The sequence below is a fragment of the Marmota monax genome, unplaced genomic scaffold, assembly GCF_021218885.2.
Source record: "Marmota monax isolate L192 unplaced genomic scaffold, Marmota_monax_Labrador192_F-V1.1 WCK01_AAM20220418_F8-fsc00008, whole genome shotgun sequence".
Lineage (NCBI taxonomy): Eukaryota > Metazoa > Chordata > Mammalia > Rodentia > Sciuridae > Marmota > Marmota monax.
The window spans coordinates 19,915,812-20,170,000 of NW_026694432.1; the positions used below are offsets into that span (position 1 = coordinate 19,915,812).

At 44.5% G+C, this 254,189-nt stretch overlaps 7 protein-coding genes and 1 non-coding gene across 25 annotated transcripts; 3 read left to right on the forward strand and 5 right to left on the reverse strand.

Moving 5' to 3' along the window:
- The first annotated feature begins 21,996 nt into the window (after positions 1 to 21,996).
- On the forward strand, positions 21,997 to 96,011 carry Wasf2 (WASP family member 2). Of its 3 annotated transcripts, XM_046468701.2 has the most exons (10): positions 21,997 to 22,168; positions 70,332 to 70,491; positions 71,974 to 72,146; positions 81,862 to 81,996; positions 82,531 to 82,684; positions 84,929 to 85,046; positions 86,073 to 86,203; positions 88,289 to 88,444; positions 89,913 to 90,424; positions 91,988 to 96,011. In XM_046468701.2, exons 3-10 carry the CDS (start codon positions 72,017 to 72,019, stop codon positions 92,143 to 92,145), a joined length of 1,494 nt encoding a protein of 497 aa, XP_046324657.1. In that variant the 5' UTR covers positions 21,997 to 22,168; positions 70,332 to 70,491; positions 71,974 to 72,016; the 3' UTR covers positions 92,146 to 96,011. The 3 variants fall into 3 exon arrangements, with proteins under 3 accessions (XP_046324657.1, XP_046324656.1, XP_046324659.1); XM_046468700.2 differs by lacking the exon at positions 70,332 to 70,491 and having other exon boundaries at positions 21,998 to 22,168; XM_046468703.2 differs by lacking the exons at positions 21,997 to 22,168; positions 70,332 to 70,491 and adding an exon at positions 70,763 to 70,879.
- A 7,786-nt stretch (positions 96,012 to 103,797) lies between these two features.
- On the reverse strand, positions 103,798 to 107,060 carry Gpr3 (G protein-coupled receptor 3). Its single transcript, XM_046418875.2, has 2 exons — positions 106,955 to 107,060; positions 103,798 to 105,878 (listed from the first exon to the last, which is right to left on the reverse strand). The coding sequence occupies exon 2, from the start codon at positions 105,871 to 105,873 to the stop codon at positions 104,881 to 104,883; it is 993 nt and encodes a 330-aa protein (XP_046274831.1). The 5' UTR covers positions 105,874 to 105,878; positions 106,955 to 107,060; the 3' UTR covers positions 103,798 to 104,880.
- Positions 107,061 to 109,918: 2,858 nt separating this feature from the next.
- On the reverse strand, positions 109,919 to 109,995 carry Trnak-cuu (transfer RNA lysine (anticodon CUU)). The gene has a single exon. It is a non-coding gene; the product is annotated as a tRNA-Lys (tRNA).
- Positions 109,996 to 113,107: 3,112 nt separating this feature from the next.
- Cd164l2 (CD164 molecule like 2) lies at positions 113,108 to 116,171 on the forward strand. The gene is made up of 5 exons (XM_058570759.1): positions 113,108 to 113,272; positions 113,700 to 113,867; positions 113,968 to 114,039; positions 114,545 to 114,593; positions 116,027 to 116,171. The coding sequence occupies exons 1-5, from the start codon at positions 113,185 to 113,187 to the stop codon at positions 116,169 to 116,171; spliced, it is 522 nt and encodes a 173-aa protein (XP_058426742.1). The 5' UTR covers positions 113,108 to 113,184.
- Positions 116,172 to 126,786: 10,615 nt separating this feature from the next.
- Map3k6 (mitogen-activated protein kinase kinase kinase 6) lies at positions 126,787 to 138,085 on the forward strand. 8 transcript variants are annotated; one of them, XM_046468936.2, is made up of 30 exons: positions 126,789 to 127,493; positions 128,757 to 128,773; positions 128,867 to 128,896; positions 128,980 to 129,003; positions 129,266 to 129,456; positions 129,572 to 129,740; positions 130,112 to 130,218; positions 130,606 to 130,776; positions 130,876 to 130,988; positions 131,387 to 131,546; positions 131,761 to 131,923; positions 132,002 to 132,109; positions 132,233 to 132,282; positions 132,361 to 132,456; positions 132,601 to 132,688; positions 132,769 to 132,902; positions 133,220 to 133,347; positions 133,565 to 133,701; positions 134,033 to 134,138; positions 134,652 to 134,809; positions 134,908 to 135,100; positions 135,186 to 135,324; positions 135,638 to 135,797; positions 135,925 to 136,101; positions 136,361 to 136,466; positions 136,732 to 136,903; positions 136,987 to 137,099; positions 137,187 to 137,260; positions 137,501 to 137,577; positions 137,786 to 138,085. In XM_046468936.2, the coding sequence occupies exons 1-30, from the start codon at positions 127,151 to 127,153 to the stop codon at positions 137,874 to 137,876; spliced, it is 3,795 nt and encodes a 1,264-aa protein (XP_046324892.1). In that variant the 5' UTR covers positions 126,789 to 127,150; the 3' UTR covers positions 137,877 to 138,085. The 8 variants fall into 8 exon arrangements, with proteins under 8 accessions (XP_046324894.1, XP_046324891.1, XP_046324895.1 ...); XM_046468935.2 differs by having other exon boundaries at positions 126,788 to 127,493; positions 128,757 to 128,896; positions 135,873 to 136,101; positions 136,829 to 136,903; XM_046468934.2 differs by having other exon boundaries at positions 126,790 to 127,493; positions 128,757 to 128,896.
- A 171-nt stretch (positions 138,086 to 138,256) lies between these two features.
- On the reverse strand, positions 138,257 to 146,940 carry Sytl1 (synaptotagmin like 1). Of its 7 annotated transcripts, none has more exons than XM_046468943.2 (15): positions 146,802 to 146,940; positions 144,590 to 144,816; positions 143,293 to 143,441; positions 143,008 to 143,080; positions 142,884 to 142,929; positions 142,137 to 142,206; positions 141,781 to 141,881; positions 141,513 to 141,626; positions 141,118 to 141,290; positions 140,716 to 140,812; positions 140,239 to 140,397; positions 139,841 to 139,919; positions 139,644 to 139,743; positions 138,667 to 138,872; positions 138,257 to 138,480 (listed from the first exon to the last, which is right to left on the reverse strand). In XM_046468943.2, exons 2-15 carry the CDS (start codon positions 144,721 to 144,723, stop codon positions 138,341 to 138,343), a joined length of 1,641 nt encoding a protein of 546 aa, XP_046324899.1. In that variant the 5' UTR covers positions 144,724 to 144,816; positions 146,802 to 146,940; the 3' UTR covers positions 138,257 to 138,340. The 7 variants fall into 7 exon arrangements, 4 of the variants coding, with proteins under 4 accessions (XP_046324899.1, XP_046324900.1, XP_046324897.1 ...); XM_046468944.2 differs by having other exon boundaries at positions 139,644 to 139,668; positions 141,781 to 141,926; XM_046468941.2 differs by having other exon boundaries at positions 141,781 to 141,926.
- A 3,248-nt stretch (positions 146,941 to 150,188) lies between these two features.
- Tmem222 (transmembrane protein 222) lies at positions 150,189 to 160,781 on the reverse strand. The gene is made up of 6 exons (XM_046468586.2): positions 160,544 to 160,781; positions 155,971 to 156,055; positions 154,661 to 154,692; positions 152,901 to 152,997; positions 152,675 to 152,805; positions 150,189 to 151,138 (listed from the first exon to the last, which is right to left on the reverse strand). Exons 1-6 carry the CDS (start codon positions 160,735 to 160,737, stop codon positions 151,051 to 151,053), a joined length of 627 nt encoding a protein of 208 aa, XP_046324542.1. The 5' UTR covers positions 160,738 to 160,781; the 3' UTR covers positions 150,189 to 151,050.
- Positions 160,782 to 173,352: 12,571 nt separating this feature from the next.
- Positions 173,353 to 241,513, reverse strand: Wdtc1 (WD and tetratricopeptide repeats 1). Of its 3 annotated transcripts, none has more exons than XM_046468589.2 (17): positions 241,222 to 241,513; positions 240,558 to 240,660; positions 220,491 to 220,637; positions 217,578 to 217,661; positions 194,786 to 194,832; positions 194,336 to 194,447; positions 191,002 to 191,189; positions 188,093 to 188,275; positions 187,259 to 187,353; positions 186,798 to 186,913; positions 185,052 to 185,127; positions 184,335 to 184,440; positions 182,474 to 182,647; positions 179,219 to 179,454; positions 177,533 to 177,719; positions 176,409 to 176,601; positions 173,353 to 175,370 (listed from the first exon to the last, which is right to left on the reverse strand). In XM_046468589.2, exons 3-17 carry the CDS (start codon positions 220,536 to 220,538, stop codon positions 175,173 to 175,175), a joined length of 2,043 nt encoding a protein of 680 aa, XP_046324545.1. In that variant the 5' UTR covers positions 220,539 to 220,637; positions 240,558 to 240,660; positions 241,222 to 241,513; the 3' UTR covers positions 173,353 to 175,172. The 3 variants fall into 3 exon arrangements, with proteins under 3 accessions (XP_046324545.1, XP_046324543.1, XP_046324544.1); XM_046468587.2 differs by having other exon boundaries at positions 184,335 to 184,443; positions 241,222 to 241,512; XM_046468588.2 differs by lacking the exon at positions 240,558 to 240,660 and having other exon boundaries at positions 184,335 to 184,443; positions 241,222 to 241,512.
- Between the last annotated feature and the right edge of the window lie 12,676 nt (positions 241,514 to 254,189).

Genomic DNA, 254,189 nt, shown 5'->3' on the forward strand with positions numbered 1-254,189 from the left:
TCCAGCTTGAAATGCTTGTGTCCCATTCAGCGTAGGGAACTCACAGGAGGGAGACGCAGTTTCTCTCTGTGGTCCTGAATTAGTCCCTTCCCTTCTTTCAGCTCCCAAATAAAAATCTTTCACTTTTTTACAGCCACCACTATTGACCAAACATTTTCATTCTACAAAGGTAGCATCATTTATAGATAAGAAAACAAGTTCAGAGTGGTCAAGTGATGTGCTCAAGTTTACCCAGCCAGTGAATGATGGAGTTGGGAAGGGAACTAGGGTTTATGGATTTAGTCTCCAAAATCTTCCAGTCATCCCATGCCCTGACTGCCCCCTCAGAATTGTGCCCTCACCCCACCTCCTGGCCCTGGGCCCCACCAGAGCCACCTGGCCCTGCCATGGGGAGTCAGGGTGCAAAGGCCAGACAGGCCTCCCACCAGCATTCCAGCTGCCACTGGGAACACAGCTGTCAGCAGGGCTGAGAGAGCCAAGAGCTGCCTCTTGAGCGGGGCCCACATAATTGGTACATTGTCAGCCTGAAAACAGAGCTGCTGTGGGATCTTGGGCTGCCCTGGGCCTCAGTTTCTTCATCTGGCTGACTGTCATGGATTGGACTAGATTTCCAAGGGCCCTTTCACTAGGACTGTTGCCTAGGGAGCCACCAAGGAAAAACACAGAGTGGGGAGACAGCTGTACCAAGGTTCCTGGGCAGGTGCGGTGTGGTGTCTGGAACCCAGGAACTTGGCCCCTGCCTCACCTGCAGGCTGGAGTGGTACATGCATCCTGCAAAGCCCTGCATAAGGGAGATTCCCAGGGAGTGTTTGCAGAAGGGATGGACAAACAGATGGACCCATAGGGTATGAAGGAGCGAAAGGAAGATAGCCCTTGGACTACTGTCTCAGGAGAGTGCCAAGGAGGAGAAAAGATGCTCCTTCTACCCACTTCTTTTGTTTATTCCACAACCTTCTCTGCTGCTCACTCTGCCAAGCCCTCAGTCTGTGGGGAGGACAAATGTGGGACAGTTACAGGAGGTCAGAGCATCTGTGGGATCATCTCTGGTGACTGTAGAGGAGGCATCCAGATGGTCCATGGGGGTATAGAAAGGTCTCTGGGAGGAGGTGGCACAGGTATTGAGCTCAGGTTTCTATCACAAGTCAAAGTAAGCATGATAGTATGTGTGCCAACACGCGTGCACGTATGTATATGCATGTGCAATTATGGTCTCCATTTTACAGATGGGGAAATCAATGTGCGGAGGAAGAGAGAAAGAACCAGACCTTGCACCCTGGCCAGCCCGACTGCAAAGGCAGTATTTTGTGTGCTATGCCACGCTGCCTCCCAAAGGAGCGAATTGCTAATGGTGGCATTTCAGATGTAGTGACAGTGCTCTGGGAAGAGGTTCTGGACAGATGGTTCCCAATTGGGCCCCTGCCTCAGGCTAGCAGAGCAGAGGGTTGTCAGGGCAAGCGAAGCACATCCCCCTCCATCCTGCTATTGAGTGGGATGTAGGCAGGTCCCCTCTGGACTCCTCACCATCCCCCTCCAGGCCTTTGGCCTTGCGTGGATGACCTGCATGAGCTCAGCTTCCCAGCAGCCCTGCGGAGGAGTCAGCCTGGGCAGAGGCTGCTCTGCCCTCACTGCTTGGCAGTGCCAAGGGAGGCGGGGCCGTGGAGGGGTGGGGGGGGGCGCCTCCCAGCCACCAGACCTCTGTTCTGTCCCCTGACTCAGGCACCCCTGCAGTCTGCTGCAGAGACCCAGGCTGGGAGGGATGGTGCAAAGCTGGGCATGCTGGTCAGGCCCATCCCTGTTGCAGCAGCCTTGTTGAGCTGCCATTAACAAGTGGCCGGAGGTTGCCGTGTCTCCATGGAGACCAGACAGTCAGCGAGGCTCTGGGGTGAGGGCCGTGATTAGTGAGTGTCAGCTTTGCCAGCCCTGCTCTTCCCACCGCCCGCTGCTGGGCTAGAGACAACAGGCCTTGGGGGGAGGACTGGGAGGGAGCTCAGGCCCCTCACAGGCAAGAGGTGCCCAGGCCTGGTCCCAGGTGCTGTGTCTTTGTCTCCCCTAGTGGGTCCTCAATTCCCCTCCTCTTGTTGTCTGCCTTCTCTCCCCAATCCATCTTCCGTGTAGCCACCAGAGTGAGCTTTCTAAAACATGAGCTGAATTTCGACACTGCCTGATCCCCTGGAGGCTAAGAGTCTAATTCCTTATCATGGTGTTCCAGGCTTTCATTCATTCAACAAATCTTTTTAAAGCACCTACTGTATGCTAGAGAGCTTGCCAGATACACATGGTCAATGAAACAAGCAAGCAAGGGCTCTGCCTTCATGGAGCTTCCAATCTAGTGAGAGGGAGTATAAATAAAATACAAATCCAGAGATCTGATTATAGCCAAGCACGGTGGCACACACAACCGGTAATTCCATTGACTCTGGAAGCTGATACAGGAGGATCACAAGTTTGAGGCAGCCCACGCAACTTGGGGAGACCCTGTCTCAAAACAAAATAAAGAGAGCTGAGGATGTGGCTCAGCGTTAGACTGTTTTCTAGTTCAATCCCCAGTACTGGGGAGAAAAAAGAGAGACAGAGAGAGAGAGAAATCCAATTATAACGCTGAGTGTTGGGAAGGAAATGGAGAGGGTGTTGGGAAAGAAGAATTTGTAGGGGAGGTAGCTTATTTAGGGTGGTCAAGGTGGCTTCACTGAGAAGGCAACATTTGGAGAGAGTCACAGACATCCATGAGGATCTATCTACCAGTGGGCAGAGAGCGGGGAGGGGCATTCCAGGGAGCCTGGGCCAAGGAGGAAAGCTCTGCCCTGCCCCTCTACCCAGCCTAGTCCTGCCTCCCTGCTTCCAAACACCTCCTCCATGTTTTTTATCTTGGTTAAAGGCATTGGGTTTATCCAAGTGAGAAAAAAAACCTCTGAGTCATCGCCCATTCTTTCTTCTCCCCCTGCGCTCACCTCTCCTCATTGCTGGGTCCTGTTCAGTTCCATCACTGTCTCTTCTCTCCTCATTGCCACTGCAGACCCCATCATGTTCGCTCCCACTAGCACACCTCCTCCAACAGGCTTAGCCGCTTCTCTGTCACAGCGGCGCCCCCCTATATGCCAGGCACGATGCCACAGGGCCTCGGGGGTTCAGCAATGAGTAGGCACAGAGTCCCTGCCCTCAGCCAGGGCCCAGTTGGGATGGTAGGCAGGTCTACAAATACAGAGGTGAAGTAGGAGGACCTAACCTGGATGGTGGGAGCGGGGTGTCTAGGGGAGTTCCAGGAGGAAGTGCTGCTCACTGAGACCTGAAGGCTACTTCAGGAGTCAGCCAAGCAAAGGGAGGGGAAGATATTCCAAACAGAGAGAAGAGCACGTGGGAAGGCAGGAAGTTCTAGAGAGGTCAGAGCTGGCTCTGGAAGCTGGTGGGGAGCCACCAGGGGACTTTAACCCGTGGGGAGCATGCTCAGATCTGCTCCCTGGCATCCAGCCTCTGTCCTTCCTGTATTTTTGCCACACTGCAGTTAGAATCATCTGTCTAAAATGGACACAGGGCTGGGGTGTAGCCCAATGACAGAGCACTTGCCTAGCCCTGTGTGAGGCCCTGGGTTTGATTCCCAGGACCACAAAAAAAAAAAAAAATGAAATAGAAACAATCCTGTTCTGTGTCCCCCAGGCCTTTAAAGTCCAAGTTCAGCAAGAAGGCACTGGAGGCCCTTTCCAGCCTCATTTCTTACCCCGCCTCCCAGCTGTGTTCAACCACACCCAAACAGGTCATATCCTTCCATGTCTCTGGGCCTTTGTCCAGGTTGTACATTCCTCCTGGAACGCCCTACCCACTTGACTGAGGGCCTAACACAAATGTCCCTTCCTCCTGGAAGCCCTTCTGCTCCCTTTTCCCCATCAAGAGTAAATTTCTCCTCTCTGCCCCCACTGACAGTTACAGGTAGCTAGCTGGTGCTCATTGACTGTTTCTTCCTATATCCTATATTTAATATTAATATAAACACTTTGTGTTCATGATCTTATTTAATCATCATGGCTAGCTTGTAATAATCTTATCATTGTCCCCATTTTACTCAGGTGAAATTAAGGTTCTGAAAGGTAAAGTGACTTGCCCTGTTCCCAAAGGTAATAAATGACAGGACTGGGACTTGAACCTAGGTGGTTTGCAGCCACAGCACATGTCTTTATCCCTCTTCCACACCGTAGAAACACTTCCTAGTTATGCATCTGCCTCCCTTACCAGACTAATAGCACTTGGAGTGCAGAGTCCAAGTCTGGTTCATTCAAGGTCTCCAGGACCCAGCATATGGCCCAGCACACAAGTTGGGTGTGCACAGGATGAATGTATACGGAATGAATAAACAAGTTTAGGTAGGATGCAAGCAGAGGCTTGTGAGATGGGCTCAGGGACAGGTTACTGAGGGTAAATTAGCACCAGGCCCCTGTCCTGAGTGGGTCTGGTAATCATCTTGGGATAGACACCATGTCCACTGCAGCATTTTGCTCTTGGCTCAGTGCCTCTCCTCCAAAAAAAAAGATCTACTGATGACCTTGGATTTCCATCCCTTGGCTTTCCATCCTCCAGCTCGCAACTCCTTTGGAATCAGACAAATTCCATTTTGAATCTCAGTGTTGCCCTTAGATATAGCTGTGTGACCCCAAGCAAATGACTTTACAAATCTGAGTCTGTTCCTTCCTTTTCAAAATGAGTTCAAAAAGTTACTGCCTCTTGCCAGGCATGGTGGCACTTGCCTGTAATCCCAGCAGCTTGGGAGTCTGAGGCAGAAATATCACAAAAGTTCAAAGCCAGCCTCAGCAACTTAGCAGGGTGCTTGCTACGCAACTTAATGAATAAATAAAATAAAAAAAAGGGTTGGGGACATGGCCTAGCGGTTAAGCACCCCTGGGTTCAATCTCTGGTACCCACTCCCCCCATTGAGGTTGCTGAGAAGATAATGAATAGCAGCCAACATTTTCCAAGTATCAGCTGTGTGCTGTATCAGGCTGTCATTTATTCTTTTTTTTTTTTTTTTTGATGTGTGTTGGGGGGAGGATACTGGGGATCTAACCCAGAGATGCTTCACTACTGAGATACATCTGTAGCCTTTTTTAATTATTATTATTTTTTTTTATTTTGAGACAGGGTCTTGCTGAGTTGCTTAGGGCCTCACTAACTTACCAAGTCTGGGCCTCAAACTTGAGGTCCTCCTGCCTCAGCCTCAGTCACTGTGATTACAGGTGTGTGCCACCATATATTTATTTATTTATTCATAGATGAATTTATTTATAGATGAACATGGCGCTTCTATTTATTTATTTATTTTTAAATATTTATTTTTTAGTTGTAGGTGGAGACAATGCCTTTATTTATTTATTTTTTTATGTGGTGCTGAGGATCAAACCCAGGGCCTCACACGGGCTAGGCGAGTGCTCTACCACTGAGCTACAACCCCAGCTCCCACTCTTTATTCTTAATTAGTACAGTCCTTATACAGTCAGGGAGGCAGGACCTCAGCATTTCAGAGGGCCACTCTAGCCTTCCTCTGTTGGTCCTTTCCCACAGAGTGAAGAGTCAGAGAGAGTAAGAGGACGCCTAGCTGGACTTCCCCTTTACTCACTTCTAGCGGAGCTCTCAGTACCCAGAATTCTAGAATCTCTGAGTTAGCTTCCCTGGTCTGAGTAGGCCCTTCCTGAAACCAAACCACACTGCCAGGGTCGATTTCTAGATCTGAAGGGTGGCCGAAGACAGCTACTCACAGAGGTGAGTGAACAGAGCTTAAACAGCAGGCAATGGGGCAGGGAGGAGGCATGGGAGGAGTCTCAGGCATGTGCCATTACACCCAGTGAGCCTCCGTTTATCTCCAAAATAGGACTAATAATTTCTGCCTTTTGGGACATTTATGAAGATTGATAAGAGCAAGCTGATCCCAAATCAGAATATACTGGAGCTGCATATGGAGATTTTTGCCTATAATTCTAGCTACTTGAGAGGCTGAGGCAGGAGGACCTCCAGTTCAAGGCCAGCCTCTGAAATTTAATGAGACCCTGTCTCAAAATGAGAAATAAAAAGTGTTAGAATGTAGCACAGTGGTAGAACATCCTTGGATTCAATCCTTAGTACCAAAAAAAAAAAGAAAAAAGAAAGAAAGAAAAGAAAAAGGGCTAGGGGTATAACTCAGTGGCAGAGTGCTTGCTTAATATGCACATGGTGCAAAGACCCTGGGTTTGATTGCCCTCACGTACATGCACGCGCGCGCACACACACACACACACACACACACAAAGAGAGAAATTGAGAGAGAAAAATTTGCCTAAGGTTGCATAGCTCATAAATGGCAGAGCTGGGAGCTGAACTGTGCTCTGCTAGTTATTGCCATTATCATGGTTAGAATCCATCCTTAGCTTGGCTAGCAACCACCCGCCTTAGTCACTTGCCTGAGGAATGGGATAGAGATGCTCTGTGTGTCCCTCTGCTTGTAAAACCAGAAACAGGCACAGATGTGATCCAAGCTGAAGGCCTTCGGGTCAACCACGTGGAAGCAGCTGGGGGACTGGGGTCTGACCCTCTTTCTCACCCTCTGTCCCTAAGTCTTAGGACAGCCAGGCAGGGCCTGTGGGCTGTTCAGAAAGAGGGCCTTCTGGTTTGTAATTATGCCCATCTTCCCAGCCTGTGGCCTGAGAAGATGGTGCCCCCCTTCTCCTAGTGTGGAGCGGCTGCCAGCTCCGCCTTTCCTACACCCAGCCAAGATGCTGCTCTGTGGTCACCTGGACCCAATTTCCTTCTTCCTGCCTCCTCCCATCTCTGGCACACGCCCTTCAACTGTCCTGCCAATTTCCAACGTTTTTTTCCCCCAGGAAGCCATCTTTGTCCCCACTCCTACCCCCATCCCTGGGTCTCTGCTTTCAACCTGACGCATAGAGTCACTTTGATCATCAGCCCATTTCCCATTGGTTCCTGGCTGAACACTGGGTCCCCCTGGCCAGAATACTGCCCTTCCCCAGGGCAGCATCACATCGTGTGCTTCCCTTTCCCCCCACAGTGACTGGAAGGGTGGAACCGAGAGCCAGAAATCTGCCCTTGCCCCCAAGAACCAAACCTCAGCACTCAGAGTCCTGGAGCCAACATGATGGTTCTTCAGTGACCCGTCATATACCGAGTGAAGGAACCCAGGAGGCCCAGGGAAGGAAAGGGACTCCCACAGGCTAGGCCAGGACTGAAATGCAGATCTTCTGACTCTCAGGCCCAGGTTCTGACACTATACATGGATCAAGTTTCCAATCCTCCCAGGTCCTCATTTTCAGGCAGGAGACCAAAATAGCTCCTATGTATTGCCAGAACCCCAGAGGTTAGTTCTGCCCCAATCTGGAAAAACCCCAAAGAGATTATTAGTCCAGTCTTCCTTCATCTATTTACCTCTCTTAGACAAGCAAATTGTGACCCAGAAAGAGAAGGGGTCTCCTGAAGGTCACAGAGCTGGGGCTAGAGCTGAGACAGGATGCCATGTTGAGTTCTTTGAAGAACTAAGCATCACCAACAAATTCATTGACTCAGCAAAGACTTGCAAGTCCATTCATTCCAGTCTGTGTGCTGGGAAGGAGACACTGAAGCTTGGCACAGTAGTGCACTCCTAAAATCACACTTGCTTGGGAGGCTGAGGCAGGACGATCATAAGTTTGAGGGCATCCTCAGCAAATTAATGAGACCTGTCTCAAACTAAAATAAATAGAAAAGGGCTGCGGCTGTAGCTCAGTGGTAGTGTGCTTACCTAGCATGTGCAAGGTCCTGGGTTCAAGTGCCAGTACTGAGGATAAAAGTATTTATTTTTTTTTAAAGACAGTCACTGGGACTGGAGATATAGCTCAGTTGGTAGAGTGTTTGCCTTGCATGCACAATGCCTTGGGTTCAATCCCCAGCACTGCCCGCCCCCCGCCCCCCGCCCCCCCAAAAAAGGCAGTCACTGCTGGAGATGTAATTGAGTGGTAAAGGGCCTGCCTAGTATGTGTGAGGCCCTAGGTTCAATCTCCAGCATCATAAAAACAAGAAAAAAATTAAAAAATAAAAATAAAAAGATAGTCACAAGCATTGAGCTCATGGGAGCTACAGTACAAGAGAGGAGATCAAACATTGGACAACTCATTACACATGGTAATTATGATGGTGACAAATGTCACAGTAAAATAGAAGATGTTGTTGACTAAGGAGTGGGAAGGCCTGATTCAGCCTGGGAGTAATCAAGGAAGTCTTCTCAAAGGAGTTGAGGTACAAGCAGAACTGGAAAGAATGAACAGGAACAGGGTGGGAATGATCCTACCTCACACCACACAAAACTTAACTCACTGTGAGCCATGGGCCTGAGTGTGAAAGCTAACACTATGAATCTTCTAGAAGAAAATATGAAAGTACCTTCATGATCATGGAATAGGCAAAGATTTCTTGGGCATCAAAAACACTAACCATGACTCAAGATTATCAGAGGATAGGGAAAAGCATCTAAGACAGAAAAACCAGCAAGTGATAAGGCCCAGAGGAGAGAAAGGGCAAGAACTGAGAAAAGGTCAGAAGGAGTCAATGCTAGGCAGTGGAATGGGAGAAAGACCAAGAACCAGGCAGGGGCCAGACCACCCAAGACCTGGGGATTGGGTTAGGATCTAGCTCAGGGGCACTCAACCACCAAGCCACATCCCCAGCCCTATTTTGTATTTTATTTAGAGACGGGTCTCACTGAATTGCTTAGCACCTCACTTTTGCTGAGGCTGGCTTTGAACTTGCGATCCTCCTGTCTCAGCCTCCCAAGCTGCTGGGATTACAGGTGTGCACTACCGCACCTGGGGGATTTTTTTAAAAATATTTATTTTTTTAGTTGTAGATGGACACAGTACCTTTATTTTATTTATTTATTTTTATGTGGTGCTGAGGATCGAATCCAGTGCCTCATACTTGCGAGGCAAGCGCTCCATCACTGAGCCACAATCCCAGCCCTGGGTTAGGATTTGAATCCTCCCTCATTCTGAGACTACTAGGTAGTCAGAGGGGATGTGGCAGGAACAGCAACTAGAGCAAAGGTTGGAGATAATGTGACCATAACTAGACTTTCAAAAACCTGGTGCTATCTCCTTTGAGTGTCCAGAACTGCAAGATGTTGCCTCCACGAAAAGGAGAATAAAAGGAAACATGCCCCCTGTTCCCTACTCAGCAACCAGCTGGGTCAGGCTTGGATTCTGCTCCTTTGCAATCAAAATATGTAGTTTTACAACTTGAAAAGTCACTTCATCCAGGTGCCAGAATGAGGTGGGGCATTGCAGGGTCGGGGGGATGACTCTCAGCTCTGAACCCTTGTCCTGCAGGGGCCAGCCCTGGTCTCAGAGGACCTGGAGTCTGTGAGCTCCTACCCATGCCCCAGCTCTGGCTGTAGCCCCGCCCACCTCTGCTTAGCACTTGGACCTCCTCACCCCTTTTTCCCTCTCTCCCTCCCTTGGGAAGAGAGAGTCCAGAGGCCAAGAGTTTCCTCCACCCACTCCCACACACCTACAACAGACTCCACACCAGAGCTAGGGTGGGCCTCAGGTCCCTGCAGACTCCAGCTTCTCATCACTCAGTCCTCCTCCCTGTAAGGTGCTCTCTCTCTCGGGAAAGCCAATGACAGTGGTGATTCCATTCAATCTAACCAACATCTTATTGAGTGCCTGCTACATGAAGGGGCAGTGTGCTAGAGTTAAGAAGGTGCCTCTCTGGGAACTCTTGAGGTAACGGGGGAAAGAGAGTGCACACAGCCAACTTTACAAGTGTTTCACGGAAGTGCAAAGTGCAATTGAGTCTAGAAAGCAAGGCTGATTTCACTTGTGGAATGGTGTGTGGATTATCAAGAAGAATTTCCTCTGAGAATCCATCTGAACTGGACCAGAAGGAATAGGTAAGACTGCCTGCCAGTAAGAAATGCTCTTGGTGGGAGAGAAAAGAATTATAATGACTAATGGTAGTGTCAGGTACTGTGCTCAGCACAACCAGTATTCATTTGATCTTCACATCAACTCTATGAAATAGTATAATTATACCCATTTTCCAGATGTGGTAACTGAGGCTGAGGGAAGGTAATTAGCTTGTTTTCAAACTCCAACAGCAGGTAAGTGGCAGAAAGAGGACCTGAACTGTTCTGTCTGCTTCCACACTCTTAACTTCTACACAGAGTAGCTTGGGCAAAGGATACTGTGGAGACAAAGGAGAGGGGAAGAAGGTGAGGAGGGGTGGATAGGCAGAGGTTGGGGAGGGGGAGCTTTATGCAGAGAGCAGTGGGGAGCTACACTGGGGGGGGGAGATGACACTTACAATTAGCTCTCTGTTTTCAGAGGCCCACTTTGAAGAGAAGAAATTAGAGACAGAGAAAACCTGTGTGGGAGTTGCTGCAAAAATCCAAGAGAAAGATGGGGGCTGAGGGGTGGAGAGGAGGAGGTGCACCAGGAGACACCAAGCAGAACCCGGGGACTGCTTGGTTCTGGCAGATGAAGTGGAAGGAGGAGTCAAAGGTGCTGTCCCAGGTGGCCTCCATGCTCCAGGAGGAAGCCTGTTAATTGGTCTTTACCACACACTGGGCACACCTCCCCCCACCATGGCGCAGCCCCCCATGTGGCACCTGCCCAGCTCACCTGCTTTCTTCTTCCCTAACACTCATGTATATTCAATATCCACTTTCAACCAGTATATATGGAGCACCCACTGCATGAGGAATGTTGTGTGAGGGGGGAGTGGGCGGAGTATGTGAGGAACAGGCTGACCTCACCTCTTAGGTGGTGAACCTTTTGCAGCCTGGGCTCTGGATTTGAATCCTGGTTCTGCAACTTACTTGTGGTAAGTCCTGGCTGAGCCTCTGACTTGCTGTGACTTCAGGTGGGTGACTGAACCGCCCATTGACTCAGTTTTCTTATCTGTAAGATGGGGCTCAAACTGCCTACCGCAAGTCCCTGGCGCAAGGTAAGCATGCAGTGTGAGCTGTTATTGCAGAGTTCACATTTTAGTGGGGAGACAAATTCGATTACACAATTAATTATTTTATTACAACAATGATAAATAATCTGACGAAGCAATACAGATCGGAGGTGAGGGCAGGTTTCCCAGTGGGAAGGATGGGCCTGCTGAGCTGAGGTTGGCCTGGTGGAGCAGGAGGGAGGGAAGAGCACTGGAGGCCGGGGGCCGGTGGGTGAGCAGACCCTCAGTGCAAGGAGGTGCTGAGGTCTGTATTTCTGCAACTTTACCTCTTTGGGACCTCAAAAACAGTTCTGAGGAATAGGTCAGGCAGACACAGCCCATTTTACAGAAAGGACATGAAGGCCCAGAAGGGAACAGTTGCTCAGCAGGTCTATGATAAGAAGGCTCAGGGACAGGAGGAGGCAGGCCTCAAAAGAGGCCTTTGTCCCTCTGCCTGCTGGGGTGGGAGCAGCAGGAGCTAAGGCTGCAGCTGGCCACCAACAGCTGTGGTGGCCAGAGCTGCATTCCTTCCCCTGCCAACAGAGCAAGTCCAGGCTTAGGCAGGGGCCGAGAACTTTCTTTTGGTCTTTATAAAAAAAAAAAAGACCCAAAACCAACAACAAAAATCCACTTCAGTAAACATTAAGTTGTGACTTCAAACAGACACAACTCCAAACTGTCCTCCAGGGCCCTGTGGCTCTCCACCTCCCCAGGGTAAGTGCTGAGGCAGCCCAGTTTCTGGGAAGGGCAAGGAGGCCTGGACTTGAAGCCCCTCCAACTTGCTGTGTGACCTCAAGCAGGTCACCAGCCCTCTCTGGACCTGAGTGTCCTCTACAAAACAGAGGGAAGGGAGAGTGGGATGACATAAGTGGGGTGGGGAGCCCAGCAACCAGCTTCAGCCAGCTGCAGCGGCTTTGCTGCCCTCCAAGTTTGAGGCACTGGGGCCTTGGGGGTCTGGAAGCTGGGGACAGGCAGCCTTTCATCTCAGCTGGCCCAGGGTCACAGAAGGTTGGCAGGCCCCCACATCCCAAGATCGCGTTTCAGGCTGGAAGGGGCCTTCCTGTGACCTCAGCCAGCCAGCCCTGCCCTGCCTCCCTCCTCCCCATCCTCACCAGAGGGAAGCAGGCAGCATCCTGCCCAAGGTCACCAGCCAGCAAGTGGCTGTCCTTCTGCTCGACCTTCCCTCCCACCCAGCCAGCCCCCACTATCCTCCCCCTGTAAAGCCTCAGGTCTCCTGGGCCATTAGGAATCTGCCAGGCGAGGCGTGGTCTTTTCCTCTCTCTTGTTTCTTGGCTTGTTTTCCCAGTTCTCCAACAGCCACCTCCTGCAAAAGCCTCCGGGTGCGTGTACAGGAACATTTTTCTCTAAAGAGAGAGAGGGAGAGAGAGGGAGAGAGAGGGAGAGGGAGAGGGAGAGGGAGGGAGGGAGGGAGAGAGAGAGAGAGAGAGAGAGAGAGAGAGAAATGCAACCATAGTTTAGATAAAAAAGCAACCAACTCAGTCCTTCCCGGTAACCTCTGGCTTCCCAGGCGGCTGGCTCCAGGCACTGGGAGGAAGGCCTGCTGGGGTGCGAGGCCTGAGCTTGTCACCGCCCCCTCCTCTCCCGCCTCCGTTCTCCTTCAGGATTTGGTCTGGCTTTTGGAGCCCGGAGGAGGCAAGCTGCAGGGCTCAGCAGGGCTGAGAAAACATGGGGGTGCTGAGGGGGCTGGCTGGGGACCTGCCTCCTGCCCGCCTGACTACCTTCTCTGGAGGTTACAGGATCTGGGCTTTTCACCCCTAACCCATTCCATCTTCCTGCTTTCATTCCTGTTTTGATTTCCTTCTGGCTTGGGAATCACTGGTCTCTCTAGTGCAGATTCCTTGAGGGCCACCTGCCACCTCTGTATCCCAGTTGTACCCTTTGTACCGTGGCAGGGCTTGACTTTCTGTTTTGAGAAAGTCATTCACTTTCACACTGTCTTTTACCCACTGAGATCTTCTCAAGGGGTGGCACCCCATGTCCTGCCTTTGCTCTGGCTGACAACCCCTTCATCATCTGTTGTAGTTCCAGCACCTGGGTTAGTGCCTGACACATAGTAGGTCCATTGTGTTTCTTGAATGAATGAATTCAAACCACAAATAGGTTTCTCAAAATATTCAGACCAATCTTGCAAAAGGATCATTTGATTGTGACACATCCCTGTAAAAAGCCTTCCATGCCTTCCCAGTCACCCTCAGAACCCTCATCTCCGACTTCTCACACTCCCCAACCCTCTTGGGAGGATTTCCTTTCCTTGTCAAGAACCATCTTTTCTCTGGCCTCTGGGCCTTTGCATATGAAACTCTCTCTCTCTCTGCCTGCTACACCCTCCATTGCATCTGGCTGACTTCCAGCAGCTTGTCCCCTGTCAGACCACCCAAGGAACAGAGCAAGTATGGGCTGGGAGCACCAGCAAAGCAGGGACACTAACATCTCTTTTTTCAAATAATTTGATATTTAATAATTTTTAAAATCCATTGAAATGGCATTAAGGGAAAAATCAGACCCTTACTGGAGTACCAGCACTCTTACGGTGGGGTTAATGCTGGTCTATGTTGAGTTTACACATAGGCTAGTGTTGCAGAAGGTGTTACAACCTGGCTTTGATATTTAACACTCCTCCTGAAGGCCTTTGCTGACTCCTGCAGATGGGCTTAGGTTTCTTCTTTTCTTTGTGCCTCCAAAGTCCTTCTGGACTCTTCTTCTTTCTTCTTCTTCTTCTTCTTCTTCTTCTTCTTCTTCTTCTTCTTCTTCTTCTTCTTCTTCTTCTTCTTTCTTCTTCTTCTTTCTTCTTCTTCTTTTCTTCTTCTTCTTTGTGGCACTGGGGATCAAACCCAGCGTTAGGCAGATGCTCTACTCCGGAGCTACATCCCCAGCCCTTTTAAAAATTTTGAGACAGGATCTCTAAATTGTCTAGGCTGGCCTCATGTTTGGGATCCTTCTGCCTCAGCCTCCCCTGAGTGGCTAGGATTATAGGGATGTGCTACCGAACCTGGTTTAGACTTTTAAAAATATCATATTTTTGTTTTACTTATTGCTCTCCATTTCCTCTCTACCTCTGTAAACTCCCTGAGGGCCCAGTTCATATTTTTCTACTTCTACACCTTCTGTACCTGTAGTGCCTAGTATAGGACTGCCCCCAGACACGTCATTCACTAGCCTTTATTCATTCAATCCCCTTTGTAGGGTCTGCACTACACATCATATTCTGTTCTGCTGTATGAGGAACTTGTACCTGCCCTTCAAAACCCTGTCCAAATGACAGGGTACGTCCACCCCAGTCTTCCAGTTGAGGTAAACTCTCTGCCTCTGTAAATTCATAGTTCTTACTGTGATCCATGTCTCCCTCTTTTATTTATTTAAAAAAATTTTTTTAGATGTTGATGGACCTTTATTTTATTCACTTATTTATATGCTGTGCTGCTGAGAATTGAACCCAGGGCCTCACACATGCTAGGCAAGTGCTCTACCACTGAGCCACAACTCCAACCCATCCCTCTTATTATTTTTTTTATATTTGTTTTATTTGTAGGTGGACACAATAACCTTTATTTTCTTTTAATATTTATTTTTAGTTATAGGTGGACACAATATCTTTATTTTATTTTATGTGGTGCTGAGGATCAAACCCAGGGCCTCATGCATGCTAGGTGAGCACTGTACCACTAGCCACAATCCTAGCCCCCCAAATTCCTTCTCTCTCTCTCTCTCTCTTTTTTCCCCCCTGTGGTGCTAGGGATTGAACCCAGGGCCTTGTGCATGCAAGACAAACACTCTACCAACTGAACTATATCCCCAGCCCTCCCTCTTTTATTATTTATTTATTTTGGTACCAGGGATTCAACTCAGGGGCACTCAACCACGGAGCCACATCCCAGCCCTGTTTTTGTGTTTTATTTAGAGACAGGGTCTCACAGAGTTGCTTAGCACCTCGCCATTGCTGAGGCTGGCTTTGAACTCACTATCTTCCTGCCTCAGCTTCCTGAGCCGCTGGGATTACAGGCATGCACCACTGTGCCCGATGTCTTTTTTTTTTTTTTTTTTTTAATTTTTTAGTATTTATTTTTCAGTTTTCGGTGGACACAACATCTTTATTTTATGTGGTGCTGAGAATCGAACCCAGTGCCCCGCGCATGCCAGGCAAGCACATTACCGCTTGAGCCACATCCCCAGTCCCCGATGTCTTTTATTACAATTTTTATGTATGTCTTCTCTCTCATTTGACTGGGAGTCACTTCAGAGCAGAGGCTGGATGGTTGATCCCTGGGTTCTTAGTGCCCTGCATAAACCTGGGGCAGAGCAGGCAGCAATGTATGCTTATTAACCAGGTGTCCTTGCATATGCTTGTAATCCCAGTGATTCAGGAGGCTGAGGCTGGAGGACTACAAGTTTGAGGCCAGCCTCAGTTATTTAGTGAGGCTGAACAACCCTATTTCAAAATAAAAAGGGCTGGGGATGTAGATCAGTGGTACAGTGTCCTGGGTTCAATATGGAATACCCTCTAACTGTCCCCCCACCAAAAAAAAAATGCTTATTACATGAAAAGACTGGAAAAAAAATGCTTATTACATGAAAAGACTGGAAAAGTAGGTAAAATTCAGACAGGGTTTTGGCTTTTATTTTGCAGGGGTGGTGGTGCTGAGGATTAAACCCAGGGCCTCGTGCAAGCTAAGCGCTTGTTCCAATACCAAACTACACCCCCAGCGGCAGGCAGGATTTTGAAGGTGAGAGCAAAGAGAATAACATGTACTTACTGAGGGCATAGAGTCAGTATAGATAAAAACAAATCATTGTCATCATCATAACAACTGTCACTGAGTGTGCCTTAGTGTGGTGGGTAAGAGCGCAGAGGAGGTTCTATCCCTTATAGGCTCTGTGAGCTTAGGGAAGTTATATAACCTCTCTGTGCCTCAGTTTCTTCATCGGCAAAATGTAATCATCTCCACCATACCCGGAATTAAATAGGTTAATCTATGCAAGGTGCTGAGAACTGTGTCAGCCACACAGGGGCTCAGGGTGTTTGCTGTCATTGTTATTATCTCTATTGCTTAGTACTTCAGTTGTGCCAGGCACTTTGATCTGCCATCTCACTTAGTCCTCACAGCTGCCTGACAGGCAAGGATTGTTGTCCCCTTTTCCAAAGAAATGAGGCGTAAGCAGGCCAAGCAGCTTGCTAAGGTCACTTGCTGGGAAAGTGGCAGGAATGGGATTTGAACCCAGGTCTCTCTGGCCCTGCCGCCCACCCATGTTCCTTGACTGTGACACCTGCCTGCAGGAGGAAGGGGAGGAGGAGGAGATGGCATGGTGGGAAGGCAGGGAGGCTTCACAGAACTGGGGCCTCAGCAGAGCAGCAGGCGTTTTTTCCAGAGCTTTCATTTCCGTCTGCCTCTTCTGAGCAGGTGAAAAACCCCACAGAGGGCCCTTCCCGAGTCCCCCCTCCCTCCCCTTCCCAGCGCTGTCTCATCCCCCCACACTGGGAGGGGGAGGTCAGGCATGCAGTGTGGGGGATGCAGGGGAGGGGAGTGAGGAGGTGGGGGAGCATCATTCCAGATCCTTCCCCTCCTGCACCCCCCTTCCCCATCAAAGGCTCTCCGGGAGGGGAGAGCATTCCAGGTGGAAGGAATGGCAAATGCAAAGGCTGCGGATTAAGGATGTGGAGGCGGGGAAAGCCTGAGAGCTGGGCTGGAACTGAGGTTCCGGGCCCCCTGGGATTGCTCAGTGGAGAAGAACTTGTTTGACAAGAGGGAGGGGGAAGGGGAGAGAGGGAGAGGGAGAGAAAGAGGGGGTGGGTAGGCTATGGACCCAGCAGGAGGGAAGTGGCCTGGAGACCATTCTGGGCTCTGAGCACAGTGCTGTTTACCACTTCCCCTGGGACAGGGGTGGGGGATGCAGAGGGGTGACTCTTCTTGGTCCTCTGCTTTACTCCTCATTCTGCAGGCTCTGTACCAGGTCCAGCTCCTGGCTTCTCATGCATTCTCTCATTGTCCTTGTGTTTCCTCTCCAGCTCCACAGATCCATAGTATCCATGAGAAGGCTGAGGTTCAGGTTTGGCCGGTTATATAACTGGTCCAAGATCAGACAGCATAAAAGGCAGACCTGGGACTTGAACCTGAGTCCGTTTGCCTCTGGCCTGTTACTGACTTAGGCTGCTTTCCCAAAGGGCTCCCAAGCCCACGGCAACAATAACAGAAACTCATGTGGCCTTTGCTCCTCATGACAGTCTTGTAGGCAGAGCTTTATCATCTCTATTTCATAGATAAAGAGAAGGAAACTGAGTCTCAGAGAGAGGGTGTGACTTGGCCACCATTAAGGAGCCTAGGTAGCCAGTGACGCTTTACGGAGGAATAAAGTCTGATTCTTGCCCTTACTGGGGAAATAGGCAAGAGGTTTTTTTTTTTTTAATTGGTAGGAAAGGAACAGGACTTGTCTTTTGCAAACTGGGGACTTGCTACAGGCAGTGAATAATTTCAGCACTGGCTCCAGGTGATATCTTTTACTCCTTGGTAGAAGAGGTAGGGCTTACCCATCTGGAACTCTCAAGTTCCATGGCTGGGTTTGAATTCCAGCCTTGTTACTTTCCATTGGGTATCCTTGGGCCCTTAACCTCTCTGTGCTACCTTGTCCTCATTTGTAAAATAAGAATGATAATAGGACCTAATTTACAGGACCACTATGAGGATTAATTCATTTAAAGTGATTAGCATATGCCTGGCATATAGTAAATGCTCACTAAATGTTGGTGTTCAATACTAGTAATAGGTATAGCACTCACCTTAAAAAGCAACCTATCTTCATCTCCTAAAAAGAAAAAGTAAGGCTTCTGTTGTTGGGACAACCTGTAAGCAAAGCCCCAGAATATTAATTTTTCTTTTTTTATTTGTTCTAATTAGTTACACATGACAGTAGAATGCATTTGACACATTGTACACAAGTGGAGCATAACTTCTCATTCCTCTGGCTGTACATGGTGCTGAGTCACACCAGTAGTGTAGTTATACACGTATATAGGATAATAATGTCTATCTCATTCCACCGTCCTTCCCATCCCCACCACCCCACCCTTCCCCTCACTCCCGTCTGCACAATCCAAAGTTCCTTCATTCTTCCCTACAACTTCTTTTTCTTTTCTTTTGGTACTGGGGATTGAATCCAGGGGCACTTTATCACCGAGCTACATCTCCAGCGCACCCCCCCCCCCCGCCTTTATTTTTTATTTTGAGTCAGGGTCTCACTAAATTGCTGAGGCTGGCCTCAAATTTGTGATTCTCCTGCCTCAGCCTCCTGAGTTACTAAGATTACAGGAAAGTACCACTAGGCCCAGCTCAGAATATTAATTTCTCAAGGAGGTGGAAACTGCTGATGTAAATATTAATAGTAATTATTATTAGAACTAACATTCAACAGTTGCTTACCATATACCAATCATTGTGCTAAGTGACTCATATTTGAAATAACTTTTTTTTTCCCTCCAGTTTTGGGGATTGAACCCAGGGCCTTATGTATGTTAGACAAGCGTTCTACCACTGAGCTACACCCCCATTCCCTAGGTGATCACATTTATTATCTCATTTAATCTTCACAACTCTGGGAAATAGAATTATGATTCACATTTAAAGGATAAGGAAACAGAGGCTCAGAGAGGTGAAGTCACCTGCTTAAAGTCACATAGCTAGAAAGTGGTAAACAGTTATTTAAACTCAGGTTTGTCTGACTTCAAAGTTTCCTATGACAATTAAGGTTAGATAATAACTTGCACAATACATGGTTGTCTGCATCAGCTCTATTACAAACCAGCTGCTGGCTCTGCTACCTCCCTCCATGCTGGGAATACCAAGGACAATTTATTTATTTATAAATATTTTTTGGTTGTCCATGGACCTTTATTCTATAATTTATTTATATGCGGTGCTGAGAATTGAACCCAGTGCCTCACACATGCTAGACAAGCACTCTACCACGGAGTCACAACACCCCCCCCCCAGGACCATTTATAGAGTGCCTTCTATCTGCCACTTAATTATATTTCCCTTTAAATCCTTACTGCTACCTTATGACCCTCTATAATTATACCTCCTAAAAGTATAATAATAAATATGGCTGAAGGACAATTAGGTTTGGTGACAGATCAAAGTCACTGTATCTAAGGTAAGGTGGTACAGTCAAGATTCAAACCTAGGAGGGCCTTCTTGGAAGCCTGCGATCTCTTCTAAAATACTGGGGATGGGGATTGAACCCAGGGCCTTGCAAATTCCAGGTTCTGGAAGCCTGCATCCTCCCTCTGCCCCCATCCCTGAATTAAACTCAATACATCATGGCCTATATATATATTTTTTCTTTTTGAACCAGGGATTGAACCCAGGGATACTTTAACCACTTAGCCACATCCCCAGCCATATATATATATATATATATATATATATATATATATATATAATTTTTTAAAAAATATTTTTTAGTTGTTGATGGACCTTTATTTTATTCATTTTTATGTGGTGCTGAGAATTGAACCCAGTGCCTCACACATGCTAGGCAAGTGCTCTACCACTGAGCCATAACCCCACCCTCTCTATATATACATTTTTAACAGAGTCAGGGTCTTGCTAAGTTGCTTAGGGTCTAGCTAAATTGCTGAATCTGGTTTTGAACTTGTGATCCTCCTGTCTCAGTCTCAGCCTCCTGAGTTGCTGGGATTTTAAGGGTGTGTTACCACGCCCCGCCCCCCCTCTTTTTTTTTTTTTGAAATAGAGTTTCTCTAAATTGCCCAGGCTGGCCTTGAATTTGCAATCCTCCTACCTCAGCCCCTGAGTAGCTGGGATTATAGGTACTTACCACCCAGTAAAGCCAGCTTCTTTTAGGGACTATCAGAAAAGTGAAGAGAACCTTGGAGAACAATTCCACCTTCAAAACCAAAACTAGGGTCTGGTTTAACAATGACCCTCTCTATTGTGGCCCTCAGATCGTGTGCTGTGCCCTCCAGCCCCACTCCCACTACCCTCCTTGACTTCATACCCTTCTCTTGACTTGCCCCTTTTCTCTCACCCTCTCATTCATGAATGGGTGAACCACATCCATCAATTCACCACAGACAGCATCCACTTAGGGAAGTCTCCTTTGACTCCTCCCATTTCCTGATATTCCCTCTCAGAATCAGATTGTACTTTGCCTTCTTGTTCCTTATCACTTTCTAACTGTGTTTGTGCATTCATTTGTTTAACTACTTTGTTCCTTACCAGAGTCTAAGCTCCCAGAGGGTCTGACTATTTTTCTTACCATTATAGCTGAGCCATTGGCAGGCTGTTCTATACCTGCTAGGTGCTCAATAATTTTTTATTGAATGAATGAATTCGTGAATGAATAAGTAGCTACCAGGCATTTTAAACACATGATTCAGTAGCACCACAATTAACTCATTGAATCCTCACAACTGTCTTATCATCCCATTTTAGAGACGGGTAGGTAAGGCTAAGAGAGCTAGGAAGTGGTGGAGCTAGGATTCAACCCTAGCTCAGATTTGACCCCAAAGTCACTACTGCCTTCTGCAGTTACCTCCTGCCCCCAACCGCTGCAGCCAGATTTAAACAGTCACTGACTGTCAGACCACGGGTACCAATTTGAACCTGGAGGATACTAACCCAGTCAGCACTGGGACCCTGTTGGCATCACCCACTTGTCGGGTCTCTGCCCTTCTTAAGTCTTAAGCTGCTCCCCCTCCTATTCCCTTCTTGGCCTCTAGGGAGGGAAAAGGACTAGGAATCACAGCCAAGACAGTCCTGCTGGGAAAACAATCCTGTAGTGAATAGAGCTCTGTTCTGAGAGCGGAGAGACCTGGATTTAAGTTTTGCCATGAGGCTACCCCACTGTCCATGTCCTCGTTTGGGATTCTGCCTAGGTTGCTGATCATATGTCATCCCCGACCTCCTGATTCCTAGGATCCCAGAACAGCTTTGTCACTTAGCTTGGGAGTGGCCTATGATTAAGTCTATGGTAACCAGAGGCAGGGGCAAATCTGGCACCCTTAAGACCATCCCTCACGTACTAAAGCCATGGGGGGGGGGCAAGTCTTTTTCAGGTAACACCATGCCTGGGAAGGAAAAATACAGGATGAAAGCTAAATGATACACAAGTTTGAGTCCTAGGATTGTTTCCAATTCCTTGGGTGAACCTGAGTAAATCTGCTATCATAGGCTCCGTTTTCTCCCCTGCAAGTAGAGGACAATACATGCTGTATAGAGTTGCTCTAGGGAACTAAATGGACATCTTTGCTAACTTATTAATTTGTTATATTGTTATCCGGCTGCAGTCTTTTATAATCAATAAGGCTTGCATGTGCCCACTCAGACATGAATCTTCAATAATCACCTTCAGGAGGTGAGGAGGATATGCTGAGCTTACTGCGCCTACTTTGCAGAAGGACAAACTGAGACCCAGAGAAGCTCAGGGAGTTGTCTGAGGTTGCAGAGTGAGATGGCGGTTCAACTAGGGACCAGTTCACCTGTCAAAACTAGCTCCCATTTTCAGGACCCTCTCCCGCAACACACACACACTGGGATCCCTTAGGGGCGGGCTCTTAAAGCCAGTGACTCACTTTCCACACCTTACTTTCCGCCCCGCCAGAGACCCTAAGTGAAGGGACATAACTATTTGCAACTTGAGGGGTGTCCTCAGAAAAGTTTACAGGCTTGGCCCCTTCCTATCCCCCAAAATACTGGTTCTTTGGACTCCAATAAGAAGAATTCGTCTTTCAACACACTTTAAGCGAGATTTTGCCCTTTCTTTGGTGAGATTTTTCTACTCTGAATTTAAGAGTTGATTTACCGAAATGTCTACCCCCACTTCACTTGGTTTGCCTCCCGCTGTTTACTCCTGTTGCGGAAGTTGCTCGGGTGGAGCTCTCGGGACAGTAGCTTTGAGTACGTCTTTTGCGTAGGTATTTAACTGGCATTCTATTCAGGCCAATGGGATGACTGGAAGTCCAGGGCGGGTCGAGCGGAGAACCAATCAGAGCCGTTGGCGGGGTGTGGCTGCGTCCCAGGGCGGGGCATCGCGTAATGGCGGACACGGGCCGGGCGAGCGCGGCTGGGGGCGTTGCGCGTTGAGGGGGGTCCGGCTGTGTGGCAACCCGCTAGGCGGTCGGCGGGAGCAGATCCCGTGTTGAGATAGGGCGGCTGGCCGGCTTTTCCTGTCTCTGAGGGGGACTGCGCGAGGCCAGGTGAGCAACAAGTCCCCTTGGGCGGGCCCCGCTGTGAGGCGCCGGCCGCAGCTGGGCCGCCCCTCCCGAACCGCGCAGAGTCCAGGGGGAATGGGTGTCGCACCTCCTGCCGCCGACTGGCAGAGGCCGGCGAGCAGTCGGCGGCGGGTGGCGTCTTAGTCCACCCTACCCCCTAAGGGAGGGGGTGACCTGGAGTCCCCAGCGGATTCGTGAAGGGGCCTGCGAGTCCGTGAGGCTGTGAAAGTGTCCCGAGCTGACATGGCTCTGTCCCCAACTCGCTTTGTGATCTTGGACAAGTCACTTCCTTCTTCAGGCCTTAGTATCCCCATTTGTAAAACGAAGACTGTCGGCAGGAGTACCTGAGTTGGGTCCCAGCTCTTTGGGGAAGTTCTTCCCCAGGATGAGCCTCAGTGTCTGTCTCAGGACCATGCAGCAATTGAGGTGCTCCTTAAGGCTCCTGGCCTGTTAAGTTGGGTAGCGGTGGGTAGGGCATAGTGTGTGTGCGCGCGCGCATGTGCCCCGCACAGAATGGTCCGCAGACTCAGGAGGAGAGTTGGCTATAGGGGCTGTTTTTGAAGGCGGTGCCCTACCCAGACCGGGATGGGATGGGACGGGGTGGGATTGGGTTCTGTGGGTCCTCCAGCAGTCCCAGATCCTATGAGATGGGGAAGGTTTATACACCTGAATATAGAATCAGAGATGAGGAAAAAGTTCTTGGAGCCGAGATTGGAATTTTGGCCCAGAAGGCAGGAGGAGGAAGAGGAGAAGAACATTTATGGTACTCCTACTGTATGCCAAACCTTGGTTAGGCATATATTGTTTAATTTTTACAACTTCCCTTGAGAGTTTGGACATAAGGAAATTAAGTTTCAGAGAACCCGAGTGACTTGCCCAGGGCCTCTGGTAATGTGTAGTTTACCGATGTGATGCTGTTTCCTCTGGCAATCACTGGGTAAGGGGTAAGTCACTGCCTACTTATAATGTTTGCATTGTCACAAACATAGGGAGAGTTCTGGTCCCAGACATTTAATTTGACTTCTGGCATGGAGAGACAGGCAGGGTCTTGATCTCTGGTTGGTTAATTGTAAATCCATCCCCTTTGTTGAGTATGTGAGTTGGAAAAGTCTAAATTGTAAAATTCTAAATTTTAAAAGTCACTTTGAAGTGTGTCAGAACTTCAGGGGCTCAGTTTGAATTCTGATTGGGTGTCCTGCAGAAGAAAGTATACAGACTTTGATTCAGGGTGGTGCCAGCCCAGTGTCTTTTTCTCCTCCCTAAGAAGGCCACATTTCCTTGCCATTTATTAGGTCAGATTTCATTGGATTCTGTGGGGTGAAAGCTCAACAGCCTAGCCCTGATGAATCTTTTTTTTTTTTTTTTTTTGGTGATAGGGTTTGAATCCAGGGCTTTGTGCCTGCAAGGCAAGCACTCTACCAACTGAGTTATATCCCCAGCCCGCTCTGATGAATCTTAATGTTTCTTTCTTCTTTCTATTATCTGACTTCTAGATGCGAGAGAGGACTGTGGACTTGGTAGGCAGTAGTTGGGTACTGTAAATTGCAGCTCTTAATTTTTCTAAACATCAGAATTTTGGATTAATCAAAAGGGTAGGTTCTGTTGTGGGTATTGTTCTGAGATGTCAATGGTGGAAGAAAATTGGAGGAGGAAGTTGCTAAGAAAAGGGCGTTTCTTAGTAGTGGAGCCAATATGTATTTTCTTTGTTTGAAATTCTAAAACCAGAAAAGCAGCAACTTAAGGAGGAAGGAAGGAAAGAACTATGAAACTCTTCTTCCTGTTCAAAGATTTTTTAGAGCTGTTCTTACCTCTATTCATGTTCGAGGCTCTGCTTTCACAGAAAAAGTCCATTGTAATTTGTTGGACATTTATAAATTATCTTCCACAGGGAAATAATTTTAAATCTTAGACTCTGATATAATTTTTTTCTTTTTGTGGTACTGGGGATTGAACCCAGGGCTTGATGAGTGCTAGGCAAGCACTCTGCCACTGAGCTACATCCCCATACCTCTGATATAAATTTTTGAGAAATCAGAACATTTTACTGAGAAAGTTATTTATCACCGAAGATTCATTTTCTCAACATAGTTAAAATTTTCAATCTTTAGCTCTAGTTTTTTGGGGGGTGGGTACTGGGTATTGAACTCAGGGGCACTCGGCCACTGAGTCGCATCCCCAGCCCTATTTTTTTGTATTTTATTTAGAGGTAGGGTATCACTGAGTTGCTTAGCACTTTGCTTTTGCTGAGGCTGGCTTTGAACTCGCGATCCTTCTGCCTCAGCCTCCTGGGCTGCTGGGATTAACAGGGGTGTACCACCGAGCCCGGCTAATCTTTAGCTCTGTTTTAACTGTGATTTAAATCAGTGGATTTCAACCTAAGAGGAATTGATTTAGATTTCAGAAGATGCAAATATCACCATCACCTGAAAATAGTGTGTGTGTGTGTTTATTTTTTGTGGTGCTGGGGATTGAACCCAGGGCCTTGTGCATATGAGGCAGGCACTGTACCAACTGAGCTATATCCCAGCCCCACGTGTTTGTTTGTTTGTTTGTTTGTTTTTAATATTTTTAGTTGTAGACAGACAAAATAACTTTATTTATTTGTTTATATGTGGTGCTTGCCTGACAAGTATAGGCAAGTACTCTACCACTCTGAGGTACAACCCCAGCCGACATATTTGTTTTTTGACAATTATTTAAAGTCTTTTTATCTGGGTGAGCCCAGTACCTTGGGAGGCAGGAGGATTGTGAATTCAAAACCAGTCTCAGTAGCTTGGTGAGACACTAAGCAACTCAGTGAGACCCTGTCTCTAAATAAAATGTAAAAAAGAGCTGGTAATGTGGTTAAGTGCCCCTGGGTTCAATCCCTGGTACAAAAAAAGAAAAAAGAAAAATTTTTAATGCTTTCTTTTCCAGGATTGTGTTTAATAGTTGTTAAGACATTAGGTTTGCTGCATGTCAAGATCTATATTCATTCTCAGTATTAGTTATATTTTTTATATAAGATGATTTTGTCTTAATTGGTATACTGGTCCATGGTATGTTATTCAAAGCCCATGAGGAGAAAAAAAAAAAAAATCTTAGGACCAGATGTGTTTCTGAATTTAGAAATTTTGGAGATTTTAGTAAACAAATGTGGAATATATACTGTATGTTATGTAACACCCCAGAGAGCTCTAGAGCAGCACCTTATACTCAAACACATTACTATTTTAGGAGTAAAATGTTTAAATGCTAAGTCTAACTGGGATAAATAAATAGGCTCATGTCATGTTTTGTCACCACATGAATAATAAAAAAGTTTTTTTCACAGCTTTTTGAATTTCGGAATCAAAGTGAAGGGATTGATTACTTCCATAGGTAAAGCTTATATGATGATGGAAACAATTAAAGGAAAAATATTGTATAACCATGTTAATTTCAAAGTCATGGGTCTTAAAAATAGTATTACATAGATTTTTTTTTTGTTTCTGTCATGTAAAATTCTGACTTAAAATCTATCTGATGTGCATTTTTCCGTAACTATTAGCATTTATCCTTTTTTTTTTTTTTTGGTGGTGCTGGGGATTTAACCCAGGGCCTTGTGCACTTGAGGCAAGACTCTACCAACTGAGCTATATCCCCAGCTCCTTTTTTTTTTTTTTTTTTTTAAATGATGCTGGGGATCAAACCCAGGGCCTCACATAGGCCAAGCAAGTTCTTTACCACTGATCTAGCCTTAAAATATACCTTTAGTGCTCTCACTAAAGAGTTGAGATGCTAAAATGACACCCTGTACCTCTTTTTTTGTGTGGTGCTAGGGATGGAATGGAGAGTCTTGTGCATATTATCACTGAGCTACATCCCCAGCCATCTCTACCTCTTTATAAACAGTAATTTTAGGGTCTTTGCTCATACTTTTTTGTATAAAAATTAAAGAGAATTTTACCTTTTTCTTTATGATTCAGATAAAAATTAATCAGGTGAGGATCTGTAGATTTATGTTTACAGATTTTTTTTTCTTTTTTGTGGTATTAGGGATGCACTTGCTAAGAAGGTGCTTTGCCACTAAGCTACATGCTACATCCCTGGCCCCTTTTCTTTCTTTTAGACAGGGTCTTGCTAAATTGCTCTCAAATTTGCAGTCCTCCTGCCTCAGCCTTTTGGGTAGCCGTAAATATAGTGTGTACCAGCAGAACTGGCTATGTTTGCAGACTTAAAAAAAAAAAGAATTGTTTTTTGGTAGTTGTAGATGAACAAAATGTCTTTATTTTATTTGTTTATTTTTATGTGGTGCTGAGGATCGAACTCAGTGCCTCACACGTGCTGGGCAAGCACTCTGACACTGAGCTACAGCCCAAGCCCCTGTTTGCAGAATTTTAAAGCTGATTTTTTTTCCTTTCAAGGGGGTCCTTTAGATTGAGGTAATCACTACTAGATGGAATTTAGGTCAATTTTTTCTTTATTTTTAATTTATGAAGCTCCCATAATATGCACATCTTGCTAAGGAGTTTACTAATATATTTAATTTAGCAAAAAAAATTACCATCTTATTTTATTTTATTTCATTTATTTATTTATTTATTTTGTGGTGCTGGGTATTGAACCCAGGGCCTTGTACATGTGAGGCAAGCACTCTACCAACTGAGCCTTATCTCCAGTCCTATTATCTTATTTTAAGTGTGTGCTGTATGAGACATTCATTTACTAACCATATGAATTTGGTTGTTTCTTTAAGTGGTCAAGGGCCTCCATGAGTATATTTTTCAGACTTAAGACACTCTTACCTTTTCTCAGACACTTCTACTGTAAAATGAGGTTGATTGGTATTGTTGGAGGATGGAGATTTATTTCTTCTGCTTAGAAGAAACCCTATGAGCTGGATTGTGGTGCATGCCTATAATTCCAGTGACTCGGGAGGCTGAGGTAGGATTGCAAGTTCTAGGACAGTCTTGGCTATTTAGCAAGGCCTAAGCAACTTAGCAAGACCCTATCAAAAAATAAAAAGGACTGGGAATGTAACTCAGTGGTAAAGTGCCCTTGGGTTCAATCCCCAGTATGGGGGAGGCGGGGAAGAAGCAGTGGCAGCCCTATGACAAAATGGATTTGAAGAAATCACACCGCCACTTGGTTTGAGGACCTCAATTCATCCTCTTACTTGGGGTGGCTCCTTAATTCCTGAGAATGGTAAACTTTACTGTCTGGGAGAGAGAAAGTCTGTGGAACATTGTATCAGGAATTGCAGGTGGAGTAGATGTATGATTACACTAGGGAATAGGAACAATTCTTATCCAGACTACCCAGTTTCTTCTATTTCATAAGCACTGATAATATTGCAAAAGAATTACAAATTAGTGTACTAACATTTTATTATAAGTTACTCTGTTGTGAGTATGGGTAAATTTTGAAGAAAGATACTATTTCTTGAATTTCTTTGGTATTCTGTAATGCCTAAAGGCCAGGGCTTCAAACTTGTCTTCTATCAGAAATTTTCTTTAAAATGTGCATATCTGCCTGGTGTGCATGCCTGTAATCTCAGTGGCTCCAGAGGCTGAATCAGGGGGATCACGAGTTCGAGGCTAGCTTCAGCAATTTAACAAGGCCCTAAGTAACCTGTCTTAAAATAAAAGGAATAAAAAGGGCTTAGGAGGTAGTTCAGTGCTAAAGTGCCTCTGGGTTCAATCCCTAGTATCTAAAAATAAATAAATAAATAAATAGATAAAATAAAAAATGTCCATATCTCCCATGGGAGCCCTGGCAATACATAGCAAGGGTTGAGAATCATTGACATAGCATATCATAAGCACTCAATAAATCCCCCCGCCATCCCCATGTGGTGCTGGGGATCAAACCTAAGGCATTACACACATGCTAGGCAAGTGCTGTACCCCTAAGCCATAACCTTAGCTCCTCACATATTTTTTGATTAATTTGCTATTGTTCCTGACATGAGTTACTAGGGTAGAAGAGGACCCAGATTTTTTTGTAAGCTAAAATAGCTTTCCAAAATATCTACACATCAAACGGTTGGCAGTACCCATAGTCAATTCACTGTTGGCTTCTTTGCCAGCATTACCACCCTCATTTTGTGACTAGGCAGGATTGGATGCAGTCTATTTCAACAGGTAACTGAAAGTTTTGTTTCCTTCTTGGTTGTTGGCCTTACTAGGTTTGACTAAGGACAACAACAGCTAAATTGGGAATAGGTAGAAATGCAGAGTTCTTGGGGATTTGGGTATAGGAGATAGACTGCTAGACACCAGTGATGCCAAAGGAAGTAATGGAAAGTTGTAATTTGCCTGGATCTCTAACACAGCATAATACATGGAACATAAAATTGACACTGCGTAGCTGTATGTTGAGTAAAGAAATGGTTGGTTCCTTGTTTGGGAAGAGAAAAGTAACCTATGAAGTAAGATGCTTTCTACTCATCCTTAGAGCTGGTGTAGAGGACTGTTCCCTGTTCCCTTCCCTAGGAAAAGTTGAATGTCTTTTATGTCTTCTTTTATGTCTTCTTTGTTAAAGCATTTATCAGACAGTCAAATCTGATATCAGACAAATTATGAAACTCCTGTACCTGACGAAACTCCTTAAGGGCAGGAGTATAATGTTCTTTTTTTTTTTTTTTTTTTTTTTGAGGGGGGAGCAGAACCAGGGATTAAACTCAGGTGCACTCGACCAATGAGCCACACATCCTCAGCCCTATTTTGTATTTAGAGATAGGGTCTTACTGAGTTGTTGTTTAGTGCACCTCACTGTTGCTGAGGTTGTTGTGTTTGTATTAGCGATCCTCCTGTCTCAGTCTCCTGAGCCTCTGGGATTACAGGTGTGCCCCATCGCTTCCAGCTGTTGTTCTTTTTTTGTATGGCCAATGCACAACATGGGATGCAGACTTAGTAGATGCTAATAATGCTTAAATTATGACCTCGTTTTTTTTCTGCTTCATTGAATTGGCTTATCTTTATTTCTTTTCATGATCACACAGAAATATATAACCAGGATCTTAGTGTCTATCTGCTAGATGCCAGTAGCACTCACTCCCCTAATTGTGACATTCAAAATTGTCTCCAGATATTTTATGAACCCTGGGGGACAAAATTGCTTCCTTTTTAGAACTACTGTATTAACAGGGGTAAAGGTGATGGAGTAACAGAAATGAGTATGGATGTCCTCAGACATGTGTTCTCTTATATTCCTTCTGTCTGGTTATATAGTCTCTTGTCACTAACTCTGGATAAGAAAGGAAAATGAGGGAAATCAGAAAGTGACAAATTTAAAATAGTCCCATTATTTTCATTCTGTTCAAATTTTATTCATTTGAAATATATTAGAACAGTATAGATAGCTGAATTATTTATGCAGATCTATGTAAATTCAAATTCAATTTCTGTCACTGATTAAGATTAGATGACATAAAGAACTATTAGAAAAAAAAGAACTATTAGAATATTACTACCTTGTGGGCTGAGGTTGTGGCTCAGTTGGAGAGCGCTTCCATAGCATGTGTGAGGCACTGGGTTTGATCCTCAGCACCATGTAAAAATAAATAAATAATATAAAATTATTATAAAAATAAGAGTATATTACCTTGTGCCAGGTGTAGTGGCACATGCCTGTGACCCCACAACATGGGAGGCTGAGGCAGGAGGATCACAAGTAATTATCTCAGAATAAAAAATAAAAAGAGCTGGGATATCGCTTACTTCTGGGATATAGTTCACTTCAATCCCCAGTGCCCCCTCTCCGCTTCCCCCCTTGAAAAAAAAAGATTACTTTGTATGAAATACTCCTTCTCAGAAAAAATCATGGCTTAAAAGTTTAACACTTAAAGAATAACCAGTATTGCTTTTTAAAAAGAACTTGCCAAGATTTATCACAATTCGTCTTTGCTAATTTTTGACTTTATGAATAAGATATGTCTTTTGATGTCCCTGAATAGATACTTTGTAATTCTAAAAACCATGTTTTACTAATTGACATGCTTTTTTAGTTCAGCGTTTTTTGTGTCAGGTAGATTGGTCAAGGCGATGGTCTTTTGGACATTCATAAATTAATGACAAGATATTAATGACATTTGGGAACTTGACTTTCTTTTGGCCAACTCTCTACAGCTTAATATAGTCATTCATGTCTTAGTCACCATTAAGGTGAAGTTGAATGAGTGTTATTTTCCTGTTCCATTTGAAGTTATGAATGGTATTCTAGAGAATTCAAATGTATAGTTATGAATAGTATCTCAGAATAGTTACCATTTATGCAAATGAAATACATTTCTTAACTTAGAAACCAAACAGAATTGAATTAGAAGAGAGAAGAATAGAATTAAGAATCATTGAATGCTTGCAGAGAAAATAATGTTCAGATATAGAAGTATCTCAGAAAAATTTGCTGTTCATTATGATTTCCAAACAAATAAACAGTTTTGAGATTGATAGGAGAGGGTATTAAACTTTGCTTGTGGTATTTCCTTTCAAGCTCTGTTTTTCTTTCCTGGTAAAATATGGAAGAATCTGAGATACATTCTTTTTTTTTCCCCCAGGGCTGAGGACTGAACTCAGGGCCTTGCACATACTAGGCAAGCGCTCTGCCACTGAGCTAAATCCCCAACCCTTGAGATACATTCTCTTAGTTGTAAGATTAATTTCAGTTGAGCAAAATTAAGTTCTTATTTTTAGAATATAGAAACCCTTTTGGGAAAGAGTAGTGTGATTCATTTTGTTCCAATTTGAATACATGTGCACATACATGCTTATTACACACATGTATAATATGACTTGTGAAATTTAAATTTTGTAATCAGCATAGCCAAGTAACAGGATTAATTATTTTAAGTATTTAGAATTGAAACCCTTTGTTCTAGCAAGTACTCAGTTTAAAAAACCTTTTCTCATTTCAGGTCTTGAAATTAAGTGTATAGAAGGTCTTGGGCCATGTTCATACATATTCTCTTCCCTTCACAATTGGGAACTATGTAATCCTGGTATCAGAGGCATCTGGATTTATGAGAGATGGAAGACAAATTTTGCTTCTCTCTTCACTTTTAAAAATCCATTATTCAATGGGTGATATTTTGCAAAGCACAGTGCTCCCACTTTAATATATATTATTACAATCAGTCCCCAGCACTTGAGATAAATTATGTTAGTAGCTATAGTTTATAAAATAAATTGATTTTGAAAGATTACCACAAAGTCATTCAATTGACAAGTGGCAGATTTTAGATAGAAACTTATGTTATAATGAGATTTTTTAAAACATTAAAGTTACATACAGTGAAATGCACAAAAATGCAAGTGTATAATTAGGTGTTTGGCAGATGTGTAGCTAACTGCCCAGTTGAGAGAGATTGTGCCAGGTGTGGTGGTGCATGCCTCCAGGCTGAGACAGGGGGATTGCAATTTTAAAGCCAGCCTCAGCAACTTAGCAAGACCCTGTTTCAAAATAAAAAATAAAAAAGGGGTGAGGATGTGACTTAGTGGATTCTATCCTTGGTGCCAGAGAGAGAAAGGAAGGGAGAGAGAGGGAGGGAAGGAGGGAGATGGGGATATAATTTCTTTCTTTTTTGTTTTTACACTGTGGATTGAACCCAGGGGCATTTTGCCACTGAACTACATCCCCAGTCCTTTTTTAATTTTTTATTGAGACTCAAGAAGTTGTTGAGGCTGACCTTGAATGTGTGATCCTTCTGCCTCAGCCTCTCAAATGGCTGGGATTACAGGTATATGTTACCATGCCTAGCTAATAAGAGCTTTTTTTTTTTTTTTTTTTTTTTTTAGAGAGAGAATTTTAATATTTTTTTTTTTTTTTAAGTTTTCGGCGGACACAACATCTTTGTATGTGGTGCTGAGGATCGAACCCGGGCCGCACGCATGCCAGGCGAGCGCGCTACCGCTTGAGCCATATCCCCAGCCCCCAATAAGAGCATTTTTAAAAAAATATATTTTTTTTGTTGTAGATGGACACAATACCTTTCTTTATTTATTTTATGTGGTGCTGAGGATCAAATCCAGTGCCTCATACATGTGAGGCAAGCACTCTGACACTGAACCACAATCCCAACCCACAAGTGAGAGCATTTTTATAACTCTCCAAAGTTCCCTCATTCGCCTTTCCAGTCAGTCCTGCTTTTTTTTTTTTAATAGGTAACCACCACTCTTTTTTTTTTAATATTTATTTTTTAATTGTAGTTGGACACAATACCTTTATTTCACTTATTTATTTTTATGTGGTGCTGAGGATCGAACCCAGGGTCTCGCACATGCAAGGTGAGTGCTCTACTGCTGAGCCACAACCCCAATCCTAGTAACCGCCACTCTTGATTTTGATTCCCACGTATTAATTTGCCTATTCTTGTTTTTCTTTGTGGACTGCGTATAAATGCTACCACACTTGGCTTAATTTCACCTGTTCCCCCTCACCCCGAGACTTTGGTACCAGGTATTGAACCCAAGGGCGCTTAACCACTAAGCTACATTCCCCAGCCCTCTTTATTTTGAGACAGGGTCTCACTAAGTTGCCTAGGGGCCTTACTAAATTACTGAGTCTGGCTTAGAACTTACAGTCCTCTTGTGTCAGCTGCCGAATCACTAGAATTACAGGCATTCATCACTAGGTGTGGCCCTCAATTTCACCTATTCTTGAGTCATACAGTATGTAACTATTTTGGATCTTTTTGTGTGTGTGTGTGTATGTGGTGCCAGGTATCAAACCCAGGGCTTTGTGCATGCGAGGAAAGCACTCTACCAGCTGAGCTATATCCCCAGCCCCTGACTTTTTCTGTTCAGCAAAAAGTTCCTGAGATTCAGCCATGTTAATGTGTGAATCCGTATAAATTGAAGTCTTTTTTTTTTTTTTTTTGCAGTACAGGGAATTGAACCCAGGGCCTCACATGTACTAGGCAAGTGCTCTACCACTGAGCTACTACAATCCCCACCCCAGTATCCATCACCCTACCAGGGATTGAACCTAGGGGTGTCTGACCACTGAGCCACATCCTCAGCCCTTTTTTAGGAGAGGATACTGGGAATTGAACTCAGGGGCACTCAACCACTGAGCTATATCCCCAGCCCTATTTTGTATTTTATTTAGAGACAGGGTCTCATTGAGTTCTTAGTGCCTCACTTTTGCTGAGGCTGGCTGTGAACTCTCGATCCTCCTGCCTCAACCTCCTGAGCCACTAGGATTACAGGCGTGCATCACTGCACCCAGCTCAGTCCTTTTTTTTTTTTTTTTTTAAACATTTTTTATTATTTTGAGACAGGGTCTCACTACTAAGTCCTTAGGGCCTCTCTAAATTGCTGAGGCTGGCCTTGAACTTGTGATCCTCCTGCCTCAGCGTCCGAAGTGCTGGGATTACAAGTGTGTATCACTGTGCCCAACTCCACTTTATTAATTGTAGATGAACACTATACCTTTATTTATTTTTTATGTGGTGCTGAGGATCGAACCCAGTGCTTCATATTTGCTAGGCAAGTGCTCTACCACTGAGCTATATCCCCAGCCCTCCACATCCATTTTTAACTTTGGTATTTGTTTGTAATTTATTTCCCATCTCTAATATTTATTTAAGAATCTTATTGAAATTACAAAAGTAATACATGCTCATTGCAACAAATTACACAAGCAGAAGTGAATAAAGAGTGAAACTTAAATTTATTTTTGTTTCTGCCTTTTTCCAATTATGGAAATAAAGAGTGCTATTTGTAAAAGAAAAAAAAAAATTGCTCAATTCAGATAATACCAAGCAGAGAAAAAAGAATCACCTTTACATCCTACCAGTTAACTTTTTTTTTTTGGTGCTGGGGATTAAATCCTGAGGGTGCTCTACCCCTGACCTACTTCCCCAGCCCTTTTTATTTTCTATTTTGAGATGGGGTCTTGCTGAGTTGCTGAGGGTCTCACTAAATTGCCCAGGCTGGCCTCACATTTGCCTTCCTCCTGCCTCAGCCTTCTGAATTGCTGGGAAATAAATTACAAACACTGTGCTCTGTACTAATTAATATTTTTTAAAGAATTTTTTTAAGAGAGGGGGAGAAAGAGAGAGAGAAAGAGAGAGAATTTTTTAATATTTATTTTTTAGTTTTCAGCGGACACATCTTTGTATGTGGTGCTGAGGATCGAACCCGGGCCGCACGCATGCCAGGCGAGCGCGCTACCGCTTGAGCCACATCCCCAGCCCCTAATTAATATTTTTGATGCATTTTCTCTTTCTCTGAACTTTGTTTATCACAGGTAAGACCACAGTATAAGGATTTTTAGGTTTCTCTTTTTACATTAACTTTATTATGTCCTCATTTATCAGTTCTTGTTATTTCCATGTTCATGCTTGGACTGTCTAGCTGCCTGTAACTTTGGCTGACTTGGATGCATCAGGCAACATTTGTGAATGCTTATTCTATATCACCTCCCTCATTGTTACATACCCATCAACCAACATTTCTCAACAAAGGCAGTATTGCTCTGTTTAAAGAGTATAGATTCTGACTATGTGTGGTGGTGCTTACCTATAATCTTAGCAACTGGGAAATTAAAAGGGCTGGGGTGTAGCACAGTGGTAAAACACCCCTGCATTCATTCCCTAGTACTTAAAAAAAAAAAATTCAGAGTGTAGATTCTGGCTGGGCATGGTGGCATCCCCCTGTAATCCTAGCAACTCTGGAAACTGTTTGAAGTTTGAAAATAAATAAAAAGGACAGGAGATGTAGCTAGTGGTAGAGCATCTCTGAATTCAATCCCCAGTACCACCAGAAAAGAAAAAAACAAGTATAGGTTCTAGAGTCATTCTCCATCTGGAGAATGGAGACCTATAGTCTCCCTTACACTACCTCTGAAGCCTTGGATAAATGATGCAACTCTTTTAGCTTTGGTTTTCTCATCTGAAAATTGGGTATCTCATTTTACTGTCAAATGCAGAGTATATCTTAGAGGAGTTATTGGGAGGATTAAATGATATTGTTAATTAGTTCAGTGTTCAATGATGCTCCATAATAGTTATTTTAAATTTAAAAATGGTAACTGAGTATGGTGGTACGTACCTTTAATCTCAGCTGTTTGTGAGACTGAGGCAGAAGGGTTGCAAGTTCAAGGCTAGTCTGGAAAACTTAGGGAGACCCTTTCTCTAAATAAAATAAAAAGGTCTGGGGATATAACTCAGTGGTAGAGTGCTTGCCTAACAAGTGTGAGACCCTGGGTTCAACTGCCAGAATAGCAAAAAGAAAGAGAGAGAGAAAGAGGGTGGGTGGGTGGGCATATTTGGTCAGATACATTATCTAGTCCAGATTCTATGTCTTTTCCTTTTCTTTTCTGTGGATTGAACCTAGGGACACTCTACCACTGGGTTACATCCCTAGTCTCCTGAACTTTTATTTTATTTTTTAATTGTTGAGACAGGTCTTGTTAAGTTCCTAAGGCTGGCCTTGAATTTATGATCCTCCTGTCTCACCCTCCTAAATTGTTGAGATTACAGGTGTGTGCCACTGTGCCTGGCTTATTTTTAAATTTTTTTTTGGTGGTACTGGGGATTGAACCCAGGGCCTTGCATGCTAGGCAAGCGTCTACCACTGAGCTACATCTTCAGCCCCACCTTTTTTGGGGGTACCAGGAATTGAATCCAGAGGCATTCAACCTTTGAGCGATATCCCCAACCCTTTTTGTTTTTTATTTTGAAATAGGGTCTTGCTATGTTGCTTAGAGGGCCTTGCTAAGCTTCTGAGGCTAGCTTTGAACTTGTGATCTTCCCACCTCAGCCTCCCAAGCTGCTATGATTACAGATGTGTGCCACTGTGTATCCCCCGTTTTTTAAATGGTGAAAAAAATGTTTATTTTCAGTTACACAGCTGGATTCAGTTTAGATAATCCCAGTTTTGTTTTGTGTTTTTATTTATTTTGTTTTATTTTTTATGTGGTGCCAGGGAACAAAGAACTTGCTAGGCAAGTGCTCTACCACTGAGCCACAACATGGCTCAGATGATCCCAGTTTTGTTGATAACACCCAAAGCATCGCAGTCAGGAGCCAGATGAACATATGTCTTCTTCTCTCCATCAGGCCTGACTGAGGTGTTAACGTTGGCCACCTTAATGTCATACAGTTTCTTTAAAGCCTGTTTGATCTGGTGCTTTTTGGCCTTGAAGTCCACAGTGAACACATATGTTTTTGTCTTTTGTCTTCATGTCAGACTAAGTGGTTAAGGGAATTCATGATGGCATAGTGGTCAAGCTTGTTTGTTTGAGGGTCACTCTTCCAAAGATATTTGGGCTGCCTCCTGAAGCACAGTGTCTTGAGCCCCAGAAGTGGGTGACATGGAGGTTTGTTTGTATTTTTTTTTTTTGGCTACGGATGCCTTTCAGTAATGCTTTCTTGGCCTTCCAAGCCTTTGTTCTGAGTTTGGCTTTGACTTTGGGATAGCCAGGAACTCCCTTCTTCATCTTTAGCACCATTTTGGTTAAAAGACAGAATTCTACTTATAGCCTTCTTTTGTTGGGAAGGCATGAAAATATCAACTTCAAAAGTTAGGACTTTGTTGCCTAAAATTCATGATTTCTTTTAGGTATTTCTCTTTTCTTCCCCTTCCCTTTCTTCCTCCCTTCCATTCCTTTGCTGGTGATCTAACCCAAGGCCTTGAGCATGCCAAGCAAGTGCTCTGCCTTTGAGCTACGTCCTCAGTCCTTCTCTTGGGAGTTTGTTTTTTCTTTCTTTTTCTTTTTTTCTTTTCTTTTTTTTTTGAGAGAGAATTTTTTAATATTTATTTTTCAGTTTTTCAGCGGACACAACATCTTTGTTTGTATGTGGTGCTGAGGATCGAACCCGGGCCGCACACATGCCAGGCCAGCGCGCTACCGCTTGAGCTACATCCCCAGCCCGGGAGTTTGTTTTTTCATTTGTTTTACTGAGGTTTGAACCCAGGAGTACTTAACCACTGAGCCATATCCCCAGCCCTTATTTGTGTTTTATTTAGAGACAGGGTCTCACTGAGTGGCTAAGTTCCTCACTAAGTTGCTGAGACTGGCTTTGAACTCACAATCCTCCTGCCTCAGCCTCCCATACCGCTGGGATTACAGGCATGCCACTGGGCCCAGTGGGAGTTTCTTATGGAAGTGTTACCTATGAATTTATCTATATTGTCTTTGAGTTACTTTGTATTTATATTGTATACTCTTGACCTGAATAATGGTCTTTATTACTTTTATCTATTGGATTGGGTAATAGTAAACAGTTACTTTTTATTTTTATTTTTTGCTGTACTAGGGGTTAAAACCAGTGGTGCTCTATTAATGAGCTACATCCCCAGGCCTTTTTATGTTTTATTTTGAGACAAGGTCTTATTAAGTTGCCTAGGCTGGCCTTTGGATTTGTGCTCCTCCTGCCTCAGCCTCCTGGGTTGTTGGGATTACAGGCCAGTGCTACCATGCTGGCCCTTTTTATTGGTCTAATAAAAGCAATAGCTTGTGTTTGGTGAGTGTGTGCTATTTGCCAGGCAGTGTGCTTATCTCTATTCTCACAGCAGTCATTCAAATTAGTTGTTTATAGAAAAGAAAGGCTCAAAAATTAAAATAACTGGCCCATTGTCACACAGCTAAACCAACTGGGGCTAGAGTTTAAAAAATCTTGTCTAAAACCTAGACTTAGGAAGAGGAAAAAATATATATGTGTATGTGTGTATGTGTATATCTATACACATACATACACATACATGTATGTACACATACATGCATATACATGTATACATATATGTACACATACATATTTTTTCCTTCCTTCTTTCCTCCTCCCTTGAGGTCTCTTTCCATCCTTTCTTCCTTCTGGTAGAACCTTCTGGTGTTTGGTGAATGTGTGCTATTTGCCAGGCAAGTGCTCTATCACTTGCCTAAACCCCTTTTTTCTTTAGATTTAATGTAGAGGTTTCTGCTATTTACACACTCTTTGCTTCATGTTAAAGTGACCTTTATAGCTATATCTCTGTTTAAAAAAATATCTGTTATCATACAGAAGCCCCTCTGTCCTTTGTTTTTTTCAGATATCTTTCTAGTCCTTCTCTGTTTTAGCTTTTTTGTGTTAAGGTGACCACAACTGCACATTCTATTCTAAGTACAGACACACTTTGATTTGTACAAGGATAGGATAATGTGTTCTGTGTTTCTCAGACTTTCATAATAACAGCTAGCATTTTGTTGCCCTTTTTGTAGCTATATTCAGGATACAGTCCAGGAATTCTGAAACTCCTTCCCTATGTTGCAACAGGTAGCTTTAGAGCTCATCTTCTGATAATTATAGTTTGAACTACTTTTTCATTACTGCATTACCTTATTTTTATCTACATGGAAGCTGTTTTTCATTTCTGGACACAAAATCTTGCACCTTCATATTTCTGCCTGTCACTGTAGTTATCTGCAAACTGAGAAGATTTCACTAGGTAGTTTTCTTTCTAGATAATTCCTGAAAATGTTAATTGTGATAGTTCAGTCATAATCCTGGGAGGCTGTTTGTTTATATACTTTATCTAGGAAAGGGACTATATCACAACTTTTTAATTCTGTTTCTAAATGAATGTTTTCTCTGGAGGAAAAAATAAGTCTATTTGCTGATGTAGCCTTTGGAAGTTGTGGGTTTATTTTTTCACCCACCTGCCCATTTGATTCTTATTCTGCCATGTCTCTTCTCACCTTAGGTATATGTATATACTATCAGAAGCCTTGCAAGCTTCAAGTTCTCTCTAAGCCTTTTATTATATTAAACATTTAACAATAGAGTGATGTCCAGTATTGGATTACTGATTTATTGAGTGCTTCCTGTGTGCCAGGTACTAGAGATACAACTCAGTGATCATGAGAAACAAGGTTCTTGTTCTCATGCAATTTAGGAAGGCTTGGATAGACAATAAGCACATAAATAAGATGTTAAAAGATTTTGATGTGTTAGGAAGAGAATAAAGCAGGCTGTAATAGAGGAACTTTCTCTGAGAGGGCAACAAACTGAAACTGAATGAAAATGAACTAGCCAAATGAAGAGTTGGAAAGGAGAGTTCTAGACAAAAGGAACCATAAAAGTGAAGGTACCAAATCAGGAAAATCCTTACCTCATTCTGAGAAAATGGAAGCCCACTGTGAATATTAATGAACTGTGGTGGCCTGATATGTGATCAGAGAGAGAGCTAGGTAGGAGCCAGATGTTTCAAAGCTTTGTAGGACCCATAAGAAGTATTCTTTTACCCCACCCCACCCCCACCCCATTGAATAGGGCCTCAGACATGCTAGGCAAGCACTATACCACAGAACTGCAGTCCCAGCCCCCCACCTTTTTAAAATAGATATTTTTTAGTTGTAGGTGGACACAATACCTTTATTTTTATGTGGTGCTGAGGATCAAGCCCAGCACCCCGCACGTGTTAGATGAGTGCTCTACCACTGAGCCACAAACTCAGCCCTTCTGTATTTTATTTTTTAAAAATATTTTTAGTTGTAGATGGACACAATAACTTTATTTAGTTATTTTTTATGTGGTGCTGAAGATTGAACCCAGTGCCTCATGCATGCTAGGTAAGTGCTCTACCACTAAGCCATAGTCCCAGCCCCTTTATTTTATTTTTCTATGATGCTGAGGATGGAACCCATTACCCCACACGTTAGGCAAGCACTGTACCACTGAGCCACTACCCAGCCCCCTCTTTTGAGACAGGGTTTCCCTAATGTTTCCCAGGCTGACCTTGAATTTTCAGTCTTCCTGCCTCAGCCTCCTAAGAAGCTAGGATTACAAGCATGTATCACCATGCCCTGCAGTTTTGTGAGTGTGTATGTGTGTGTGGGGTGGTGGTGGTGGTGGTGCTGGGGCTCAAATCCAAAGCCTTGTGGCATTCTAGGCAAGTGCTTTTCCACTGATTATACCTGTGTCCCTGTGGTTTGTCTTTCATTTTCTTGATCATGATCTTTAAAACACGAAAGTTTAAAATTTTGATGAAGTCTAATTTATTTTTTTCTTGGGTTGCTTATGTTTGAGGTGCCATAACTATTTTTGTTTTTAGTCCATGACCATACAAGTTTTCCTTCCTTCCTTCCTTTTCTTCCTTTGCAATGCTGGGGATTGAACCCAGGACCTCACCTAAGCTAGGCAAATGCTGAACTACATCCTTGCCCTTTTCATTTTATTTTAAGACAGGGTCTTGCTAAGTTACCCAGGCTGGCTGCAAACTTGTGATCCTTTTGCCTCAGTCTCCCATATAACTGGAATTACAGACGTGTACTGTAATACGGTCTACCTTTCTTTTCCTTGTCTGTTACCTTAGCTAGGACCTCTCGTACAGTTTTGAACAAAAGTAGTAAGAGAGGATATCTAGTCTTGTTCATGATCTTAGGAGGAAAGTGTTTTATCAGATAAGTGTGATATTAGCTAATTAGTGAATGAATTTATTTATTTAGTTTTTCCAGTACTGGGTACTGTACAGGAGTGCTGTACCACTGAGCCAAATCTCAAACCCTTTTTATTTTTTATTATAAAAATTTTTTTTAGTTGTAGTTGGACACAATACCTTTATTTATTTATTTTTAATGTGGTGCTGAGGCTCAAACCCAGCACCTTGCACACGCACTCTACCGCTGAGCCACAACCCCAGCCCCTTTTTTATTTTTTATTTTGAGACAGGGTCTCACTAAATTGCCAAAGCTGGCCTCAAACTTGCAATTTCCTGCTTCGGTCTCCTGAGTCAATGGATTACAGGCATGTATTACTGCACCCAGTCTATTTTTTTTTTTGAGAAAGGGTCTGGTTATGTTGTCCAGTCTGAATTTGAACTTCTAGGCTCCTGTGATTATTCTGTCTCAGCTTCCTGAGTAGCAAGGATTATATGCACATGCCAATGTTTCCAGCTAGCTGGGATTTTTTTGTTGTGATTGTGTTGTTGATGCTGTTGTTTGGTACTGGGGATTGAACCCAAGGGCACATAGTCACTGAGTCACTTCTTCAGCCTTTTTTATTTTGAGACAGAATATCACCAAGTTGCTGAAACTTCATGGATACTGGGCAAATGCTGCACAACTGAGCTACACCCTCAACCCTTTTAAAATTTTATTTTGAGACAGGGTCTCACTAAGTTGCCCTTGCTCAAACTTGCAATCTTCCTGCCTTAGTCTCTGAATAGCTAGGATTATAGGCATGTGCCACTGCACCTAGCAGCACCTAGCAACAGATACTCTTTTTAAAAAAACATAACCATAGTATATCAGCGCATATCCAGTTAATATTCACACTTCTAAAATTGTGTTGGCTTCTTTTCCTTCATCCATGCCACCCTTTCTCTAAACTTTTGGTTTATTTGAATCAGGTTTCAAACAAGGCCTGTGCATTGATTTGGTTTCTATGGTTTCTAAGTCTCTTTTAATCCATAGATTGCCTCAATTCTTTTTTTCCCTTGTATTTTTGTTGCTGTTGCTACTTTTTTTTTTTTTTAGAATTTTTTAATATTTATTTTTTAGTTTTCAGCGGACACAACATCTTTGTTTTTGTATGTGGTGTTGAGGATGGAATCCCGGCCGCACGCATACCAGGCGAGCGCGCTACTGCTTGAGCCACATCCCCAGCCCATGTTGCTACTGTTAAAGAAACTAAGTTGTTCTATAGTTTTCCCATACTGGACTTTGCTAATTGAACTTCTGTGATTCATTATGATCCTGTATCCATTATATTCTCTGTAAATTGTTTAGCTCTAGAGCAGTGTTGTCTAAGAAATATTAAAGCTTTAAATGGAACTTAGATTTTCTAGTTGGAACACTAAAAAGACAAGAGGAAACAAAAAATGTGTTTTTTTTTTTTTTTTTTAAATATTTTCTTTTAGTTATAGGTGGACACAGTGTCTTTATTTTACTTAATGTGGTGCTAAGGATCAAACCCAGTGCCTCATGCTTGCTAAGTGAGCGCTCTGCCACTGAGCCACAACCCTAGCCCAGAAAACGTTATTTCATAATTTATTTAACCTAGTAATTGAAAATTTATCACTTAATATATAATTATGAAAGGTTATTGGGCTGGGGATGTAGTTCAGTGGCACAGTCTAGCATGCATAAGGCCCTGGGTTCAATCCTCAGCACCTGAAAAAAAAAAATTTAGTGAGCTGGACAGCATGGCATATGCTTATAATCCCAGCTACCTGGGAGGCTGAGGCAGGAGAATTATAAGTGGAGGCCAGCTTCAGCAACTTAGTGAGACCCTGCTCAAAATGAAAAGGGCTGGGGATGTAGCTCAGTGATAAGGTGGCCCTGAGTTCAATTCCCAGTGTGGGGGGAAAAATTTAATGAGATATTTTCAGTTCTTTTTTATACCAATTCTTTAAAGTTCGATGTTTTGTATTTATAGCATATCAGAGTTTGAATTAGCTGTGTTTTAAGTGCTTAGTAGCTACGTGTGTATAGTAGCTACATGTTGGACAGTGTACCTCTAAAGGATTGACCTGAATGAGGTTCCTGTTATGACAGTAATACTTAATAAGTGGTCCTGTATTTTTTCTTAAGTAGATTTATAAAATTCAGGTGTCTCTTTTTGTGTTGTAAGTGGTCATGTGTAATGATTACCTAGATCTAAGATTTCATTAAATATCTGCAAAATTATTATATTTCAGTTATATCTTTCTTCCCCACTTTTCAGCTGGAATACTTTAAAAAAGAACAATCTTTCCTTATCAACTTTTTGGTTACCCTGAGGTTTAATATGTGTAGGAAAGACAGGATGAATAATTAATTCATTCCTTTTATTTGTTTATTTATTAGTTTTCAAAATGATGAGTTGGTTTTCTGATATGCTCAAAGGGAACCAGTGAGTTGTTTTGAATTGTTAAAGAAACATTATGAACTTTTGGGTTTTAATATATTTGATGTATTTTAATTGTAGTCCTTTTTTTTTTTTTTGGTGCTGGGGATCGAACTCAGGGCCTTGTGCATGCAAGGCAAGCACTCTACCAATTGAGCTATATCCCCAGCCCCTAATTGTAGTTATTCTTATGGAAGTTCAGTTTGTCCTATCTTAGATCAGTGAGAGGCTCTTCAAGTTGTTTCTTGATTCCTTTTGGCATACTGCAATCGTCTTTACAAGTGTTCTTTGATTTTTGGTATGATGTTTCATACCCATCTTTTACATTTCCTGCCCTTTCCTCAAAGAACTCTGGATCCTTGAGTTGGGTATTATATATAGAGACCATCTTACTGGCTCCTTCATTTTGTCCAGTGATTTAACTAAGGTCACACAAATTTAGAGCCATAATTTGCTATAGAACCCTAGCCCTCTGGCTCTTATATCTATGCTATTGACATTTTCTCTTCCTTTACCTAGTTTCAAGTCAGGTGGTGTTGCTATATTTCAGCTTCTACTCTAGGCCATCAGGGGAAGACGGGTTTTGTGGGTCATTTTTGGAGATACTAACAAACCTCATTAATTTGAGCTAATTGGGGGAAAACATAGTGGGAATGTTGTGTGTTGTTTTTCTTTAGATGCAGCTGTTATTTTGAGTTCATAGAGTAACTGAAACTAGGCTAATAGTGTTACCAGGTTATTTTGTTAGGTAGAGGTCCTTGTACCTGGTTTAATGAATAGCTGAGAATGATGTGCAATTGAACTTTAATTTATGTAAATTAGACTCTTGAAATGCTTAAAAACAGCTCATTAAACATTTCTCCCTGAAATCTTATTTGCACCATTTTCTAAGTCTTTACTGGAGTAGAGAGGTAAACTTTAGCTCAGATCTGAATTTATGTCATTTCAAATGTGTGGAGTCTATATTAATAATGTATAGCCTATAAAATTCGGAGAAGTTTTGAAATGTATTTGAGACAGTGTAGAGGAAGAGCATCCTAAAGTCAGAAATCTGGCAGTTTTAGCCAACCAGAACCGCAATTCCTTGCATCTAAAAGTAAGCTGAGAGTGTTTATGAGTAGCATAGAGCTTTCAGAAAGCTTCTTCACTTTACCTCAAAAGTAACATCACCCTAGGACCTCACTTATCTGTGGATATTGAAGCACAGAGGAACCAGGTATATAAAGGCCGATTGTGTTGTCTGTTGACTCCAGAATAAGTCACTTGACCTCTTTGGGCCTTAATTTTTCTCTGATGAGGTAGTTAAAATTAGGGGTAGTAGAGAGGTATCTTGTTGGTAGAACACTTTCCTAGATGCTCAAGGCCCTAGGTTCAATCACCAGTATGGAACAAAAAATTAGGAGTGGTGATGTGTTTCTTTTACCCTCACAGACTACTTATGAGATTCAAATTGACTGATTAATCAAATTACATAATAGATATTTATTGTATTTATTGAATTAATGAGAGATGATATGAAAGTCTTTTTTAACTAGAAGCCTTGTATGACCATAAACATTATGAACATAATATAGATAGATACACTAATACATTTTAATGATCAGAAGCATGACAACAGGAATAGATTCAGGAATTGTGAATTTATACAGAACTTTGCAGCTGTTTTACTGCAGAGCATACAGTCCTCACTCACATTCTAAGAGCCTCTGTCAGCATCATGGTTTTTGTTTGTTTTTTTAATGCTGTCCTGGGGATTGAAAGCTAGGGCTTTGAACACTAGGCAAGTGCTCTAACCATTGAGCTACATCCTCAACCTTTAAAAAAATTTTTTTTGGAGACAGAGTTTTACTAAATTGCCTTGGCTGGCCTTGAATTTATGATCTCCTACCTCAGCCTCTTGAATAGCTGGGATTTGGGATTTCAGGTATGCTTGAGGTATGTGCCACTGTGCCTCACCGAGCACCACTGAGTCACCAAGGAACCAAGGAAAGGTTAAGTTATATTTATTATATTTGTTTTTGTGGTACTGGTATTATTAGTATTTTTTTTTTTTTTTTTTGTACCAGGAATTGAACTCAGTGGCGCTTAACCACTGAGCTACATCCCTAGCCCTTTTTATTTTTTATTTTGAGACAGGATCTTGTTAAATAACTTAGGGTGTCACTAAGTTGCTAAGGCTGGTTTTGAACTTGCGATTCTCCTGCCTCAGCTTCCTGAGTCACTGGGATTACAGGTATGTGCCATTGCATCTGGCTGATATATACTTTGTTTAAGAAACAGTTGCCATCCACAATATATTTTACAGATTTTCTTAAGTGACTTCAAAAAGTAGTGTCTAAAGAGTTATTTTTTATTATCTGACAGTTCTACCTTGTATAGAGTCTGTCATTCTCTAAAAGCAGAACACCTGCCCTAAATATCAGCAACTATTCTCAGTTCTCTATTATATTTACTCCTTAATTTCTCCCACTAATCCCATGAAGTAGGTACTGTTACTAATCTCCATTTTACAGATGGGGAAGCTGATGTATAAAGTGATTCAGACCTGCCCAAGATCCTGAATTGAGGAAAAAATTGCCATAAAGAACATTATTGGAAGCTGGGCATGATGCACATATCTTTAATCCCAATGACTTGGAAGGCTGAGACAGGAGGATAGTAACTTTGCCTTGTAACTTAGTGAGAACCTATCAAAAAGGATGGGGGGTTATAACTCAGTGGTAGAGGCTCCTGTGTTTAAATCTCCAGTATTGTACTCCTCCCCCCAAAAAAAGTATTATTGAACTAACTGGTAGGATTTATTTCATTTATTTATTGTGTCGCTGGGCATTGGACCCAGGGCCTTGCACATGCTAGGCAAGTGCTCTGCCTTTGAGGTACATGCCCAGCCCTATAACTGGTAGATTTTAGACATGGATTTAGATAATAGTATTATATCAGTGTTAAGTTTCCTATTGTGATAATTGTATTGAAGGTTTTTTTTTTAGTTTTTTTTTTTTAAAGAAAATAACTCACTGGTATTTAGAGAAAGAGGCATGATATCTGCAACCTGTTATCCAAGGGATAAAAAATTAGTAAAAACATGTTTGTATGAATGTACATAGAGAGAAAGTAAATGTGGCATGATATTAGTAATTGGTGAACCTAGATGAAGGGTGTATGGGAGTTCTTTGTACTGTTATTGATTTTCTTAAATTTTGAAATTATTTGAAAATGAAAAGCAAAACAACACCATCAGAACTTTCCCAAGGTCACACAGCTAAAGAGTATATATAGTAGGACTGAGATTTGAACCCAGGACAGTGGTTCCAGAATTCATTCTTTTTTTTTTTTATACTGGGGATTGAACCCAGGGACACTTAACGGCTGGCTGAACCTTTAAGCCCAGGGGCGCTTACTCACTGAGTCACGTCCCCAACCCTTTTTATATTTTATTTTGAGGTAGGACCTCATTAAGTTGCTGGGGCTGGCTTTGAACTCGTGATCCTCCTGCCTCAGCTTCCCGAGCTGCTGGGATAACAGGTATGTGCCACTATACCCGGCTAAAACCATTCCCTTTTAAGAGTAAAAAGAAGGGCTGGGGCTCAGTTATAGAGCACTTCCCTGGCATGAATGAGGCACTGGGTTCAATCTTCAGCACCACATAAAAATAAAATAAAGGTATTATGTCCATCTACAACTAATACACACACATACACACACACACAAAGTAAAAGGGTAATACTCTTAGTAATAATTTTGTCTGGGCACAGTGGTACACACCTGTAATCCCAGTTACTCAGGAGGCTGAGATACAAGGATCACAAGCTCAGGACTAGCCTCAGTTATTTAGCAAGACCCTGTCTCAATAAAAATAAAAATAAAAAGGGCCGGGGAGATAGCTCAGTGGTAAAGCACCCCTGAGTTTAGTTCCCAATACTACCTCCCCCCCAAAAAAATCATTCTGGGACTATTGATGTTAACCAGGATAAATGGCAAAGTTCGGTTTTAATAAATGTGACAGGACATGATGATTGTTTTGTTATAATTGAATTTTATTTACTATGGATTTTTGTTTTTATAATACAAATGCTTTTTTTTCCTCCCTACCAATAGAATTCAGGCCTTCATCTGATGCATTTTTATATTTTCTTCTCTAGAGTTTGGTAATTTTTGTTTTCTCTTCTAGATCACTTGGAAGTACTTCAGTTTCTGCCAAGTCTGAAAAATACCAACAGGAATTTCTATAACACTGTCCTGTTTTTAACAATACTTGCATTTAACTATGTGCAGTGGTTCATGCCTGTAATCCTAGTTCTTGGGAGGCTGAAGCAGGAGAATCACAAGCTCAAAGCCAGCCTGAGCAATTTAGCGAGACCGTCTCAGAATAAAATGTAAAAAGGGCTGGGGATATAACTTATTTGTAGAGTTTTTGCCTTGCAAGACCCTGTGTTCATGCCCTAGTACTATTAAAAAAGGAGGAGGAGGAGGAAATAGCAAAACAATTGTCATTTAAAACCATAAATACTCTTATGGTTTAGATATTAGGTGTCCCTCAAAAGCTCATGTGTGAGACACTGCTAGAAAATTAAGAGGTAAAATGATTGAGTTGTGATAACTTTAACCTAATCAGTACATGAATCCGCTGATAAGGATTAATTGGGTGGTAACTGTAGGAAGGTAGGATGTGGCTGGAGGAAGTGGGTATTTTGTCTTTGGTGAGGGGAGCTATCTCTCTCTGCTTCCTGACTGTCATGTCCTGAGCTGCTTTCCTCTACTATACCCTCTCACTGTGATCTGCCCTAACCTTAGGCTAAAAGTTAGTAGAATTGGCCATCCATGGATTGAGACCTCTGAAACTGTGAGCACCAAATAAACTTTTCCTCCTCTAATGTTGTTTTTGTCAGGTCTTTTGGTCACAGTAAGGAAAATGCCAACTAAAACATCTTTATTGACATGATATCTAAAGGGAGAGGAGCTGGTAAAGACATCTATACTACCAGATTGGCAGAGAAGTACAACTTCCCATAGGTATTTGGAGATAGCCTTCTTGTATGGTACTGGAGGCTGTTTTAATGTTGGATGCAAAGGATTATACCAATCTAGAATAAAAGGTGTATGTGCTGTCTCATTGATCTGTTGGCCAGGTAGCATCCATTGCCAGTCTTCTAATCGCAGTTATCTGCAGTAATGTTGGACTGACTCCAATTGGAGGCTAATTTTCACTGAAAGAGGGCTAGTATTTTTTGGTGAAGCTCTAAATAAGCTTTTAAAATTATTCTAGTACAATCTACTCTGGATTTTTAAAGATCAAGCTACCCCTTTGTTTTTCCTTCTTCATACAATATCTATTGAACCAAGTAGGCATCCACTAAGGAAGGGGTGGGACAGAGCATTGACACCAAACTATTTATCAGATAGTTTTTTTTTGGGGGGGGGGAGGGGAGGGCACCAGGGATTGAACTCAGGGGCACTCAACCACTGAGCCACATACCCAGCCCAATTTTGTATTTTATTTAGAGACAGGGTCTCATTGAGTTGCTTAGCATCTTGCTTTTTGCTGAGGCTGGCTTTGAACTCATGATAATCCTGCCTCCACCTCCTGAGCTGCTGGGATTACAGGTGTGTGCCACTGCACCTGTCTCAGATAGTTTTCCAGCCCAGGAAATGTGTTTTTATTAGTAACAATAGTCCATGTCCCATCTGTCCCCTTCATCCCTACCCATCCTTTTTTTTTTTTTTAAATTTTGAGACAGGGTGTCTCACTAGGTTGTCCATGCTGGTTTCAAACTTGTAATCCTCCTGCCACAGCCTCCGAAGTAGCAGAAATTATAGATGTGAAGCACCACTCTTGGCTTTACATTTTTATTTTTAAAAAAGTATATTCTAGGACTGGGGTTTTGGCTCAGTATTAGAGCACTTGCCTCGAAAGTATGAGGCACTGGGTTTGATCCTCAGCACCATTTAAAAATAACCAAATAAGATAAAGGTATTGTGTCCAACAAAAATATTTTAAAAATAAATAAAAATGTGTATTTTATAGTTCAAAATTCTTAAATTTCTTGTTCCTTTAAATTTAGTAAATTGCTATACGTAAAATGTTGGACTCTTTATTTTTTGTGTGCTGAGGGTTTAACCCAGTCCTCACATATGCTAAGCACGTGGTCTACCACTGAGTTATGTCCCCAGTCCCTAAAATGTTAGCTTTTTTTTGGTGGGTGGGGGATAGTGGGGATTGAACCCAGGGACCTTAACCATGAGCCACATCCCTAGTCCTTTTATTTTTTCATTTTGTGACAGGGTTTCACTGAGTTGCTTGGGACCTTGCTAAGTTGCTGATGCTGGCTTTGAACTTACAATAAACAAATGTTAGATTTTTAAAAAATAAAATTTATTGAATGAAAATGACCCCTGAAACCATGTTGTTCTTTAAAATTTTTATTTCTTCTTTTTAGGTAAATATGACAGTAGAGTGTTTTTTGACATATTATACATACATGGAGTATAACTTCCCATCCTTGTGTTTCTACATGATGTAGAGTTACATTGGTTGTATATTCATATATAAGCACAGGAAAGTTATGTCCCATTAATTCTGTCTTTCCTATTCCCTTCCTCTCTCCCTTCCTTTCATTCCCCTTTCTCTAATCCAATGAACTTCTGTTCTTTCCTCCCCCACCTTATTATGTGTTAGCATAACACAATATGATCCACATATCAAAGAGAACATTCGGCCTTTGATTTTGGGGGATTGGCTTATTCCACTTAGCATGATAGTCTCCAGTTCTATCTATATATTGGCAAGTGCCATAATTTCATTCTTCTTTATGGTGGAGTGATATTTCATCATTTATATATACCACATTTTTCTTTATCCATTCATCTGTTGAAGGGCACCTAGGTTGGTTCCATAGCTTAGCTATTGTGAATTGAGCTGCTATAAACATTGATGTGGCTGTGTTGCTATAGTATGTTGATTTTAACTCCTTTGGGTATACACCGAGGAGGTCAAATGATGTTCCCATTCCAAGTTGAAACCATGTTTTATTTACTTAATATTTTTGTCGAGCTGGAGATTTAACCCAGAGTTTCACCCTTGCTTGGCAAGCACTGAACTACATTCCTGGGCCAACTAATTATTATTATTATTTAAAATATTTATTTCTTAGTTCTAGTTGCACACAATATCACTTGGTTATTTTTATGTGGTGCTGAAGATCGAACCCAAGGTCCCGCACGTGTGAGGTGAGCGCTCTACCGCTGAGCCACAACTCCAGCCTGTTATTATTATTTTTTAACATTCTTTTAGTTGTAGATGGACACAATACCTTTATTTTATTTACTTATTTTTATGTAGTGCTTAGGATTGAACCCAGTACTTCATATTTGCTAAGCAAGTGCTCTACTACTGAGCTATAACCCCAGCCCCCCAATTTAATTTTTTAAAAAATATTTTTTAGTTGTAGTTGGACATAATACCTTTATTTTATTTATTTATAAGTGGTGCTGAGGATTGAACCCAGGGCTTCCCTAGGTGAGTGCTTTGCTGCTGAGCCATAACCCCAGCCCATTAATTTTTTTCTTTTTTTTAGACAGAATTTTTTTAATATTTATTTTTTAGTATTTGGTGGACACAACATCTTTACCTTATTTTTATGTGGCGCTGAGAATCGAACCCAGTGTCCCGCGCATGCCAGGCGAGTGTGCTACTGCTTGAGCCAAATCTTTATTTTCAAGGACAACTGCAAATGTCACTTGAATCAACCATTCTTTAGTCAAATTCCCCTATTAAAATAATAAGACACCTGGGCTGGGGATGTGCTCAAGTGGTAGCGTGCTCGCCTGGCATGCGTGCGGCCCAGGTTCGATCCTCAGCACCACATACAAACAAAGATGTTGTGTCCACCGAAAACTAAAAAATAAATAAATATTAAAAAAAATAATAATAAGACCCTGTTTGGTTTGAATTTTGTAATTTTTCTTTGGTATGAGAAACCAAAAAAATAACTGTACTTCTAAGTATATGCAAAATGGTAGGCACAATCTCCTATTCAGAAACATATTCTGAGAATTGTTGGGTGTGTGCCACCTTGCCCAGCTTCTCATTTTGTCTTTAATAACAATAATTTTTTGCTAGTCAATTTAAGGATTGTTGTAAATGCTGTGTCAATTAAAGGATTGTTATAAATGCTGTGTCAATTAATTTTTAACCTTATCTAGATAAATGTGGACAAATTCATAGCAAAAGATAACTTACCAAGATGATTCAAGAAAAAAATAGAAAGCCTTTAGTTATTAAAAAAAAAAAATTGAAGTTATACTTCTCCCAGAGAAAACAAGATGCCCAAATAATTTTCTCTTTGAATTCCATAAAACTTTCAAGATTCAGCCTGCAATTTTAGAATCAGCTATAAATTTCACTTTCCCTTGCAGTTGTTCCCCACATTAATTTATGTTTTGCATTTTCACTTCCTGGTTTTCCTGACATTGGTCTTTATTAAGGAATCCTAATTGTCACATTTTATTTATTTATTTTTTAAACAGATACAACATTTTTTAAACCTTTATTTATTCTTTTTTATGTGGCGCCAAGGATCAAACCCATTGCCTCACACATGCTAGGCAAGAACTCTACCACTGAGCCACAACCCCAGCTCCCACATTTTATTATTTATTAGCTCCCACTACCTTTCTACTTTTTTTTTTTTTACCTTTTCTCTGATTTTCTTTCTTTCTTTTTTTTAAATATTTATTTAGTTGTAGATAGACACAGTATCTTTATTCATTTTTATATGGTGCTGAGGATTGACCCCAGTGCCTCACATGTTCAAGGCAGGTGCTCTACCACTGAGCTACAGCCCCAGCCCTCTCTGATTTTCTTCATATTCAGCAAGAGTTAGAAAGAATCTTTCTATTGTTTAGAGGTTCCCCTCTCCCCCAGCAGATTCTGTTCCTCTTTCTTTCCATTTATCCAATATTTCATGAAGGCTCAATGGGAGACAGAAGTGCCATGTAGCATCTCAAGGTTTAAAAGATAGTCTTTCCCTCAAAGAGCTCACAGTCTATCCTGTTACAACTGTAATATGGAGTGGATGCTATAAAATAGAGAAATAATAGAATGCTGTTAGAATAAGGAGCTTGACTGAGTGTCGTGGTCCACACCTGCAATCCAAACAATTTGGGAAACTGACGCAGGAGGATCACAAGTGCCAGGCTAGCCTCAGCAACTTAACAAGACCCTTTCTCAATAAGAATAAAAAAGGTGCTGGTAATTCAGTGTTAGAACGCCCCTGGGTTAAATCTCTAACAACACACACACACACACACACACACAAAGAAAGCAAGAATGGAGGTGAGTTTGATAAATTCTACCTGTGGAACAAGGTTAGGAAAGCTTCATGGAAGCAATTACATTGAACTGGGCAAGGAAAGATTAATAAAATTTCAAGAAGTGGGGGAAAAGCAAAACAGAAAAAGATGGATAATTCTGAAAGTGGAAATTTTTTGAGTAAAATCACAGAGGTGTTTTAGTGAAGAGCTTTTATTATGAACAGTGGGGAGAGCATTGGAAAGGCGTGGCCAGAGAGAAAGCTAAAAAAGAATGTTAGTATCAGATAATGAATGGCTTTAATGTACTACATATTTGCCCTAATAATTCTTCCTCTGATTTTTCTCAATCTTAGTCCTTAATGCCTAACCTACCCATAGTTCTCAGATAAAAATGTTCATATTTGCCTCTGTTAGGTATTAGTATGGCTGAGATTTGGTCATGCAGTTTTACCTTAGTGCTAAAAGAAACTAGTCTTCTTTTGGTTAATTGCTGGAATGCACCTGTTGCACATAATCCAACCTTTCAGAAAAGGAACTTGATCTTAGCGTTTTAGGAAAACTAAAAAGTAGCTCCTTCATGCAAAAAGATTTGAGGATACTCAGCTTCATTAGTGATCATGGAAATGCAGGTTAAAACAATAGTGGTATACTTCTCTTCTGTCCATTAGATTGGCAGAAGTTAAAGGTCTGATGAAAAATGTTGCAAAAGATATAAAGAGCACCTAGAACCTTGCAAACAGGAGTGCAAAGGCTGAAGATGGAGCTTAGCCATAGAACACTGGCCTAACTTGCTCAAGGCCCTGGGTTCTATCCCTGGCATTATCTCATGATTGAAGGTTTGCATATTCTGACACAGCAATTCCATTCCGGTACATACCTGCACCAGGAAATATGTATCGAAGTATCCATAGCAACACTGTTGGCAATAAGGTAATTTTAAAAATCCAAACTGAAAAGTTAATCATGATATGTTTATATAGTAGGACACAATATAACAGTGAAAATGAATAAATGGTAATTATGACAGTATAATTTGATTTCAGAACAAATGAGTGAAAAAGTTTCAGAAGAATATATACATTAAGGTAAGAGTCATGTGAAGTTCAGGAAGGTGAAACTAAATGTTTAGAAACAAATATGATAAAATTATAATAAAAAAAGCAAGGATAGTGGTTATTCAAGAGTGAGAAGGAAAGAAGATGGATTTGGAAAGAGATGGCATGCAGAAAGTCTTAAAACTAATAGTGATATTCTTTAACTGAATGGTAGATATGCTGATATTTGGTATATCATGATTTGTTATACCTTATTTTAAACTTATGTCTATAAATAATTTTAAAGCATTAATAAAAGTTTGGTGACACTTGATAATAGTAGTCTATTCTTTCTAGTTCTGTTTTTATACATAAACACATATGTAAAAGCTGAGAGAGATTAAGTAATATAATTGTTCAAGGGAAAAGCTTTTTGTGACAGAACCTGGTCTCAAACTCAATGGTAGAACACTTTCTGTCATCTTATTTGTAATTCTCCCATTATGTAGATTCTATCGATCAATTAGAAGTGCTTCCGCTTGGACTACTGCCTCAGTCTTTCACCTCTTCATGTAGTACATTCTCCACACTGATGCCAGAGAGAGCTTTCTAAATGCAAATCTGATCTTGTCACTCTCTGGCCTCAATCTTAAATAGCTCCCTATAGTCTTCAACACACTAAGTGCTATAGCGCAGCATACAAAGCCCTCTATGCCTTGGCTTCTGTCTGCCTTATTAGGCTCATCACTCATGACTTCCTGCACTTCAGCCACACCAAGCCATTTGCTGTTCCTGGAACACCATTTGCTTCTGCTTTCACTGCTCCTTCCACCTGGAACTTCTCTTAGCCAACCTTATTTATTGTTTAAGACACGCTTGCCTGCCTCCCTGCCTGCCTGCCTGCTTGCCTTCTTTCTTTCTTGCAGGACTACAGCTTTAACACAGGAGCACTCAACCACTGAGCAGCATCCCCAGTCCTTTTTAATTTTTGTTTTTGAGACAGGATCTTGCTAAGTTGCTGAGGCTTGCCTGGAACTTGTGATCCTCCTGCCTCAGCCTCCTGAGTTGCTGGGATTTGTACAGGCATGCACCACCTTACCAGGCAAGATATCCTTGCTTTATCTTCTTAATGAGCCATGTCCTAGATGAGACTCCTTGTTGCTTCCATGGGCTTACAAATTATAATCTGGTAAGCTGCCAAGAATTTTAATTCCAAAACAGAGGTTGAATTTGAGCTATTTAGGTTGGGTTCTCTTCCCTCTAAAAGCAATGCCAAAAGGGCTGAGAGTTCAGACACCCTCCCCATCCTTACCTTTGTAAGGGCTGTCATACAAGAGCCACCTGTGGTGACTTCATTTATTTGATAAACATTTTCTGAGCGTGCTCTTGGTACCTAGCATGGTGGTAGACACTAGTATTAGAGATTACTGATATCACCAGCCTTGGAGAACTCGCTGTCTAGTGGAGAGGAAGTAAGAAAATCAGCGATTTTAATCCAGTCTGATGGTACAGATATGGATAAGTTGTATTAAACCTTAGAGAACCAATATGGCATGTAAGAATTTAGTTAACTAATCTTTTTAGGGACAAGGCCCATCAAGAAATGTTTTACTTGAGTTAGATCTTAAAAGACCTTTGAAGTTTATGGAGATTGTGGTGAGCCGTCAGACTTGAGCAAAAGTGTGGTGATAAGATAAAATGTGATGTTATGGGGATACTGGATTTGGAGCCTTCTTTTTATTCTTTAGGTGATTCTGCTTTGAGTTCTGTCTAGTCAAATCCTACATTCAGTCATTGTAGAATGGGTGATGCATTGCTTTTAAGGCAGCTTGGAGGAAGGAGAATTTAAATGACCTTCAAACACTAATGTCAGGCCCCCATGTCAATGTCATTGCAATTCATGCATGCGTGGAGAGTGGAAAGAGAACTTAATTATGGAGGAGGGGAATTGTAACCCTGCTTGAATGGGTAGTTGAAAGTCCTGGGCCCGCCCCTTAGCTTCAAAAAAGGACTTTTTCACATTTGCTGCCAAGAGGTCATAGAGAGAGCCGACATAAATACCATCCTCCCTCTGGGGTAAGTCTTATTCTTTTACTTCCACAGGTGCGGAATAGGTTCACCAAATAGAATTCTGATCTCCATTGAACAGAATTTGGCATCTCATTATCCTTCTCCAGAAAATCAATCCCTTTAAAGCATGGAACATGGCAATTTTAGGTCAGCAGGCACTTAAAGATACCTTTTTAACTTTAAAGAGCTGGCCTAATAAGATATATTTTGTACAAAAATACCAGTGTTATCAAGATGAAACTTGAATCATTGAAATTTTGAAAGGGGCTTAGTTTTAGCTGCTCTCGTACCTTTTACCTGTGAAATTACTTCTTGTAGACTTTTAATGATACTGTCCTCTGGAGTACTGTGGTCATCATCAGATATCAGGTAACTGTTCACAATCCAATACAGTGTTTGGGATGAAGGAACCCACAGCAACCCTTGTCACTATTCTTTTGTACTATAAAATAACTTCCCAAAGTCAGGCTGGATGACAGTAAAAGTTAGCCTTATGTAGTCAGGAACTATTGTATACTGTTCCAACATGACTGTAGTCTAAATAATCAGGTAGTTTAGTCACAGTCAGCTTCATCGTTTTATCAGTTTGTTTTAGGTAATGGTAGCAGTGAGTCAGAGCTGCACCTTTGGCTCATTAATACAAGATCCAAACAGGAAAATCTGTTTCAGTGAAATCCTTGAGTTGCTGAAAACACGTGATGCTTCCTAGTGCTTTAAATGAAACTTTCCTACTTTGCAGGAAAATTGATGTATAAACGTGGCCCTAGTTGCTACCTTTACAACATATATATTCAAACACTTCTTGATATTTCTGAAGTTTGAAAAAAGTTCTGTGATAACATAAATGTAATATTTTTTCTAAATACATATTCATATCTTAAAATAATGCTTTTTGTTTGTTTGTTTTATTGTGGCACTGGGGATTGAACCCAGTGCCTCATGCATGCTACAGCCCAAAATTATACTCACTGATAGATTTTGATAAGAGGTAGAAAAACAGAGCTTAATCTTTTTGTTTTTGTTTTTTGGTACTGGAAATTGAACTCAGGGTTAATCATTGAACCACATAACCAACCCAATTTTGTATTTTTATTTAGAGACAGGGTCTCACTGAGTTGCTTAGTGCCTCACTAAATTGCTGAGGCTGGCTTGAACTCAAGATCCTCCTGTCTCACCCTCCTGAGCTGCTGGGATTAGAGCTGTGCATCACCACTCCCAGGACAGAGCTTAATCTTAGTTTCTCATCTATGTAAACCTTTCCCTCCATTCTGATAGATGTTCTTCAGTGCACAGACCATGGCAAGGCCCATTTTCAAAGTAGTTCAAAGAGGTTTTAGCTACATATTTACCATTGGTAACCAAGAAAAAGTAAGAACGAAAGAACCAGATGGCTACTGAGGGAAAAATGTGATAAAAGCAAATTTGAGGGTCTAGAGGTCAGAGAGCAAAGAATGCTTGGGAGGGAGCTGATAGTGTAAAAATTAGGAAAATAATAATTTGCTTACTATATCAAACAAATTCTTCTAACAAATTTTGTCTTGGAATTGTCTTTACCAATAAAGACTTTGTGATGATTGAAATACCACAGAATTCATCTGTTGTCTTTTTGTCCCACCAAGGCATTAGAATTTAAGACAGACTCCTTTAACATGATTTATGACAGATAAGAAATACCGGTTCAGTTTGGGCAGGTGGTATATAATAATTTTGCTCTGTGGGAGTGAGTTGTTCCTACTGAAATTGTTTGTGGGTAAAACTGCAACAAAGATTCATAAAGTACAGCTTTATACATATTTTTTTTATATTTAAAAATGCATTTTTCTAATGTCAGGGGTTAATTTAAAATATTAATGCTGAAAAGATTAATTTCGATATTAAATCTACTAGGCAAGAATACATGTACATATTGTAATTACTTCCTTTTTACAATTAAAGTAATTGGATTATATTTAACGAGCTATTTACATTTAATAATTAAAAAAGACTTATCTTTTCAGTATTCCCTATATGCAGAAAGAGATGGGGTAAAACTTCTGATATAATTATCTTGACTTGGGCTAAATAGGAAAAACAACTGTGCTTTTTAGAAAAAGGGTCAGAGACTATTATTTTAAAATATACATGTACAGTTTAGGAATTACCCATAGAAATATGTTTTGATTCGTTGTAAAAGATGATGAAAGATTAGGTGCTTTAAAAAAAAGTCCCTGATGACAAGATTTGATGAGCTGAACAGTGAACACAGAATGAAGCTTAAAGTGATTCTCTGGGATCCTGTGGATAAAAGTAACCCATCAGAAGCGATGGAACCCCAAATGCCTAGCTGTTTGAAAATGGGAGTTTGTTTGAAAAGCAGTAGCAACTGAACATGTTATCTGAGACTGGCACTTTAAATGAGCCAGTGTTTATGTTGTTTAAAGTGAAAGATGTGAAGCTCCTGAGCAGCTGGCTAAAATTGGGTGTAGAGAGGGAGAAAGCAGTGTGTTATCCTCATTAACAACATTTTTGTTCCATGGTAAATATGTCAGTAAGATTTCCTGTGCTAGCATGCAATCTTTTTCTTTGAGAGGGGAGATATTAGTCTAGGGCCTGGTGCCACTTGTGTATGAAGATGAGAAATTTGGGCATATTTGTCTGAATTCTTGGTTTGGGTGTTTTGTGATGAGTTACCTGCAGTGTGTCATGGAAAATACAAAACTTTGAATCTGTGTGATTTTGCTAAAGTTATAGAACTGAGCTGGGCACAGTGGGTCTAACCTATTGTTCCAGCTACTTGGGGACTAAGGCAGAAGGATCTCAAGTTCATGGCTGGCCTGAGCAATTTTAGCAAGACCCTCTAGGTCAAAAAAATCAAAACAAAACACAGTTTGAAAATTACTCTTGAGTTTTAGTTTTCTCATTTATAAAATCAGAATACCACTACTTGCAGAATTCTTTTGACGATTAGAGATACTCAAGAAAATGTGATTAAGTAAATGGTACATTTTAGGAATATAACAACTATTTATTGAGCAAACATTATAGGATGCAAAGAAGTTTTAAGAATCCCAGGCTTGGCTCCAGATAGCTGCTGTTACTACTACCACTTCTGTCAGGTTTAGAGATATTTTGTTTTTCAGTTCCTGTACTCAAAAGAGTTTTATATCCTAAAAGGCTGTGTTACAAAATAGAATGTAGTAGCTGCCATAAAAGAAGTATACCTCTTTGGCACTTTTGGAGAAGGAGAAATGGCTTCAGATCAGAAGAGTTAAGGAAGGCTTTTTAGAATTGATGACATTTGCCTTGGGTCTTTAAGATGAAAAGGTGTTTTTTTTTTTTTTTGTTGTTGTTGTTGTTGTTTTGAGATTGTGTCTTGCCATAGCCCAGGCTGGTTTCGAATTCCTGGGTTCATGTGGTCCTCTTGCCTCAGCCTCCTGAGTTCTGGCGCTACAGTCATGTACTACCATGCCCTGACTGTGTGTTTTTGAAAAGATATGCTGTAATCCAGATAACGGTCCCTTTGAGATTAATATTAAAATATTGTATTGATTCTGTGTATGTGTGGTATAGGAGCCCATAATTAAGACTTCACACATACTAGTCAAACTCTGTACCACCAAGCTCCACCCAAGCCCCTGTATTGACTTTTTTTTTTGTAGTTGTAGATGGACACAATATCTTTATTTTATTGTTTATTTTTATGTGATTCCCAGGATCGAACCCAGTGTCTCATGCATGTTAGGCAAGCACTCTATCACTGAGCCACAACCCCAGCCATGTATTGACTTAATTATTTATTTATGGTTGTAGATGGACACAATGTCTTTGTTTTATTTATTTATTTTTATGTGGTGCTGAGGATCAAACCCAGTGCCTCACACATGCTAGGCACTCCACCAACTGAGTCACAACTGCAGCCCTTTGACCCTTGACTGTGATACAGAACTCTGATATTCTGTTGTAATCCTTAATATTGGCATAATATAAGCAAAAGCCATCCATTTTTTTTCTTGTATTAATCTCTGCCTGGAGAGTCTTATTTGAGAAGTTGAGGCCCTCATAAAACTTGGTCTCTACTAAGACCAAAGGTGGGGTGGGAAGGAGCAGTTAGAAAAGTCCTTGTGTAATGCTCAGTGTTGTTTAATTTGGCCTGTTCTACTTAAACTATTACCACTAGGAAGGAAGTCCAAAAAACTCATCATTCCTTTGAGTCAGTAATAATGAGAGTATCTAATAGTTTACTAGTGCTTGGTACTCCTTTAGAAGGCTTACGTGTTATCTTGTTTTAACCTTAGAATCATCCTATGAGGCAGGTTTTATTTTTTCCATCTTATAGATGAAGCTCAAAGAGAAAACCAGCCGAAGGTCATATATCTAGTGGCTCAAGAAATTCGTGTGTGTGTGTGTGTGTGTGTGTGTGTGTTGCTAGGGATTGAACCCAGGGCCCTGTGCATGTGAGGCAAACGCTCTACCAACTGAACTATATCCCCAGCCCCAAGGAATTCTTGTTATCCCTTGACAAAATAGTCTTCTGGGTTCACCAAGCTTCTTTTCATTTAAATATAGAAAGCACCCATATGAATGTTAGCTTTAAAAAGAAAAGAGAATTGTTTGGTCATTGTTCTCAATTGTGATCATTCAAAATATTAAACAAGTTGTCCAGATATGTCATGCTTATGATGATAATATCCTACTATTTGCAGTATGTTGGATTTCAGGATGTCTACTTTTTCTTCTTATTACTTCCAAAAGTACAACTTGGTATATATTTATTGAAGATATTTATTACTTCCAAAAGTACAACTTGGTATATATTTATTGAAGATAAATTCAAATTAATCTGACTTCAAGAATTCTGGGTAGGGACTAGGGGTGTAGCTCGATAGTAGAGCACTTCCCTAGCATGTGTGAGGCTCTGTGTTTGATCCTTAGCACCACATTAAAAAATAATAAGTAAAATAAAGGTATTGGGCCTAAATACAACTAAAAAACTTAAAATATAAATGAATGAACGAATGAATGAATTCTGGGGGCCTGGTAAAGCTAGAATGGAAATCATTCTTGGCTTAAACAGAAAGTATAGGTCTGTGATCCCTGGAAAAAGGGAAATAAAGATGAATCTTGTGATTTCCCTTGGCTGTCTATTCGCATATTCTGAACCAAGCAGAGTAGAGGATCCCAAACAGAACACAGTGGTCTTGTTGTACTGAACAGATAGGGATTATAGTTTAAGGGAGGCTAAGATGGCTGGAAGCGATGGGGTAAAGTTCTAGAGGAGAGACTTATTCAGAAAAATTGCTCTGGGAATCTCCATTGGGTCACCTTGAATCTTTGTTGACAGCACACACACACACACACACACACACACACACTGTTAGTAGGGTCAGACTCCAGAAGGCTGATAAAGAGTGACCAAGAAAGCTGTCAGCTAACTGGTTCCCAGAGCAGGGATGTGTTTTGAGTTTCTACCAGCTAGAGTAGAGTTGATATGACCCACTTAGGACACTCTATAGAGATGTCAGAAGAGCCATTTGTTAATACTGGAGCTAAAATATTCCAGGAGTAAAGGATATTCTAGACCTGCCCTCATTAGACTTAAAAACAAGACTCAGAACTACCAAACTGAACCAAAAGTCATTTAATTGACTATCAGAACAAAGTTCAGCACTATTTTTTTTTTTAATATTTATTTATTTTTCGGTGGACACAACATCTTTGTTTGTATGTGGTGCTGAGGATCGAACCCAGGCCGCACGCATGCCAGGCGAGCGCGCTACCACTTGAGCCACATCCCCAGCCCCAAGTTCAGCACTATTGAAAGGCTGAGATAGGAGAATCACAAGTTCAAAGTCAGTCTCAGCAACTTAGTGAGCCCTTTCTCAAAATTTAAAAATTTAAAAGAATTTAAAAAGCAAGGGAGGGAGCTGGGGATTTTGTTCAATGGTTAAGTGCCCCTGGGTTCAATCCCCAGTAACAACAAACAAACAATGTTAGACACTCAAGAATGTAAAACATAAAATAATGTCCAGTGTCCAATCAAAAGTTACAAGACAGGCCAGCTGGCGGTGTGGAAGTGCAGTCCTGTAATCACAGTTCATAGTGCTTTGGGGGGCAGAGGCAGAAGGATCACAAATTCAAGGCCAGCCTGGACAATTTAGAAGACCCTATCTCAAAATGAGAAACAGGGCTAGAGGTGTAGCTCCAGTGGTAGAGCACCTCTGGTCTCAATCTCTAGTACTGGACCGGGAAAAAAAAAGTTTTAATACATGCCAGGAAGATTTGACCTATTACTGGGAGAGAAATCAGTAGAAACAGATTGAGGTGATAGAATTGGCAGGCAATGGTATTAAGTCCATTAGAGTTGTGACGTTTCTGTGATTACTAGTGGTAGAATTCATAAGACTTTTGTTTAACATTATTACCTCTACTTGGAAAACTTCCTGTTCTTTTTTCTTTATGTACAAAGCTGCCTATTTTATTTTCAAATCTGCCCATTTTCATATTTTTGTTTCAGGAAATCTGTTCAGTCTCTCTAGTTCACAGTGATCTTTTCATCCTTTCTGTTGCCATCATTGACTACATCATTCCTTTGATAATTAAACTGCTATTTACTTGCTGTATTATTACTTAACTGAAGTTTTATCTGTCTTCTCAACTAAATTATAAGCTCTTGAAGTTAAGGGAGAAATTTTATATACTTCTTTGTGTCTTTGAGTAGCTTCTTAATAAATATTCATTGATTGATAAGGGTGCAATAATTAATAGTTAACCATTAATACAACCTGAAGCTTATTAAGAGATAATATTATATAATGGTTAAGTTGTGGCTCAGTGGTAGAGTGCTAGTCTAGCACATGTGAGGCACTGGGTTCGATCCTCAGCACCACATAAAAATAAATTTTAAAAAGGCATGTGTCCAACTACAACTAAAAAAAAAAATTTAAAAAGAAAAAAACCCATTTAGAACAGTACAAGTGCCAGATAGATGTTACCATTGTAACACTACCATTACCACTACTACTATTACTTCTAGTTCTCCTACTGTCGTATCAGTTATCTTTTCTGTGCCATGCATTGTGCTAAGCATTTTATACATGCATTATTTTGTTTTTTCCTCATAATAACCTTACAAGTTAGGAATTGTTAAAATAATTTAACAGGTTAGGAAAGAGAGATTACACTGCTTGTCAAGGTCCCAAAGCTGAAACATGGCAGTGGTCAGAGTGAAACCTACACCTTCTTAACATTCATGATCTTTTTATTTTGGTGGGGATGGGAATACTATGGATTGAACTCAGGGCACTCAACCACTGAGCTACATCCCCAGCCCTATTTTGTATTTTATTTAGAGACAGGATCCCACCGAGTTGCTTAGCACCTCACCATTGCTGAGGCTGGCTTTGAACTTGAGATCCTCCTGCCTCAGCCTCCCGAACTGCTGGGATTTATAGGCATGTGCCACGGCGCCCAGCAACATTCATGATCTTGCTGCTCTGCCCCTCTCCTTATTAAATTTTGAGGGCTTTCGTAACTCCTAGTGAACTGAAGGTAGAATAGAAGCGAATTCACCATAAAAAAAAATATATGGGAAAAAGAAAAAAGGAATAGGTACTTATTTTTCCTTCTGCTCAAGTACTTTCCCTATAAATCCATTGTTTTGAGTGGTGGCTAGACCTTGTGAGAGGAAGTAGATGTACAGCTGCCCTTTGCTGCTGATTCTTAGTCAGTTGCTGGCGGCTTGGCTGTTAGTGACAGATGATTGTGTGACACTTTTTCAGAAATGAATCCTTGTTACATCTGGCAGAATAGAATAGTTGATATGGAATTGCATGGCAGTTTGCTCCATAATTCTACTCCCTGTTGCTCAGATGTAGTTGTGATTGCTAGGTCTCTCCCCTCACTCAAGTTGGTTGGTATATGAACAGTCACATCTCAGGACTGCTGCTTCTGCTTGCTCCATGACCACACGGTGTGTTTGAATATTACTCTGAGCTGTCAGCAAAACATTTTGCTGAATTTCCTTTTCTGTTGTTGCTCTGCAACCTTCTTTTCCCTGGCCTTTCTCAGTTGTGTAAAGTCAGTTTCTTTTTTGGCTATTCCATCCCAGAGAGGGAGCAGTTACTGCACAGAGAAGCTTGAAATATGAAATGAGACATTATAGACATTAGAATGGATGGTTAGACAGTTGGCAAGATGAAGTGAGACTTACTCCGTGCCTGATGAGCAGTTCAGCTCTGATTATTGCCTTCCTCCTTTATTTCTAATCCCCATCATTATATTCAGAACAGCTGTGGGTACTCCAATGCCTTTTCTACAGGGGGTTCAACTAGTACAATACTTACTTCTACTTGCATGAGCCAGGAAAGAAAGGTTATATCCTAGTATCATATTATTCATCCCTAAGTAGGGAAATGAATGGGGGTGAGACCCTTTCATAAAAACCTACTATGTATTCCCTTGTGGCATTGCACTTTGACTCTCTGATTGTCTAGGAGTCTAGAGTACATGCCCAAGTTGGCTTCTTCCAGTTACTTGTTCCAGAATTCCAATTACCATCAACTAAAGATCACTTTCTTCTGTCATTGGCTATAAATAAAAAGAGAAAGCATTTGAAAATGAAGAATACTGAGGCTTATGTGAATTATTGACATATTTCTAGTAATCCTTTGAAATGATTTGTTGAGGTCTGCTGTTTGTTGGTAGGGGGTTAGGGTTAGGGTTAGGAGGTTTGTTTTTCAGAGCATTGTAATCGGTTTTCATGTTAAACTCCTGTGTGAATTTAATGCTCAACTGATAATTAAGGCTGAAAGAAGTCTGGTTCTCACAAATGTTAGGAGTAAGATTTCTACGTATTTGAGGGAAATTATCCATAATTATATTTACTTAATCAAAGTAAGCCCATTTAAATGTTGGATAATTTGAAGTCAGTCTCCCCTTCTCCCCCTTTTCTTGGGATTGAACCAAGGAGTATTCTGCCCCTGAGCTGAATCATAGCCTTTTAAATTTTGAGACAGAGTTTTGCAAAGTTGCCAAGGCTGACCTTGAACTTGAGATTCTCCTGCCTCAGCTTCCCAGTTCTCAGGGAACTGGGCCAAGATGAAGATACAAGAAATACTCAAATGATTGTCTGTTTTTTCAGAGCTGAGAATATTTTGCAAATAAAATCTCAGTTTCATATAGCATCTCTTAAGCATTTTCTTTAGTGTGGTTTACAACTCAACTAGAGGGATGAAGTGAAATCTTCTCCTCAATTGCCAGCCATCATTAGACTAAGAACTAGAGTCCAGATTTCCAACTCACAGTTTAAATGTATTTTCTTCTAGACAACCAGATAGATCCTATTAAAAAGAGAGCCTAATTTTGGTCACTTATGGGGAAAATTTCTGCAGAAAAGTTGACACTGAAAGAAACTAATATTGAAGTTAAAGTGATCCCCCAATTTTAGTCTTAAGAGCAATGGTATGACTAGAGCCTGAAGAGTGATAAAGTTAAGAACAAAAGGTGGAATTGCCCCCAAAAGATAATAGAAAGCTCTGGAATTACTAGGTATAAATGGTCCTTGATAGATGTTTAGTGTGCTCAAGAAGTAAGATATTGGAGTTTAGAAATCTGTTTTCCTGGGCTACTGTTCCAAAGTCAAATCAAGACAAGAAGTTTCCTTATATTGATTGGTTGAATGTAGGCCCAGAGCTGGTGTCATTCCTTTACAAAATTGGAAATTTCTTCTGGCTTTAGATCACAAGTAAGCTCTTTTTCCCTTGGTTCTCACAGTCACATACTTTATCTGTCCACCCCAGGAGTTCCATTTCTGTCCTGCTAGCTCATTTGGGCATCGTTCTAGTGACCCAAACTGATTTGTCAGTATTTCCTTGTGTCTGGAGAGAGTCTGGTTATATTTGTCATTTCAGCCCCACCCTGTGTTTCAACAGGAAGTGGGTGGATGCTTAAGCCTGTGAAGCATTCCTTCTTGTAGTTATTGCATGTTAGGACTGCTAAAGAAAACTCATAGTTTAAACATTTTAGTATACTGACTTAGATTACAGTAAGACTTTGTGTTGCCTATAGTTTTTTGTGTGTAGAGGTGATGGTATCAGAGATTGAACTCTGGGCCTTGCTCATGCTAGGCAAATACTCTTCTACTAAGTTTTATTTTCAGACAGGGTCTTACTAAGTTGCCCAGGCTGACCTCAAACTTGTGATCTTCCTTCCTCCTTCTCCCGAGTAGATGGGATTACAGGTGTGTTCCATCACACCTGGCTGTTTATTCATCTTAAAGTCAGATGATTATTCAACTTTTCATTTAAACTCTCCCATGGAATGTGTATATTTTAACATAAATAAATTTGCTGCTTGCAAGACGAAACTAAAGTAAACCTCTTCTCATATGCTGCCATCCAGAGTGCTGTTAACTAAACGCTAAAGCACTAAAACGGGGGTGGGGGTGGGGAATGATGAAGTGAAAGCAGAAGTTCTGATTGCCACAAATACAACATCCCCACATGTTCCCCTCCCCTGCTACTGCTGATCAGCATTTTGGTGATATGTTTCAAAGAGGAACTGCCATGTGAAGCATTTCTGTTGTAGTGGTTCTTGCTGTTATCCAGATATACTTGCTTTTTAGTTATGACCATAGAATTCTGTAGGTGTTATCAGTGACCTTGGTTTTCAATGCACCATTGTTTGTTTATCATAAACAGTAATAAATATCAATGCCAGAATGACCTCCCTTGCTCTCACATGCAGCTTTCTTTTATTGCCATCTACTGCCTCCCAACCCCTTCCTCATCTCACTTCACCCATGCTGTTGGGAGCAGGGTTGAAAGAGTTCAAAAAGTTGGGCGAATGTCAAAGTCTCTTTTTTACTTTACACTGACCAAATGTGATATGTAGATATTCCATGGTAACTTCCATATACAGACTTGGGAAGAATCTCACTGTTTGAGGGGGACCTGATAGAGCCTCTCATCCAGTTTCCTTTCAAAAGTATGACATGCCAGTGTCATGGCATTGACAGTTGAGATGGGTCAGTGTACTACTAAGCCATGGCTAGGAATGGATTCTGAAGTCTTGTATTTGTTTTTGGACTTATTCCCTAAAGGTGAAACTAGCCAGAGGTGAAGATGGAGATTGCTGGTATTTCTGTCCTAAATATCTGAAACTGGTCTAAAAGTCAGTTGTTCTTTTCGACTTCCTTGAGTAAACCACCTCCCAGTCCAGGACCCTACCAGGGTATAAATAACTTAACTAAGGACTCTGTCTGGAACATCCTTTGGGCCATTCTGGATCCTACTGGTCTTGGTAACTGACAAGTTCAGGCCTCCAAAGGAGCTAGATAAATGGCCTCTCTATATTCCCTTGACTTGCCTCTTATGTTCAGAATACAAGTGAAGGTTGGCTAAATGAGAAGATAATGGCAGCTTAGGTAGAAGTAAGTCCAAAAATTTTAGCACTAGGAAGCTTCTTAAAGATCATTTAGTCCCTTTATTTTACAGATGAGGAGACTGAGCCTAGAGTGAGAATTGTAATATCTCTGATTTATAAGGCAATATAAAGTTTATCCAGTTTCACCTCCCAATACCTTCTTATCCTCTAGAAATTTCTCCTTCAACATGCCTGATACTAATAGCTGGTTATCCAGAGGCTGAGGGAATTTACAACCTTATCTAAAAAGAACCTATTCTACTGTAGGACAGTGCTAATGAAAAGAAACTAGGTAACTAGATAGTTAACTTCCATGTCATTTAGCTTCTTAGCAAGTCTAATTTAATTTCTCTCCTGCAATAACCCCCCAAATTAGGAAATACCACTATAGCATATAATTTCCCCAAAGTAAAAGATCTCTATTGATTCCATAAAGACTGGGCATTACACTCTTTCATGTGTCCATAACAATAGCAAGTCGTCGTCCTCCTCCTCCTTCTGTTTGTTGTTGTTTGTTCATTTTTTTTCCCCCCTATCCTGGGGATTGAACCCAGGAGCACTTTGCCCCTGAGCTGTATCCCCAGTCCTTTTTTAAAATTTTTTATTTTGAGACAGGGTCTCACTAAGTTGCTGAGAGTCTTGCTACATGGCTGAGGCTAGTCTTGAACTTGGGGTTATTCTACATCAGCCTCTTGAGTAGGTGCAATTATAGGTATGCACTCTCACACACAGCTCTGTAACTTCTTTTTTCATTTAAGAACCACTACTTCCTTGGTTCTTTTCATATTTTATTTCTGTCACTAGCACTAGCATTTAACTCTTTTCATGACACTTTTAATAAGGAAGCATACATTTTATCACTGTGCATATAACTGTATATATCTACAGGGAAAAACCAGCAGGTGGGGATCAAGTAGGCTAGACTCGCCCTGGCAACTTACCTATGGTTTCTCAATTCATATGTTCTACCTGTGATATGGTGGGCCCCCCTTTCAGCTCTCTCCTTCTGAGCTTATGACGTTTTCCAGTTGGTCTTCTTATCTCCACCCTTTTCCTATCCCAAAATAAATTCTGTTGAATGATTTGTCTAAAATGCAAAATTGACCTGTACTTCCTTAGTTCAGTTGTTCCTCAATACCCAGTGTTGTACAAATTTTCCAGTTATATGCTACTGATGTTGGAAGAGCTTTTGTCAACTGGAGTTTCATAAGAAAATTAAATCCTAATGCCATTAGCCATTTATTGTATGTAATATATTAACTTGTTTGCTCTGTATCTAGAATGGTGCTATTATGTACAATCTTAAGGAAAACTGAGAAAAGTCACTAATCATTTTCTTTGTTCTGTGATTCAGACAAGTAACCCAGTTATGAAAGACTGGAGAAGTATCTGTTTTTCAAGAGGCCCAGGAGCATAGCTGGGAGCAACTTCAAGGGGAAAACCATCAAATTTCATTGAATCTAGGGTTTTATTTTTAATTTTTATGTGAATATTGCATTTTACTCTATAATATGTCCATGGTTAAAATTATATTTATTTATGTATTTATTTATTTTTGGTACTGGGGAATGAACCCAGGGACACTTTACCCCTGAGCTATATCCCCAGCATTCTTTTATTTTTTGAGACAAGGTCTTACTAAATTGCTTAGGGTTTCGCTGGTCTTGCTAAGGCTTTTCTTAAACTTGTGATCCTCCTGCCTTAGCCTCCAAAGTCACATCCCCAGTCCTTTTTATTTTATTTATTTAATTTCGAGACAGGGTCTCACTAAGTTACTTCTAACTTGCTGAGGCTGGCCTCAAATTTGTGATCCTCCTGTCTGAACCTCCCAAGTTACAGGTATAAGCCAAAGTGCTTACCTACAGGGCATTTTTTTTTTTTTTTTTTTTTTTTTTTAGAGACAGGGTCTCACTGAGTTGCTTAGTGCCTCACAGTTGCTGAGACTGGCTTTGAACTCATGATTTTCCTGTCTCAGCCTCCCAAGAGGCTGGAGTTATAGGCATGCACTCCCACGCCCAGTGTCTAGAGGGCATTTTATATGTATGTATATTATTCCATGTCCCTAGGAAAGTTATTCAAGATAACACAATAAAACGTCAGAGTCAAGGTACTAACCCATGTATGTCAACTCCAAAGCCCAAAATGAGTTTTCTACTGCTTGAAGCTAAGTTGAGAGAATTAAGAGCCTAGAAGTCCTTTTTTTTTTTTTTTGGTACTAGGGATTTGGGGATTGAACCCCAGGAGCTCTTAACCCTGAACTACAGCCCCAGCTCTTTTTTTTTTTTTTTTTTTTGAGACACAGTCTCGTTAAGTTGCTGAGGCTGGCTTTAAATTTGTGATCCTCCTGTTTCAGTCTCATGAGCCACTGGGAATATAGGCATGTACCACTGCGCCTGGCTGAGCCTGAGTCTTTTTGGCCATTTCTAAGTTAATCTTCATAGGAATATAAGATTTTTTTTTCTTGGTCAAGTTACTATTTGGGTTATCATGCATAATTCTGCACTTTTGCAGAAGACAACCAACCATTATCCAAAAGAAAAATGAATAACAGTGCAATAGCAGGTATACTTTTCTAGTTGTTTTGGCTTGATAGATATTGATGTCTTGTTATTTCTTGAATATTCTCTAGCTGGTTATGGGAACTGGCTTTTCTTGGAAAGAGGAAGCTATTTTGCGAGGTGTGGTAGCACACACCTGTAATCCCAGTGACTAGGGAGGCTGAGACAGGAAGATCACAAGTTTGAGGCCAGTCTCAGCAATTTAGCGAGACCTGTCTCAAAATAAAATTAAATAAAAAGGTCTGGGGATACAGCTCAGTGGTACAAAGTGCCCTTGGATTCAGTTACCAATATCAAAAAGAAAATAATAAAAAGGAAGCCATCTTGTTATTGAAAACTTGCTTTTAGGTACACCCTACACAGATGACAGTTAGTAACTCTCTTTCTGTCTGCTTACCCAAGGTACTTGGAAAAACATAAATGCTCAAGCACCAAAGTATTAGAATTTGCTCTCTACCCCCTGTATGACATTTGCCTAGCTTTCTGGAATCCAGTTTCCATGAGGTATCCAGAGGGAAAGTCTGGAATGCACTGGCAATGGTCACATTCAACACAGAATTTCAAGGTAGTCTGGCTTTGTAGCTCCTCTGAGAAGCTGGGACAGTGAATGGAGCCCCAGTGACTTTTCCTTTTGCTTCTCAGTCTCAACACTAGAGATTAAACCCAGGGCCTGGAACATTCTTGGCAAGTACTCTACCACAGAGCTACAGCCCCAGCCCTTTGTATTTTTTTATTTTAATTTTGAGACAGGGTCTTGCTAAGTTGCAGAGGCTGTACTTGACTTTCTATCCTCCTGCCTCAGCCTCCTGGGTGGCTGAAATTACAGGCATGTGCCACCACATCCAGCTTTGCAATAATTGTTTTGAATCATTCTTGACTCTTTCCTACCTAGTTCTTCCAGAAAGTTTGAAATTTGGGAATCTGAGGGCATCCCAAGAATGTTGTACAGAGCCCTGTGAAGTTCTTTTGTTTGTAACCTCCTGCCTCCTTTCTTGTTCTCTTTTCACCAGGATTACTACTACAGATTGAGACTGATACTGTTTACATGAAGTAAAAGAGGGAAAGAGAGTTAAACTGGGATGTCTGGAGTTTGGATCAGAAACCTGTTGAGTCAAAGGAGGAACTTAGCAGCAAAATGGAATGGAAATCATTTCCTAAGAAAGTAGACAAGTATGCAGGAAACACCTCTGCACCCCAAAGATAGGCACAGCTGCCACACAGTGACTATTAAAGGGAGGTTCAAAGTCATAAGTAAACAGCTGATTCTCTTGGTTCTTGGGCTGTTGCTGTTGGTGACAGGAAATCTTGTTCCCCAAGCTGCTGGCTTCCTGTTTTATTTTTACTTGTAGCAGATCAGAATGTCCATAACAAGGAGCAGTCTGTTCCAAAGGGTTCTACTCCCTTTTTGAGCCTGAAGGGCTAAAGGATCTTTTTTTTTTTTTTTTTGGTCAGATAATATGTTGGTTTGCTTTTAGGATCTGTGATGGTTAGTTTGGTTTAAGCATTTTGTATCCACAATCAACATTTTTGGTGATGAGCTGGTGTTTTAAAATTTGATGTAAGTAAACCTCTATTTTGTTTTTTTAAAGAGGTGTTATAATATTGGGGGCTAGCATATGTTACCTTTTCATTTGGAGTGACTTTCCCTTGCATTAAAACCATTTGGCCCTTTTGATTTAGATTTGTAAGATAGAGAAATAGTTCCAGACCGGTGTGCTTTGACTGTTGTCATATTCACTGTGTTGAAATTGAAACCTTTTCCTAAACTTATAAAAATAGGAATCTGGTAATCTAAAACAATAGCTCAGCATGAGCCTGCTGAGGGATTTCCTAGGGAAAGGGGCTCAGCTGACTGGCCAAGAAACAGTAACTAAAAGTTTGCAGGGTCTGCTCTAGTCACTTCCTGCTGTTTCTAGAGCCCTTTGGCCCAGGTATATTGAACTGGATAGGAAAGAGAGGGGGAGGCTTTGGGTAGAAGAGAAAGGATCAGAGAATCTTATAGCATAGTTGGCTTAGCATCTGTTTGACATATTGAACATTTAAAACTATCCTTGATATTCTTTCATTCTTTCAATTTACAAACTAAACTTTACTGCTGTTAATAGATACTGGCAGCTAGCATTTAGTTGTACATTAACAGTCATTCACCTAAGAGGAACTGGAGAAGCTATGTCCTGATATATATCAATGGAATCACTGTTGGCAGCTTGAATTCATTCTGGAGATTATCAGATGACGGAATCTCTTTTTTGATTCATATAATTGGTGGCCTAGAATCTGATCTGTCTTGGTTATGGACACCCCAAGGATAGAATCCATACCATCCGATGTTTGCTGAAAGGACTGTTTTCTGACCATGTCTCCTTGCCTCTGGGTAATCTTGTTGGTTGAAACAGTAGTTGTAACTGTGTACCTCAGCCAGCAGTTACTAGTTCAAAATATATATATAAGTTTATCTGGTAAACTTACATAGCAAGTCTTCTAGTAGCAAGACCTTAAAAGAAATGGGAGGGGTAAAAGAGAAAAAGGTGGGGGGTAAAGATCTTTAAAAGCTGTTTTTAGATCAGAGCAAGACAGAAAGAAAGAAAGACACAGCCCTAGTGTGCCTGGAATTTGTGGTTGAGTAATACTTTCCTGTTATTTCTGTTTTAGGTTGTTTTTCATCATTCAGAACATTGCCTGAAGCAGGTCCACCATGCCGTTAGTAACGAGAAACATCGAGCCAAGGCACCTGTGCCGTCAGACGTTGCCTAGCGTTAGAAGCGAGCTGGAATGCATGACCAACATCACCCTGGCAAATGTCATCCGACAGCTGGGCAGCCTGAGTGAGTGCCTCCGAGAGCCTGTGCTTTGCCCTCAGGGGTCGTTGGTGCTCTTTATTTAGTTTCCTTCTCCTCCCATGTTCCTATTTCTCCCCCATCTGCCTTCCCTAGGTAATGTGAAATGTATTCCATCCCCCCCCCCCCCAAAGAGAGGCTCCTTTTTTGGTACAGATTCTTCCCCCCATCCTTTCTCCATCTACCACCACCCTCTAGGTTCCCTCCCCCTCCCCCTCCACCTGCTTCAAAAGAAATCTGTGGGAAGGGTAGCAGGAAGAGCTGCAGCAGAAACTGCAGATGGAATGACAGAGCAGAATTCTCTGTGTGTAAAGTGGGAGGTTCACAGAGCAGTGTCTTGGGTCGGGGAATGTGCCTCTAATTACAGGAGCTGTTCGATGTAGCCTGACTTTGTTGAAGCCTCAAATGTGCCAATAGCCTTTATCTATCCAACACCCTCCCCCACTTTCTTTCCAAAGAGGAGTAAAGCAAACATGTACTCAGAGAAATTCTGGCTGACTAGTCTACCCTGGTACACATTTAATTGTGCTGCAAGCCCCCAGGTCCAAGTTCAGGGTACAAATTACTTCTGCAGTCTCTAGGGTTTTGGGAGTTTTACAAGCTGTGTGAACATACAGTGACACAAATAGTAGCTGGAGCCATTCTTCTCTAGGAGGAAGATGGGGGTTAGCCCAGTCTGTTTTGGAGCTGAGGGAAAGCCAGTTCAATTACAATTTTGTTTTTTAATTGGTAAGAATGAATGAGACTGCCATGGGTGGGAGTACATGGGGTACATGCACGTGGTTTGGGTTTCATTCTGAATCAAGCTAACTTTATTTGCTTGAAGCCGAGGTATGGGAAGGGCAGATGCTTGGGTTGGCTCTGCATTTGTCTACTGCCACCCCAGGTCCCATAAGCACCTCTGTCAAAATGCCATTTTAGTGTGATATTCCTTAGCAAAGGCAACTTGGTGTGAATTATTTCAGATACTTGCCCTCCTGTCGCGTCACTGTCCTTAGTGAAGGGAGAGGAATATCAAGAAAGCCTGCATTCCCCCAGATAGTAATAGGTCCTGCCTTTAAAATAGGAGCCTGAGAAGATAGAGCTCTGTTACCAAATGATGTATGGAGTCTGAGATTCCTAAGCCTTCACCTAGCTCAGGGACCATCTCAATTGATCCAGGGCTTAGGGAAACCTGGATGGGGTGTCACAAAGAAATGAAACCCTGCCAGTGCCTGTCTTTTACAAAGGAACATTGACAGTAGCTCAACAGCAGTGCTGCTGACAAAGAAGCACATGAAAGCTGTAGAGAGCCTCACTGCTTCTTAAAAGCATCATTTCTGCTTCTGTCACCCTGAGAAGGCCAAATGGGTGGAAGTCAATCACATACTAGTTCGTTCTCCATAGGACAAAGAACATCCAGCTAATGATGCTTCTTATTCGCACTCAGCAGGAGTTATGCTCCCTCTAAGGTGTTTTTCCAGGATAGTGTTGATGGATGCCATTGAAGACCCTCCCACTTGTGATCAGACCACACCTATGTTGAGGAAGCCCATCTAAGGGACAAGGTTCTGTTTGTGCCTAAGGAAACAAGATTTCTAACTGACCCTTTATTCATCCAGTTAATGCTGGGTTTCAGTTCTTGCGATTAAAAGGCTCAGGGGTTACTCCAGTTAAACTGGGCTAACTAGGCTGCACAAAATAACCACATAAGAGACACAAATACCTTTTTCTTTGGGGTCGCTGTGACGACTCCTTTGACGTTAAGGGTCCACAGAAAAAGTGAGCGAGAGCATGCGCTGACCCCTTTTATTGAGGAGAAGCTGTTCAAATGAGGCAAGGGGTCAGGTTTCAGGGGGCTGAGTCTATCTTCATGATGTCCACTGTCAGCAGGTTGACTGACACCTGGGTAGGCCACATCCAAGGGCACAGTAAGAGAAGGGGACACACACAAGGCACTTCCATGGAAGATTCTATCCTAAACAGGGCAAGGGGTTATATTACAAAGGAACAGGTGAGCATAGCTTCACCCATGGGGCTGTAGCAAGACACACGAGACACTGACCCTCGAACCCAAGAAGGGTGGGGAAAGCTCTGCCACATTTCTGTGACTGAGCGCCTCAGCACCCAGCCAGGGAGTGTGACTCAGTCACGTGTAAGGTTGGTCTCCCACATGTAAACATGTATTGTATATATTTTGTGTGCTGGATGCTGAGAAGATACAGTGATAAGAAATGGTCTCTGGGCTGGGGATGTGGCTCAAGAGGTAGCACACCCGCCTGGCATGCGTGCCGGGGCGCTGGGTTCGATCCTCAGTAACACATAAAAATAAAATAAAGATGTTGTGTCCATCGAAAACTAAAAAATAAATATTAAAAAATTTTTCTCTCTCTCTCTCTCTCAAAAAAAAAAATAAAAGAAAGAAAGAAAAAGAAATGGTCTCTGCCTTCCAGGAGTTCATATCTACCAGCAGAAATGGAAATAAGTAATTCTTCAGGGGATCATGAGGAGAAGGAGAGAAAGGAACTCAAATTTCTTGATTGTCTACTTTTGCCAGTTTTTTATTTTTTAATATATATTTTTTAGTTGTAGATAGACAAAATATGTTTATTTATTTATTTATTTTTATGTGGTCCTGAGGCTTGAACCCAGTGCTTCACACATGCTAAGCAAGTGCTCTACCACTGAGCTACAACTCCAGCCCCTGCTTTTGCCAGGATCTTGATATAATCTCATTTAATCTTTTCAATAGTTCTATAAGGGTAGAAAGTTCTGGTCTCCTTTTTCAGATGAAGAAATAAAAGCTCCAAAAAGTACAGTAACTTCTTTAAAGAGACACAGCCAGTAAGAGGCAAAATCAATATTTACTTATTTTTTGGTGTTAGGGATAGAACCCAGGGCCTTGTGTATGCTAAGCATTCACTGTACCACTGAGCTACACTCTCGGCCTCAAAAGTCAATATTTAAACTTAGACTTCTTAAGAATTTCTTTGCTCAGTCCTTTACTGTGTCTTTGGCAACAGTGCTATAGTTCAGACCTTCATTGACTTTGACCTAAACTATCGATGTAGTTTACTTTTGGCCTCCTTTTTAACCCCCTTTTATCTGTTCCTTATATTTCTGCCAGAGTGATCTACCTAAAATGCAGTTTTTACTCCTTCCTTCCTTCCTTCCTTCCTCCCTCCCTCCCTCCCTCCCTCCCTTCCCTCCCTCCCCTCCCTCCCTCCCTCCCTCCCTTCCTTCCTTCCCTTCCTTCCCTTTCTTTCATACTAAAGATTGAACCCAGGAGTGCTGAGCACATCCCCAGCCCTTTTTTTTTTTTTAAGACAGGGCCTCACTAAGTTGCTCAGAGCCTCGATAAGTTACTGGGGCTGGCTTTGAACTCGCTATCCTCCTGCCTCAGCCTCTGAGCTGCTGGGATTATAGGCATGTAACATCATTTCCAGCCAGTTCTCACTTTTTACTTTTATAATTCTGAACTTTTGATTTGAGGAGGGTACAGGGAATGAACTGAGGGGTGCTTTACCAACTGAACTACATTCTCTCTTTTTTTTTCCCCACAGAGGGTCTTGCTAAATTGCTAAGGCTGGCCTTCAACTTGATTGAGATCCTCCTACCTCAGCCTCCCAAGTCACTGGGTTATAGGCGTGTGCCACCATGCCCAGCTAATACAAATCTTAACCATTTATCTCGGTCTTCACTATGGAATAATCTAACTTCCTTGGCCTAGCATTTAAGATTCTCTTTTAAGACCTGTCTTCCTTTCTAGTCCCATTTTCTACAATTTGTCATCCCCTATTTTACAGTCTTTACATTTTACAATCTTTTAAATTCATATTTCCATGCTGTGCTGTTGCTGGACAGCCCTTAGCCTCTTTTTCTTCCCGGTTTCATGGAGCTGATCCTTCAAGGCCAGATCAGGAATCTCCTTCAGATTGGGATAAGTGCTCCTCTGAGTTCCCATTACATGTCTGTATTATTACCTGCCACATTATATTGCAAATCAACTGTCTTTTATGCTAAATTAAAAGTTCTTTGAAAGCAGAAATCCTGTTGTTTGTCCTTGAACTTCTGTGTCGACCTTATACAGTACCTGGCACCCAGTAGAAGTTGTTCATTAAATGTTGAATGATTCATGTCTGTATGTTCCCCACGATTCAGTGCTGTTGGTATACAGAGAATACAGGGGAGGAAGAAATCCTCTCTATGAGAAGTGGGAGTACAGGTGGGGAAAGGAAGGCTTCTTAGAAGAGGTTACATTTAAAGTGGGCTTAGGATTTCATCCAGCAGAGAGGGGCTCAGAGACAGACTCTGATTTTGTCCTCATGCATTGTACGTTAGCCAGAACTGGTTCTTCTGATAGTGAAACTCTGGTTATGGAATAGATAAAGCAAAAACTGAAAATCCTGGGCTGGGAATGTGGCTCAGTGTTAGAACCCTTGCCTGGCATGTGCAAGGCCCTGAATTTGATCCCTAACACACATATATATGAAAAGAAACTAAAAATTCCTCTGGACATAGTAGCACATGCCTGTAATCCCAGCTACTTGGGAGGCTGAGTCAGGAGGATCATGAGTTAGAAGCCAACCTGGGCAATTTAGTGAGACCCTGTCTCAAAATAATATGAAAAAGCCTGGGGATGTAACTCAGTGGTAGAGCATTGCCTAGCATGTGTCTTGGGTTTAATCCCCTGTACTGGGAAGGGATTGGGGGACTTTAAAAGTCCAGAGCCATAGATTTCTTCATGATAGCACATTTAGAATTCTTATTTTCCTTCAGTATGGTGAGATTGCATTCACGTTTTAGCTTGCCATGTTTTAGAAACTAAATGCACAGTCAGCCATTCAGCACTTTGGATTGGTATTGTGGCTATTTAGGAGACTGGAACCCCTACTTGGGTCATTAGGGAATCATGCTCTGATACTGGGTTTTCTCACTGGTGGCATTCAGGAGCTTTAGGACTCCCACTCAGACTTCAATAAGAGCAGCTGCACATTTTTAAAAATTGGTTTTACCTGTTGTACTTCCACGTAACATTTTGTTTGAAGAGTTCTGCTAAAGGGGGAAAAAAAAAAAAAACTATCAAACTACTCTGAAATCTTTTGTAAAATGTCCCATCAGGACATTCTGTTAAGGATGTTGTGGTGGGTCTTGGGTCTGTGTTGGTAGTCTGAATGGGCCATTGAGTCTCCAACTGGAATTATGTTTCAAATTTCCTCCATGTTTAAAACAGGATATTTAGATTTGGGTGGGGTGGGTACCAGGGATTGAACTTGGGCTCTGAACCACTGGCCACATCCGCAGACCTGTTTGGTATTTTATTTAAAGACAGTATCTCACTGAGTTGCTTAGCACCTTCCCATTGCTGAGGCTAGATTTGAACTCAAGATCTTCCTGCCTCTGCCTCCTGAACTGCTGGGATTACAGGCATTTGCCACAGTGCCCAGCTGATATTTTATTTATTTAAAAAAAAAAAACTCGTTTTTTATTTTTCATTTTGAGTCGGGATCTCTCTAAGTTGTTTGGGGCCTTGTTATGTTGCTGAGTCTGGCTTTGAACCTGTGATCCTCCTGCCTCAACCTCCAAAACCACTGGGATTAAAGTCATGTGCCTCTGCACCCAGTTTAAGGATTATTCTTAACACAGAAGTCGAAAAAACTCATTTAAAACTGAGGTAGTGTCACTCCTCTTCATAAAAACCTCTAGCAATTACCCATTTTAGTTCTAATAAAATTAAAATTCCTAAAAATGCACTGCAAGGCTCCTGGTGACTTGGGGCCTCTCTAACTTCCTCTCCTCCTACACTAGTCCTTTCTCAGTGGGCATCAGGCACACTGGACTCATCACTAGGCAAAACCTTGTCCTAGGTACTTTGCCTTGCTATTACTTCTTTTAAAACCTCTTTCAGATCCCACCTCAGCGGAGCATGCTCTGAAGTTGTCTAAAATCGCAATATGCCTTTCTTCCCCCTTAACTTTTGTTCCCTCTACCCTGACCATCTCTTTTTCAAACAGCTGTACTGAAGTATAATTGCAAAATAACCACTGTATTTAGCATGTGTAATTTGTAAGTTTTGACAAATTTATTTATTTATTTATTTTATTATTATTATTTTTTTAAATGATATTTGCTCATTTAATTTTTTTTTTTGTACTGAGGATTAAATTCAGTGGGTGCTTACCATGGAGCTACACCCGCAGTTTTTTTTTTTTTTTTTTAAAGAGAGAATTTATTAATATTTATTTTTTAGTTCTTGGAGGACACAACATCTTTGTACATGGTGCTGAGGATCGAACCCGGGCCTCACGCATGCCAGGCAAGCGCGCTACCGCTTGAGCCACATCCCCAGCCCTTTTTTTTTTTTTTTAAATTTATTTATTTTTAGTTCTCGGCGGACACAACATCTTTGTTGGTATGTGGTGCTGAGTATCGAACCCGGGCCGCACGCATGCCAGGCGAGCGCGCTACCGCTTGAGCCACATCCCCAACCCTTGACAAATTTATAACCTCTGAAACTATCATCATAATCAATAAAACAAGTATTGTCACCAATAGGAAAAAAAAAAAAGGCTTCACTATCACTGCCCATGCTGGTCTTCAACTTGTGAGCTGCCTCAGCATCTTAAGAAGTTGGGTCTGCAGGCATGTACTCTATTGCTGGCTTAGATGATTACCCTCTTTAAAGTCCTCTAACCTGGGCTGGGGTTGTAGCTCAGTGGTAGAGCGCTTGCCTAGCATGTGTGAGGCACTGGGTTCGATCCTCAGCACCATGTAAAAATAAATAAATCAAATGTATTGTGTTCATCTACAACTAAAAAAAAAAAAAAAGTTTTCTAGGGGATGGGGTTGTGGCTCAGTGGCAGAACACTTGCCTAGCTTGTGTGAGGCACTGAGTTCGATCCTCAGCACCACATATAAATAAATAAAAAATAAAGGTGCATCAACAACTAAAACATTAAAAAAAAAAAGTCCTCTAACATGGCTTAGCAATCTAAAGAATCTCTTTATAACAACTTAGAATTTTAGCTCATTTAATCCTTACGGTAACTTTTAGCTCATTTAATCCTTACGATAATAACTACATTTACTTATAGTAAATGTAGTTATTATCCCCAGTTTATAGATGAGACTAAGGCTGAGAGACTGTGACTTGCAAAGGAGTACACAGGTACAAATAGAGCTGAGACATAAACTCAGGTCTTCTAACTTGAAGTCTGCGTTTTTGTCCTATAGTACAGTTCTGAGTTTGTCAAGGTCCTGAACTGATGTGACAGTGGGAAAACATTTACCCTACCTCATCTCATTCCTCTTAAAAAAGAGATCTCGTGTTACCAGTTCTTTACATTAGGGGTTTTCTGTCTGTAAGCTTCTAAACACACTTTCTTTTCCTTTTTTTTTGGTACTAGGGATTGAACCCAGGGGTGCTTTAGCTTGAAACTACATTCCCAGTTCTTTTTATTGTATTTGAAACAGGATTTTGCCCTGAACTTGTGATCCTTCTGCATCAGTTTCCTGAGTCATTGGAACTACTGGCACATACCACTGTTCTAGTGCAAACACAGTTTCCTTCCTTCTTTCTGTCCTTCCTTCCTTCTGTACTGGGGATTGAACCCAGGTGCTTAATCACTGAGCCACATCTCTAGCCCTTTTTATTTTTTATTTTGAGATAGGGTCTCTCCAAATTGCTGAGGGCCTCATTAGTTGCTTAGGCTAGCTTCAAACTTGAATCCTTTCTGCCCCAACCTCCTGAGTCACTGGGATTACAGGTGTGTGCCATTGCAGCCAGCTCCAAACTCAATTTTCTGTTACCTGGTAGAGCATGATATAGAATCATTTGTGTAGGAACATAGTCATGTTATGGACAGGAGCAAATAGGATCCTCCACTTGCAGAGTAGAAATGTGGTTTGTTAACCAATTTGACTCCTTTGAGCTCAGGAGCTTTTCATAGTGTTTAAAATCACGGGACTATTCAGTATGCAAGGCCTTGCTCCTTCCCAGATTAGAAACTCCTTATTGACTTAAATTTACTAGCAATTCGAAATAAGCTGTTGATTTATCTTATCCTTACTTTGCAGGTTATACTGGAAAGGTAAGCTGCACTCCACTCTAAAGGTGCAGTTTTTGCCTTTCAGACTAATCCCCCCACCCACCCCAATAAGGACTAAGCATTAATGTAGTTTAGAAGCTAAACATGACAGCCTACTTTAAATAGTTCTCAAAAAAATTATCTTTGGATTGGGCATAGTCATTTATGCCTGCCTTCACCTTGCAAGTAAGAAACTCAGATGGTATATTTATTCATATGTACTACTTCTCATTCCTAGTAAGAATGTGGCCTTGTGGTTTGGAATGACAATATGGAAATAGTGTCAAATTGCTGTTATGTTTCTTTGGCTGCAAATTCTCCTTGCATTCCAGGGTTGAAAATACAGAACTCTTTTCTTTTTCTAAAAAACAAAACATTGTAGAAAGAGTCCACTGGTATGTTGTTTTTCAGGGAGGGTTGAAAGCTTCAGCTTTACACTTGTTTCCTGAGATGTAGTGGTTTTGGTGGTAGTGGTTGTTGTTTGGTGTGTGGGTATGTGTGTGTGTGTGTGTGATTGGAGTTTTAATCCAGGGGCACTTTACCACGATCATCTTTTTTTTTTTGAGAGAGAGAGAGAGAGAGAGAGGGTCTCACTAAGTTGCTGAGGCTAACTTCAAACTTGCAGTCCTCCTGCCTCAGCCTCCTGAGTTGTTGGGATTACAGGTGTGTACCACTGTACATGGCCTGAGATATAGATTTGAAGGGTTTTAACCTACAGCAGAGACTTTGAAAGTTGCAGGTTATAGAACCTAAAGTAACCTTTTCACCCCTTAGAAGAACTTATGTGTCTCTGTTGTAGGATGATGGTAAGTTCAAGGCCGCTTGGAGATAACACAAATCATCTTGGTTGTTCAGTGGATTTTTTTTTTTTTTTGTACTAGAGATTTAACCCAGAAGTCACATTCCCCAACCCTTTTTATTTTTTGAGACAGGGTCTCACTAAGTTGTTTAGGGTCTTGCTAAGTTGCTGAGGCTGGTTTTGAACCTGTGATCCTCCTGCTGCTGCTTCCTGAGTTGCTAGGATTACATGCATGTGCCACCATACCTAGCTGTTCAATGAACTTTTGAAGCTCCAGTGAGAAAGTAATTTATTATTTATCATATTAATTGTGGGCACCTTATAGGTTCTCTTAATTCCCAATCTGTTTTTTTTTTTTTTAAATATTTTTTAGTTGTAGATAGACACAATACCTTTTTTTATTTTTATGTGGTGCTGGGGATCAAACCCAGTGCCTCACACATGCTAGGCAAGCACTCTACCACTGAGCCACAACCCCAACCCCTCCCAATCTGTTTTTTGGAACAAGTTGCTTTACAGATAGCAAGGGGCTGAGTGCTACAGATAAATGTGTAGACATATTGTCTTTCAGGATTAATTTTTGCATTACACCTATTGATTTTATTCAGCCTGCTTTGAGTGTCATTACCGTTCAGAGAGTTTGCTAAGAAGGCTCTATTAGTTATAAAGCATATTCAGACCGCCCAAACTATGGAGACTATATCTCTAGGTCTAAGGGGAAGCATATGTATGTGTGTATGTGTTAGAGGAGTGGGGAATACAATTTTTAGTAGGCAGGTTTTGTGTCCATTTATGACATTCCTAAGCACTAGTGACTTGGTTCCTTTGGTCTTTACAGGTAAATACGCAGAGGACATTTTTGGAGAGCTCTTTACTCAGGCAAATACCTTTGCCTCTCGAGTAAGCACCCTTGCTGAGAGGGTTGACCGACTACAAGTTAAAGTCACTCAGCTGGATCCCAAAGAAGAAGAAGGTAAGGAAGCTGAGCTCAGCATTTACAGGCTCTTGTGAGCAGTTTCTTAGAATTTCTTCTCCTGATTTATAAAAAAGCAAGGAGAAAAATCAGAGATCTATGGAGATATGTTTTGAAATGACATAAACCTGGGAGGTGTAAAGAAACCTTTTTAGTCCTACCACATACTTCCTTTCTCCACATACTTCCCCATATACTTCCTTTCTCCCATTCCCCCAATTCCTTCATTCTCAAATTTCCTTTCATATTTTGCTACCATTAAAGTACTTGGAAGATTCATTCCACCTAAAAAGAGAGTCTGCTAGATTTGGCTACATAGTAAACCTCTATGTTGCCTCATTTTGTTCAGTCGTGAAATGGCTGGGCTGCTGACAGTCTTGTGGGGCTTCCCCAGAGGAGGAAGGGAAAAAAAAACCTGGCTGCAGACAGCTGCAGCCAAGAAATGCAGCAGCTGAGGCCTCTCTGACTGGTGTGACTCAATGTTTGTTCAAATAGCCTGTCGTCCATTTTCTAACGCCTTCCATCTTCTCTCAGTGTCACTACAAGGAATCAACACCCGAAAGGCTTTCAGAAGCTCTACCATTCAAGACCAGAAGCTTTTTGACAGAAATTCTCTCCCAGTGCCTGTCTTGGAAACATACAATACCTGTGATACTCCGCCCCCTCTCAACAATCTCACCCCTTACAGGTAACAACTGCCTAGCCTTTCCTTTTTTTGGTCTATAGTTAACAACACTAGATTGTCTAAAATATCTGAAGATGTTGTTACATCAGGGGATTTTACCAAAAGCTTACTACCTACACAGGAGTTGCTTGAGCAACAGAAGCTAAAGAGCCTTAAAAGCTGTTGTCACTTACTATTGTTTGGTTTCTGAAATTCATACTGAATATAATACATATTGAAAGTTTGGTGTAACATTGCATGCTGCAGAGTTTAATTTGGTGTAAGCTAGGTTCATCTTGGGTTTCATCCAAGGAATTTAGTTATTATAGAACCAAAAGGACTTTGTTACAAGGCGGTCCTACAGCATGGATCCCAGGGGCAACCTTCTAGAAAGGCTCCCACACTTATTTGGAAACCACTAGATTACCAGATGTTTGGGTGTGTTCATGGAGCCAGCTTCATGAACTGGCTGCTCTGGGCCCAGAGTGGTCCTTCCAAAGCTTAAGGAGTAATTGGCATTCTTCCAAGTTATTGTCATTCACTTTGTTTTGAACATTCTTTCTGTATTTCTTCTGCAAGGACCTACCCTTCTGTGGCTGGACTTGAAAAAGAAGGTAGCCTTAAAGACAATTTAAAAGCACCTCCTTTCCACTAGTGGTTTGGTAGTACAAAACCTCTGAATGGGGCAGAAAGTGAATATTTATCTTGCTTGTATCCTTAAATATCTTTGGAACAGGTAAAAAGTAATTACAGATAGCTGGAGGCAGATGTTTTCTTTATTTTATTTTTATGTGGTGCTGAGAATCGAACCCAGGGCCTCACACGAGCTAGCTGAGCACTCTACCGCTGAGTCACAACTCCAGTCCCTGGAGGCAGATGTTTTCTATCAGACATGAATACACTGCAAAGCAGTGTGTGTGTGTGTGTGTGTGTGTGTGTGTGTGTGTCCCTCCCTGTGAAATTCAAGGATATCATTCCGATTCAGGGACCATGGAATGGGAACTTGGTAGTTTCTCACACAGAGAAAGTACAAAGCATCCACCCTTTTTTATTACTGTATGAAATTATGCTTGCCCCTTGGCTTTTAAAGGGACTAGTAAACATAGCAGGCCAGAACTTTGACTTAATAGTCTCCACCCTGTAGTCTAGTTGGCTGTGGGCAGAGAAGTATGGGGCAGAAAGGGGTCACACACCTGATAACATTATGGGGAATGTTATACAGGTGATTTGTGTGGTAAGATAGTTTTATTGTTCAGATAATTTTATTTTTCAGGGAATGGTATTTTCTTTGTAAACATACAATATCAGAATTAGCATCTCCTTATTTTTCTGGACTTGACCTAAGAGAAACAACAGTAGGATATCCAACTCTGAACAAGATTTAATATGAAAATTATTAGTGTTTGATTTGGAAACATTTTCTCTGTGTTGTGATAGGATTGGAAGGTAGAAAATAAAGTTGCCTTTACAATACTTTTTTGTTCAGAATAATGTTAAAAATTGTTCACCCTGAAGCACGTGCTTTCTGGACAGTGAGGGGCTTAGCCATGCCAAAGTGATTATTAAGTCTGGCAGATGGCACCTTATATTGACATTCAATAGCTCACTATGTAGCACTGTCATAGTCATTAAGAGATGGTGAGTAAACCTTGTAGTCTTAAAACTGCTGGCCATCTGTTCTCATTGAGGCCCCCTTGTGGTGGGGTGAGGGTGGATGCTGCACTATTGTAGAAGGAAGCAAAAAGGTGCAGTGCAGTGCAGTGGTTATCTGTGTATAGAGAAATAACAGCTGTATACACATACATACATTTGTTTATATTTGTGTATACATGTAAACCTGTATATGAGTGTACAGGTTTCAGGTGGGTTGAAGGCCACTGAAGAGTCCTGGGGAATTGGTGGGGAAAGAGGAAACAGTAACAGAAATCCCCTTGGATGTGCCAGCATATCCAGATGTCCTCAGGGAGCTGTCTGTGGCCATGCAGATCATTGAAAATGATCAGAATCTCTGCTGCTGTAGTTTATTCTTGCCCTAACCATGCCAATTCCTCTATCAGGAATTGAAAGTAATGAGAAAGTTCTTAAGAAGTAGAGAGGTGCCATTCAGGGGCATTGAAATGCAGGTAAGGAGAGGAAATATGCAATCGATTTGAATGACTACTTGATTCCTTGGTGTAAAAACTGCTAACTGGTAGGTGTTTGGAATATTGGATTTGGTTGGGAGCTCATCTGTCTACTGACAGCTACTTGTCTTCATTTCTATCCCAGGGATGATGGAAAAGAGGCACTCAAATTCTACACCGACCCTTCATACTTCTTTGATCTTTGGAAGGAGAAGATGCTGCAGGACACCAAGGATATCATGAAAGAGAAGAGAAAGCATAGGGTGAGGGGAAAGGGGCCTCTGTTCTACACATCAGTAGGCACGATTGTGGAGGGGGGATAAAAAGGAAGCCAGTCTTATGTGAAGTAATTCCGAATGGCTGCTTGCTTGGATGCCAGGTGAAACTCTTAAAAAAAATGTGTCCACACCAAGCACCACCAAGATGAAAGTATAAATCACACCAAAAATGTGTTTGTTCCCCCTGGTGCTATTAACAATTGAGTATATTCAGGCTGAGTTTTAGAAATTGACTTTTCTATTCACCATTTATTTCTCTTGCAATTTGCACCTGACTCTGCTGGACACTTGAGCTAGGCTAGTCCCTTCCCCGCCAGTTTTGCAGCTCATTTCTCAGAGACTAGCACAGGTTCTGCAGTGTTTGATTTGCAACAGGAGCAGTTTAACACCTTCATTCCTGCTTGGTTAGCACCAGGGGAGTGGATATGTCTGGTTTGTGGATATGCCCCTTTCTCCTAGGCTCCTGGTGCTATGTGTGTGACCTACCAGTTTTGACCTCACAATTCCATTAGCATGGCTGCCAGCAGGCCCAAGAGAATACCATAGGCTAGTCCAGCTTCACAGGATGGAAAATTCTTCCATGGTTTTTGTTTTGTTTTGTCTTTTAAATATTTCCTTATATCTGTCCCAGATATCTGCAGCTGTCATTCCTTCTCATCTCTCTTAACTGTTCTTTGTGGCAGAGCAAGTAACAAATGACTGGTTACTAACTTCCTAACAATTAGAGCTTTTCAAAGACATGAAAGAGTTACTCAGCGAGGTAGTAGTCTTCCCATTGCTAGAGGTGTTTAAATGTGGGACTGAGCAAGTGTTTTGCCTAGAAGGTGGTTTGAATTAGACGACCTCTAGGTCACCCCAGACCTAGTAATTCTATAAATTCTGCTCTTATCATATGTTGTTGTCTAGATAAATCATCTCTTAAATATACATCTTTGAAGATGGGTGGAATTTTAATGAAGACTTTGGAAAATAGTTCCCAAAGATTTTTGTTGTTGTTCCTTTTCATTATAGAAAGAAAAGAAAGATAATCCAAATCGAGGGAATGTAAACCCACGTAAAATCAAGACACGTAAAGAAGAATGGGAGAAAATGAAGATGGGACAAGAATTTGTGGAGTCCAAAGAAAAGCTGGGGCCTTCTGGGTAAGTGAAGCATTCTTTGAAGGATCTGGGGACCTGGGGACAATAGTCTGACAGCTCTGGCATGACACCTTTTACACCCCCTGAAATCTGGCTTTGTTGTTTTGATCAATACCGCTATTAATCAGCTACTTTTAAGTGCATCCATCTGGTGATTAAAATTTGCTAAATAAATCAAAGAGACTCAGCAATTTAAATGAGGTAACTGGAGTGGTCTGGTAAAGAAGGCCCATGGCTTCTAGTGCCCCTACTCTGCCAGACACTAGTATGTCTGAGGGTCTCAGAGGAAAAATTGGAAGGGGAAGAAAAGTGGTCTTGGGAGCCTTCTGCTTCCAGAGCATGGATTTGAAGGTCATACCTAAGAGCCAAGCATTTTGAGGGAGTGAGGAAGGCCAGGCAAAGAAATTGTACACATCACCAGAGCAACTTTTCAGCCAGCTTTTGTCAGTCTTAGAGAGAAGCTAGCCAAGGAGTTGAATGCAGATTTCAGAGTCAGTGTGGGAAAGGTTGCTTGGCCACTGTGGAGGCTATATATCTCTGTGGAGAAATGGGAGATGTCAGTCTGACCCCATTTCCCAATACCAAATCACATTGGAAGTTTAAAGGGGAAAAAATGGTGTTTAAACTTGGTTTGATGTTCTTATCCTGTTGTCTGACCTATATGACATTCAAAGCCAAGTCACCAGGACTGTTTGGCATGAATGTTGCTCTGGTTTTTCCTCTAAATACATTGTATCCGGGTTGTCAGAGAACCATGCCAGCCCATGCAGGGTGTCTAGGATTGATAAAAGGAAAGAGTTAAGTTGTTCTTGCTTTTAGAAATAACTCTACCATGAAAATCTTGACTTTTAAAAATCTTGACACTTCTGACACTTGTTCTTCCTGGATTAAGAGATTTGTTTTAAAGAGTGATGAAGATAGTGAGAAGAAAGGTGAACCTTTCTTTCTTTCTTTCAGCCCTGAGGGTGTCTTCATTACCTTCACCTCCCAATAAAAGGGGCTGTTTTGTTCTGTGGTCCCATCCTCTTCAGACAGGCATTTATCATAGGTTCAGTGACTTTAAGGCCAGAAGCTTATATGTTCATAATGTCAGCTATTATGTATGTCTTTTTTTGTGGGATGGGGGTGGTGAATATGAGGAGTTTGCCTCTCATTTTCTCATTGTCCAGGAGTTTGGAGTTGGGCTGCTGGCTAGTCTATCTGGACATGCTTGTTGGTGAACCTATCAAGAGATGTGCCCAGCCTACACAGCTCCAGGCTTTGGGGATTTTCCACATCAGAGCATCATTTGATTCAGTTAGTTCCCTCCAATTCTGTTCTCCCTGGGATCTGTTTTTGATGAGGTCTTTAGAACCCAACAATGGTGGAAAGAAGGGGGAAGTGGGCAGAGCAGAACAGATTTTGCTAGCTGACACTTGGTATATTTGTGCTTGTATGGAAACTTATTGCTTGGTGTATTTATGCTTTTTTTGAAGTTTTGATGTTGTTCACCCAGAGCAAATTCCCCCAAGGCCAAGTTCTCGGAGGCAGATTTTCATGAGGCAAGCTCTAACACCCTACTTTTAATCGGCAGCTCATTTTGTTTGATAAGAGACCTGGCAGAGAGATCTCATTTACTACCACACAGCAACCTGCATTCAGCCTTGGCTTGATTTTGCAATCAAATGCCTCCTTGGCCTTTGAGTACTCTAGAGGCTTGTCGACCTCAAAATCAGGCTGCATGCCAGTCACATGTTTGTAGCTCACTGGCCTGTAGGCTTGCCTTCACTCCTTGCACAAGTCTGGCTTTGGGATTCAGGTTTGGTTGCACCTAACACTCAGAAGAGAATGTAAAAGATTGGGGTTTGACAAAGCTGGCACTGGGAAAGAAACAACAGGGTTTTGGTAATCTGGATTGAATCCTGTTATTACAAACAGTCCATCAGAAATGACTGGGATATACAATATTTAGTCCTTAAATAAAATTTCAGGAAAATCTGCTTATTTCTCCCTAATAGCTTTTGTATCAAATGCATTTTGTGGACTTTTTTAAGAAAATACCACTCAGGCTCTTTAAATGATAGTTTTTGGCATTGGGTTTATTGTCAGGTATTCACCCGCCTTAGTGTACCAGAATGGCAGCATTGGCTCTATTGAAAATGTGGATGTAGGCAACTATCCACCACCACCACAGTCAGACTCCGCCTCTTCACCTTCACCTTCTTTCTCTGAGGAGAACTTGCCTCCCCCACCAGCAGAATTCAGGTAAATGGTGGAACCTCTCCCCTCTAAGAACATCCAAAAACAAAATAAAAGTTCAAAATCTGGGCCAGGACTACTAAAATAAGTTCAGGCAAGACAGCCTGTATAATAGAAGTAGTTATCATTTATCAGATGTTTGCAAGGTGCTAGGCATTGTGCTACACACCATTTATGTTGCTTAATGCCCACAAGAGTCCTTTTGAGTTAGGCACTCTTATTCCCATGTTACAGATGAGTAAAATGTAAGGCAGACAATGAATTTCCCTAAAGTCACACAGCCAAAAAGAGAGAGAGCCACAATTGACCACTCTAATTCCCAAGACTGTGTTCTTAACTATTCAATATTCTGTCTATACCTGAACAAATAGAAGTCACCAATTGTTCTTGTTTTTTTCACTTAGCTTTAACTCAGTCTGAAATGTTGTGTTACAATCTGCTGGCCATAAAGTACTTATCAGACACTTTGCCCACAATCTAGGAACCTTGCAAATAGTTACTTCCCTCTCCTATTACCTCTGGTTCATTTCGCTGCTGGGTAGACTCCAGAAAGAATGAAGCTAAGGGAAAGGGGGTAAAACTTAGACTCTGTCCATTTTGATATTTGTCAGTGTCCCTGGCAGAGGGGTACAGAGGAAAAGATTGCTTATAATGGCTGAAAAGAGACCTGAGAAATTTTTGGATTACACTGTTTTCTCAGTTACTTTTTGTCTTTCTGATGTCTGACAAATGAAAGCTTTGAAAAATGCACTTTACTCCCTGGACACTGTTTAATTAGTAACTGAATATGTTGAGGCCCCCTCAAATGGAGACTTAAAGTACAGATGCCCACTTGTCCTCTCCCCTGTTCTTCTTGGCCCTTGAAACCACTAATCCCAAATCTTCCGCCTCCCAGATCACTTCCTGCTGGTTACCCTGTCAGATGCAGCTAAGGCTTGAAGGTCTGTGGAAAATTCCAAGATGGATGCTTTCCTAAGGAGTAGCTATTAGTGCAGGGCAGATGCAAAGGTGTTAAAAGAAAACCCTCAGTCTCACACATGGCCTGAGACCTTGTAGCTACAACTGCACAAATCTGATCCCAGGAGAAGGGGAGGCTTAATCCTTTTTCAAACCTAGATCAAGAATTGGTGGCACACGCATTTCATGTCCCTTAGATCCTCAAATGGAGGCTCATTCTCAAGTGAAGATGCATGCACCTAAATCAGGTGCACCTGACTCAAGTTTGGTCAGCTCAAAATAGGTTTCCTGCCTTCATCAGATCTGGTGAATGTTAATAGCCTGAGACACAGCCCAGTGGGAGGATAGTATTTGAATTTTCATTCCAGTTCTTTCTTATGTGCATTCTTAGTCCTTTCTATTTGAGACACGATGAAATGTTAGAGTCAACCAAAAGGAGCCTAAGTTACAAGCCTACCTTTAGATGGGTGTTCACTTCCTGAGAGTGATGGTGGGTCTCTTTTCTTTGGCCTTATAGCTATCCAGCAGACAACCAAAGAGGATCTGGCTTGGCTGGACCCAAAAGATCCAGCGTGGTTAGCCCAAGCCATCCACCCCCAGCTCCTCCTCTGGGTTCTCCACCAGGCCCCAAACCTGGGTTTGCTCCACCACCTGCCCCTCCTCCTCCACCTCCAATGGGCATTCCACCTCCACCACCACCCATAGGATTTGGGTCTCCAGGGACCCCTCCACCACCTTCACCCCCATCTTTTCCACCTCACCCTGATTTTGCTGCCCCTCTACCTCCTCCCCTGCCACCTGCAGTGGACTACCCCACTCTGCCACCACCTCCCTTGTCCCAACCAGTAGGCGGTACGCCTCCCCCTCCCCCTCCCCCTCCCCCTCCAGGACCTCCACCTCTCCCTTTCAGTGGTGGGGATGGCCAGCCTGCCATACCACCACCGCCGCTTTCTGATGCCACCAAGCCCAAGTCCTCTTTGCCTGCTGTGAGTGATGCCCGTAGTGACCTGCTTTCTGCCATCCGTCAAGGTAAATCCCAGTGGGTGGGTTTGGGACCATGAAGCCTTGTTTTTCTGAAGCTGGGATGACTGATTAGGGTGATGGGGGAAAAGGGATCTGTGCCTTTTCCAGAGAATGGCTTTCATTGAGTTGTGGAGAGGTTGGAACTTCAGATCTCAGCAGACTGAAAAAAAGACTTCACACCCTGAAAATATGAGATTTCTTTCCACATTAGTCTAAAGTAAAGAATTCTTAACTTGGCATCTTGGATCTTCTTGAAAATGTATACTTTGCTGTGCAGGTAGTGAACACCTTTAATCCCAGCAACTTATCGAGGGCCCAAGCAACTTAACAAGATCCTGTCTCAAAATAAAAAAAAATGTGGCTCAGTGGTTAAGCCCCCCTGGGTTCAGTTCCTGGTACCAAAAAAGAAAATGTATGCTGTGTGTGTGTGTGTGTGTGTGTGTGTGCGCGCGCGCGCACCTATATTTTTTTCCCATTTAGAAAGTATCCCCATTTTTCCTCAGGTACCCAGGAAATATCAAGAGTCACAGTCCCAGAGAGCCCCTCTTTAGCTGCACTCTGTCACTCCCTGTGCTTTTCCATTGCTCCACCTTTTCTATACTCCCTCCCTCTGCCCTCTTTTCTTCTTTTTCTCCCTATTTCCACTTATCCCCTTTCCTTTTATCCCCTTGTATATTTTCTCCCTTTCCCTTCCTTTATTCTCCCCACCTCCTCTCTCTGTCATCATCTCATCAGCCTGGAGCATTTATTCTCTGCCAGTGGCCAGGTCTGGTCCCTAGGGGGTTGGAGTGGTTGGTTCTGTTTGTGATTCTCAAGGGACTTCTAGTATAGAGAAGACAGTCCAGAGCTGCTGAGCCCCATTAACGGTCATTGGACTTGGATAGCCCGAGTCCCACTCCAAGCCTTGTGAGAAAGTATCATCCTCAGCAGCCAGGAAAAATGCCATGCTTTAGACACACTTACAGTACCAGGATACTGATTTTTTTTTTTTTTTTTTTGGTACCAGAGATTGAACTCAGGGGTGCTTTTAATCACTGAGCCACATCCCCAGCCCTTTTATTTTTTATTTTGAGACAGGGTCTTGCTAAGTTGCTTATGGCTTTGCTGAATTGCTAAGGCTGGCCTTGAATTTTCAATCCTCCTGTCTCAGCCTCAGAGTCTTTAGGATTACAGGCATGTGCCACCATGCCCAGCAAGAACCCTCATTTCTTTTTTTTTTTTTTTTTTTTTTTGTGGTGCTGGGGATTGAACCCAGGGCCTTGTGCATGTGAGGCAAGCACTCTACCAACTGAGCTATATCCCCAGCCCCAAGAACCCTCATTTCTTAAAGCCCATCTTTCCTTCTCTTCCTGCCAACCTTTCCCAGAGGATCCTTCTTTTTCTCAATTCTGTACAGTTCTCCCACCACTAGTGGTCATTTCCCCTTAGGGCTAGATGGATTTTTTTTCCCCCCTCAGTTCTGGGAATCAAACCCAGGGCTTCACACATGATAGGCAAGTGTTCTACCACTGAGCTACATCCCTCAATCCAGGATACACCTTCTTAACCCTTCTCCCTCTCTATCACCAGGCTTTCAGCTACGCAGGGTTGAAGAACAGCGGGAGCAAGAGAAACGAGATGTTGTGGGCAATGATGTGGCCACCATCCTGTCACGTCGTATTGCTGTTGAGTACAGTGACTCGGAAGATGACTCCTCTGAATTTGATGAGGACGACTGGTCGGATTAACTCTTTCTGCCTGCCGCCCACCTCCTTTTCTTTCCTTCCTACCTTCCTTTTTTGATGCCTATCCCAATAGTCCTGTGGGAGGGGGGAGAAACAAAAGAATTTCAAGGGCCAAAGCCTTCCCTGAAGCAACCAAAGATATATCCAAGTGCTTCCTCCAAATCAACATGTATTTTCTCTCCCTATTGTCAAGAGCATGGGCTCCTGAGTTTCATAGCTAAGATGAGATGTTCCCTGGTTCCTTCAAGTGACTGTCGCATATTGAAAGGAAGGAAACCCCGCCCCAAGCAGATTTCTTTGATTGGATTTCAATGGAAAATGGCTCCTAGGGGAGAGTACCATTTTCAATTGAATTCCAACCATCTTCTGGTCCTAAAGTACTGAGAGCAGACTGTGGGGACACAGTTGTCCCCCTTTCCTGTGTCCTAAGAGGGCAGAGCAGTCTGAGTACCCAGAAGCCAGACCACCTCTTGCCTACTCCTGCTGTCTTCCCTAATCAGCAGGGTGGGGCTGCCTTTTATTCAGTGATCTTTTGACCTGGGATGTTTTTTATTCCAGGAGGTAACAGACCACTACAGAGTGTCTCATCCACTTTTCCCAGAAACAAGGTCTCTGAAGGCTGAGGCTGTTGTCTCCCTCCTAGACTCCCTCTTATCAAGTATGATGGTAAAGTGTCCTTCAAATACCCCTTCCTTGCCCTTAGGTGCCTTTAGGCTCTATAGCTCAGTTTTAACCTCTAATATCTATGACCAAACTAGCCCTGACACACAGGGACATGGGTGGGCTTCTGCTGACTGTCAGGAGCAAAGCTTAGAGACTTGGAACTACAGAACTAGAAGGATGGTAGGATTCCTTGGGTCTGCCCTCTTAAAGATGATGAGGCCTAGACAAGGGAAGTGACTTGCTCAAGGTCACACAGTTGGATAGTAATGGAGCAAGAGCCCAGACATCCTGATTCCAAGTCACCTGTGCTTTCTGGGACCAAATAATGGGCACCTGCTGGAGTCTGGGCAGAGCAGTCTTGGCTCTGTGCTGCTCCAGACCTCCCCATAGGCAGGGGTCCCAGTCGGAGGCTCGGTGCCTGTGCCAGCCCTGTCAGTGTTGCTCAGACCTTATAGCCTCTCTTGTAACCCTTTGTTGCCCCTTCCTATCATCAGCCAGCAACATGGCCTAGGAGCTGTGCTTCTGGGAAACCAGAGAGAAAAAGAAGAGGGCAGGCAGCTTTGACAGGTGCTGTTTTCAGTTTTACTGCAACTCCTCCCCCTTTTATTTCCCCAATTTAAGCATAGGTTCTACCAGCTGTAGAAACTTGAGTCCCTCAGGCTGGCAGCCGCCCCAGGTACCTGCCTTGGTGTGTGTGTGGGGGTGCCTAGCAGCCGTGAAGAGGGCTGAAGGGTGGAGGGACTCAGGGTCCTCCCTTACTGCACATGGTAATGTTCATTCCCCCACCCCCAGCCACTTCCCAGAGCTTATACACAGGTGCTATTATTTAGGAAAAAACTGGTCAGCTCTGGCCAACAGCAAGGTTTTTCTCTTCTGCCCCAACTATTGTGTGGCCTCTCATGCTGAAATCGGCTTCTCCAGCTTTCAGAGCCTGAAACAAAGAGAAAAAGGATCTGTCTCTACCCAGCACAGCAAATGGTTGTAGTAATTGCCAAAGCCCTCATAAACCCCTCCGGCTTGAGGAGAGTATAATCGTGGGCACTGCTGCCTGCCCTTGCTGAATACCTCCCTCTGCCTCCTTTCTTGAACTTAGGATGTGGGGAGAGCCTGCAAGTGCCAGAATATGCTTCTGCTGCAGCTACTCCAGAGTGTGTCCTCCTCCTATTCCCCAGATAAGGTATCTTCTGCACAGGGCTTGGCACCCAACTCCATGCTCAGCACACCAGGCTGGGCCTGCCCAGCCATGTCCCCTACTTGCACTTTGGAAGCCGAAGGTCCTTTTATCAGAACCCTGAAATGCTGTTGAAGGTGCCCCCGCTGCAGCCCAGCAGCGGCTGGAGAAGCAGGTGGAGGGAAGTGTTTCTCCCAAATAGGAGTCCTGGGGCCTGGCCAGGCCAGGGTTTGGGCCTAATGGCTGTGAGTAAATTACCCCCATCCTCCTTTCCGGAAGAGGGGGAGCCAGAGCCACTCACTATCATTCTGCTCTGACCTTGAAGGGGGTGGTGTTGGCCTGGCTTCTGGAATGGACAGAGTCCACCGCAGAAAGGGCTGGGGGCAGGAGGAGGTGGGGAGGGGCCCTGCCTGCGGAAGGTAGGATTAGATCATTAGCTCAGTGACCTCCTAGGGTTTCGATGTGCTGTGTTCTCATCCTACAGCTGGTTTGGTAATGATCTGCAAGTCCCGGAGAGCAACAGCACAGCTCTGCCTGACGCTCTCATTAAAATCTATGCAGCCAAGCTCGGCGCTTTGTAGCAGCCGGCCTTGCGAAGCCTCCTCAGCTCGGGGGGCTGGGGACCCAGTCAGCTGAGAGGCCCTCTGGGCTCTACTTATGCATATGTGCACCAAAAAAAAAAAAAGTGCTTCTTGAAACCCAAAGCCCTTTAAAATGATAAAGGATCCAATGCAGGTAGATATGTCTTTGGAATTCTATAATTGTAGGATACAAAGTTTAGTGATTATTTAAACCAAACAGCTGAGGCTGGTAAGAGTATGAACAATGGCCTGTGAGGGCTCTTAAGTACCAAAGCCAAGGAGCCACCTTCCTTCCTGGTCTGCCCAGCCCAGCCCAGGGGACCTGCCCCCATTCCTGTGGCCCAGGGGCCCAGCTTCCAATCGGCAGTGTCAGAAGTGACTTGTGGCTTTGCCTTGGTCGTGAGATGATTTCATTCCAAAGGAGCAGGCTGGGGGGGGGGGGCGGTGTTTGATCCCTTGGAGGCTCAGAGCAGCTGGCCCAAGCTCCAGCTTGCCTCCAATGGAAGCTTGAGCGCCCTCAGAAACGACCCTGACCAATGTCACCGCAGAGCCGAGGCGGTGTTGTCAGGGCTAATGTGAAATCTCTTCCCGTGGCGCCGATCCTCCGACTCTGCAGCGCCAGCTTGGACAGATTGAGGTCTCTGAGGCTTTGGTGACCCTGCTTATGCATTCCCACCGTGTCCCTGCTCTGCTCTAGGACTGCCTCCCTCTGCAACCCCTCACCTGACCTCAGGGCCTGGGGAGGGAGGCAGTGCACCACGCCCAGGCGCTTCTGCTCAGGAGAGATGTCAGCCTTCCTGGGGGGCAGCAAGCTTTGAGCTCTGCCAGGGGGCAGCTGGCCAGGGTCCAGCTGATCTGGGACCAGGTGTCCCACTGAAAAGTGCCTTGCTGTGCCTCCTGCCACATTCACTTTCACAGTGCCTCAGTGAGGGCAAGGAACAGTTCTGTTACTGTATTAACTTCATTGAGTTAATTCACTTGAGAAACTAACCAATTTTTACTTTCTGTCTAGAATGATGTACATGTAGGAGAGTAAGCTGTAATGCTCCCAAAGTGCCTTGTTTTCTCTGATATAAATATATTTATAAGGACATATTCCAATGGGTTCTTGGGTATGTTTGCCACATGGAGATTTTAGGGCATGGGCAAGTATAGTGGGGATGCCTTCTGCAAACAGGCCCTTTCCCCTGAGAATGGGGAAGGGGCTCTTCAGTTGGAAATCCAAGCAGTGGGGTTAAGTCAAACCCCCACAGTTACCCTTTCCTCCTCTGCCCTGTTTTTCTAAGACCCTGGAAGGATATCCAATTGTTTGAATCCCTGCAGCTCCAAGCCTGGTCTCATTTGCTTTCCTGCCAGGCTCATGTGTATATATATACCTGTATCCCAGTGATTTGAAGATTCCATGTAACTATTATGTATACACATGAATACTTAAATACCAATATTTTCAATAATTTGATAGTCTTTGTAGTCACTCAGCCACCTCTGAGGGTGTGTGTGAGTGTGTGGGGGGGTGTATGTGTGTGATGGGAGAAGAGATTAGAAGGGGCAATACTGATAGCCACGGGCTGTGACAGCTCAGAGGGGTTCAGCCTGGGTGGGCTCAAAGGGCAGGAGGCTTCTGGGCAAAGACCCAAGTTGGGGGACCAGAGGTGCAGACCCCCAGGCCTCTTTCCCCATGAGGAGGGGGTGTGTGCCAGATACTGGCTGCTGACAGCTCCTTCCACCAGGCAGGAGAGGAGCACAGGCTGAATGCTGATGCTGCCTCCCAACATCTGGCCGGCATCTTGTCTGCCTCTCAGACCCATGCAACTTACCTTAAATAGAACGATTTACAATGGAATCCGATAAAAGGTTTAGGCTGCTCCACGCCCCCTCTCCTGCCTGGGGAAGAGAAGGGGGCTGGGTTTATATTCTGACCCAAAAAAATGACCTACCCAGGAAGCAACGGTTGTTCAGAGCACAGCTGCTGCGGGTAACTCTCCCTGGGGGTAATTTATGATCAGACACCCAGTTCCGGGCCCAGCAGACGCAGTGGGGTGGCCCCCCCAGAGAGGGGAGGGAGCAGAGTTGGCGACTGCAGGTCATGCCTGCTGCTAGAGGGACAGAGTCACCCACTGATGTCCCAGGAGAGGGGCAGAAGTTTTGAATTGTCAGCAACTGCTGCGCCAGCCGCTCTGAGCTCATCGCTGGAGGTGGGGATGCAGGGGAGGGGGCTTATAGCAGGCTCGCCCTGCAGAGCCCCTCTGCTCCACCCTCCTGCTCAGGCCTGTGTTTAGTCAGCACTTGGCTGCCCGAGGCCAGTGACTGACAGGCAGCCAGAAGCCCGCCCTGGCAGAAGACAAAATGGTGGTGTTGGGAGCCGCCCTTGCTAGGGAATTGGAGGGAAGGAATGTGGTTCTGGGAAGAAGAGGCCTGAGCTTGAATTCTGGCTCTGCCACTTGGGAGCTGTGACCCTGTGCAAGTCGCTTCACCTCTGGGATAATCCTGAGAAGAATGAGCTCTTACTGAGTACCCACTACCTGCCAAAGACTGCATATGCTTAATTTCAATCTTTAGAAGCAGGGGTCTCCTGTTTTACACAGGAGTAAAACAGGTTCACGGAGGCAGTAATTTACCTAAGGTCATGCAGCTGGCCAGGGACAGCCCACACCCCATTCACTGTGCAATTTCTACATCCTAGTATCACAGTCTTTAGTGTGCTAAGGGTATGTGTAAAGTTTCAGTTACCTGCCACACACTCTGGTGACAAGTTTTAAAGGTGAAATAACAAGGGAGGGTTTATTTTTGCTCTTAGAAACGCTTTAAGCAAGTTCGACTGAGGGCCCAGCTATCCTAGACTTTTGAGGGTAAGTAGCTGTGCCCTCATCTGCCTGAGATGCTGCCTCCCAACACCTGGCTGGCATCTTGGCACCCTAGATTTGGGCTGGGCTTCACACAGACATACTGCCCAGTACACAAATGCACACGCACATTTTTTGCACATTCAGAGGCACATGTATGAGTGGCACGCAACCCAGGCATAGGGACATTGTGTGCAGACCTCTACCCTGTGCAAACAAGGACACAAATCAGTCAACTGTTACAGGAACATACATAATTGCAGGCAAACCTCACACAAAGTCCTTCCAAGCCACCCCTCCCTACTCGCTGCTCTGCCAGTTGCTCACTGCCCCCTCCTGGCCACCTAGTGGCCAGGGCAACCTGGCACCATTTCCTGAAGTTCTCTGAGTGGTTGGCAGCCAGCTCCTTAGATCATGGGGCAAGAGCAGTTTCAGATAACTCGCCCTTAGTTCCAGGGGAAGTGGGTCTAGAGGGGATTCTTGAAGCTTAAGGACAAAAATAGCCTTTAACAGCCAAAGGAATCTTTCAAGGTAGAGTTTGTCTTGTGATCTGTGTCTTATCATCACAGAAGGGCAGGTAAGATTTGAGCAAGGGGTCTGCATAAACAACCTCCCATGTCAGCAGATCACCACCCTGCCCTGCCCTGAGAAACTAAGCACACATGTGCACATGTTCTCATATATGCTACAGAGGAGAGGACCTGCCAGCCAACCAATCAGAGGCCGGTTTTTCTAGCTCCCAGCTGGCTGTGACCTTCCTGGACCACAACTTCCTCACCTATTCAGCAAAGAGTTAGTCTTGATGATGGATGTGGCCCCTTCACTTTGGTCTTCACCATCTTGGGTGCTGACACTGCTCCCAGATGTGTCTGGGCGGAGTACATCTGTAAATGTGACTCAGTGGATTGCTTAGGACAGTTTTGGAAGGATTACCAACACAATCTTTTATGCCTTATTTTAAAGATAAGTAAATGAAGCACAGAGAGGCACAATAATTTACCCTAAGTCACACAGCAAGCTGAAAGCAGGTGAAGAAATAGAAAACCTCTTTTTTCCAAAACACCAGAAAGCAGAGCACCTTATGGGGTTGGGCCCAGAGCCAAGGAGTCTTGAGTTCCAAGGGCTAAAACCATAGGCTCTGCTCTTTGGTCTGTGAGTCCTGATAGGATCCCTATGGCTGCCCGAAGTCTTGGAGAGAGCCCAGAGAAGGTCTGAGGCTTAGACATTTAGCACAGAGGCTGGGAAAAAGTAATTTGGAACCCCAGTGGGTTCTGCCACTTAGCAAGTAGGACCCCCCATTAGCAGACTGAGGGGACTTATGACTAAAGGGGCTTCTGCATAGCCTGTGGCCACTTGGTAGCTCACTTATCAACGTGTGTACACATGAGTGATGTGTACGTGTGTGTCTGGACTCCATGTATATAATTATACCTGTGGCTGAATGTTTGTGCATGTATAATAATATATGGGAGAATATTCATGTGTGTGTAGCATGTAAGTATGTTTGCAAACTTGTATATGACTGTGTTTGTGTGGCTAGTTGTGTATGTGTGTGTGCAGAATATTCTTTTTTTTTTTTTTTTTTGGTGTTAGGAATTGAACCCTAGCATACACACCTCCAGCCCCTGTGTATGTTTGGATATACATATATAAATGTAATCTGCATATTGGACAGGTGACTAAATGCACACATAAAACCTTGCTTGTAGGACAAGGGATATAGTTCCATGATAGAGCACTTGGGTACCATGTGAGGCCCTGGGTTCAATCCAAAGTGCTGAAAAAAAAAAAAAAGAAAAATAAATCTTGCCTGTCTGCTTACATACAGACTCAGATTCAGATGATCATTGAATTGCTTGTACATGAGCAAAGGTTCACATGTATTTTTGTGCAGAGTGGGGTGGAACATACCTAAACATGAGTGGCGAGTGTGTCAATGTGCATGCAAGAATGGCTTCACATGTGACGATACATATGAATCACAAGAATGCCTTCTCAACAGGATGATGTAAGTGTTGTCCCCAACCTTGGAATGCAGGGTGCCCTGCCTGGCTCCAGTCAGGGACTGGGTTCACAGCACCCCCACCCTTACCCTCCATGTGCTCCCTAGTCCCCAGACCCATCCTGCTTGGCCAATTTGCAGCCTTCCCAGCTCCTGGGAAGGCCTGCAGCAAAGTCAAGGGGCTGGTGGCCAATTAGCAAAGGGGTTAATCAGAGATCTGGGGACCCCTAGGGGGTAGGAAGCTGAAAGCAGGCATGGGGTTGGCAGCAGCTTGAGCTGCCTGTCCTAATACTGGGGGAGGGGAGGCCAAGACAGCCTGTTGGTACTGGAAACCAGGTGGATTCATGATTGCTGAGCACTGACAGTAGCAGGGAGCATGTGTGTGTGTACACTGTGAAACGGTGTGTGTACATGCATTCTAGTCCTTGAAAGTGGTCTTGCATGCATTAATGTATACATGCCTATGCATACCACCTGCGTACATTCGTTCAGGTTTCTATCTGTGTATACATGGATGTACAAAGGCATGCAAGTGGGTTTGCTTACACAAGCATGTCTGAATCTGTTTGCACATAGTTGTGTAGAAGGGTAAGTCTGTATACACATGTGCAAGGCATGCACACACATTTAAGTATGTGTTCCAACATGCAGTCGTGTACATATAAAGTGGCTGTGATCTGCCTACACATGTGCAATGGTATATCTGTGTGCACAAGGATGCATGCACTGCTGCACTGATGCATATGAATATCTGTATGTACGTGTGCGTGTGTGTATGTGTGTGTGCGTGTGTGTGTGTGTGTGTGTTTGGAACATCTGGACACCTGGCTCCTACTTGTGCTCCTGTGCATGTGTCAATGTGCTCAGTTCTCCGCATGGAAGGAGCTGGGGGATGCAGGGTTCACAGTCTCCAGGCTCTAGGAGGGAATCTGACAGACAAGCCTTGCCGCAGCCCCCGGGCCCCGGGAGCCTGTTTTCCAGCCTGTAGAAGCTGTGAGCCCGTGAACTCATCTTATATTAATAGCTGCTGTCTCCGCACTTATTGCAGGGAGAGGCGGTCATGGCCCCAGCGAGGGTTTGGCCCTCAGTACTCCCCCCCCCCCCAACACACACAGGACCAGGGGAGAAGCAGAACATGTGTGGGCCCCATCCTAGGCCCAGCCTGGCAGGAAGAGAGCCAATACAGGGAGCAGCTTGGGCCTCTGTATCTGGTTAGGATCAGGCATGGGGTTAGAAAGCTGGCAGAGGCAGAAAGGCCCCCATACACACACACACATGCTATGCTGAGCCACTTGGAGCTGAGCACAAGAGGAGTCTGAGGCTGAAGGAGACAGAAGGCTCAGTCTGAGGGGAAGACACTGTCCTGCCTCAGGGGATCTCGTCCAAGGCAAAAGATGTGACCCTGCTCTCAGAGATCGTCAGAGATCCTAAGGCTGTGACAGGGCCCAGCTCTCAGGAATGCCTGCTCTAAGGGAGAGACATGACCTTGAATTCTGGAGTCCCTTGATCTGAGGAGAGACAAAGAGAGTTGCTTTCAGGAGCCTTCGGTTTGAGGGAACAGACATGCCTCTTCTCTTAGGGACCCTCAGTCGAAAGTGAGCGACAGCCTCACCCTCCGGAGCCCCATTCTGAGGAGGAAGCAAGACTTCCCTACACATGATTACTGGGGGGTGGGGGGAGCTGTGGGAAGGTGTGTTGTATGAATCATCTCCACAGCCACAGCAGGGCTCAGCCAAGGGGGCCTCTAGGAGGAGGCATGCAGTGGGGGTACAGAGAAGACTGGAACTGTGTCCACAGAATCCTGGGAGATGAGAAACCCAGCCAGCCCACCACACACTTAGTCTCCCCCAAATGCCTCAGATCCACCATATAACGACACAGACAAGACAAAAACCCTTGGCGTGGATCCCGAGAACAGACCCTCCCAGACATAGGATAGAAAGCAGTAGGTCTTTGTTTGGGCCCTAGAGCCAGAAGCTGGAATGAGGACACCAAGGGCCAAGCCACACCCAGCTAGAATAGGCACCTGACCCTTCCTTGTGGACCTTGGTGAGGGCTTCTCAGGAGCATCAGGAGGCAGCAAGGAGATTCTTTTATACATTTCCCCTTAAAGGTCTGGACATAACCTGGAGACCCCCAGCTTTCCCCAGCCTGGGCTCAGACCACCTTGTCCCAGTTCCTGGCCCACTGTTTCTGAAACCTACTCCTTTAACCATGAAAAAAATCGATTTGGAGATGAATGAACTGGGTTCAAATCCTAACTCAACTGACTGTGACTTTGGACAGATTGATTGTCACCTTTCAGAGAGGCCTTTCTTTTGGGCACCTTCATTTAAAAAGTACTCATATATTCTTTCTTCCTACTTTTCTTGTCTCTGAAAACTTATCAACATTACTTTTTTTTCTTTTTCTAATAATGGAGATTGAACCCAGGAGTGCTTTACCACTGAGCTACATCCCCAGTCCTTTTTATTTTTTGAGATAGCGTGTGTTGCCAAGTTTCTAAATTCGTGATCCTCCCTGCCTCAGTCTTCCAAGTTGCTGAGATTATAGGCATGTGCCACCGTGCCCAGCTCCCAATATTACATTTTTTAAAAAATCTCTTCTTTTTAGGGGTTGTGGCTCAGTTGCAGAGCACTTGCCTCCCACGTGTGAGGTGGTGGGTTCAATCCTCAGCACCACATACATACATACATACATACATACATAAAAATAAAGATATCGTGTCTAGCTACAACTAAAAAAAATTTCTTTTTTTTTTTTTTTAAAAAAAACCCTCTTCTATTTAATGCTATCTGTGGTGCCCTTCTCCTAATCGTTAGGCTCTGTCTGTAAATGAATGGAGGCCCATTGCCTCCATTCTCAACTCTCTCTTGTGAAAAGTGGGGAGTGATAGCACCCATCTGATGAGGGCAGGGTGGTAGTGTGTGAAATGTTTGGCTCAAAGTTTGAACTTGGGGAGGCACTTGTGGAATATATGTGTGGGGTCTCTTCCCAGGGCCCTGGTCAGGCCTCTGCATTTTGTGCTTGGGCCTGTTGGCATGTCTACCACCTAGACTCCTGCAGCCACTGCTGGGGAGGGGTTTTGAATACCAGGCAAAAGAGCTATGGGCAAGGAAATGGAGAAGGACTTGTATCCTAGCCTGGCACAGCTGGATGAGTTTGAGCAAATAGCTGCTCTTTTTTGTGTGTCTCAGCCTCCCTGATGGTGGAGTAGGCCAGAAATGCTCCTCGGGCCCCACCACTAGGGTTTGTCCAGCTATAAGGCCTGAGAAGGTGGGAAGCTGGCAGGTTAGAGTAGTCAGAGATCCCTCTTTTTTTTTTTTTTTTTTGCTGGGGGAGGTACCAGGGTTGAACTCAGGGGTACTCAACCACTGAGCCACATCCCCAGCCCTATTTTGTATTTTATTTAGAGACAAGCTCTCACTGAGTTGCTTAGTGCTTCACTTTTGATGAGGCTGGCTTTGAACTCACAATCCTCCTGCCTTAGCCTCCCAAGCCTCTGGGATTACAGATGTATGCCTCCACACACAGCCAGAGATCCCTCTTGAGCCACACCCCAAATCTGCTCCTGCCTCCCTGATGAACACAATTTTCTGGGGTTCTCCTTCTCTCCCAAACATCCAAACTTGGGTCCCCAAATGCACTTGTGTATAGCCACTCACCTTTACTTGGGAAAGAAGTTTTTCTTCTAGCTCCATTATGACCAGACCCTGTCCAAACATCTCCCAAATGTGGGCCACTGGCCCTGAGAATATAAATCAGGTTCCAGAATGTCCTAAACCTTAGACTTGGGAAAGAAGGAAGTGAGAGGACATTGCCTAGGAGACAAGAACACAGATTCTGGAAACAGATGTTCCCTATTTGAATCCTGATTTAACCATTTCCCAGCTATATGACTTCAAGTCAATCACCAACCCCCTCTCAACCTCAATTTCTTCATCTGTAAGAAGACAATACTATATATGTCAGGGGATGCTTGTTTAGTATGTAGGAGGCAACGTGCAATACCTACTCTTTGCAGAGTGCCTATCCCACACAGTAAGCACAAACTATTAGAAGAAAGGGTATTTTGAGGGTGGGGGACAGTACTGGTGATTGAACCCTTGGCCTAGGACATGTTAGGCAAGAGCTCTACCATTGAGCTACATTCCCAACCCAGAAAAGGGTGATTATTATGAAGGAAACAGATATGCTATGTGCATATTCTTCACATCAGAGCCTCAAACTGGCTCATGTGGGTAGGATGTGGGCATCTTCAGAGCTAAGCACCCTGGTCCTCAGGAGTATGCAAGGCAATGCCCAGGGCTGACCAGAGAGGCACTGATATCCTGGGGGGATCAACCACACTTCATCCCACCATTAGGCCCCTCTAGCCTGACCTGACCCTCTCATTCTGGTCTATCCCTCATTAGGCGCAACTCTACACACACACACACACAAACATATTTATCACAAAATCATTTTTTAATGAGTTGGGTCAGGGGGACAGGAACAGGGAATGCGCTGGGGACCATACCCCGGCTGGCAGAGTGTGGGGGGGTGTTGGCTCTTGCCCCTCCTCCTCTAGGGCACCTCAGGGTGAGGCCTGGCCCCCAGGCCAGGGCTAGGGCGCTGGATGCCAGGCTCAAGCAGCCTTAGAGTTGATACCGGCTACCTGGTCAGGCTGCAGTCCCCACAAATGGCCACCAGAGGGCAGCCGGCCCCCAGCGCAGAGGAATTCTCCGTTGCTCAGGTGATGGCTTTTTAAAAAAATAAAAAACCAGAGGCTGGTGTGTTCCTCCTGCAAACCCGAGGGGGGCGGGCCTGGGGAGAAGGCTCTGGTTTCTATGATCTCTTCGATAAAAAATAAGCAAAAATAATAACAAAATACGTGGTTTCTCTCTCCATTTCCCTCCTCCAGGAACTGAGGTCAGAAATGGGGGTGTGGGGATTGGGAATACCCTGGTATGGCCTAGGTTTCAAGGTATGGGTCTCTTTTTTCCCCTTATCACCCATAAATAAACTTATAAATAAATAAATAATATACTTTCTTTGTATGTGCAATATATATATATAGATATAGATAAATAGATAGATAGATTTTCTCCTATCTAGGCAACTAAGTGACTAACCTCTCTGACTCTTGAGCTCAGAAATCCAAAAGTAAAGTGACATGGCTAAGGACAAGTTCAGGGGAGGGGAAAGATCAAGGGCTTGAATGGCACTGTAAAACACCCAGCATTCTGTAACTGCAAATCAGCTGGGCTGTGGGACATTTCTAAGTGGAATCCTGACCACCTGGAACATTCTAGAACCATGGAACCAGCTGGGCCCCTGCAGTCATCTTGAACAGAATCCTGAAACACCCAATGTCCTAGAACTCCAGAACCAGCTGGGTCTTGGGGTGTAGAGCTGGGGATTTGGAACAAAGCCCTGGAGGACCTAACATTCTGGAATTTTGTAGTGATCAGGGCTGCAGGGGTCACCAGGATGTAACTACACATCACTGGGGGAGCGAGATCGAAAGGGAATCTTGGAAGAGGAACAACAGCAGCAAATGGCCCACAGCACCTTCTGCACATCCTGATTGCGGAAGGCGTAGATGATGGGGTTGATCATGGAGTTGTAGGTGGCAGGGAGCAGGGTGAGATAGGTGTAGAGGGGTGGAGAGCGGGCATCACCCAGCAGGCAGTAGACAGTGAAGGGCAACCAGCAGGCAGCAAAGGCGCCGAGCACCACGGCCAGTGTGGCAATGCCCTTGCGGGTAGCCACATAGTGGGAGGCAGGCAGCAGGTGCCGCTGAAGGGCGATCTGCTGGGCATGGCGGCAGACGATGCGGCAGATCTGGGCATAGAGCTGCAGCATGATGCCAAACACCATGAAGAAGGCAATGGCCAGGACTACCAGATGGTTCTTGGAGAGTGGATATACCACGCCACACGTGGTCAGCCCATCCAGACAGTTCCAGGCCAGCACAGGCAGCAGCCCCAGGCCTAGGGCACCCCCCCATACTAGAGCCAGCATCACGTAGGTCCGAGTCACTGTTGTCTCCGAGTAGTAGGTGAGGGCATTGTACAGGGAAAGGTAGCGGTCGACAGTGATGGCCAGTAGGCTGCCAATGCTGGCGGTAAAGGCCATTGCCAGCACGCCAACAAGCACCAGGCTCATCTCTGCGGAGCCTATGCAGAAGACAGCAGCGAAGTGCAGGACCAGGCCCAGGCCTGCCAGAAGGTCTGCCACAGCCAGGCTGCCCACCAGCAGGAACATGGGAGCACGAAAGGCAGGAGTGCCCACGATGATGGCCACCACCAGCGCGTTCTCACAGGACACCAGGGTGCCTGAGATGCATAGCACCACATCCCAGGCCTTGGGTGAGGGCAGTGGTGCAGCTGGGCCTGTGGGCCCTTCTGCAGGGCCCACGCTGCTCACGTTGACGTTGCCTGGGCCAGCAGAGAGCCAGGCTAGCGGGCCGCCTGCACCCCACATCATGGTACCTGCAGGAGAAAGGCCCTGTGAGATGCTGGCAGGGCTGGTGCTGATAGGAGGGGTCTGGAGGGAGTGAGGTGCCCTTCAGGATAAGTGGTGCAGCCCAGATGCCTTGTCCCCCTATTCATGCCCTAGGGCTCTTCCCAGGATAACTTTGTCCTCTCTAATGCCTCCAGACCTTTAAACAAGGGTATTTATTTATTTATTTATTTTTTTCCCTGAGGATCCCTGTCCTATATCTGTTTACCCTCCCTTCCAGTCCTCTGGGTCCTGCAGGCCTCTTTCCCACGTGTGTAATCAGAGAACTAGATGAAAGGCTACCATAAGTGAATGGGGGAACCACAGAATCGAGGCGATGCACCAAAAGGCTCAAGATCGGGCGGGGGTGGGGGAGAGAATCATCTCGAGTCTAAGGGAAGCTCTGCTTCCTCCCATCAGAGGATGACTCGGTTTCTGAGGCTCTCAGACCCCTCACGATTCTCAGCACAGCCGGCCCAGGCTCCGCCCCCAGGGAAAGCGCGTGAAGCTCGGTCAGCCCCCATCCGACATTCCTAGGGTAACAACACCTGGGAACTCAGCCCCCCACCCCGCACGCTCTCCCAGACTTCTGTCCCCGGACTGACCCCTCTTTCTGTCTTGAACCCCTGGATCTCTGTGAGCCATTCCCCGCTGGAAGTCTGGATCCCTGAGTCAGACTCCTCCTTCTGCCGGGACACCTAGATCATGGGCCTGACTCCGCCTCCTGCCCCAATATTAGGATCCCTAAATCAGACACCTCCCGCAGCTAGGACGCCTGTGTCCCTGCCCTAGCCGTCTCCAGCCCGCCCAATCTCGGACGACTGTCCGAACCTCCAGAACCTTGGGTCCCTGCAGGGATGCTCACCTTTCACCGGGTCACCCAACTGACTGCTCCAGCACTCGAGCACTTGGGTCCCCGTCTGCTGACCCAGAATTTGCTAACCCAGAATCCCAGCCTTGACCTCCGACCCTTTCGGCCAGCGGCAGGGAGCCTTCGACCGGCCCAGTGCCCCATCCGGTGTGCCCTCCAGGATGCCTGGTGCCCGTGGCAGGGCCCCCTACTTACCGTTCAGGACAGGGCGCGGCCGGGCCGCGGGGAGGGTCCTCTTGGGTCCTGGCAGCTCAAGGTGTGCGCGGACCCCGAGAAGCCCCCGCGGCCGCGGGAGAAGCGGCGTGAGTCACCCCGCCCCGCCCCGCCCCCGGCCACCGGTTCAGTGACGTCAGCGGCCCAGTAGGCCAATAGGCGCGGTGCGCTGGGGCGCAGCGCGCGTTGCGCTGCATAGTAATGAGGCCTCGCACCGCCCGCTCCCCCATTCATAAAAAGCGACCGTGGCCGCGGCCCCGCCCCCTCCCCATCGGCCCGCGCTGTCCTTGACGCGGCGCCCTCTGCGGGCCAGGGGTTTCTGGGGCTCTGGTGGAGATCCTTGGAGAAGTCTCAGGGAGCCTGCAGGGAATATGGTGGGGAGCAGAAAGGAGACCTAGATAGGCTGTAGGGTGATGGGGGACCCTCGGGTGACAGGAACAAGATGACAGAATCCAGGTGACGGAGACCAAGTGATGTGGCTGAAAGGGCGTCCTCCTGTGAGAATGACGGGGCCCTGAGGTGATGGTGACAGGAGCACGAGGAAGCAGGGAGGTGGGTGGAAGTGACGATATGAGCTGGTGACAGGATCTTGGGGGATGGTGGCCTGGGGATGCTGACGGTAGAGGATGGTAGAATCCCCAGGGCAATCATAGCAATGTCTGGGTGACTTTGCAGCGTGATGGAGTTTAATGATTCCTGGGTGGCAGAGGTGATGGCAAGAGAAAATAGGGTATCCCAGGTGAATAGATTTCAGGTCACCATCACCCTGACAAGGGCTGAGGTACTGAGGGGACAAAGTGAAACGATGAGGGTCATAGGGTCCTGGAATAAAGATGCCAGGTGACTGTGGTAAGTGGGCCCTAGGGTTAGGGGAACAGGGCAGAGGAGCTGACAGTGATTGGGCAAGTAAGTTGCTGCCAGGACAGGTCCCATGATGTTGGGGCTGGAATAAGGAACTGCGTGACATCACTCATGTCAGTCCAATAGGGCCCTCACAGCATGGGAGAGTAGGCCTGGCAAGATTTTAAAACCTGAATTATTTATTCAAGGATCTGGAAAGCCAGCAGGAGGGGGAGCACTTCCCCGAAGCAGCAGGAGATGGGGAGCCGGGAAGAACTTGGAAGCAGAAAACCTAGCAGCTCTGTTCTCCTGGCAGGTCCCTCTCAGCCTCCCTTCTTAGGCACCCTGGTGGGGTAGGGCATGGAGAAAGAGCTCCCCCTTTCCTAACCCTACCTGCTATTAAACCCTAAACCCAGGAAATATATATTTATTCATAAATATATATTTATTCATCTTCCTTTCTTGGTAACTATGTCTCAGTCCTGTTCCACTGTAAGCTCCATGAGAGAGCAGTGACTCTGTCCTCTTTTCTGCTGTAAAGTGGTGCCTAACATATAGTAGGTGTTCAATAAATATTTGTTGAATAGATAATTAAACTAAACAGGAGCTGCTGTGAAGGGGAACAGTGAAAGTAGCATGATTCATGCTTGAGGTGACTGAGAGAGGGGACAGGGCATCAGCTACCCAAGACTCAGATGTCCATCTTCTCCCTCATCTGAGCTGGGTCCCAACAAAGTTCTGGTCTCAGAGAAAGGTGAAGGGTGCTGGGAGGTTAATAAGAAAGTGGCGGGCATATGAGAGACTTTTGAGTGACAGTTTTCATAATTAATTGATCCTCTGGTGAAATGTGTACCATCATGCAGACAAAGTCACCACAGATCCTCTCCTCCCTCTTGCCAGCTCCAACGTTGCTTGGCCTTTAGGATCCCACTGCCATCCTCATTCTGCTCTCATGTTCCTCTGTTTTCTTGAGATCATTTTTCTTCTCATACTGGCCACATCTATGTTTGGATTAATTTTTCTCTTAAAAAATGTTTGTAGTTGTAGTTGGACACAGTGTCTTTATTTTATTTGTTTATTTTTATGTGGTGCTAAGGATCAAACCCAGGGCCTCACATGGGCTAGGCAAGCACTCTGCCACTGAGCTACAGCCCCAGCAACTGGATTAATTTTTCTTTGTAAAATCCAAAGAATCATAGATAGTGCCCTAGACAGTTGTGTTGTCACCATCAAAGACAAAGCTCACATATGATGTGGCCTTATATGTTTTGGTGTTTCTGTCTTAGAGTTAGCATCCTAGGGTAGAGGACATTTGTTTTCAATGCAGTAGTTGGTTGGTCGTGAACTTCCTGATATGGATAGTTACTATGCCCTTCACATGGAGGTTGTTCCTAGGCAGCTAGGGACAAAAGATGGGTGGTATTTTTTAAAATATTTTTTTAGTTGTAAATGGACACAATACTTTTATTTATTTATTTTTATGTAGTGCTGAGGATCGAACCCAGTGCCTCACACATGTGAGGCAAGCACTCTGCCACTGAGCCACGATCCCAGCCCCAAGATGGGTGGTATTTCTAACCCTGAGAAACCCCAGAGACCCTAGAGACTGAAGTGAGGCTGTGTATTATCAAATGTACGCTTTCTCATGCACCAAAGTTGCTCTTGCTAACAGGACAATTGAGGTCATCACTGCCTAGCAAATCTTTCCTCCTTATTTTCTTCCCACCTACCAGGTGCCAGACCAGAGCCCAGTTTTTTCTTACAACAACCCTGCAAAGGTAAGGGACCGTATCTCCAGAGAAGCCAAGGAACTTGCCCCTGATCACACAGAAAATGGCAGAACTGGATATGAGGCCAGGTTCACCTGTAACCAAGCCCAGAGTGTCTCCCATGCTAGCTTAGATGGCACTGTCATTCCCAGGAGAGATTGGGGTGAAGTTAGACAAGGTGACAATACTGCAGTTTGCCAGGTGGCCACCAGATGGCTGTGAACTCTCACTTCCAGGTGAGGCTTCTTTACCTCTTCATTCTTCACCAGTCTGGAGTCTAAAGCGAGGAGTGTGTGTGTGTTTGCATATACTTGTTTTGTGTGTTTGTGTGTGTGTGTGTGTGGTACTGGGGATTGAACCCAGGGCCTTGTGCATAAGAGGCAAGCACTCTACCAACTGAGCTATATCTCCACCCCCCCATTTGCATATACTTGTGAGACACAGATAATCTCTACACTTGAGGACCTTGTCCCAAACGGGGGAGGGGGGTCCAGTCATTGTCAGTATATGTATTCTTAGCATGGACCTCATTCAGCCAGTATTCACTGATATCACCCTGGCTTGGGTTTTGATGGTTGCTAGAAACAGAGAGATGATCTGGCCACATTTCTGCATTTTCAATGTTTAATGTATATTTACTGAACATCTACTATTTGCCAGACACAGAGGTTACAGCTATGAACAAAACCTGCTGCCTTCTTTAAGGAGATCCTTAAAGAAGGGGAGAGATAAGCAATTTACAAAGAGACATTTGAGACTGGGGTTGTGGCTCAGCAGTAGAGCGCTCATCTTGCATGTGCAAGGTCCTGGGTTTGATCCTCAGCACCACATAAAAATAAATAAATAAATAAATAAAGGTGTTGTGTCCAACTACCACTAAAAAATAAATAAACTTAAAAAAAGAGACCCTTACTATGTCAAATAGAAAACCCTTGATGGTCTCAAAGGCCAGTGGCTCAGACAAACATGTACTCAAATAGTCACAACATGGTATTGGAGGGCTACTAATAAACATCTGCTTAGCTTGTTCTGCGTGCAGGGTGTTCCCTAGGGAAAAAGACAAACATGGTTTCTGCCTTTGTGGAGCTTATAGCCCAGGAAACAAATGTGTAGTTAATTATGCATTTGATACATGCTTCAAAGGAAAAAGCAGATGATGCAATGTAGAATAACTAGGAGATGTTTTTTAGGTAGGGAGTTTAGAGTCACTTGAAGAGAGTAGAAGCCAGAAATGGTGACACACACCTGTAATCCCAGTATCTCAGGAGGCTGAGGCAGGAGGATTGCAAGTTCAAAGCCAGCCTCAGCAATTTAGTGAGGCTCTAAGCAACTTAGCAAGACCTTGTCTCAAAATAAAAAAATAAAAATAAAAAGGACTGGGGATATAGCTCAGTGGTTAAGTGTCCCTGGGTTGAAAGAAAGAAAGAAAAGAAAAGAAAAAATTTCAAGAAGTGGGCATGGCAAGTACACAGTCTGTGAGGAGGAGGAGAATTTGAGGAGGCCAAATGAACAGACACTGAATGAGCACAGGGGAGAGGGAGGGTTTGAGCCCAGAGAGGTGGGCAGGGGAAAACCCTGTAGATGGGGAGAAGTTGTGAGACAGAAGGCACTAGTGGGTTAAGCAAGGGAGTGGTATGACCTGACTTTTATTTTTTCCAAGAATCACTCTTTTAGAGGTGACTTGAAGCATTAGTTTGCCAGGCAGATGTGGTGGGGAACGGAGAAGGACCCTCTACAGGCACACACTGCAGGAGAGGAACTAGGATAAAGGCGTATCCTTGAGGCATAGGAAGGTGCTGCAGACAGCCCAGGACAGGCCAGAGACTTCTAGAGCAAGAAATCAAAGGATTGGCCAGGCCAAGGCATTGTTGAAAAGTTGTTAATTGGAAGAGGTGTGGCCAGATCCATGCATGGTTTCAGGACAGTCCTGCACTGTGAGGGCCAGCTTGGAGACTGGCCTGAAGGGTGAAAGACAGTGAGGCCAGCAGAAGGAGGATGAGGAAACCGGACCCAGGGGACACCTAGATATGGAGTGTGAAGGATTTTAATTTGGGGGGCTGGGATGGAGAGAGGAGGTGAAGGTCAAATCATGGTTCCCAGCCCAGGTGACTGAAGGGCTATGATGGGGCCTCCCTGAGTGGAGAAAAGGGACAAGATAATATTAGACACCTGAGGACATTCAGGACCCAAGAAGCAGGGGACCCACAGGAGGCATGGCAGAGGGAGGGTGGCTTCTAGCTTCACTGGAGGCTGGATTCACAGACTAGTCTGCTGAGTCTGTGTCCCTAAGCACCTTGCAAATTGGGGGTGACACAACCCATGCCTACAGGTTAATTGTGGACATTAGATGGGAGGCTGCAAATGAAAGCTCTTAGTAGAATGTACATTCTGCTGGTAGTAAGGGCTCAGTGATCGTAGGCTATGTGTTATTAGTTACAGGTGTGGCAGCTGTGGGGCCAGAAGTGGCCTGGGAGGTGAAAATTGGAGACTTCTTGTTGGCTTTTTTCTTTCTTTCTTTTTTTCTTTTCTTTTTCTTTCTTTCTTTCTTTCTTTCTTTCTTTCTTTCTTTTTTTTTTTTTTGGTACCAGGGAATAAACTCAGGGGCACTCGACCACTGAGCCACATCCCCAGCCCTATTTTATATTTTATTTGAAGACAGGGTCTCACTGAGTTACTTAGCACCTCACTTTTGCTTAAGCTGAGTCATCGTGCCCGGTGACTTGTTGGCTTTTAAATGGGGACTAGTGACAGAGGAATGGCCAAGATGACCCCAAAAGAGTGTGAATTTGGGCTCAGAACTAAACTGAGCCACCATCAATTTAAAGGGGGTTAGAGGGAGAAGGAGGAGGAGCGAGGAGAAGAGAAAAAAGAGGTGCCCCTAAGAAACCTGAGAAGTGGCTGCAAGAGAGTGGTACTGGGCCAGGAGAGGAGGCCCTAGGAGGGCTGCAGAGAGGCCCTATTGACCTGGTAAGGGCATGACCCGTGGCTTGGCCAGAGGGTGTGATGGGTGTGAGGCAGACAAGATGGAAGGCTGAAAGGCAGAAGAGGGTCCTGGGGGATGGTGTGAGGGCCGAGAGAAAACACCAAAGCTGGGCACAAGCAGCCAGAGGTGAGGGATAGCTGAGACCTCTCCTAGCCTCCATAGGGCCTGCTGGGAGGCTGCACCCTAAAGGCCTAGTCTGAGCCAAAGTGACTTCACTTTCAAATCCATATTTTGCCACTGTGACCTCAAACAAGTCACCTTTTCTCAGCCTCGGTTTCCTCACCTATGAAGCAGGGATAAAAATAATCCCTACTTAACCGTTTCCACCCAGCTACCAGTGGGGGCGCTCTGCGCCCGGCTACACCAAGTCCTGGACTCCGCCCCTTTTGTCCAAGCCCCGCCCTAACCCGACCAGCCCAGCCGCGTCCCTATCTGGCCCCGCCCTCGGTGGCTCCGCCCTACCAAAGAGCCCCGCCCCACCCGGCCACTCCTATTGGTCACGCCCCTACTGGCCACGCCCCGGTTGCCCGGGTCTCTCTCCCCACTAGCTCCTGCGAGCGGAGTCCAGAAGGGACGCGCCACACCAGCTGTCCGCAGACTCCCGGTTCCCACCCGCGTCCATGGCAGCGCCGGGACCCCGTGTCTTTCGGGCTGCTCTTTGCGGCGGCTACTGCTGCCTCCTCCTGTGTGCTCAACTCGCTGTGGCTGGTAACGCAGGACTGGGTCTGGCTAGAACCAGGCTGGGGCACTTGGCGCATTCCCCTCATCCATCTGCCTTCCAGTCTGGGCTGGGAATAGGAGGGGACTGCCAAAGCCAGTTCAGGGCTCCAGAGGTGGGAGAGGAAAGGGGCTCCCGTTTTGTGTGGAGTCCCACGTGCATATATATAGGCTTCAGATGTAGATTAGGGAACTTCGGGTGTATGTGGAGGTGATAGCTCCAAATGTGCCTGGGAACCCCAGATGTACGTAAAGGGAGGGGGTCCTGGGGGAATGTGGTGAAGGCTAGGTGAGTGTAACCTTGTGCTTGCAGAAGCTCCAGGCGTGAGCAGAGGGGTGAGAGCTATAGATGTGGTGGGGTAGTGCTGCAACTTGGCTTCCCAGAGTTGCTCCCTTCCCACTCCCATCCCATTCCCAGGTAAAGGAGCTCAAGGCTTTGGGCGGGGAGCCTTGATCCGCCTGAATACCTGGCCTGCTGTCCAAGGGGGCTGCAAACAACTGGAGCTCTGTGAGCGTTGTGTGGAGGGGGACAGAGCACACAATTTCTCAGGCTGCGTGTGGCAGCAATGTCGACTACAGGAACCAGGTATGGAGTTGGGCCCTTTCCAAGCTCACTGGCCCCAGCTCTGAAGCCCAAAGCTTTGGACACTCTCCTCAAACCTCTTCCCTGCACCTTCTCCCATAAGGACACTGTGTGGCCCAAGCTGAGGTGGTCAAGGAGGGTTGCTCTGTCTACAACCGCTCAGAGTCCTGTCCAGGTAAAGGAGTTCCCACTGGTCTAGCAAAGAGGGAGGGGGCTGGTCTCGCCATCCAGAACCTGCTCCCAGGAGAACCCGGCCTCTCAGGGAGTGAACTATGCCCACAAACACCTGGGTCCAGTTTCAATTCTGTCTTTAGCTCTCAGAGGTCTCTTCCCCTCTATGACCTGTTTTATCACGGTAAATTGGTCCAGATGTGTGAGGGGATAGGGGCATTAGGTCTTCCTGTAATATAAGACAGAGCCATGGTTTTGGAAGTTCAGAAGGGAATGGTGGGAGGCTTCCTGGAGGAAGTGGGATCAGAGATGAGCTTGGTAGGTAGAACTGCAGAGGGGGCACATCTGGTGGAGGGAACTGTGCGACGAAGGCTTTATAGAACACTGGTGTCTGGAGCTGGGAGAAGAGCCCAGTCTGAGTCGGAGTCCAGCAGCTGGCAGAGACTGGGGTCTCCATGGGAGTCAGGGGACAGGAAGGTGGTTTTATTATGGATTTCCTGTCTCCTCAGCTGCCCACCACCATCCCACCTATGAACCGAAGACAATCACAACAGGCAAGTATTCCCTGTGGGATGGGGTAGTGGGAGGACCAGAGGTGCATAGAAAGACAGCTGGGCTCAGGTGCTGACATGCTCTGTAGTCACCTTCTCTCAGTTTTCCCTCCATCTATAGTTTCCACATCTGTAAAATGGGTTGGGTAAGACCTACCTCACAAAGCTGCTGTTAGGATTTAATGGGTCTGCATAGATAGGGCCCACTTCAGTGTATGACGCACTGAAGGTGATCAAGAAATGGCGGCTCTTGAGGCTGGGATTGTGGCTCAGTGGAGCATTTGCCTAGCACACGTGAGGCACTGGGTTTGATTCTCAGCACCACATAAAAAAATAAATAAGTTATAGGTATTATGTTCATCTACAACTAAAAAAGAAAAGGTAGCTCCCCCCCATTCCTAACCTGTCCCTTGGACCTGAGAGTATGTGGCTTCAGTCACTAATAAGTGACCATCTACTGCAACCTGCAGGACCAGAGGGTCCCAGAGCAGATTTCTGGCAGAGCAGAGGCAAGGACCCCACCCCTTGACTTCCACTGCCCCTCAGAGACTGGAGGTCACCAGACTTGGCCAGGATGGCTGAAGAGGCTCTTGGTTAATTAAAGCCGGAAACTGATCTCAGAGGCTGAATTATTGATGGCTCAGTTCCCTCAACTGAAGCCCCAGATCTACTGTGTGTGGCTCGTCTCTTCCCTTTTTGCTCTTCTTCCCTTGGCATCCTTCTCTAGGGATCCCTGAGCTTCAGCTGGGACCATCTTTTGCCCTTGGTATTCTTGGACCCCCTTATACCACACACACACCCTCTGGGAAGTGGACCCTGCTCCCAGCAGAGCCCCTGTTCACTGTCCTGGTATGTTTTTTGCCCACCAGCCCTGCCCTACACTGCCCTACCTGGCCCTACCCTGTCCTGGGCACCTGGCCCAGGGCCTGAAATGGAATCCCTTGTGGCACAGCTGGGAGTCACCCAGACCTAGCCTGGTAACTGTGGCCCTGAGGCTCTACTATCTGAGGAGAAGAGAAAGGGGCCCATCTTTTAGTAGGGTGTTGGTCTAGACCTCTACTTCTCCTGCTCCTTCTTCTCTGAGTAGGGGCTCTAGGCTTAGTGGTCCTGAAAAGGGACCATCTGCATCTGGGATCTAAGCCCTAAGCACCCTCTCTCACCTAGTGGGTCTATGGGATTAGTAGGCCCAGAGAGGGTGTGCATGGCAGAAAGCCACAGAGCAACTTAGGAATAGGGCCAAGTCCTAACAAGCACTGTCCCTTATACCAGGCACTTCCCCACTGCCCGTAGGTTCTGAGCTAGACTTCTGTGCCTGTGTTCCAGGCTCCATAGTGAGGACTAGAGGCCCTGAGGTGTCCTGGGCCAGTTGTGAGGTGGAGCAGGGATCCTGGGTCCATGATGGCCAGCTATGACCTCCACCCTGTCTCACTCCACAGGGAGCCCTGTGATCCCTGAAGCCCACAGCTCTGGCTTTGATGGTGCCAGCTTCATCGGGGGTGTTGTGCTGGTGCTGAGCTTGCAGGCGGTGGCCTTCTTCGTGTTGCGCTTCCTCAAGGCCAAGGATAGCACTTACCAGACACTGTGAGTACCTGGAAGCAGGGGAGTCCCAGCACACTTCCCTTACTCCTCCCTGCCCAGGGAATTGTCTTCTCCACGGGGTAACCCAAAAGATAATGACTCCCTCCCCATGTCCCCTATGTGAGGCACCCCCCTTCTCTCCTCCAATAGGGGCTCCCTGCTAATGTTAGCTGGGACCAGGATTCAGCCTGGGCCCCATGCTTGGCAGTTCAGCTGAGCCCCACTGTGTCTTTGTCCCCACATGCTGCCAGCAGGGAGGAGAACCAGTAGGTGATGGCTCAGGCAAGTCTTCAGCCAGTCTGGGGCCGTGGGCAGGAGCCAGACTGTGTGAAAGTGTGGTGTCCTCTGAGAAGGGAGCCGTGCGTGGCTCCGTGTGCCGTGTGCTGTGAGGTGGGTCGCTGCAGCCTGCGTTAAAGTGTTTGCTCTTCCAGCTTCACCTGCTCTCTGGGGGGTGAGAGTCTTTGCCCAACTGAGGTAGGGTCACCTCCCCTAAGTGTCTCTCTGTGTGGCCTCCTCAGAATCTGACCCCCTTGGGCCTGGTCTTCACACTGAGGGGAAGGAGGACTCAGAGGCTGCCCTCTTGGCCACTTTGTGGGCACTGGGGGTGGGAAAATCTTTGGCCATCTGTTTCTGGCCCCTGTGGAAACTGAGCAGGCTCAGTACCCAATCCCTGACCTCCCCTCCTGTCCTGGGCCTGCCACCTACAGCTGAGAACATCCCTCAACCACCTCGTGTCTCATCTGTGGACCCTGCTGGGCCCCTCAGCCTGGTACCCGGGGTCTGTGCCGCCTCTTCCTACCAACTTAGCCTGGGCTCTCCCCCCAAATAAAGGAACTGTTTCTGGTGCCGTGCTTCCTGTCCTGTGTCCGGGTTGTGTGGATGGGGAAGGATATGGCCGTCATCCTCTCCTTCACAGGAATTCTGCTTAGGACTAGGACTGTCTCCTTTAAGATATTTTTGTCTCTTATACCTTTTGACCCCCTACCCCTACCCCTCTCCAGCAAGGGTATGGAGACTCAGAAAGGTAAATGTTTGCTCAGATTATGGCAGAGCTGGGGTTGGAATCCAGGCTCTTCTGACTTCAGAGTGAGCAGGACTCCCTTCTGAAGGTGTCTTCAGTCTCTGTCCCCTAAACTTATGTCTGTGCCCCAGGGCCAAGGAGGAGAGCCCCCAAGACTCTCAGGTGGCCATTTCTGGCCTTCCTCACCCAGGCTTCCTTGGAAAGCCCTGCCTGCATCCTTGGGCACAGAAGTCTTCTCTGACTCATAGCCCCCCAGGTCTTGGGTGCTCAATGGGAACCAGGCTTGCAGCAGGGTCTCACTTCTTCACATGCACAATGCCAAAGAAAGTTGAAAGGAAGAGTAAGGATTGAGAGCTCAACTCAAGCATTTCATAGCTCTGGGCCTCAGTTTCCTCATCTGTGAAGTGCAAGTAACTGTGTCCATCTCAGTGGGATGTGGAGAAGGCTCAGGGCAGGTTCGTGTATTCTGTTTGCTTCACTCCAGAGCACCTGACCCTCTTAAGCTGCACAGCCTGTGGGCTTACCCTCCCTCCATCCTGATCTCCCCAGAGATCTCTGGCTGCAGCTGGATGGTTGAAAGGACCCTCAGTTCCATAAATAGTTCAGCTGCTCTTTGGCCTCACCTGCCCACACATGGCACCCACCTCCTGAGGCTTCTCCCTCCCACCTTCACTTCCGTCAAAGCCCCCATCCTTGCAGACACCTGCCCCGCCTTTGGTCCTCCTCCAACTATGTGGATCTACTTCTGTTCCCAGCCTGCCTTGCTTCCTCTTTTCTCCAAGCCTTTGCACATGCAGTTCTTCCTGTTGGGACCACCCTGGCTTCTCCCCGCAGGACTATTTCTTTGCCTTGCCCTCCTTTACCGAATGTTTTTCTTTCAAGAACACTAAATGCCTATGAAGGGAAAAAAGGACTATATAGAAGTTTAAAGAGTGAGAATCACTCCTCTCTCTCCCTCCTTCCCCAGAAATGACTATGGTTAACAGTATGTTCCAGACCTTTCTCTGTGAATTCATTATGTATATACACGTTTAGCATTTTTACAACACAGTGTGATTGTGCTGCACATGCTCTTCTGTGACTTTCCCTTGACATTATAGATTCACCCTATGTCTTGTCCAAACGGTCATATTTAAAAAAAAAAATTTGTAGTTGTAGATAATCAGAATGCCTTTATTTGTTTAAATATTTATTTTTTAGTTTTAGGTGGACACAATATCTTTATTTTACATTTATATGGTGCTAAGGATCGAATCCAGTGCCTCGTGCATGCTAGGCGAGCACTCTATCCCTGAGCCACAACCCTAGCCCTTATTTGCTTATTTTTCTATAGTGCTAAGGATTGAACCCAGGGCCTTACAGGTGTTAGGCAAGTGGTCTGCCACTCAGCTACAACCCCAGCCCTCAAATGATCAAAATTTATTTGCCTGGATCCCATCAATGCTGGCTGGGTCATTTCCATGTTGGTTTTGTTTTTTTGGTGTTTCATCCAACCCAGGGCCTCAAGCATGATAGACAAGTATTCTGCTACTGAGCTACGCCTCCAGCCCTCAGGTGAACTCACAGACAGCCATGCTGAATAGGCTCGTCTGCAGACCTCGACACACCTGAGGGAGGGTTTGGGGAGGGCAGACTCCTAGACTGGAGTTGCAGTCTCCGGCCTCCCTCTTATGCTTCCATCCTGTTAGGCAAACTTGGCCTCCATTTCACCTCAGACCCCACCTGCCCCCAGCATTAGGCCTGGCACAGGGCCAGCCCTCAGAAAAGGTTTACTGCATGAATGAGTGACCATGCCTTCTCTTTGCTCCCCTGCCACCTGAAGTACTCGTCCAGCTCAGGCCTCACCTCTCACAGCTAAAGCATGGCTGCCACTTCTAGGCCCCTGCACAGGCTGCACTCAATTGGCCTATGTTGACAGTTGTTTTCTAGGCCCAGAGACTCAAGCTACAGTCACTTTCCTAAGGTTGCTCCTCCCTGGTGGCGGGTATTGGGAGAAAGCTCTGTGGCTTTAGGCATATAAGTGCCAGGGAAAACAAAAGTCATATTCCATCTCTGGGCCTCAGTTTTCCTCCTCCTTTATTCATTCATATGAATATTATGAATATGTACATATATAAATACATATATACATGCTGGGGTTGAACCCAGGGCTTTAAGCATGCTGAGGACATGTTCTTCCACCAAGCCACACCCCTAGCTATTTTACCAATGTTTATTGAGTATTTGTTTTGTAGCAGGTTTATTACCCAGGGCCAATAATAAGGACTGAGGCCTTCCAACATGAGGATTGGGAGGGATGTACAAACTATACTCAGTGTAACATCATAGTACAGTAGGTACCCAATAGATGGTAGCAGTGGTCTCTATTAATAGTGTTAACAAGGATCAGAAAGGACCAGGAAAGTGGAGATGGCCTTAGAGCTGGATTTTCACAGACAGGTGGAGCTTCACAGGTGAAGATGAAGAAGGAGCGTTCCAGATGGAAGGCACAGAATGAGCTGAGGTTTATTTTATTATTTATTTATTATTGTTACTATTTTTTGGTACAGAGGATTTAACCCAGGGGTGCTTAACCGCTGAGCAACACCTCAGCCCTTTTTGTATTTTATTTAGAGTCAGGGTCTCACTGAGTTGCTTAAGGGCTTGCTAAGTTCCTGAGGCTGGCTTTGAACTTGAAATCCTCCTGCCTCAGCCTCCTGAGCCACTGGGATAACAGGCATGTGCTACCATACCTGTGAACTAAAGTTTAAAGCTGAGAAAATTCATATGAATATAGAGACCTGGAGAGATGACTGGGGAGCCCTGGAAGTCAGGATCAGAAATTGGACTGCATTCTGGCTGGACAAGACAAGGACGATACCCATTCTCTCTAGGGCTGGGAAAGGAAGTGCCCTCTGGTAGCATCAGCCTGTGTGGGGTGTCCCTGGGGGACAATGGGAGGAAGTCTTACTTTATACCTTCCCACCAGTCTGGTTTCTTATAAGCTGACATTCTTTCTCTGGTGGCCTCAGCAAGATGGGCCTACAGTGGACCTCTCTTTCCTTATTATCCTCCTATTTAGGGTCCTGCCTGAGTACCCAGGACCATCCCAGCTTCCCAGGTAGGGGTTTAGTGTGCTTTCTCCATCAACCCTCCTCTTATTTCCTGCCTTCCCCAAGGAGACAGGTTAGAGTTTGACAATTGGGGCTCTGCATGCTAATTTATGCAAATAAGATAGAAATAGTGCAAAACCTTACCTGCTAAAGAAGCAAGTGCCCTGACAGCTAGAATCTGGGAGGTGGAAAAAGAACTGCAGAGAGATCTGGGAGAAACATGTCTAAACTGTGCCCACGGACCCTGTGTCTCCCTGCAGAACCCAGGGAACTGAAAGCCAGCAAAGTTTTTGTCCTGGAACCCCAGGAAGTACTGGGGAGAAAGGAGCTCCAGGTCCCCAAGGTGAGATGTGTTGGGGAGCTGGCAGGGCCCTTTGGTTAACCTGGCGGCCAGGGTACAGGTGTGAGGATGTAGCAGTTGCAGTTTGTGCTGAGGAGCCATAACAAAGGGACAGGAACCCTTTCTGTCCCAGGCTCTTGATGGGTAGGTATGCAGCATCCTAAGATCTGCCAGGTAGGTGGTATTGTCCTCAATTTACTGAGGAGGAAAGTGAGACTGAAGACAGGGTAAGTTAAGTCTCCCATCACAGAGCCAGTAAAAGGTGAAAAGGGGATTGGAACTTCTAGCTCCAAATCTTGTTTCTTTGGGGGCATGAACAGGACTCAGGGTATCTCTGCCTCTGGTCTTTGGGGGCATGAACAGGACTCAGGGTATCTCTGCCTCTGGGATTTCAGGGCAGCCTGGACCTCAACAAGATGGACCCCAAGGGTGAACCTGGTGAGTATGTGAGGTCAGGGCCTCCCCATTTCCTTTGCTCTATCCCCACACTCAAGGGTGGATGTTTCTGTTGCCTCCACAGCAATCAGTTATGACTGCCCGCCCATGGGGATGGGAGGCTGGGAGGGTGGGGAGAATTAGGAGAAGGACCTGGGCTCTCCCCATTAGTGGTTATGGCCACTCCCTCAGGGGTGCTCAGATCTCAGAGCCAACACACGGTCCCTCTCTGGGGCAGGAGATCCAGTGAAACTGTTCTGGTGCCAGGAGGGTGGGGCTGCCTTCGTGGGAGCTGGGAACTTGGAATCAGGCAGTGTGGGTGCTGGTGGGCCCCAGGCGTGGCCAAGCCCTCCTTAGTCCTCCTTATAGTCCCTTCAGAGTCCCAAAGGAGCAAGAGGGCTTCTGAAGTCCTCACTTGTTCCAGTGACTGGGTGGAGGAGTTTGGGGAATAACCTGCCCACCCCCACACTCCATCTCCCCTTTCTCAGGTCCCAGTATCCGCCAAGAGCTGCTGAGCCAGGGCACCACCTTGAGTGGCTGGTACCATCTGTGCCTACAGAGGGCAGGGAGGGCAGGAAGGGCAGGGTCCATCCAGTCTTTTGTGACACAACACTGCTGGGGGTGGCTGATTGGTGAATGAGAAAAGGGGCTGGAAGACCCGATCCAATGAGCACTTCTCCCCCATGACCCCTAGGGGGAGCCAAAATCCATTGGAGCAAGATACCCTTAGAGGAAGTCACAGACAGGTGGTGGTTGAGCTCCCCACAGTGCCTAAAGAAGTCTGAGAGGGCTTCATAGAGGAGGTGACATTTGAAAGGACCTTGAAGGCTGTGTAGAAGTTTTCTAGACAGATAAGATGCAGAAGGGCTTTCCAGGTAGAGGTAAAGATAAATTTATGAAAGCAGTAGAGTACCAGAGGGTTTAGGGGCACCAAGGGAGGGAACTAAGAGTAGATGTGGGTGGTCAGCTATGGTCTTTTGGTGTGACCAGACATGCACGGAGGACCTCTGCAAAGGCCAGCTCCGGGAAGGCATTAAATTACTGACTGAGGAGTTGTGAGGGGAAATGGGGAGCCCTGGAAGAGATTTAAGCAGAAGAACCAGGTCAGACTTGTATTTTAGAAAGATGACTTGGCCAGGTATGGTGGCACACACCTGTAATTCCAGCGACTTGGGAGACTAAGGCAGAAGGATTGCAAGTTCAAGCCAGCTTCCTTCTGTTTGTGAGGCTCTTAGTGAGACCCTGTCTCAAAATAAAACATAGAAAGGGCTGGGGATATGGCTCGGTGTTAAGCGCCCCTGGGTTCAATACCCAGTGCCGTAAAAAAAGAAAAAAAAAGAGAGAGAGAGAGAAGTCTTGGGCTGCATCGTGGAAGATGAGTTGAAGTAGGGAACAAGGTGGAGAAGGAGTCAGGTGTAGTGGTGCACACCTATAATCCCAGTTACTCAGGTGGCTGAGGCAGGAGGATTGCTCAAGGCCAGCCTGGACAATTTAGTGAGACACTGTCTCAAAATAAAAAATAATAGTAATTTTTAAAAGTGCTTGATCTGGGCTGGATTGTGCATGCATGTAATTCCAGAAGCTTGGGAGGCTGAGGCAGGAAGATCTTGAGTTCAAAGTCAGCTTCAGCAACTTAACAAGGCCTTAAGCAACTCGGTGAGAACCTGTGTCTAAATAAAATATAAAAAGGGACTGGTGGTGGGGGTGCGCTGGGGTTGTGGCTCAGTGGTAGAGCACTTGCCTAGCATGTGTGAGGCACTGGGTTCAATTCTCAGAATCACATAAAAATAAATAAACAAGAGGCTGCGGTTGTGGCTCAGCAGTAGAGCGCTCGCCTAGCATGTGTGGGGCGCCGGATTCGATCCTCAGCATAATAAAATAAAATAAAGGTTTTGTGTCCAACTACAACTAAAAAAACAAAATATTTAAAAATAAATAAATAAACAAAAATAAAGGTATTGTGTCCATCTACAACTAAAATATGTTTTTTTAAAAAAGCAGGGGTGCTGGGGATGTGGCTCAGTGGTTAAGTGCCCCTGAGTTCTATCCCTGGTACCAAAAAAAAAAAAAAGTGCTTGGGATATAGCCCTGTGGTAGAGCACTAGCATCCCTGGGTTCAACCTCCACTGCTGTAATAACAATGACAAAATATTTAGGAGGGAAACTCCTAGGGTGAAGGAGTACTTGACCTGGAGGAGGAAGATTGGAGGGGTGGATATCAGGGTAAGGCCAGAAGTCCAGTTTGGACTGGGGTCAATATCTCTGCTTTAAATATCTTGGTTTTTATCATAGTAAATGAAAGCACATTATCGTGAGTCTGATTCCTAATTGACTAAGCATCTCCTGAGGGAAGGGACAGTGTTTCTATCATTTCAGTCTCCCCTAGGAATGCAAGGTTTTGGTATGCATTTGAGTGTCAGTAAAAGTTAATAAGGAAGCCTGGCATGGTGGGCACACCTGTAATCTCAGCGGCTCGGGAGGCTAAGGCAGGAGGATCGCAAGTTCAAAGCCAGCCTCAGAAATTTAGCAAGGCCCTAAGCAACTCAGCAAGACCTTGTCTCTAATAAAATATATTTTAAAAAAGAGCTGGGGATGTGGCTCAGTTGTTAAGCACCTCTGGGTTCAATCCCCAGTACTAAAAAAAAAAAAAAAAAAGAAAAGAAAAAGTTAATAAGAAATCAAGTTTATCAATGTATTTACAAGAAAAGCTTCCTTGAAGAAATTTTTTATCCACTAGGCCCCAATCCAAAGAGAAGAGAAACATCAGCTCACCTCTCCTATACACCCAACCTCAGTTGACACGTACCCTTGCTCCCCAGCACCCCTTGCCCAGGCTGGAGTAGTACCTGGTATGTCAGTCTTCTCTGTCTCTGCAGGTGTTTCCAAGGTGACAGGATGGTTCTGTGGATTTATTTCATTTGTGGTCATCCTACAAAGCAGGTTTGGGGAGCTAGGAGTCTGAGTTCTGGCTGGGGAAATGAGAACTTAACACCAGCTCACCCTTCAGGGGGAGTTCCCAGCAAGGTCAAAGGGCTCTAAGGGACGGTCTTCCATCCCTCCCAAGTCCACACCTGAGAATCTGAGCTTCCTTCATTCCAGCTTCCCCCTTTCTCCCAGGTACCTGGGTAGAGCTGGAAGACTTTAATGGCTCCATTTCTCCACTGTGACTTTCTGTCTTATGGGGGAGGCAGACTACTCCCAGCAGGCACTGAGCAAGTTCTCAGAGGCATTGCAGGTGAGTGAGTCCAAGGTGGGGCCCTGAAGAAGGGGAGGCAGGGGGCTGATTTCTTTCAGAGCATTGCCTAGGCCTCTAGGGCAATTTCCTCCCCTCTGTGGATCTCAGTTTTTTTATCCAAGAAAAGACAACTCTGAGACAAGATGGTACCAGAAAGAAAGAATTAGGGCTCTGGAGGCAAATAGACCTGAGGGTGATTTCAAATTCACCACTTACTCTGCGATCTTGAGCAAGTCCCTTCTGTGTCAGAGCCTTGGTTTCCTATAAAATGGGTGGGGAGGAGCTGGGGCCATAGCTCAAGGCAGAGCCCTTGCCTAGCAAGTGCAAGGCCCTGAGTTCAATCTCCAGAACAGGGGTGGGGTGAGGGTGGGTGGGGTGGTGGCTGGGAATGGGCCAGGAGGCAGGGTGGGGCTGTGGGCGCCATCTGAGGCTCCTGGAGTGTTAACATGCTCTAGTTTGGGAACGGAACTAGGGCAGTCTTCTGTCAGAGAAACAGACTGTTGGGGAGAGATCTGAAAGGGGGAAGTGGTGATGGGGAGGTGCCTCAGGGGAGCCCCCTTTCTTGCCCAGGCACACGAAGTTCCTCCCAGCTCTCCTTGGTACAAATACTTGGCCTGTAAATGGGAGCTGAGAGGAGACAAAGGATGGAGAGAAACTAGGGATTCTGGAGAGGACAAGGCAGGGGGAAGAGTTGGTGACTTTGGAATCACTCATAAGTGCATGTCCCACTGCCGCTGTGACTAGCTGAGTGACAGTGGCAAACAACCTGGCCCCTTATTCCGCTAATGTCTTATGGGGTTGGTAAAATCCACCTTGAAGTTGCTTGAGACTTTCTCAGGATAATATCCCTAAGGGTGCCAGGCATGGGGTGGATCCCTACGGTGCCCTCCAGGAAGGGACGGCAGGAAGGGACTGCTTGAGCTTCCACAGCAGGAAGCCTTTTACCACCTGACACCGACCATGACTCAAATGGGAACAGCTGCTCAGAGGTTGTCCCTGGTGCCTGGTGGTATGAATCCTGTTATCAATCCAATCTCAACAGTCACTATGCAGTGTCTGAGGCCACTGCCCACAAGCATGGCATCAATTGGGCCTCTAGCTGAGTTGTGGGTCACCCCTACCACAGGGGGTTCCAATGATGCTCCACTAGGGTGCCCTGCAGTGCCCTTATCTCTCCCGAACAGCTTCTGGACCCTCAACCACCTCCCCACTGCAACCGCCTCTGTTTCCCTGTCCACATTTAAAAATAAATCATTTTAACCCTTTTCAGGCTTTCAGGATTCTTTCAGTTACTGGGTAAAGAGGGCAGAGCAGGAACATAAGTTTCAGCTCCATGGATGGATTTCCTTCCTTATCAGGAAGATGGAAGGGAAACCTCCCAAGGTAAAGAGGTTTCTCTTGAGGTGTGCAAATCAAGAACAGTGGGGCATCTAGCAGAGGGATTGGAAGAGATTCAAAAAGCCACTGAACAAGTCTGGGCTCTCTGGGCCTGCAAATGGATGGTTTTGTGGTAGAAATTGCATAGCTTTCTAACCCTCTCTGTTGTTCATGCTTGTCCCTTGTAAATTGTGTTTCCCACCCCAGTCTGTTATGGGTCAAGTCCTCGCCCTCTGCTGCTCCTTGCCTAACCCATTGAGAGCTCGTCTGAATCCAAGAAGAAGGTACATTTTTTTCTTCCCATGATGAAACAGCACAATGAAACAGTAGCCACTGAGCTAGCATTTTTTGAGCAGTATATTCGCCCAATGCCACAGCATTTCAAGTAGTGGCAGAAGCAAATAGTTAAGAGTTGGACAGTCCTAGGTTTGCACCCTGCTCTGTTATATAGCCCACTGATCTTACACAAGTTATTTAACCCCTCCAAGTCCTCAGTTGCTGATTTCAAGGTTCACTGAGGTTACACAGCTTGTTGTCTCAGTCACTAATTCACACTAGAAAGAGATTCTTAGGGATGTGAGGGTGGGACACTGTTAGAACTCAAAGGGCTGAGGTTTCTAGGGTTCTCTTCAAAGGATGAGTAGAGAAATGTTTAGAGTAGAAGGTGCTTCTCAGGCCTCACTGTCATCTTCTGGATAGAAGTCAAAGATCAATAGGCCTCCATAGCTGATGAAGTCCTGGGAAAAGTAGCACTCAGACAAGAGCTCAGACATCAAGCCCCACTCCAGGGCTGGATTCCGGACACCCACTATTCATCGTGTTTTGCATACCCCGATGACTTGAGAACCATTAATTCAACAGACATCTGTACAGCAGGGCCTGCAAATCTTGCTTGTTCTCTAGCCTGGGCCTGGGCACACATGAGTGCCTGCAGTGAGCAGTCCATAGAGGTTGGCGTGCACTAGGACTCAAGCTGTTCAGGAAGCGGCCAGTATCAGAACCTCTGGCGGGAGAGAAGGGAAGGGAGAGGCCGCGTCCCCAGCCGCTGGGGAGCGGTGCTGGTGCTGCCCCAGGGCCGAGGGTGGAGCTTTCCTGGTCGGGAAAGGGCTGGGCCCGGCCCACATGTGAGGGCAGGACAGAGTGACGGCAGGCGCTCCCCTGAGAAGTCTGGGTGACAAACACTGCCGGCCTGATTCCCGGGTTTCCCCTGCAACTCTGAGCTGCGGATCACCGAGTACCCCAGATTCTCGGAACTCAATCCCGGATTTCAGATCCTCAGGACCTTGCAAGTCTGAGCTCAGATTTCTCCCTGGACTCCAGATTTCCGGAACAGGACGTCCGACTGATCTCCGGATCCCCGGATCCCGTAGGAGATTCTCGGATCTCGACTGGATTCCCAATCCCGAGATCCCTGGATCCACCGCCCCAGCCTCGTGTCCTGCCCCAGTTTCCCAGGACCCGGCGCGCCGCGCCTGAGCGCCCTCGCATGGCGGGGCAGTGCACCGGGTCCGGGACCTTGGAGCGAGCGGGCAGTTGCTGGCAGGACCCGCTGGCCGAAGCGCTGAGTCGGAGCCGGCCGCTAGCTACCCCACCAGGCCGGAGCTGCGCTCGGAGCCGGCCTCTCAGCGTGGTCTACGTGCTGACCCGGGAGCCGCGGCCCGGGGTGGAGCTTGGGGCGGGAACCCAGGCGGAGCCGCTGCCGCTCCGTTGCCTGCGCGAGGCTTGCGCGCAGCTCCCAGGGCCACGGCCACCGCCACAGCTGCGCAGCCTGCCCTTTGAGACCTTGGCCCTGGGAGACACGGCCGCGATGGACTCCTTCTACAACGCGGGTGAGCGCGACGCCCGCGAGGCTTAGGGTATTGGGCGGGGAAAGGGGCGGAGCCGGCGAGTCCAGGGCGGGGCCGAGTTGGGGGCGGGGTCTAGGGACGTAAGGTGAACTAAACCTAAAGGATTTGAGGCGGTGCTATGGAAGTTGTGGAATTTAGGGGCTCTGGAGACCCTAAATTGGATTTAGGGATCCATCCCCTGTTCCAGGGTTGGGGTTGGCGCTTAAGAACCCTTTAGTAGGGGCCGTGCCTAGCGAGCGGGGCGGGGCTAGGGCGGGGCTGAGAGGCTGGGGCGAGGCTGGGGGCCGGGCGGCGGTTCTGCGGCGTGTGGGCGGCTGGAGACTTGCTTCGGGAGTTCTAAGTGCCAAGCTCTCGAGGGCGAATCCAGGGAGGGGAACTTGGACTAGGGCTCCTCGTGCGGGGCCGGAATTTAGAGGTCGTAGCATTACTACTTCCAAGGATCGGGGTAAAGAGGAGAAAAGGAAAGCGAAGGGACCCATCAGGACTGGACTCTGGGCGAGGGGGCTTAGTTTCAAGACAACGCAACGAAGAGAGAATGGGAGGGACAGGGACAGTCTGGGGCGGGGCCAGAGGCTGCAATTCTACCGCCTACCCGGATGCCGGGTCTCCTATCGTTATTTGTTCATCCAAGAGTCCGGGAACCGTGCTTCCTGGACGTCCATGAAATTGCAGCCCAAATAACTAAAAAGATTAAGAGAAATTGCAGCCTAAAAACAAATACTGACCTGACCTTGAAGACACAAAGACACACAGTCATGGATAGACTCACAAATCGCATCCATGTTGACTCAGAAGGGCCCCTGCAAACTTGTCATTCAAAGACACAGTAAGCTACACATATACACATACAGGCACAGCTTTGTCTACTTAGGCCAATGGTGCAGACTGCTTTCAAGAGGCTAGGTTGAGGATCAGGGATGGGACTTCTGTGTTTGTACAGCTCCTGCTTCCCACACAGCCTGGAACAGGCTCTGAGGTGGAGCACAGCCTGGCCCCCTTCTCTGGGCAGTGATTGCAGGCTCTGAGCAGTGGGGTGAGTGTCGTACCTAGTGAGCCCTCAGAAGCACCACAGTTATCAGTACTGTGTATGCAGTAGGGAGGCCATAAACAGGAGAAACAGGCCCAGAGCAGAACTGGACCTGACTGGGGTCCCTCAGCAAGGCAAGTCCAGCTGGAGTGCATCCCAGGCTACTTCCCCACCAAGCTGGGCTTCAAGACTTAGCGCCTGCACCTCTGTGCCCACAGACGTGGTGGTCCTGGAGGTGAGCAACTCCCTGGCACAGCCCTCCCTATTCTACCACCTTGGTGTGCGTGAGAGCTTCAGCATGACCAACAATGTGCTCCTCTGCTCCCAGGCCGAGCTCCCTGACCTGCAGGCCCTCAGAGTAGGTGGCCCGTGGCTGGTGGGGCAGGTGCAAGGTTGGGGTGAGGCCTTCCTAGAATACTAATATTTGTCTGCCTTCTGCAGGAGGATGTTTTCCAGAAGAATTCGGTGAGAAGAACCATTCTTCATTCTGATGTACCCTTTAACCTCTGACCCCCACTGGTCTTCCTGGCCTCCTCAGTTACCTCTGACCTCCCTAAAGTCCCTTGACATCCATGTGACCCTGTGTTCCCTATGGCCTCCTTTCATGAAGTGTGCCCCTTTCCTGCTATTCCATTCCTCACTGGTACTGATCTCTGACCCCTTCCTGTCTCTCTCTAACACTGTGCTGACCTCTGACCTCCACTGATTTCTGTCTCCTTTCCACCAGGATTGTGCTGGTAGCTACACACTGATCCCCTACGTGGTGACAGCCACTGGTCGGGTGCTATGTGGTGATGTGGGCCTTCTGAGGGGCCTGGCTGATGGGTTGGTTCAGGTTGGGGTGGGCACTGAGGCCCTGCTCACTCCCCTGGTATGCCGGCTTGCTCGCCTGCTGGAGGCCACTCCTACAGACTCCTGGTATGGGGCCTTCTCAGAGGGTACACCAGGAAGCGGCTGGTGAGGGTACAATGGGCTGTGGCTGAGGGACAGGCCCACCATTCTTTCTCCCTCCCTCCCCTGGCCTGGACATCAGTGGCTATTTCCGGGAGACCATTCGGCAGAATATCCGGCAGGCTCGGGAGAGGTTCAGTGGGCAGCAGCTGCGGCAAGAGCTGGCTCGTCTGCAGCGGAGACTGGACAGTGTGGAGTTGCTGAGCCCTGACATCATCATGAACCTGCTGCTTTCCTACCGTGATGTGCAGGTGTGAGGTGTTCTGAGGGGCAGTCAGTCAGCTGAGGGGCATTTGTGCTCAGACAAACCCAAGTTCAGTTCCTGTCTGTGCTTCTGGTTCACTGGTGGCTTTAAGCAAACTCTCTAACCTCTCTGAGCCTCAGTTTTCTTGTTTGTGAAATGATATCACTGACTCTCAGGGCAGTTGTTAAGTTTGGGGACACAAAGCATGGAGCACACAGTGGACTTTCCACGTGAGGTCCAATCTGCATACCTGCTGGGCTTGAGGGCGGTGTTCAGAGGGTAGGAGTGGGATGTCAGCTGTGGGACAGGATCCTTGCTCAGAGTTTTCCTCAAGGGCTGGGGGCTCCTCATGCTGGTGCTTACTGTTCTCTTACACAGGACTACTCAGCCATCATTGAGCTGGTGGAGACCCTACAGGCCTTGCCCACCTGCGATGTGGCTGAGCAACACAATGTCTGCTTCCACTACACATTTGCCCTCAACAGGTGAGTGGTGGATCAGGGCTTGGGTCAGAGCCACATGACGGTTTCTGTGGCCTGGATCTCTGCTTGTAAAGACGAGATCATTGCTGGCTGGGACCACTGGTCTTCAGGGAATTTGCTGACCAGCCAAGAGGTCCTTGTTGTTCTAGTTACTGCAGCCTGGTTACAGCTATTCAAGGTCACTGCTCCTTAGAGCCATTATATCTAGGAATCACTTCCACCCGGGTTCACTACTTCTTGAGAGGTCAGTGCTGACCAGGGTCAGTGCCACTTGGTGGTCTTGTGTTGTCAGGGTCCTGAAAGGGTCCCTGCTCATAGGATTTAGGATCCCTGGACAGAGTGCATCAGGGTCATCAGACAGGACCTCAGACCATCTTCCCTCACCCTTAGGAGGAACAGGCCTGGGGATAGGGAGAAAGCTCTGAATGTGCTGCTGCCACTGGTTCAGTGTGAGGGCTCTGTGGCACCTGATCTGTACTGCATGTGTGGCCGTGTCTACAAGGACATGTTCTTCAGCTCTGGCTTTCAGGATGCTGGGTACCGGGAGCAGGCCTATCACTGGTAAGGGGTACAAGAGAGTGGACGGAGAACTGAGCTTGCAGGGTGAGGGACAGTGCTGTGGGCATCTGACTAGCCCTGTGGTCCCCCACCCTGCCTCAGGTATCGCAAAGCCTTTGATGTGGAACCCAGCTTGCACTCCGGCATCAATGCTGCTGTGCTCCTCATTGCGGCCGGGAAGCACTTTGAGGACTCTGAGGAACTGCAGCTGATAGGTGAAGTCCACCATCCACACAGCAGTGCCCAGAGAGACCTGAGGACAGGGCAGGGAGAGAGTCCAGGGCAGAAGCTAGGGCTGAGTTAATACCTTTTTGGTACCATTACCCATACCTGCATCCTCAAACCTGCCCTGGACCCTCAGGAGTCCTTGAGTCCCTTGAGCCCACAACTGTTCCCAAGTTCATATTTGTGTTTACACACTGAATTCCACATTTACTTGTATCCGACCCCTTACCTGCACCTGAGATCCCACCTGAGATCTTGCCACGCCTACTATTTTACCCATACCTATGTCCTTGGCTGCACACATGCCCATATGAATAGTGTGGCACACATTTGGGCCTTACCCACACCTACACCCACATTTAATGAAGCCTATGCCCTTTCCCCCCAGGCATGAAGCTGGGCTGCCTGCTGGCCCGCAAAGGCTGTGTGGAGAAGATGCAGTATTACTGGGATGTAGGTTTCTACCTGGGAGCCCAGATCCTTACAAATGACCCCATCCAGGTGGTGCTGGCTGCAGAGCAGCTGTATAAGCTCAATGCCCCCATATGGTAGGTGACCCCTTCTACATTCCTGAGTTGTCATCTCCTGTACCCATGTCCATTGGCACTATAGCCTGAGTTCCAGAATATGACCCCAACCACTTTCAGGCCAGTGGCATTGGCATCTAGTGTCCATGTTCTGGCTACATTCAAGTCACTTTACTGTTCCTGGTGGTGCTGGTGTGATGGCTGGTCTGAACTGAGGACAAGGCTGTACCTGCAGGTACCTGGTGTCAGTGATGGAAACTTTCCTGCTCTACCAGCACTTCAGACCCACACCAGAGCCCTCTGGAGGACCCCTGTGTCGAGCACACTTCTGGCTCCACTTCTTGCTACAGTCCTGCCAGCCATTCACGACAGCCTTTCCCAAGGGGGACCAGTGTTTGGTGAGGCCTTTGGGAATGGGGGAATTGGGAGAGGATCAAACCCATTCTGATGGGACCCCTCAATTCCACTGCCTGCAGGTGCTGGTCCTGGAGATGAATAAAGTCCTGCTGCCAGCAAGACTTGAGTTTCAGGGTATGGACCCTGTCAGGGCAGTGACCCTAAGACTGCTGGAGCCTGAGACCCAGGTGAACCCGCGTTTGAGTCCCTTTTCTAATGCTATGGTACCCTTTTCCTGGAGCTCTTCTCCGGTCTCCAGACTCCTCTCCTGACCCAGCACCTCCCATTACGCCCCCCTTTTTTTCTTGCAGGACAACCCCTCTAGCTGGACCTTCCCAGTGGCCTCCATCTGCGGAGTCAGGTGAGGAGCTGGTGCGGCGGGCTGGCTCTGGCGTTCCGGGGCAGCGGGGCGCTCACAGGCCTCTCCGTCCTTTCTCAGCGCCTCCAAGCGGGACGAGCGCTGCTGCTTCCTCTGTGCTCTTCCTCCGGCTCAGGACGTCCAGTTGTGCTTCCCCAGCGTAGGGCACTGCCAGTGGTGCGCTCAGCCTCTCGGGTCGGGTCGGGATATTCTAGAACCGGAATGCCCGAGGGAGTGAGGGAAGGGAAGAGACGATGTCCCCCAGGGACTCCCGGTAGAGGAGGGGACAATTCCTACCTGTCTGACCTTCCCCGCCTTCAGGTTCTGCGGCCTGATCCAGTCTTTGGCAACGAATCCAGATTCCACGGCGCCCGCGGAGGAGGCGGCGGGTGTAGGGGAGGTGCTGGAGGTGAGGACGTGGGACTGGGGACTTGAGGAGGGCGAAGGGCTGCAGGCCCTAGTGAACCCCGGTCACCCCACACTCTGCAGTTTGATTATGAATACACGGAGACTGGCGAACGGTTAGTGCTGGGCAAAGGCACTTATGGTGTAGTGTACGCAGGCCGCGATCGGCACACGAGGGTACGCATCGCTATCAAGGAGATCCCCGAGCGGGACAGCAGGTACTGTGTGTGCGGCGGTGGGGACCAGCTAAGGAATGGCAAGGGCAGGCGTGGGCAGGCCGAGCAGACACCTACCTAGTGGTCCACGCTGAATGCTCCATGAGCCCTGAAAGGGCGGGCTGCAGCCTGGGGCCGGACTGAGTAGGTACCAGAGGGGCTAAGTTCTGGGGGGGCGCGTCTATGGGCAGGGCCAGGTGGGTGGGGAATGTTGGAGGGGGGTTGTGGGAGGGGCTGGTCCTGGGGGCGTGGTCTGGTGGTGCACTCTAGGGTGAGCATCTCTGCCCAAATCTATCCCATCCCTCTCTACCTCCCCCCAGGTTTTCTCAGCCTCTGCATGAAGAAATCGCTCTTCACAAACGCCTGCGCCACAAGAATATCGTGCGTTATCTGGGTTCAGCCAGCCAGGGCGGCTACCTCAAAATCTTCATGGAGGAAGTGCCTGGAGGTACCTACCCTGCGTGGGATGAAAGTGAAACTTGAAGTGTGGGTTATGGAAATGGAGCAAGGCAGGGGTGGAGAACCCTAGGAGGAAATGAACCTTAGTGTGTGTGGGTAGTGTCGCCAAGAATTCGCTGATGGAGTAGTGTTGGGTGATGGAGTCCGGGCCTTGGGCAAAGAGATGTGGGTGGGTAACCATTGTTGTTACCCACTTATTTGCCCAGGCAGCCTCTCCTCCTTGCTGAGGTCAGTATGGGGACCCCTGAAGGACAATGAGAGTACTATCAGTTTCTACACCCGCCAGATCTTGCAGGGACTCAGCTATCTGCATGACAATCGGATTGTGCACCGAGACATCAAGGTCAGCCCTGTGGCTGCCCACTTGGTCTACTGGGGTTGGGGAAACATGGTCCCAGAGGCTGGAGGTTTGAATACAAATTGGGCCGAACATTTGCAAAGGGTGGAATTAGTTATGGAGGTTCTTTAAAGAAAGAAGAGCCTCAGATCTCCTGATCTGAGAGGAGAAGTTCACATCTCCCAGGGGGGCCTATAAATGGTGTGGGCATTGGGAAGAGGTTGATAGATCCTAGGCCAGGCTGGGATCTCCAGGAAATGGGGGTCCTAGGATGAAGGTCCAATTCTGTCAGGGCCCAGTTCAGGTAGGCACTAAGCACAATGTCTACACCAATCAGGGGGACAATGTGCTCATCAACACCTTCAGTGGTCTGCTCAAAATTTCTGACTTTGGTACCTCCAAACGACTGGCGGGCATCACACCCTGCACTGAGACCTTCACAGGTAACAAGGGTGTGGGGTGATGAGTTGGGATGAAGAAGAACTCTTGGAGCCTTCTAGGGAACATGGTTTCTCTTGGGCTTGGAGTTAGAGTTCTAATGGGGGATGGAATTTAGGACAGGCATTGGGCCAGTGGTGAGGTGAGAATCTAGAAATGGAGTTTGGATAACTGATTAAATTGGGCTTAGCCACTTAAAATGTAGTCCTGGAGTATCAGTTCAGGCCAAGGTGGGTGTTGGGGGTCAAAGTAGGTGGTAGGGTTCAGGGGGATGGAGTGCATGATGAAACTCTCCTGTGGGTGATGAAGTCCAAGATGATGAAGCCTTGTGTGAAAATTGGAAGCTTTGGTAGGTTGGCTGATGGAACTCAGCATAGATGTTTGATGATAGAGGTAGGTGATGGGAACTATTTTGGAGGATGGGTTCGGCCTAGGTGCAGGTGGTCAGAGGGTGCTGGAGTCCCCCCATCCCTGTGATAATGCTTGGATGAGCATTGGTGCTCATGCTCCTATCCTAGGAACCCTGCAGTATATGGCCCCAGAAATCATTGACCAGGGCCCACGAGGATATGGGAAGGCAGCTGACATCTGGTCTTTGGGCTGCACTGTAATTGAGATGGCCACAGGTCGCCCACCCTTCCATGAACTAGGGAGCCCACAGGCTGCCATGTTTCAGGTGAGCCCCCCTTGGGGCCTTGCCATGGAGTTTGGGTGGAACTGGTCCTTGAACACCTTTAATCTTAACTCTTGTTTGTTCTCCCTAACTCCTGCTAGGTGGGCATGTACAAGGTACACCCGCCAATGCCCAGTTCTCTGTCAGCTGAGGCCCAAGCCTTCCTCCTCAGAACATTTGAGCCAGACCCCCATCTCCGAGCCAGTGCTCAAGCACTGCTTGGGGATCCCTTCCTGCAGCCTGGGAAGAGGAGCCGCAGCCCTGCCTCCCCCCATCATGCTCCTCGGCCCTCAGGTATTGTGGGTGTTGAGGGAGTGAGCATACTGGAGGGTCCTGGAGCTGTGAAGGTGAGAGGGCTGACAGCTTGTCCCTCCTTTAGATGCCCCTGCAGCCAGTCCCATTCCTTTGGCTGACCCCACCACTCAGTCCCAGACATTCCCGCAGCCTCAGGCACCCTCTCAGCACCCACCCAGCCCCCCAAAACGCTGTCTCAGTTATGGGGACACCAGCCAGCTCCGGTAAGAATCTACCATCCTGGTCCTAGAGTGGGTTCCGGTTTCCTTCACCTGGGTTTGTCATTCTACTCCCTCTAGAAAATGCCCTCCTTGGGCTTTTGGCCTGGATACCTTGACCACTTGCATGGTATCTGGTGCCCATCTGTGCCCTGTCCGATGTTCTAACTTGTGATTCCCCTACTCCTGCCCCAGCTCCGGGTTTTTCTCTTGTTATCTGTCCCTGAGAGGTAGGCATAAAAGTAAAAGAGCCAGGATTCAAACCTGGAGGATGGATGGTGTTGTCCACCCTCCATCAGCTGCTCTCCATTGCGCCCAGGGTACCGGAGGAGCCTGGGGTCGAGGAGCCTACGTCCCCGGAAGAGAGTTCAGGGCTGAGCCTGCTACATCAGGAGAGCAAGCGCCGAGCCATGCTGGCCGAGGTGGTGGAACAGGAGCTGCCAACGCTCGCCGAGAACCTGTGCCTGGAGCAGGAACAGGTGGGCGGCCCGCCCCAGCGACCCCTGGTGGTGGTGCATGGACAGGACTGCTGCTAGCCTCTCCCTCACCCCCAGAATCTCTTTAGCTGGAGTGGGACCCGCGGACCGACCCCTTGCTCCCTCTCAGGGTTCCCGACTGAGCAGGAATCATGTGGAACATCTGCTCCGCTGCCTGGGGGCACACATCCATACTCCCAATCGTCGGCAGCTGGCCCAGGAGCTGCGGACACTGCAAGCGCTTCTGCGGGCGCAGGGCCTTGGGTCTACACTTCTGAATGCACCGCTCTTCGCCTTTCCAGATGCGGTGAGGGGGCTTCCTTGCAGTTAGGGCTGTCCAATAATAGGTAATGAGCTCCCTGTGTTAGGTAATTGAAAGGGCTTGATGTTCCAGGATTCTAAGTCTCTTCCGTGGAAGGGCTGTCTGCCCAGCCCTGCTTCCCAGCCCATCCCTTGACATCAAGCCCTCCCACCTCACTTGCCTAGAGTTTCTAGGCCTTTCCAACTCAAGCTCCAGCTCCAGTTGAGGCTCAGCTGTCTCAGTTGCGCCCTCCCTCCCTCTCCAGGTGAAGCAGATCCTCCGCAGGCGCCAGATCCGCCCACACTGGATGTTCGTGCTGGACTCACTGCTCAGCCGCGCTGTGCGGGCAGCCTTGGCGGTGCTGGACCCTGGTAGGAGTGGGCTGGAGCCTGCCAGCCTGCGGGCGAGGGTGTGACCCTTGGAGGCGTGGCAAATACATAATAAGGCTGGTAGGGACAAGGCTTAGGGAGGTGGGAAGGAACCCGTCCAGGAGTGCATAATGGACATCTCCCAGACTGGCCTCACTTGGTCACTATCCAGAGCTGGGTGCTCTCCCTTAATTCCCCTGCCGTCGGATCTGGGGGTCCTAAAGGGGTGACTTTCTACTGCTTGAGCTCACCCCACTCGGATTGGCAGAGATAGAGAAGAAGGAGGGCTCACTGAGGTCAGAGGAATTGAGTAAAGAAGGGGAGTCTCAGCAGAAGCAACAAGAATCTCCTGTCTTGCGGAGTAGCGGACTCACAGAAGGAGAGCAAGACTCGCCTCCTCTGATAGTTCAGCTGGGCCTCTTGCGGGCAGAGACTGACAGGTAAGTCCCCTTGGAAGGGTACGTAGAATCTATGTCAGCTTCAACCCACTTGCCATTCCATTCTGCTCTTCTGCCCTCCACAGACTTCGAGAGGTCCTGGCAGAGAAGGAACGGGAGTGCCAGGCCCTGATATACCAGACTCTACACCAGATGAATGCAGAGGCCAGGACCTGTGCCCTCGTCTCAGAGCCCCAAGGTGAATGGACCTGGCTGGAGGACACTACTGGTGGGTGTGAGGAAGCCTTTAGCAGGAGGCTCATCATCTCACCTGACTTCTTGACAGATGCCCTCCCAAAGGACCAGGGCTTGGTGCAGTGGTTACAGGGGCTAAAGGTGGATTCAGGCACCATCCAAACGGTGAGGAAACATGCTGATTATCCCTGACCCCCACAACCAGTAGTCCATCTCTTCTCACTTTTCCCTCTTAAGGCTGGAAGTGTTTTCCTTCCATTGTATATATGATGGGGAAAATGAGGGCCAGAAAGGGGTATGATCCACCTTAGCATTTTGATAGAACAATCTAGTACTTAGATCTCTGGACATATCTTCCTGTAGTTTTATCTCTCCATATTTCTTTGGGTCTTTGTCCACAAACAGCTGCTGAACCACAGTTTCACCCTCCGTGCCCTGCTCACCTGTGCCACTCGAGATGACCTCCTTTATACCGGCATCAGGTACATCCTGGGCCCTCCAGGGGTGAACAACACACATGGCCTTATGCTGACCAGATCCTGATCCCTACCTGTAGTCCTAAGTTCCTCCCTGAGAATCACAGGGGTTCCAGGGGTCCCTGGGGACAGAGGGAGCATTGGGCAGATAGTGGGTACCAGAGAGAGCTGGGGCCTTCTTCTGACTGAGCCATATTGAGCCTGCTGTCCCCAGGGGAGGGATGGTATGCCGCATCTGGAGAGGCATCTTGGCACAGCGAGCAGGATCTGCATCAGTTACCCCTGGACCCCGGGAGGCTGAATGAAGGCATCAGAGGCAGAAAAGACCCATGGACAGATGGACAGAGAAGACTTGAGCAGCCTCTGACATACCTGTGCAGGACCAGAAGCAAGAGCAGAAGACCAGGCAAATGGGGCAGGGTAGTGCCCAGATCTAGCACTGGTGGGGGGAACCAACTACAGAGGCATCCAAGCACAAGCACAACCAAAGACTATTAAACAGAACACTTTCATACCCTTGTCTCGGCAACTTCGGAGGTGTATGGTGGGTGTCCTGGGAGCAGCCCCTCGAAGTCTTTGTGTTTGAATCTGAGGTTCCTTAATCTCACCCCTTTCATCTACCTGGATCTTTTCTGCTAACACCTTATTACTGTAACCACCCCTCACCAGTAGACATCAGCCCCGATTGTCCTTAAAACAGACTTTATTAATAGACTCTAACCAAGGGTGGGCTCTGAGAGGGGAGTCCAGAGAGAGGGATTTGATAGGGCTATGCCCTGGGGACCAGGTTGGTTCTGAGGGGTAGAAGGCCATCCACCCATTCACATGGCCGCTCCAGGAGTGTCTGCCACAGCTGCTTCTCCTCAGGTGTGGAATCCATCCAGGGTACCTGGAGCCCATAGCTGCTACCTAAATGTTCCCGGGCAAGAGTGAAAGGCATGGTCACCTTAGACATCTCATGTCCCAAGAAACACTTGTCTGGTCCCAAATTATGCAAAGTACCTAGTCACCAGGAAAGGGCAGAAAAGTGCCCAAGGCCAAGCATTGAACCCCTGCTTCCCAATTTGGCTCCCCTTAGGGCCCTGCTCTACTTACCAGTACCCAGGCTGAGGCGTGTCCCCCCCAGCTGGCGATTAGTCAGGGCCCCGTGGTCCCAGAGGGAAAGCTCAGCACAGGCCTGGCGCAGGTCAGCAGGCCCAAAGCCATCGTAAACCATGGTGTGGTTGAATACTGGACTGAGGCTGCGTCGAACCACCCTTGTTCGCTGGCGGCTGGCCCGGCTGTCATCAGGTAGCACTGAGCTGTGGGGGAAGTGGGCTGGCATCAGGTCACCAACCCCTCACACTCCTTAGAGACAACCAATCATGGAGTTGTACCTATTCTCCTTCACATATGTCCATGTCCCCTGGCTCCTGCTTGAGACCTGCCCTCCAAGCCTGCGCTGCCCTGGGACCGTCTTTGCACCAGGTCTCCTGCCTTTAAGTTTATAACTTCTGTTCACAGGATCCCAGAGTGGTCTCTGAAATGCAATTCTGCTACTCCTTGGCTCAGTGACCTTCACTGGCTCCCTGTTGATCCCTCCACCACCCCCACCAAATTAGTTTGAAATTTTTCAAAACCTTGGAGCCCTTTCTGCAAAATAAAATATTGCTTGTAACAATTGAAAAAACAAAATAGAATGAGCTGTGAGACTCAGAATCTGAGGAACCTACCTCCATTTCACTCTCTGAAGTTGGGACAGCACCTAGAAGGCCCCTAGAGATCCCCCAGAATACTTTGAGAACCACTGAACTACAATTCAGGACCAAGCCCCACAGCAAGGCCTTCCAAGTTCTCCATGGAGGTGCCTCAGTAGCCTCGGCTTAGCTCCCCAGTCAGCTCTGAAGGCAACAGTCACCCTGAAATGCAGCTCCTCAGGCATCTTCAACTTTCCTGGCCTTTGCTCCAGCCGTCCCCTTCACCCCTGCTCGGTGATCACAACCGAGGCTGACTGATCAGGGGTTGAAGGTAGAGGCTGATCCGAGATTGGAGCCAAAGTGAAGCAGCGAAGTCCAAGTCGCAGTGCCGCTCACCATTGAATGTACGTATCCAGGGATCCTGAGCGCAACGGGATGAGGTCCTGAGCTTCCTTCACCCAGAAGTGCAGCTCCCCGCTCTCAGGCAGTCCCGCGCCTGCGGAAGGGCTCGGCTCAGGCCACCTCCTCATGGCTCAGGGATCTCCCGCCTCCCAGGCTGGTCCAGCTTGGCCTCTCCTGGGGCGGTCACTCACCCTCGGAGCCGGCAGGGACGTACTTGAGGGATAGGGAGAGCAGCCCGCGGCTGGGAAGGTCATCGGGAGAGGGGGGCACCTGCAAGAGTCAGAGGGGGTGTGGGGGAGTGGGGCCAGGGGAAAGAGATGAAGGAATGACGTCTCCAGACACTGAGAGTGGGGTTAGCCGGGGCCAGGCGATAGGGGCGGGGCTTCTACGAGGGGCTGGAGGGTTGCAAACACCCGACCCCCGTTGCGAAGGGGCGTGGCCCGCCTGCCCTGCCCGGGGCGGTTAGGGTGTCTGTCGGAAGGGAGGCTCTGTACGAGGCCAGGGCTGAGGGGACGGGGGCGGGAGGGGGGTAGTCCGTGGGGTAACGTGAGCTCTGTGCCGCGGGTCTCCCCGCGCAGGCCTGGCTTACTTGGGGTTGCAGGGGGAGCCAGGTAGGCTCCGAGTCCCAGTTCCACGTGTCCAAGGGCACTTCGGCTTCGCCCAGGAAGATGTTGCGACCCAGGCTTTCCCGGTGCCACACCGACAGGCTCAGGACGCGGCCCGAGAGCTCGGCCTGCGGGATGGAGTACTGGGGACAGGAGTGCGCTTTAGTGGAGCCCCGCGGGCGGCCCGGCATCGGCACCGGTGTTGCAGGAGTGTTGACTAAGCTGGATCTACCATGCTTTATACAGGGTGGAGCTCTGGGGAGCCCCGAGGGCACTGTGGGAGTCTGGACTAGCCCTAGGCCCAGCACAAACGGACACTCTGGGGAATGCGGTTTCCCTGCCGTTCCTCTCGCAGAATGGAGGAGTGGAGAGACCCGCAAGGTCGAAACTGGCAGGCCCTGCCATCCTGCCCGCAGGAAGGGGCACCCTGTTCATTAGTGGCACCCTCGTGGCAGCCTCACCCGGAGAGTCTCGTTGAAGACCGGGTTCAGATTCCTCTTCTTCACCGCGGTCTTGCGCTTGCTCTGTTTATCAGGGAGGAGGTAGCTTTTGACGTAGCTGGGGTGAGGGAGGCGAGAGCCAGAGGTAAGCAAGGGCCGTCCAGGGCCTCTACCCTGCTTTGGCGGCTTCCCCAGCCACCACCTGGGACACAGCACTTGTGTGCCTGGCCTCTTGCTGATTTATAGAAATGATCTCAGTCCTTATGCCTCCCCCCTAATTGTCGTTCCCGTTTTGAATTTGAGTAAACCGAGACCAAGGACAGTTGATGGTGGGCTGAGCTGTGAGAGCGGCCCCTTGGAGCACCGGCCCTGCCCGGGGTACCCCGCCGCCCCATTCCCCACCTGGGGCGGCCGGTCACTCACGGGTCGGAGCGGCCGCGCCGGGCGGCAGCCAGGCCCTGACATTGGATCACGTGCACGCGCAGCTCGGAGGCACTGGGTTCGAAGTGCAGCGCGAAGTGCACAGAGCCGCGCACCTGCACCTGCACCGCGCCCGCCTCCACCTCCCCCGACAGGCTCATCTGGCTGCTGCTCAGCTGTGGAAGGAGTGAGTGTCAGCGACCGGGCCCGCGTCGGGGCTGGGGCAGCGCAGGGGGTTCATACTCGGGGCATGGAGCGGGAAGGGAGGGAAGAGGGGAAAGTCACCTCCGGGTGGCTTGCTGCGGGCTGGGGCGTCAGGTCCCGGGATGAGGGAGGGTCAGGCAGGGGCTAGCTCGGGATATGAGTGGGGGAGAGGCACCCCAGGCCCTCCCCCTCACCGTGGAGGAGCTGAGGCTGGACACAGAGGAGCTGCTGCTGAGCATGCGGTCGAGTGAGGGGCCGCGCCCCGGATCCTCCTCCCCGTTCTGCAGGATCTCGGATGCCATCTCGGTCTGGAGAGGGGTGAAGTGACCCGGGCGCCCCCTTCTTCCCCGCGCCTCCCTCGCCAGGGCGGGGTCTCCGACGGCTCGCTGCCCGGGGCAGGAGCACTGCCAGCCCGGAGTCCGCTCCGGGTCTTGAGAACAACCGCGAGCCGCTCCCGCCTACCTGAGCTGGCGGGGGCGGCGGCTCCTTCTCCGCCTGCGGCGAGGGCTTCCACGCCAGGCCCATTTCCTCGGCGTCCACCTGCACGCCCCCTCGGCCAGGGGCTGGGTGAGGCACCAGCTGCTGAGTGAGCCCCTGTCTTGCCGGCCCTGAGCAAATGGTCTGACGGGATTGGTTCACAGCCCGGGTGACCTGCAGACTCTGTTCCCAGTGCTACCCAGGGGTCGCCCAAGGAGGCCACAGGGGTCCCAGCGCAGAGGGGGACTGCCCGGGTGGAAGGTGAACCTGGTAATTGGTGTCACTAGAGCTGCCTCTGAACCCCATAAGCTCTGTTCTCCTCAACACAGGCTCCCACTTACCTCCCTGGGCCTGGGCCTCCTGATGATCTGACGCCTTTGAGGGGGCGTATGGTGAAGGGACATCAGGTCCCTGAAGAAAGCAAGCAGCAGAGGTCACAGTGGGGACTAAATAGGAAGGAGCCAAAGGTCATACAGGGGTCAAATATCAGAGACTCCAGCCTGGCTACTCCAGCTTCAGATTTAGGGCAGCCCTCGAGGCAGGGTTGGCAACTCCCTGCAGGACCAGTCAGGCCGGTACTTCCCACCCTCACATCCTGGGGCCTGCCCCTCCGGATGGGTCTGCCTGCTCCCAGGTTCTGGTGATGGGGGCAGTAGTACCTGAGTCTCTGGACTCGCCCAGTCCTGTCCCTTCTACCTTCCTTCCTTCCTTTCTTCTTTTTGGTACTGGGGATTGAACTCATCGAAGCTTGACCACTGACCTAAGTCCCCAGCCCTTTTTAAATTTTGAGACAATGTCTCACTAAATTGCTTAGAGCCTTGATAAGTTGCTAAGACTGGCCTCAAACTTGCAATCTTCCTGCCTCAGCCTCCTGTGTCTCTGAGATTACAGGTGTGTGCCACTGGGCCTGGCTGTGCCACCCATTGCTAATAGCCGGTCCATACCATTTTACCAAGGAAGATGCTGAGACCCAGAGCAGGGAAGGAGTGTGTCCAAGGTCTCCTGACTTGGGGGCTTCTTCCCCAGCACACTTGCCTCCCCTCTTAGGCACTGCGCACTATTATAATGCTCAGTCATTCCATGCTCACCTGTGTCTCACTGCGCCTCTCTGGAGGGACCTGTTCTATGGGGAGCCTAGGAGGAAGGAGTGGTGTTTTTCAGAAGGGATTGAGCAACTACCAGTCACTTCTCCTCTCTGTGACACCTCCTCACCTGAGTTCTGGCTCCTCTTCAGTCTCTTTCCCGGCAGCCTCAGCCTCCCCATCACTGCCCAGAGCCTGTTCTCCTGGGCCCAGGTGAGAAGTTCTGTGAGCTCCATTCTCATAAAGTCTGTGACCCACAGAGAGGCCCTCTGAGATGCCCACCCACCTCCCACAGGCCATGGAGGGGCAGTGCCCACCCAAAGACACACAGTATTAGAGGAAATCTGGACTGGAGCCCAAGGGGCCTCTCTGTCCACATACAGCCTGGACGGCAGAAGGCAGGACCCCCTCTCACCCCTGGAGCTCTTCTTCCTGCGAATAGAGGCTCGGACAAGGTCAGAGCCGAAGTGGGCATGGTGGTGCCGCTGGGAGCGTGCTTCCTGGAACCAGTCACCTGTCAGGATCTTCAGCTGCTCAGGGTCTGCCAGTGAGGCCCGGAGTTTGCTGGAGGATAGGAGAGGGCGTTTTTCAGAAGGAGCCAACCTTTCTGCCTTCCACTCTGTAGCAGCTCTTTACCAGGGACCAGGGACTCAACAGCAAATCAGACTTGACCCCTGCTCTGGAGGAGCTCAGGCCTCTGGGGAAACCAAATCCAGACTAGACAAGTACAATATGGTGAGGTAGATGCAGTGATAAATGTAAGAAGAGTCTCCTCTCTGTGACCAGCTCTCTCAGGAGGATTTCCCAGCAGAGGTGACATTTGAATTCCTTCTTTTTTTAAATATATATATATATATATATTTTTAGTTGTTGATAGACCTTTATTTTGTTTATTAATATGTGGAGATGAAAATCAAACCCAGTGCCTCACACATGCCAGGCAAGTGCGCTACCACTGAGCCCCAGCCCCAGCCCTTGAATTCCTTCTTAAAGGACAAATTGGAGTTCTCTGGGTAGAGAAGGATAGTAACTGTTATTCATTAAGTGGTCACTGCGGACCATACTTGCATATTTTTTTCTAAGAGAAGACTCCTCCATAGCCCCATTTTACAGATGAGGAGACTGGTGCTCAGGGTCAGGTAAGTTACCCAAGGTTACATATCTAGGAAGTATCTCTCCTCAAACACTTGTCACTCCCATGCTCCTCTGCCACTGTGCTCTTCTGAAGAAGCCACATAGCTTAGACTTGGAGAAGCAGGGTGTTGTCAGGGTCTGGGGAACACCTGCACTTCTGCAGAGGATACTGTGTATTTGTGTCAGGTGGGACTTATGGGGAAAGATGGGATGGGGGAGGCTGGCAAGGGTCAATTGGAGAGGCCTCATGGTCTATGCTTAGGAGGTTGTATTTGACCGGAGGTGCTAGGGGCCAGGGGCGTTTGCAAGAGGTTATTAAGGATAGGAGCTTCAGCTCAAGGTGGGTGGCTGGAAGAGGCACTTCTGGAGGCAGGAAGGCTGGTGAGGGGGCTTGTTCAGCTACTCTGGGAGAGGTGATGGTCCCTGAGCTGGCCAAGGGCAGAGGGAACCAAAGGGCAACACAAAGAGTGGCTTAGACATCTGATGGCAGCATGCAGGTAGGGAGCAGAGTTGGGGCTATGAGAGCCTCTAAGTGCCTGAGGCCCCTTCCTCCTGGCTGGTGGCTGCCCCTGCCTCACCTGACCCGCCCCTCCTCCAGCTGGCGCAGGTGGGCATCTCGTTTGAGGACTTCAGCAATGGTCTCCTGTTCCTCCTCTGTCAGGAAGCTGAGGTCCAAAAGTCCCTCGGCTTCAGGCTCTGGTCCATGCGCCATGGGAGAGAGGGTAGAGCCTGAAGCCTCTCCTGAGAAGGGTGGCCCACTGGGGCATCGGCTGGGGCTGCACCCCAGCTGGGCTCACGTGGCTTCCTAGGGGCAGATCAAGGTTAAGATCAACCTCTGTCCAAATCCATAGCATATCCTGGAACTAACTGCCCTTTTCTCTCCAAATATATGCCCAGGCAGTATGTACAATCCCAGGAAGGCTGGGGTCAAGGTGACTTGAGGGGTGTTCATGACCATGAAAACAGACACACTCAAAGGAGTGTGTGGAGACACATGTACACACCTCTAGAGGTAGAGAACCACAGAGGTCACACACATACACACACACACACACACTGATCCATGTGGGCACAGATATCTAGTCACACATGCACATTGATAGCTGATAACGACAGGCACACACACACCTATTCCCCCATGAAGGGACTTGTGTAGGCACAGACACAGACCTGTGCCTGAGAACTGTGCAACACACATTCCTAACCCTGCACAAAGCATGTGCACACAGATGGAGACTGGGGCCCACCCAGACGGGTTCATCTATACAAGAATGAGTCCGGGAACGAATATATGACCTTAGATGTCCACAAAATCTCATGGACTTTTGTCCATACACATCACCCATCTAACTAGGCTGTGAGTTCCTTGAAGCTAGGGGCAGACCATGCCCCTCAAAGCCAGTACTTTGCATACAACGGGCAGCTGATAAGTGTTTGCTAATTAAATGTAAAAATACACCTGCTCACTTAGGAATGCATGTGTGCACTTACACACACACACACACAGATGCAAGTATACACACCTGCTTGTCCCCCTGCTTGGGGAACCTCCCAACCTGGGTCTGCTCCCCCACCCTTCACCTCCACCCTGCCCTGGCCCATTTGGCCTTCCTGTCTGAGGCAACCTCCTCCCCAGCCTACACCCCTAACTTCCTCCCCGCGAGGTAACCGCAGCACCCATTCCCACTGAGGCCACCATCCCAGGGATGCCCCTGCCGCTAGCCCTGCCCTTTTGTTCAGAGTCCCTGGGCCCCTCTGTTTGGGCCTCATGGCTCCCCCAACTCCCACCCCAGGATCTGGCCAGAGGCCTAGGCTGGCAAAGCAGCTTATGCCCAGGCACCACTGTGACTCCGGAAGGAAAACATTTGCCTAGCTGAGGGGCATGTGGACATGGCAAGGGGCCCAAGACTCAGTCATGGTCATGGCCTGAACCCACAGGGCGGTTTCTCCTCTCCTCCCCACCCATTCCATGCCAGGGCTCCAGGTGGGGCTGAGATGTTAAAGAGGGCGGCTCAGAGGCAGGTCCTGGCTTGTGCCCGACACCTCCTGCACCCTGTCCCCTCCCAAGTGAGTCAGTGTCCAAGTGGAGCAACGCTCTCCCCTTGATGCCCACCTGGGGAGCCTGGGGTTTCTGCATATCTGTGTCCTCAGTAGTGACAGTTTTCCTGAACTTCTACTGTACCCAAGCTGTTGGCTGCTGCTCATGAGCCCTTCCATCTCTGTGTCTCACTGTGGAGCTGTGCAGTCTGGCGTGGTGGCCAAGTCTGTGTGCTGTGGGGTCTATGTGTGTGTCTGTGTGTCACGTTGCCGCATGATACCACATGGCTGGCTAGATTGTCTGGTGTGTTCAGTGACTTTCTGGGTGACAGTGCTGTGTGGGTGTGTGCACTCTGCATTTCCTCCTGTGCTGTCTTTAAGACCCAGCTGTGTTATGTGTACTCTGGTGGCCCAGAGCCACCAGGTGTGTGTCTGAGTGTGAAGGTGGGAGATATTTAGCAGAACTGAGTCTGCCCTTGTCCCACAGGTTTGCTGGGCTGGGCCATGGGCATCCAAGCCCATTTTGTCCTCTTTCCTGAAGTCCCCTCTCCTTCCAGAGTCAAATCAAATACATGGTCCTCCCTGCTGTTTCAACCCTATGGGACAGACCCATTGGTCCGTCTGCCTGGCCAGGCCAGTCCCAGACTTGCTCTTGCCTCCCCCACCCTCAAGATCCCAAGGTGCCAGAGGGTGCCCAGGTGGCAGTGCCTGCCCCTCAGGATACTGCAGGGCTCCAGCACCGAGGTGTGTTACCTGTCGGGGTCCAACACAGGAGGACACCTTCCTGGGTGACTCTGGCTTCCCTGGCAGCAGAGTTTCAGGGACCAGAAGAGCAGTACGGGGACTAAGGCTGACTTGCCCAGCCAAGCAGCTGCCCCAGCCAGAGGGGTGGGGGGAGGAGGAGGAGACACCTCAGCAGGGCCTGGTGCAAAACCGGGCCTGGACTACCGGCTCCCGGGTGTGCCTGCCATGAGTTTGAGAACCCAGAGCCGGTTTGGTGGGCCTGCCAAGCCTGGGACTTTAGCACCAGCTCCATGGTAGACTCGCCTGGTAACTCAAGGAGGCCCTGGCCCCAGCAGACTTGACTGACCTGTCTTACTAATGGGTAGCAACCCACCTTGCCCACAGAGGAGCTGATTGGAAATTACTTTGAAAGCAATGTTAGCCACTTTTCTAAGAATCAGAGGTAATGGAAGGATTGCAGACTTTGAAGTTAGACGATCTTTAGCAGAGTCCCTGCTCTGCCACTGTGTGATCTTCAGCAGGTCTCTTAACCTCTCTGAGCTGCAATTTCCTCCTATGCAAATTAGATAGCAGCATGCAAGGAGCCTACTATAAAAGAAATTAAAGGGTCTGGTACAAACAGGCATGTAGTAGGTGCCAGGCATCAACACAGTCCGATGCCTATGACCTCTCTTGTGTTTTTTGTTGTTTTTGGTAGCAGGGTTTGAACCTAGGGGCACTTAACCACTGAGCTACATCCCCAGCCCTTTTTCATATTTTATTTAGAGACAGGGTCTCGCTAAGTTGCTGAGGCTGGCTTTGAACTCATGATCCTCCTGTTTCAGCCTCCTGAGCCGCTGGGATTACAGGTATTCACCACCATGCCTAGCTTGACCTCCTCATCTGAAGCCCCCTTCCAAGTTCCCATTTCTGTAAGTGGCTCCCACCACCCTCAGGATCACCCTGGCCCCCAATTCTCCTACATCACCAGAGGCTGCCCCTGTCATTCCAGGCACTGTCCCCTCCTGGCTAGTCTCTTTCTTTCTTCCTGCTGTCCTGGCCTCAGCCCCTGCTCAGTCTTTTCTTTTTCTTTAGGAAAAAAAAAAAAAAACCACACACACACACACACATTTAGTTGTAGATGGACACAATATCTTTATTTTTATGTGATGCTGAAGATCAAACCCAGTCCCTCACATGTGCTAGGCAAAAACTCCACCACTGAGCTACAACCCGACCCACCGCCTCAGCCTTTTCTGGGAGCCGCCTCCTCTGGTCTCCATGCAGCCCCACCTGGCCTTCCACCCCTTTATTGCCCAACTGTCACAGGTCCTTTCTGAACATACTTTTGTCATTCCTTAGGTTTGGAAGGTGCCAGTAGCCATCACCAGTCCAGCCTCCTTTGGCACTTTTGCTGACCGAAGTCTCCCTGCCTTCCAAGATAGACTGCCCTCCATTGTGGGCTGTCCAACCCCTCTCAGCGTGACCCTCAGGATTACCATGGTAAATCTGGCTCTGTTCTTTGTCACACATACCCTTAGAACCTTAGATTCTTCTTCCTGTCCTTCCAACACCTCTGGTCCTTTTGTGTTCCCTGCCCAGCTGCTAAAGTCTCTGGCAGCCATCCCTGACCCCCCATGACTATCTCTGCCCTCTGGCTGGTCTCCAGGCAATGCCCCAAGGAAGAGGCAGTGTCCTAGAGGCCAGCAGATCTGGGCTCTACCGCCAGCCTTGCTTTCATTGCAGAGGACAAGAGCAGCCATCTTACAGGACTGTTGTGAGGAGTGCTTCCAATTCCAGCTCCTACTCTTCCCTCTTTTTGGTCACAGCACTCGCCTCCAGAGAAACAGCCTCTCCCCACTTTCACTCCTTGGGCTCTAGCTAATGCACCTTCCGGGGTGGTTTGGGGGGTGGGGAAGCTCTAGAGCCAGGCTGCTGGGTTTAAACCATGGTTCCTCTTTCTACCTCCAAAACCTTGACCATGTCCCTTTACTTTTCTGTGCTTGTTTTTTTCATCTGTAAAATGGTGATGACAGCACCCATCCTATAGGGCTGTTGTGAGGATAAATAACACAGTACTTCATTTCCAGGCCTAGCATGTAGAAAGCTCTCATTAACTGGTTTGTGTGTGTGTGTTCATGTGTGGTGCTGGGATGGAACCCCAGGCCTCACACGTGCCAGGCAGGCACTCTACCACTGAGCTAGCCTCCAGCAGTGCCTGTGATGATTTTTATGGCTCCCGTTTATATCCTGTCTCCCCAAGGGAAATTCTAGTTTTTGCTGGGCTGAATGGAGCAGGCCTTAAAATTTTTTCTTGTTCGTTTTTGGTACTGGGGATCAAACCCAGGGGTTGCCACTGAGCCACATCCCCAGACCCTTTTTTAAATTTTAAGGCAGGATCTTGAACTTGTGATCCTGCCTTAGCTTCTTCAGTTGCTAGGTTACAGGCGAACACCTTCATGCACAGCCTGTCTATTGTGCTATGGCTGTCCTCAGTATCTTTTTTCTTGTCCCCAATCAACTCTCAGATGGACCCCAATGTGCAAGATCCAGGCTTGGAACCACAATACTGCTGGGTCTGGAGTGAGCTGGCTGTCACTGACCCAGGGCCTTGGGGCCAGCAGCTAGTGCCTGTCCTCAAGGTGACCTCTGGATTAGCACAAAGGACCCTCAAAATGCTAACCACTCTCTCTTCATCTGAAGTGACATAGCTCAGCCTGCTGAGGAGGCAGTTTCATTTTGCTTTTTTGAGGTGCTGGGGATGAAACCCAGGCCTCACACATGCTGGACAACTGCTTTACCACTGAGCAATACCCCCAGCTCTGAAGGCAGTGTTTAAGCTGGGCTTTCTCAACAGGTTTCAGAAAGTAAAGGACCAAAGCTGGGTGAGCGCTGCAGGGTGTGGAGAGCACAGAAGCTGAAGGGCAGCAGCAAGAGATTGGGGGGCGGTAATAAGGAGAGGCCAGGGACATGAACATGGAGGTCAGCACAAGAAGTCCAGCAATCTGACAGATGGATATGGCTGGCCAATTCTCTTAGCTTACTCCAAACTGGGCACTCCTGATTGAGGGGCAGCCCTAGGGCTCTGGTCTACCCACTGAAAATCCTGCTCAGTTTTAACACCAATCCTTCTGCAAAGCTCTTCTCAACAAAGAATCTGGGAGGGGTTTCAATACTCACTTGCTTCCAGGAGAGAGCTTGGAATGATGGTCCCAGAATGTGGGGAATTCCCATAACCTGGAGATCACTGAGGGATGCTGATGTCCCTGTGAGCTCCAGGCACTGAACACAGACTTAGCTGTGACACTGGCAACTAGATCTCTTGCCAGGGGTAGAGATACCCAAGGACACAAAGAATATAACAAGGTGAAGAGTGAGGGGGCTGCAGAGAGGGAGAAAACAAGGACAGGTACCACCTCAACTCAAAACTTTTTATTATCCTGCTAGGGAGCCCCTCACAAAGGAGCCCATGGAGCAGTGGGGTGAGGTGGCAGCACAGGGCCTTTTCTGATAGCTTTAAGTGGGGAGCTGTAGTCAGATGGGAGGAAACAGCCTGTCTCCTGCTACCTGACGGCACTAACTTTGGCCCCAAGGGGACAAAGAGTGGGTCTACACCATCTGGTATACAGAACCACTCTGCACATGTCAGCTTCACTCACCTTACCAGCCAGGCCCCAAACTGCAGGGGAGATGGGCCCAAGTGCTGGGAGGTCCTGGAAAGGGGGAAGAGGAGGCTGCATGGGTTGGAGGGCACCAGCAGATGGGCAGAGCATCCCGGTGCAGCTTCTGGCAGATATCTAAAAGAAGGACCTATCCAGCCTTCTGGAACATTCTAGAGGCCAAAGGGGAAGGCTCCAGGGTAGTAGTACACCCTATCCCACCTCAGAACCAGAGCTACTGGGCAGAGGGCAGGTTCCTAATCCACCTCTGGTCAGGGTGCTGCCTTGTCTGGTGGGTCCTTGTCCACAGTGGGCACTGGGCTGTGGCAAAAAGAGCTCTAGAGCAGGCAGGGTCTTCCCAACAGGGGGATAAGAGGGTGCTTCAAGGGCAGGGTCACAAGCCCAGGGGAAGGGGGCAGGGAGCTTCTGAGTAGCCAGTGAGATACAACAAGCAGAGAGCCCTGCCCTACACTCATTCTCAGACCCTTCATCCCACCCTCCTAGTCCCCAAGTCCAACAGAGCAGGCTACCCCTGCCTTTGGGGGTGAGGAGAAAGAATCTGGGACCATAAGGGGCTTCTTCCATGGAAGCCTGGTGGGCTTGAGGCTGTGTGGCAGCTATCACCGCAGGTTGAAGACCAGGCTGACGGTCAGGATGATGCCCAGGAGGAGGACGAAGGGCAGCCAGGTCTTCACGAAGGCTCCGATGCTGACAGAGAGGGAGAAGAGCAAGGGTGGGCAGGAGCAGATGACAGGCATGTGGCCCTGAGCCCCATCTAATTACAACCCTGACAGCACTGCCCCTGCTAAGGAGTCCCTGGAACTACTTCCCATTCCCAAACTCAATTAAGGAATGGAACCTGGCTAGTGCCCACTTTTGAGGACCACCAGATCCGGGTGGAGATCAGACTCTGCTGGAAAAGGGGGGTGTGCTGCCTCTGGGTCTCGCTCCACCCATAATCACTTATCTCTGAGAAGAGGGCACCAGCAAGGAGACCAGGAATTTAAGTTTGGGTGTGAAAGCCATGAGTGGCCTCTGCTGTGGCCTTCATGATGGAGCTCACTGAGGGTAGGGGATTGGTGAGTGTTGGCACAGTGCTATGGCTGGAGCCGAGGGCTGGGAGTCAGGGACTTGGGGCCAGCTCTGGCTCTGCCTCAATCTCTCTGTGACCACAGTTATGTTCTTCTCACGGCACCTTTAAATACCTTCCAGGCTGGAAAATGAAGACCCTGGAGAGTCTTCTTTCCAAGAAACTTTTTTTTTTTTTCCCTGGTGGTACTAGGAATTGAACCTAGAGCTTGAATATGCTAGGCAAGAGCGCTACCACTGAGCCATATCCCCAGCCATTTTTATTTTTTGAAGCAGGGTCTTGTAAAGTTGCTGACACCAGCCTCAAACTTTCAATCGTCCTGCCTCAGCCTCCTGAGGTACTGGCACTACAGGAGTGTATCAGTACACCCAACCAAAAGTTTTGTTTTTTTAAAATTTTTTTTTAGTTATACATGGACACAGTGTCTTTATTTTGTTTATTTATTTTTATGTGGTGCTAAGGATCAAACCCAGTGCCTCACAGGTGCGAGGCAAGCGCTCTGCCACTGAGCCACAACCCCAGCCCCCAACCAAAAGCTCTTAATGATAAGCACAGCTAACAGGAAAGCTTGGAGGAGGGGCCCAGATTAGCTCAAGTGTGGGCTTTGCTGTGGGACTATGGGCAACTCACTCAACCTCTCTGAGCCCTATTTTTACTAAGAGCTGGCAATGAATGCCTTGGACCTCATAGGTCAGAAGACTGTGACTTCAAAGATCCCCCTAAGCTACCACTGGGTTCACTGCTCAAAACCTTGCCTCTCACAGGGAATTACAGGAAGGGATACTGTGGAGTAGTCACCAAACCATCCCATGAAGATCTACTTTCTTTGCCTGAGCATAGGTCTCTTAGACTTACATCCTCCCTGAGGAGCCAGAATCATTACTACCATCTTAGCAATGCCAACTGCAGTGCAGAGGCCGAGGCAACTACCCAAGGCCTCATAGCAAGTGACAACCAGGCTGGGGACCAAGGTGGAGCTGCATTTTGGCACAGTAACCTCCTTTTCCACCAGGAACTCAGCTAGTCTGGAACTTCACAGCTCCAATTGGCATCTGCTCCAACTGTCCCTGCTGACTGAAGGACTCCAGACACAGCCTCACTGGGATCCTCTGGAGAGCAGCCCAGGGGAATGTACAGGTGGGAGGGCAGCTCACCTGACATACTTCCCATAAAGCAGGCAGAAGAAGCAGAGGGTCACCATGTTCCAGTTTGTGCTATTGTTGTAGCGCATCAGGTTCAGGGCCAATGCGACATGTGAATGGCAGTTGTCACAGCAGAGATTGTGCTGCAAGAATAGGAAGGATTGGGGTCAGGATGAGCGAGGGTAAACTTCCCACCCTGGTCCCCATCTCAGGAGTGCTTGCTGTCCCAGCCACCTACCATGCGATGCTTGTACTCCTCAGAGGCGTCATGCACAGCTGTGTCCCAGGCATTGGGCCCGCTAGCATAAACCTGAGCAGGGTCCAACTTCCAGTACCTGAGGAAGAGAGGAGGTTCTTGGCACTGGATAGGCCCCCTTGAGGCCTCTCAGCTGTAGTGATGTTCCTTGCGACCTGCTCTGTGCTGGGTGCTGAGGCCAGATCTAGGCAAGAGTCATGCAGCAGATAATAACAGGGTGAGGTGCCATGTACCACAGTGGATCCTGGGAGGACATGAAGCCAGCTCAGTTGAGGGGTACTATGGTTTGGATGTTTGCCCCACCCACACCACTGATATGTTGAAATCCTAACCCCCAATGTGAAAATACTAGGAGGTGAGGCCTTTGGGAAGTGACTAGGTCATGGGGGTATAGTTCCCATGAATGGGGTTAACGCCCGTATGAGAGTGGCCTGAGAGAACCTTGCCCCTTCCACCATGTGAGAATATAGCAAGAAGGTGGTGCGGGCCCTCACCAGGCACTCGATCTACCAGTACCTTGACCTTAGCTTTCCCAGCCTCCAGAGATGTGAGAAATATATTTCTGTGGTTTGCCACCCACTAAATGGTATTTTGTCATGGCAACCTAATGGATGAAGAGAGGGGGAGTGACATGGTTTTCTGGAGGTGACATCTGAGTCTAGTCTAATGGAAGAGAAGTCAGCGAACACAGAAAAGAGAGGCAAGGCCCTGTAGACTAAGGGGAGGGCTTGAACAAAGTGAGAGGCAGAAAATTGCAGTGTGTCCCAAAAACTAAGTGACTAAGCACTACTCAAAGATTCAGAAAGAGAAACGGGGTGATGGAATGCTGGCAGGTGAGGCAGGAGATGCAACAGGGGCCATGTCATGCAGGGACTTGGATGTCACAATGAGGAGTTTACCCATAAGCAAGCATTCTCCCCATGTCTCCCCTTGTATGGCTTGTGGAGGAGCCTATACACAGTGCCATGGTGGCATTTGGGAGCTCCTATGGGAAAAGGAAGCCCTTAAAACTGTCTTTGAAAAAATAAAACAATAACAAACAAACAGTCTTCAAAAAGCAGCCTAGCAGCAAACACCAGCCCAGAGACTCCTGGACCATATTTCCACCTGCCTGAGGAAACCAGAGTCAGTCTGCCTCCAAATTGCCTCTGCTTTGTGCCCACCTCTCCTGGGCAGCCTTGGGTATCTGCTGTTCTTTTGAGGATACTGAGGACTGAGGCATTATCACTAGGCCTGGAGCTGTTGCAAGCACCCAAGATGAAAGAAATGAAGACCTAAAGCCCCCAACTAAACCAGTTTCTCTCCCTAAGGATCTGAACTGTTTTTAATCCCTCCAAGCAGAACTTAACAGCAGCATCCAAACAATGCCTTCCTTATACCTTAAATGGCCTGTTTGCCCCCAAGGGGCAGGAATTGTGTCCAGGACACAGAGGGAGGCTATGAGCCTGGTTCTGCCACTTCCTCTGTGATCTTGACCATGTCCCTTCCCTTTCTTCACCCTTTGCCATAGAATTGAAAGCACAACCTTATAGAGCTGAGGCAAGGCTTGGATGGTCTACAGGTAAAGGCCCAGCCAGGGACTGGCATAATCAGTGCTTGATATAGGGCTGCTATGCCCTGATTGATCTGGCTGTCCCTCCCCTCCACACCTGGTCCTCCTGCTATGCCCCAGAGGACCTGGCCTGCTGTTCTGGGCAGGAGCAACCTGCCCTAGGCCAGTCACACAGGTGTTCATCACTTACTTGGCAGGCTTTCCAAAGGCCATGTTGTCTTCCTGTTGAGGGACAAGAGCAGAGGTCAGTGGGGAACCTATATCCAGGTTATATACAAACCTGGGTCAATGGCTGAAGTGCAGTGACTCAGAAGAGGGTGTATCAGGGGTGGGCAAAAGTGGAGTGCAGATCTGCTAGGGGGCTGGCATGATTTCTAAAGTGCCAATAGTGGCTTTTCTGTGGGAAGAAGGCAGTGGGATACCCAGGGAATTCTTGCATTCTCTGGCATCTTTCTGATCTTTGGTCATGGGCTGGAGGTTTCCTTCATGGTGTAAATGCTAATCTTCTGTGCTCCTGACCCAGTAATGATGGCTTTCACGGAGCCAACTCTATGCCTGGCAGCGTCATGCATTCACAGTAGAATGGGGGCTGCTGGGCCTAGAGAGGCTTCCAACAAGGGACATGCTAACAAAGTCCTAGGCTCACCACATAAAACCTGGCATAGAGGAATTATGCAGGGACAGAGTATGGGTTCAGAATCAGAATTATAAAAATATATGACAGTGAAAGTATTTTTAAGTGCAAAGGGGTTGGCCTTGTTGTATTAAGATGTTGTGGCGCACACCTGTAATCCTAGTGACTGGGGAGGCTGAGGCAGGAGGATCACAAGTTCAAGGCCAGCCTGGGCAACTTAGCAAGACCCTGTCTCAAAATAAAAAATAAAAAGGGCTGGGGATGTAGATCAGTGGTAGAGCACCCTGGATTCAATCCCCGGACCATTACACACGAAAATAAGTCATGGCAACTATAAACAGGCTGATGCTACCAACATCTCCTTCATTCCTATCTCCGACCTAGATACAGGCAGATGCTGCATGCTCATGTGGAGCTAGCCAGTGGACCAATATTTGCCTATTCCCAGAGAACAGACCTCAGGGAATAGAACACAGCTGATTTTCTAGAAGACCGACCTCAGGAACCATGTCAGCCTCCCCTGTCTCCCCACCTTGGCTCCCATCTTCTGAAGATCCAGAGATGTGGTTCCCAGATGATCTGACTTTACTCTTGCCTCTACCCTTACCCATGGCTTAGAACCCCAGGGGCAGGGGCAAAGGAATGGGCCAGTTACTTAAGGGTTAAGTTCCTTCTGGCCACACTGCCCTTCTGGCCTGTCTTGGAGGTAAGGAGAAACGTGATATTGGTGAGGGCTAGGGCCAGGGCTGCATGTCATGTGCATCTTCCTGGGTTTGGGAATATAGGAAGCCTGACTCCAGGCAGGACAGGCCAGCCTTCCATGCAAGCCTTGGGACCCTCCAAGGAAGGACAGAATGGGAACTCACCGAGACAAAATAGGGGCCAGCAAAGTCCCGAATGACTCCTGTGGATGTGCAGATGCCCATGTGGCCAATGATGGGGAAAAACCACCTATGAGGAAAAAGGACAGGAAAGGGACAGAGCTTAGGGGGTTTTCAACCAGTCAGAGAGATGCTGGGGATACTTTATCCAGTGAGAGCATGTGAATATAGTGTCATGTGATGAGTGCCTATGAGGGTGGTCTAGAGGGGCAGGGGGGCCCAAAAGAGGGGTAACTGAATCAATAACACAATGGGATGGCCCCGCACCCTCACCACAGGCTACAACCAAAAGCACAATAACAGAGAATGCCAGTGAGGATGAAGAGCAACCTCACTCATCTCTAGAGGAGAGTAAATAGTTTCTATCACTTTGAAAAACAGTTGGACACTGCACCCTATGCCTTAGCAGGTCCACTTCAGAGTATACACCCAACAGAAATGAGTGCTTGTGTCTACCTAGGCCATGAACGGAATCTTCATAGCACCTTTATTTAAAATAGCCAAAAACATCTGTTAAAACTCACTGAACTCAGAGCTATAGCTCAGTGTAGAGTACATGCCTAGGATGTGCACGGTCCTAGGTTCCATCCCCAGTAACGCAATAAACAGAAACAAAAACAGATACCAAACCTCATTACTTGTACTCTTAAAATGTATGCCTTTTATTACATATAATTATCTCCATAAAGTTGACAGAAAAATTAGTGGAAATAATCCAAATGTTGACGAACTAATGTGCAAGGACAGAGATCAGGACAAAACATGGTGTATTCCAGGAACCAAAATTCTATAGTGTTTTGTTTGTTTTTTTACTTTTTTTTTTTTTAAATGGTGTTGGAGAGTGAACCCAGGGCCTGGTGCATACCAGGTAGGCGCTCTACCTGGCTCTTTACCACTGAGCCACCTCATTACATTCCCCAGCCCTTTTTATTTATTTATTTATTTTTGAGACAGGGTCTTGCTAAATTGCCCAGACTGATCTTAAACTTGTTTGTGATTTTCCTGCCTCAATGTCCCAAGTAGCTGGGATTACAGGTGTGTGCCACCATGCCTGGCTTAACCCAGTTCATTTTTTCTTGAGATGGAGTCTTGTTGTGTTGGCCAGACACCGTCAACTCCTGGGCTGAAGCAATCCTCTGCTTCAAATCTCCAGAATATTCAGGAATTCAGGCATGTGCCACCATGCACAGCTGCCATAGGCATTTTTTTAAAAGCAAATCTCAAATGGATCTTTATATGTAACACACAGGAACTCCAGATAGATCTGTAGCCTGAGAACCATGGCCCTACAAGGCCTGAGTGCTGGAGACAATGATCCAGCTGCAGCAGGTTTCACAGGGCCAGGTCCTGGTCTCAAGGCTGCCTAAGCATGAGCACAAAGCACCCTGCTAGGGAGATGGAGGCAAAACCTGTAGAGATGCAGCTCAGGGAAGTAATTACTTAGAACTGAGGTTGGGGCAGAGTCAGCAGAGATGACTTTTAACCTTGACCTGTGAAAGGACAGGATATCTAATGGCAGAAATCTCCAAAGCAGAAAGTGTGGCCTGTGCCTGAAGAATGGGAGGGGATAGGCAAAGAGGGTAGGAAGGAGGCCATTCCTCAGGCTACTACTGTAATTCCAACCAAAGATGATGGTGACCCTAACCAAAGTATGGGTGGTGGGGTGGTGAGCAGCAGATAGATTCAAGCTCTCTTTAAAAAGGAAGATTGAGTAGAGTTTTAAGACTCTGGAGGTCTTCCTTGAATTATGCCTTCTACAGTAGTCACACACATCCAAGATCCATTACTCTGATTTGTCTTTTTCACAACATCCATGCACAAGTACCTGAAATTATCTTGATTACTTGGACATTGGCTGTCTCTCCACTAAAACTTAAGCTCCATTAGAAGAAGGATTTTTGTCTTGTTTACTGTAATACTCTCAAGGACAGTACCTGGCACATAACTTTGACTCAATAATAATGAACAAATATCTGGCATTTAAAAGTGTAAAAGGAGGACCATAAGTTCAAGGACAGACTCAGTAACTTAGTGAGGCCCTGTCTCAAAATAAAAAATGAAAAGGGATGTGGCTCAGTGGTAAAGAGCCACAGGTTCAATCACCAGGAAAGAAAAAATAAAGAGCATAGCGGGAGCCAGAGGAAGCGGTGTAACTCCAGCTACTCAGGAGGACAAGGATCACAAGTTCAAGGACAGTCTTGTCAACTTAGTAAGACCCTCAGCAACTTAGACTCTGCCTTAAAATAAAAAATAAAAAGGGTCAGGGATGTAACTCAGTGTTTGCCTAGCGTATATGAGGCCCTGGGTTCAATCTCCAACCCTGCCAAGGGGAAAAAAAAATGTAGAAAGGGTACATTCGGACTGGAGGAATAACTTCTAATATTCTATAGTTAAGTATAGTAATTTTAGTTCTCAACAATTTATATATTTCAAAATAGCTAATAGAGAGGATTTTGAATGTTCTCAACATAAAGAAACGATACATGTCTGAGGTCGATGGATATGCCAATTACTATGACATGATCATTACATATTTTAAGCAGGTATTGAAGTGTCATCCTAAATCCCATAAATATATGCAATACTATGTGCCAATTAGAAAAAAAAGAGTGGAGGACTGAGGATGTATTCAGGGGTAGAATGTTTGCATAGCATGTGTAAAGCTTTGTGGATTTGATCCCCAGTACTGCAAAACAAAAACAAAAAAACACCAAATATTAAAAAAAAAAAAAAAAGTGGTGTTCAATTGTGATGTAAGACAAAGACAGATGATAGTTCCCTGTGCCAAATCTAGCTCTGCACTTTTATCAACAAAACTACAATGTATTGCACATGTTAGTTTCTCTCTCTTTGGCTATAGGGGAGTCCTCTAAAAAGAATATGAGTCCTTTGATGGGCCCATGATTATCTTACTCATCTTGGAGTTATGAACACCTGCAGATAGACCTGAATACAACTGGCATGCGAACGGCTTCTGGCCCAGATGACTGAGGATCATGGTGCCTGCAGAAGACCATGCACAAACGGTTTTTGAAGAATGAGAAAAATTGAGAGAAAATAGGATAATATGACAGGCTTTAACAAAACCAGTAGGTTCCCTAAATACCCCATCCAGTTACTTTCACATTAATATTTTATTTTCTTCATACCACTAACCACTATCAGAAGTTCTATAGTTAGTTTACGGTCTACTCCTTCCACCAGGACTGACACTCTACAAGAACAAGCACTGCATCTGCTTTATTCACCATTGTATATTCTTAACACCTAGAACTATCTGGGCACATAGCAGTCACTTAGCAAATGTGTAGTATCGATTGAATTAATGAACACATGTTCTTTAAAAACATATTTTTAAATTTGGTATTAAAATTTTGGATGCTCTTAAATGCACAAGCGTTTGAAAACAAAACAGTTTAAGTATTTTAATACAAATGTTGAGAACACTTTAGGATGTAGCATGTAAGCAACAAATGATTCCTCTCTGGAACTCCACTTGGCTATTTCTGATAGGGGGAACAAATCTATTACACTGTATTAAAGGAGATAAGGTACAGCTAGAAGATAACAAGTTACACAGTCAGAAAACTGAGTTTTGAAAGCCTTTGCTTGCTGGGGTAGGCATCTAACCAAGACTATGCTAGAAGCTCAGCTTTACCATGGAAGAAGATAATTCCTACCTTAGAAAGTGGCTGTGAAGGGGCTGGGGCTGGGGCTCAATAGCAGAGTGCTTGCCTAGCATGTGTGAGTCACTGGGTTCGATTCTCAGCACTGCATATAAATGAATAAAACAAAGGTCCATCGACAACTAAAAAAATTTAGAACAAAATTTAAAAAAAAAAGTAGCTATGAAATTTATGGAAAATGGGAGTGAAAAGGCTTGGCAAACTGGCACTTGGAGGAGTGGTTACTGTTACCAGTTGAAGTATGAGGGTAGCAAGCAGCAGCTGTGCACCTGCCTCTCCCCTGACAAAGGCTATACACAGAACCTTCCTATGGGAGGCAGACACTCTGGGACCTGCACCTGCTTTGCGACTGAGATGGTGTGTAAGACACAGGGTTGGTCTCCCAGACCTCTGGTGGCCCTTCCCACGTAGACCTCCCAGGAGAGGTATGGCCCCTGCCAGACTCCTACTGTTGCTTCCAGACGCAGCGGGATGTCTTGTATACTGCAAGTGATCAATAAGCATTTGCTCAATGAATGAATAAACCCGAGAATGAATGAAGACATCTCCTCGGACCAAGTTAGGGGCCCCTGTTCGGTACGCCTGCAGCCTCCAGCCCCCTGGCCTTTCCCGCCTACCTACACTTATTTTTCTCCCAGACTAGCCCGGCTGCAACCAGGACAGGTAGCATGTCCCAACTGTCAGCGGAAAAAGGCGGGGCGCGGGTGGCAGGATTCTGGCGACTGAGTGAGGGATGCGGGCCATCCCAGGGCGAGGGCGAGGGCTTGCAGCGTATCGGGGGCAGGGAGACCCACCGCTGGAGGACACCGCAAGGGCTCCGGCTCTCTCTGGGCCCTCTTCATCACCCTAGACGGACGCAGAAGGAGACTCACGTGAGCACCGGGATGGGCGTCCATACCACGCAGTAGGGGAAGCGGCTCCGTTCCACGTCCATGGTGACGCCGCTGGAGCAGTGGTACTGCTTCATGTCCGTCTGGGCCGCCGTCTGCACCTCTACTTCCGCCATCCCGGGAGGGGGCGGTGGCGGCGGCAACAAGAGCGGAGAACTCCCTTCCGCTTCCGCCATGCTGTGCTCGTCCCGCTCCGGCGGCCCTGCTCGGCGCGGCTAGTCCCTATGGCGTCACTTCCCGGAGGTGGGGTCCGCGCCTCTAGGCCTTCCCCCCGGGAATTGGAGCCGCGTCCCTCTAGGCCCGGCCAGCCTCGCCCCCTCGGACCACGTAGCCGCTGAACCTATGCGTCCACGCTGCCCTCAGGCATCTGGCAGTCTAGCGCGGACACCCGCGACGATCTCTCTAGTTCAGTGCACTGAGGGCTCCTGACAGGTGTGGTGCAGGCTTTCTATAGAAGCACTTCTTAGGTGCCAAGCACTTGACATTGTTTCTTATTCCCATAAACTGACTAGACATGCAAATTTAAGTATTTTTCTTATTGTACAAATGAGAAACTGTGGCTCTCGAGGTGAGGTGAGGGACCACGACTCAAACCTGTCTTTATATCTCCCTTGGCCTTTTCGTTCTATGGCTTCTCACAAGGTAATGGTAGTATAAAGGAAGGCCAGACTGTAATCTTGTGTGTGCCTGTGTGTGAGCAGGGGAAACCTGCCTGAAGATATTTGAGCTGAGCCTTGATGTTTGCCAGGTGGCACAGGAGAGGGGGGATGGATGCAGCCATGTAAGAAAGGAAGGCCTGGAGGAGCACTATGTGCAGCAGAGTGTGAATATCATCCTGGCTGGAGTGAACCACAAGCCCCCGAGGTGATCCGCTCCTTCATCAAATGGGAAAATGAAGGCTCAGGGAAGTTAAACAATTGTCTGAGATCACGCCCAATAATACAGAGAGGCCAGGCTTTAGTCTTGGAGTCTTGGATTTAGAGGGATGCCAAGATAGACACAGGAAATGAAATCTGCTGGGGAGGGGACATGTGGAAGACAAGAAAGAAGGCAGCCACTAAAAAATCAGGCTAAAGGAACAAATTCACTCAGGAAGGTGGAAGCCACACCTTTTGGGAAGGTCTTTCTCCCATTGAATTACTCTTCTTCACTGCTGATCTAGGGAAAGCTTGCTATCTGCTTTTGGGCACATAATACTTAAACTCTGAGATAACAGTAGTCCCTTCTAACCATAAAATCTGTAAGAATGTATGGTTAAGAATCCAATTTTTAAAAAATTGGTACTGAGGATTGAACCCGGGGATGCCTAACCACTAAACAACATCCCCAGCCCTTTTATTTTGAGACAGGGTCTTGCTAAATTGCTGAGACTAACCTTGAACTTGTGATCTTCCTGCCTCAGCCTCTCAAGTCACTCAGATTACAGGTGTGCACCACCATGCCTGGCTTAATGTAATTTGGTATGTCTGTCTCTGCTATGGAATCCTAAGGACCTTGACTTGAGTAGCTACCACAGCTCCTGGTGCAGAGCAGATGCCTACTCAGTGTTTACTGATGTATTGGATGATTGAACAAACAGATGTTTTCTAAAAGCTTCATAAGTATCACATCTGGAAATGATTCTAATCCACTAAAAATTCTTTGAGCATGTTTGCACTTGTCCTATAACCTTGTGTAGCATGTGATCCTTGAAGACAGGGAACTATTCAGCACAGGGCACGGGATAGATTAAGTGTGCAGTATAGAGTTGTTGGATAAATTACATTACTTTTCCTTCAGGTCACTGTAGTTATCCAATCTCTTCTGGACCACAGGCTCCCCAAAAGATCTGTGCCTTGAAATTCTTCTACTGTCATAGTAAGTCCATATGCCTGTTGAACATTTGTTGTTGTACGTATGCTCTGCTACAAATTTGGTAGTACTGTTAGGGGAAAGACAGGTGTGAACGGTGGGAACATGAGGTTAAGAGAATACTTCTATAAAATGGGCCCACTGTGCTGATCCCCACATGCTTTCTTTTCCAAGAAGCAATTTATCTGCAGCCCTGCCTGGCCTCAGTGTACAGGATGTGTTACATCCCTCAGAAAACTACCTGTTAACTGCAGGAGAAATGCAGGCCCAAAATAATGTTGATAGGAGGAACCAAAGTTACCCTGAAGAGGGAGACTTGTGACCACATCCTGAAACTCTGGGAGATAACAGTAGTCCCTCCTAACCATAAAATCTGTAAGAATGTATGGTTAAGAATCCAATTAGAACTGGTCAGCATGGGCCAAAGATACCTAGAGTTGCCATGGAAAGTCAGATATCATTTTCCTGTCGGTCAAAAGTCAAGAGTTACAGAAAACTTGGAATGGAACCACCATTTGACCCACTTATTCCACCCAAAGGACTTAAAATCAGCATATTATTAGTGATGCAGCCACATCAATGTTTATAGTGACTCAATTCATATTAGCTAAGCTGTGGAACCAACCTAGGTGCCCTTCAACTGATGAATAAAGAAAATGTGGTATATATACACAATGGAATATTACTCAGCCATAAAGAAAAAAAGGAATTATGGCATTTACCTGTAAATGGGGGGAATTGGAGACTATCACACTAAGTGAAATAAGCCAATCTGAGAAAAAAACAAAGGCTGAATGTTCTCTCTGATACGCACACCCTAACGCATAGTAAGGGTGGTAGGAGGGAAGATTAGAAGTTAATTGGATTAGAGAAAGGGGAATGAAGGGAAGGGAGGTGGCGTGGGAATAGGAAAGACAGTAGAATGAATTGGACATAATGTCCTTGTGTTCATATATGAAATATACAACCAGTGTAACTCCACATCATATATAACCCCAAGAATGGGAAGTTATACTCCATGTATGTCTAATATGTCAAAATACATTCTACTTGTGATGTATAACTAAAAAGAACAAATATAAAAAAAGTTAAGAGGTGTGCCGCAGTCTGGCTGGGCACAATTCACGAGCCACTTATTAAGCAGGAACGAATTTTATTTTTTGAACACACACGCAGTACCAAGCGAGCTCTTCAGGAATTCCCTCAGAGCCCAACTGCCACTACCGGCTCTCCCCCGGCCAGCCTCTCAACTGCTCTTGAGGCCGATTGGCTGGGTCGTGTGGGCGGAGCCAAAAGAATCCCCCAATGAGCAGTTACATGGTCTGAAAGGGGAAACAGCCCAATGAGCATCACTGCAGAGGAGCCAATCAGCTCGTTGCTGGGAGCCAATCAGCTGGTTGCTGGGGCCGCTTTGCTGTGGCTCTCAACAGAGGTGGACCTGGGTGGGTCTCTGGAAACTTCTCTGGGATCCCCAATAAAACTGTAGTGCAGGACAGGCACATTGTCCTTCTCTTTTCTGTCAGGACCCATTCCCTCCATTGAGAATGTCCCCATTCCCTTTTCCTATCCCTTCAATAAACTCTTTCCTGTTACTCTGAGCAACATGTCTGAAATCTTTCTGACTTAATTGAAAGACAGCTAACCTCCATTCATTCTTCAAGTCTCTGTTAAATGTTACCTTCTGAGAGCTCATCCATGGTCTTCCAGTCAAAATTAGAAAGACCCTCCTGATCTCCATTGGAAATTCCTTTTCTAATTTTTTTTTGTAGTTGTAGATGGACAGAATGCCTACATTTATTTTTATATGGTGCTAGGGATCAAATCCAGTGCCTCACACGTTCTAGGCAAGTGCTCTGTCACTGTCACTGAGCTATAGCCTCAGCCGGGAAATTCCTTTCCTTTTTTCTTTTTAATATATATTTTTTGTAGTTGTACACAATAACTTCTATTTATTTATTTATTTTTATGTGGTGCTGAGGATTGAGCCCAGGACCTTGCATGTGCGAGGCGAGCACTCTACTGCTGAGCCATAACCCCAGTCCCCCAAATTCCTTTTCTTTATAACACATTTGTATCTATGTAGTGTTTACTTCCCCCACTAAACTGGAAACTCCTTGAAGGCAGAGTGTATTTGTTTTGTTCACTTCTAGTAGGGTGCTAAGCACATATTTGTTTAATAAATATTTATTAAATTTAAAAAATGGCAAATACTTATAGGTTGACATTACACGAGGGCAGGACCCTAGTTTGTCACCTACTCTCACTTCATGCTCTGAAACTTTTTAAGGGGCTCCTGGAGGTTGGTGGGCACAGTGCCCGGGTATCGGTTCTGGTCAGAGTCCTAGCTTGCTTCCCTATGGCCTGCATCATCCTTCCTTTGGCCTGGGCAGGTACAGAAGCAGGGGCTGAGGACCAGGTAGCTGGAGGAAGAAATAGCTCCTTCTCTGCCCCTCCTGGGGCCTCTTCCAGGCTCATCTTCTACCATAACCCCGTACAGGGCCCCTGCTCTCACTCACATCACCTTGGTTCTTACCCAATGAAACAGCCTCCCTGGCCTGCGCCCTTGCCTCTTCTGCTTCCCTTTTCACCCATAGACAGATGGGAAATCTCCATCAAAGACTAACACTGCCTTCCAGGCTCAGAGGATCACAGCAGGGGCCTGGAAGAAGCTCCTCTTACACAGAGAGCTTGGGTCAGGATTGATAGGGTTCAGAGCTTCCCCTCCCTCAACACGTATACCAACCAAAAATAGGAATGACCATCTGGATCCATTTACTGGGCTGGCTGGGGGAGAGAAAGATGGCAGAGAGGGAACTGTCAAGCTGGCAAACCTTTGAGAGTGAGATGCTGCTTGTTTGAAGGGTGAGCTTGGAACACTTCTGTCTTGGTGGGAGCAAGGGCACTCCCTCACATGGACCCATGTAGTAGTTCACAGGACTCTCTCACCTCCTCTCTCAGGGCATCTCACTCATCCTGGCATTCAAGGTTCCGCATGGGCTGATCCCAAATTTCCTTTCCAGGCTCTCCTCTGTCTCCCTCCAACTTGCCTGGCATTAGCCTCACTGGTATATTTGCCCTTCAGAGAGCAAGCTCTGCACTACGTACCACCCGTCTTTGCTTACACTGTTCCTTAATTGAGGATGTCCTTCCCCGCCTCTTCTATACCATGTTCAAGGTTTCAGGCAAATGCTCCCTCTTTGCTCCCAGAGCACGAAGGCTGTTTCCACCTATTGAATATTCATGTGTACTTGCATTAGCATTAGTTGTTTACATGTCTGTATCCCCCAAGAGACTGTGAACTCCTTGAGAAAGAAGACTAACTGGATCTACTGGTCACTGTAGTCAGCAGGGTATCCAGCAGATAGGAAGTGGAAAGGGAATGTCCTCAAGGTTATTCATTGACCATAGAGTCTCCTTAAGGGGAAGAATCACCTCAACCATTGATCCTACAAGGGTGAAACAGGGCTGAGCCAGGTGATGCAGTGTGAGGCATGTGGCAGGGCAGAATTCTCTCTTCTGCAGTTTTTCTGCTCAGCTTTATTATCACCCTCTGTGGCTATGGGAGACTGGGTCTCTCTCCATCTCTCTTTGCATCATGGCTCCAAAACTTTCCATGACTGTAGGGGAGTACCCAAGGAGTCCAGGATAACACAGGATACCATTTGACGACCGACTCTGATGTTTTAGATGCCAGAGTTCACAAAACTACTTCCTTTTTCACTCCATTTTGTGGATGGGCAAACTTACCCAAGGTTATAAAAAGCACAGGTAGGGGTGGAATCTAATAGACTCTCTAGGGGCGGGGGGGGGCAGTAAAGCATGAGGGTGGACATGTGGACTCTGGAGTGGGCCAGCTGACCCACTTGGTGACTGTCACACCATCGAGATTAGCTGAACCTGTTAGGGCACCAGTTTCCTTGTCTCTAAAGAAGGAAACAATAATCTGAGTCTTGTCTACATTTTGTGTGGCTTGATAGCTTCTACCTGAATCTGGTCAAAACACAGATTCAGTGCCAGCCATTGTAGCACTTATAACCAAACATTACTCCCGCGCACACATGACTACTTCAAAAGCACTTTGATGTGCAGGATCTCACTATGACTTGGAGCCTCCTTACAATGCAGTGAGATCAACAGAGCAGGCAGCAATACCCATTTTACCCATGATGAGAGATATATTCAGAGATTCAGGAACTTGCTGGAAATCTAAACACATATTAGACAGAGTTGGGGTTCTGAACCAAATCCTTTTAGGGCTACTGGAGAGGTGAAGGATGACCAGTCTTCGTGTTTATAAATCAACATAAAATAAGTATAAACACTAGGACCAGAAAGTATTTTATTTACGAAAAAGAAATAAGTGGGAGTAGGAGGCAGGACCATTGAGTGGCACATGCCTCCCATCATGTGCCTGTCAGAATGCCTTCCATCTGCCCACCTTCCCTGCCAGACATGTTTGTATCCCTAGGCCTGACAAAGATCCTGGCACATGGTGGGGCACTCAATGATGGCAGGAAATGCTGGAGAGGACAGTCCACAGTGAAATCCAATGTTCAGAGATCATTCACAACTCTGTATTTGTGTTCTATGACTTCCAGGTAATCTGGAGGCTCCAGGAGGTCAGGGACTGGGTCTCTTCTGTGCATTTCCATTGTCCAGTGCACAGTTCAATGCCAGGTACACAGAAGCTCAAAGAGTAGTCATAAGAAAGTGACTTTGTGTGTGTGCTTGTCACTGGGAATTGAACCCGGGGCCCCACATGTGCCAAGAAATTTTCTTTTATGTGCAAGGCCCTGTGTTTGACTCCCCAGCACTGCCAGGAAAAATAAAAAGAAAGAAAAAAGAACTGGATTAGGAATCCGAGATTTGTCCTGGCCTTTTTTCTTATTCACTGGAGGTCCTGGTGGCAAGCTATCCCCTTTTGCCCCCTTTTGGAACTCACTGTCCATATTTGTATAGTGTGGATAGAGCTAGATCAGTGGTTCTCAGTTCTAGCTGCACATTAGAATGAATCTAGCATGTTTTAGGATAATGGATGGGTGCCTGGGTTCCACTTCAAACCAATTAAAACAGACTATCTGGGGGTGGGACATGGGAAGTTTGCAAAGTATCCTGGGTGATTCTGATCCATAGCCAGCGCTGAGAGCCTTTGGGCTAGCTAACTTCTCATTACCTTTTAAGTTCTGCAACCACATTTTGGCATGCTCCTAAGCACAGAGACAGGCAGCAGGCCTCTGGGGTCACACTTGCCTACCACAAACACAGAAGTCCCAATCTCTCATGTCTGTTTTGCTATCCGTTCATTGTGTGGATTTATCTGAGCCCCAGGCTCTCTATCAGCAGGGCCAGTGACTCACACATGCACGCTTTAAAAATGGAACACCACTGATCTTCATACTATCTCTAGTTTTTGCCCTTTCCAGAAAGTCATATAGTTGAATTCAAAGAATATATATATATATATATATATCTCCTTTTCAGACTGGCTTCTTTCACTAAGAAATATATGTTTAAATTTCCTTCATATTGTGTCTTGGTTTGTTTTGGAAGCCAGTCTCACTACGTTGCCCAGGCTGGTCTTGAACTCCAGAGTTCAAGTGACTCTTCTGCCTTAGCCTCCCCAGTAGCTAGGAACACAGGCACTTGTTACTGCACCCAGAATACCCGCTGCTTTTTTTTTTCTGGGTACTGGGGATTGAACCCAGGTGTACTTGACTACTGACTTACATCCCCTACCCCTTTTATTTCTTTGAGACAGGGTTTCACTAAATTGATTAGGGACTTGCTAAGTTGCTGAGGCTAGCCTCCTGCCTCAGCCTCTTAGGGTTTCTAGGATTACAGATGTGTGCCCCCATGCCCCATGATTTTGTGTGTGTGTGTATGTGTGTGTACAGGGAGGGAACCCAGAGCCTCATGAATGCTAGGCAAGCGCTCTACTACAAGCTACAAGCCAACCTCCTGTTATCTTTTGGTGTCTTGATAGCTCATTTCTTTTTATCATGAATAATATTCCTTTGTGTGGTTGTACTAGTTGATCCATTCACTTTTTGAAGAACATCTTGGTTGCTTCCAGCTTTTTGATGATCAAGAATAAAAATGCTATAAATATTCATGTACAGATTTTTGTGTGGATATAAGATTTCAACTCTTTTGGGTAAGTACCAAGGAGTGTAGCTGGATCATATAGTAAGACTATGTTTGGCTTCATAAGAAACTGCCAAACTGTCTTTGAAAGTGGCTGTACCATTTTGCATCTCCATTGGCAATGAATGAGAGTTCCTGTTGCTCCACATCCTTGGCAGCATTTGGTATTGTCATTAAAATTTTTTTTTTTTTTTTAGCCATTCTGAGTTGTGTAGTATTATTTTCACTTTTTTTTTTTCAGTATTAGGGATTGAACCCAGGGATGCTCTACTACTGGACTACATCCCCAGCATTTTTTTAGGTACCAGGGATTGAACTCAGGGGCACTCAACCACTGAGCCACATATCCAGCCCTTTTTTTGTATTTTATTTAGAGACAGGGTCTCACTGAGTTGCTCAGCACCTCACTTTTGCCGAGGCTGGCTTTGAACTCGCAACCCTCCTGCCTCAGCCTCCCAAGCCACTGGGATTACAGTTGTGCACCGCTGCACCCAGCCATCCCCGGCCCTTTTTTGTTTTTAAGACAGGATCTTGCTAAGTTACCCAGCCTGACCTTAAACTTGTGATCCTCCTGTTTCAGCTTCCCCAAGAAGCTGACATTACCAATGGGAGCCACTGTCCACAGCTCATTGTTATAATTTGCAATTTCCTAATGACATAATGTTGAATGCCTTTTCATATGCCATTAGCCACCTATCTATCATCTTTGGTAAGGAATATGTTCAGATTTTTTTTTTTTTTTTTTGTACTGGGGATTTAACCCAGGGAGACTTTACCAGCCTTTTTAAAAATTTTGAGACAGGGCTGCTGAGGCTGGTCTTGAATTTACCATCCTCTCTCAGCCTCCCAAGTCACTGAACTCTAATGTAAGCTATAGACTTTGGTTCATCATCAGTATCAATATTGTTTTTTAATTGTTACAAATGTATCACACTGGGATTACATGTGTGCACCATAGCGCCAGGCTTGTTCAGATCCTATGCCCACTTTCAAATTAGGTATTCAAATTGTTGAGCTTTGGGAGTTCTTTGTATATTTTAGATTCAAGACCTTTACCTGATATGTTTTGGAAATATTTCTGCACAGCCCTTGGCTTGTCTTTTCCATTCTCTCTTTTTTTAATGTTTATTTTTTTAGTTGTAGTTAGACACAATACCTTTACTTCATTCATCTATTTTCACGTGGTGCTGAGGATCAAACCCAGGGCCTTGCAAACACTAGGGCGAGCACTCTACCACTGAGCCACAACCCCAGCCCCTGTCTTTTTCATTCTCTTAACAGTGTGTTTTGCTGAGCAGAAGTTTTTAATTTGAATCAAGTCCAACTTGTGAATCTTTCTTTCATGGATTGTGGTCTTGGTGTTATATCTAAAAGCTTATTACAAGACTCAAGGTCATTTAGCTTGTTATTTTCTAGGAGTTTTTATATTTTTGTATTTTACATTTATTATACATCATGAGTTAATTTTTGTGAGTTTTTTTTTGCATGTGATTGTCCAGTTGTTCCAGCATTGTTTGCTGAGAAAGGATAGTCCTCTATCAAATTGACTTTGCTCCTTTGTATGGGTCTATTTCTGGATTCTTACTCATTCCATTGGTCTGTCTATTCTTTTGCCAATACCACACTGTATTATTGTAGCTTTTAGTATTTTATTTAATTCATATATTGGTACTAGGGATTGAACCCAGGGGTGCTTTACCACTGAGCCACATCCCCAGCCCTTTTTATTTTGTTTAGAGGACAGGGTCTCACCAAGTTGCTCAGGCTGGTCTTGAACCTATGGTCCTCCTGTCTTAGCTTCCCTAGTTCCTGGGATTAGAGATGTGTGCCACTGTGCTCAGCTTCTTCACTGTTGTACTGGCTATTCTAGGTCTTCTGCCTCTCCATATAAACTTTTGAATCAATCTGCTGAAAACTTAATTTGCTGGTACTTGTAACTGGGATTATGTTGAAGTTGTGTATCAAGTTGGAAAGAACCAACAAGTTAATAATGTTAAATCTTCCTGTCCATAAACAAAGTATCTCTATTATTTTTTAAAATATTTTTTAGTTGCAGATGGACACAGTATATTTATTTATAATCTAGTGCCTCACACATGGTAGGTAAGCACTCTACCACTGAGCCACAACCCCAGCCCCTACTCTACTTATTTTGATCTTCTTCGATTTCTTATTAATTTTGTAGGTTTTTTTTTTTTTTTTTTTTGCGGGGGTGGGTACCAGGGATTGAACTCCGGGGCACTCAACCACTGAGCCACATACCCAGCCCCCCCCCTTTTTTTTTGTATTTTATTTAGACAGGGTCTCACTGAATTGCTTAGCGCCTTGCTGTTGCTGAGGCTGGCTTTGAATTTGCAATCCTCCTGCCTCAGCCTCCCAATCCTCTAGGATTACAGAATTTTGTAGTTTTATTCACATAGATATTTACATTTTATTAGATTTCTATGTTTTTTTTTTTTTTTTGAGTGCTAATGAGGGGTGACTGATGGAGCACAGGGTACTTCTGGAGCAGTGAAACTATTCTGTTTGAAAATGTAAAGTTGGATACCTGACATTATGCAGTTGTCAAAACATGTATAGAGCTATACAACCCAGAGTGAACTCTAATGTAAGCTATGGACTTTGGTTCATCATCAGTATCAATACTGGTTTATTAACTGTTACAAATGTATCACACTAATGCAAAATGTTAATAATAGGTAAAACTGAACCAGGGAGAGGGTATATGAACTCACTGTACTAGGTGCTCAATTTTCTGTGTGCCTAAAACTTTCCTAAAAGAGTAAACACCATTAATTTAAAGGAGGTGGGGTAGGGAAAAGAATAAAGGAGCACCAACTCCAAGTGAGAGGGCTAGTGGGAAATTCTTCTAATGGCTCCTCCTTTCCTATGGGAGGAGCCGATGGTCTCTCACCAATCAGAGAAAATCCTTTATAATTTGGCCAAATGAAATCACTTAGGGTCCACGACGGACTCTGTGACACTGTACTATTCCCTTGGCCTGGAACACTGTCTTCCCTTGCATGATCTGGAAGTATCTTGAAGCTTCTGCAGACTTCAATTTGGGAACACAGAAGAATGATGCCCCAGCCTGTAGCACTTGCTTTATAATGCCACCTACTGTGTTTCTGGTAGGACCTCTTTCTGTTTGGTCTCCTGGATGAAACCAAGCATAACTAGGTGGCTCCAACCTGGTTCTTCCCAAATGTACAAGCAGAAGAATCACAAAGTTTCAGTAGAGAAATTACATTCTCACAGCACTGAACCACAGTTCCTAAACTGCATCAAGGACCCTTAGGGCTTCATGGCAAATTCCAGGGGTCAAGGTAGGATATTTTATATTTGATAAGTACTCAACATCTATTGGATATTGAGAAAATTACTAGTTCAAGGTAGTTCAGTTTCTTTATTAGATTGGCACCGCATTGCTTTTGACTGTCTTTAAAAAGCTGGGTTTTAGCTGGGTGTGGTGGTGCACACCTATAATTCCACTACTCAGGAAACTAAGGAAGGCAGTCAATTCAAATGTAAGTTCAAGGCCAGCCTTGGCAACTTAGTGAGGTCACGTCTCAAAATAAAAATGTTTTTAAAAGGTGGGGATGTAGTTCAGTTGTAAAGTACCCCTGGGTTTAATCCTCATCCTGGAGGGATGGGGAGAAAGCTGGGCACAGTGGTGCAGGCCTGTAATCCCAGAAGCTTAAGAGGCTGTGGCAGGAGGATCACAAGTTCAAAGCTAACCTCAGCAATTTAGCGAGATTCTGTCTCAAAATAAAAATAAAAAGGGCTGGGGATGTGGCTCTGTGGTTAAATGTCCCTGGATTCAATCCCCAGTACAAAAAAAAAGCAAATGAAATTCAATGTAGAATAGGAAACATGGCTAACAGTGTCTGTTCTGATTGGAAAGTCTGACAAAGTTGTGGTGGTACCCAGCAGGTGCACAGATCACATTAGTAACTGCAGTTATTTAAGAATATTATGTATATTATTTTAAATAGCAACTAACTTGTTAGGACATAAACATGTGTTAAGTGATTTGGGCTTGACTACTTAATAAACTGAACTAATAGTTATTTCTTTTGACTTAGGTGCTCCATGAAAAAATTACCAGGATGCTAATGGTGCTGTGAACAGAGAAAGTTTGGAATCCTCTGGTCTAAGAAATCATCTGATAATCTAGAACACAAAAACAAAAGCAGAAACAAAAACAAAACCTTGCAGGTTTTGAAATCAATTTAGTGGATTACAACCAGTATTTTTTCCCTAACAAAATAGAAATGTAAATAGAGCAAATTGCCTGTAGCAAGGGTAAGTAAAACTTTTTCGCTCATCACATATATACAATATACACACAAACATACGTGTGTGTGTATGTGAGATATTTAAATGTGTGTGTATATACACATACACAAACAAAAACGTACTTACACACGGGTACGCATGTGTTTCTTGGGTCACAGTATGAACTGTATATTTCTCATCTGAATATATGAATTCTGGTTTTAAAAGTTTGAAAAACCACTAAGACTCCAAGCCCCTTATTTTTCAGGAACGAAAGCCAGAGAGTGAAAGCTGATTACTGCAAATTGCAGTCACCAGTGCTGGGCTTTGTGCTAGACCTTGCTGGGCTGAATGGTCTCAGCTCCCAGAGGCCTACAGGCAGGCCTCATTCTGCCTGGTAGAGGAGTGGTTACTCAAGGAAGGTGGTCAACTTAGTGAGGTCACATCTCCTTTCATGGAGGTACCCTCACTTTTGTCTCAAGACCCATGTGCACTCCACAAATGCCACCAGCCACAACTAGAACAAAATGGTTTTAATCAATTGCGTCACCCTCACTCTCCTGGGAGCGGAGCAACAAAAAGGCTCGGCTCCTGCCCCCAGAGGACAGTAAGGCTTATGTGTCCCTCCACACTGCAGGGCCCAGGCTCTGGGCAGGCAGCGGGGGGAGGCAGGAGGCAGGGAGGGAGGAAATGGTGGGTGGCTCGAACACAGGAAAGCAAAGGGGCCCTGGCCAGTTCTTGTACCCCAGGGCCTAGCCCCAGTACTCCTGCTCCCTACTCCCTGGCTCGAGAAAGGTCATGGAAAGAGACAGGGGAGCAAGTCCCAGCAGCAGGAGAAGCAGCAGCAGCTGTTTCCTTCACCAATAAATATACTTCATTACCAAGCTAGAAGAGAGGGGTGGGAAGCAGGACTGGGGTGGGCAGGAAGGGGAAGAAGCTGCCACCTGTGTCGCTGGGATTAAAGCAATGAGATGGTGCCAGACCCCCCACCACTAGCCTCACCCCCCTCGTCTTCTTAAAACTGTGAAAAAGCTTTTAACATGGCCCTCCTGTCTCCAGGGCTGCTCTGAAGCCTGACTGAGAGGAGGCACCTGGCAGAGACAGGGGCTGAGTGAGGGAGAGGGAGGGAGGGAGGGCGAGGGAGAGGGAGGGCGGGAGAGAAGGGAGGCTGCTGCTCCCCAGAGGCTGCAGCTGGAGGGCTGGAGCCAAGGAAGCACGGAGGGTAAGGGGGAGGGAGAGAAGAGGGGGAGAACCAACTACCCAGAGCAGCTCCAGAGCGTGGAGCCAAGGGGGCGAGGGAAAGGGGGGCTTGGTGGTGGGGTGACTGCTGCATCCAGTGTAAAGCTTGGGTCAGAGGAAAGAGGGGCTGAGTTAGGCTTTTTCCCACCAATCTCCCCCCAGAGCAGCAGGGGACAGAGAGAAGCCATCACTTCTTTGGTCTTTGTGGCTGCTCAGCAGTGGAGTGGGAAGGAGGGCAGAAAGGGCAAGAGACAGGCCCTTAGCAGGAAGCGCTACCTCAGCAGAGTAGGCCCAGCTGGGAGCTCAGGCAAAAAGGTCACAGTGAGGCCAAGGAGCGCCCAAGAGGAGAGTGGCCATGGTGCAGAAGTGGCTGCACGGGTGGGTGGGGTATGGTGCAGTGCTCCAGTCCCAGCCAGGTCTCTAAGGAAAGGCAGAGCCCCTGATGGAGAGCAGGCTCAGGGCCAGAGCCTGTGCCCAGGAGCAGACAAGGAGGCTCCACTGCCCCCCAGGCAAGGCAGGTGGCCTGGCCTTGCCGACTCCAGAGCTCCCATCCTTCCCTTTGCTTCCACCTTAACACTGGTGGCTGTGGAGGGAGGGTGGAACTCCATCCTTTTTCAGAACCTTCCCTGAAGACCATGGGGAAGCTAGCCCTGCAGGCGAGAGAGCAAGAGTGGCAACTGGCCAAGCTGGCCTTTACCAACTGGGAGTTCCACTCCCCTTCCTGCTGCCAACTGAAGTGCAGGGCGCCCCTTGAGGACAGTGTCAGCCCTTGCCTCCCCACTGGAGGCAGAGGGGTTTTTAGGCAGGTCAGAGCCCTCCAGGCAAGTGGAAGCAGGAGATGTGGCATATGGAGGGGCTTCCCCTCCTGCTCTTCTGCTCAGGGCTGGGGACAATCAAGGGACAATCAGCTCAAGAGTCTGAAAGCCAGCAAGTTGCAGCAACCCCCACCCCCAATGCCAAACTAACAAACAAAACAGGGGAAATGAAAAAATGGGGAGGTGGGGGTGGGAAGACAAACCAAAACAGAACCCCCTGACCTCCTGCCCAGGGAGGAGGGTCCAGCCAGTAGCATGGGGCTGGGGACCGGGACTAGGAGTGTCTAGCTGGGCCGGCATTGCACCTGACCCTCGGAGCTGTCCTCATCATCAGAGGCCCCGGCACCCCCACTGCTCAGGCCTGTGATCCGGTAGCCCATGTTGAGCAGCATCACCTCCAAGGGGTCCGCATTCATGCGCCGCTGGTTGGCCTGAGAAGCACCCTCCATGTCTTCTACAACTCGGCCGGTGAGGTCTTCACTCTGGTGGAGGAGAGAGCAATGTGAGTGGGCCCAGGGTGGGAGGGACCCCAGAATACCGAAGAGGCAAGTGCCCCAGAACATATGACGGGGCAACAGGGAGGGGAAACACTGGCTGAACAGCAGAGGGAAGGGCTGCTCGTACCTGGAGATGTGTGCTGGGGACAGGACACATGTATTGAGAAATATATGCAAGAAACACACACACAGAAGGTTTGTACAAGAGGAATAACACCACACTGGGTTATATCTGCATGGGACACAAGCACACACTGGGATGCATGTTGGGGAGACACGTCACATGTCGGAGAACACACATACTGGATCCAGGGAGAGGGCAGTTATAGGTCCCTCCCCCTCTCTCGTTACTCTCAAATGGCAGCCCTCCTTCAGCCTTCCTTCCTTCTGCTCTCCAGGGAGGCACTTGACAAATTAGCATGGGGCCAGGAGTGAAGGGGTCACCCTGACCACACCTCATGGGCTGGGCTCCACAGACACCATTTCTTAGTCCTCGAAGTGACCTTTGGAGTGATGCTGTCATTCCCATTTTCAGTGTAGATGGTTAAGTTGAAGAGAGTGAAGGGGCTCAACTTGGGTCCACCAGATGCCAAATCCCGAACCCTTCCCTGTGACTGAGGAACTGGCCTCTGAACTGCTTCTGGGCAGAACACCACAGTGGAATACAATGGAAAGGATCCCTGGGAACCCTGAGGCACTCTCCCCATGAGGGCCGCAGCTGGTGTGGTTCTCTCTCTGCCCTCCTGCACCTGTCCTTGAGGCCTCTCATCCTCACAGCTGGCTCAAGGATATGCTCCAAGAAAGCAGGAGCCAACTCTTGCCCCTGGAAGTGCCCACCATACTTGAAGCTTCCCAGACCTGATGCAGTCTTGGGTCCTAGGCTGAGCTTACTCACAGGGCAGCCTTTGGCTTCTGTGTGACTCACTTCTCTTTTCAGCTCGCACAGGCTCAGCTGGAGGCACTGTACTGGGTTCCCCCACCCTCTTCCCTGTCTGGCTTTGGCCACCTGGCCTGTACCCTTACCTCTGGTCGGGGGTTCCAGAGTCGCACGACAGGATCGATGCCACTGGTGGCTAGGAAGCAGTAGCTGGGATGTGGCTGCAGGCAATTGACGATGGACTCATCCCCCTGAAGCACGCGCACTAGGTTGGTGGTCTCCTTTTCCCAGATGAAGAAGGAGCCATCGTCAGAGCCACTGACGATGTACTGAGCGTTGCTGGCGGGGGGCAAAGGGCAGGGAGGTCAGGTGGGGTACTGCCCTAAAGCCTCAAATAGAGGCCAATGGCTTAGGGCAAGAGGGAGCAGGGAAGTCTGTTGTCACTCAGTCCCCCACACTTGGGGGTCTGCCTTTGTCTCAGAATTCCCATGCACATGGGAATCTGCCCATATTGGAGACCCTCGTCATTGTTCTCTTAAACCTTGGATTAGAGACTGCCTGGGTTCCTCCAAGATAGTCTCCTCCAAAGCACACTGTAACCCGAGTGATGCCAGGATAGGCTCTTGTACCTCTTGGGTCTCTAAGAACACCCTCGCCTACATCTTCCCTCAGTACTCCTAGACTTCTTGGACCCAGGCCCTCAATCTGCAGCACAGGCCCTCACCTACTGACATTTAGAGGGGATCTCAGTGGAGCAATTCTTGATTCATGTTCATGTGTCTCACCTACCCAAAGGTTTAGTGTAAACCTCTACAAAGGAGGGTTGGGGGTGAAGGTATCTGAGACATGGGCTTTGTCCCTCAGTACCCAGGGCACAGTTCTGAGCACACAATGGGTGTGCCATGATTCCCAGCCTGAGGGCTCTTGCCTCATCTTCCCCCAGCAGAAAAAGCTGCAAACAACCAAAGAAAATAAGTCTGACAAATGCAGAGAGGGGAGGAGTTGGGGAGGAAAGAATGGTCAAGCACTGCACTGCATGTGTCACTTGGATTACCCGGTTAGTCCTTGTGGCCCCATGAGCGGGTATGGCTAGTTTCATATCATAGGTGAAGAGACTGAGGCTGACAGAGGTAAAGCCATTTGCCCAAGGGTACAGAGGAAGAGCTGGGAGCTGAGGCTCTTTTCTAAAAGCATTATGTCCCCAATGCCATCCCACCCTCGCTCCTATGGCCAACTGGGCTATGCCCTCCTCCTGTTCAGGGCCTCGGACCTGCCAAAGAAATTGGCCTCCTTGATATCTGTTGTGGTGTTGCAGTGGCCACAGTAGCGGAACTGATAGTCATAGCTTCGTTCCCGTAGGACCATCTCATCTTCTGAGATGGAGTCTTTGCGGCTTGTGCTTCGGAGGCGGACTGGGCCACCACCACCACCACCACCACCAGCTCCCTTCTTCTCTTCTGGGGAAAGAGAGCAAGCAAAGGTAAGAGTACTGTCCCTCCCACCTTCCGATGCCTTTTCCCCATCCATGGCCCAGTATTCAGCTCAAGTACTGTCAATTTAGGGTTATCTGCCTCCACCCTTACTCTGGAGAACTGGGAAAGGGTTGTGAGAAAGATGTATCTTTGGATCCTGCCATCTTTTGAGGATGTTTAAGAGGGGATCTCTGAAGCCAGGAGAGTCCTGATTCAGTTCCCTGAGCAAAGGAATAAAGGCCTAGAAGCTCTGAGGATGCACGGGCTCACAGAATGTTTCTATGGAGAAGAAAGGCAGAGTAGGGTGGGGGGGGCACTAGTAAAAAGCTCGGGTGACTTTCACAAAGACTTATAGCGCTTAAGGCGGTAAGGACCAAGCTTGTACACTCTGCAAAACAAGTTTTTATGGGTTCCAACTGCAGCACTGATTGGTTGACAGGTAAAATCACACTGGTTTTCTCAGTTTCCTAAAGTTGCATCATTTCCACCTGCTCTGGGGCCTTTGTATGTACTGGTGCCCATGAAAAGGACTCTGTACCTCCCAGACACCTGTATCCTCTGAATCCTCAGATCTTGGCTTAAATGTCTGTTCCCGAAGAACCCCAGATTGCCATCAAACTCTTCCCCCAAACACCCACACCATTCATGGCCCCCAGGTACTTTTCATTCTTTGTGACTCTCTTTCAGTGCTTGGTTTCTTTATGAACAAACTCCACCAACACTGAAATCTCAATGGACAGGGTCACAGCTGTATTCCCAGGGCTCAGCATAGTGCCTGGCACATGGCAGTTGTCTGATAACTTCATTAAACAAATAAACCAATCCCATGGTTAAGTAAATTGCAAAGGAGAAGAGCGAGGTTCTGTTTTTGCCTACAGTGAGCTCACCTTCCATGTTCATAGACCACACCATCATGCCCAGCCCACTCTCCAAGCTAGCTATCTAGTGAGGTGAGCTGGGCAGGGCTTCATGAGCCCTTTGTGCAGGTGAGGCAGTGGTTCAGAGGCTGTGCTATACCCACAGCCACACAAGTTACCACCTGGTAGAGCTGAGGTGGGAACGAGGCATTTCTGTTGCTCTGTGCTGTGGTCTCTGCTGCATTTGCACAGACTGGAACAAAGGCAATGACCAGCTCCTGCCTCTCTCTCAGCCCAGGGAGGCTGCCAAGGCCCTGCCTGTGAGCAGGTGGGAAGGCCCAGCTGGAGACCACATGGCCTGACTGGGTTCAGCTCCCTCCTATGCCAGGTGCTTTGAACGCGCTAGAGAAAATCCTCTACAGAAACTCTCAATGGGAGGTGCTAACATTTCCCCTCTTCAGGTGAGGAAAGTGAGTCTCAGAGGGAGAGACTGTTTCAAGGTCACATGGTTTCTGAATCAGCACCTGAGTTCAGGCCTCTCCAATCCCAGAAACATATTCTCTCCAAAAGGTCATGCAGCCCCTCAAACAGGTGAGTGACAGCCACCCCTCCTTGGTGCCCACTCACCGCCATCATTTTTGGAGAAGAGGGCAGCTGTGATGTCACGGCCCAGAGCATCACAAGCGCTGCTGTGGGCCTGCTCCGGGAACTTCCCTTTGAAGTCGTCTAGGCACTCCAGGGCCTCAGCCACATACTTGAGCTCAAAGAGGCAGCGGGCCAGGCGGAAGTGTGCCTTCAGGTGGCATGGGTTTAGGGATATGGCCTTGAGGCAGTCCCTCAGGGCATCATAGTGGTCACCGTCCCTGGGAAGGCAGGGGAATGTGGCTTGGAGGTGATGTCATGTAGCAAGCAAGGGGTCATCCTACTCGTCTCCTCTGCTTCCTGTGGCCACCCCAGCCCACCTCTGATAGACATGAAGATGAGGGGAGTTGGGAGTGAAGAGAATCCAGCCCAGGTCTTCCTCCCTGGGAGATGGAGTATGTGAAGGAGCAAATTAGGAACCCTGAGGAGTTGGTAAGGTAGCAAAAAACGGTGTTAGGCTGCCCTCTGCTGAGAACAGACTGCAACTGCACACTGCTTCTCCCACCCCCAGGCACCCGCAGCTCTGCAGCAGAAGGCCTGGCATCCTGCCCACCTCAGGCTCCCCAAGCCCTCCTTCTCTCTTCCTTCATCCACCTCCTCAAATCCCCCTGCTGGCCTTCAAAGCCTTGTCCAAGGCAGGGGGCCCCCAAGGACAGTTCTGTGGTCGGGGAAAGCCAGAAGTGCCAGGCTGGGGACTCAGGGTCGACCAGCTGGCAGCAGCCCTCATCCAGACCCCCCTCTGTCCTGGCTGACTGATCCACAGCAGCTGTGGCCTCTACCTCCTGGGGCTGGAGGATGGGGCCTGACTGTCTGGCACAGTCAGCTCTCTGGAAGCTGATGGCGAGGGGGCTGAGCACGCCAGGAGCTCCAAATTGTCCCCACTCACTTCTCCAACCTAAAGTATGGATGAAGGGAAGTGGGAGAGTTTCTTTAGATGGGGGAGTCAGTAGGCGGAGGTAAAAGGAAAAGCCCCTCCTTCTCCCACCCTAAGCCAGAATATAGGAGGCCTGCTGCCCTGGACCCCAGTAACATATCCTTGTCTCTCATCTGGAGAACGAGACAGGTCACAAGAGCCAATTCCCCATTGGAAGCATATTTTCTTTTCCACTTGCTGCTGGGATGGGGTTGGTCTACTCAAGCAGTAAGCAGCACTCCCTAGAGCTGACGGGCCCCTCCACCAAGGGCACAGCTCACAGCACGGCCAAAGCAGGCCTGGCACTGAATTGTTCCTTCTGATCCTTCTCTCCCTACAGCACTCCAGAGGTAGCACCAGTCCTTGGAATAGCAACCCTCAGACCAGGAACCAGCAGCTCAGCAGTGTGAAGGCAGGAGACAGAGCTGCTTGGATAGCATGGCTTGCATCAGAACCAGTGGCTATGACGAAGGAGCAGGCGCTGTTTGGAAACCAATTACTGCCTGCAAGGTGCCCCTCCAAGCTCCTGGGGAGAACCAGACCAGAGACAAGCCAGGAACCAGAGGGTGGTCTGCATCTAGAGCAGATGGTAGCCCTGGGGAGACTGGCCTGGGACAGAATGTGACATTATAGGGGTCACTGACAGGCATGTGGGGATGGGGGAGAGAGATGCTGGCCCCAGGGCTCACCCATCCTAGTCCCACTGCCAGATCAATCTCCCTGAAAGGACGGCCCTCTGAGCATCCCTCTCCTGCACAAAACTCTGTAGTAGCTGCCCATCATGCACTGAATTGAGGCCAAACGCCACTGCTCTGCATTCCAAGCCCTTCCCAGGCCGGCCCCAGGCTACCTCACAGACTCATCTCCTGCCAGTCCCTTCCAGAACCCTCTGCTCCAGCCAAATGGATTTGCTGTTCTGAAGTAAGCTCTTCAGTCAGTCCCCCACCCCCACACCTTTGTTCACACCATTTAATCTCCCTGGAATGTCCTTCCCTATGGTACCTTTCTCCCTTTCATCTCCTTGTCTAAGCCTGTCCACGCTTCGAGCCCACAGAGACACCAGGTCTGTTTTGTGTGTGTGTGTGTGTGTGTGTGTGCTGGGGATGGAGCCCAGGACCTCATTCATGCTTGGCAAGCCCCACCAACTGGGCTACACCCCCAGCCCAAAACACCATGTCTTTCTGGTACTTCACTGATTCCCAGCTAAAATGACCACAACACTTTACCTGACCATTTACGAGACTTAACTGCTTTCTGCCCCTTCAACACTGAACTATACCTGCAACTTTATTCCATGCCCAGAGGCTGGGGTCTTTGGAGCACAGGGGTGCAGAAGGAAATAACTTTGTGTACCTAGTACATAGTAGAAGCTCAGAGAACAAGATGAGGACATTACTAACTTAGCAAGAATGTAGGTTTGATGCTGAGTTATACCCAACTGTTGGGACAGAGAGGTGACACACCTCAGGATAACTTCAAAAGAGTCCACCTGAGCCCTAGAAAAACTCTTGATGCCTGAGCTAGGCATGTAGGGGTTGCATCTTCCCCACCCCCACTAACATCCTGCTGACTTGGGTGGGTTTCTTAAGTTTCCCCAGGCCTGCCTAGTTTCAGCCAGACGATGGCACACCAGCTGGCCTGTCTGTCTGGGCAGAGCCGACGTATGCCAGACGGAGAAGAAATGGCTGTGGGCCCAGCTCTATCCATCTCCAGTTCTGGCCTTGGCTGGGGGATGGGGGTCTGCCTGTCTGCTTGCCTGCTGGTGCTAAAGGCAGAAGGGCTGGGGGCCTGATGGTTTCCTCAAGATATGAACCACCATATCGTTACACCAACCACTATACCCCAGCCATGATCCACAGCTGGCACCAGATCTCTGGAATATTGTTTGTGCTTGGTCTAGTGGGTCTAAAAATACAGAAAGCAAGCCCCAGGGTTAAGGAGCTGCAGAACCACTTCAGATGCTATCAAGTGAATTCATCTAATCCTCATTTTCACCTAGCAAGATTTCACTGCTATTTGAAAGTCCAATTCAAGGCTCAATTCTCCAATAGTTGGGATTTATCATTCTCTCAATTCCTACTTCCTCAGTGGCCACAGAACTTTATAACAAAGCATCATGTTAAAACTACTTGTGAATTTGTTCACTTAGCTGTGAGCTTCCTTGGTGTTTGGGACTTCAGACTTGGTGCACCTGCCTACGGTCAGTCTGGAGGTCAGGAGGAGAGGCCTTGGCCCAGGTAGCAGTTTCCCTTCCTGGAAGCCTTGGCAACTTGGCTCCATCAGGCCTGCTGCCTTGTGGTCCAGGTCCCCTCTGCAGGCCCACTTACCACTTGCGCTTCATGTAGGCAGCAGCTCGGTTTCCATAGAGCATGGCATTATGAGGGGCCCTCTGCACAGCCTTGCTGTAAAGCTGAATGGCCTGGGTCCACTGCTGGCAGGCAAAAGCCTCATTGGCTTGCTGCTTCACACGCTCCAGATATGGGGGCAGCTCCACCTGGGGGCTATAAGGGAAGCAGAGCCAAGTCAGACAAGTCAAAGGTCAGAGCAGCCCTCCAAAGGTCTGCAGCACTCTCTGAGGGTCAGGCAAGTTTTCTCAGCCCCTGGGATCTGCACTACCATCTAGAAGACGGGGCCACTCTTATCCTGACCTGGGTTAATATCTATTAACCTGAGAGGAAATAGGCACAATTCCAATGCTGTGAGTCATTGAAAAAGAAGAGGGGCAGGAATGAAACCATCCTAAACAGCCTTAAGGCAGTTCTTTTGCAGTACTAGGGATAAAACCCAGGGACCCTCTATCACTGAGCTACATCCCCAGCCTTTTTCAATTTTTATTTTGAAACAGAATCTTGCTAAATTGCCCAGATGGGCCTCAAACTTCCCGAGTTGCTGGGATTACAGGGCGCACCACTGCACCTGGCTTAAGACCTTTTTTTTTTTCCGGTACTGGTGATTGAACCCAGGGGTGCTTAGCCACTGAGCCACACTCCCAGTCCTTTTTACAAATTTTTAAATTTTGAGACAGTCTCAATAAGTTGCATAGGGTCTCGTTAAATTGCTGAGGCTGGTATACAATTTGCAATCCTCCTGCCCCAGCCTCCTCAGTAGCTGGAATAATAGGCATGCCCCACTGTGCCTGGCCCAGCTTAAGGCAATACTTTTTTTTGGGGGGGAGGGTTACTGGGGATTGAACTCAAAGGCACTTAACCACTCAGCCACATCCTCAGCCCTTTTCTGTAATTTATTTAGAGACAGTTGCTTAGGGCCTGGCTAAATTGCTAAGGTTGTCTCAGCCTTCCGAGCTGTTGGGATTACAGGCTTGTATCACCATGCCCGGTTTAAGGCAATTCTTTTTATTTTTTTAACACATATTTTTAGTTGTTTATAGACCTGCATTTTATTCACTTATTTATATGCAGTGCTGAGAATTGAACCCAGTGCTTCATACATGCCAGGTAAGCACTCTATCACTGAGCCACAACCCCAGCCCATTAAGGCAATTCTTTTTTTTTTTTTTTTTAACTTTTAGTTGTAAATGGTCACAATATCTTTTTTTATGTATTTATTTTTTTTATTTGGTGTTGAGGATTGAACCCAGTGCCTCACACATGTGATGCAAGTGTTCTACCACTGAGCTACAGCCCCAGCCCCCATTAACACAATTCTTAATCAAACTCTTGGGCATGATAGTAGTTGACACTACCTGCCTCCCTGCTAAGCTGAACCTCATGGTCACCCAAGTTCCTCATATGAATCTCTCTATGGACAATTGTTTATCTGAATGGATAGAAAATTTGAATGCCTATGTACCTAAGCCCAGCACAAGACCTGGCACAGAATAGAGGCAGGATATACTCTAGGGTAGGGAATAATACAGTGAGAGAGGATCATCTGTTTGGAATCTCTATTTGGAGATACCTTAGTACTAAGAGGCAACTAGCCTCTGGGCCCTGATCCCAGCTACTGTCAAGGGACTAGAGCTTCAGTCTAAGCATGACTGGTATCCTACTAGGTAGGAGAGGCCTTGGACCACCAGCCACCCTCCAAGAAGCTCTCTGCCCCAGTCGCTACCCTCTGGGATGCATGCCTAGGTACAGGTCAGGGGGAAGGTTTATAGGACATGTCCTTCCCTCAAATTCATAGAGCGTAACTGAGGCTTGGAGGACTGAATGGGTCAGCTGGCCTCACCTGATATGCCCCCTATTTTCTGGCAGTCGGAAGCCGTTGCTGTGAAGGTGCAGGCCATTAGACACGCCGTTGGACACACCATTGGTAGACATCTTGCCGTTCTGGACTTCTGGCAGGATGGGGAGAAAGTAACAATGACAACTCAGGATGAGGCCCTCGTTTCTTCTCCACAGCCCTTCAGCTTCCAACACAGGGTCTGATGGTTCCACTGTGGGACTGACTATTCCTCCAAGGTAAGACCCAGTCCCAGAGACCAAGTTTGGACAGACCAGCAGCCAAGACATAAAGAAAAGCCTGTACGCCCTCTGCTGGCTGGCAAGGGACACAGCTTCAACATGTCATTTCCCTTAGCTGGGCTGGGTGGGGGGCGGGAAATGAGGGGTAAGGAGGTGCCTTGTATCAACTGTAGGACCCAGAAAGAGTTAATAAGCCAGCATGAGAAAGGGAAGAGCAACTACTTCAGGTCCACAAGAGTGGAGCTGCGGGAACAATCTGTTTCAGAGAGAAGTGAAAAGGGCTATGATGCAAAGCCCTGGGACAGATCTCTGACCTACTGTTATCTTCCTTCTTCCTGTAAGGACAGGATCATTTCAGAGATCTGCTGCTTTTGGAGTATTGTAGCCACAGTTCAGAATAACGGGCAGGCTTCTCAGCAGAGGTAGCTGGTACTCAAGCTCCCCACCCCACTTCAGCACAGATACCCTAGGAAGGACTTACCCCCTGAGGAGTGGCATTTTCTAGGCAAGAGGAAGGTGTATGGCCGCTGCTTGTAAGTCAAGTCAAACAAATAGACCTAAAGTTGAGGGTCAAGAAAAGATATGGAGGCATGGATGTGGTTGAACTATTCACAAGGCTATGGTGGTTCACAAGAACCAGGGCTTCAGTATACACTGAGTGCTGAGCACAGAGCTATAGAGCTAGCCCAGGAAGTGAACTTCAGGCAGGAAAATATTCCTATTTCCTTCAGGTCCTTGGGAAGGGCCATTTGATCTACCCAAAGCTCTAAGTGAAATACTGTCCTTAATTAGAATCACATGCTTAAATTGGAAAAGTACTCAGAGATCACAAAGCTAAATGTCTTTAACAGATAGGAAAACCGAGGCTGCAGAAAGCAACTTGCTTAAAGTAACACTGCTAGTTACTTCTCTCAGAAGGTAAATATTATCTATTATTAACACTTATTGAATGCTTATTTTGTTCTAGAACTCTAAGTGTTTTTTTAATATTGACTCATTTCATCCTAGAAACTACCACATGCAGAAATACTATTATTTTCACCCCTTTTGCAAATGAAGAAATATAGGCTCAAAATTCAAAATTTATTCAGGATCAGAAAAGCAGCACATGGCACAGCCAGGACTCAAAACTATGTCCGTCTGGCTCTGAAGCACTCTACTAGACAGTCTCCCCACTTACCCTTATGCCACCTTCAGGCCAGATAATACTTAGCTTTGTGAAGCCAGAGGACTATTCTGAACTCAGGTGCTCACCCATTCTCCAGCCCATTTCTTTTATATATATTCATGCCTTGCCTTGTAATGTCATCACCATTTCCTGCCTTGTCTCCTATCATCCCGATGATGGATCATATTTGCATTTGCCTCCTCTATATTATTATTTTGATTCTGGGGATCCAACCCAGGGCCTCATGCATGCTAGGTTCCCTATTTTTATCATAACTCTAGTCCACAATGAGTGCTCAGTAGAATAAAAACAAATTTATGCAAGGCTTACTAAATATCCTGAGAGCACACAAACAGAAGATTTAGTAACCTATTATCAAAGAACATTCTCAAAACTGGTCCTAAACCACATCTTGGCTGTGTGCTCTGAGACCCATGGATCTTCTCCTAGGAAAACAGCAGATGAGGAAAACTGAGGCTCAGAAAAGTGAACAGACTTGCTCAAAGTCACAAAACACAGCTTGAAGACAGTAGGCCATCACTGAAGATAGATCTGTCAATTTCAAAGCCTGTATTTTTTAACTAAAGTCTCATACTAACATATATCTATCTAGTTCATTAAAAAATAAAAAGCCAGGTGAAGTGATACACAGCTGTAATCCCAATGACTCAAGAGGCTGAGGCAGAAGGATCACAAGCAACTTAGCCTGGGCAACTTAGCAAGAACCTGTCTCAAAATAAAAAATAAAAAGGACTAGGGATGTAGCTCAGTGGCAGAACACCCATGGATTCAATACCCAGTACTGCAATAAAATAAAAAAGAAAGAAAGAGAAATTAGAAAGAGAGAGACAACAGAGAAGGACACACAGAGAGAGACCAGCCTATTATACCTCTCTCAGCATCCTTATAATGTCATGTCACTCCCACCTTTCACAGTAATGTAATTTACAATGAAGCTATTACGTCTGTCTACCTCATGGCAGTGGAGGTACGGTACACAGGCCTGGTCTACTGCATATGGGATGGTTATGGGCAGTCACATGAGGCAGCTGAACCTACCTGTTCACCTCCCATGTTGACTAGCAGCTCTGTGCCATTGGGGCTGAAGGTCACATAGGTGGCAACCAGCACTCTCAGACGGTTGTTATAGTCAGGCAGCTTCACTGGCAGGTGACCTGGAAAAAGAGCCCTGTCATTCTAGAGTGAGGTTCTTAGTCCCCCTTGAAGGGGCAGGAGATTGTGTGAAGATAGCCAAATTGAAAACTTTAGCACTCAACTTCATCATAGAAGCAGCCACAGTGTCGAGCCCAATGATCAATACTGGGCCAGCTGCTTTATCTCCTAGATTACAACCCCAGTTTACAGAAAAGAAACTCATTAAAGGTAAGTAATTTGATGAAGTTTAGCATTAGAGTCAGGATTAAAGATCTGTCTGACTCTAAAGCCCTTACTCTTGACCAGAATGGTAGGTAAGTAAGCATCCAGTCAAGAGTTTGGCACCAGAGCTGGCTGAGTCCTACCTGCTACATAATACTGGGCTGCACCATCTGGAAGGGGCTTCTGCCGGTCACAGAAGGTGTGTACACCTGCTGATGGGCTCTGCTTCATGCTCTTTCTGGTGGGAAGAAAAATAAAATAGGCTAAAACTCTAAAAACAATAACAAACAAACACACACCCCCTAAATAAAAAACAAACCAAAAAAACAATAAGAAACTCAGGCACTGGCCCTGGCTAGATAGACCAGACCCCCACTAGAGGATGCCTAAGTTTAGGTTCCTGAGAAATAAAGGAGGCACCTTTCTTCCTTACCTAAGTGACTCCAAAGTCCAGCTACTAGACAGATATGGACACAGACACTATAGTGTTTTGCCAAGGAGGTCCTGAAAACTCTGTGGATTCTCATGGCCACTTCATTTCCCCCATTTTACAGACATAGAATCTAAGGCTCAAGGCCCACTCCAAGCTATGTAGTGTGGCTGCAGAAGCCACTTAGTTTGGGGGTTGTTGTGAGGGTGGGGGTACTCAGTATATTCCTCTTTATTTATTTATTTTAAATAGAATAAAATACATGCAGAAAGAAATTGCGTGTATAAAACTAACTGTGCAAACACAATCATGGTAAGATAACCAGGAGAAAATCTATATAGTGATTTCTCTCAGGCCATGAGATTTTGGGTAATTTCTTTGTTAAACTTTTCACATTTTTCAAACAAGCATATGTTAATATTTTTGAATCACAAGATTAAAAAACAAACAAACAACGACAACACTTAAAAATGAAGAGGGCATGGAAATGAAGGAAAGGGGTGGCCAGTTCCCAGGGTCTTGCCCCAGGAGGCTGAGTGAACCATACCTATGGTTATGGATCATGCGAATGTCGTAGAGCCTCACGAAGGGCCCACTGGCCCCTACAGCCAGGCAGTTGTTGTCCTGGGGATTGACTGTGAGGCACTTGGCCTCCACCAGCTGGCCACAGTACTCTGTCAGGTCAATCAGCACCTCCGAGTGTTTGCTGTTCTCCCGAAGGTCATACTGGCTGTGAGAGAGGACAAAGTTAGGGATGGGGTCCTTGTGTAGTAGGCAGGCAAGAAGCAGAGTCCTTGTTATTCAAGGATTTGGAGGGGCTTTAGACCCATATGTAAAGTATCAGAATGTCAAAACCTCTCTCCCATTTCCTAGTGCCCACTGTGTGCCAGGCCCCTGTAGTAGGTTTCTCACACATTCTTTTTCATCCTAGTGTAACCCCTTAGGGTAGATACTACTGTACTTATTTTACAGATGTATTATGGGTACTATTATACTACTGCTGATTACAATGCTTAGTGAAAACATGCTTTATGTCTACTATTGTCCCTAGGTGTGGAACAGGGCTGACTTGCCAAGACTGGATTTAGACTATTCTGCTATGCTCCTTCCTAATCTATTTTCTTTCAAGAAACAAAGGAAGATATAGATGAAGGGAGAAAAGAAAAAGAAAGAGAGAGAGAAAATCTGGATATCATCTAAGAGCTACCTAGAAGAACGATCCCATCCACGTGGTAAAGGAAATGCCAACACCTGTTACAGCAAAATCCTACTGCTCCAGCTTGGGGAACTTTTTTGCTTATAATACAGTTACCTTCAGAGAGCTGGGAGGGACATCACCCACATGCTCACCTTCCTCTTGCCTAAACATCTACAATAATCTCTTTGCTGTTGGCCTTTCTTAAGTCATCCTTACCAGAATGTTCTTTCCAAAACAGTTTTATACCAGTCTCCTACCTCTGTCCCCAAAACTGTAGCGATTCCTCAATAACTCCACATTTTTTTCAAAACGTGGGTCAATTACAACTAAGAACCCTCTGTCCTGTACATGTCACTTTTATCCCTGCCTTCACAAACTCAACTTGTGCTGGGAAGCCACTAGACTTTCCTGGATCATCCAAATCCCTCCTATTCTAGAAGGCCCAGAGTAAGCTCACCTGCTGTGACTATGCCTCAGTCCCTAGGATTCTACCCCATGCCCAAGATGCTCAGCATCCCTGGCACAGCCTGGGCAGTCAGTTTGAACAAGTGCACATGCCACTGATCAAATGCTTCCTAAGTACCATACTAAAATTTTACATGTGCTATTTCAATTTTAATGTTCAGATGAACAAAGGAACAAATAATTAATACTGTGATTATTCCCATTTTACATTTAAGGAAACTGAGGTTCGGAGGTAAAGTAATCTTCTCCAGTCAAACACTGGGTGAGAGGTAGGATTTCACTCCAGTTCTGACTTCACTCCAGTTCTGGCCTGCTCATAGCTACTGTGTTATAGCTTACACATGACTTAGAGACTTCTTTTCTGTAATAGGGAAGAGAGACAAAGTCCTATAGGAACTCAACGGAGGTAGATTAAAGCCGGGTGGGGAGATAGGAAACCATGCCAGAAAACATGCATCTGAAGAAAGGGGTTAAAGAAAGGCAATAATAGCTGAGTGCTGCAGTGTGTACTTGTAGTCCCAGCTACTTGGGAGGCTGAGATGGGAGGATCACTTGAGCTTAGGAGTTGGACAAGCCTGGGCAATATTATGAGACCCAATCTCACAAAGGTTTGGAAGCGGGACTTCTGCAGGTGTAGCTCATTGGTATAGTGCATGCCTGGCATGCAGGAGGTCCTGGGTTCATCCTTAGTACCACACACACACACACGGAAAAAAAAAAAAAAGAAAGCAATGCTATTTCAGGCTGAAGGAAATGAAGGAAGTGGAGGCACATGTGTAACAATACAGGTCACTAGAAAAGGGGACAGTATTTTCCAATTTCTGCTGGTTCTCTCTGTCCCAGAAATATGTTCAATGACAAAACTGTTCAAGAGAAATGTGTCAAGTACCTTTATGTGCCAGGCACATTCTAGGGACACAATAAAGAATAACACAGACATGGAGTTGCTCTAAGAGAGTTTACTATTCAAGTGCAGACACAGACAAAAATGTAAACCAACAAGCAAAAAACAAAGTAAGGGTTGGGGTTGTGGCTCAGTGGCAGAGCGCTTGCCTAGCACCTATGAGGTACTGAGTTCAATCCTCAGCACCCAAATGTCAGTATGCCCTTTCCTTCTCCATATAAATAAATAAATAAAGATATTATGTCCAACTACAACTAAAAAAAAATTAAAAAAATAAAGTAACTACAGATGGTGATTAGAGTTATAGAGGATGCAATTAGGATTATGAAACAGAATAATGTAATTTACGTTATTAACGTAATAACATAATTAATTTTGTTAGTTGTAGATGAATAGAATACCTTTATTTTATTTATTTTTGTGTGGTGCTGACGATCAAATCTTGTGCCTCACACATGCTAGTTGTGGGGTTGAGCCACAACCCCAACCCCTAGACAAGTATTTCTAAAGAGGTGACTCAAGCTGATTTCCTTTGGTGACAGAGTCAGACATGGAAAGAACTGTGGACAGAGAATCCAGGGATAGGAAATAGCAAGTGTGAACACCCAGAAATGGCAGAGATCTGGACATCTGAGGTTGTGGGAGAAGGTCAACGGACCTAGAGGTGGTAGACGGAGGACAGAGATGGAGCATGGTGAAGATGGGGTAAGCAAATGTTCCCAATTGAGTTTGTACACAGACAACTACTCTGGGCAGAAAAAGGCAGCTGGACTTCTGTTGGAAGAAGGAACCAGGCCTATGGGAGGACGTACTGTAAGCAGATGGAATGGGGAGTCACCACGCCCTGGGAGCAGGGGAGCCACAGGCCACTTGATGCCCAGACCCTTACCGGATAAGCCCATCCTCAGCAGCACTCCAGAACGTGTTGGGCCACATGGGTGCTGTGGCGATGCGCTTCACCCGGTTTGTGTGATCTCCAAACATGTGGATAGTCTCCTTTACTGTCAGGTCATGGACATGCACCTTGGAGTCAGCTGCTCCCGTGATCAAGATGCGGTCCCCAGCATGAGGCAGGAACTGCTCAGGAGAGATTGAAGAAGAGATTGGCAGGTGGTAGTGACAGAGCCGGCCACTGAAGGAGATGAGCCAGGATGTCAGTATGCCCTTTCCTTCTCCATATAAGACAAGAAAATGATCTCATCCAAGACAATTCACATATAAGTGCATGTGTGCTCGCGCACACACACACACACTTTAGATATCAGTTAGCAGCCAATAGGCGTAAAGGTCAAAATCAAGATACACACTTTAATTTTGCCAGAGCGGTTATGACCTATGCCAAATTTAACTACTTGAGGAATGCTTTTCTTTTGACTCTTCCCCAAGTAACAGTAAATAATAATCAAAAATTTTTTTCTAAAAATTTACCATGTACTAGCTACCAGGCAGCAACTTTATCTTACTGATGCTTAAAAGAGCTCATTCAAATAGGATTTGGGGGTTGGGATGTAGCTCAGTTGTAGAGCACATACTTAGCATATGTGAGGTTCTGGTTTCAACCCCAGTACCTAGTAAATAAGTTTAAAAATTGAGTTTCAGTACCTATCATGCAGCAAGACCAAATCCACATACCATACTGCCTTATTTATTGATTGATTAATAATGATGATGCATGCTAAGCATGGTGCTCTACCACTGAACTACACCCCCCAGCCCACCACGACTATTTAATAACCTAGAAATTAAGTAATAAATTAGTCCTAAAGAGAAAATAACTTTCAGGGAATTTTAAGGTAGCGGGTGCTTTAAATTGGTTCAACTGTTTCTGGAGAATAATCTGGCAATAGGTAACAAAGATAAAAAGCTATTCTTACCTTTTGACCCAAAACTTTCACTTCTAAGAAGTAATCCAAGAAGAAAAAGGGACATGTACGGAAATGCTCAGAGCATCACTCCTTATAGTAACAAACAGTGAAAATGGTTCAAATGTAAGACCTTGGGAAAGGGCTGACTACCAAGAAATCCATCTCTATGTAGCTAAGAATGAGACTTCTAGGGTTGGGGTGTAGCGCAGTAGAATAGTGCTTGCCTAGCATACATGAGGCCGTAAGGTGTTTTTTTTTTTTTTTTTGGTGTAAGGGATTGAACTCAGAGGCATTCAACCACTGAGCCACATCCCCAGCCCTACTGTCTCACTGAGCCAGATCCCCAGCCCTACTGACTCACTGAGTTGTTTAGCACCTTGCCGTTGTTGAGGCTGGCTTTGAACTCACAATTCCCCTGTCTCAGCCTCTGGAGATTACAGGCATGGGATTACAGGTGTGGGCCACCACACCCAGTGTGAGACCATAAGTTTGATCCCCAGCATCCAAACAAACAAACAATCAAAAAAACAAAATGAGAGTCCCACTATCATGATGAAGCCGAGAATACCATACTCTAGATGATATCTGGCAAGATCATAAGAGTTACAAATACTGCTTCAAATAAGGGGAATAAAAGCAGGCAGTTCTATCACCTAACTTTGGGTTACTTAGAGTCATCTAACTTCTTTTGAGTTCAAAAGACTATTTTTTTTTTTTTTGTGGTAGTAGAAATTCAACTCAGGGCCTTGTGCATGTGAGGCAAGCACTCTACCAACTTGTAAGCCCAGCCCTGAATTTTTTTTTTTTTTTTTCAGTACTGGGGATTGAATCCAAGGCCTCAAACATGCTAGGCAAGTACTCTGCTATTGAACTGCATCACAGACCTTTTTTTAAATTTTTTAATTTTGAAACAGGGTTTCATTAAGTTGCTCAGGCTGTCGGGACTTTGTGATCCTCTAACTTCCCAAGTAGCTGGGATTACAGACATGTCCACCATACCCAACTTTTAGTTTTTTGTTTTTGAACTGAAAAGTTCTTCCCAACCCACACTAAGGCTGAGTGGTGGTACTGTGTGAGGGGCATCACTCTGCATTTAAATAGCTGCAATTCCCTTTGGCTTTAAACGTTTATGGAAGAGCAACATCCATTTTTTCCATATATTCTTCTCCACTGGCACATTAGACTGGGATAGATGAAACAGACAGAATTCAGTCATCTTTAGGGACAATCAGTAGTTTTTAATCTTGTCTAGAGATAGCATATACTCCACACACAACAGAAATAAACAGGAAAGCCCTGGCCATGGCCATGGGCCTAGGGCTGCAACTACACATCATACACCATAGTTGCCACTAGGGGGAGGGCATTGTTGAAATACTGTAAATACACCTAGTATTTTGACTACCTGAAGACAGAATCCTTTTCTACACTTTCTTTCTTTTTAAACAGAAGAGGAGGCTGATGGGCTATGTGTAAGTGACTTGTCCAAGGTCTTACCATGAGGGTATATTAAGAACTCGACATTTTATGCTCCATGATGCAAAACTGGTGGCTCAGGTCCCCATCCCCGAATCTGAATGCACAGACTAAAACTTTGCAGGGGCGGAAAGCAATCTCTGTTGGTCATATAAGAGATGAACTGTCATTGTTATGTCTCTAAAAATCACAGAAATATGGAATTGGCCTCTGGAACAGGAGATGAGAATCAGAGCTTGGGAAAGAGGCAAAGTTTAAGATATATTTTGAGCTTTTAAATCTGTTATGGTTCAGTTATTTGGGAAATAAGTAGGTGTTGAATTCTTTGATTTACTTTCTCTTCGGGTATCTGCTCATTCTTTTTTTGTAGGTGTATGTGTTGGGGACTGAACCCAGGGCATTGAGCTGGCTAGGCAATTGCTCTGCCACTGAACTACATTCCCAGCCTTTTTAAAAATTTTACTTTGGGAGAGGGTTTCACTAAGTTGCCCAAGTTGGCTGTAAATGTGCAATCCTGCTGAATCAGCCTCCCAAGTGGCTGGGATTGTAGAAACACCCAGCCTCTTTCTTAAAAAAATCAATTATTTAATTGAACTGTAATATCAATTATAAATTCCTCTTTAAAAAAATTGTTCAAGCTCAGAATCATCCCCCCCACCCTCAACGCTCACATAATTGTAAGTCCATCTCGAGTTGGCTTCTTGGCTCTAAAAGACAAAGAAGGGCATGGAAAAGGGATGAAGCTTCAGGCATCACCATCAAAGGCTCAGACCATGGGGAGGGTCTGTGACCCCAGAGGGTACATGAGACATACACATGCCAACATGACCATGCCCACAGCCCAGTCACACCATCATTTGCTCTTTGGCTTGCCCTGCTCACCTTGACAGAGAAGATATTTGCAGTGTGTCCTGTATGCATGGAGAGCAGCTTCTTGTGGTGCAGCGGGTCCCACACAATCGTGTGCTGGTCATCGGAACCAGAGGCCAGCAAGCTGCAAGCAGAATGATGGGCTTTGACTTCTTCTCAAGTTCCCAGGCTCCCCCTCCCCACATTCCCAGTTTATAGAAGTTGGGACCCAAAGAACTAGAAGTTTCCCATTATCCTTGAATACACTGACTAGTAAAAACAACAACAAAAAAAACAACAACCAGGGTTTGGATGGTCACCCACCCTTCCATCTAACTGGGATTGATAGTTTAACTGTATTAAAAGTTATGGCCTAAACATAAGAAGAGAGTAGCTTTTTTTTACTTAGATTCACTCAAAAGAAGGAAGCCCCTTCTCTCAGCTTCTTCACGCCTCCTTCAGAACTCTCTAGCTCATACTTACTCTCCTTTCTCATTCCACTCCAGACAGTTGACACATCCTGAGTGACCCTGGGAAGGCAAATGGCAAGGGACAAAAAGAGAGCCAGTTAGAAATCCTCCTGGGGAGAAGTAGAACTAAGCAGAAAAACTTGCCTTTCTTTTTGTTTTGTTTCACTTTTTTTTTTTTTTAATACTGGGGATTGAACCAAGACCTCAGACATCCTAGGCAAGTGCTCTATCCTTGAGCTACGCCCCGAGCATAAACTGGTCTTCCCATCTTCAGTGTTTTCCACAGAATGATGGGCTTTGACTTCATGCTGAACACATTTTGTCATCCTGAGGGAAGTTAGCTTGAGAGTGAATGTGGGTGGCCAGAATTGACTAAACTGCTTGGCATACTACAGTACATAAAGTACTTTCATATTCATAATCTCACTTGTCACTGGGCACCTCTGAACTATGAAGGGCAGGTTTCACTGATCCCATTTTGTAGAAAAGTCAACGGAAGTTCAGATAGTAGTAAGTAGTAGAAGTGAGATCCAAAATATTTCTGCTTCTACAACTAGAAGGGTATGTCAATGGTCCCTCCAAGGGACAGCCCCTCAGCCAAGAAAATTTGCTCAGAGGAGCATCTGACACAAAGGCGGCCAAATAACTAGAAGAATAATCTTTCATTTGTTTACTTATATTTATCAAGTATGTACTACAAGCGAGGTACTATTTGGATACTAGACATGACAGTATACCAGTCTCAGATCTTTTGAAGCCTGGTGCAGTAAACTGGGCTAGAGTTTTTATCTTTGGGATTTGATTTGAGAAATGAAGAGAGATGCTGAAGTTGAAAGCATGCACAGGGAGAAATAATGGCAAGGTTAAGGTTATGAAGACAGAGTATCCATGAATAAGCAGAAGGTACAGAGAACAGACTGAGTCTCACATGGTGGGAGAGAAGAAGTCACTAGGCATTCCTACATACCATTCTGTTTCTTCACCTTCCCTCTTTCCTAATAGCACCCTGATTTACATTTTGTAATTATCTCCCTGCCTCAAATCAGATATATATATATTTCAGGAAGCACAAACTCATTGTTCTTGCCACAGTAATGGGTTCAGGGACTTTGGCCTAAACCAAATAGGACATGGCAGACACTTGCCATAGGGATTGGCTCTGAAATGAACCTGTGACCCCTATCAGACGCAATGGGGAACAGGTACTGGGAGGGAGCCTCTGCAAATGGTGTTTTTTTCATTTTGGGGTGACAGTCTATGGAAAAGATGTCTTCCTTCCTTTGAATTCTAGGGATATAGACATGACACCTGGAACTATGCACACATTTGCCATCATGAGGGAAGTTAGCTTGAGAGTGAAATAAATATGCAGGGGAAGCTTAGCCAAGGGATCCTAAAATATTGGAGACCAATAAGAGTAACCAAGCCTGGCACCAACCTACTCCTGCCCTTCCAGTAAATAAGTGAGACAATCAGTTCATTCTTCTTCTTCTTTTTTTCTTTTTATACCTTCATTTTATTTATTTATTTTTATTTTTATGTGGTGCTTAGGATTGAACGCAGGGCCGCACACATGCAAGGCAAGCACTTTGCCACTGAGCTACAACCCCAGCCCCCTGGTTCATTCTTCTTAAAAGTGATTTGAGCTGGGTTGTCATTTGTGACCCAAAGCATCTTAACCAACTCATTCTTCAAGTCTCTGTTTATAGATAGTTTCTTCCCCGTCTTTTAGAAGGAGAAAGTATGTTCCTAAGGGCTTCTAATGTCATACTGTGTTATGGCTCTTTGGTGATGTGGTTGTTTTCTTCCACCAGCCCTGAGAAAGCAAACTTTGTGGACTATGTTTACTGAATCCCCAAGGCCAGGCACAGTGCCTGGCATGTATCTGTTGCCTAACTAACCAAATGAGTCCAGTTAGTGGGACTAGTGGAAAAAACTGAGAGATATGGTCAAGTCTAATCTCCCAACTGCCTAGTCAAAAAAAAGCTTATTCCTTTGCCTTCTCCTTCCCTTGCTCTTTGTCCTATAAATACTCTCATCTGGGTTGAAACCCATTTCCTCACAGGTTCTTCACTTGTGCACATGACGGACACATCTCTGCTTAAACTTGCCAGATCACTTGCTGATCTGAGGCCTTTAGCCTTCCCATGACACTCTGGTCAAATCACTGGTCACTCTTTCTGGGTCAGAATTTCTGTCCTTAGCTCTTTCATTTACTCACCTGACTGTAAATTACTTGTGCCAGGGGTCACAGCTTTACCTTGAAATCTCACAGAGCACCAAGGGCCTTGAATGACTGCCACTTACTGAGGGTTTACAAAGAGCTATGTATAGTGCTAAACTATTCATGGCAAGTAGAATAATGGCCCCCTGCAGGTGTCCACGTCCTAATTCTCTAAAACCTATGAATATGTAATTTTAGGTGGCAAAAGAGACTTTGCAGATGTGATTAAAGTTAAGGGCTTTTTTTTTTTTTTTTTTTTGGGCAGGGGGAGCTATCTCAAAAAATGGCCACTGCAGATTTGGCTGAAAGTCCAGTGCATTATCTACTGTGCCACAGAGGCAGTTATTAAGGGCCTTGAGACAGGAGAGGTTACAATGAATTATATAGGTGAGCCCAATCTAATCACACGAATCCTTGAAATCAGAGAAGCTTTCCTGGCTGCAGAGAACTAGAGAAAAAGAGGTGTGAAAGGGACTGTACCCACTGTTGCTGACTTTGAAGTTAGAGGAAGGAGGCCAGGAGCCAAGAAATGCAGCAGTCTCTAGAAGCTGGGAATAGCAAGAAAATGAATTCTATTATACAATCTGCAGAAAAAAACACAGCGCTGCCAACCCATTGGTGGGATCTATATCAGACTTTTGATCTATAGAACTGTAAGATCATGAACTTGTATTGTTCCTAAGTTTGTATGGCAGCAACATGAAACTAACACCTACTCTACATCCATTACCTCATTTAAGAGACCATTCTCATTACTCATATCAGGAATAAGAAAAGCAATGCTCAGAGAGGTTAGGAAGCCTGCAGAAGGTAGTACGACTAACAGACACATGGCAGATTTTAACTGAGGATTTCAGGCCCTCAGGTAATGAGAAATGTATTAATGCTTCCAGAAGGATTATATTTGAGAACTGGGTATGGTAGCACACATCTGTAATCCCAGTGATTCAGGAGGCCAAGGCAGGAAGATTATAAGTTGAAGGTGGCCTCAGCAACTTAGTGAAGCTCCAAGCAACTTAAAAAAATTTCTGGTACCAAAAAAACCAAACCCAAACCAAACCAAACCAACAATCAAAAACACCAACTAAAAAACAGAATGACTATATTTGTCCTCAAATTAGTAGCCCATCCAAAGTGCAGAAGATAGGGTCTATAGTAGACATATTAAATATGATACTTAGGATTCTTCTTTATATGCTTAAAAAGCTCACAGGCAGGTAAACTGGAATAAGTATAGGAAAAAATTTCAAACCATTACAAAAATACAAAGTAACTATAGCAAAAAATATTATTAAAGGCCTTTACAAGTTAGAAGACACATTTTAGAACCTATTCTTCAAAGAACAAAGTGTTTAAGAGGAGTTATCTTGGGTTTGATAAATAGCTGACTTGGCCACAGGTATACAATCTATATTTGCAGTGAAGAATAGAAGAAAATGTGCTTAGGACATACCAGAGTTTAACAGTGAATGACAAAAATAAAGGGAGGGGCTGTGTACACAAAGCTCTGGGTTTATTTATTTTTATTTTTTTATTTTTTAGAACTGGGGATTGAACTCAGGGGCACTTAACCACTGAGCCATATCACCAGCCCTTCATATATTTTATTTAGAGACAGGGTCTTACTAATTTGCTTAGGGCCTTGCTAAGTTCCTGGGCTGACTTTTAACTTATGATCGTCTTGTCTCAGCCTCCCGAGCTGCTGGAATTACAGGTGGGCCCAGCTAAAGCCCTGGGTTTAATCCCCCGCACCACAAAGAAAAAAGTGGGTGAGGGGTGACCAAAAAACAAAACAAAACTTTTTTTTTTTTAATTTTTAAATTTTTGGTCCATACTGGGGATTGAACCTAGAGGCGCTCTACCACTGAGCTGCATCTTCAACCCTTTTTTCATTTTTTGAGACAGCCTCCCCTGCCAAAAAAAAAAAAAAAAAAATCTTACTGCTACCATTGCCTTATAGCCTTAGAGAAATGTTTGGCAATGTCTTATAAGCTAAGCTTATATCTACCCTGTGACTCAGCAAGTCCACTGCAGATATTTACTTGAGAGAAATGAAAACATCTGTCCATATAAAGACTAGTATGAGGATATTATAGATGCTTTATTTTTAAAAGCTCCAACCTGGAAATAACCCAACAACAACAGAACAATGGATACACAAACTATGGTATATCCATACAGTGAAATACTACTCAGCAATAAAAAGCAATGAACATAGATAACATGTAACATGAGTAAAACAAAAACACAGCAAAAGAAGCCAGATATAAAAGACTACAGACTATAAAATTGCATTTACACAAAGTACAAGAATAGGCAAAACTAATCCATGGAGACAGAAGCCAGAAAGTAGTTGCTTTGAGATAGGAAGGTGATTGAAAAGGGGTACCAGGGGCTGGGATTGTGGCTCAGCGGTAGAGCACTTGCCTAGCAGGTGTGAGGCCCTGGGTTTGATCCTCAGCAACACATAAAAATAAATTAATAAAATAAAAATAAAATAAAGATATTGTGACAAAGACAATTAAAAAAAAGAAAAAAGAAAAAGGGCACAGGGAATGTTCTCAGGTGATGGAAGCATTTTTTTTTTTTTTTTTAAATCTTGAGTGTGGTAGTCACACAATTGTCAAAATTCATCCAAATGCTTGAAATAAATGCATTTTATTTTAGGTAAATCATACCTCAATAATGAAAGAGAAAAAGAAAAGATTTTAGCAGTAGCAGCTAATATATACTGCCTCACCACTTCCACTGTGCCCTTCATACATGCTTTACAACTACCTTATGAGGGAAACACTGTTACTATCCTCATGTTTCAGATAAAGAAAAAGTTTAATGAACCTGGCATATCTAGAATGTGAGCTCTTGTCTGACAAAGGATTCCAGAGCTTGGCTTTTAACCATAATGTCACATTGCCTATTTTTTATTTAGAACTTTCTCTCTTAAAACTTAAATGCTTGCTATATGCTAGCATTGTACTGGCTCAGGGAAACACGACTGAGTCAGACCAACATACCTCCTGTATCTCCATGGAGCTGATGAGATTTTGTTTTCTCCCCCTCACGTCCCAACCTATAACATTAGCTTTCTCCTCCTATGCATCACTACCAATGGTCATAGAACCTCCATGTTAAAGATTAACCATGGGGCTGGAGTTGTAGACCAGCAGTAGAGCTCTTGCCTCATATGTGTGAGGCACTGGGTTCGAATTCTAGCACCACATATAAAGAAGCAAATAAAATAAATGTCCATCAACAACTAAAAAATATTTTATAAAAAGATTAAACCATATCTATTCACTTCTCCCTTAGTGTTATACATTTACATTACTACTTCTAGAAGTCTTGAAATGGAGTGATTTAAAATATATTTCAACTTGAATATATATAGCTAAAATTCCAAATATTTTTAAGTATAGTGAGGCAAGGCAACAACAATAATTCACACTAGAAAGTTTTTCCTTATACTGAGCCTACATCTTCTATCTCTGCAAGTTCTCTTTAGTTATTCAATTCCTGAAAGTATCTGAGAACTACTATGTACTAGGCATCTTATACATGCAAAGGCTACTGTGGTAAATAAGGCAGAAAACTCCAGTGGGGTGGGGAGAGGAAAAATAAACAGGAGTCAGAGAGCAGTGAGTGCTATGAAGAACATAAAACATGGTGGTCAGGACATGCTCTAGATATACTGTAGTCAGGGACAGCCTCTCTGAGGAAGTGATACTTAAGAAATTTGAATGTTGATAAGGAATGAGGTACAAAAAGATCTCAAGGCAAATAATTCCACATGTAAGGAAGAACAAACACAAAGGTAGGAAGAAGCTTGTTTTGCTATAGAAATAGAATGAAAACCAAAGTGGCCAGAGCATAGTGATGAAAGGGACAAGTAAGATGAACAAAATGGGCTCAGGGAAGTAAGTGCAGACCAGAATTTAAAGGAGTGCTGTAGGCCATGGCAATGAGCTTCAAGAGAACAAGAACTGTGTTGGACTTACTTGCTGCTATATTCATCTCTCCAATGTCTAGAATATTCCTGGCATACAGTGGGCACTTGATATGTGCCTGAATGTATGAGTGAATTAATGAATGGCATATCTAGAATGAATGGACCTCTGGTGCTTCAAAGCATGCGTTTACTCCATTATCTAAAGGAAGGGTTGACAACGTTTTCTGTTAAAGGGCCAGATAGTAGATATTTTAGGCTTTGCACACCATATGGTCTCTGTCTGAACTACTCAATTCTACCATTGAATCACTAAAGCAGACAGACAATACATAAATGAATGAGTGTGGCTGTGTTCCAATAAAACTTTATTTATAAAAACAGGTGGCAGTAGACTTTAAATCTGTATGGAAATTCAAAGGACCAGAATAACCAAAAAAACAATCTTGGAATTGGAAAAAAACAAAGTTGGAAGATTCATACTTCCCAACTTCATAACATGCTACAAAATAGTACTGGAATAAGGATAGACATTTAGATCAATGGAATACAGTTGGCTGCTAATAAAAAAAATTCCATACATTTGTGGTCACTTGATTTATGATAAGGGTTTAGAACAATTCAGTGGGAGGATAGTCTTTGTATATGTGTGTGGGGGCGGGGGGATAGCACTAGGGATTGAACCCAAGGGAGTTCTACCACTGAACTTTTTTTATTTTTTGCTTTTTATTTTGAGACAGGGTTTATGCTACATAGTAGCCAAGGCTTGCCTAAAACTTGCAATCCTCTTGCCTTGGCTTCCCAGGTAGCTGGGATTATAGACATGTACCACCACACCCAGCATAGCAATGTTTCTTAGATGCAACACCAAAAGCAGGAGTGACAAAGAAAAAATTAAATTTGATTTTATTTAAGGTAAAACTTTTGTGCATAAAAGGCACTACCAAGAAAGGATCACAAGTTCAAGGCCATCCTGGAGAAACTAGTGAGACCCAGTCTCCAAATAAAAAAATTTTTTTTGAAAAATAAAAAAGAAACAAGGGAAGAAAACAACACAAAGAAAAAATTTTCAAATCACATAAATAAAACTCTTATGACTCATCAACAAAAAGACAAATAATCCAAATGGACCAAGGATGTGAATACATTTACCCAAAGAAAATAAACCAATATGGCCAATAAGCACATGAAAAGAAGTGTCAACATCACCGGCCATCAAGGAAATGAAAATCAAAACAATTAGATACCACTTTATTCCTCTTAGGATAGCTATAGTCAAAAAGATGGATAATAAGAAGTGTTGATGGTGGATACATGGCACATGCCTGTAATACCAGTGACTTGGGAGGCTCAGGCAGAAAGACTGCAAATTCAAGGCTAGCCTCAGCAACTTAGTGAGACCCTAAGCAACTTAGCAAGACTCTGTCTCAAAAAATAAAATGGGCTGGGGATATAGCTCAGTGGTAAAGCACCCCTGGGTTCAATCTCTAGTATAAAAAAAAAAAAGTATTGGTGAGGATGTTGAAAAATTGGAACTGTCATATATGTCTGCCACTTTAGGAAACAGTTTAGCAGCTGGGTATGGAAGCTTACATCTACAATCCCAACAATTTGGGAGATTGAGGCAGGATTGCAAGTTCAAGGCTAGCCTAGACAACTCAGTGAGACCCTGTCTTAAGACAAGAAAATAAAAAAGCAATGTAATTTGGTGGTAGAATGCCCTAGTTCAATCCCTAGTACTGAGGAAAAAAAAAAAAAAAAAAAGGTTGGCAGTTCCTCAAAAAGTTAAACATTTAGTTACCATATAACTCAGTAGTTCTATCCTTAGGTACATACTGAAAATATACATTTACACAAAAACTTGCACATGAGGTTTTATAGCAGCATCATTCATAATAACCAAAAAGTTAAAACAATCTAAATATCTGTAAACTAATGAATGGACAAACTATGGTAAATGTAACAATGCAATGTTATTTAGCCATAAAAAGGAACAAAGTATTGATTCATATTACAACATAGATGAGCCTCTAAAACATTATGCTAAATGTGAAAAGTCTGACACAAAAAAGCCACATACTGTCTGATTCTATTTATATGAAATGTCAAGAATAGGAAAATCTATTGTGATAGAAAATAGATTAGTGGTTTCTGGGATGCCACTGGGGATGGGACAAGGGGAATGAGTGATTGCTAATATGGGTAAGAGGTTCATTTTGGGGATGATGAAAATGTTCTGGAGTTAGCAACCACTAATGATTGCACAACTTGGTGAATATACTTAAAAAACACTGAATTGTACACTTAAATAAAATACAAAATAAACTAATAGGTAGTGGTCTGGCTTTGGCCCATATACTATAATTTGCTACCTCTTGAAATCTCTCATGAAATCAAATCTTCTCCCCATCTTTTTCTTTGAATGTGACTATTTGATGAACTTGATACCTAGTTTACTTCTCTAAGATGTAAAAAAAGAAAAAACTGACAAATGGTTAGATCAGGTTGCACTATGCTCATGGAACTGCTCCACCAATTCTATTAAAAAAGCATATTGGTCTAGTTTATGATTTGATTCCATAAACTTGTAACTTGAATTTATGAATAAATTATATTAATAAAAATGGAAATAAAGAGCAATAAGACTAGATTGTAGAGGTGAAAAAATATATATATGTAGTTGGATCCCTATACTGCTAGATCCCATATCTATAGATTCAACCAGTCATAGATCAAAAACAGAGCTATGATGGCTGCACCTGTAATCAACATGAAGACTTTTTTTTCTTATACTTATTCTTGAAACAACAATTATTTACATAACATTTACATTTTATTAGGAATTTTGAGTAATCTAGGGATTATTTAAAGTATTTGTGAGTTCATGCAAGAGTTATATGCAAATACCATACCATTTTATATGAGACTTGAGTATCTCAAGATTTGGTATAATATATGTAACTTTTTTAAGAATAATACTAAGAAAATAAGGCAAAAGAATAAATCCACAAGCAAAGAACTGTTTATTGAGCCCTTTTAAAAATAAGACACAGTGATGAGGTGGGAAGAATATGAACTCTGGAGTAATAGGCCTGACATAAATCCCATTAATCTTATTTCCACACTCATATGACCTCAGAAATGTTCAGTTTTATTCTCATTTGTAAAATGAATTTTCTCTCCTCTCTTCTCTACCATGTCAAGAAATCCCACAGATGAATTAAATAGGAGGAATCAAAGTGTGATCACAATCTCCAATGTGAAAAAGGAAAATTCTGGTGATATAACCAAAAATGAAAGCAAGTGCCCTCCCACCCACCCCCCTGTTTTTCTGAGATTGCAGAAAAGTCCACATATTTGGTTTCTGTCCATCTAGGGCAATAAAAATCACTGAGTCAAGATGAGCTAACACATAACTAAAAGGGGCTTGGTGAATTTTCAGCAAATGTCCAAGGAAAAAGGAAGAGTGATATAGTTTTATATAATAGAATATTTTAGAATTAATACTAATTAACATTAAGTTCTCTAATCTCAAGTTCCTTCTGGCTATCTTATTGGTTGCTGCTACAACAGTCCTTTGTATTTTCTCAATGAACCTTTTTAACTTACTATTTTGAAACAATTTCAAATGTATTAAAAATTTCAAGAATAGTACAAGAATATCCATACATCCTTTCCACCTAATTTATTAACACTGCCACATTTTATTTCTCTCCTTTTCTCCCTGCTTTGTCTCTATACCCACCCCCACCACACTCACATGTGACAGTACTTTCTTCCTGACTGGATAATAATTTGCAGACTGCAAGACTCTTTCCACTAATCTACTACTGTGTATTTTCTAAGAACACTGTTGTTCTTTTATTTATCCAGGGATATTTATAAAAACAAGAAATTTATCATTAATACAATACCAATACCTAATTACAATTCTGAATTCCAAATTCAGATTTTGACAACTGTCCCAATAATATCCTCTTTACTTTCATGACCCAGGGGCCAACTCAGGATCACACACTACATTTAGCTGTCACTTACTCTTTGGTCTTTTACCTTGGAAAGCTCCTCAGCCTTTCTTTGTTAATGACATTGACATTTTTGAAGAATAAATCAGTTCTTCTGATTAGTTTGGATTTGTCTCACTATTTCCTCATTAGATTTAGCTAATGTATTTTGTCAGAAATACTACCTCAATGATTTTGTGTCCTCATTGCTTAATATCAGGTGGCATATATTGCCTATTTGTCCTGGTTAAAGTGGTACCCATCAGGTTTCTCCACCATAATGTCATGATTTTTCCCTTTGTTATCTGTGAGGAAATACTTTATATTGTGCAAATATTTTGTCCTTCATCAAATTTTCACACAATGGTTTCAATCACCTATTGATTATTCCTGCCTCAATCATTTATTAGTGTGGTAGTCATAAAAATTATGATTTTCTACTTCTATCATTTCTTTATTTAATGGTTGACATTCTAGTAGAATGAACTGCGCCTCCATTGGTGTAAACTCAGATTTTTAAAAATATATTTTTTAGTTGTAGATGGACACAATACCTTTATTTTATTTATTTATATATGGTGCCAAGGATCAAACCCAGTGTCTCACATGTGCTAGGCAAGTGCTCTACCATTGAGCTACAACCCCAGCCCCAAAACTCAATATTGTTTTTACTTGATGGGTTTTATTTTTATTTATTTTTATTTTTTATTTGTTGTTCAAAACATTACAAAGCTCTTGACATATCATATTTCATACATTAGATTCAAGTGGGTTATGGACTCCCATTTTTACCCCAAATACAGATTGCAGAATCACATCAGTTACACATCCACATTTTTACATAATGCCATATTAGTGACTGCTGTATTCTGCTACCTTTCCTATCCTCTACTATCCCCCCTCCCCTCCCCTCCCATATTCTCTCTCTACCCCATCTACTGTAATTCACTTGATGGGTTTTAATTTACTACTGTCGTGATTCATTCCATATACTAAAATTGTTCCAGATCTGGCCAACAATATGGCCTGCAAGCTGGCTCCTACGTCTTTACAATATATTCCTATCATTTTTAATATACTTCTTTACTTTTCAGCACAATATGTTATAGATTCACCTTATACTTTCTCTGTCCCAGCCAATTATTTCTCCAAGGACTCCTGATTCCTTGCAGTATGGAATGGTATTTTAAAAATAGTAACTATTAAACAGCATGGTACTGGTACCAAAACAGGCAGGTGGACCAATGGTACAGAATAGAGGACACAGAAACCAATCCACAAAATTACAACTATCTTATATTTGATAAAGGGGCTAAAAGCATGCAATGGAGGAAGGATAGCATCTTCAACAAATGGTGCTGGGAAAACTGGAAATCCATATGCAACCAAATGAAACTGAATCCCTTTCTCTCGACATGCACAAAAGTTAACTCAAAATGGATCAAGGAGCTTGATATCAAATCAGAGACACGCCGTCTGATAGAAGAAAAAGTTGGCTCCGATCTACATACTGTGGGGTCGGGCTCCAAATTCCTCAATAGGACACCCATAGCACAAAAGTTAATAACTAGAATCAACAAATGGGACTTACTCAAACTAAAAAGTTTTTTCTCAGCAAAAGAAACAATAAGAGAGGTAAATAGGGAGCCTACATCCTGGGAACAAATCTTTACTCCTCACACTTCAGATAGAGCCCTAATATCCACAGTATACAAAGAACTCAAAAAATTAGACAATAAGATAACAAACAACCCAATCAACAAATGGGCCAAGGACCTGAACAGACACTTCTCAGAGGAGGACATACAGTCAATCAACAAGTACATGAAAAAATGCTCACCATCTCTAGCAGTCAGAGAAATGCAAATCAAAACCACCCTAAGATACCATCTCACTCCAGTAAGATTGGCAGCCATTATGAAGTCAAACAACAACAAGTGCTGGCGAGGATGTGGGGAAAAGGGTACACTTGTACATTGCTGGTGGGACTGCAAATTGGTGCAGCCAATTTGGAAAGCAGTATGGAGATTTCTTGGAAAGCTGGGAATGGAGCCACCATTTGACCCAGCTATTCCCCTTCTCGGTCTATTCCCTAAAGATCTAAAAAGAGCATGCTACAGGGACACTGCTACATCGATGTTCATAGCAGCACAATTCACAATAGCAAGACTGTGGAACCAACTTAGATGCCCTTCAATAGACGAATGGATAAAAAAAATGAGGCATTTATACACAATGGAGTATTACTCTGCATTAAAAAATGACAAAATCATAGAATTTGCAGGGAAATGGATGGCATTAGAGCAGATTATGCTAAGTGAAGCTAGCCAATCCCTAAAAAACAAATGCCAAATGTCTTCTTTGATATAAGGAGAGTAACTAAGAACAGAGTAGGGATGAAGAGCATGAGAAGAAGATTAACATTAAACAGGGATGAGAGGTGGGAGGGAAAGGGAGAGAGAAGGGAAATTGCATGGAAATGGAAGGAGACCCTCAGGGTTATACAAAAGTACATACAAGAGGAAGTGAGGGGAAAGGGAAAAATAATACAAGGGGGAGAAATGAATGACAGTAGAGGGGGTAGAGAGAGAAGAGGGGAGGGGAGGGGAGGGGAGGGGAGGGGAGATAGTAGAGGATAGGAAAGGCAGCAGAACACAACAGACACTAGTATGGCAATATATAAATCAATGGATGTGTAACTGATGTGATTCTGCAATCTGTATATGGGGTAAAAATGGGAGCTCATAACCCACTTGAATCAAAGTGTGAAATATGATATATCAAGAACTATGTAATGTTTTGAACAACCAACAATAAAAAATTAAAAAAAAATAGTAACTATTTATTTATTTGTTTATTTATGAGATACTGGGGATTGAACCCAGGATTGCTTTACCACTGAGTTTCATCCCTATCCCTTTTTATTTTATTTTGTCTTGCTAAATTGCTGAGGCTGGTCTCAAACTTGTGATCCTCTTTCTTCATCCTCCTGAGTTGCTAGGATTATAGGCATGTGCCACACACCTACCTTATTAAACAGTAGTTATTGAGGTGTAATGCTTCTGGACCCTTTCAATGGACAAAAGGTAGATAAACACATACACACACATTTTACATACATATTTTAAAAATCATGAGTTCATAATATCAATAGAATATTTCAGAGTTATTTGCCTTTCCCTATTTGAATATTCCTTTTGCCACAGTGATAATTTTGGCATTGATATGTTTATTCATTCAATTCTACAACACACATATAAAATATTACAGAATTGCTATAGCAATACTATCCCCAATAACAAATCTACAAAGTATAGTTCAAGATTTCTTTGAAGTTCAAGTTGAGCATGGTGGCACACACCTGTAATCTCAGAGACTCAGAAGGATTGCAAGTTTGAGGCCAGCCTCAGCAACTTAGCAAGACCCCGTCTCAAAAAAAAAAAAAAAAAAAAAAAATATATATATATATATATATATGGCTAGTGATGCAGCTCAGTGTTAGAGCTGCCCTTGAGTTCAGTCCCTGTTTAACAAAAAAAAAAAAAAGATTTATTTGAAGTTCACTGTAATCTCAGTGACTTGGGAGGCTGAGGCAGGTTGATTTGAAGTTCAAGTCCAACTTTAGCAATTTAAAAAGACCTTCAGGAACTTAGTGAGACCCTGTCTCAAAAATAAAAAATAAAAGAAAAAGATTGGGTATGTAGCTCAGTGGTAAAGTACCTCTGGGTTCAATCCCCATACCAAAAAAAAAAAAAAATTACTTGATTTAGTTGGCATCCATCTTCTAATCTTTCTTGATTCAATCTTACTTTTTGAGTATGTAAAATCTCAACATGGTTCATAAAGTGAAAATTATAAAAAAGTCCAGAGAAGGGTTACTTTCCTTTTTCCATCCCTCCACCATTGCCACCTCTGCTTCTCGAGGTGACCAATTTCATTAGTTTCTGCTTATCCTTCCTGCACTTCTGTCTGCCAAAAAATACGCAGAAACATATATTAATTATTGTTCTCCCTTGTTACAGAAAAATTGGCAAAAATTACATTAAGTGGCCCTCACACATATGAAATGTACAGTCAACTCATTCATAAGAGAAATGTAACTTACTCTGAGATATCATTTTTCTTATACTGACATACTATTTTTTCACCTGTCAGGATGTTAAAAAAAAAAAAAAAAAAAAAAGTCAAGGGGACTAGGGGTATAGCTCAGTTGGCAGAGTGCCTGCCTAGTATGCACAAGGTCCTGTGTTCAATCCCAAGCACCACTAAAAAAAAAAAAAAGTCAAAAGCTTAACCACAAAGTCCATTGGTAAGCTGTAGAAAAACAGGCGCTCTCATGTATTTCTGGCAAAAAGGTAAACTGTACAACTCCCATGGTGGGAAATTTGGCAATATCTAACAAAACTACACATACATTTGCCCTCTGACCAGCACTCCACTTCTAGGGTTTTTTTTTCACCTAAAGTTACATCTCTAGCAATACTAAAATACATATATTCAAGGTTATTTACTATGGTATTGACGTAATTATATGTTAGGGTCTGTAAACAAGTCAAGATGGCACCTGGCATTTTGCCAGGGGGAGTGGTTTGTGAAGTAACGCCCGGAGCCATTAAGTGTGGAGATTCCTTATTGGTTGACTGCTGTATCTAGTTTATGTTAATTAAGATAAGCTGTGTGTAATTGTATGTATACCCCTCCCGTCCTACAATAAACGGCTCCCACTCCTGCTGTATCAATCTACACAAGTTGCTCGTCACCCACCCCCCCCACCCCACCCCCACCCCACCCCCCGCCGTTATTTTGCTGCAGGCGGACTGCGGCAATTATAAACTATTAGAAACAACTCTAAGTGCTCATAGTTGGACAATCCATTGAATAAATACTGCTACACAAGAGCGTAACACACATATAAAAAATAAGGAAGAACTCTATGAACTTGTAGGCTTGATTTCTAAGATATATTGATAGGCAGAAAAAGCCAAGAACAAGAGAATATCTTTATATCTGTATACATCATGCTTTGGTGATCCTTCATCTTAAAAGGACCTCTAACCAAGCCCAGTCAGACAAGCTGTCTTCTCTCCTTCCCTACCCAGTTAAGAGTCCACGATTCAAAGCCCAGCATGGTGGCGTGTGCCCACAGTCCCAGCCACCAGAGAAGGTGAGGCAGGAGGATTATATAAGCTCAGGATTTTTTTTTTTCGTGCTGGGGATTGAACCCAGGGCCTTGTTGTGCATAGGAAAGCACTCTACCAATTGAGCTATATCCCTAGCCCCTGACCCCAGGATTTTGAGACCAGCCTAACAACATAGCAGGATATCTCCTCTCAAAAAAAAAAAAAAAAAAAAAAATCCATTAACTCATTACCACAATATTCTCTCGCAACATATATTTGACAAACCCCCACTTTAGATTACTTTATATATCTTCAACTTTCACTTTCTCTACCAATTCTTTCCTCTAGAGATTAAACATGCTCAAATCTCTTTTAACCTAAAAAATTCCTTCCTCGGTACCAAATCTGTTTCTAACTATGGCTTTCCATTTCTCTTCCCCTTTATAGCTGGGCTGAAATAGTAACTATATTTGGTACTTTCATCCTTTCACTTCTCAATAATTCTTCTATTTATCAACACCATACTCCAGAGACATGGCTTTTGCCAAAGTTACTATTATGGCTTCCTTTCCCAAAATCAATGGATACTTCTTGGTCTTTATTTTACTTGACCTTTGGCAATATTTGATGGTGTTGACCATTTTCTCCTCAATGAAACTTTCTTCTGTGTTCTGCAACATCATACTCTCTGTTCTCCTTCCTACCCCTTTGGTTGTTTTTTTGTTTGTTCATTTGTTTTGGTTTTTGGTGGTACTGAGGACTGAACACAGAGCTTTGTGCATGCCAGGGAAGCATCTATCAACCTCCAGTCCTTATAGTTGTTCTTTTTTAAAATTAATTATTTTATTCATTTTTGCATTATAATTCTTAATACACCTTTATATCACAATTTATCATCTTTGATTGTATATAAGGTATGTTGACACCAAATGCACATCTTCATACATGTATTTTGTATAATGATGAGGGTCTCCTTCCACCATCCATGCTATTCCCCTTCTCCCTCCCTTTCCCTCCCACTCCTATTCCCTAATCTAGAGATAATCTTCCTCCCTTGCTCTCCCTCCCAACCCCATTTTGAGTCACTGCCTTATATCAAAGAAGACATTTGGCATTTGTTTTTTTGGGATTGGCTAACTTCACTTAGCATAATCTTCTCTAATGCCATCCATTTCCCTGCAAATACCATGATCTTATACTTTTTATTGCTGAGTAATATTCCACTGTATATAAATGCCACCTTTTTTTTTATCCATTCATCCACTGAAGGACATCTAGGTTGGCTCCACAGTTTAGCTATTGTAAATTGTGCTGCTATAAACATTGATGTGGCTGTGTCCACAAAAAAATGCTCATCATCTCTAGCAATCAGAGAAATGCAAATTAAAACTACTCTAAGATACCATCTCACTCCAGTAAGAGTGGCAGCCATTATGAAGACAAACAACAAGTGCTGGCGAGGATGCGGGGAAAAGGTACACTCATACACTGCTGGTGGGACTGCAAATTGGTGCAGCCAATTTGGAAAGCAGTATGGAGATTCCTTATAGTTGTTCTTAACGTTTTACATACTCCTCATCATTCACCTGGCCCTTAAATGTTGGTCTTCAGCCAGGCATGATGGCGCATGCCTGTAATCCCAGCAGCTCGGGAGGCTGAGGCAGGAGGATCCAGAGTTCAAAGCCAGCCTCAGCAATGGTGAGGCACTAAGCAACCCAGTGAAACCCTGTCTCTAAATAAAATACAAAGAAGGGCCGGGGATGTGGTTAGTGGTTGAGTGCCCCTGGGTTCAATCCCCAGTACCCGCCCCCTCAAAAAAAGTCGATTTTCATAGATTCATCTAGACATCCTTCTTACTATACACATTCCCCAAGTGCAGTCACAACTCACATTCATGGCTCCAATCTATATGTTGCTCACTACTCCCAAATAACATCTTTAGACTATACCTCTATTCCGAGCTCAAATCCAAATAGTTCAACTACCTACCTGTCTAGATACTGCTAAATGGACACAGAACATCATTACCAAACAGGTCATCTTTCCCTCAAATCTATTCATGTACCAATGTTCTCGAACTCAGCAAATGATCCTACTTTCTACTCTGCCACTCAAGCCAGACCTTCATTTGTTACTCTTCTCTTCCTATTTTTCCACATCCAATCACCAAAAATTCTGATGATTGTATCTTTTAAACATTTCAAATCTACTGACTTTTCTCCATCCAAACAAACTACCACTATCTTAGTTCAGATAGCCTATAACCTCTTCCTGAGTCACTGTCACACTTCATAATTGGTTTGGCTGTCTCCAGTTTAAACTTCTTCAATCTATTCTTCATTTGGAAGCCAAGATTATTTTTATTTTTTAATTAGAGACATTAAGTTTCTTAGGGCATTGCTAAATTGCTGAGGCTAGCCTAGAACTCACAGTTGACCTGTATCAGCATCCTGATTTACTGAGATTACAGGTGTGCACCACCAAACCTGATCCTGACAAGATTAATTTTTTTAAAGCACACTCTGATCATGTTGTTTCTATGCTATAAGCCATTCAATGGCTCTCTACTGTCCTCAGTCTTCAACATAGCTTATAGCATCCTTCATGATAAACAATCTATCCACACTCACTTTATCAGCCTCATCTGTCACTCCTCTTCTATTTGTATTCTTTGACTGTTTGTTCTTTTGAACTGAGTACCTTCTGCTCTCTCTTGTATCACATGCTGTTCTGGAACATTCTTTCTCTCCCTACCACCCCACCCATCTGGTTACTCCCATCCATCTTTCAGGTGTCAACCTAAACCACATTTTTCTGAGTGTGAAAGTTGTATTAAGTTCTCCCTGGTTCATCATTTTGCACTTGTTTGAATAATGTCACAATAATATTGATCTATATGATCAATATTAGAAAAATTAGAAATTAGAAAACAATGTCTCTTGAGTATTATGTCTGATATAAGAGTGAAGAAGTATAACAGGAGTTTAAATTGGTACAAACTTGCCAGGCATGGGGGCTCACACCAGTAATCCCAACAACTCAGGAGGCTGAGGATTGCAGGTTTGAGGCCCAGTCTGGGAAACTGAGACCTTGTCTCAATTAAAAAAAAAAGGCTGGGGATGTAGCTTAGTTAGTGTTAAAACATCCGTGGGTTCAATACCCAGTATCTAAATAAATAGGTTAAAAAACTCCATGGAAGGCAATAACTCTGTACATACAAAAGATTAGAATTAATCTACATGTCTATATTAGGGACAATGTAAATAAATTATGGTATGTTCATGTAACAACACTCTGAACTCATAAAAGATTAAAAATATCTTTATATATTGATATGGTAAAATTATGAAAGTCTGGGCTGGGGTTGTGGCTCAGTGGTAGAGTACTCACCCAGCATGTGAGAGGCACTGGGTTTGATCCTCAGTACCACATAAAAAAACAAACAAATAAATAAAATGAAGGTATTGTGTCTATCTACAACTAAAAAAAACAAAAGAGTGGCACTGTTTTACATTTTTTGCAAACCTCTTTTAATTTCTAGCATAATGGCAGATTAATAGGTTCTTATCTGCTTTTTTTTTTTGTACTGAGGATTGAACCCAGGGGTGCTCAACCACTGAGCCACATCCCCAGCCCTTTTTTACATTTTATTTAGAGACAGGGTCTCAGTTGCTAAGTGCCTCGCCAAATTGTGACACTGGCTTCGAACTTGCGATTCTCCTGGCTCAGCCTCCCAAGCCACTGGAATTATAGGCGTGCAACACTGCGCCCAGCTCTCATCTGCTTTTGCACTGTTTGTTACAATGTTATTTTAGTTTGAAGAAATATGAAAACAATCCAGGCTCACAAAGATAAGTAGTTGGAAAAAGGAGAAGTATTTCAATAGCCTTTTCAGATAACTGTGTATATCCTTCTTTGATATAATACCAAAATTTGACAAATAATAGTTTCTCTTTGTGGGGAGATTACTGGGGATTGGACTCAGGGGCACTTGACCACTGAGCCACATCCCCAGCTCTCTTTTATATTTTATTTAGAGACTACTGAGTTGCTTAGGGCCTTGCTAAATTGCTGAGGCTGGCTTTGAACTTGTGATCCTCCTCCCTCTGCCTCCTGAGCTGCTGGGATTATAGGCAGGCACCCCTGCACCCAGCCAAGTAATAATTTCTTAAAGGTTACTTAGAATGTAGAATCTGAAACCACATAAATGAATGATTGGTCTCCTGCTACATTAAAATGAATTGGTGTGGGGCTGAAGATGTAGCTTCATGGTAGAACATATCCTGCATATCCTTAGCATGAATGAGGCTGTGGGTTCCATCTCCAGCACCAGAAAACCCAAATACCAAAAAAAATCACATTGGTGGATTCTGTACTGAATCTATAAATGGGTCTCTTATATATGAATGATTTTGTTTTATCATACATAGGTCAGTTTGAAAATAGTGACTCACTGAAATATGAAGATATTCAAATGTTAACACATTTTATTATACAACATTGCTAACTGGCTCTGTGGCACAATGAATTCTAGCCAGACCTACATTGCCCATACAACATTGCTAACATTTGTTAATATTACCATAGATCCCATCTAGAAAGTCATTCAAAATGCCAAAAAGTTATCAACTTTAGGTGACAGATACAAGTGTTCCTATATTCTAATTTTCTCTTTTTGCTTAAAAACTCAAACTTTTTCCTTGGCAAAAAATAGTGTCAGTTGTTTTCCTTGAAGTGACAGTTCACTTTATTCATTTTTCAAGAAAATGTCTGTCAAATACTCACTTTTGAATCATCATGGGTTTTGTCTGCTAGCCATTCTTTTTTTAAAAATATTTATTTTTTTGTAGTTGTACACAATAACTTTATTTATTTATTTATTTGTTTTTATGTGGTGCTGGTGCTGAGGATCAAACCCAGGGCTTTGCATGTGTGAGGCGAGCGCTCTATCATTGAGCCATAACCCCAACCCCTGCTAGCCATTCTTTTTGATGGTGTTCCATTAAAATAATAATAATAATAATGCTTACTTGAACTTACACCTCAAATAACTGCACAAGTGTTTTCTTCAAGGCAACCATCATGTTTCAGAATACAGCACAAGGACTTTGTGAGTATTTCGCATCCATCATACAGAATGCTATACATTTAAGGATTGAAATTTAATAACATTAATACCTTTTACTGCTTAACTTCCAGGGCATTTTAAGTAAAAATGGCTTTTCTGTTATCACTGCATGTTCATGAGAATGAATGACTGCAAGACAGTTTGAGCTGGGCATGGTGGCAGTATCCCTCCGCCTCCCCCAAAAAAGACAGTTTGGTATCTTGATTCTAAGGTAACAGTAGTTTAATTGCCACTCTTTTTTTGTGTGTGTGCTGAAATTGAACCCAGGGCCTCAAGTATGCTAAGCATGCAATCTATTGCTGAATTGCTTGTATAGACTACCTCTGTGACTCTCTAGATTTTTTTTTCTCTAGTACATGTGTCTCTCCTAATCCTAGACTTCACTGGACCCTGTAACAATGACAGAATCGTCCTTGCTCCTATCAAAAGCCACGTCCTCTGCTTTTACTCTGAATCCTTCCCTACAGCCTTCCCTAGGACATTCCTGCTTCAGATATTCTGCCAATATTTTCCTCTCTTATCAACATAAACATGCTCTAATATTTCTTCCTGTTCTTACAAATCCTTCCTTTGATCCCGTAGACCTGTTTGGCTATTGACCAATTTCTCTGCTTCCTTTTGTTAAAAAAAAAAAAAAAAAAAAGTTTCAGAGTTGTCTACACCTGCTCTTGTTGTTCCCTCACTTCCAATTCACTAACCAGCTCCTCCAATACAGCTTTTGTTCCCACCACTCCAAAAAAACTGCTCAGGTCCCAAGGTGTGGAGGTATATACCTGTAATCCCTGCAATTTGGGAAGCTGAGGCAGGAGGACCCCAAGTTTAAAGTCAACCCAAGTAGCTTAGTGAAGCCCTAAGCAACTTAGTGAGACCTTGTGGTCTAAATAAATAATTAAACAAACAAATAAATAGGACTGGGAATGTGGTTCAGTGGTAAAGCACCCCTGTATGCAATCCCTAGTAAAATAAATATAAAAAAATAAACCAGGGATAACTTGTACAAGGCTATAGAGCTAGTAAGTGGAAAAGACAGGATTTAAAACTAATTGTTTTCCTCTAATATCCAGTCTCTTAATAAGAATTCTGCTTCATAATACACAAAATGTTACCAGTGTTAACATACAAAATGTTGCTAATGTTTACCTCTATATGGTAGAATTAAAATGATTTTGTTTTCTTCCCTATATTTTTCTATCTAGTCCATATTTTCTACTATGACATTTATTACTTCTATAATCAGCAAAACATTAAGGAAAAATTGTGATGACTACTTGATAACATGGAAAAAAAGATTGTATGTTAACTTTAAAAAGTAAGGTATGATTAAAATTATGTAAAAATAATTTCAAAGTAAGGTATGATTAAAATTATGTAAAAATTTGCAAGAGATAAAAGGAGTTATTCAAAATACCAATAACAATTGTATTACTGAGATAGGCTTAAGAATATGATTCCCCAGGCTAGGGATGTATCTCAGTGGTAGCATGCTTGCCTAGCAGGAGCAAGGTCCTGGATTCAATCCCTGACAAAGCAAAAATAATAATAATAATAATAATAATAATAATAAAAAGGAAGTAACTTCCCCAACCTTTTCCATATTACTATTAATGTAATTATACTTTATATTTTATAACAGACACAAGTTTAAGCCTAAAAGGAAGCAAAAAACAATCACCTATAATCTCATTACCTCAAGATTACACTGCTAACATTAAACGAAATTCTACTTCCTTTTCTAAGATCAGTACTGTCACTTATAAATACTAACCTAAGGAGCCAAAGAGAATTCTTACTCAACCTAGACATAACACTAAGTTGGGTAGGACACCTAAAAGTTGAATTCAAATAGAATCTTAAATAAGAAAATACAATTAGCCTTATAGAATGCCTCTATGTCAGACAAAACGAAAAAGATACATTTCTAGACTAAAAGCCTGGCCCCTTTGTGGATTTGTTAGACCAATTCTGGACAAGGTGCTTGGCCTTTCTTAACTTGTTTTTAAAAATACCTACTTCCTATTTATATTCCCATAGAACTGCTTTGAAGTGAAAATTAAAAAATGTATGTGTGCATCTAACTAAGTATTATGTGTATATGTCTGAAAATACTTTGTAAATTCTGAATTCTATATACAGGTAAGAATCATTACAGTCTACACTAACAGTAAAAAGAGTGATATGGAATTCAATAAGTTTAGAAAAGCACACAGCAAATAACAAGTTCAAAAAAAATAATTTCTATGTGACTGTGTTGATCACTAAACTGGATTCAGATTTAGCTAATAAAAGGAGAGGTAATGTATTTGCTTTTAACAATATCAAGAGGAGTCTTGCATGCAGAAAAGAAGAGAAGGTCATGTGTTTCTAGGGTGTAAACTAAATCTCTTACCTGCAGCTCTGCTTCCAGGCCCAGCCGCCGGATAAAGGGGTCAGTGACATGGTAGCGCCGTTCAAAGCTCAGGGCACCTCGCTCCTGGAAATAGAAACTCATGATTTCATTGATTCAATTCAACATACTTCATTGATTCAATTCACATACAATTATGTGAATAATTTAGTATTCACATAATTCTATATCCAGCCCCAGGCTGGGCACTACAGGAAATATACAAGATAAAGAATTGATGTATATGAGTTTGTACTACTCTTGGGCTAACAATAGAGTATAATAGAAAGAATGTATAATGAAACACTAAATTCTGTCTAGTTTCTTTTAAATATTTTATTTTTTCAGTTGTAGTTGAACACAATCTTTATTTTATTTATTTATGTGGTGCTGAGGATCAAACCCATGTCCTTGCACATACAAAATGAGCACTCTACCACTGAGCATAACCTCAGCCCTGAGGTTTTTGTTTTTGTTTTTTTAAAACAAAAAGTAAAAGAAAAAATGGAAACAACAAATATGGAATGTAATCATATTTAGGTTGGAGAGGGTAGGTATCATATCTAGGATATATACTGTAGAAGATACATTAAGGAAAAAAGTAACCTACTGAGTTTGTACCTCTAAGTAATAGTCTATTCTTGGGGACACCCAGTCTAATGACATCTCCCAAATCCCCCAAAAAGACAAAGTTAGGAGGATTCAGGGATTCAGGGGGAAATATACAAAACATAAAGGCTAAAACATGCACCAAATACATGGCTCCTATACAGGCATGCATTCAGTCCTTCTAGATGATGACCATAGTTTAGGATGAATACTACTTATTTTAAAAACATATTCTAGTTTACATTTTTTAGCATTTAAAAAGCATTTTCAAAGCATTTCTCATTTCCTTTAATATTTCATGCTCAAAATCATCTTAGAGGCAAAAAGATAGTATTTAACAATAGAAAACTGAGGCATAGTCTATGGTCATACCATCCATCCTGAATGTGTCTAATCTCATTTGATCCCAAAAGCTAAGCAGGGTCAGACCTGATTAGTACTTGGATGGGAAAAAAACAAAGCACAGTGACTGTCATATAGATAGTTAATTAGGACAGTGATGAGATGAAACTTCTGACTGTAGTTTGGGGTTCTTACTACAGAAGTACATCATGCCTAGGCTGATTCTATTCCTTTAAACCTGGATGGCTCATACACTGCTGGTGGGACTGCAAATTGGTGCAATCACTCTGGAAAGCAGATGGAGACTCCTTAAAAAACTTAGAATGCAACCCCCACTTAACCAGTTATCCCTCACTCCTCAGTTTATACCCAAAGGACTTAAAGTCAGCATACTACAGTGATGCAGCCACATCAATGTTTATAGCAGCTCAATTCACAATAGCTAAACTATGGATTTAGCCTAGGTGCCTTTCAACAGATGAACGGATAAAGAAAATGTGGTATATATACACAATGGAATACTACTCAGCCTTAAGGAGAAATAAAATTATGGCATTGGCCAATAAATGTTAAATGAATGGAACCGGTAACTATCATGCTAAGTGAAATAAGCCAATCCCCAAAAACCAAAGGCTGAATACTCTTTCTGATATGTAGATGATAACTCACAATAAAGGGTGAGGGTAGGGAAGAATAGAAGTACTTTGGATTAGACAAAGGGGAATGAAGGTAAGGGATGAGGAATGGAAATAGGAAAGATGGTAGGATGAATTGGACATGACTTTCCTATGTGCATATAGATTACATGACCAATGAAATTCTATATCATGTACAACCAGAAGGATGAGAAATTATACTCCATATATGAATGTCAAAATACGTTCTACTGTCATGTAAAACTAATAAGAATAAAAATTTTTAAATTAAAAAAATAAATACACTTAATGAATCTCACACACATACACACACACACACACACAAACACAAAACACAAAACAAAACAAAAAAACCCTGGATGGCCCCTTTAGTAAGGGTTTCCCTGACAAAGCCTGGAAGCCATCTCACTTGACTACACAGTCTTCTATTCATCTTACAGGTATCAGAGACTTTTACATATAAACTGCACAGGACAGGCTTTAGTACAGAAGAGAAGAAAGAGTCTAAGCTACACTGGGACTAAGATTCCCCCAGGTTCTACATAACATTTACAACTTAGTGGCTGCAGCAGCATAAAGAAACTATATTTACTCTTGTGTGTACCACCCAACAATCAGATGTACATGCATGTGCACAACACACAGATGGTGTCCCTCCCTCACTACACACACTATATTGATCTCAGCAGCTGGTGTAAGCTCTTGGACAAAGGACTCTCCATAAATTCCATGTTCTTTGATAAAAGAAGATGGGAAAGCACGGGTATGGTGGCATACGCCTGTAATCCCAGCAATTTAGGAAGCCAAGGCAAGAGGAATGTAGTTGGAGGTTAGTCTCAGCAACTTAGCAAGGCCTCAAACAATTTAGCAGGACCTTCTCTCAAGAAATTTAAAAATGGGGTTGGGGATGTGGCTCAGGCGGTAGCGCGCTCACCTGGCATGCGTGCGGCCCGGGTTCGATCCTCAGCACTACATACAAACAAAAATGTTGTGTCCGCTGAAAACTAAAAAATAAATATTAAAATTCTCTCTCTCTCTACCGCTCTATCTCTCTCGCTCTCTCTTTAAAAAAAAAAAAGAAATTTAAAAAAGGTTGGGGATATAGCTCAGTGATAAAACACCTTGGGTTTAATCTTCAGTACCTGCCCCCCTGCAAAAAACAAAAAACTATATAGTCCTAGGTCTACTGTCAACTAGCTATGTAACTCTAGGCAAGTCACCAATTTACATCTCAGTTTTTTCATCTGTAAAACGAATCTGTAGGGAAGAAAGGATCTCATACTCTGATTCAGAAGTCTGCAATGCTTACCTTGATCTGCCTACGGATGAGGTCTCTAGTAATGTTGACTTTTGCCATCTTCTCTTAATGGGTTCAACAGGAAGAAGCTATGGAAGGATCTTCAGGATCCTGTGCATTCCAGCCAAGTCCAGATCCACAAGACACACATTTAATTCCCTGGAGGAAGAAACATCATAAATTTGGGGAGTAGAATAAGGTGACTTCAGGGCTTGATTCAACAAAAAACAGTCCACCAGCCCATTCAATGAAATATTTCCTGTGATTTGTATAAAAGTGGGTTGGTCCTGATCTGTAGTGTTGAAGAACCCTTGGAATGCATAAAGGCAGGGAGGACAGAGACTCATAAGCACAGGAAACACTGGAATAAACACTGATAGACTCATGCACGCTTCACCAGAAAACTGGGGCGGGGGTGGGGATTGGATATGTGTACAAAAGAAAACACATCCTGAAAGTCAGAACAAGGTGCAGAGCTAGAGAGATGTAAGTTTCTCTTGCTCAGTTTGCACGGTGGCAGCCCATCTGAACATTTAGTTATGCTTCAAATCTCTGGTCCTCAACTTGAAGAATCAAAGACAGAACACAATTCTCTCATAGATTCACATAATCAAATAGTGGAAAGAGGAGTGTCCAGATAGTTCAACAAATGGAAGTTCCTCGAGGGTCGTGAGCCCCTTCCTACATGCCTTGCTCTATCTCTTCACCTGTATCCTCTGTAATAGCCTTAATAATAAACCTGAAATTTTAAAAAGAAGTGACACAGAAGTGTAATGGTGACCATGTCCAAGATTCAACCCAATAAAGAAATTCCTCTTTAACATCCTGATAGATCCACCTTTAGTCTCACCAGATTTGAATATATTCTTGTGTTATACTGCCCTGGTTGGAAAGAATAAGTAATCCCATTTCTGAGAATTCTGCACAGAAAAACTAAAAATGTCAAGGAAAAAAGTTCCACACTTAAGCATATTCATCCAGAATTTTTTAACAGCAAAGAACAAAAATAAAGCTACAAGTTTCCAATAAAATAGGAATAGCTAAACAATGTAGTCATAAGATATTATGCAGAGATTAAAAATGTAAAAAATGCTTATATCATAGCATGCTGCTTTTTCAACAAATACATCATAGCTATGCTTTAAAAAGGAAATATAAAAAAATAGCTGCTTTGGATAAGAGTATGGCTGATTTTTTTATTCAAATTTTCAAATGTTTTAGTTTTTTTCCCTAGAAAGACACATTAATTTTTTTTTTCTTTTTTGGAACCAGGGATTGAATTAGAGGCACTCAACCACTGAGCCACATCCCCAGCTCTTTTTTATATTTTACTCAGAGATAGGGTCTCACTGAGTTGCTCAGGGCCTTGCTAAATTGCTAATGCTGGCTTTGAACTTGCAATCCTCCTGCCTCAGCCTCCTGAGCTGCTGGGATAACAGGCATGGGCCACCGCCCCTGGCATATTAATTCTTAATCAGTAAAAAACAAACAAACAACAACAAAAAAAAAACACGGAGGGAGAAAAAACTTAATATTTTTGTTTTTTGTGGTGTTAGGGATGGAACCCTGGGCCTTGCACATGCTAGACAAGTGTTCTACCACTGAGCTACATCCCTACCTACTGTTTTTTTTTTTTGTTTTGTACCCTTTTTTGGTACTGGGAACTGAACCCAGGGGTGCTTCACCATTGAGCCACGTCTCCAGCCCCTTTTATTTTTTATTTTGAGACAAATTCTCATCAAATTGTTTAGGGCCTCGATAAATTGCTGAGGCTAGCCTCAAACTTGTTATCCTCCTGCTTTAGCCTGTTGTTGGGATTACATGTATGTGCCACCACGCCCAGCCCACCTACCATTTTGGTCCTACTTCCACTTCTGGGCCATACAGAAGTCTACTCTTTCTTCCCTATGCTGGTTCTCTGTGCTGTGAGAATGTCTGTACTTCCACCAGGTCTCTCCACCAATCATCCCAGACATTAGGACCTCCCAAGGCCATTTCTGGATCTTCCACCAACCATCTGCAGATTTCTAACACACCCTCATGAAATTACACCTTTTTCACCTGATCTGTGAATAGCCTCCCTCCTTTCTTTTGGCATTTAACACAAAAGGAAACTATATTTCTAAACATTACATTATTGCAGGGATTTTTTTTCCCCTTTAATGCTAAACTTGCTGCTTGATTAGGTGTCCCCATTCAACTTGAGTTCTTTGGGGCTAATGTCTCCAAAATTGATTTTTGGGATCATAAGCTGTTAAAAAGGCATCTCTTACAGCACCTGTAAGCACCAAGAACATCCAGGAATACCAACTGAAAACAACTACATTTTCAAGATAACTGTTCTAGCGCTCTTTGGCCATCAGATAATTAATATAAGCTAGGGCTGGGGTTGTAGCTCAGTGGTAGAGCGGTTGCCTAGCATGTGTGAGGCACTGGGTTCAATTCTGAGCACCACATATAAATAAAATAAAGGTCCATTGACAACAACAACAACAAAAAAAAAGATAAAATAAAGCTACTTAAGCTAAATACTGGCTGCAATTGTGTCTATACTCTGATTTGTTGTATAATGATCAAACCCAAAACAAAAATATAATTTCATGCAATCACCAAGAATGTAAGATAAACTATATTAAAATGAAAATAACACCAAACTAGGAAGAATGTGTGACCTTGCTCAAGTCTCTCTCACAGGCACAGGAACAAAACACTGAAGGGGCCATGTATGTCACCACAAAAAGGTTCATTCCTTGCCCCTACTGTTTTCCTTGGAGAACTGCCATGGAAGTCAAGTGAAACAATGTAAATCAGAAGTTTTTTTGTTTGTTTGTTTTTGTTTTTTTCCAGGCAAGGGGTATAGCTCAGCAGCAGAGGACTGGCTTAACATATATGAAGCCCTGGGTTCAATCCCTGACAGAAAGGAAAAAAAGTATTTTTCTCTTAAGAATACAAATGCTGGGGCTGGGGTTGTGGCTCAATAGTAGTGCACACATCTGGCGTGTGTGAGGCACTGGGTTTGATCCTCAGCACCACATAAAAATAAATAAATAAATAAATAAATAAACAAATAAATAAGTAAATAAAATAAAGGTATTGTATCCATCTACAATTAAAAAATATTTTTTTCAAAAAGAATGCAAATGCTTTTATCTGCTAAGAATAGTAATTAACCAAATATTATGTATTTGCTACGTGCCAGGCATTGAATTAATTCATTCATTAACTCATATATTTATTCATTTAACCAATGAATGCAAGAAGCTTCTACTATGTGCCAGATACTGTTCCAGGCCCAGGAGATACAGTAGTGAGCAAAACGGGCAGGGTACTTACATTGTAGCAGGAGGCAACAGACAATAAACAATAATAGAAGACGGGATGTAGCTCAGTGGTTGAGTGCTTGCCTAGCTGGACACAAGACCCTAGTTTGATCCCCAGTACCACAAAAAAATGAACATAAAACAAAACAAAATACCCAACACACACGCCCACAAATATAAATAAAATAAGAAGATATCCAACAGTGAAAAATGCTGTGATGACAATGAAACTAGATGATGTGAGAATGACTCATGAGCTATTTTTAGACTTGAGATCAAAGATGATGTAGTGGTCATTTTTGGAATTGTCTGGCTGCTCCAAACCCCTTCCCATATTTTGGGAATTCCCTATCTAATGAGTCTGGTGGGAAGCAGAGCCCCTTCCCACTATGAAGTGGGAATGATGCCAACTGAGATTCTCTAAGGCTCCCTTATAGCTAGAGTGGACACATATGATCCACGCTATACCAACAGACCCATCATTCCTGGACCCTGAATTGGTTTCTAGTGTCACAGAGTCTGAAGACAGCAAAGAGTCCCTGCTGGGGTATAGCAATGGGTGGCTACAGTGACCACCAAGGTCCAGAGCTGCTGGTGGCAGTGGAATGCACTGTGTGAATGGTGATGGCAATACTGTCCTCACTGGACTGGTTCTGTGAATTACTGCCCAGATTCTCTTGTACTAGCCTATTTTTTCAAGCCTTGCTCTGTGGTCTTCCCTGATGTTTTATAAGCTTCTCTAATCCCCTTTCAATCATCAGCCAGACTTGCTTTCTGTTGCTTACAATTACAAATTCTGCCTAATACAAAGGGGTTGAGAAGATGACATTAAAGCTGAAACATGAACAACAAGCAAAGAACTGGGGGAAGACAGTTCCAAAGGGAGAGTGTTAAGGCAGTGGAGGAAAAGAGGTTCAAAAATTTGTAAGGTACTGGGCTGGGGTTGTGGCTCAGTGGTAAGAGTGCTCGCCTCGCATGTGCAAGACCCTGTGTTCGAGCCTCAGCACCACATAAAAATAAATAAGTGAAATAAAGGTATTGTGTCCAACTACAACTAACAAATAAATATTTTAAAAAATTTGTAAGGTACAATCTACCATCACCATTCTACAGATAAGAAAATAGATTCATGGTCATAAAACAATTTTCACAACATCACTCTGCTAATAACTTGGAGCTGCAGCAGGGATTTGAGTCCAGAGCTATGAGTCTAAAGCCCATACTGTTAACCATTATGGCATATAACGATCTACAATAATGTTCACTATGAAAATATCCCAAAAGAGCCAACTAAATTGTCACTACTCATTAATTTTCTTACAAAATTAACTGAGTATTTATCAATCATCAAGCAATTTTTTGTTAGATATGGGGAACATTGAGATGAAAGACATAGTACATATACTAAGCGAGACCAGAATCAAAGACAAGGGGGTTTAGCTAAAATTGGCACGTGGCTTAGATATACCAAAAGGTACAAGAGAGGCAAGGCAAAACAAAACCAGACTAGCAGGAAACCACATTCAGTCAAAAGGTAAAATGGAACTGAGTGTGGCGGTGCATGCTAGAATTCCAATGACTTGGGAAGCTGAGGCAGGAGGATCACAAGTTCACTGCCAGCCTCATCAACTTAGTGAGACCCTGTTTCAAAATAAAAAGTACTGGGAATGTAGTTCAGTGCCCCTGGGTTCCATTCCCAGTACAAAAAAAAAAAGAAAAAGAAAAAGGGTAAAATGGAGCCAGGTGCGGTGGCATACACCTGTAATCCTAGAAATTCTGGAGGCTAAGGCAAGAGAATTGCAAATTCAAGGCTGGTCTCAGCAATTTCTGAGATCCTCTTTCAAAAGGGCTGGGAATATAGCTCAGAAATACAGTACCCCTGGGTACAATCCCTAGAACAGCCAAAAAAAAAAAAAAAAAAGCAAAGTGGAAATTGGGATTTATAACAGAGTGAAAGGCAGAGACTTGGAAAAACTAAAGTGTAAAATTCAATAATCCAATACAACTAATACCTAGCTAGCATTCTGATGAAGTTTTTTCTTTTTTTTTTTTTGCTCCCATCCTGAGAAAAAAAGGATAATGTAATAGCAGATAGTTTGTCCTGGACCATGGCCTACGTTCTCCCTTCACAAGGAAACAGAAATTGAGTGTCTTTCCACAAACTTTTTACAGGCAGACAAACATAACTGGGAACACATCTAAGTGGATATTATTTAAAAGATTCACACCAGGAGGGAAATACCCTTAAATCTATGAAGGGGCAAAACTAGTTTTATACTTCAATCCAAAAGTATCTTAAACACAAATAATTAGATCAATAACAATAGTTATTGGATGATAAGGAGATTTAATCATGGTCAAATTTTAAAACATGATTTTAAGGGAGGTTCTTGAAGTAGTGAAAAATTTAAATATGGAATGAGAGACTTGGAATTGATACAAGGAATTACATATATGATTAAATAGTAGAGAGAACTACATCATGGGGATTTCTCTCTCTGGTGTGGCATGCAAATTACATAATGTTCAGTTCTGCTGAGAGGCAAAAAGACTGAAATTAGTGACTTTCGAGAATTCGGAAAAAATTTTAAAAGTGCTAGACTTTGAAAATATAGCTGAATCCCTTTATGTTCAAAACACTAGAAAAACTAGGGATAACAGGAACTTACCTCAACATTGTAAAAGCTATATATGCTAAGCCTCAGGCTAGCATCATTCTAAATGGAGAAAAACTGAAGGCATTCCCTCTAAAATCTGGAACAAGACAGGGATGCCCTCTCTCACCACTTCTATTCAATATAGTTCTCGAAATACTGGCCAGAGCAATTAGACAGACAAAAGAAATTAAAGGCATTAAGATAGGAAAAGAAGAACTTAAATTATCACTATTTGCGGATAATATGATCCTATACCTAGAAGACACAAAAGGGTCTACAAAGAAACTACTAGAGCTAATAAATGAATTCAGCAAAGTAGCAGGATATAAAATCAACACGCATAAATCAAAGGCATTCCTGTATATCAGTGACAAATCTTCTGAACTGGAAATGAGGAAAACCACCCCACTCACAATATCCTCAAAAAAAAATAAAATACTTGGGAATCAACCTAACAAAAGAGGTGAAAGATTTATACAATGAAAACTACAGAACCCTAAAGAGAGAAATAGAAGAAGATCTTAGAAGATGGAAAAATATACCCTGTTCATGGATAGGCAGAACTAACATCATCAAAACGGCGATATTACCAAAACTTCTCTATAGGTTCAATGCAATGCCAATCAAAATCCCAACAGCATTTCTTGTAGAAATAGATAAAGCAATCATGAAATTCATATGGAAAAATGAAAGACCCAGAATAGCAAAAGCAATTCTAAGCAGGAAGTGTGAATCAGGAGGTATACCGATACCAGATTTCAAACTGTACTACAGAGCAATAGTAACAAAAACAGCATGGTACTGGTACCAAAACAGGCGGGTGGACCAATGGTACAGAATAGAGGACACAGAAACCAATCCACAAAATTACAACTATCTTATATTCGATAAAGGGGCTAAAAGCATGCAATGGAGGAAGGATAGCATCTTCAACAAATGGTGCTGGGAAAACTGGAAATCCATATGCAACAAAATGAAACTGAATCCCTTTCTCTCACCATGCACAAAAGTTAACTCAAAATGGATCAAGGAGCTTGATATCAAATCAGAGACTCTGTGTCTGATAGAAGAAAAAGTTGGCTCCGATCTACATATTGTGGGGTCGGGCTTCAAATTCCTTAATAGGACACCCATAGCACAAGAGTTAAAAATAAGAATCAACAAATGGGACTTACTCAAACTAAAAAGTTTTTTCTCAGCAAGAGAAACAATAAGAGAGGTAAATAGGGAGCCTATATCCTGGGAACAAATCTTTTACTCCTCACACTTCAGATAGAGCCCTAATATCCACAGTATACAAAGAACTCAAAAAATTAAGCAATAAGAAAACAAATAACCCAATCAACAAATGGGCCAAGGACCTGAACAGACACTTCTCAGAGGAGGATATACAATCAATCAACAAGTACATGAAAAAATGCTCACCATCTCTAGCAGTCAGAGAAATGCAAATCAAAACCACCCTAAGATACCATCTCACTCCAGTAAGATTGGCAGCCATTATGAAGTCAAACAACAATAAGTGCTGTCGAGGATGTGGGGAAAAGAGTACACTTGTACATTGCTGGTGGGACTGCAAATTGGTGCGGCCAATTTGGAAAGCAGTATGGAGATTCCTGGGAAAGCTGGGAATGGAACCACCATTTGACCCAGCTATTGCCCTTCTCGGACTATTCCCTGAAGACCTTAAAAGAGTTTACTATAGGGATACTGCTACATCGATGTTCATAGCAGCACAATTCACAATAGCTAGACTGTGGAACCAACTTAGATGCCCTTCAATAGATGAATGGATTTTAAAAATGTGGCATTTATACACAATGGAGTATTACTCAGCACTAAAAAATGCAAAATCATGGAATTTGCAGGGAAATGGATGGCATTAGAGCAGATTATGCTAAGTGAAGCTAGCCAATCCCTAAAAAACAAATGTCAAATGTCTTCTTTGATATAAGGAGAGCAACTAAAAACAGAGCAGGGAGGAAGAGCATGAGAAAAAGATTAACATTAAACAGGGACGAGAGGTGGGAGGGAAAGGGAGAGAGAAGGGAAATTGCATGGAAATGGAAGGAGACCCTCATTGTTATACAAAATTACACATAAGAGGATGTGAGGGGAAAGGGAAAAAAAATCAAGGGAGAGAAATGAATTACAGTAGATGGGGTAGAGAGAGAAGATGGGAGGGGAGGGGAGGGGGGATAGTAGAGGATAGGAAAGATAGCAGAATACAACAGTCACTAGTATGGCAATATGTAAAAACGTGGATGTGTAACCGATGTGATTCTGCAATCTGTATACGGGGTAAAAATGGGAGTTCATAACCCACTTGAATCAAATGTACGAAATATGATATGTCAAGAGCTTTGTAATGTTTTGAACAACCAATAAAAAAAAAAAAATAGCTGACACTGGGTGTAGTGGCTTATTCATGCAATCCCAGCTATTTGGGGGGCTAAAACAGGAGGATGAAAAGCTGGAGGTTAGCCTCAACAACTCAGCAAGATCCTATCTCAAAATTTAAAAAAAAAAAAAAGGACTAGCATGTATGAGGCTCTGGGTGCAATCCCCAGCACTTGGGAAAAAAAAATGAGTGGTAGAGCACTTGACTAGCATGTTGCAGGCCCTGGATGGAATCCCCAGTATTTGCGGAGCACGCGTGTGTGCGCGCACACACACACACACACACACACACAAAAGAAATAGAAAAAAGGAAGGAAGGAAGGAAAATACAGCAGAGAACATGTCAAATACAGACCATTCTCTTTAAAGAGAACTCAATATGGTGCCAGGCATGGTGGGACACACCTGTAATCTCAGAGACTTGGAAGGCTGAGGGAGTGCAAGTCATGGCAACTTACTAAGACCCTAAACAACTTAGGGAGACCCTATCCCCAAAAATAAAAAGGGCTGCGAATGTAGATCAGTGATAAAGTACCCCTGGGTTCAATCTCCAAAATCCCACCCAAAAGAGATCACAATATAGTTGTCCTTAATAGAATATCAGTGGCCACAACACCATCGTAATCAGAGCCATTGAAAGACTTTAGTCCCTTTTTCGAATAGGAAATTTAACTGAATTAACAATAGGAATAACAATGACAATAAATTCAGAAGGAATAACATGGAATAATATATTAAATATTGTTTATACTAATTTTTTCATACATTTTAGAAGAAAGCACAAAAATGACAGCAAGGAAATAAATTAAACATATGAGAGTAGAACAAGGCACCCTGAAAATCACTAAAGGAAAATGGGGACCATGACAGGCCACAGGAAATGTTCAATGCATATTTTCTTCATTCTAAGGCAAACACAGTTAATTTAATACATCCTGATATTCACACTTAAAGCCCTAATACCACTGAGGGCTAAATTATTTACAGAACATGAAAGCTCAACAAAAATTTCTTCAGCTAGAGTACAAAGGTTTAAGAATAGCATCTTCCATAGTTTAGGATACTGCAGGCCAGCTCTAACAGGTACTCAATGAAAAGCAAGAAGAAAGATAAATGTCTGAGCTAAGGATATGACAAACATAAAAATACTATGGCACACAGGAAAACATAATATTATAATAAAAATATGAGCTGCTATGCAGTTGTTACACCTCTGGTATTCTGTTCCTGGAGCTCTAAAATGCTTTAGAGTACTTTAGCCTCATCTCTTTCACAAACTTTCATTTCAAAAATAACTGGAAAACTCTCTTCTCTGAACATATCTCTGCTAGTATGAAGAATGTTAATAACAGTATATAATATTCCCTGGGCATAGTGGCATATGCTTGGAATTAGCTTCTCAGGAGGCTAAGGCAGGAGAAATGAAAGTTCAAGGCTAGCCTGGGCAACTTAGCAAGACACTGTCTCAAAATTAAATAAACAAATAAAGGGTTAGAGAGAGGGCTCAATGGGAAAGTACCCCTGGGTTCAGTCCCCATGTACTTGGAAAAAAATTCAATTAATTGCTCAATTTGGAGGAATTGATCTACTCACAATGCAAAGGGTACCAATAATATAATAGCCCGAGGTTAATAAGCCTTAGAACAAAGCCCATCCACAAAGATTACCTATCTGGAACCAAGGACTGAATGGTAATATTCCAACAAAAGGAACCACCCATGCCATGTGTGCCATAGTCCTATCTGGATAATGTAACAAAAAGAGAATAGACTTCAAATACTGAGGTATCTGGGGGGCCTGAATTCTAGCCCTTTCAACATGCCAATTAGGCAAGTTATTTAAGTTTTCTGAGTTAATTAACGGCTGGGCACGGTAGCACATACCTGTAATCCTAGCAGTTTGGGAGGTGGAGGAAGGAGAATCGCAAGTTCAAAGTTAGCCTCAGCAATTGAGCGAAGCGCTAAGAAACTCAGTGAGACCCTGTCTCTAATAAAATACAAAATAGGGCTGAGGATGTGGCTCAGTGGTCGAGTGTCCCCGAATTCAATCCCTGGTGCCTCCGCAAAAAAAATTTTTTTCTGAGTTTTAATTTCCTCATTTGTAAAATGAGGCTCTTGTGAGAAATAAATTATCTATGAAAGTGTATAATAGTACCTGGATCACAGTAGGTTTCAAGAGATGTTAGCCAAATGTGAATTTTACTAAAACCTGATGACTCTTGTTATATATGCTCAGTAGCATAGATTATATTTCTTTCTCATTTCCCTACCAGAAACAATGAGAATTCCACTGTAGTATTGGGCAGGGGGCAGTCAGGGCAGGGAGTATAGTCTTTATCACCTGTGTTAGCTTTGAAATGCAAGATCAAAAGGAAAATGTGACTTGTTAAAAATAAAGATATGCCACACAAAAATTTGTGCAAGAATGTTTACAGTAGCATTATTCATCATAGCCAAAAGGCAAAAACAATTGCCTATCAAGCAATGACTAGATTTTTAAAATGTGTACATCCACATTTGTTATTTGACTGTAAAAAGTAATGAAGTATTGATACATACTAAACATAGATGAACTTAGAAACATTATTCTAAGTGCAAGACTATATACTGTATGCTTCCATTAATATGAAATGTTATTGGGGGAGCATTGTGGCATACACCTATAATTCCAGCAGCTCAAGAGGCTGAGGCAGAAGGATAGCAAGCAAATTCAAGGCCAGCTTTAGTAAGGACCTAAGCAACTTAGTAAGACTTTTTTTTTTTTTGGTACTGGGTATTGATTTCAGGGGCACTCGGCCACATTCCCAGCTCTATTTGTATTTTATTTAGAGACAGGGTCTTACTGAGTTGCAGCACCTTGCCGTTGCTGAGGCTGGCTTTGAAATCGTGATTCTCCTGCCTCAGCTCCCTGAGCAGCTGAAGACCCTGTCTTAAAATAAAAAATAAAAATGGCTGGCGATGTAGCTTAGTAGTTAAGCACCCTGGGTTTGATCCTCAGATATGTGTGTGTGTGTGTATGTGTGTGTGTATGGTTGGGGCTATAGCTCAGTGGCAGAGCACTTGCCTAGCATGTGTGAGGCACTGGGTTCGATCCTCAGCATCACATAAAAATAAACTAATAAAGGCATTCTGTCCATTTACAACTACAAAAAAAATTTTATCGGGCTGGGGATGTGGCTCAAGCGGTAGCGTGCTCGCCTGGCATGCGTGCGGCCCGGGTTTGATCCTCAGCACCACATACAAACAAAGATGTTGTGTCCGCTGAAAACTAAAAAAATAAATATTAAAAAAATAATTCTCTCTCTCTCTCTCTTTTTAAAAAAAAAATTTATAGCAATATTACTGAGTATGAAGTGATGTTTCATTGTGGTGTGAGGTTCCTTTTTGAAGTGAAAGAATGTTTTAAAACTATGGAGGTTGGGCATGGTGGCACATGCCTGAATACCCAGTAACTCAGGAGGGTGAGGCGGAGGATGGCAAGTTTGAGGCCAGCCTGGGCAACTTAGCTAGGTCCTAAGCAACTTAGTGAGACCCTGTCTCTAAATAAAAAAGAAAATAATAAGGGCTGGGAATGTGGCTCAGTGGTTAAGCACCCTTGGGGGTTAAATCCCAAGTATCAAAAAAATAAAATAAAATAAAAAAGCACACCTCAGGCTGAGGAATGTGGTTTAATGGCAGAATATGTGCCTAGCATGTGCAAAGCCCTGGGTTCCATTCCCAGCACATTAAAAAAAAAAAAAAAAAAAAGGAAAAGCCCACCTCAAATGGTTAAACATAGAATTAACACATGACCTAGAAATCCCAATCCTAGGTATATATCCAAGAGAACTGAAAACAAATAGCCATACAAAAATTTATACAGGAATGTTCACAGTAGTGTTATTTATAATAGCCCCAAAGTAGAAATAACCCAAATGCCCATTAACTTATGAATGGATAAATATAATGTGGTATAGTTGCATAATGGAATATTATTTACATAAAAAGGAATGACATACTGGTTTATACTACAATATGGATAACTGGAAACATTCTAAGTGCAAGAAGTCAGTCACAAAAGACAATGTGCTAAAAAATAAGTAAAAAATAAATACATAAGTGATTTGTTTATTTTTAAGATGATTAAAGCAATGTATTATATGATTTCTTATATAAAATTTCAAGAACAGGAAAACCTATAGAGACAGAAAGTAAATTAGTGGTTGCTTAAGGCTAAAAGAGGAGATGGGGATGATCGGTGGACAGGTGGTAATATCTTAAAAGTATGTGTTTCTCAAATATATGAAAAAATGTTCAACATCATTAGCAATTAGGGAAATGAAAAATCAAAACTACACTGATGTCTCACACCAGTCAGAATATGACGAATAATAAATGTTGGAGAGGATGTGGGGAAAAAGGAACACTTTTACACTGTTAGTGGGATTGTAAATTATTGAAATTAGTATAGAAGTTCCTCAAAATACTAGGTATGAAACAACGATATGACTCAGCTATACCACTCCTTGGTAATCATCCTAAAGAATTAAAGTCAGCATACCATAGCAATGCATGCATACCCATGTTTATAGCAGCACAATTCACAATAGCCAAACTATGGAACCAGCCTAGATATCCATCAGCAGATGAATGGATAAATAAAATGCAGTATATATACACAATGGAGTTTTATTCAGCCACAAAGAAAAATGAAATTATCATTCACAGGAAAATGGATGGAACTTGAGACCATTATGTTAAGAGAAATAAGCCAAACTCAGAAGGTCAAGAGACATGTTTTCTCTCACATGTGGAAGCTAGAGAGGAAAAAGGGAAAGAAAGGTGGGGGGTGAACAAATGAAAAGGAAAGAGAAACCAGTAGAATGGAGGAAGGCGATCAGAAGGTAGGAGAAGGGAAATAGAAGAGTGCTGGGGAGGAATACTGGTCAGATTATACTGTGATACTGTGTGCATGTACTAATGTGCAACAACAAACCCCACCATATGTACAACTATAACACACCAATAAAAAATGTAGAGGAAAAAAAAATATGTGCTTCTTTTTTTGAGTGATGGAAGTGTTCTAAAATGAGATAGTGATGAGGGTTGCACAAACTTTGCGACTACTAAAAACAGCTAATTGCATACTTTTTTATAGTATGTGAATTATATATCAATTATTAAGAAAAGCCCCAAATCTTTTTTCCTTTTCTCTACCTCAAAAATCACAACTTACATATAAAAAGAAAATTCACTTCTTATCCTTTCCTCCTGTCTGTATCCTCCTACCTTGAACGGGAGGAGTATGTGACTTCTGTTCCTTAAAAAACAAAGCATCCTGAGGGCCAGCTCTTCATCTCATTCATCTATTAATCCTCCTAGGTCTCCCAGGAGTGATGAATTTAGCAGATACTAATAATGATTACTGAACTGTTTCTTAATGAATAACAACATGACTACCTTGCATACATTATAATATTTTATTCCTATCAAAATGCTCGTTCATACTTTTAAATTGCTTCAGAACTATCCTGTGAGGAATCCATAAAGCTATTATTATCCCCACTAAACAAGGGATAACTGAAGCACAACATTACATGATACTGAGGAAGAAGCATTGGACTGGGATCTGGGGTCTTGTGCTCCAAGCCAGCCTCTGCTTTTAACTGGCTGTATGACCCTTAGGGAGGCATTTCATTCTCTGTCTCTTTTTCCATCTGTAAAATGCAAAGCTGACTCAGATATGAGCTACAAAACTCCTTCCAATAACCCTCTCCTATGATTCTAAGGAGATATTACTATTTAGTAGCAAATAGAAGAGAGAATTTAAATCATCTGTATTCTTTTCCTCTGGACATGTTGCCTCCAGCCAGGGTGACAACTAGACTCCCTTTCGACATTCTCAATTATGCAAAAGACATGCTCAAGTTTTCTTTAACTCTATTTGTGGTGGTTTTCCTACTGGTGCAATCCTATAGAAAAAAAATGCAACAAAGCTGTATTTTCAATTCATAAAGGTCACTAGAAGTAGCATAATAAGAACTGAGTTGTGGAATATAACAGATCTAAGGTTCAAATTCCAGCTCTGCCACTATTTTCTGTGTGACTTAACATTTCTTTTTTTTAATATTTATTTTTTAGTTGGACACAATACCTTTATTTTGTTTATTTATTTTTATGTGGTGCTGAGGATCGAACCCAGGGCCTCACACGTGCTAGGCGAGCGCTCTACCGCTGAACCACAACCCCAGCCCTATGACTTAACATTTCTAAACCTCAGTTTCCTAAATTAATAATACCCACCTATGCAGGGTATTAAGAAATGGAAGAGCACATGTGTAAAATGCCTGATACCAAGGCTGGTAAATGATACTTATTGAACATTCTAAATGTTTTACAAGTGTTATCTATCTCACAGATTCCTTATAACAGCCCTATGAGACAGGTGCTATTATTATCCTTACTTTACAGATGCAAGATCTCAAGCACAAAGTTAACTTACCAAAGTTACATAGTTATTAAACAGAGTCAATCTAGATATTCTGACCCCAGAGTCCAGGCCATTGACAACCAAAAAATTATTATTATTACTATCTCTACTTGAACTACATCCAAGTCAAAATTGCCTGGCTGAGGATTTAGCTTAGTGGTAGAACACCTGCTTAGCATGTGCAAAGCCCTGGGTTCATTCCCAGCACCAAAACCCAAACAAACAAACAAACAAAACAAAACCCTCACTCTGCTGGTCTCAAACACAACTTTAGATTGCCACTTCAGGGTCATGGACTAAGCTAGCACAAGGAGAGTTCCTAGAAAAGATGTGGCTTGTAGGAAGTCTCATCAGTGAAGCACCTTTGGAAATGTTCCTTACCACATTTGAGGCTCCTGACTCAAATGATCCCACTTGGGGTTGACTGAAGCTTTCTCTATGGAAGTCAATCCTAAGAAATTCTTTACTTTCTTGGGAGATTAAATGAGAACTCACTTTGATGCCTCCTCTACCTGAATGGACTTTATAGTCCCATTTGAGCTTTGTGAACATTTTTTTTAGTATGTTTTCAGAACTTTGCTTTTCAGTGATCATAGTTTACCTGCCTTCTCCTAGGCCCACAATTATCATAAGATAGAAGGGAACAGAAAGAGAAAAAGAAACATATTTTGATAATGCTGTCCTCTCTCCACATTTAATGAAGAGCATCTAGTCTTGGACTTTACCTTTAATTTGCATCTTTCCAAATCCTGCCCCAATCAAAGTACTACCTCTTAGAGGCTGAAGTTTCACCCTCTAACTCTACTTAGCAGAAAGAACAAACAAAAATAAGCCAATCAATTTGGAAATGCTTCCTTTCTAACTCAGTTACATCTGTGCTACATCCAGATGTGTGACTCAAGAGGGAACCAGTAAGACAGCAGCCCCCAAACACTCAGGCCTCAACTGAAAAAGGTGCCCCAAAAGGGCTACCTGGCTCAAATTCTGAGAAAGGTTCCCTAAAGATTCAGAAATAAGCAGTTTTATTTTTCCTGAAAATAGAAAATGGGCTCATAAAAAAAGACAAAACCTTACAAAGGTTCTGCCCTTCAAAGCCCTGGATAGCTCCCTGGGCAAGGTCTTATCCTGCTTCCCCCCACAACCCCATTCCCAAGAAAATGGGGTTAATACCTCCCCAGATGGCTACAGGGAGGATTAAGGTTCATTATTCTTGGCATCCAGCTCTGGCACAGCTCTAGTGTTTCTGACCTTGTTTGTGTAAAAGAAGATATTAAATATAAAAATGTAAACAGTGACCCCTGAATCTGGCTCTGTGAAAGTGGCTGAGAATTTGCTTTGCACTGGGCCTGAAGCTGCCTCCTATATTCTGACCTGTTGGCTACTTCCTCCCCTTATTCAGGCTTCAAGTTTTTAGTATTAGTCACTATTGTCACAAAGCCCTTTGAAGAGTCTGCTGCTATTACTAATAGTACAAAGAATGAGACCCAGAACTCTGAGGGGTTCACTCAGGCCCAAATTCACCCTGAGGAAGCCAATAAAGTGGTACTCCTTTACCCACAAGCCCTGGCTCTTGAGGGCAATCAGTGAGGTCCAGTAAAAAGCACATATTATATCATTCAGTCCTCATAAGCTCACTATAACATAGGTACCATCATAAGCCTCACTTTACAAATGAGAAAACTAGCTTAAAGATGACCTGTGACTTAGCCTAGGTCACCAAGCTAACAAGGAACAAACATGGGTGCAAATAGTATCCCTATCATCACTAGCTATGTAACCTCCAGCGTATTTCTTTACTTTCTATAGTCTTAGTTTCTTCATTTGGAGATAATGATTATTTCTACCTTACAGAAGATTTCTGAGGTTTAAGTGAGATATTGTAAAAAAGTGTCTAGCAAGTGCCCAGTATATAGCAGATAATGAATACATGTCAGTTTTTATAATAAAAAAGATAGGGAGTGGGGCTGGGGTTGTGGCTTAGTGGTAAAGCGCTCATCTAGCATGTGCGAGGCGCTGGGTTTGATCCTCACCACCACATAAAAATAATAAAGGCATTGTGTCCAACTACAACTAAAAAAATTAAAAAAAAAAAGACAGGGAGTTTGATATCATTTTCATAGAATCACACTATTTAAAATACTGAAAGATCACTTAGTTCAATTATCTAACTGAGTATGGACCCTTCTATCACAGCTGTGAAAAATGCAGCAAAGAATCTGCTTGAAAACATCCAATGATGGGTGACTCACTCCCTCAGAAGGTAGTCCATCTTGTTTTTAGAAAGCCAAATTCTTTGCTAGGTGACTCGCTTAGGTATTTTCAATGATAACTATACTACTGAATATGAAGTGGTATCTCATTGCTGTATGAAGTTTCTTTTTGAGGTGACTGAAATGTGTTAAAACTATGGTGGCCAGGCATGGTGGTGCATGCTTGTAATCCCAGCTAATCCAGAGACTGAAGCACCAGGATCACAAATTCAAGGTTAGCATAGGGAACTTAGTGAAACCCATATCAAAATAAAAGGGCTTGGAATATAATCAGAGGCAGAGGGCTTGCCTAGTATGTACAAGGCCCAGGATTTGAGCCCCAGAACCATAAGAAAAAAAGTAAGTCAAATTTTCTATCAAATCAAAGACTACCCTCTTAGACTTTCTCTTCTTTAATCCTAGTGCTGCCATCTAGAATCATATAGAGAAAGCCCAGTTCCCTCTCTCCATGACAATTCTTCAGGCATTTTCAGGCTGGTATCATGTTTCCCAGGCTCTCTCAACCTTGGTCTTTTCAGCCCCTTATCACATGTCATAGTCCCAAGAGGCAACTCAATATCACAAAGCAGACAGACCTGGGTTTGAATTCTAATCCTTCCTCTTACTAGCTGTGGGATTTTAAGCAAGTTTCTTAACTTCTCTGAATCTGTTTCTTCCTATGTATAATGGAGAAAATTATTCTGATTTCACAATACAATCATGACTGTTAAATAAAGTAAGAACACTACCTAGTACCAAGCCCAACATACACCAGACCCTCAATAAATGTCAGTCACTTTTTAAGACATATGCCAACTGGTAAATATCTCTCAAAGTAAATTAGCCAGAATTAACTATAACATGGGACTGGTTTCTAATGGCAACTTTCAGGACCTGGGTTTTTGAAGACATGAAAAAAAAGAAGAAAGCATGATCCAAGCATTCTATGGCTCCAGCAACCTTAAATGGCAGCCCAAAGATGTAGCGAAGAATCTAGAAAGATGAGAATGAAAGAAGAAAGGAGGGCTGAAGATGTGGCTCAAGTGGTAGCGTGCTCGCCTGGCATGCAGGCGGCCCAGGTTCGATCCTCAGCACCACATACAAACAAAGATGTTGTGTCTGCCGAAAACTAAAAAATAAATAAAAATTCTCTCTCTCTTAAAAAAAAAAAAAAAAAGAAGAAGAAGAAAGGAAACAGGACAGATTTTCTGCTGTTATTGTTTTTGTTTTTGCACTGGGGAATGAACCCAGAGACACTATACCACTGAGCTATATCCCTGATCCTTCCTATTTATTTATTTTTTATTTTGAGACAAGGTCTTTCTAAGTTGCTGAGGCTAGTCTTGAACTTTCAATCTTCTGCCTCAGCCTCCTCAGTTGCTGGGATTACAGATATTCTCCACTGCACCCTGTAATTGTTAAGCCAGAAAAAGCAAGTATTACTATCTTACATGCTGTCTATGACTTTGTCTAAGACCCAGAACTGCATGTGTGGGCCATATGCCCTAATTTAAAAGGAGAGAAGAAAAATAAAAGTTAAGTAAGAATGAGGCACAGTCTGAGTCTTCCTCAGAAGTTGGCTCCTCAAGATCCACAGATATTTGCAAATGGGCTTTAATATCTTCAGTTGTGTTCTTCTACATCCTGAAGTCCAGGTGTGTGAAAACACTGTACAGAGGATGCTTGATAAATGACTCAATACTGAATTCCTTCCAGCTAGAAAAACTGCCACCTGTGTGACAATTCAAAACTGGCAAATAATAGTTAACACTATCATCATAAGCATTACACATATTCTCTCTCCCTAAGTGACCACCAGGAAAGAAGTTCCAGGCAGAAATATGGATTGTTGCTAAATTATTCTGCAGAGTTGATTCAAAAGCACTGTCTCTACAAGTTGAGATGTGACTTGAGCATAAGTGTATTCCCCAATAGGTCAAAAGGAAAAGGATCCCAGACTTCAAAACAGTGTGGTCACAAACTGACAGAAAAGGTTTTTTTCTAGGCCTGCAAATGAAATACGACAATCTACAACAAAGAAATCAATTGTTAGTCTCAGCCCTGTTATTCCTTGGTCTGTTTTAGAGGATCTGGGTATTACACTCAACAGTAAAAATTCAATTCTAGCTGGGCGAGGTGGAGCATGCCTGTAATCCCAGTGGCTGGGTGGAGGGAGGGGTGGCTGAGGCAGGAGGATCGTGAGTTCAAAGTCAGTTTCAGCAACAGCGATGTGCTAAGCAACTCAGTGAGACCCTGTCTCTAAATAAAACACAAAATAGGTCTGGGGATGTGACTCAGTGGCTGAATGCCCCTGAGTTCAATCCCCAGTACACCCCCCAAAAAAGATTCAATTCTATCCCTCAAAAGATACAAGAATTACACAGAAGAAAAGTCAGAACTCAAACCAGAAATAGCCTTAAGTAATTCCTTCACCATGGTGAGCAGAAACTAACCACCCAAGGTTCTAAAGTACAAAAAAACTTAATGCAGACCACTGGGCATACCTGTGCCTTAGGTGGGGATTTCATAACCTCTTTGAATCAGAAGATGTCCTCAAAATAGTTTTCCCCTAGAACTGTTTCAGGCTTATTTTAAAAAGGAACACTCAACTGCCACTTTGCCCTGATTATCCATCCCATCCTTGGAAAAAGTGGGGACTGAATCAGGTTCCTAAACTCTCAAACTTGAGAAGAAAACTTTAAAGCCGCTTTATCACTATCTCAGGAAGTTAAAGAAAATCCGAAAAAAAAATTTAGGGAAAACAGTCATATTAGGCTATCAAACATAAGTCATAAGCTCCCATACTTCTTCTCTAGAAACCCTGGCAGGGGAGAGTAAGCCAGAGGGCACCAAGCAAATACAATCCGCCTGGCAAGGGGGTGTCCCACTGCAGTATTCAGAAAGAATGGATCCTGCTGGTTCGAAGTCTCTTCTATCTCCTCACTTCCTATTTACCCTTTGAAATGGGTACTGAATGGCCCATACCCAAGTAGAGATCCTTTGTACTGGGCGACTGGTGGAAACACCTTGACAAAGTTCAGTTTGGAGTCAGGACGGGCCACTGAAGTCATCTGCGGCTGCCAGAAGCCTACACACACACACACACACACACACACACACACACACACACACACACACGAGGGAGAGGGGGAGATGGGGAGAGGGCGAGAGGGGGAGAGAGGGAGGGGGGAGGAGGGAGAGGGAGGGAGAGAGAGGGAGAGAGAGGGAGAGAGAGAGAGGGAGAGAGAGAAACACGAACAAGAGAGCAGGTCAGGTCATTGCTCTCCTGTGACTTCCACCTGCCCCCTTCTTCCTGAGACCGGTGCCAGATCAGATGTCAAAAACTCCGCAAAAAAAGTCCCGTGATGGGACGACTTCCACCTCTCCCCCCAGCAGAGCCTCCCGGGACACCCACAGCCTTCTCCCGTCTAGCACTCCGTCTCCACTCCACCCCCGGCCCATTCTGCCCGCCGCCCCAACGAGGCCTGTCCCCTCTCGGGACATCCTGGGGCTCAGAGGCGGGCGGGCTCAGGCCCCCAGGCCGGCAGGGTTGGAGCCAGCCCAGAGCCGGCGGCCCGTGCTCTGGGGCTGCGGGAGCCGGTGCCCGCCTCGGCGCCCGCGGAGGGCTGGGGGCGGCGGCGACTCGTACCTGTCAGGTCTCTTCCTCGGACCAGCAGCGGCGCAACTTCAGGAGCCCATGTCGGTCCGGGGGACCCGGCCCCTCTCCCGGGAGTGGGGGCGCGGATCCCGGGAAGGGGGCTGGGGGGCCCGGGCAGCTCTAGCCTCTTCCCATGCTCCCCGCCCGGCGCCTGGCCGGGGCCGGACAGCGCCTCCCCCCGCCCCTGCGCACCGCCTCACACCCGCGCTCACACACACTCACACTCCCTCGCGCGCTCTCACACACGCACTCCCCTCCCTCCTCCTGCTCTGTTTATCTCCTCCAGCTGTCTGGGGACCCAGGAGAAGCCCAGCACTGCGCCTGCGCCACGCAGTCTACGCGCCCGCCCAGCGCCTCGCAGCCGGTGGCTACGCTACGGAAAGGGCGCCCGACAGTTTCCAGAATGGCCAGCTGGGGCCCCAGCTCCCCCCCGCGCCCGGTCAACGTCTGCTGCCGGCGGCGCCTACTAACCTGCTAGTGGGGGAGCCCCGCTCCGCCGCGGCCAATCCGCTTTGCTGCTCACGGGACCGGCAGCCAGTGGGCGGGCGGGAAAGCGGGTTAAGCCCTGGGGCATCCTGGGAGTCGTAGTTTTTCGCCGCCAAGGAGCCCAGGCTGAGCGGGCTCGCCCCGCCCGGTTGCCATTAGTTACCTGGACGCACCTCCCTTCCCACCACAATGAAAAATGCTTCTTCACGCTGCTTTCGGGACCCTCCCACACACACTCGCCCATTACCCCCAAGGAACAACACACCCGTTAAGAGCTCTTCAAGACTTCTGAGCCCCTGAATTGCTGGACCCCTCCTGCTAGGGCCCAGCCCCGCCCCCCAAGCCAAGCCTCAGGCTACTACTTCCCTCTGAGGGGAGAGAGGTGGGCTGCCGAAATAACACATTCTTCACTCATGTTTCCCTAGTCTGAAGGAAGAGGATAAAAGGGAATTGCTCCTGCACTCAGTAGCCTTAAGGGGAGTCAGCCACACAAACTCTGGGAACCCTAAGACTGATGGGAGAGACAAGGTGCAGCTGATACTAGTGGAGTCACTGCTGTTCCCATCTCGGAAGAGGCAGTTCCAGTCTTATGCAGACCCACTCTCTAAGGAAGTTACCAAGGTGACTTGGGAGGCACTAAGCCTAACTTTTTTAGTGGTACTGGGGATTGGATACAGAAGCACTTGCTCACTAAGCTACATTTCCAACCATTTCCATTTTTCTCACTAAGTCACTGAGAATCTCACTAAATTGCAGAGGCTAGTCTTAAATTGTCATCCTCTTGTCTCAGCTTCCCCAGTAGCTGAGATTATAAGCATGTGCCATGGGGCTGGCTACACCTAACTTCTTAAGGCAGAGACCACAGAGCCTCAAGTCAGAAAAGGAAGACATTGTCAACTTCTGAGAAGGATAACTTGTCACTTACCCATAGGATAGTACTTTTCAGATAAAAAAAAATTGCTTGTATTTTCACTGTATTATGTGTGTATACTTCTTAAGTTACTGCTAATTGTGTTTTGCAGAGAGGAAGCTTGAAGCATAAAGAGGTTAAAGGCAATTTGCCTAAGGTCAGCTAACCTGTAAGGAAGCAAGCTGAGATTCCAATCCATATCGACTTAACTCCAGAGTCTGAGCAATGCTCAGGATAGAACCCAGGGCCACACATGCTAGGAAAGCACTCTACCACTGAACTATGCCCACTAGCCTCTAAGAATCTGAATATTTAAACATTTCCTGTCCCTGCTGTGAAGACTAGGCAGCACCTATACTCGGGATGGACTGGATATACATATCAGCACTCACAGTGTTTGTACCATGTTTATGACTCTGTGAATTGCTTTTTTCCCAATTCTGCTTTTATGTATAATAGTCTGTGAGCTCCCAAAGGGTGATTCCTCTCCATTTGGAAGAATAAAAACCTACCCTTGCAAATTCAGCTTATAAAGCTTTTCATGCCTTTCTCCTAAAAATGTTTTGGTCATTCCTCCTGACCTTTCCCTGACAGCTGTTCCACTGACTATGAAAGAATCATAGACTTTGGAATTAGAAGAAAACTTTATCATCTATCAGCTGCAATTACAATTGATTATTTTCTATGAGAGGTACTCACTTGTGCACTCATCCCCCAGTCATGTCCTCTATGAATGTCTACACGTATGTGTACACATATACATTCACACATACTAATTCATTTGACCTTCACAACCACTTTATGAGTTAAGTATTATTCTTATTCCCATTTTACACAGAAGAAACAAGAGACTCAAAAGGTGGTTAGGGACTGGGGATATATCTCAGTAGTTATACAGCTGAGGCTGTCCTTAAACTTGCAATCCTCTTGCCTGCCTAGTTGCTGGGATTACAGGTATATGTCACCACACCTGACAAATTTCTGTTTTTATAAACTATTCAATCTATAGTATATTTTATTATAGAAGACTGAATAGACTAAGACATTGAGACACTGACAAACTTTTTATAAAAATTAACTCAAAATGGATCATAGGGGACTGGAGTTGTGGCTCAGTGGTACAGCACTTGCCTAGCACATGTGAGGCACTGGGTTCAATCCTTAGCACCACATAAAAATAAAAAAATATTTTAAAAATAGATCATAGACCTAAATGTGACATGTCAAATTATAAAATTTCTAGAAGATTTTATAGGAGAAAACGTAGGTGACCTTGAGTTAATGTGTTTTTAGATCCATGAAAATAAAATGGAAGGGTATGGGGGAGGAAGGAATAAAGAGAGGATGTTTAATGGGTACAAAGGTACAAATGGATAAGAGGAATTAGAAACATAGAATGATTATGGTTGACAATAATGAATTTATATTTTAAAATAGGAAATAGGATTTTTAACGTATCTAACAAAAAGAAATAATATGTCTGAGGTTTTTTTTTTAATATGCCTATTGTACATTTTATACGTGTATTTAAAAGCCAAACTGTACAATATATACAATTACTGTGTCAATTTAAAATACACATTAATTTAAAATTGAAAAAAATTTATGAAAAAGCAAACAATTTAACACACACATAAAAGTAAAAAATCATAAGTTGGACTTCATTAAAATTAAAAACTTCTCTGCAAAAGATTTGGTTAAAAGAATGAAGACCAACCACATACTGGAAAAAAAAATTTATAAAATGCTTATCAGGTAATCTACTTGTAACCAAGATGTTCTTCAAAAGGTGAATGGAGGGCTGGGGTTGTGGCTCAGTGGTAGAGCGTTCACCTAGCACGTGCAAGGCCCTGGGTTCGATCCTCAGCAAAACATAGCAATAAATAAATAAAATAAAGATATTGTGTCCAACTACAACTAAAAAATAAATATTTTTTTAAAAGGTGAATGGATTAAACAAACTAATACAACTTTCAATGGAATATTATTCATGATAAAATGAGCTACCAATCCACAAAAAATATGGAGGATACTTAACTGCACACTGCATTGTGAAAGAAGCCAGTCTGAAAAAGCTATAATAGTATGATTCTAACTATATGACTTTTGGAAAACACAAAATTATAAAGATAGTAAAAAGATCAGCGGTTGTCAGGAGTTTTGGGGAAAGAGGGAGGAGGCAATAAGAAGGATTTTTAGGCAGTAAAACCATATTATATGATATTGTAACTACTTTGTAACTACTCCATGCTCTTAATCATTGCACTAGGCTACCTTACAAATAATTCCAGGCCTTGTCCATTTGAAAGAGTGAAGAGAGGTGATAAGATTTGGGGGCACTGACTCTGACAGCTATATGACATTATGCATTTGTCAAAACTAAATTGATGCTGGGCACAGTAGCACAATCCTGAAATTCCAGTGATTCTGTAGGCTGATGCAGGAGTTTCACAAGTTCAAGGCCAGCCTGGGCAATTTAGGCCCTGTCTCAAAATAAAAAATAAGGGTTGGAGATGTAGCTCAGTGGTAAAGTACACCAGTACCAAACAGATCAATAAAAAAACCATGTTGCTACAAAACCTAGTGAACCATAACAACTATGGACTTTAGTTAATCATAATGTGCTAGTATTGGTTTGATTGTAACAAATACACCACACTAATGCAAGATATTAGTAATAGGGAAACAAGGTGGAGAGTAACTCAGTGGTAAAATGCTTGTCTAGCATGTAAGAGATCATAGTTTTGATCCCCAGTGTGGGTGTACAGAGGATCTCCCCCAGCCCCCACGGAAAACTATGAGGGAAGTGGAAATTGGGAATATGGGAATTTTGTATTCCCAGCTCAGCTTTTTTTTTTTTTTTTTTTTTAATTTTGAGACAGATCTCACTAAATTACTTAAGGCCTTGCTAAAGTTGCTGAGGCTGGCTTTGAACTTGTGATTCTCCTGCCTCAGCCTCCTGGGCCACTGGGATATAGGTATATGCCAGCATGCCCAGCTTCAGTTTTTTGTTTTTGTTTTTCTTTTTTCTTTATGACATTACCACTGAGCTATATCCCCAGCCATTATTATTATTATTATTATTATTATTTTAAAAATTTGAGACAGGTTCTTGCTAAATTGCCCAGACTGGCCTACAATTTTTGATCCTCCTGCCTCAGTCTACAGAGTTACTGAGATTATAGGTGTGCATCATTACACTCAGCGGTCTTTTGCTATTTTAATAAACAATGCTGCACTGGGATTGATTTCATGCAACTTTCCAAACAAGGCAACTTCTCATAAAAAAAAAAAAACCAACACATTAATTATTTACATAATGCATAGATAAATACCTTGCCCTTTGAAAATTGCATGTGATATCATGGTAATAGTTGGTTTCAGAAGTTCAGCTGATGGTCAGCAGCAAAAAGAAAGGCCTGGCAGAAGGGCAGCCTCTGGCTGACAGGCACTAATGAGGAGACTATCTTGGCTAAAAAATTTCCAAGGGATCAGTTTGGGTAGGAGAGGTGAGGCCTAATCGAAAGAATTGGAAAGCCCAGATGAGAAGTTGAGACTACATCCCCGTAGGCACTAGAGAGTCTCTGAAAATGCCTGGTCAGGGAAATGCATTCAATCCTCAGAGATTCACTGAATACCCACTCTGCATTGTGCACCAAACTTGGTAGATATCAGGCACTGTGCTAGGCAATCATAATATAGTGAGAAACGTATATACATCCATGGTCAAAGCAATAAATTTGTTGTGTTTCATAGAGGTTTATGTAGTTTGCCCACCCAAAAGAGCAATATACTCTGTTTGCGGGGAAGGGAGCCAGAGAGGGGTTCAAAGTGAGCCTAGAGTTCAACAGAAGTTTAGGCATGGCATGAAATCACAGACTTAAAACTTACATTCAAAAAGTAGCTACCAACAGGCATGGTAGTGCACACCTGTAATCCCAGAGACTTGGAAGGCTTAGGCAGGAGGATCATAAGTAGGAGGTCAGTCTCAGCAATTTAGCGAGGCCCTAAGCAACTTAGTGATACCCTGTTTCAGTGGTTAAATACCCCTAGGTTCAATCCCTAGTGCCAAAAAAAAAAAAAAAAAAAAATAGACACTACCTTTAGGTGAAGAACAGTGGCTGTAGGAGAGGGGAAGGAAGGAGGTTTATCTGCTTTTTGTTTTGTACCTTTGGTACTTTGAAATTTAGCACATGTATCAGGATCTTTCCTAAAGTTTTGTTGTAAGATCTGTGTAACTACTCCATGCTCTCCATCATCGCACTAGGCCACCTTCCAAATAATTCCAGGCCTCGTCCATTTGAAAGAGAGAAGAGAGGTGATAAGATTTGGGGGCACTGACTCTGATGGGTGAAGGAGACAAGCTCAAACAGAATCCCGAGTTTTGAACTTGGGCCTCTCGAGAAGGGTAATGCCAATGACCAATAAGTAATCCTGTGAAGGTCCATAGTTTGGGAAGGAAGAGAAAGAGTTTGTTTCTGGAACAGTAAAAGAGAAATCTGGTAGAAACATTTAAACAAAGATACCTTGTAGACCAGTCCCCAAGACCCTGTCAGGGAATCTGCAAATTCAAAACAATGTCCACCAAAGAAAAAAATTAAAATAGCTGGGCACAGTGGTCAATGCCTATAATCCCAGCAATTTGGGAGGCTGAGGCAGGAGGACCACAAATTTCAGGCAAGCCTGGGCAATTTAGCAAGACCCTGTCTCAAAATAAAAAAAAAATAAAAGGTCTGGGGATATAGCTTAGTTGTAGAGTGCCCCTGCGTTCAATCCCCAGTACCACAAAAGAAAAACAAACAAAAAAACAAAAGCATCCAATATTCTTAATTAGTACTAAGTACATAAAGTAAAAAGTTACCTTTTGAGGGGCTGAGGTTGTGGCTCAGGGTAGAGCACTTGGCTAACATATGTGAGGCACTGGGTTCAATCCTCAGCATCACATGAAAATATATAAATAAAGGTGTTGTGTCCATCTACAACTAAAAAATAAAAAATTCTTTAAAAAGTTATCTTTTTTTTTTGCTGTTATTCTTTCACAAGGGTACAGGGTTTTCCAGAGGCTTCAAGACATGTAATGACAAATTCATTCTGTTAACTAACTGCATATGTGCTTGCATATTCCTGTAATTTAATTTTTTTTTGTTTTAATGTTATTTATTTATTTATGAAAATGAATCCAGGGTCTCACACATGCAAGGCTACCACTAAGCTACATCCCCAGTCCCCTTAGTTTTAATTTCTAATATGGCAAAATACCAATAGATAAAACCTAAAAAAAAAAAAAAAAAAAAAAATGGGGGGGAGGAATTCTCAGTATTCTTTTAAAATTGAAGGGGGGTGCTAGGACCAAAAGTTTGAGATGCTCTGCTACTTAATATCTTTTAAATTCTTCAACAAGGCCTAATAGGAAGAAAATCATTTTATATCATGACCCTGTATCTGCATGTGCAGACGTGTAATCAAATCAGACTTTCACGGGACAGTACTCTGGCTCACTATTTGGGTTGAACCAGATGTTTTCTGTTTCATTTTTAAAAATTAAAATGTTGGTAACAGTTCACTAAATCGATTTCATGATCCACTAACAGATAAAAATCTGCAACCTGCAAACTGCTGCTCTGAGGCCTAGCTGATGGGAAACATGGAAGGAAGCTAGGGCATTGGAAAGAGCCACCCTCAATAGAAAGTGGCATGTACTTAATATTAGTCAAGAAAGTGAATGGAGTGATCATAATAGTCCTTGAGCCTCTAGTTCTCCAAGTGTGTAACATTTTGCAGAAAGTAAAGGGGACTGAGCGCATCCTTATCATCTCTGGGTCCAGTGCCCAGCACCGACAAAAAAAAGGTTATTATAAGGATCAAGTAAGAAAATATTGGTGAAGTGTTTCTATACCACAGAATGCTGCAGAGATAGGAAGGTTTGCTGTTAGAATACACTGATGGAAAAGTATAAAGATCATTGGCCGCAGGCCTGGCCCACTCCGGTAATCCCAGTGGCTCCAGAGGCTGAGGCAAGAGAATCAAAGAGTTCAAAGCAGCCTCAGCAATTTAGCAAACCCCTAAGCAAGTCAGCATGACTCTGTCTCTAAATAAAATATAAAAAGGGCTAGGGATGTGCCTCAGTGGTTAAGCGTCTCTGGGTTCAATCCCTCGTACAAAAGGCAGGGTAGGGAGGGGTGGGGAGAGGTAGTGGTGGTGGGGGGTATCATTGGCTGCTGCGGTTTGAATGTGTCCCCTAAAGTTCACAGTTAGGAACTTAATTCCCAAATTCATACATTGATGATACTTAGAGGTGTGGGCGTGTGGGAGATGGTTAGGGTTAATGGGGTCATGAATGAGGACCTCTAGGATGGAATTAATGGCTTTATAAGGAAAAAAAGAGAGACCTGAGTTTACTTGCTGCCCCTTCTTATCATGTGATGACGTCCAACAAGTGATGACTTAGCAAAAAGACCCTCACCAGATATAGCCCCTCCGCCTCAGACTTCCAGCTTCTGGAACTATGACAAATTTCTTTTCTTTACAAATTACCCAGTCTCAGGTATTCTTCTATAATACAAAATAGACTAAGACACTGGCCTCATGAAAATTTAGGTTTAAGTCCAGGTCCCAGCTACATGATTTGTTAACTCCATGACTTGGGTATCACTAACAATAACTGCTCTATTGATTGCTTACTGTAAGCTTGATATGGAGCCAAGCTTTCATTTTATATACATGGAAACAGGCTCAGAGAGTTGACTTTACAAGGTTATTTAGTATAGCAGGCTTGAAATTTCTGTTAGCTTGTTTGCCTGTCTAGCATCTAATCCCTTTCTTCTTCTCCCTCTCCTTCTTCTTTTGGTGCTGGGGAATTAAACACAAGACCTTGAACATGCTAGGCAAGACTCTACCACTGATCTATACCCCTAGCCTGCTTTTCTTTGAAGAACACCTACATCCTTGGGGAAAATCACTCCTCCTAAGGCTCAGTGGTAGAGCATTTGCCTAGCAGGTATGAAGCCCTGGGTTTGATCCCCAACACTCCAAGAATCAGCTCTTCTACCCCTTCTATCCATGTGGTTTGAAAGAACCTGGCTCCACCATTTAGACTCAGGGCTGTATATATAACCAGGATGGCCAAGCAGCAGAGCTCTCCCTATTAGTTACAGTGATTGGTTGAGGAAGGGACATGTGACTCAGGTAAGACCTGAGAAGAACTCAGAACTCATGGTGCTGGGGATTGAACCCAGGGCCTTGTGCATGCAAAGCAAGCAGCACTCTACCAACTGAGTTATATCCCCAGCCACCCAGAAGGCACCTCTTATCTCTGGTAGTTGCTGAGGCTGTCACCCTGTATCTGCAGCAGCCACCTTGCCAATATTGGGTTCCAGGTAGAGCAGAGCTGAACTGTAAAGAGGTTGGGGAAGAGGGAGGAGAGAGGAGACGTGGGGATGGGGTGGGTAGAGATAACCAGTGACATACTTTGAGGATGTTGGATCCAGCATAGACATCCATACATTTTTTAGTTACAAGAGCCAATACATTCACTTCTGTTGTTAAATCAATTAATTAACTTTGGTATTTAGCACTTATATAACACTTGCTGAGTGCCAGGAGCTCTTATAAGCACTTTACAAGTACTGATTTATTCTTCATGATAACTCTAGGAAGGGAGGTAATGAAATTATTTTCATCTTAAAGAAGAGAAAAATAGGGAACTAGGCCTAGGGAAGTTAAATAACTGATCTGGCTCTTTCTTGGAAACTGGCCAGGACTTGATCTAGTTCTGGATTCCAAACACTTACTCCTTCACCAGTATTTCTCAAATTCTCCTCATTTACTATCCTCCTTTATCATTATTACCAAAGTAATACTTGAAATTATTACTATTATTATATAACTATTCATTTAATAATTTCCCTTATGTCTACCTTAAATCAATTTACTTCTTTATTTGTCCAGAGCTCCAATAATAATTGAAATCATGAGTGTAAAGTCATAGACATATTTTTCTATGAAAAAAAATTACATTAATGGTTAACATACAAAATGTTTATCTGTGTGGCACCTGAAATCCCTATGAGGACTCCTGTTGCCCTGCATCTCCTCCCACCTCAGTTCACGGATGCTTAGTTTCTTCATCTGTAAAATGGGGCTATTAATGTATTATCCTTCACAAGATTGTTGTTTGAAACAAATGAGGAAATAGCTGAGACCTCATTTTGTTGTTTGTAAAGCACTCTAGCTGTTAAGATGATAAAGTCTGGGCTGGGGGTGTAAAGCGCTTGCCTAGCATGCAAGAGGCCCTGGGTTTGATCCCTAATTCTGCAAATAATAATAAGAAGATCACAAACTCCTCAGGCTGTGAGCGTAGCTCAGTGATACAATGCTTGTGTGGGCCCTAGATTGCATCATGAACACACAAAGATCCACAAAAGAAAAACTTAAGGGAAAGAAAAGAATAAGGGCTCTGGTTTTCAACCCCTTAAGCCTCATCTTCTACCAGTTTCTTCTCTTGGCTACATGCCATCCTTGCTAGGCTCCTTTAGCCCTGCCTTCTCCCACAGAAGACTTCTGCCCAAGCACTCTCTCCCACTGTGGCAGATTGTGTTTTCCAAAAATGGTCACAGCAATATTTCTGCTCTTTTAGAACCTTGCCACTCCTGGACTGAAAGATGAAGTCTGTTTCCCTCTGCCTTGAAATTGAACAGAGGGCTTTGGACTGTTACCAATTAGAAGGTAGTAGAAGTAATACCAAGGGCTGGGGCTATAGTTCAGTTGGTAGAGTGCTTGCCTTACATGCACAAAGCCATGGGTTCAATCCCCAGCACCACAAAAACAAACAAACAAACAAAAAGTAATGCTGAGTAACTTCTGAAGTTGGGTCATAGATAATAATGTTTCTACCTGGCCCTCTTTCTTGGATATTTTTTTTTTTTGTACTGGGGATTGAACCCAGGGGCACTTAACCACTAAGCCACATCCCCAGCTCTTTTTTACATTTTATTTTGAGAGAAGGTCTCACTGAGTTGCTTAGGGCCTCACTAAGTTGGTGAGGCTGGCTTTGAACTCATGATCCTCCTGCCTCAACCTCTTGAGCCATTGGGATTACAGGCATGTTACACCACACCTGGCCTTTCTTGGGATGTTTATTCCTTAGCAACCCTACTAAGGAAGCCCAAACTTGATCACAGGGAGAGACCACTTGGAGAGACTCACGTGGAGGGGAGCTGAGGCTCCTGACAACATCTACCATCAACCACCAGATAAGTGATGAACAAACCTTTCAAGGACTCCAAGCCTTGACCTCTGAGTCTCCCAGCTGAGACCCCAGACACTAGCACAGAGACAAGCCATCCTGTAGAACCTATCTGAATTCCTGACCTAGAAAACTTGTGATTAGAATGGTTGTTTTATGCCAATAAAATTTGGAGGAATTTGATATGTACACATATTAATACCTTTTATGGGGTATAAGAGGGCTGACTAACTCCTACCTTCTCCATTTTTGGGGTGTGTGGTACTGGGGATTGAACCCATTTAGCCATGTCCCCAGTCCCTACTACCTATTCTTCAGCTTTTAATTAAAATTCTTCTTCAGAAATACTTTTCCTGCATCAAAAGATAGAGTCTGTTTCCCTTTGCCTTGAAATTGAGTGGGGGCTTTGGACTGTTTCACCAATTAGAATGTAGTAGAAGTAATGCCAAGTGATTTCGGAAGTTGGGTCATTTTCTGGCCATAATCTTTCATAGAACCCTCTACTTGTACTTTTTTTGGGGTACCAGGGATTGAACCCAGGGGCGTTTAACCACTGAGCCACATCCTCAGCCCTTATTTATTTATTTATTTATTTATTTTGGAGACAGGGTCTCTCTAAATTCTTAGGGCCTTGCAAAGTTACTAAAGCTAGCTTCAAACTTGGGATCTTCCTACCTCAGCCTCCTGAGCCGTTGGGATTACTGGCGTGCACCACTGCACCCAGCTACCTGCACTTTTTTTTTTTTAAACACTTATCACACTTCTCATGATTTTGTTTTTCACTGTCTGCTTTGCCATATATTAAGTCCTGTAAAGGCTGGGACCATGTTTGCCTGCAGAATCCCCCACAACTAGCCTGACAGATTCCTGCACACAAGATGCTTTCAGTGAATGCTTACTGAGTGACATTGCTATGGTTTGGATACTGTGGGAGTGTGTCCCCCACGGGTTTCTATACTGGAGACTTGGTCCTCAGTGTGGCAGTGTTGAGATGGTGGATCCAAAGACTACCTAATAGACCCTACCTCTTAAAGATTCCATTACCTCCCAAGAATGCTACCCTAGGAAACAACTATTTAATACATGGGTGTTTGGGAAATATTGACAATCCAAACTATAACAACATGTTTTCCTTTTCATTTGTCTGCCATGTTGTGATTCAGCCAAGGATGCCTTCCCCAGAGGCCAAACAGATGGGCCCTCCTGATCTTGGACTTTAAATTACAAGAGTCATGAACCAAATAAACCTCTTTTCTTCATAAAGTACCCAGGCTCAGGTATTTTGTCAGAGCAAAATGGACTAATACAGATGCACCTGATAGAAATGCTGGAAATGCAGCAGGAGTTGGACTACCATAGAGGGGTTATTTTTGGCACTATTCCTGTGTGGGGTACTCCATTACAATGGGAGTAGTCTTGACTTACTATATTAATCCTTTATTATTGCCATAAAAAGATATCCAAAATATTTTTTTCAGTTACAAAAGGTAAATTTCAAGAAAGTTTATAGGCTCCCACTTCTACCTGGTGTGAAGAAAGTAGCAAAGAACATTGCTTCCACCCTAACAGTGAGGAAAAGGCACTCAATTTATGATGTCAAATTTTTCTTAAACTCACCAGAGAGCTTAAGGCTACAAGAAGACCAAGTCAATTGAACTGCAAAGGGAAACAAGCTTTTCAAAGATGTGATGGGCTGGGCTGGGGCTGTGGCTGTGGCTCAGTGGTAGCACACTTGCCTGGCATGTGTAAGGCACTGGGTTCGATTCTCAGTACCACATATAAATAAATAAATGAAGGTCTATAAACAAGTTAAAAATTTTTTTAAAAAAATTAAAAAAAAAAAAAAAAGATGTGATGGGCTGGGAACAGCAGCATGCATGCGCCTGTAATCCCAGTGACTAGGGAAGCTGAGGTAGGAGGATCATAAGTTCAAGGCCAGCCTCAACAACTTAGAGAGACCCTAAGCAACTTAGAGAAACTTTCAAAATAAAAAATAAAAAAAAAAATGAAAAAAGGGCTGAAGATGTGGCTTAGTGGTAGAGCGCTCTGGGGTTCAATCTATGGTTCCAAAAAAAAAAAAAAAAAAAAAAAGATGTGATAGATACAAATATGTCACCTTTGTTACAGCATGGGGAAAAGGTGGCTACCATCCAAGCAGGTAAGGAAAAACCAGCTGAAATTTTAACAAGATTTTAAAGATCAAATGTGGCCTGATGGGGTGCACCTGTAATCTCAGCTACCTGGGAGACTGGATCAGGAGAATCTCAAGTTTGAGGCTAGCCTGAACAACTTAGCAAGCCCCTGTCTCAGAGTAAAATT

What these genes read in the sequence shown, in the direction of transcription:
- Tmem222 (XM_046468586.2), bottom strand. Translation starts at nt 160,737, where the DNA reads ATGGCGGAAGCGGAAGGGAGTTCTCCGCTCTTGTTGCCGCCGCCACCG. An exon ending in CTGGCCCCTATTTTGTCTCG is followed by an intron (nt 154,693 to 155,970) that starts GTGAGTTCCCAT and finishes GTCCCTCAACAG; the next exon opens with GAAGACAACATGGCCTTTGG. An exon ending in GCCTTTGGAAAGCCTGCCAA is followed by an intron (nt 152,998 to 154,660) that starts GTAAGTGATGAA and finishes TCTCTTCCTCAG; the next exon opens with GTACTGGAAGTTGGACCCTG.
- Cd164l2 (XM_058570759.1), top strand. Translation starts at nt 113,185, where the DNA reads ATGGCAGCGCCGGGACCCCGTGTCTTTCGGGCTGCTCTTTGCGGCGGC. An exon ending in TGCTCAACTCGCTGTGGCTG is followed by an intron (nt 113,273 to 113,699) that starts GTAACGCAGGAC and finishes TCCCATTCCCAG; the next exon opens with GTAAAGGAGCTCAAGGCTTT. An exon ending in ATGTCGACTACAGGAACCAG is followed by an intron (nt 113,868 to 113,967) that starts GTATGGAGTTGG and finishes TTCTCCCATAAG; the next exon opens with GACACTGTGTGGCCCAAGCT.
- Wdtc1 (XM_046468588.2), bottom strand. Translation starts at nt 220,538, where the DNA reads ATGGCAAAAGTCAACATTACTAGAGACCTCATCCGTAGGCAGATCAAG. An exon ending in GCCTGGAAGCAGAGCTGCAG is followed by an intron (nt 194,833 to 217,577) that starts GTAAGAGATTTA and finishes TTGCCTTCCCAG; the next exon opens with GGTCACTCAGGATGTGTCAA. An exon ending in GCCTACATGAAGCGCAAGTG is followed by an intron (nt 179,455 to 182,473) that starts GTAAGTGGGCCT and finishes CTGCCTTCCCAG; the next exon opens with GGACGGTGACCACTATGATG.
- Wasf2 (XM_046468701.2), top strand. Translation starts at nt 72,017, where the DNA reads ATGCCGTTAGTAACGAGAAACATCGAGCCAAGGCACCTGTGCCGTCAG. An exon ending in AAGAGAAGAGAAAGCATAGG is followed by an intron (nt 85,047 to 86,072) that starts GTGAGGGGAAAG and finishes TTTTCATTATAG; the next exon opens with AAAGAAAAGAAAGATAATCC. An exon ending in CCCCCACCAGCAGAATTCAG is followed by an intron (nt 88,445 to 89,912) that starts GTAAATGGTGGA and finishes TTGGCCTTATAG; the next exon opens with CTATCCAGCAGACAACCAAA.
- Sytl1 (XM_046468941.2), bottom strand. Translation starts at nt 144,723, where the DNA reads ATGGCGCATGGACCAGAGCCTGAAGCCGAGGGACTTTTGGACCTCAGC. An exon ending in GAAGAGGAGCCAGAACTCAG is followed by an intron (nt 142,930 to 143,007) that starts GTGAGGAGGTGT and finishes CCTTCCTCCTAG; the next exon opens with GCTCCCCATAGAACAGGTCC. An exon ending in CGGCGCGGCCGCTCCGACCC is followed by an intron (nt 140,813 to 141,117) that starts GTGAGTGACCGG and finishes CCCTCACCCCAG; the next exon opens with CTACGTCAAAAGCTACCTCC.
- Map3k6 (XM_046468934.2), top strand. Translation starts at nt 127,151, where the DNA reads ATGGCGGGGCAGTGCACCGGGTCCGGGACCTTGGAGCGAGCGGGCAGT. An exon ending in CTGACCTGCAGGCCCTCAGA is followed by an intron (nt 128,897 to 128,979) that starts GTAGGTGGCCCG and finishes TGCCTTCTGCAG; the next exon opens with GAGGATGTTTTCCAGAAGAA. An exon ending in GCCACTCCTACAGACTCCTG is followed by an intron (nt 129,457 to 129,571) that starts GTATGGGGCCTT and finishes CCTGGACATCAG; the next exon opens with TGGCTATTTCCGGGAGACCA.
- Gpr3 (XM_046418875.2), bottom strand. Translation starts at nt 105,873, where the DNA reads ATGATGTGGGGTGCAGGCGGCCCGCTAGCCTGGCTCTCTGCTGGCCCA.